This window comes from Sus scrofa, chromosome 1 (assembly GCF_000003025.6).
Source record: "Sus scrofa isolate TJ Tabasco breed Duroc chromosome 1, Sscrofa11.1, whole genome shotgun sequence".
Classification (NCBI taxonomy): domain Eukaryota; kingdom Metazoa; phylum Chordata; class Mammalia; order Artiodactyla; family Suidae; genus Sus; species Sus scrofa.
The window spans coordinates 175,279,130-175,567,487 of record NC_010443.5 but is presented as its reverse complement, the minus strand read 5'-3'; the positions used below and the strand labels follow the sequence as shown (position 1 = coordinate 175,567,487).

General features: G+C 37.3%; 4 protein-coding genes across 13 annotated transcripts; 2 read left to right on the top strand and 2 right to left on the bottom strand.

Moving 5' to 3' along the window:
- Positions 118,089–166,102, top strand: MIS18BP1 (MIS18 binding protein 1). Of its 3 annotated transcripts, none has more exons than XM_021101217.1 (15): positions 118,092–119,290; positions 124,150–124,781; positions 127,007–127,123; positions 128,525–129,000; positions 134,832–134,905; positions 137,077–137,207; positions 143,394–143,481; positions 144,382–144,539; positions 145,988–146,852; positions 153,951–154,123; positions 155,187–155,347; positions 158,032–158,180; positions 162,842–162,929; positions 165,013–165,067; positions 165,253–166,102. In XM_021101217.1, exons 2-15 carry the CDS (start codon positions 124,241–124,243, stop codon positions 165,354–165,356), a joined length of 3,180 nt encoding a protein of 1,059 aa, XP_020956876.1. In that variant the 5' UTR covers positions 118,092–119,290; positions 124,150–124,240; the 3' UTR covers positions 165,357–166,102. The 3 variants fall into 3 exon arrangements, with proteins under 3 accessions (XP_020956887.1, XP_020956876.1, XP_020956870.1); XM_021101211.1 differs by having other exon boundaries at positions 118,092–119,640; XM_021101228.1 differs by lacking the exon at positions 127,007–127,123 and having other exon boundaries at positions 118,089–119,290.
- On the bottom strand, positions 165,423–233,523 carry FANCM (Fanconi anemia complementation group M). 2 transcript variants are annotated; one of them, XM_003480459.4, is made up of 23 exons: positions 232,813–233,523; positions 232,073–232,245; positions 227,800–227,877; positions 224,196–224,354; positions 218,670–218,801; positions 216,619–216,751; positions 216,012–216,137; positions 215,522–215,608; positions 212,641–212,825; positions 202,489–202,695; positions 199,224–199,437; positions 194,565–194,722; positions 192,822–192,977; positions 188,893–190,786; positions 184,558–184,649; positions 184,386–184,454; positions 182,667–182,795; positions 178,250–178,406; positions 176,524–176,630; positions 173,976–174,539; positions 170,011–170,386; positions 168,096–168,387; positions 165,423–167,059 (listed from the first exon to the last, which is right to left on the bottom strand). In XM_003480459.4, the coding sequence occupies exons 1-23, from the start codon at positions 233,345–233,347 to the stop codon at positions 166,921–166,923; spliced, it is 6,162 nt and encodes a 2,053-aa protein (XP_003480507.1). In that variant the 5' UTR covers positions 233,348–233,523; the 3' UTR covers positions 165,423–166,920. The 2 variants fall into 2 exon arrangements, with proteins under 2 accessions (XP_003480507.1, XP_020956861.1); XM_021101202.1 differs by lacking the exon at positions 218,670–218,801 and having other exon boundaries at positions 232,813–233,435.
- Positions 234,783–249,930, top strand: FKBP3 (FK506 binding protein 3; the record flags this gene model as incomplete). The annotated part of the gene is given in 7 exon segments (NM_001244157.2): positions 234,783–234,915; positions 237,317–237,418; positions 238,619–238,726; positions 246,052–246,187; positions 246,931–246,998; positions 248,438–248,535; positions 249,603–249,930. Coding segments are annotated over 7 exon segments (675 nt in total). The 3' UTR covers positions 249,658–249,930.
- On the bottom strand, positions 250,243–282,269 carry PRPF39 (pre-mRNA processing factor 39). Of its 7 annotated transcripts, XR_002346637.1 has the most exons (18): positions 282,085–282,239; positions 266,415–266,761; positions 265,405–265,436; positions 265,192–265,317; positions 264,941–265,009; positions 264,675–264,837; positions 264,428–264,546; positions 261,306–261,473; positions 258,192–258,357; positions 257,642–257,749; positions 255,960–256,124; positions 255,747–255,846; positions 255,519–255,645; positions 254,628–254,896; positions 253,564–253,748; positions 251,582–251,656; positions 251,219–251,336; positions 250,243–250,973 (listed from the first exon to the last, which is right to left on the bottom strand). XR_002346637.1 is itself a non-coding variant. In XM_021101264.1 (17 exons), exons 6-17 carry the CDS (start codon positions 264,759–264,761, stop codon positions 250,917–250,919), a joined length of 1,644 nt encoding a protein of 547 aa, XP_020956923.1. In that variant the 5' UTR covers positions 264,762–264,837; positions 264,941–265,009; positions 265,192–265,317; positions 265,405–265,436; positions 266,415–266,761; positions 282,085–282,237; the 3' UTR covers positions 250,243–250,916. The 7 variants fall into 7 exon arrangements, 5 of the variants coding, with proteins under 5 accessions (XP_020956923.1, XP_005659986.1, XP_020956914.1 ...); XR_002346636.1 differs by lacking the exon at positions 265,405–265,436; XM_021101264.1 differs by lacking the exon at positions 255,747–255,846 and having other exon boundaries at positions 282,085–282,237.

Below are 288,358 nucleotides of genomic sequence, written 5' to 3'. Positions count from 1 at the left end.
GTAACATACAAGGGAACCCCAATAAAGTTATCAGCAGATTTTTCAGCAGAAACTCTGCAGGCCAGAAGGGAGTGGCATGATATACTTAACGGAATGAAAGGAAAAAACCTCCAACCAGGATTACTCTACCCAGCAAGGCTCTCATTCAGATTTGAAGGAGAAATCAAAACCTTCACAGACAAGCAACAGTTGAGAGAATTCAGCAACACTAAACCAGCCCTACAACAAATACTAAAGGAACTTCTCTAGGCAGAAAAGAAAAGAGAAGAAGGGAAGAGAAAAGAGCAACAAAAACAAATCTAAAACAGTAAATAAAATGGCAATAGGGACATACATATCAATAACTACCTTGAATGTTAATGAGCTAAACGCCCCAACCAAAAGACATAGACTGGCTGAATGGATACAAAAACAAAACCCATATATATGCTATCTTCAAGAGACCCACTTCACTTCTAGGGACACATACAAATTGAAAGTGAGAGGATGGAAGAAAATATTTCATGCAAACAGGAATCAAAAGAAAGCTGGAGTAGCAATACTCATACCACAAAAAATAGACTATAAAATGAAGAATATTTTAAGGGACAAGGGAAGTCATTACATAATGATCAAAGGGTCAATCCAAGAAGAAGAGAGAACAATTTTAAACAGCTACGCACCCAACATAGGTTCACCACAATATATAAGGCAACTGCTAACCAACTTAAAAGGACAAATCAACAATAACACAATCATAGTGGGGGACGTTCACCCCACTTACAACAATGGACAGATCAACCAGACAGAAAATCAATAAGGAAACACAGGCCCTGAATCAAGCACTAGACCAGATGGACTTTATAGGTATGTTTATAGGACATTCCATCCAAAAGCAACAGAATACCCATTCTTCTCAAGTGCACATGGAACATTCTCTAAGATTGATCACATCCTGGGCTACAAGTCCAACCTCAGTAACTTCAAGAAAATTGAAATCATATCAAGCATCTTTTCCGACCACAACACTATACGACTGGAAATCAACAAGAAAAAAATCTGCCAAAAACACAAACATGTGGAGACTCAACAACACACTACTAAATGACCAATGGATCACTGAAGAAATCAAAGAGGAAATTAAAAAACACCTAGAAGCAAAAGACAACAAAGATACGACACTCCAAAACCTATGGGATGCAGCAAAAGCCATTCTAAGAGGAAAGTTTATAGCAATACAAGCCCACCTCAGGAAACAAGAAAAAGCTCAAATAAACAAGCTAACTTTATATCTAAAGCAGCTCAAGAGAGAAGAACAGACAAGACCTAAAGTTAGTAGAAGGAAAGAAATCATAAAGATCAGAGCAGAAATCAATGAAATAGAAACGAAGAAAACCATGGAAAAGATCAATGAAATGAAAAGCTGCTTCTTTGAAAAGTCAACAAAATGGATAAACCCTTAGCCAGACTTATCAAGCGAAAAAGAGAGAGGACTCAAATCAGTAAAATTAGAAATGAAAAAGGAGAAGTAAGAACGGACATCACAGAAATACAAAGGATCATGAGAGACTACGATATGCAACTATATGCCAATAAAATGGACAACCTAGAAGAAACGGACAAATTCTTAGAAATGTACGATCTTCCAGGACTAAACCAAGATGAAATAGAAAAGATGAATGGACCCATCACAAGAACTGAAATGGAAACGGTGATTTAAAAACTTCCAACAAACAAAAATCCAGGACCAGATGGCTTCCCAGGCGAATTCTAACAAACATTTAGAGACCAAGAGCTAACACCTATCCTTCTGAAACTATTTCAAAAGGTTGCAGAGGAAGGGATATTCCCAAACTCATTCTATAGGGCCACCACCACCCTGATACCAAAACCAGACAAAGATACCACAAAAAAAGAAAACTACAGGCCAATTTCACTGATGCATGTCGATGCAAAAATCCTCAACAAAATACTAGTAAACCCCATCCAACAATACATTACAAGGATTGTACATCATGATCAAGTGGGATTTATCCCAGGGATGCAAGGGTTCTTCAATATCTGCAAATCAATCAGTGTGATATACCACATTAATAAACTAAAGAATAAAAACGATATGATCTTCTCAATAGATGTGGAAAAAGCCTTTGACAAAATCCAACACCCATTTCTGATAAAAAAAAAAAAAAACTTTTAGAAAGTGGGCATGGAGGGGACCTACCTCAACATAATGAAGACCAAAATGACAAGCCCACAGCTAAGATCATTCTCCATGGTGAAAATCTAAAAGAATTACCTCTGAGATCAGGAACAAGACAAGGATGTCCCCTCTCACCACTACTCTGCAACACAGTTCTGGAAGTGCTAGCCACAGCAATCAGAGAAGTAAAAGAAGTAAAAGGAATCCAAATTGGAAAGGAAGAAGTAAAACTATCACTATTTGCAGATGACTTGATACTATGCCTAGAGAATCCTAAACACTCTACCAGAAAACTGTTAGAGCTCATCCATGAATTTGACAAAGTCGCAGGATACAAAATTAATACACTGAAATCCATGGCATTTCTATACACCAGCCATGAAAAAGCAGAAAGAGAAATTAGGGAAGCAATCCCGTTTACCATCACATCCAAAAGAATACAATACCTAGGAGTAAACCTACCTAAAGAGACAAAAGACCTGCGCTCTGAAAATTATAACACACTGATGAAAGAAATCAAAGAGGACACAAACAGATGGAAAGACATACCATGCTCTTGGATTGGAAGAGTCATATTATTATCAAAATGACCATACTACCAAGGCAATATACAGATTCAATGCGCTCCCCATCAAATTACCAAGGACATTTTTTCACAGAACTCAAACAAAATATTTTAAAGTTTGTTTGGAAGCACAAAAGACCCAGAATAGCCAAAGATATCCTGAAAAAGAAAAAATGGAGCTGGAGGATCAGGCTCCTGGAATTCAGACTATACTACAAAGCAACAATCATCAAAACCATATGGTCCTGGAACAAAGACAGACATATAGATCAGTGGAACAGGATAGAAAGCCCTGAATTAAACCCACACACCTACAGCCAACTAATCTATGACAAAAAAAGCCAAGAATATACCATGGAGAAAATACAGCACCTTCAATAAATGGTGCTGGGAAAACCAGACAGCCACATGGAAAAGAAGGAAATCAGAACACTCCCTAACACCATACACAAAAATAAACTCAAAACGGATCAAAGACCTAGATATAAGTCCAGACACTGGGAAACTCTTACGGGAAAACATAGGCCAAACACTCTCTGACATATACCCCAGCAACATCTTCTCAGATCCACATCTTAGAGTCATGACAGTAAAAACAAAAATAAACAAATGGGACCTAATCAAATTTCAAAGTTTCTGCACAGCAAAGGAAACCCTAAACAAAACGAAAAGACAACCCACAGAATGGGAGAAAATATTTGCAAGTGAATTGACTGAGAAGGGATTAATCTCCAAAATTTATGAACACCTTCTTCAGCTCCATACTAAAAAAAAAACAAACAACCCCATCAAAAAAAGGGCAGAAGATCTAAACAGACAGTTCTCCAAAGAAGACATACAGATGGCCAAAAAACACATGAAAAGAGGTTCAGCATCACTCATTATTAGAGAAATGCAAATCAAAACCATTCTGAGGTACCACCTTACACCAGCCAGAATGGCCATCATCAAAAAAGTCAACAAACAATAAGTGCTGGAGAGGGTGTGGAGAAAAAGGAACCCTAGTACACTGTTGGTGGGATTGTAAATTGGTGCAACCACTGTGGAAAACAGGATGGAGATTCCTCCGAAAACTCAAAATAGAACTACCATTTGATCCAGCAGTCCCACTCCTGGGCATCTATCCAGAGAAAACCATGACTTGCAAACCTCGATGTCCACTGCAGCACTATTTACAATAGTCAAAACATGGAAACAACCTAAATATCCATCGCCAGAGGACTGGATCAAGAAGATGTGGTACATATACACAATGGGATATTACTCAGCCATTAAAAAGAAAGAAATACCAGCATTTTTAGCAACATGGATGGACCTAGAAATGATCATGCTACGTGAAGTCAGCCATACAATGAGACACCAACATCAAATGTTTTCACTGACATGTGGAATCTGAGAAAAGGATAGAATGAACTTGTTTGTAGAACAGATGCTGACTCAGACATTAAAAAAACTTATGGTCTCCAAAGGAGACATTTTGGTGGGTGGGGGATGTGCTGGGGTTGTGGGTTGGAAATCCTATAAAATTGGATAGTGATGATCATTGTACAACTATAAATGTAATAAATTCACTGAGTAATAAATAAATAAGAATAAATAAATTAGAAGGAAGAGTTGTATTTCATTGAATATTTTATTCTTCCTTTCAATTTCCAAAAAAAAACTACCATGAGATACTACCTCACACCAGTCAGAATGGTCATCATTAATAAGTCCACAAATAACAAATGCTGGAGGGACTGTGGAGAAAAGGGAACCCTCCTGCACTGTTGGTTGAATGTAAGCTGGCTTGTACAACTACTATGGAGATCAGTATGGAGATACCTTAGAAATATATACATAGAACTACCATATGACCCAGCAATCCCACTCTTGGGCATATATCTGCACAAAATATTCCTTAAAAAAGACACATGCACTCACATGTTCATTGCAGCACTATTCACAATAGCCAACACATGGAAACAACCCAAATGTCCATCGACAGACGACTTGATTAGGAAGATGTGGTATATATACACAATGGAATACTACTCAGCCATAAAAAAGAATGAAATAATGTCATTTGCAGCAACCTGGATGGAACTAGATTCTCATACTGAGTGAAGTAATTCAGAAAGAGAAAGACAAATACCATATGATATCACTTATAACTGAAATCTAATATAAGGCACAAATGAACCTTTCTACAGAAAAGAAAATCATGTACATTAAGAATAGACTTTTGGTTGCCAAGGGGGAGTGGGAGGGAGCGGGGTGGTTGGGAAGCTTGGGGTTAATAGATGCAGACTATTGCCTTTGGAATGGATTAGCAATGAGCTCCTTCCGTGTAGCACTGGGAACTATGTCTAGTCACTTACGATGGAGTATAATAATGTGTGAAAATAGAATGTATACATGTATGTGTGACTGGGTCACCATGCTGTACAGTAGAAAAAAAAAGTTTAATTGGGGAAATAACTATTAAAAATAATAATAATAACAAAATTTTTTTAATGAAAACAAAAAATAAAAATCATTTTAAAATAAAAACTAAAAAATAAACTAATCAGGTTAAATTTATATATGATGGAATACTATACAGCCATTAGAAATTATGGATAAATTCACATTAATTGCCATATATTGATGAGTGGGGAAAAGGTAGTACCTTAGGCTATATGTGTAAATGTGTTATATATATAAACATATATAGAGAGAGAAATATTGGGAAGATCCATAAATTTTTAACAGTAGTTACTTCCTTATGATATCAGGCGATTTTTACATTTCTTCTACTTTTCTGTATTACCATTTTTTAATCCTGCATCATTCTACCAAACTGATAAAGTTTTTTAAAGAAAAGGAAATCACACATCTTTCAGATATCACACATATTCATATGAAACTATAACTTCTCAGTGATAGAAGAGCATGACATCATGGTAAATATCTTTGACTTTAAATTTCAGTGGCCTTTATATTTTTTACAGTATCAAAGACAGAAAAAGAAAATCTCCCCAGTCCTAACAACCCACTAAAGAATTTTTAAATGCATGAGATTTTGATCCAGTGTAACTCCATGTGAATCTGCTGCTTTATTTCAAACTACTATTAATAAAGCTATGCTTCTATTCTCACTCCCTGATTTATTTGGCAAGTACCAATTGAGCATATTAGATCTAGGCATTCATCCGTGTATGTACCATGATTGCTGTTATGATGCCATGTTCTCAAATAAGCACAACTGAAGGCAGATAGGAAAGTGTCCTATAAGGGAATTTATATGCTACAAAAGTTTCAAAGAGAAAAATCACTTCTAACCCCACTGAACAAAGACATTTAATGTGGGTTGTAGGGAGTTCCCTTTGTGGCTCAGCGGGTTAAGAACTCGACTAGTATCCATGAGGACATGGGTTTGACCCCTGGCCTCGTTCAGTGGGTTAAGGATCCAGCATTGCCATGAGCTGTGATGTAGGTCACAGATGTGGCTTGGATCCTGCATTGCTGTGGCTGTGGTGTAGGCCATCTCATTTGACCCATAGCCTAGGAACTTCCATATGCCATGGGTGCAGCCCTAAAAAAAAGCAAAATAAATAAATAAAGTAGGTTGTGGTGAGTCAGACCGAAAAAGATTGGGAGAATTCTAGGATACTCATGATGCATGCACAAAGAAAATCCTTCCTAGCAGAGAAACAATGAAATGTAATGCACATGTTCAGGTGTAAAAAAATATATACTTACTTTCTACAACATATTATTCCAAATCCTAATGCTACAGACTAAAAAAGACAATAAGTTTAATCATTTTGTAAAGTTACATGAATTCTCCAGGTGCTGAGGCCTGTGGGTGTGATGGTTAATATGGAGTGGTCCAGTCCATATAAGTGGGTTACCGTTAGAACATCCATTATCACTGATGACATAGCCCTTCAGTTTTTATTGGTTCTCCACTATTTCCATTCCACTACAGCAGGAGAAAAGCTGAAGTAAGCTTAAGTGATGTTGTAAGGTTCCCATCAGCCTGTATGCAACCTGAAGCTACTTCCTCCTAAAGTCTTTTGCTGCCCTAATAGCACTGGCAGCCAGCAGGGCCCAGGTCCCCTTTCTCCTGGGCACCATAGACCTCTGTCCCTTTCCTCTCCTCCTACTCTAAAGAAAGTTCTTTCTGGTCTGGGATAGATTATAGCCTTGCTCTCTTCCTAGCCTCTGGTGAAATACTTGTTCTATTCCCATAAAGTCCTCTTCCCCAAAAGATTAAGGATTTTAAAACACAAAGTTCAAAGACATTCACAGCACACGACTATTTTTTGTACAGCAACATCCCTCCTCTAGGCAATGGGCCAAAAATTGACTATCTGCTTGAATAAGGATAAGAGAAAGAGGGAGGAAAAACATGGAAAATGTTTCTAATATTATGCAATACAGATGTTTTTAAAAGTTTTCAGTCAAGTCTTTGCACCTCAAGTAAAATTAAAGCTCAGCAGTATATCAAGAAAACCTTCCCCTGAGGGATTAACCTGACAGATTCTCTTCTTCTCATGTGGAGATATTACAGGCAAGGAAAGGACTTTCACAATACTCGTATACCTGAAAGCATACACCAAATAAAGGCAACCTGTTCACACACCAGTCTTGACTTTGAGTCATGTTATTCTTATAATTAAAGAGGTGAGCTCAATAAATCGCTATCCCATTGTCTAGGAAGACCCAGAATAAAAGTCATTTTTCTCTAACAACATTGACTTATCAGTATTAAATCATTTATTCATGGTACAGCCAAAAGGTCTGAAAACTAGGATTCCCATACAGTGACCCCTGATCAAATTCAGCAACAGGAAACAAATTACCCACATTGAAAGAAATCAAGGTTTATTAAGAGAATGCACCATTAGTGCCACCTCGTGGTAGCACTGAATAAAATTCTAATGTTTGGGTCTCAGTCCTTCAACTCTGAGAACTGTTTGCAAGAAAATACCACAGTTTGGCAATTTAAAAATAGTACCAAGTCTGATTTCCATAGTGTTCAAGTCTAAGAACCCTTCTCGCCATAAATTTCCTCTGGCTTCTTTTAACTTTGTATAATTTATATTAAATTTCATCACATTCTTGAAATTACTGAAATTACTCTCTCTTTCAGTGTCCTTACAACTAGAATTTAAAATCAGAATCTTCTCACTAACACTAACAATATTACAGATAAAGAAGGTAACAGGTTGGATACATATTTATAAGAGTATGTTTCCAAGGCAAAGCTTCCATCTGAGGCCTCAGTTGTGCCCCCTTCCCCTTCCACAAGAATTTGAGAAATTACATGCAATCCCCATGGAAGTTTACTTTTGAAAAGACACATCACTTTACTTTTAAGGAAACCAAAACCCAAAGAAGTTTTCTATGACCAGTTTGACAGACTAATTAGTGACACAGTCGAAACTAGAAACTAAGCTTTTAAATTTCCCATCATTATCCTTTCCATGTAATACCATACATAATACCTAACTTCCCTCTGGAACAGTTTCAACATAGAAAGCAGACTGGCTTAGTAGAATGAATACAAGTTTCAAAAATTGCTATTAGTCTTGGCCCCAGTCCCCAGCTAAGTTTGCAGAATGGTATAACATTTAATTTGTAATCAACAAAGCTCACCTCTTAATGAAATTTTTCATCATTAGGCAATGTTTCAAACTGCTTTTCAGCCCTGCAGTTATTGGAGCATGCACTACCAAATCATATTTGCTATTGTTTTATTAGTCTTATATACAGCTTAGCACCCTGGCATGTTCCCACATATATTCCTCTTCCTATCCTGCTCCTAGCATCCTGGATTTGTATATTCTATTATATTATTGTCAAGAATTTATGTTTATGATCTTAGGGGTATTTAGTCATGCTTCTTGCTTCCAGGAAAAAACTTCTCCAAACATAATTACTGATTTGTATCTTGTAGAGGACATAATTAACAAATTTTTCCTAAATGGAGAAAGCATCAAAAGCAGAAAAAAATTTTGCTAATAATATCTCTTTTTTTGGCCACACCCATTACATGCAAAAGTTCCCAGGCCAGGCATCAAACCCGCATTATAGCAGCGACCCCAGGAACTGCAGTGACGAAGCTGGATCTTTAACCCACTAAGCCAAATGGGAACTCCACTAATATTTTTTTCTTTTTTTTTAAGTTGTACTGAAGTACAGTTGATTTACAAAGTTGTGATAATTTCTGCTGTACAATAAAGTGATTTAGTTATACATTCACACATCCATTCTCTTTCACATTCTTTCCCATATACTTTATCACAGAATATTGGGTAGAGTTCTCTGGGCTAATGTCTTTATACTGTACACACAAAGCTAAGGCAAAATCTCAGAAATATTTTAATGATACTTATTTTCTGATATTTATTATTAAGCATCCTCTGAGAGTCCTGACAGTAAAGGAAAATAATAGTTACACATATTTTTAAACCAATTTTTTCTAAATGTAGGTGGATTTTTAAGGTTTGAGAGCAAAGTTGATTTTTTGTGATTGATTTAATTAAAAATAATAAAATACATGTTTAAAATCCAGTTGTCTTTGTTCTTTCCCTTAATTTTTTTTTTTTCAGTTTCTAACTCTCTTTTTCTAAACTAATACTTAACTTTACCACTTTCGTCTCAGGTAAAGTTCATTCAGACTTCTCTTATTCTTTATTTTCTGTATCTAGTTAGACATTCAGAAGAAAAGACAAAGTTCAAAAGAAAAATACTGAATCCAATATTCCAATCACTTAAAGTTTTTTGAAAATAAATGCTTTCCTTTGCTCTCTGTAACTATGAGTACACAGACTTTCACATCAGGGTGAAGGGTGAAATTTTTTAAGTCACAATCTTGACAACCCTAAAGCTAATGAGGACAAGCATCCATGCTGATGTAAGCTAGTTAGCATGGTACTTTCCTATAGGAAATAGGCAAGAGTTGTTATTTATTAAATCTCAAATGTTAGAGCTAAAGACTTAACAGCCTCACCCCAAGTGTTTTTTATTTCTTTGCCTGAATACAGTTTGCTGGAATTCCCTCTACTGTGAAGAGAAATTGCTTATTATCCAAATGGGAATTAAGCCTTCCTTCACTGGTTTAGTAAATATGGTTCCCAGGCTATGTGCCACTTACCCCCTCAAGTGTTTCTGGGCACAATTTCTTTCACTCAAGCTCTCAGCATCACCTCTCTATAGCCCCACACCAAGAAATGAAAGTAATGATAGACTAAGTCATTAATTTGTAACTCTTCTGTTATTGAGGTCACATCCAATAATGAGAAAATATTTGGCTAAGAAAAATTAACCAGCTCTCTACATACCTCTTCTCTGCAGTACATACTATCTGTTCTAAGGTTAAGCTGAATATATGCCCTTTTCATGAAGTTTTTCCATAGTTTAAAGCAGCTTTGAAAGCTTTCTTGGCCTTCTTTGTCTCACATCCCCTTGCCCCCACCACCATCATGTAAATTGTAAAGATTCCAATTCAGAGCCTCATGAAAAAGTATTTCACATGATGAAATTTACCAAATTCAAACTCCTGTCCGGTTGCCATATGGACTTATAACTGTCAGAAGGACCAAATTCAGAAGTCAGTGGTTAGAAATTTCTTAAAAACATGTGGATTACCAAAGAAACTGAAAACCTTTCTAGTATTTCACTTCTGTCTCAATGACAAAATGAATAGTTTCTGATTCAGTGGTGAAGGAGAAGGAAACTAGGCATGAAATTTCTTGCTCATTTGACTCACCCATGGAGTCAAAACATTGCAAGTGCTTTCCACAGCTACTATGGATACATGGTTCTAAAGTAAGAATGCTTCCTCTAGTTTCTGGTAATAAAGTAATTACAAGATATATTTTGGCATGAAACCTGAATCCAGTTTGAATGCAAAGTAAAAAATGTTCAAAAGAAAGATGATTTAGGCTATATTTAGGAAATTCTTCAAAAGTAGCATATGTTTATAGTTAATGTAATCTATCCAAACAGAAGAGCCCTGTTTTATCAAACAAGTGTCTGTTCTGATGACCCAGGTACTGAGCTAGCAGAGAACATCTTTGCTGAAAATAAGAGAAAGCTTTATGCCTGCTCAGAAAAGATATTCTCCTGGGGACAGAAAGGAAAAGACCATGAGAAGCAAAGAGTCATTATTGAGCCAGTTACCTCCAATTCACTATTTCTGCCGATATTCCTTCTCCTCTTTGCCTCTCTGTTTCTCATTTACCCTCCGGTTTCTTCAGTTTGTTGTCTCTTTGAAATTTTGATGAATATTCATTTGCCTCTGTAGTGATTTAGCTGTACAATGATTAAGAACAGACTGAAGTACTTAATATAGCCTCTTCTGAAAAAGGAAGCAGTTGGCTAGCAAGTCACACATGTCAATGAGGGACATTTTACCATAATGGCCAATCAGTAAAATAGTAGGTCTAGACTTAAAGAGAAATTTCAATTGCTTTATCACAACTGAAGCATCCCCATTACTTAAATATATTGGGAAGATAGAGTCAAGTAACAATTCTTTTAACCTATAGGCTCACCTATTTGTGAGCTAATCAATTGCAGTTATAGATCAAATATTTATTGAGCTGGGCTTTGTACTAGACACAAGATAAAATAGAGGAAAAGGCAGACGTGCCTTATATTAAGAACTTGAGAGTCTAGAGCAAGTGCTTTCCACAGCTACTATGGAGGCCTCTCTTCATGGGCCTCTGTTAAAACGCAGACCACTCAAGTGGTGCCTGGTTGAGGAGATGCAAAAGGGCTGAAATGCAGCTTGCACTCTGCTCTCCGAAGATCTGCCCTGCCCAGAGGGGATATCTTTTAAAAAGTCACACAAAGGTGACACCAGGAAGCCACAGCCCTGTATTAAAGTACAGTTCCCCCTTCCACAGGAATTACTATACCCTTCCTTGCCCTGGGTTTTCCCAACATTTTAGAGACCACATTCATTTGTTACCTCAGCCATAGCCCTATAAACTAGACTTAAGGTGAGGTAATGCAGACAAGCGCATTCAATTTACAGAAGAACACAAAAGTCTACATACAGCTGGTCTATATTTCTTAGAGGTTTTGACCCAAGCTACTATTTCTTAGTTGTCACTTTAAAGTTTCAGTCCAAATTTCCCTCTGAAGCTAATAAGCCCTCTGAAGTCTGGAGTTCTTTGTCCAGATTGCGTTCAAGAGCCTTCTCCAACTGACTCATTATATCCCTAGACTTATAATTAGTAAATATGCAGACACAGATACACAAAAGCCATGAAGGACATCAAGTTTGAGTGAACAATTTGCATATAAAGATACGGAATTTCTTTCCTACCGTTAATCTGCTGTTAACTCCACAGATTATAGGGAATGGAAGTGGCACATTTTTGTCACTTTACTGCTGGTTCTGTTGCAAAGATAAACCCTCAACTGGCATGTTTTTAACATTTAATGGCATTTTATGTTATGGTCTGATAGAAAGAATCTGTCCAAGCTTTTGACAAAGCTGTTTTATAAATCCTCACTAATAATGGAGAGAAAGACTTGATATTGTACATGATCTTGTTTGGATATTAAAATTTACACTAGCTTTAGTCAAAACAAATTCTGATCCTGTCACCCAAAAAAGTAATTCTTAGCATTTTTTTGACGTAAAAGGTTAGGGACAAATCTTCTAAAAGTTAGTTTTATGCATAGCTCTCTGGCAACTGCCTGATAACATGCTTCTTCCATAAATTGTTTGAGATCTTTTTGGCCCATAAAGATATTACATCCAAAAAAATCTAGAGTATTTTGCATTTTAACCCAAGTTTTGGATTTCCTCCCACTGCCTGTGATTGAAAAATCAAGTAGAAATTGTGTGGGAATCCAGTTTTTATCTATGATTTAATCCCAGTTTCATTTAGACAAGGATTAAATGATGCATAATAGTCATTAATACTTCCAATTGTTTCGGAGTTCCCATAATGGCTCAGTGGTTAATGAAACTGACTAGGAACCATAAGGTTGCGGGTTTGATCCCTGGCCTCGCTCAGTGGGTTAGGGATTCAGTGTTGCTGTGAGCTGTGATGGAGGTCACAGCCTCGGCTTGGATCCCGCATTGCTGTGGCTTTGGCATAGGCAAGCAGCTACTGCTCCAATAGGACCCCTAGCCTGGGGACCTCATATGCCATGGGTGTGGCTCTAGAAAAGGCAAAAAGACAAAAAAATATATATTTCCAATTGTTTCATCAAATAAATCCCCTTGTCATTCTTTGAACACAACTTTACCTCACTGCCACAATAACATCAAATGATATCATATGAAAATTGTTCTGTCTTTTATGAACTAAACAAAAAAAAATCAGTTTTTTATACAAACAAGGAAAAGAGTCCCAAGAATATAAATTAATAGCATAGGTCACACCTAAATATATTCCTATTATCTTAAGTGGCTCCCTCCAGGATGAGACCACCTTCTCCCAAAAAAAAAACAAGAAAACCTTCCTCATAATTGTTCTTTGGCCCATATCCAAGTTCTGAGCAGCCACAAAGTAGCAAAAAGCCTGAATCCAAATTCCTGGAATACCTACTTTATCTTCCTCAGCAGACTATGTCTCTCTGCTCCTTTAAGATTTGCCTGACACATCTTCTCCCAAAGCTTTTATCTGACCCACAACTCCTCCTTTATCCTGGCTTAGGTATGGCTGCATTCTAGCACTTATCACAGATTCACATACATCTATATACTTGTCCTTCTCCCCACTAGCATTTGAGTTCCTTGAGGCTAATTACTGTATCTGAGTCTCTGTATTCCTAGGGCCACCCATCTCCTGCTGCCTGGGAAAAAAAAAAAAAAAGCTCTATAAATATTTGTGGAATATAAGAACAAAGAACATAAGAATGGAACAGTACATTTCCTTCAGTGAAAGATCAGTTGGGAATACTGTTTCTATCCATTAACTCCCTGAAGAACTTAATACATCACTACAAAAATGTGGGCTTCTCTTCAAAGTTTCAATCATTGTCAACAACTCTCATAGCTCAGTTATCTCAGTTTCAAGGATCATATGTGATGGGTTCCTTCAGTTCATTCACCAGTAATACCTGTCACATGCCTGGTCAATCCTGATTAGCCAAGATGGTACTGAATGCTACCTAGTTTTTCTTATGGAAGAAGCTATCAACAGGAATAGTTACCAATTAACCATTTATTTGTGAATTTCTCAAATCCTCGAAATCATTTTCTTGTCACCTTGGCTTCTAAACTCTTATTAAAGTCCAGAGTGGCTTGCTTATGTAACATGAAGGCAAAATTGTCATTTCTTTTCCTTAGTTATTTCATGTTAACTGGAAGAACATGTTTCACAAATATTATTTCCTAACTATTTGCTTGCATTTAACCTCATGAAATCTTACTTTGTTAAGCTCTTGAATGAGTCTGCCAATTTGACCTCTGAGCACAAATCTACATTCATGAAAATGGACAATCTTTATGCCCCTGAAAATAGCATTGTTAATTCTTTAATGAAAAAGGATGCATATATTGCCTTTGGGTAGGTTGCCTTTGTGTAGATTTATGAAAAACTGGCAACTCTAAAAAGTTGAATCCTGATGTGTCTGTCTTACAAACCCATGCAGTTTTTTGATCTCCAGTTGGAATCATTAAGGAAAGCCGCTCATCAGCTGAGGCAGCAGGCATCATTCCCCATCTGCTGCACAGCACCCCAGAGATGCCACAGGCCCAAGGAAAGTAAAAGGCAGGAAGGGAAAGAACAATTCTCTGTCTGTTTTCTTAACTTAAATGCCTGGAGCAAATCAACCCCAAGAGTCTAGCTGCTAAGGGAAAAGACAGAATCCATCAGCATTTCCATGGGAAGAAATGGGTGAGTTGCCCAGACACAGAAAGATGATGTGTGAGAGAGAGGAGGGAAATAAAATGGAACACAAGGGAACTCTAAATCAGTAGAATGCTTAAAACTTAAAATAATAGGGTAATCATTAAGAAGACCTCTTTTTAAGGGCCCTCTCTCCCTTGCTGTGCTGTGAAATCACTTTTCCCAAGAGTCTCTACAAGTAGATGAAGAAAATATGTCCCAAAACAATGAGAAAACACTTTATTCAATTTTATGTGATATGAACACACCACTTGATATGTGGTTCCTCGACCAGGTCATCACATCATGCAAAGAAAGAAGTGAAATCCTAGGTGTCATGTGTCCAAATTAAAAAAAAAAAATCAGTCTGACTCTTTAACAAAGGTTGACAAGCTCTCCAGACTGAACACTGTGGCCATTAGAACTGCAACTCTCTATTATTATCTCTTCTCAGTGTTATTATTCAATTTTTAGCTGCCAGAGTTACTCTATCAGCATGAAAGCATCAGTCAAACTTCTGATTGACCATAAGATTATTGATTAATATGGACACAAAAGGAGTTCTGTTAAAACTGCAGGATCTTCCTCCAAACAGCACTAGCACACAAAGCCAAACTTGCTCCTACAGTAACCAGTGCACACAGCTTGTTATTTTTAATTACATCCCCTCCATAGTTATGTTTCTCCTTTGGAACAGTGGATTATTATTCAGCAACTTCTGAACATGAGGGGTGCACATGGTACAGCAGGGAGCCAGAAGAGTTCTCGATGCCTCCCTTGTTAGATTTGCTAATCAATACACTGTGGCAAAAATGAAAGTTGAGGTACGCAGTGGGTATTAGGATCTTAATTTTAAGCAAATAGAATTAAACGCACAACACATCACAAATCTAAATGCACAGATGCTGAAAACTTACATCCTCAAATCCCATGGACTTTTAACAAGCTATACAATTCAAAGTGAATTCTAAATGTTTCTGACATGTTGATAGACATTTGGAGAGATAATACACCCCTACCTTTTGTTCTTAATGATAGTTTTGTGTAGGTTTAGAGCAGTGACTCACAATAGAGGGTCAATTTATCTTCCCGGGGTATTTGACCATATCCAGATACATCTTTGGTTGTCATGATTGGGGGGAGGTGGTGGGGATGTTACTGGCATCCGATGCTTAGAGACCAAGGATGCTGCTAAACATCCTATGATGCACAGGATAGTCCCCACAACAAATAATTCTCCAGTTGAAAGTGTTATTTGTCTCATAGTTGAGAAAACCTTGGTAAAGAAAAATAAGAGGAAGAGAGAAATAGTTTTTTATTTTTTAAAAATATTTTTATCCGATTAATACATGTTTATAGTTTTGAAAGCTAAATAGCATTAATAAAACTTCTCATGAAAATCTGCAGTCCTCTGCACTACTTTTCCCCCTTTTGAGTTTCCTTTCCTAAACAAAGGAAATCACTAGTCAGTGTTCATCTGGCTACCTTTTATTTCTAAAGAATATACTTATATTAATAGTTGTTGTTTTAGCAAGTTGAGATATTGACACTTTATTTGGCAATGGGAGGTTTCAGCACTCTTTTAATACCTTATTCCTTCACTGATTTATTCATCCTTCTCTAACTTATTCTTTTTTTCTGTTTTCCATGTCTTTCTGTAAAGTTTTCCTAACTTTATTTCCAATCTTTTTATTAAACTTTAATTTCAGCTATTGCACTTTAATTTTTATTCCCAAAGATTTTTTCATGATCTCTTTTTTAATGGTTACCTGTTTTTGCTTCAGAGAATAAAAGAGCTCCCACATTTCCCTAAGATTATAAATATGTCATATCTTTTAAATTTTCTCTTGCCTACTACTTGTTTCCTCTAAGATCAATTTTTTGCTTGTTTTGGTCCCTCCCTTTAATATAGGAACATTTACTTAAATATCTGGTGATCTTCTGCTGTCCACTTATGTTTAAAAGTGAGAAACTAAAAGACATACATGCATGGCAGGTCTTGTCCACTGGGGACTTCATGGAGGACAATCTTGTGGCAATTGGCCATACTGATGATAGTTCCAACTGCTGGTATCTTTATTAGGCAGGATAGGCTATGCCTAAAAACACCACTGTAGTTTCAATATACTGGAGCCATGTGTCCATTGCAAATCAGGTCATCCCTGGAAACTGCACTCCTCATGATGGTTTGGCCATCTGAGCTGCTACCATTTTGTAATTCCTTAAAGCCAACATACAATCCCCATGGTCACCACTGAAGAATGATCCAAATCACCTCCCTTCATAGCTCACTGTCCAGATACACTCACCTGACTCCATCTAACCACAAATCACATGCTCCCTGCCCTGTGGGGAGCATAAGATCATCTTATGAGGGGTCATTCAACTTCTCCATTGGCTAGACTCACATGCGCAGATCTTAAAAATGAGTAAAGCTAAAAAAAAAAAAAAAAAAAGAAAGAAAGAAAGAAAGAAAGAAAAAAAAAAAAAAGAGTTCCCATTATGGGTTAGTGGAAATGAATCCAACTAGTATACATGAGGATGTGGGTTCAATCCCTGGCTCGGCTCAGTGGGCTAAGGATCTGGCATTGACCTATGGTGTAGGTCACAGACGTGGCTTGGATCACACATTGCTGTGACTATGGTGCAGGCCAAAGGCTACAGCTCCAATTTGACCACTAGCCTGGGAACTTCTATATGCTGCGAGTGTGGCCTTAAAAGAAAAAAAATGAGTAAAGCATGCAAAAATGGAGTTTTGAATATTACAAATGTTTAGACATTCAACAAGAATAAATTTACCTTCACTTTCACCAATTTGACAATCCTTTGCTTTTTTGTTTCTTTAGAGTTGGAATTGCTCAGGAGAGGGGGAGAAAGGAGAAGAAATCTATTATTGTCTCTTTATTTGTATCTCTATACATGAAACTGCCTATGAAATTCAAATCAGTACAGGAATGTGATTAATGTGACTGTGACATCAAAAGGATTAAGGAAGAAGAGATAATGTTTTCACATTTTCTAACACACACTTTTATACCTCAACCACTTTATTTATAAAATTCATGACCTTTAAGATAGAAGAGTAGATATCTACCATGGTTATATATTCTTTTTAACAAATCAACCCAAGCTTAGTGTCTGTGATGGCTAATTTAATATGTCAACTTGAGTGGGCCATAAGGTGCTGAGATATGTGCACCTTATTCTTCTAAGTATGTCTGTGAGGGTGTTTCTAGATGAGATTAATATTTGAATCCATAGACTGAGTAAAGCAGATTGCTATTAATGTGGGTGGGCCTCACGCAATCCATTGAAGGTCTGAATAGAGCAAAAAGGAAAAGTAAAGAAGAATTGGCTCTCTCTGCATCACTGTCTTTGAGTACAGACATCTGTCTTCACCTGCTTTCAGAATCAGACTTAGCTTAGATTTCCTACTTTGTGGCCTCTCTGTGCACCCAAATGCACTTTCTTACTGCTGGTTCCAAGAGCAAACATTCCAATAGAACAAGACTGAAGTATGCTGTATTTTTATAACCTAATTTCACAGTCACCCAGCCTCACAGCCACCATACTCTAATGGTCAAGGCCACAAATGCCAACCCAGCTCCAAAGATAGAGGACGTAAACTTCATCTTTTGACAAGAGAGTGACAACATTCTAGGAAATCACATGAGATGGGAGATATTGTTGCCTTAGAGAGAAACAAGGGTTTACCATTTTAGTTCTGCCTAAAAACTCATACAAGAACTTTACTAATGAACAGACTTTATTATAATTTATGCAGTCTCATCATGCCCTGCTGAATGGGCTACCTGAAGGCCCAGCCCTCCAAGAATCAAAACTCAGCAATTTAGGTAAAACACAAAGCCAAAACTCACCCCAAAAGTGAGCTGCAGCATGTGATACTAGGAAGGTAGTGATGTTATCCATCATCTCATTCTGGCAGTGTCTAGGAGAGGAGAGAAGGGAAGAGACAAATCTGTGTGTGCACCAATTAGAGATAATGATCTACTTTACCAAAGGATGATCTACTTTTTCATTTCCTCCAATGTCTAAAAATCACCAGGAGAATAACATGAGCAACAAGATTTCACAAATAGATCCCTGAGTGGAACTTAGATGCCAAATTCATTCATAAAATTAATTTTTAAAAATTTGAGTTTCTACAACATAGAAATATAACAGAAACAAGAAGCATCTACTCTAGGAGGTAAGAGCAATTCATTGTAGCAAGGGCCATGCAGATAAGCATGGGGGTTCCTCAAGACAGGTATTTAGCTGGCTGCTTATAACCATTATCTATTCTGACTGGGCTGTTTTCTGTTTAGACTGCTTGGTGTCCATACCACAGCAGGTGATAAATATTTTCAATAGCACCCCTGGTGCTATTATAACAGATGAGAGGGACACCCAACCGAGTGTCCAGAATGTTCAGGGAAATGCAATACACTAGAGCTGTAGCCTAGAATGCAAAGTGGAGAATGGTAGTGAGGATGCTGGAGAAATAAACTATGATCAGCTCCCAGGGATCTTTCATGTTAGTTAGGGGTAAACGAGATGCTTTTGGAAGGGATTTTAATCAAGAAAGCAAACCAATCAGATCAGTCTTTTGAAAATATTATTCTGCTTGCCTGTGAAAAATGGAGGGGGAAGATGGCAGGCAGATACTAGGAGGCAATTTCCAGATACTAGGGCAGAGAAAAACAAAGGTAAAACATGATAAGGATGGAGGATAGTAGGCAAATTTCAGATACTCAGAAAGTGGGACTTAAAGGATTTTGTGATTATTTGATGTGAGGAAGAGAGGGAGGTAGAGGAAGGCAGTTTTCAAGGATGACCTTCAGATTTCCTAGGTGACGACTGCAAGGAGAGCTGTTGCCAGGAGCACAACCCCAGCTGACCTGCGGACACTGGCCACTTCAAGGCAGAAAAACAACAGTGGCAGTTCAGCTTCAGCTGAGACAGCCAAGGATGGCAGGACATCATCAGAATGGTGCTCAGATCTGGCTTGGATGAGAAAGAGAAATGAAGAAGTTTAGGCAAGTAGACAGGATATGTTCCCTCTCCTCTCTACCTCCTCTGCCACACATACTCCCCAAACCTGAAGATTACATGTATTATAAGGAGGGAAATGTTGGGTAAAAAACATGGCGATTTCTTTAGAGGATTTATATAGATGGGAACAAAATGTGAAGAGATTGTGCCCAATGGAAAATAGCACCAAACTCGCCAGAAAGAACAAAACCTAGGTCCTAGGAATTACATCCTCCCCCAAGGAATTCTTGACTGGACCCTCTATGCCAAGAAAATTGTACTCAGTGGAGCAAGACTGAAAGAGAGGCAACAAGCTAGCATGTCCTGACCAGGAAATTAAGATTTTTATGGCCCCATTCCTTTTGGCAATTGAAATCTCCTGAAATTAAAAATCCTTGGGCGGGGTTGTAGAAGTGCAACATAACAGTGTCTTCAAGGAAGAGCAAGCAGAAAAGTATTGTCTCAGGTCTTAGAGAAATACCAATATTGAGCTTGCTGTGTGGTAGCTGCTGCTTTAGGAATTGTTTCCTCTGGGTCATCTCTCAGTTCCAGAGCCATCCAAAGTGAACTTACATTATCATGGAACAGCATCTGGTATGGTCTCTAATTCTGCAAGTTTCCCTTAAAATTATCTGATTTGCAACTCCTTTTTCTTATGTAATTCTTCATTATATTCCAGTTGCAAATCTCTTATTTAATATCTAAATATTCTTCCCAGTGCTTTTGCCAGTTATGGAACAGGTCACTCTGTTTCAACATTGTTTCAAAGTCTCTCCAAAATTTCATTCATTGGATACTTCTTTCTAGTATCACTTTAAATAACCTATAGAGATTGTGTTTAACTTATTTTAATAGCTTTTGGGCAAGTACTACTACAATTGATCAAAACATCCCTCTTCAGGGAGTTCCTGTTGCTGTGCAGCAGAAACAAATCCAACTAATATCCATGAGGATTCGGGTTCAATTTCTGGCCTTGTTCAGTGGGTTGGGGATCTGGCATTGCCAAGATCTGTGGTGTAGGTTGCAGACAATGTTCGGCTCCCTCATTGCTGTGGCTGTGGTATAGGCCAAGAGCTGTAGCTCTGATAAGATCCTTAGCCTGGGAATTTCCACATGGCATGAGCGTGGCCATAAAAAGCAAAAAGGGAACCCTCTTCAGAGACAACGTTTAAGATTTGTGTGTCTTAACTAAGATGTGTCTCACTTTTGAATAAGAAAGTTTAATATTTAAAAAGCAAGCCACTCTGTCTAAGGTATTAAAATGTAAAGTGAATCTAAGAACAGGTCATTGTTTCACAGAATTGCAAAACTGTCTATATCTAGTACCCTAACCCACTTCTTCTCAATCTCTCCTCTGATTTCAGCTATGCATGAGTGATCTCCACACTGGACTATACACTGACAGTACCTTACCTCAAACATGGGCTATACACCTTGGCTTTCTGCTCCCTGGAAGTTCAGTTCTAAAGCTTATGTGTACAGCTCAGAAGTGCAGGGCAGAAGCACCGCCAAGGGCAACTCTGGCCAAGTGAGAATAGGAGCTGATGGATAAATGTTTCCATCTCCCTTCTTTTGGGAGACAACTCTTTTAAAGATGAAGAAACATCTTGTACAAAAGCACAATATTTAGTTACAACAGAACTATATCTTGAATCACAATATTTAGTTACAACAGCTAGATCTCAAATCTCCTCTCAGGACAGGGCATTTTATTTTACTGCCTAGGGCTCCATTGAATGTCGAACAGTATGAGACAATGGGTGCTGACTTGTGGTAGAAGAGACCTTTGGGCAGCTGGTGCTCAGAAAGGATTGCCATCAGTGAGCACTGGCGCAGGCCAGGAAGGTGTCATAGAAATAGCGAAATTAGGTTGGGCCTTAAATAATTGTATAAGCATGTGTTGGACAGTCCAAGAAAAAGAAAAGATGAATGGAAGACTTAAAGTCAAAGTGTAAGTATTCTTAGGATATTTTGTTGATTAGCCTCACAAGTCACATTAAGGTGTAGAGGAAATGTTGAATAGGTAAGATGACGCCAGGATATAAAACTTTGTAAGCCAAGGTAAGGAGGTTAAAGACCAGCTAATCAAATCCTTTAGTTTCACACATGAAATGTTAAGACTCTCAGCAGGGGGTACAGTCTGATCCAGAACCCCTATCTTCACAATTTTAAATCCTGCAGCTCTTTCTTCATCATCCCACTCTATCAAAGTTAGACTGCCATATTCTAAAAGCTAATGATACTTTTTGTATTCCTTATAATGTGAACTCATAGAGTTAAATCCAAACTCCTAAGCCTGGTTTATTAAACTTTTTGCCAAGTGGACACTGTTTATCACTCCGCCTTACTAAACTCATTCAGCTCACACAGTATTTTCCCAAAGTAGTCTTCATGGTCCTTGGTACCCTCAGAAAAAGTTCCTTCCTCCTTTGAGGTTTCACCACATTATTCCTTTCCTGGCTAGCATTTACCAAACTTCAGCTCTCAGTGATTGAGAACTATGACCTAGTTCACAGAACTAGGCCCCCAGGTTCTCTTTATTCCTGAGATCCCGTACAACCTTAACACTCATGCAGACAACCTGTACAACACCATGACCCCACATCTTCATGACCTCTTGAATTTCAACTATCTTCTACCCACTTCAACCCCAGCCTGGACCTTGTCATCAACCAGAACTGCATAAACTCTGAAATCTTAAATTACAAACTCACATTCTTCCTTCACAGTCTTCTTGTACTTGTTTCTTCATTCAGCAACCTACATTTTCCAGTCATTGAGCAGAACACTGCAGAAAAAATTATGAATGAGACAGAAAAAGTTCTTGTCCTCACAGAGACAGTAATCTGGTGAGAACAACTAGCCAAGAAATTAGCAGAAAAAGCTATGACAGAGGAAATAAAGGGTACTTACTATGAGGTTTATACAAGGGATACTCAACCCACACTTGGGAGATAGTGGCTTCTCAGGAAATAATATTGAGGGTAGGCCTCCACCGAGGCTCATCAGAATTTTGATCTCTCCATTTTATCCTCATTTATCACCACACTCTGTGGCTTTGCTACCTTCCCTCACCAGCCTAAACTCCATTACATGATCTTTAACTACTCTTTTCCTAGTATTTTCAATATACTAGTCCCCTAGTATATTTTTCCCATAGCCACTCCGCAAACTCTAGCTTTCACATAAACTTGAAAATTGGCCTTCTCTGATCTTATACCTCGGCTGCTGAGAGCTTCCACAGAAAACCTCACTAGTATGCAGAATGAGTGCCCTATACTCTGTCCCTAATCTCCTCTAAGTCCCTAGACACAGGACCTTTATCCTCTCCGGCTCCAACCAACAAGTATTTCAGCACTGACTATTTCATGAATGCTGCCATCATACACAAGCCAGATCCTAACAACTCATTGCAAACTTTGTCTTCCATGACCTCTCATAGCATATAAACACTTAGGACCTCTCTCATCTTCTTTAAACACTTTCAATTTTGTTCCAATGATATCATTCTCTCATGGTTCTCTGACTGTGTACTTAACCATTCCATCTTAGTAGTCTATTAAGCTTTTATTCTTCTAGCCATTCTTAAAATATTGGTATATTTCACAGTTATATCCTTGGCCCTCTTCTAATCTCCTTTGACATATTGCCAGAGAGACTTCATCTATTTTTATAACTGTGAATGACTACAAATCTAGATCTTCAACCAAGGCATTGTACCTAACCCCATTCTAATAGCTACATCTATCTCTGCCTGATTCAACATGTATAAAACAAAACTTAATTATCCTTATTATTTTCCCCAATCCAATTTCACCTCTGTTTTTCTCTCATATTCACTCTCTTGGAATTTTCAATCACCAGATGCTCAATGAACAAAGACAAATTAAGAAATATTTCATATTTCTTCTTTTCCTTTATTTCCATATTTGATAACCAGATCCTATCCATTCTACTCCCAAAACATTTTTTCTTCTCTATTATCTCAAAATTGATCATGTCACTCTCTATATCTTAGTCACACAGCATTACTGGATATTGCTTCCAAATCCAGGCTATTTTACATCTCCATAGTTTTTCTGTTTGTTTTATTATCTGGAATGCCCATTTCTTCCTTTTCTATACACATTTTTCAGGACTCAGAGTGTCATTTCTTCCATTAGTCTTTCCTTAAGCATTCACTGACTCCCCCACACTCATCAAAACTTTATCCCCCTACTGAGTCTCATATATACTCTTACCAAAACACTTATAATACACTATTTATTTATGCCACTGTTTAAAATGCCATAACCATTCTATTAAGCCAAAAGTTCCCTCTGGAAAGAGACCATTTATAAATCTGCCTTGTATCTCTAGGACCTAGCATAATGCCTTTGTCAGTAAATGTTTGTTAAATGAACGAATGAATTCAGAACAATGTGCAGTCCCTGTACTAAATCATTTTGCACAGCAGAGTAGACATGGGCTTTGTAGTCACACAAACAAGATTAGGTCCTCAGTTTAACAATGTGTAAGCTGTTTGCTCTTGGCAAGTTAGCCTCTTAAAATTTCAGTTTCCTCTTCTATAAAACAAGGATAACACTATTACCTCATCCAGTTCTTGTAGGGATTAAATGGGGAAATGTATGTAAAGAACCCAGGAGTTGGAGTTCCCACTGTGTCATAGTGGGTTAAGGATCCAGCTGCAGCATCTCAGGTCACTGTGGAGGCACGGGTTCAATCGCAGGCCCAGTACAGTGGGCGAAGGATCTGGCATTACTGAAGCTGTGACATAAGTTGTAGTTCTGGCTTGGGACCTTCATTTGCCATAGGTATGGCAAAAAAAAAAAAAAAAAAAAAAAAAAGAAAAAGAAAAAAGAAGAGAAAGAAAGAATGAACGAACCCAGGAGCTGAGAAGTCAAACAACATCTAGCAAGGACTTACTACATGTTAGTCATTATTAGTACGCTGTCTTTTGCCCACACTGCTCCCTCTGCCTGATGACTCCCCTCCCCAGCATACCTTTCCTTTATTTTTCAACCTAGCTGGTATTTTGTCTTGTTTTAAAAGTCCAGTAGGCTATTGTCTCTTCTAGGAGTCTTCTCTGACTTCCCCCATCCATGGTGATTTAGGTGGTATTCTTTTTCATCTTTCTCAAAACACCTTATACTGTCTCTCCCACTTATCATACAGAGGGATGGTCTGTTTGCTTGCCCAACTCTTGCATTAGACATGACAGTAATAAGAATAGGAACTATCCATTTTACCCCCAGAACCTAGCAGTGTGCATTTACGTCCTTTGTATACTCAGTAACTGATCAGCAAAAGAAGAAATACTGCCTATTAAAATACCACATACACAGTGAACACACAAATAATTCTTGACGATTTGATGGCATCAAATGTGCCCCATAATGTTATTTGGAATAGATTAAATCATGTCCAGATTAATTTAAATGATGTCACCTATTACAGAAAGAAATTGGGTGGTTGATTATGATATTTCATTTCTTTCTTTATGGGGAAACTGTTTGCAGTATATGGTATCAGGACCCCTTATTAACAAGCTCTTGTTTGGATATATTTGCAGCTCAGCCTCACAGCTAAGTTCAAAAAATAAGAGAAGGCTAACAACATGAGGTAGAATAAAATTTGAGAGTAAACTCAGTCCCTAAAGCTATTTCTTTCTAGGCTTTTTAAAATTTTTTAATGTTACCACTTTATTCTCTAGTCTACTTAATACAAGTGAGTTAAGACTTGTGAACCTGCAGAAAACAGTAAATTTTAGTTCGTATAATTTATGGTTTGATTTCTGTTTGATGAAGAAGAATTCTTTCCTGAAAACAGTATGGAATCCTAAGATAATGGCTTAAAATATTTATTTATAATTGGGAAGGCAGACAGACTCTTAATCATGGCATGACTAATTATAGCAGCACAAGCATAATTAGCCCTGTTGTAATATATTACTAATTTGTAAGATTAATTATCTTGCTTTGGTTTTCAAAATGAAAGAGTTCTACATGTTACTGTATGAATACTTTATTTAAATAACTTTTCTTCTGGATCTTGTCCACTAAACATTAATTTTTTTATTTACTACTTTTTAATTTTTATACATATTTTTAATCCTGGCTTATTCATTTAGCACATCATAAGCTTTTTCCTCATATCCTTAAATATTCTTTTGTTTATCAATTTTTTTCCACATACATGTATACATTATTTTTTCTCACATTATTATGCTCCATCATAAGTGACCAGACATAGTTCCCAGTGCTACACAGCAGGATTAGCAATGAGATCCTGCTGTGTATTACTCTTTAATTTAATATCTCAAAGTTGAAAGTTAAAAAATACCCACCAATTATCCACTTTAATTTTCGTGATTTATTGGGCATCCATTTTCATTATCTATTCACCAATTTTTTAATTTATTTAGAATAGTTCTCAATATTTTTATCCTTGTCTTTGATATACAAGTAGGAATCAGCATTATGGATTTATGCATAGGGTATGGTAAGGTGTAGTGAGGGTAGCAGAGAAATGCATGAAGATTATATAACTTAATGGCTGAAAAAGTACTTCATAGTTAATTCTAATTTATCAGAAGAAAATATCATTTGATAGTATTACCACAATGTCTTGCTTTTAGTTTTCATCTTAATATCTAAAATTTATTTTTAAAGTGGCATAATTTTCTTTTAGCCATCAGGCTTTTTTTAAAAGACCATTAAAGAAAAATATCACTATTTTAATGTCACCTACTTCTTATAGCTTTTTCCCTAAATTACTTTGCCATTCACTGTAGAGTGTATCCCAGTAATAAGCTCTAGGCCTGACATACATTGTTGGAGAAAGATGGCTATTTTAAATTCCTTTTCCAACATGATTTTTTGCCACAAATCCTACACATTCTTTTTTCCTTTTAAAAAATCAGAGCTTGGAGAAGAATTTTCTATTGTTGCATTAGAAATCAGAAAGTCTTTACAAAACTAAATAAAGGATTAAAATAAATTTCAGGATTATCTAAATTCCAATATGTCCAAGCAAAGTTGGTTTAAGGAACTTGAATTCTCCTGAAAGTGGACTCAAATTTCCAACTTACTTTCAAATTGTAGGGGTAAATATATAATGAAAGAGTTTAGAAGTTCCCATGGTGGCGCAGTGGAATGAATCCAGTTAGGAACCATGAGATTTCAGGTTCCATCTCTGGCCTTGCTCAGAGCGTTAAGGATCCAGCATTGCCATGAGCTGTGGTGTAGGTCGCAGATGCGGCTCAGATCTGGCATTGCTGTGGCTGTGGCATAGTCCAGCAGCTGTAGCTTCAGTTAGACCCCTACACTGGGAAACTCTATATGCTGCAGGTGCAACCCTAAAAAAAAAAAAAAAAAAAAAAAAAAAGCAATTAAAAAAAAAGAAAAAAAGAGTTTATACATTTAAACTTTAAGAAATTAAACATATAAATCTGGGATTAAGAGGTCACTGTCTGAAAATAGAGATGTGATTACCTCATCCTGGTGGAGTCTTTATTCCCAGGCTAGCTAACTTCAGAAATGCTCATCAGCTTCAGATCAGCTCTGCAGAGAGACCTGACATACAGGCTCATACAGATGTCTCTCGGATGAGCATTAACGAGACATTTGCCTCTGCCAGAACTTCAAGAATGCAGTCTCCATGACTCAATGCTGAAAAAATATGCTACCATAGAAAGCCCTGGAGAATCAAAGGAGAAAAACTGATTAATAAATTCCATTTGAAATTAATTACAGAAATTATAAAATTTACAGAGATTAATCCAATTAGTTTCCTTGGTTTTTTTCCTAGAGTAATATACCATGGCCTAGCCTAATTCTTTTGCATATTCTCACGATAGAGCAATACCTACCATTTATTGTAAAAAAAATTAATTGCATCTTGAGGTACAAATATCAATTAAATATGTTCATTTGAAGACATTTTGAAATGTGCAATATTATTGGTCTTTTCTTTTATTTAATCTCCTCCTAGACAATCTCGTAGCTTCCTCTTGACAGTACCACTATCAGCATCAGTTATAACAATGGAAGTCTAGCTTAGATATGTGAGGGAGAACATCACTTAAAGCTGACATAGTCGTATCATTGACCTTGAGCTGTTCCTGAAGAAAATGAATTGGCTTACTGAGGCCATCAAAGAGAAAGCAAAACCCATCATTTTCTAAAGGTTTTCAAGGCAGAAATCCCCAGGGACAATCTTTTGTCAGTGTCGAAGTCTTGATTAACTGTCTTAATTCACTATGATTAATGGCTTTTAAAACACTGGGGCACCAAGTTTCTTATATATATTATATGAACCTTGTAAGTGGTATGTTCTTTGAATGAACATCATAACCTACACACAAACCGCATCAACAACTGTAACAGATAATTATGCATTATGTCACTCTGTTAATATGAAAGACATTTCCAGGTGAGGGCCCTCATTCATTTAAATAGAAATGTCAATTCCTCACCCAAAATACATATCTCATCACACAACAAATTTTCTTTCTTTCTTTTTTTTTTTGTCTTTTTGCTATTTCTTGGGCCACTCATGCAGCATATGGAGGTCCCCAGGCTAGGGGTCGAATCGGAGCTGTAGCCACTGGCCTACGCCAGAGCCACAGCAACGCTGGATCCGAGCCTCGTCTGCAACCTACACCACAGCTCACGGCAACACTGGATCGTCAACCCACTGAGCAAGGGCAGGGACTGAACCCGCAACCTCATGGTTCCTAGTTGGATTCGTTAACCACTGCGCCACCACGGGAACTCCAACAAATTTTATTTTAACAACAAATGACATTCCAGTCTTCCTGTTACCCCAAGTGACTATGTCCCTTGAAAAACCCACTGATGATTCATTTTTGTCAAACTCAGTTGTATCATTTAAAATTCTGTATTTCTTAACTGCTAATGACTGGAAATATGAAATAGAAGAAATGAATATGAATGCATTTGGAATCTCACAAGTTCTGCATATTCTTAAAGATAATAAAGTTCAAATTCCAAAATCCATTGCAAATTACATAAAATTTGGTGGACTGCTATTAGCTAAAGTGGATAGGGCAAAGGCTTCTGTCTTCAATCAAAAGTAGGATCAATCACAAACTTTTGCCACAAAACTTGTGAAACTGGTAGAAAAGCTGTATTAAAATGTCACAGTTAGAGTTCCCGACGTGGCTCAGCGGAAATGAATCCGACTAGGAACCATGAGGTTGTGGGCTCGATCCCTGGCCTCCCTCTGTAGGTTAAGGATATGGCAATGCCTGAGCTGTGGTGTAGGTCTCAGACGTGGCTCAGAGGCCGGTGGCTACAGCTCCAATTAGACCCCTAGCCTGGGAACCTCCATGTGCTGTGGGATGTGGCCCTAAAAAGACCAAAAAAAAAAAAAAAAAGACAAAAAAATGTCACAGTCTTTCTTTGTGGGATGGAGAGAATAAGAACCTAAAAGTTTCTTCAGACTCCTGTATGGTCTTCAAACAGATGCCAACAACGACCACACTGTAGTGTCTACTCAGTCTGCCACTTTAGTCTCATCCACACCCAAAGTCAATTTATTTTAGGTCCACAAGCACTGAGGAAAGCAGACATGCTTCATCCTTCCACCTTCTCCTTAAGTATGTCAGCAATACACAACTCTTACTCTTGGACTTATTTTCCCCAGGCTTTAAAATAAAGTCATAATATCATGACAAGTAACAAAAATTAGTTAGGCACCAAATCATTACCTTACTGATACTACAGCCTTTAAGGATTTGTTCCAAAAGCATACACTAACTTTAGAGAGATAGGGGGTGTGTTCCTCTCAGATCAAATTTGGTATGATGTGTATATGAGATGATCATATGAAGCCTTCAGAAGTTAATAAGATTGAAAAACAAAGACAGGCAAACAGTTCAAAGGAAATAAGATCCTCATTCCACCAACCTCCTTTCCTCAACAAACGTAACTCTAGATAGTGAAAAAATTATAAATTACAACACAATTTTGATAAGTCAATTTACATAGATATTACCTCTCCCCTAAAGTTTGTGTATTTCATTCTAGATACAGAATTCATCACTTGAATTATTTTTTCTTCTTCCAGAGTGAAATAATGAGTTTACTTTTACATGGTTAGTACATGTTTAGGACATTTTTTTCTGTCTTTTTTCTTTTGAGGGCCGCACCCACGGCATATGGAGGTTCCCAGGCTAGGGGTCTAATCGGAGCTGTAGCCACCAGCCTACGCCACAGCAATGCCAGATCCAAGCCATGTCTGTGATCTACACCACAGTTCATGGCAATACCGGATCCTTAACCCACTGAGCAAGGCCAGGGATCAAACCCAAAACCTCATGGTTCCTAGTCAGATTTGTTTCTGCTGCGCCATAATGAGAACTCCTAAGACAACTTTAAAAATACCACAGGGCCTTAATTCATAGAAAATAAAATTGTTTCACAGAATATATTGGGCAGACATTAGATATTTTCCCCTACATTCCTTTTCTATGTAAAGTTTACTTGATAATGTAGCTTAGTAATGCAGAATTTCTTTGATATCAAAAAAATGAGCTAATTCACTGGGGAGAGAAATGAATACATAGACACATGATATTTAGGGTCTTGATAGGTGCTCATTAATCATTCTAGGAAGATTAAAACAGTTCAGCCCCCCAGTATAAATTTGCAACATTTTATTTAGCACAAGGTCTGTGACAGATGAAAAATCCATTTTATTTCTGCCCTTGTTATTAAAATGCACAGATTTATACCTTTGAAATCTTTATAACTAAACCTACAGTGACTGACTTTCTGTACTGAGAGAGAAAATGCATAGAAGTAGAGCCTTGAGAGTAAATGACCTTGAGAAGTTAATTCATTAGATTATCTCTCTTAAAGGAATATCATTTTGAAAAAAGGCCCTTGCTAAATAAATCTCTCCCTTTGTGCAAAAACCTATAGAGCAAAATAGCTTATGTTAATAATATAATTCCCATACAAGATATAAGGGGCTGTTACTTTACATACATTTACCAGCTAGTAAAAGATATAAATGGAGATTATCTTTCTTCTATTTTTTAGCTATTGCTAGTAATAATCCACAACAAAACTAATGACTTTTAACCACAGTCATTTATTATTATAGTTCACATGTCTGTGAGTTTGCTCATGGTCAGCTCAACTCAACTGGGCTCATCTATGCATCTGCTGGGCATAATTTATGCATCTTCTGGGCATAATTTATGCAACTGGAGGTTGTCTAGCGGTTCTGCTCTGGGTTGGCTTTGTCTGAAGCAACTTAACTGGAAAAGCTTGCTCCAATTGTCTCCCATCCTCCTCCAAGGAGCAGCAGGCAAGGGTGGGCATGTTCTTCTCCTCGTAGTAGAAGAATTACTAGAGAACAACTGAAACACGTAAGTGCTTTTTCAATCCCTTGTTTATATCATGATTTCTAGTGTCCAGTTGACCAAAACAAGCAAAATCACCAAATACAGATTCAATTGAAAGGGAAATATATGCTGTCTCTCAATGGAAGGAGGGGTAAACTCACATGGCAAGGGGTGTGGCTAACAAGGAAAGGTGAGGAATGGGGGTCATTAAAGCAATCTACCACATAATTGACAAGAGCCATGGACAATAAATGGGATTAATATGAAATCTACAAAGCAAAACTAGCAAACATTTAGAAAATACTGGAAATTAGGCAAAGTTACTTTTTGCCTTATTCCTAAGAGCTACACCAAGCCTACTTGTCTGTATATGTGTATCCCCCGATTAAAACTAATGTAAGCCAATTTGGTCATCCATAATTATCACATTCTTTGATAAAAAGTCCCCTTATTGATAGGAGGAAGTGCTATAATTTCTCCCCCATGACCTAACTATCAAATGGTATGTTAAAATGAAAGGAAGCTTCAAAACTAATTTTTCTATATGAAAAAACCACTTACTAGCCATGATGTCCCAAATAGCATATAAGACTATTTTGTAAACTTTGTGAAGTCAACACTACTCTTAGGCATTCTGATGAATGCAATGCATAAAACGTTCAATATAAAGTGGACACAATAATATTCTGAAGACAACACCAGTCAACTCTCTAGAAACCAAGATCAAGAAACAGAGTTCTTAGAACTCCAGATCAAGGGCATTATTAACATCATTTTGCGTTAAGTGAAGTGTTTTTTTTTTTTTCCCAAACTCTTACCCTTGATTTTTTCAAGTAGTGAATGTACAGTTTCTTCAATACCACTTATTTCATCAAGGAATAATTATTTCTAACATTTCTTTTGTTAACAAATGAACATTTTGGTACTGATTTATATGGTGATATTTGAATTGTTTGCTATAACAACCTTTGGAGTCTACATTCTTCATTAAGTTACTTCAGAGAGTAATAACCAACCACTGGAATGTAAATCTGATTAGAGCACCTCTGATGTTAACTAAAAGCCCCTTAGCTAAAAACACACCATATACCTCACACTGTACAGAAATGTTTTAAAGTAAATTATAGGCAATACAAGATATAAGGGACAATCTTCAAAATAAAGTCTGGCAGAATAATTGTAGAATATTCAATAAATCCCTCCTAGTACCATTCTTTTTCATCTTTCAGCACTCAGAATCACAATTTTTTTTTTTCTTTTTGCCATTTCTTGGGCCGCTCCCGTGGCATATGGAGGTTCCCAGGCTAGGGGTCTAATCGGAGCCGTAGCCACCTGCCTATGCCAGAGCCACAGCAACGTGGGATCGGAACCGCATCTGCGACCTACACCACAGCTCACAGCAATGCCGGATCGTTAACTCACTGAGCAAGGCCAAGGATCAAACCCGCAACCTCATGGTTCCTAGTTGGATTCGCTAACCACTGAGCCACGATGGGAACTCCCAGAATCACAATTTTTAAGACTGGCTCTTACGCTCTTTCTAACTATAACTCTATCTATTTTGTTCATTTCACAGACTCTTCAAACTGCTAATTATAAGTGTCATATTCATCTCTTCGGTACCCCTCAGTTTCTTAAAATCTAGATTCCACAGTCTGAAACTGATACCTAAGATCCATTCTTAATTCTCAAACAGAAATCTCTCCATTTTTTTTGTTGGCTACCATCTCTTTTCTAACACTATCTCCAACATTTAATTTGTTGGCTACCATCTATCTTCTAACAATATCTCCAACAAACTTCTAACCTTCTCTAATGATTCTTAAGCTAGCTCCTCTATTTTCACATTCCCTTCACCAGTACGCCTGTATACCTCATCCTTCCCCTCAACCCGTGCAGAACTCAATATCTTAACACCTTTTTGAGGGAGAATTTTTTCCTAAATTCACTTTCATGGAGAGTATATTGTCTCCTCATAGCTTCAACTATCACCACAATATTGAAGACCACTAAATATGTCTCTCCCATACTGACTGCAATTAAACTTCAACCCCATGCCTTCAAAATATCTCCTTTTCTCTTGAATTCTTCCCACCAAATTAGCAACCATCCAGTACTTTGTTGTCCCTTCCACCTGTGCCAATTCTCATTGCTCTTTACTGTTTTAATAGTTTTTCTCCTTCTCTGTCAACACATTCATTTGACAAATATTTGCTGAATATTCACTACGTACCAGGCATTGCTCAAAAACCTAGAGATACAGCAATCACAACTAAGATTGAGATAGACACCTTCTCAAGTCGGAATCCCTTCCTTCACTAAGATTTTCCAGTTTCTACATTTCTTTAAAAGTGCTTTCTCATGTCTAGAAAGCTATCCCATTCTAATTCCACACCTCAGTGATTTATTAACTCACTCTCATTTTTCCTTGTATATGATCTGTACCTTTCTAGTCCTTGATATGCATAATTTTTACATCTGATGCACACATATATAGTACATTTGTATATATGTATACATATTTAATATATACATTATATAACATAAATAGTACATATAAATGCATACAGAAAACTTCCTAACTTTTTAAGTTTCTTAAGTGGTGATGTATTTCTAGCCTAATGTCCCTAGCACACAGTAAGAATATTAAAATATGGAGTTCCCGTCGTGGCACAGTGGTTAACGAATCCGACTAGGAACCATGAGGTTGCAGGTTCGGTCCCTGCCCTTGCTCAGTGGGTTAACGATCCGGCGTTGCCGTGAGCTGTGGTGTAGGTTGCAGATGCGGCTCGGATCCCCCATTGCTGTGGCTCTGGCGTAGGCCGGTGGCTACAGCTCCGATTCAACCCCTAGCCTGGGAACCTCCATATGCCACGGGAGCGGCCCAAGAAATAGCAACAACAACAACAACAAAAGACAAAAGACAAAAAAAAAAAAAAAAAAAAAAAAAAAAAGAATATTAAAATATTTAAGGAATGAATCATTGAGAATACCATTAGAAAAGGAATATCCATTTGTGCATAAATGGAACAAGGGAAAAATGTCAACTTAATTCTATATTTTAATACTAATAGGTAACTCTTCAGTACTTACATGTCCCAGGCATCACTGTAAGAGCTTTACACATGTTTAATACTCAAAAAAAAAAAAAAAAAAAAACCCTATGAGGAAGGTACTATTATCATTCCCATGTTTTGGGGGTTCGTGTGTATCTTTTTTTAGGACTGCACCTGTGACATATGGAAGTTCCCTGGCTAGGGGTCAAATCATAGCTACACCTGACACTTATGCCACAGCCACAGAAACACAGGATCTGAGCTGCATCTACAACTATGCTGCAGTCCATGGCAACATTAGATACTTAACCCATTGAGTGAGGCCAGGGATCGAACCCATATCCTCATGGACACTATGTTAAGTTAACCTTCTGAGCCACAAGGGGAACTCCCACCCTGTGTTTAACATGATAAAAGTGAGGAGTTCCCATCATGGCTCAGTGGTTAACAAATCCGACTAGGAGCCATGAGGTTGTGGGTTCAACCCCTGGCCTCGCTCAGTGGGTTAAGAATCCGGCATTGCCATGAGCTGTGGTGTAGATCACAGACACAGCTCAGATCCCGCATTGCCAGCGGCTACAGCTCTGATTAGACCCCAAGCCTGGAAACCTCCATATGCTGTGGGAGTGGCCCTAGAAAAGGCAAAAAGACAAAAAACAAAACAAAACAAATGATAAAAGTGAGGCAGAGAAAAGTTAGTTCTTCAAGGCCAGTAAATAGAGGGGTCAGAATTCAAATCCTAGCAAACTTAATTCCAAATTAAGTCTTTCATGATTCTGAGTCTATTCATGAATATTTAGATTTCTGGTATTATCAAATGTTTCTACTCTGGTAACTTTAGTAAGTACCTGCATATTAATGTCAGAATGAAAGTTGTGTCAATAGAAGAGAAAAATCCTGGAATTCCTGTTGTGGCTCAGTAGGTTAAGGACCTGATGTTGTCTCTACGAGGATGCAGGTGTGATTCCTGGCCTTGCTCAGTGGGTTAAGGATCTAATGTTGCTGTGGCTGTGGCATAGGCCCCAGCTGAAGCTCCAATTTGACCCCTGGCCTGGGAATTTCCATATGCTGCAGATGAAGCCATAAAAAGAAAGAAAAAAAGAAGAGAAAAATCCTTAATAAATTGGAACACTCTTTGACATAAACCACAGCAATATCTTCTCAGATCCATCTCCTAGATTAATGAAAATAAAAACAAAAATAAACAAATGACACCTAATTAAACTTAAAAGTTTTGCACAGCAAAGGAATCCATAAACAAAATGAAAAAAAGCAACACATGGAATGGGAGAAAATATTTTCAAATAAAGCAACTGACAAAGGATTAATCTCTAAAACATATAAACACCTGCAGCTCAATATCAAAAAAAGCAAACAACCCCATCAAAAAATGAGCAGAAGATCTAAGCAGACACTTCTCCAAAGAAGACACACAGATAGCCAGAAAACACCTGAAAAGATGCTCAGCATCACTAATTATTAGAGAAATGCAAATCAAACTTACTGTGAGGTACCACCTTACACCAGCCAGAATGGCCACCATCAGAAAGGTAATAACCAATAAATGCTGCATGGTGCAGAGAAAAGGGAATCCTTTTACACTATTGGTGGAAATGTAAATTGGTACATTATGGACATTCCTCAAAAACTAAAAGCAGAACTTTCATATGATCCAGCAGTCCCATTCCTGGGCATCTACCTGGAGAAAACCATAATTCAAAAAGATACATGAAATGCAATAAAATTCATTTAACTAAAAAAATAAAAAATAAAAATAACAAAATAGAGGACAGTGACTCAAAATATTGTTAAATAAAATCCTTGGAGGGAGTTCCCGTCGTGGCGCAGTGGTTAACGAATCCGACTAGGAACCATGAGGTTGCGGGTTCGATCCCTGCCCTTGCTCAGTGGGTTAACGATCCGGCGTTGCCCTGAGCTGTGGTGTAGGTTGCAGACGCGGCTCGGATCCCGCGTTGCTGTGGCTCTGGCGTAAGCCGGTGGCTACAGCTCCGATTCAACCCCTAGCCTGGGAACCTCCATATGCCGCGGGAGCGGCCCAAGAAATAGCAACAATAACAACAACAACAACAAAAAAAAAAAAAAAAAGACAAAAGACAAAAAAAAAAAAAAAAATCCTTGGAGAAAAAAGAAGAAAGAAAAGATACATGTCCCCCAATGTTCATTGCAGAATTATTTACAATGGCCAAGCCATAGAAGCAACTTAAATGTCCATCAACAGAGGATACAATTGAATATTACACAGCCATGAAAAAGAATGAAATAATGCCATTTGCAACAACATGGATGAACCTAGAAATTATCATACTAAGTGAAGTTAGACAGTGAAAAACATCACATGATATTACTTCTATGCAGAATCTTAAAAAAGGATACAAATGAACTTATTTGCAGAACAGAAACAGACTAATAGACTTTGAAAAACTTATGGTTACCAAAGTGGACAAGTGGGGGGGGGAGGGATGCAACGGGGATTGGACTGGCATATGCACATTCAGGTATATGGAATGACTGGCCAACAGGGACCTGTTATATAGCACAGAGAACTCTATCCAATGTTCTGGCATAATCTACGTGGGAAAAGAATCTGAAAGAGAATGGATGTGTGTGTATGTATAAATGAATCACTCCATGGTACAGCAGAAATTATCACAAACTTTTAAATCAATTATACCACCATAAAACTTTTAAAAATGAAAAAAATCCCTAATAAATTCATTAATTAGGCTTATATTAACTTATCAAATTTATATAATTTGACTTTATAATTTTTCATCCAAATCAAGACACTTTGGGGAGTAGATGAGGTGCTATATTTATTATATGTTGCTGCATAATAAATTATCCCAAAATTCAGCGGCTGAAAACAAACACTCATTATCTCTCACACTCTCAGGGTCATAAATCTAGAAGAGGCTTAGTGGGTGCATCTGTCTGTGGGTCTTTCGTTAAGTTGCAGTCAAGAAATAGGCCCAGGAGTTCCCGTCATGGCGCAGTGATTAAAGAATCCGACTAGAAAGCATGAGGTTGCGAGTTCAATCCCTGCCCTTGCTCTGTGGGTTAACGATCCGGCGTTGCTGTGAGCTGTGGTGTAGGTCGCAGACGCGGCTCAGATCCCGCATTGCTGTGGCTCTGGCGTAGGCTGGCAGCTACAGCTTTGATTAGACCCCTAGCCTGGGAACCTCCATATGCCGCTGGAGCAGCCCAAGAAATGGCAAAAAGACAAAAAAAAAAAAAAAAAGAAAGAAATAGGCCCAGACTGTAGTCATCTAAAGGCTTGTCTGGGCTGGAGGATTGGCTTCCAAGCTCCAAATGGCTCTTGATAGGAAGCTTAAGTTCCTCACATGAGCCCTTCCATGGAGGCTGCTCCTGGAGAGGCATCATGACTCCCCAAGGTTGAATGATCAGAGAGACAAAGAAAAAGAGAGAGAGAGAACCTAATCTCAAGAGTAACATACAATCACTTTTGCCTTAATTCTACCGATCAGACAGACCAAGTCTGTTGCAGTGATAGGGGACTACCTAAAGTGTGAATACTGGGAGGCAGGGATCATTCAGTACCATCTTGGAGGATGGCTACCACAGGTGTTATTAATAACTAAGCCAGAACAACAGGCATAAATGAGAATAGACCTAGACAAATCAAGGTTTATGGTTACCCTACCTTCACTCTATGTCTTGACTTACATTAATCATATCAGGAAAAAAATTTTCTTTCTGAAAGATTACTTAGTTCTATTACTAACTCTCTAAAAATTCATCATATGAATAACTGCCACAACCCTGTCCTCACTCCAACTAAATCCCCCTCATGATATTTTTGTGGACGCCACCAGCAGTCAACATCCAGTAGCTTCTCAACCAGATCTCTTTTCTACTACAAATACTGGATTTTTGCTCTTCTCAGTCCCTCACAATTTCATCCAGACCTCCAAACATCTATACATGCTTCTTCAGCAATCTTATTGGTTCATGAATGATAAAAGCTTAAGGGACCTTGCAAAACATTAATAATATTGAAAATAAAGTACTTTGTAATTTAAATAGGTATCAATAAAGCTAACCCCGAAACTATAATCATGATATTTTCTATAATAGATCAATCTACTAGGAAAGGAAAGCACTGAAATCTAAACAGAATTTGCTAATAATCACTGATACTCCCCACCCTGGGCATTTTCCTTCAACATTTATCTTAATAACTTTCAGGTGAATTTGGCCTGGTGCTAAACTCAACTCTAACCCATCCTCTGAGTCTTTAAAATAAGAACTAAAGCAAAGGGGACAAAAAATAGTGAGGTACTCTATTACTATTCATTAGAACTAAATTAAATAAACAAATCAAGTCAGAAAAACAATCTTTTCCTTCCAATAACCATTAAACTAAACACAACAAAAAAATAAAAATTATGTACATTAAAACTTAGTAAATGCAAAATATTCCATGTGGAGTAGACAAGCAATGAGATACTGCTGTATAGCATAGGGTACTATATCCAATCACTTGTAATGAAGCGATGGAAAATAATGTGAGAAAAAGAATGTATATATATGTATAAATGGGTCACTTTGCAGTACAGCAGAAGTTCACAGAATATTGTAAATCAACTACAATAAAAAAATTTTAAATAAAATTATTTGGAGGAACTCAAACCATTCTTTTCTACCCTGTGCATATTATGTAAGACTATCTATTCAGAAGTGCATTCATTAAAGCTGGAGAATCTGTTGGCCAATTCAAATATAGCATAAACACCATCATATCATAGTTAGAGTGGCAATTTCAGAGTCATGCTTAAAACTGGAGATTTCGTTCATGATTCAGTGCCATTGATATTTTGGTATGCTGAAAAGAGAGCAAAAGATTGAGAGAAAGAGAGAGAGAACAAGCACAGATAATACCTCCTTCCTCCTAATTGTTCAACCTAATGACAAGGATATTCAGGAACTGACTCTGTGAAGAACGAAAACAACTGTAAACTTCCAGTGAAAGTCAAGCATGAAACAATGAGCCATGAGAAATGGAAATAAAGCATTTCACCAATGTCTATCATGATTCATTACTCACATTCATCCAGTTTCCAGAACCATCTTAACAAGCTCTGTTAATAAGGATAAAGGAAAGTGAACCAGAGTACAGTGAATTGTTCTCCTTCTTCCTCCTTTCAGCTATGTTGGGAAAACAAGTTGGTTGCTATTTTCTGATTTTTTTCCCCTGCCGATAATATATCTTCCTATCATTTGTAAGCCTGGATCCTTTTTCTCATTTCAGTTTTAAAACAAACCTCCTGCCATTTGAAGCCGACTTCGCCTTGCTAACGGCTGGGTAATTCCTCTAGGCAGTAGAATATCTCATTAGTTACCTGAATGCTGTTTTCCTTAGTGGAGTCCTGTCAACTAGTTGTTTTTGTTTTTTGCTTTTCTTCTCACTCATCTATTACCCTCCAGTTCAGGGACCACTATTGATTTACTCTAAGTTAAGTCAATTTACTCCAAAATTTTTCTAGCTGTGATTTGGGAATATTTATTCAGGTGCACAGAACACTCGCCATGAATCACATTTACATGTATCTTTAATCTTAAATCTTTAAGCATCTGCTAGAGTTATTTTCACTTCTTGTTTTTGCAACATAGACCAAAAAAACATTTAATGGAGAAGTAAATTGTAAACTTTCTCTTTCCTAGAAGGGGGCATAGATTAGATGTTCACATGCAAAGAAAATGTTTTATTTGTTTATAAACTGAATAAAAGAAAAGGTATTTAATCCTATTTGAAAGAAATTGCAAACCAACCTTATTCCTTAGATTATGTTTGCTAATTAAACTGAAAGAGTTACTTTTCTAATCTATTCTAAATTGTTCAGTTTTTCTGTCTAGATTTCCTGGGCTTTATATAATACAGCTTGTTCTTAGACTGAATTCCTGATTATGTGCCCAAGTCCAGTAAAATTATCTGTTGCCCATCAAGCATAGTCCATACTGCTCCTCCCTCATGGCTATCACCAGATATACAGAATTGAAACCTGGGCATGTCAACCCAGAGATAGTGTCTTGTGCTTCTGCATTTCCTTCCCACTTGCACAACTATTAGATTCATATAATAAATATGTATGAGGTACTAGATATGCACTACACAGTAAAAAGACAAAGAAACAAAGTCCTGGAGTTCCCATCATGGCTCAGTGATTAACGAATCCGACTAGGAGCCATGAGGTTGTGGGTTCAATCCCTGGCCCCGCTCAGTGGATTAAGGATCCGGCATTGCCATGAGCGGTGGTGTAGGTCGCAGGCTCAGATCCTGCATTGCTGTGGCTCTGGCGTAGGCCAGAGGCTACAGCTCTGATTAGACCCCTAGCCTGGGAACCTCCATATGCTGTGGATGTGGCCCCGAAAACGACAAAAGACAGGGAAGGAAGGAAGGAAGGAAGGAAGGAAGGAAGGAAGGAAGGAAAAGAAAGTCCTTTCTCACCAGGCGAAAACAATTTCTGGAATTTTCCATTTATTTTTAATCTTAACCCAGTAGCTTTCAAACTTTTTTAGCTGGATTATCCTTTTTTTCAAATATAATATTACTTAATATTTACACCAGATATAAACTGAAATACTGGATTAGCAGCAGACTCAGTGGAGGGTAGGCAGCTGGAACCCTGACAGCCTCCAAATCAGACAATGAAGCACCTTTGAGAATCCTGGGGCCCCAAAGACATCTTTCAATCCAGGGACATTGCCAATTCATTTTTTTTTCAGGTTATAATATATATATATATATTTTTTTGCTTTGCTTTTTAGGGCCGCACCCACAACATATGGAGGTTCCCAGGCTAGGGGGTGAATTGGAGCTGCAGCTGCCAGCCTACACCATAGCTGATGGCAACGACTGATCCTTAACCCACTGAGCTGAGGCCAGGGATGGGATTTGTGTCCTCATAGATACTAGTCAGGTTCCTTTCTGCTGAGACACAACAGAAGCTCCTCAGGTTATAATAAAAAAAAAAGAAGAAGAAGAAGAAGGAACTTGGAGGCAGTGTATGACTTGCCCAGAGTCATCAGCCAGTCAGAGCCACACTTGAAACTATCTGTGTCTCCTGACATACAGGTTCCAGGTTCCTTCCAGGGAGCCATAACCACTTCTTACTTTGAGTGATACAGATACTTTATTAGAAATATTTCTGCTTGTAAATATTTACCTTTTAAGGCTTGATGAATTCTTAAGATATATTTGATTACATCCTAGAAGCAAAAAAAGAAAAAGTCTCCAGAATTACTTATCTCTGATGTTAGAGATGATTTTTAAAAGTCTTAGCTCTTCTGTAAAGCAGATGGATGAGAAGAGGGTAGTTCATCAGCCCCTCACAAATGAGAGCACTAACCATGATAGCTCAGAGAAAAGAAAAGATTTATTCATTTACAAATCACTGAAAGAAATTCCTACTACTAATACCTTTCCTAGTAAATCACAATCTTGCATACCTCCAAGAAAATAAAAAATGAAATGGTAAATACCATTGCATGTCCAAAGTTGCTAGCCTTCCCAGATTATTTCTCTTCTGTTGCTTTGCCCTTTTGTACCACTGCCCCTAGATGCTTCTTCACATCCTCTTTTAATACTTAAAGTTATGATGTTACAATACTTACCCCAATTGCCCATTTCAGGTGTCCCACTGCTAATAATACATTTCCATAGTAAAGAGGACAGTGGCAGGCCATGTTCCTGCTGTGATGCAGCTGGTTAAGGATCTGGCATTGTCTCTGAGGCAGCCCAGGTTCAATCCCCAGCATGGCACAGTGGGTTAAGGATTAGGCATTGCCAAAGCTATAACATAGGTCACAGCTGTGGCTCAGATTCAATCCCTAGCCCTGGAACTTCCATATGCTGTCAGAGTATCAAGAAAAAAAAAAAAAGTACAATGGCACCTACAACACAATGGTCAGAACAGGAATAATGCCTCCCACCACATCGTTGCTCATTATCGATCACTGCTATGCATATCCCTGAACTGCTCTAAAAACTAATTTGGGCTGGCTTCATCTCTAGCTCTTAATCACAATAAAGCATTCTTTCTCACCTCATCAATTCATATATATTCATAGCTAGAAGTTTAACACTGTTTTTAAAAAGTTAATTCTAATCCTTTATTTAAAATAAAAACTTAACTGTTACCCCACGCTATCCTGGTAAAACATTAAACCCAAACTCCTGAGGTACACTGCTTTTATATTGCAGGTATTGAAATGTGACCGACAGCATTACAGACTGATTAAAAGTGAAATTTTATGGCATCTCAGCATGAAGTCTGCTTTTAAAGATTAAAATAAAATGAAGAGTGAAGAATAATGAATCACAAAGGCAGTTAGAACTATCAAAAAGTTCTTAATTTAAGAAACATTTCCCGTAGTCCTGGTTCAAGATGTTGAGGCTCACAGCTAAATTAGTTTACAACTCACCTGTATTAAATTCCCTAATTATTCAATTATTACCATGTACACTGTTTAAAGAGGCCAAATAACTTTGAGGATAATTGCTTTCTTTTTGTTTTTACTATATACTTAATTCCTTGAAACCGCCGATCAAGTATATCAACAGATTTCTTCGGTAAAAAGCTTGGTTTTATGTTAGATAGCCAATATATTTTGGAGATTTTTTCAAGAATATTCAGAAGTCATGTACCTTAATACACCATGATTTATTATCCTCATTGTAAAATTATCTGATGTAAGGAATAGTCTGTTGGTGCCCATATTTGTATAAAATAAGTCATAACATCATTTTATCATAAATGTGTCCACTACATTAATAACTATGTCTTATAACTGCATACTAAATTTTTCCTGATTTTGTTCCCCTACTGGTTTAACCTCAGATTGTACAAATTAGTTCTCTCTAAATGTTTCTGATGTGGAAAAAGAAGATATGTAATGTTTCACATAAAACAATATTAAAATAGACCCAACCCATGTTACGTAAAACAGCCTTATAATAAAATAAAAAGAACAGAGTTCATCCAAATGCTTTAAAAATACCATAATCCATTGTTAAACTAAAATATATCCAGAGACCTTCATGAATCCCAAATCTGTGGATATACTGAAGTATAACATCTCCTTCATAAAATTCAATGAGGTACAATTGAAAATTTTAGGTGAATATTTCACTCTTAATGACTCCATAAATATAAAACTGGAGTCATCTGTAAAACTATTAAAATGAATTTCTTTTTTTTTTTTTTTTTTTGCCTTTTTGCCATTTCTTGGGCCGGCTCCCGCAGCATATGGAGGTTCCCAGACTAGGGGTCTAATCAGAGCTGTAGCCACTGGCCTACACCAGAGCCACAGCAACGCGGGATCCGAGCCACGTCTGCAACCTACACCACAGCACATGGCAACGCCCGATACTTAACCCACTGAGCAGGGCCAGGGACCAAACCCACAACCTCATGGTTCCTAGTCGATTCATTAACCACTGCACCACACCAGGAACTCCGAATTTCACTTCCAAAATAACTCACCAATACATTATATCATGTCATTACTATAACAATGTGACACAAAATTAACTGTTACCACATTCTTATAGCTTAAATTGGGCCTTGCCCAGGCATGCTTACCCAAGTGCTTGTGTGAGACCTGATATCCACTTGCCAGGCTGAGTATCAGGCGTAGAGCTGCATCAGGCCAGCATCAGTTTAGCGAAAAGGGATAATTTTTCTAATTCTCACAGAGCCTCTATAAATTCTAATGATGATCCTGCTTCTCCTACTAACTCTGGACAAGCCAAAGTTGAGTATTCACACAGTTAGAGCCCAGATTCTTTCCTAGTCTATCTGTTAGCATCACTGCTTAGCTGAAAACACCAAGTACCTGGCCTGGAGGAAGATGACTGCTGTCCGACTTCCTCCTGTATAAGGATTCAGAACAACCTAGGCAGACACATGCTTGGATTGTTCATCCTCCATATCTCAATGGTACCAAGTAACACAGCTCACTGACCTGCACCAAAGAGGATGGCAGAACTAGAACAGTGCTTGGTATGTTCTCTGGGATAGAGTTTCCCAAAAAGCAATGCTAGATATAGGCCATTTTATATCTGATCTCTTCGAGAAATCAGCAGGGGTGAAGGTGGGGTGGGTAGGAGGGAAAGAGTCTTCTTAGGTCCCCAAGGGAACTTTGGGGTAGATGTTAAAATAATGAAACTAAAAGAGTTTTTCCCAGGGCAGGGAAAGAAGAAAGGCTCAACAGTCTGGTCCCCAAAGCGCAAGCTTTCTTCAGCAAGGTTTGCCCATGGTACTGGCCTAAAAATAAAGGCTCGGAAGGCTGGGTACCTGGAGTCCTTTTGTAAGGTTTGGCCATGGTTAAGAGCCAGGATGACTGGAGATTAGAACAAGTATAGAAAATCTGAGATGTAATGAAGCTAGAACATATAATTCCTGTGCACTCTTGGCTCAAACCATTTTGACAGCAGGAGCAAAAAGGCAACAGTTAACACTGCTGAAGAGGAAACTATGTCAAACTTCAAGGAGCTCAGCGAAGACAAAATGAGAAGAGATTCCATTCCTCTTTCTGCTCAGGGGAGAAGGTGGACTGCTAGCACTTTGGGAACTGGGATGATGGGACATATCTCAGGTGAGGTTCCCAGGAATTTCCAAGTACACCTAGCCACAGGCCCAATGTTGTTAAATCGCTATTCTGGGAGAAATGATGTCACTCATATGAGAAGGCTAGAGAGGAACCTAAGGCAGATTACTTGAGGAGTGATTCCCAGATTCTGGATCCAGCACTTGATAAGGAAGGAATGGGAGAAGAGGGAGGCTAGAGGAGGCAAGGAAAAGTTTCTGATCTTTTCTTTTTTTAAAAAAAATAAGTGGATTTAAGTTTGTTTTTTAGGGGTTTTTTGTTGGTTTGTTTGTTTTGTCTTCTGTCTTTAGAGGGCTGCACCTGTGGCATATGGAGGTTCCCAGGCTAGGGGTCCAATCGGAGCTGTTGCTGCTGGCCTATGCCACAGCCCCAGCCACAACCACACTAGATCCAAGCCACATCTGGGACCTACATCACAGCTCATGGCAACGCCAGATCCTTAACCCATTAAGAGAGGCCAGGGATCGAACTGGCAACCTCATGGTTCTTAGCCAGATTCGTTTCCACTGCACCATGACAGGAACTCCTTCTGATCTTTTTCAAGTAACTGTCCTCTAAGACCAATGGGAGAACTCTTTGTAAGTGGGCAGAGATACAGAGGCCCAAAGAACACTGAATAAATGCCAAAGGTTTCAAAAGGAGTAAATGCAATTAAAGCTAAGGAAAGTTATGATTTATTAACCTTTTCTGAAGAGGTAGCTAGGCATAAATGAAGTTTCCAGGTAAATGTTTTTATCTATGAGTAACTCTGTATTAAAATGGAGGCACCAAATCTTTCTCCCTGATTCTCTGAGATTACACAGAAAACCAATAGTTTTACATGTGTCCAGAGTTTCCAAAATTTGCTTCATTGGGAATACATCTTTCCTTTGCTGGAATTAGAAATAAGCTCTTTGAAGTTTCTGCTTGGGATATGTGTGTGTGTGTGTGTGTGTGTGTGTGTGTGTGTGTGTGTGTGTATGGGGCCTGACAGATGGACTGGTTATATATTTTAGTCTAGGTGTGTGGGACAGTGTAGATTTCCACATTTAATCATTTCCGGGATAGTTCACCTTCTCTTGGATACGGAATTGGAATGGTCTTGAGCAAATTAAACTAAACTGTTGGTACAAATGATTGTTTTAAGTTACTAACATCTCTATATCAGGGATAAAGTGTTTTGACTGAGACCTGAATTACACACAACAGAAAGAGATGAGAGGGTATAATTTGACAATAATATGCCTAGATCAAGGTTAGCAAATGTTCTTCCCAGAAGCTAAGACACTACTCCACAGCCCTTAAATTAAGAGCAATTTGTTAAAAAGTATTACAGCTGTCCCTCAGTATCAGTGGAGGACTGGGTCCAGGACCCCTTGTGGATACCAAAATCTGTGGATGCTCCAAGTCTCAAATAAAATGATATAGTACTTGCATATAACCTATGCACATCCTCATGTATCCTTTGAATCATCTCTAGATTACTTATAATCCCTAGTACAATATAAATACTATATAAGTAGTTGTAAATATAATGTAAATGCTATGTAAATAGCTGCCTGCATGGGGGGCAGCAAGTTAAATTTTTGCTTTCGGGAAATTTCTGAAATTCTTTTTCTTTCCTGAATGTTTTTGATTTTTGGTTAGGTTGGTGGAACCCAGGACGCAGGGATATGGAAGGCCAACTGCACAGTCACACATCAGAAATGTTTTCTATGTGGAACTCTTTAGTAGTAAAAAAAATTTAATATAAATTAAGGATAAAAGATGTAATAAAAGTAAAAAGGCAAAACTTTTTACTACCAAGACATTTTTACCCTGTGCTCCAAACTTAAAATGGAATAAAAACATTAATATATTTGATTCTATCATCCTTTAAAATTTTTGTTTTTGTTTTTGATTTTTTTTTTTTTTTTTTTTGCTTTTTAGGGCCATACCTCTGGCATATGGAAGTTCCAAAGATAAGGGTCAAATCAAAGCTGTAGCTGCCAACCTATGCCACAGCCACACAGTGACATAGGATGCAAGCTGTATCTGTGACCTACACTGCAGCTTGTGGCAATGCCAGATCCTTAAGCCACTTAACAAGGCCAGGGATCAAACCCGCATCTTCATAGATAGACACTAGTTAGATTCTTAAGCTACTGAGCCACAATGGGAAACTCCTAAATATTATTTTCTTTTTATTCACTGAGTGACTATGCAATTACCACAGAATATAAAACTGAGGATATGACATTTTTAATTAAGATTATATGCATATATGTTATTACATATTATATATGTTTTATAAAGAAAACAAATTCAAATAATATGGTACAAATAGAAAACAAAAACTAGGGAAAGATGTTAAATGAAACTTGAAAGCCAGTGTTTGTCTTATTTTGCCTCTCATTATTATTTTTTATTCAGTGTTCAGGGACTCTGTGAAACTGGGTGGTAAAAGATAATTCTTCCCAGTCTCTTGCGTTTCTTGTGAGGGGGCACTGACAGCTTTTTCTCTAAACTACCTTTTCAAGGATGCTTGTATAGCAAGCACGCTGTCCAGTAAAATAAAGAGAACTCTCTCTACGGCAGAGTTTGGGCAGTTTTGCTTATAATTCTTTACAAAAGATTGGGTTTCTAAACTCAGGTTCCTTGGCTCTGATGCAAAGCAATATGTGCAGCATCCACCTGAGCCTACCTTTAATTAACCCCTACAGGATTTAGGGAGCAAGGGGAACTGGGGGAAACATGCAGCTCATGCTGACAACCGTGCTGTAAGTAACAAAGTCCTTTGTATATGACTCAGGAAACCTGCACTTTCTGCCAGCATTACTAAAACTGTGAAGGCTAACTCCTGAGTTTACAAACAAAGTAAAACCCTAGTGCCTTCACAGTTCTTAAGACTGGACACACTATACTTTGGGGGTTCTCCCCCTGGAAAGAAGTTGGAATCTTTTGTTGTTATTATTTCAGAAAGCTTAGACTTGAATAATGCTTACACAATGCGCTTAGAACCATTTCCAGGATAATGGAGCCAAAATTCAAAAATGAAGAAAGAAAAGGAAAGGGGGACTTCAAAGCTCAAAGAATATGGTAATTTAAACTCATGATTTGAGAACCAGAAGTAATACACTATGTATTTAAATTAGCTGACAAAGTAAAAGGCAATAGTTCATAAAAGGAAAGAAATAAATAATAAGCTCTTAAACTTAGTAAGAACTGAGATAAATTGGACCCATTAATCTCCAGACACTCATATAACCTCATCTCTTTAAACCTCACTTTGTCTAACCTATGGGCACTGGTTTCTCTCACTATGATTTGAACATTCCTCCCAGGATCACAACTTCGCCTCAGGATTTGAACTGCCAGCAAGAGATTTTAAGATGTCACAGCATCAGTAGACTTTCTTTGTTTGGTTGGTTTATATGTATTTCATTTGTTTTGATATGACCTTGATTTCTGAGCTACCAAAGAAAACCAAAGAATGTGATGGCTAAAAAGAGAGAAAGAGAGAAACGGGCTGGTATGGGAGCTGGAGGAGAGAGAAAGAGAATTCATAATCTGTCAATGTCTTTTTTTTTTTTTTTTTTTTTGACGCTTCAACTAAATCTACCAGCTATTCAACCTTACCTGAAAATCCAAACCATTCGATTGTTTATACTGCAGTACTACCTCCACTTTAACTTATTCAATCAGTCCTCCTAGTTCTAAGGCAACCAGTGCTAGTGAATTAAAACATCAAGACGCTAGCAGCAATTTAGTTCTTAGTCCTCTCAAGATCATTTTGGAGACTCAATTGACTTGAAGACAACTAGGTATCTTTACAACCTCTTCACTCTCTTAGGCCCTTAAATTCCTCCTTCAAAAATTTTTTTTTCTATCCTTACCAATCATAACATCATTTTCCTCACAGATAAGATGGAAACAGGAGTTCCCGTTGTGGCTCAGTGGTTAACAAACCCACCTCGCATCCATGAGGAATTCGGGTTCGATCCCTGGCCTCACTCAGTGGGTTAAGGATCCAGCGTTGCCGTGAGCTGTGGTGTAGCTCGCAGATATGATTCGGACCCTGAGTTGATGTGCCTCTGGCATAAGGCCAGTGGCTACAGCTCCAATTTGATCACTAGCCTGGGAACCTCCATGTGCCATGGGTGCAGCCCTAAAAAAGACAAAAAGACAAAAAAAAAAAGAAGATGGAAACAAAATTGGGTTTGTGAGTTCTTTCTCTTCTTCATCCATTGGCTTTTCCATCAGTCCTTAGAAAGGACATGTTGCTTTGATTTTCTTACACCTTAAATCTTTAAAAAGCTTTTTTAGCCTCATCATGTTTTTTATATGGCTCAACTTACTTGAAGATACAGTCCTTCCTGTTCTGTTCTTAAAAGTCTGAGACAGACTCATATTCATCCTGTCATGTGCTAGTCTTTCTTCCTTTTGTTCATGGCTTTTAAAATCTGAGCTCTTTAGAGAATCCTCAGTGTCAGTGTTGATTTCTTTGGGTCCTTCTTCCTCTTCCTCATTTGCAATCATGTAGCAAGAAAATGCCTCCTTGATAATATTCTAAACCTTTAGCTCATTTCTCTTTCAGGGACTCATGCCATGTAATTATGCCTATTTTTTTCCTCTCAACTTTTAGTCTGACTTCCTAAAATCTAGGCTGTTTATCATGCCCAGTCTTCCTCCCACTGCTAATCATTAAGTTTGCAGTCATGTAGTCACAGACAATTGGCTTAGAGACTGAAAAATCTGGATTGTAATCTCATGTTTTATTCATGACTTGACCATGGAGACCAGTTCTATAACTTTTCTGAGCTGCAATTTTGCCATTTGAAAAGTGAAGCTAATATTCTAATACCCATTTAATAAAACTACTGGGAGAATTAGTGAAAAAAATACAGTGTGTATAAAGTGACTACAATGTTGCTTGATAAGTATCCTCCCTTATTCATCAACAGAAAATTTCTCTTTTTGGTCAAAATTAAGTTCCCACTAGCAGATCTTAATTAGTTAAAGTTATCAGTCAGTCCAGCCAAGAACATGTTAAATGTTCTTGGTTTACAAGCGGTTTAGAGTATTCTTGATAGCTGAAGATGCCCATCACCACCACAGATTGGCCTTATGAACATTTTTGTGATCTAAATCCATTGTGAATGTGATTGAATGTGATCACCGTCCACTCATTTGGCAATATGATCTATCAACAGTAAAATTATTTCTCTTCGCTCTTTTTTCCATGGATTTTGTCATAGGCATATTTGAAATTGCCACACTGGCAGCATATGGACATTCTTGACCCAAAGATTTTTTTTTTTTGTATAATGATTTTTATTTTTTTCCCATTATAACTGGTTTACAGTATTCTGCCAATTTTCTACTGTAAAGCATGGTGACCCAGTTACACATACATGTACATATTCTTTTTTCTCACATTATCATGCTCCATCATAAGTGACTAGATGTAGCTCCCAGTGCTACACAGCAGGATCTCATTGCTAATCCATTCCAAAGGAAATAGTCTGCATCTATTAACCCCAAATTCCCAATCCACCCTAATCCCTCCCCCTCCCCCTCACTTACCACAAGTCCATTCTCCAAGTCCATGATTTTCTTTTCTGTGGAAAGGTTCATTTGTGCCATATATTAGATTCCAGATATAAGTGATATCATATGGTATTTGTCTTTCTTTTTCTGACTTACTTCACTCAGGATGAGAGTCTCTAGTTCCATCCAGGTTGCTGCAAATGGCATTATGTCATTCTTTTTTATGGCTGAGTAGTATTCCATTGTGTATATATACCACATCTTCCTAATCCAATTGTCTGTCGATGGACATTTAGGTTAGGTCATTTCCCTGTCTTGGCTATTGTAATAGCGCTGCAATTAACATGCAAGTGCATGTGTCTTTTCAAGGAAAGTTTTGTCCGAATATACGCCCAAGAGTGGGATTGCTAGATCATATGGTAGTTCTATGTATAGATTTCTAAGGTTCCTCCATACTGTTCTCCATAGTGGTTGTACCAGCTTACATTCCCACCAACAGTGCAGGATGCATCCCTTTTCTCCACATCCCCTCCAGCATTTATTTGTGGACTTATTAATGATGGCCATTCTGACTGGAATGAGGTAATATCTCATAGTAGTTTTGATATGCATTTCTCTAATAATCAGGGATGTTGAGCATTTTTTCATGTGCTTGTTGGCCATCAGTATATCTTCGTTGGAGAAATGTCTATTCAGGTGTTTTGCCCATTTTTCCATTGGGTTGTTGGCTTTTTTGCTGTTGAGTTGTATAAGTTGCTTGTATGTTTTAGAGATTAAGCCCTTGTCAGTTGCATCATTTGAAACTATTTTCTCCCATTCTGTAAGTTGTCTCTTTGTTTTCTTTTTGGTTTCCTTTGGTATGCAAAAGCTTGTCAGTTTGATTAGGTCCCACTGGTTTATTTTTGCTCTTACTTCTGTTGCTTTGGGAGACTGACCTGAGAAAACATCTGTGAGGTTGATGTCAGAGAATGTTTTGGCTATGTTCTCTTCTAGGCATTTGATGGTGTCTTGTCTTATATTTAAGTCTTTCAGCTATTTTGAGTTTATTTTTGTGCATCGTGTGAGGGTGTGTTCTAGTTTCATTGCTTTGCATGCAGGTGTCCAGGTTTCCCAGAAATGCTTGCTGAAAAGAGTGTCTTTTTCCCATTTTATGTTCTTGCCTCCTTTGTCAAAGATTAATTGACCATTGGTGCCTGGGTTTATTTCTAGATTCCCTACTCTGTTCCATTGGTCTGTGTAACTGCTTTGGTAGCAGTACCACACTGTTTTGATGACTGTGGCTTTGTAATATTGCCTGAAGTCTGGGAAAGTGATGCCTTCTGCTTGGTTTTTGTTCCTCAGAATTGCTTCGGCAATTCTGGGTCTTTTGTCATTCCATATAAGTTTTTGGATTGTTTGTTCTAGTTCTGTGAAAAATGTCATGGGTCATTTGATAGGGATTGCATTGAAACTGTAGATAGCTTTGGGTAGTATGGCCATTTTTACAATATCAATTTTTCTAACACAGGAGCATGGAATATCTTTCCATTTCTTTACATCATCTTCAATTTCCTTGATTAATATTTTATAGTTCTCAGCATCTAAGTCATTTACCTCCTTGGTCAGGTGTATTCCCAGCTGTTTGATTTTTTGGGGGTGTGATTTTAAAAGGTATTGTATTTTTGCATTCCTTTTCTAATATTTCATTGTTAGTATACAGAAATGTGACTGATTTCTGAATGTTAATCTTAGATCCTGCTACTCCACTAAATTTGTAGATCAGATCAAGTAGTTATTGGGTTGAGTCCTTAGGCTTTTCTATATACAGTATCATGTCATCTGTATACAGTGACGGTTTTACCTCTTCTCTTCCTATTTGGATGCATTTTATTTCTTTTGTTTGTCTGATTTCTGTGGCTAGACCTTCCAAAACTATGCTGAATAACAGTGGTGAGAGGGGGCATCCTTGTCTTGTTCCAGATTTTAGTGGGAAGGCTTTCAGCTCTTCTCCACTGGTTATTATATTTGCTGTGGGTTTGTCATAAATGGCTTTTATTATGTTATGTTGAGCCAAGGACTGAATCTGGGCTGGTTGCAACTGTGGCAACGCTGGGTCCTTTAACCCACTACACCAGGCCAGTGACCAAACCCACGCCTCTACAGTGACCTGAGCTACTGTAGTCAGATTCTCAACTCACTGGACCTTAAAATTTTTAATTGGTGATTTTCCAGTCAGAATAAGAGAAGACAGATATTCTAAACTAGCCAGGGAAAACAGCATTAGCAAAAGCATTGAAACATGAAAGTATTTTCAATCCTCAGGAACTGAAAAATTACTATGGCCAGGTTGTGCTGTTATTCACATGAATGGCAGGTGATGGGGTTAGACAGCTTATTTGGGTGTAGATTGCAAAAAGCCCTATATATCAATTTATAGCAAAAATATTCTTGAAGTAATAAATCCAAGCATATATGGTGAAACACATTACCATCTATCCAGTGGCTTAATCTATAACTCAGGTGTCATCCCTGACATTTCCCTATCTTTTAATCCACATTTCAACTGGCACTCCCTCTGACTGGATAAGGCTTTGTGGGAAAGTAGAGATGGCAGCTGATGCATTACCTGCACAAATGTATGGGCTAGCCTTGTCTACCTTAGTCCAATTGAATACTCTCTCCTACCTGTACCTTCACAATAACTTCCTCATTAGCATCAAAGCATGACTCCTTTTCTCATTCTCCACTGGCAGCCAGAATGATCTCATCAAAATGCTAATCTTACCATATTAACCTTCCTAATTAAAATACTGCTGTGACTTTTCATTTCTCTTAAGGTAAAGACCAATGAATATATGAAGATCTTTAACATGATCTTCAAAGTTCTGCAGGATTGGGTCTGAGCATCATCTCTATCACGTCCCCTCAGGACATGGAACCATCTCTCTCCTCCCTCCACAATGGCCTTCTTCCAGTAATTTTAACCGTATATATGCCTTTACTCCTGGTCCATTGCATGTAAGGTTTTCTCAGCTTTAAACACTCTCTTTCAGCACCTCCCACCACTCCCATCACCATTTTCACATTTGCCTAATTAACTTCTACTCATTCCTCAGATGTGTGCCCTCAGGACACCATACACACACACACACACACACACACACACACACTTGTGACATTGATCAAGATAGTAATTTTAAATTCACTTATAAGATCGTTTGACTAAAATATATCTTCTCTTCTTGACTAGAAGTTCAATGTGTATGAGAACTATATATACAAAAGTACATATTTGTTTAATTCATAAGTTAATAAATAGCATGCTTACTGAAATCTATATGAATTCTGTAAGAGCTTTAGAGAATAAGATAACTTTTTCTTACATAGTAACAATTTCAAAAAAAAAGTCTCTCCAATGCCATGAATACAAATTAAATGGACAAGTGGTTCTGAAATAATGTCAATATAAGAAACACAAGAAAATATGCAAATAAACATAAGATATATTGAATTGAGTTCTGAAATGGCACACATAAGATTTGATGTCATTAAGAAATGCCATAGATTTTTACCATACTTTATGTGACCTACCCTTAATTCTCTGTAATTCTTATTTTTGTTTTTTTAAATATCAGCACCATGCTGAGAACAGACTCTGAGGAGGCTAATAAACAAAACTTACTCAATAAGTAGTCTCCTCTTCATTTTCTTCTGTGTAAAAAGAAGTGTCATTCTCACAAAGCTTCTAGCCATCAACAGGCCAGATAATCCATCTGTTTTTTTTTTTTTAATTAAACAGCCTGAATATTGCTTCATTTGAGTTGGACACTCTCCAATCTTCCTAAAGTTTTTTCTATCCCCAGAGAAGCTTGTCTATTAAAATAAATTCATGAATGATACCTCATTTTTCATATTTTACCAAAATTAGACACACTCATTTTCCAATATATTTACCTCCTTAACCCATTTTAAACAAGATGCTACTAGAAATACAATAAATAATGTTTTAATTTAAATAGTTATGGGTGTTTAAGTGCTATTATGTATTCTCTTTTCAATTGAGTAGCAAGAACAAACTTACGAAGTTATCAGTAAATATTTACTGATTTACAAAAGTTTATATTAGATACTTGTCATGCACTCTACTTAACTATGGAAAAAAAAGATGAAATAACTTTCCTGCCTTCAAGGAGCTCAGAGTCTAGTCAAGGAGAAAGAACTTTAACACAGCTTGACAGGTGTCAGGGTAGATTTCATTTATGCCAGGTGAAAGAAAAGAAAGTGCTATTTTAACAAAGAAGGAGGGCAGGACAAGCTAGGCTGTGGAAACTGCATGAATCTTTGAAGTTAAAGGGCTGCAGAAACTGTAAAAGATGAAAGTAAAGGTTGGAAAACTAAGCAGGATTTATGTTTAATTAAAAAAATACCTTTGAATATCATGTTGGAAAGTTTGGATTTTATCCTGATCCTGAAGAGAAAGATCATGAGAAAACCTACGACACTGAATTTCTCATTTAGAAGAATTATCTTTGCAGTGATATGGAAGATGAACTTGAAAGGAGAAAAACTTTCTATACAGTCTGAAAAAAACACTACTTCCAAAAAAGAAGACAGTTTCAACTTACCATTAAAATAAAAAAGGGACTATTCCACCTAAGCTCACAATCTAGAAAGGTTTGAAATACTCTTCCTTGCAATACAAATAATTTGCTACAGAAATCTAATAATCCTAGCCCTTTAAAAATTAAAAATTTTTAGCCCAAAAATCATCAAGTTAAAATCTAACTTTATTTTTTTTGTGATGAGAACAGCACTCCCCTTAGCTTGATGAAAACTTAAGTTTCTTCCTGAACTTAAGCCCCTGACCTTCCTTTTTCTTAGAGTATTTACTTTAGGAAATTTGAATTTTTTTTTTCTCTGCCCCTTTGAGCTGCCTTCTGCCAAACTCTTGCCAGTTTCATAACCCAGGAATGTCTTTCTCAAGGACCCAAGATCGAACCTTTGGAATGTAGTCATCAAGAAAGATAGTTCCCCTACCTTCTAGACTCTGAGGGAGGGGAGGAGCCTAACTACTTTCAAAAAATATATCAATTAGCAAACAGAGATAGCCTAATCACATGACCAACTTCCATTCCAATGTCTCTCAGTACTTTTCCACTAGCTCACTCCCAATGCTAAAAAACTCTTGCTTTTTGCTTCTTTGGAATTGAATTCAATCTTTCTCCCTATTGCTCTTCCTAGAGCATTTTCCATATATTCTTTGTTTTACTAATTTCTTTTTTTTTTTGCCACACCCACACATGTAAAGGAAAATGTAGGTTTTGAGTCAAAGCTCAGGTTAGAAAAAAATGATATCCCTTTTTCTGATATTGTCCCCTATGGACAGACTTCCCCAAATGGGTAGCAATGCAAAGATAGACTGAATGTTTGGTACACTGCTTTATTTCCATATAAGTATCCATTTTGACAGATTTAGGGATAGCTAAAAATTCTTTAAGAAGAACATTAATGAGGTTTTAAATATTAAAACATAAAGCTATAATTGTTAAAATGTGGGATGCCAAAACAGATAAACTGAACAGAATAGTTTTAAATTGGCGAGTAACATAAGAGATTTTCATTTTTAAAGAGAATGTGGAAAATGGATTAAAAGAGGGCAAGCATGGACACTGAGATAACACCTTGTAAGCTTCTGTGGTAATTCAAGAAGGAATAGGGGCTTCAACAATGGAAACGGCAGAAGGAATGAAGATAAAGACATGTTTTATATCCAAGAGGTAATTTAAAAATTGGAATCATCATAACTTGCTAGTTGATGAGATGACAGAGGTAAGAGAAAGGAAAGAGGTGAGGGGGAGCTTCCTAAATTCACCACCTAATGGTTAATGGTGCCATGCATAGATATTAAAAACATAACGGGTAGAAAGTTTGGAAAGAAGATCTTGAATAGGGTTTTGAGATAATTTTAGTGTGCAATAATTATTAAAGAAACAAACACATGTAACATGGCTATTGTATTTGGGTTAACAGAGAATTACAGCCTGGAAATACAGATTTGAGGAGTTCCTGTCGTGGCTCAGTGGTTAATGAACCCGACTAGTAACCATGAGGTTGCAGGTTCAATCCCTGGCCTTGCTCAGTGGGTTAAGGATCCCACGTGAGCTGTGGTGTAGGTCACAGACACGGCTCAGATCCCACGTTGCTGTGGCTCTGGCGTAAGCCAGAAGCTACAGCTCTGATTAGTCCCCTAGCCTGGGAACCTCCATATGCCACGGAAGTGGCCCTAGAAAAGGCAAAAAGACAAAAAAAAAAAAGAAATACAGATTAGAGAGTCAGCAACAAATAGGTAATCCTTAAACCCATGATAGTGCTGAATGGTAACCAAGAGAGTGTGCAGAATGAAAAAAGATGTGTAACAAAACTTTGAGGATTACCTAAAAGATTGGCCAAGGAGACTGAGAAGGAATAAGACAGAAAAAATGGATAAAAAAATGGGAGAATGATATACCAGACCAACTAGGAGAAGAGCAATTTTTCAGAAAGGAGTGAGTGTGACATTGGGTCAACACTGTCAAATGTTACTGATAGTCAAGTGAAAATATAAAGAACTTGAAAATGGCCATTGGATTCAGCATCAAGGAAGTCAAGACCTTGACAAGAATAATTTAATTAAATGAAAGGATGCTATCTGGCAAGAGATTAAGAAATGAAGGCAAGTGAGAGAACAGGAAATGTAGGCAATAGTTTTAAGAGTTTCAAATGTAAAGAGGAAAAAAAGGGAGAAAAATAAGGCAAGATTAGAAGAAACTGTGTATTACAGGTAAGTTACTGATATGATTATTGTTGTTTGGTTAGTTTTTTTATTATTGCTTATTTGTTTGTTTTTTTAAGATAAAAGAAAATTGTTTAAATGCTTATGGAAAGCTATGGTAGCCAGTCACCAAGAATATCCAAATAATCCCTGCCTCCTGATATTCATGTAGTGTCTTACACACATATTGAATAATACAACGTATACAGATAATAGGAGAAATAATGGTGTGTGACTCCTGAAACTAAATGATAAAAGACATTATGATTTGCTTTGCTCTCTTGAGTCACTAGCTCTGGAGGAAGCCAGCTGTCACATTGCGAGGATAGTTAAGCAGGCCTAAGGAGGGGTCCATGTGGCAAAGGATATTCATCCTTCTTGCAGCTAGCAAGGAACTGAGGCCTGCTGAGCCATGTAAGTGAGCCATCTCAGAATAGATTTTTCAGCCCCAAACAAGGGGCTGTCAACTGGGGCCACCATCTTGACGGGCTGTCAACTGGAGCCAACATCTTGACGGCAACCTTATGAGGGAATCTGAGCCAAAATCACTGAGTTTAGCCACTCCCAGATTCTTGACTCACAATAACTGTATGATATAAATATACATTGTTTTAAGCTGGTAAATTGTTACGTGACAGAGAACTAATACAGAAAGTTATAGTATGAAATATGAGAGGTTTAAAATATTAAAGGAGGAGGATATCATTGATATGTAAGATGTTTGAAGAGGGAGAAGAAAGTGTGCCCTAAGAGAAATGGTCAGTTTCATATAGCAGAAAGGATGCTTCTTTCATTTCAAATAAAAGGATGGCTATATAGGAGTTCCCGTCGTGGCGCAGTGGTTAACGAATCCGACTAGGAACCATGAGGTTGTGGGTTCCATTCCTGACCTTGCTCAGTGGGTTAAGAATCCAGCATTGCCATGAGCTGTGGTGTAGGTCGCAGATGTGGCTCGGATCCTGCGTTGCTGTGGCTCTGGTGCAGGCCAGTGGCTACAGCCCCGATTAGACCCCTAGCCTGGGAACCTCCATATGCTGTGGGAGCGGTCCTAGAAAAGGCAAAAAGACAAAAAAAAAAAAAATTTTGGAGTTCCCGTCGTGGTGCAGTGGTTAACGAATCCGACTAGGAACCATGAGGTTGCGGGTTCGGTCCCTGCCCTTGTTCAGTGGGTTAACGATCCGGCGTTGCCGTGAGCTGTGGTGTAGGTTGCAGACGCGGCTTGGATCCCGCGTTGCTGTGGCTCTGGTGTAGGCTGGTGGCTACAGCACTGATTCGACCCCTAGCCTGGGAACCTCCATATGCCGAGGGAGCGGCCCAAAGAAATAGCAAAAAAAAGACAAAAAGACAAAAAAAAAAAAATTTAATAAAACTGCTTTAAAAAAAAAAAAAAAAGGATGGCTATATGAGGCCAAGCTATTGCTCAGTGTCAGGGAATGAGGAAGCATGCATCTGATGTTCCAAGTTTCCACTAATAAGAAGAAAGTGGAGTTATCTGTTAAGAGTGATGAAGGAGGTAGAGAAGTTTAAAGTTTGAGGAGGCTAAGGAAAGTTGATGAAGTTGCTGTCTCCAATAAGAAAGAGGAGGCTAGGGAAATGGAGAAAGATTTCTCAGTAGCATTGAGAGCATTGTTGATGTCAGAGATCATGAATTTTTTATATAACCAATATGTGAATTTTCTCCAAAGTAGAGGTAAGCTACAGGAGTACCTGTTGGCAGTCTCAAAAAGCAACTTTGAATCACACTTCGAATTAAGATAAAGTTGCCTGTACTGTGGTCTAATCACAGCTTGATGATTAAAAAATAGTAGGTATGACTGAAGAGAAGCATACTGCTTTACATTCAAGAGATGGGAAACTGTGGTTAATGAAATTCAGATTAATACCTCAACCATTGCTGAACAGAGCTATCACTAAGTAAGCAGCTTTTTAAAAAGTTAAACCAACCTAGAGTTCCCTGTGGCTCAGCAGGTTAAGGATCTGGCATTATCACTGCTGTGGCTCTGATTACAGTGAGGCATGGGTTCCATCCCTGGCCCAGGAACTTTCGCATGCCATGGGTGTGGCAAATAAATAAATAAATAAATGGTCACCCAACCTAATAGTATAAGAAATTATTGGAATTATTTTCTATTATTATTAATAGAATTATAAGTATTATTAATGATTTAGTATTTCTCATTTCTCCATATAAACATCTTTCCATTCTCTTCTAGTCTTTCCTATTCCTTTAACATGCAATTATTAATGGTCTAAAGGAACTTCTAAAATCTAAGCCTAAAATTATCTCTCTTCATGATAATATGTAATAAACTTCATTCTTCAGAATTGGCCCATGAGATATGTTTTACCCACTGAACACAACATATACATAAACTTAATCTAACAAATAACTTGAGAAATAATTGCTATAAATCAACCTATAAAGTAAACTTTTGCCCCTAAGATAAATACCCATTGATAGAATTCAAAAAGCAGAGGAGTAGTATACAAACCAAATTCAATCTAACTAGTTGTTTACCTCAGATACTTTTTTTTTAATTCTAAAATAAGCCAGGCTTAGAAATACTTATATAATTCCACCATGCATTAGCTGAACAATAAGCAATGATACCCTAAATATAGATGCAACTCCCTTGTATTAATCATATTCATTAAAGGATAAAAAATTTCATACAAATAAAAGTTTTTAGGCCCAAAGCTATGAAATGCAATATTTTTCAGCCATGACTATTCTTAAAGAGGCATATTTCTGAAAATACCTTGGGCTTTATTTCAGTAAACAATAACACTCACTAATGCAAACAGATATACTGCCAAGTCATTATTCCCATACTTATTAAGGCAAATAGGCAGCTCCACAGACTAACCTGAAGCACTATAAATAATGAGAGTGTTAAACTGAACCTAATGAATAATTCATGAAACCTAATTCTTCCAGTTTCTTTGGCAGTTCTTTTACATCCAGCTGAAGCAATGTAGAATGATTATAAAGATGTATCATCTGTACTGTTTGGGTGTATGCCTTATCTATTAAGTTAACCCATTTATTTAAAAAATCATCATCTCATGGCTACTTTGCATCCTAAATGTTTGGTTTTGTTGGATAATGTGATGCAAATGTATCTTTCTGGAGTTTAAAAATGAGATAATGTCCAGGAGATGTCTGCTTCACACTTGAGATCTGATTTAAGGGATGAAGTGGAGCTCTGAGAATAAAATGGCACAGACTGTGACTCTCAGAGGCATTGTGTTGCATTTCTGGTCCAGCACTTCACCAACATAAAGGAATAGAGTATCAGCAAAAGGATTCTGGAGTTAAATGAGCTGAGACACTAGTTCTATTTCTAGATCTGCCATGACTCGATCTGACCTCAGTCATGTAACAAAACTTTAGATATCTAGACTCACTTCTCTTACTCTATTATATTAGAGTGTGGACTGGAATAATCATGGGGTTCCTCCCATTCTTCATATTCAGCAATCTACATCACCAAAAAACTGATCTCCCAGCTTCCAACCACATCCTACTAGATTATAAAGAATCACAAAGCCAGAACCAGGTCTGCATTTGTTCACCGATGTATCTTCAGCACCTAGCATAGTTTCAGATGCACAAGAGAATTTCAATAATGACTTAATGAATAAACAAATGAACCTATTCCAATTGAGGAACACAATATTAATCCTAAGTTTGTTCCTTCCTTCACCCAATATTTGATACAGCAAAATTTTGGACCAGCCAAAGTCCCAAATTATTGATAGCAGCTATAGATAAGAGAATTATTACACTCAGCAAACAGACAATTATTTGCTTTTCTCACCAAAGTATCAGAACAAAATATTTTACAAAGTTTACTGCAGAGCAATGATTGGAATATGTTTTTCTATTACTCAGTACAACTAAGTTTAGGACTAGAATTTTTAATAATCAATGGGCTATCCTTTTCCATAGTAATCTTATAGTAATGGAGCAAATTCTCTCGCTCTCCCCATACACACATATGAACACATATGGACATTTAAGCCTACACTTCCCTAAAACACAGACTCAAAGACTATGTACTCTAAAAAGAAATTTAAAATGGATACCATGGAAGGTTTTAGAAAGGAATATTATGAAGCTTATGCCAACTTCATGTTTTCCACAATCTTGCGTTTTACTCCTACTGTCTGATTCAATCTCTGTCCAATGGAGTTTCGGCATTGTATCCAACAGCTAAGAATAACACTGTTCCTTCCATGAGGATTCCTTCCTGACTTAGGACAAGAGAGGAGGGGAGAGGCATTTTAAGTTTTGGATTCCAATATACCTGAAATTTATTCCACCAGGCTATTGTAGCCACCCAAAATATGAGACATTTTGTACAATATTGTGCTTTGTATAATAATGTACAGTATGAAAGATTATACCATAAGCCATAAAGTATAGCATATAACCCTAGAACAATTTGATAAAATAATTTTAGTGATTCTTATAATAAATAATATTTATTCTCCCATTCCTAAATGTAAGCTCCAATTTTCCAATGGTTGGGTTCAGGAATGAATATGTAGCATAATTATCATCAGTTAAACACAAGAAGAGAAATACTAGAAGTTTCTAGAAGTATTATTCTTTCTTTCCAAGACAGTCACAAGAAACTAGTGTCTCTCCATAGCTGGACATGAATAAGAAAACATATGGCCCAGATTTCAGTCAGTTAAAATCACAAAGGGAACCAATCCTAGTCTGAAGTTCGATGCTACTAATAGCATGGTGGAAAAACACAAAAAGCCTAGGTCCAGGATGGCATTAAATAGCACAAAAGCAGTTAAGTTTGTAGCCTACTCTACCTCTGAATCTTCTTTTACTTAATATAGTAAACTTCTTTATTGTTTATATTAGTTAAGTTAGGGCTTATGTTAATTGTAGCCCAAAGAATCCTATCTGATACACTTAGTTATCTGTTTGTGGAGGCTTTCTGCTATGCAATTTTTAATATGTATATAATTAAGGTGATTTAAGATTATTTTCAAAAAAACAGAATTTGAAGACCTAGTATTAAAAGTCCACATAGTATTGGAAGTCCCAGCCAGAGAAAGTAGGCAAGAAAAAGAAATAAAAGCCATTAGAATTAGAAGGGAAAAAGCAAAACTGTCATTATTTGCAGATGGCACAATATTGCATATATAAAAAAAACCCTAAAGACTCCACCAAAAAGCTATTAGAACTAAGAAACAAATTCAGTAAATTTTTAGGATATAAAATCAATCTACAGAAATCTGTGGCATTTCTATACAGTAATTATGAACTATAAATAAGAAAAATTAATAAAACAATCCCATTTAAAGGTGTATCAAAAAAGAATAAAAAACTTAGGGATAAGTTTAAACAAGGAGGTTAAAGATACATACAATGAAACTATAATATATACAAGAAAGAAATTGAAGGAGACATAAATAAATGAAAATATATTCCATGATAATGAATTGAAAAATTAATATTGTTAAAATATTCAGGAGTTCCCGTTGTGGCTCAGTGGTTAACAAATCCAACTAGGAACCATGAGGTTGCAGGTTCGATCCCTGGCCTTGCTCAGTGGGTTAAGGATCTGGCATTGCCGTGAGCTGTGGTGTAGGTCGCAGACTTGGCTTGGATCTTGCATTGCTGTGGCATAGGCCAGCGACTACAGCTCCAATTAGACCCCTAGCCTGGGAACCTCCATGTGCCGCAGGAGCGGCCCTAGAAAAGGCAGAAAGACCAAAAAAAAAAAAAAAATACTATCCAAAGCAATCTATAAATTAAAAATTCCAATCTAATTCCAATTAGAATTAGAACGAATAATTCTAAAATGTGTATTAACCCACAAAAGATCCTAGATAGCCAAAGCAATCTAGAGAAAAAAGAATAAAGTTGAAGGAATCACATTCCCTGATTTCAAACTTTACTTCAAAACTATAGTAACCGAAACAGCATGATATTAGTATAAAAACAGATTCACAGATAAATGGAACAGAATAGAAAGCCATGAATTAAAGCCACATATTTATGGACAATTAATTTACAACAAAAGAGCCAAGAACATTCAGGAAGGAAAGGATGGTCCCTTTAATAAATGGTGTTGGGTATTGCTGTAGTTGTGGCATAGGCTGACAGTTACAGCTCTTATTTGACCCATAGACTGAGAACAGCCATATGCCATAAGTGCAAACCCTAAAAAAAAAAAAAAAAAAAAAAAAAAGGACCAAAAAATAAAAAATAAATGGTGTTGGGAAAACTGGATATCCACAAGCAAAAGAAAGAAACTGGACCGCTATATTACACCACACAAAAAACTAAGTCAAAATGGCTAAAACACTAGAATGTAAAACCTGAAACCATAAAATTCCTAGAATAAAGCATATGCTCACTGACATCAGTCTTAATGATGTTTTGTGGCTTTGACTCCAAAGGCAGGGGAAACAAAAGCAAAAATAAACAAGTGGAAGTAAATCAAATGAAAAAGCTTCTGTACAGCAAAGGAAAACATCATCAATGAAACAAAAAGACAACCTACTGAATGGGAGGAGATATTTGCAAACAATATATCCAATAAGGAATTAATACCCAAAATACATAAAGAACCCACACAACTCAACAACAATAAAAAAATCAAAAATGGACAGAGGATCTGAATGACCAACAGCACATTGAAAGATATTTAACATCACTAATACTAGGGAAACGCATATCAAAACTGCAATGAGATATCACTTCACACCTCTTAGAATGGCTATTCTCAAAAAGGCAAAAAATAACAAGTACTGACAAGGATGTGGAGAAAAGTGAACACTTGTACACTGCTGGTGCAGCCACTACGGAAAATAGTATTGAGATTCCTCAAAATATTAAGAATAGAACTACCATATGATTCAACTAGTCCATTTCTGGAATGGAATACAAAAAATTCAAAAACACACAATTTGAAAAGATATAGAGTTCCCGTTGTGCTCAGCAGGTTACAAACCCAACTAATATCCATGAGGATGCAAGTTCAATCCCTGGCCCCTCTCAGTGGGTTAAGGATCCAACACTGCCTCGAACTATGACGTAGTTTGCAGATGTGACACGCATCTCGGATTTGGCATTGCTGTGGTTGTGCTGTGGGCCAGCAGCTGTAGCTGTGATTCGACACTTAGCTGGGAACTTCCATATGCTGCAGATGTGGCCCTAAAAAGCAAAAAAAAAATAAAAAAATAAAAAAAGAAGAAGAAAAGAAAAGATATAGGCACTCATTGCCACATTACTTACAACAGCCAAACAACATAACATAAATGTTCATTGATGGATAATTGGATAAGAAGATATGAGATATACACACACACACACACACACACACACACACACACACACACACACACACATATATATAGAGAGAGAAGGAGAGAGGAAGAGGGATACATTGTTTTATTACACCTCACTTTATTGCTCCCCAAATACACTGTGTTTTTTTACAAACTGAAAGATTGGGGCAACTGTGCATCCAGCAAGTCTATTGTTACCATTTTTCCAACACTATTTGCTCATTTTGAGTCTTTGCATTAAATTTTGGTAATTCTTAAAATACTTCAAACTTTTTCACTATATTTGTTATGGTGATCAGTGATCTTTGATGTTACCACTACAATTCGCTAAAGGTTCAGATGATGGTTAGTATTTTTTAGCACTAAAGTATTTTTAATTAAAGTATGTCATTTTTTTAGACATAATGCTATTGCATATTTAACAGATTACAGAATAGTATAAACATAACATAACCAAAAAATTCATGTCACTTGCTTTACTGCAATAAAGTGAATATTTATTCACTTTAAAGTGGTCTGGAGCTGGGCCTGCAATATGTCTGAATTATGTCTGTAAAATAGAATACTATCAGCCATCTTAAAAAAAAAATGAGGGAGTTCCTGTCATGGATCAGTGGAAAAGAATCTGACTAGTATCCGTGAGGATGGCCTCGCTCAGTGGGTTAAGAATCTCCCATGGTGTGGTATAGGTCACAGACACAGCTCAGATCAAGCGTTGCTGTGGCTGTGGAGTAGGCCATTGGCTACAGCTCCAATTCAACTCCTAGACTGGGAACCTCCATATGCCACAGGTGCAGCCCTAAAAAGATTCCTGTCTTTTAAATAAACAAATAAATAAATTTGTCTAAATAAATAAAATGAAATTTTGACTTTTTTGCAACAAATGAATGAACCTTAAGGGTACCATGCTAAGTGAAGTCAGACAAAGAAAGACAAATATTATGTGATTTCACTCATATGTGAAATTAAAAAAAAAAAAAAAAACTCATAGATACAGAAGACAGACTTGTGATTGCCAGAGGGGAAGGGGTGAGAAGTAAAAAAAATAAGTAAAGGGGTGGCAACTGTATGGTAATGTATACCTGAAATTTATATAAACTTATATACTAATTTTACACCAATTGAAAAATAATTACACACAAAAGCCCATTTTGAGAACATAGTACACTGAGCAAATATTTCCTATTTGATTTATCAAGTTTTTTATTTGATTGTTCACAAGGAGTTTTTTTTTTTTTTTTTTGGCTGTGCCTGTAGCATGCGGAAGTTCCCAGGCCAGTAATCAAACCCTCGCCACAGCAGCAACCAGAGCCTCTACAGTGACATCGCTGGATCCTTAACCCACTGTGCCACAAGGGAACTCCCAAGGAGTTTTTTTTTTAGAAAAGGTAAACATTAAAATCTTCATAGTAATAAGATTTTATGTCAATCTGTCACTCTGGAAAGAACTTAATGGACGTAACAGATGACAAAAGTCTTTCTGGGAGTTCCCGTCGTGGCGCAGTGGTTAACAAATCCGACTAGGAACCATGAGGTTGCGGGTTCGGTCCCTGCCCTTGCTCAGTGGGTTAACGATCCGGCGTTGCCGTGAGCTGTGGTGTAGGTCGCAGACTCGGCTCGGATCCCGCGTTGCTGTGGCTGTGGTGTAGGCCGGTGGCTACAGCTCCAATTAGACCCCTAGCCTGGGAACCTCCATATGCCGCGAGAGCGGCCCAAGAAATAGCAAAAAGACAAAAAAAAAAAAAAAAAAAAAAGTCTTTCTGAATTGTCCCTTTGCCAAGGCATGAGTTTCTTACAATATATTTTCTCATTAAAGTTATACAAAGGGTCTCAATCTTGAGGCTTTAATGAATAAGTTGACTTCTAGCTGGAATCAAAATGAGATTTTTTTCTTCCTGAGGAACAGGACTACAGATGTGATCAAATGAATTACTGAGGGATTACACCCTCCTCTATAAGACTCCTGATATATCTCAAGGTGATATTTTCTAAATACAAAGAATGGGAAAAGGGCAAATGCGGGTATCTTTAAGAGTAAGCCTAAAACTCATAAGAGAAAATAAAGTCAACGGAAAGAGTAGCTTTCTCAGTTTCCCACCACAACCACAGACTGATATAGATTCTTTGTGGAAGCAGACTTTCTAAAAGATCATTCCAATTTTAAGAGCCATAAAAACAACCTCAATACCTAATGTGGCCTCACTCCCTAACACACATCGATCACACAGTTAGTCAGGCTTCACAATTTCCTACAGTATATTTCTTCTTCCACGATTTTGTTTGTGAAGTCTTTGGGATGAACTCCTTCTCCCCCCATCTCCTCCACTCTCCTGTCTTCTCCTTTCTCTCCTCTGTTCTCCTCTCACCTTTTCCCTATCCTCCATTTCTCTTTTCCTCCCAATTCCCACTCATCATTTTAGGTTTGATTCAGGTCTGACCTTCTGCATAAGCCCTCCCTGAGCATTTCTCTCCTCTGAGGTCCTATGAAGGAAAGTCTGCTACATGGGATTCTAATGTGTCCTGATTTAATGAGGCAAAATGCTATAATGAAGAGCATAGTCTTTAAAATAATTCAAAGCCCAACTATGACACTCACTAGCAGACCCTCAATAAATAGTACTGATAAATATTATTATTAATAGCAGTAATGATTAACAAATATTTAAACCTGATTCTTCTCTTTAGTAATTTTATGATACTGAACAAAACATTTAGCCTATTAGGACCACAGTTCCTCTGTCTATAAAATGAATAACATCCATTGCACTAAATTCATAAAATTGTGAGAATTGAAATGAGATTAGGTGTGTGATAGTGCTTATAAAACACTTCTTTTAGAATCTATCATGTAGGTATTTTGTAGTGGTGGGTTCGATCCCTAGCCCAGGGCAGTAGATTAAAGGATCCAGTGTTGCTATAGCTGCCATGTAGGTGGCCACTGTAGCTTGAATTGAATCCCTAGACTGGGAAATTCCATATGCCATGGTGTGGCCATAAAACAACTAGAGCACACCCTCACACCATTCACAAAAATAAATTCAAAATGGCTTAAAGTCTTAAAGACAAGATATGATACCATAACACTCCTAGAAGTGAACATAGGCAAAACATTCTCTGCTATCAACCGTACAAATGTTTTCTTAGGTCAGTCTCCCAAGATGATAGAAATAAAAACAAAAACAAACAAATGGAATCTAACCAAACTTATAAAATTTTGCACAGCAAAGGAAACTTTAAAAAAAAAGGAGTTCCCATTGTGGCTCTGCATTAACAAACCCAACTATTACCCATTAGGATGTGGATTCAATCTCTGGCCCCACTCAGTGGGTTAAGGATATACAGATGGCCAATAGGCATATGAAAAAAAATGCTTAACATTACTAGTTATTAGAGAAATGCAAATCAAAACTACATTGAGGTACCACCTCCCACCAGTCAGAATGGCCATCATTAACAAGTCAACAAATATCAAATGCTGGAGAGGGTATGGAGAAAGGGGAACCCTCTTTAACTGCTGGTGGGAATGTAAATTAGTACAACCACTATGGAAAACAGTATGGAGGTTCCGCAGAAAAACTAAATATAGAACTACCATATGACCCAGAAATCCTACTCCTGGGCATAAATCCAGATAAAACTTTCATTGAAAAAGATATAGGAAAAAGATATAGGCATGCTTATGTTGACTGAAGCACTATTCACAATAGCCAAGACATGGAAACAACCTTAATGTCCATTGACAGAAGACTTGATTAAGAAGATGTGGTATATATACACAATGGAATATTATTGAGCCATAAAAAAGAACAAAATATTGCCATTTGCAGCACCATGGATGGAACTTGAGACTCTCATACTAAGTAAAGTCAAGTCAGAAAGAGAAGGACAAATACTGTATGATATCACTTATATCTGAAATCTAATATACAATACAAATGAACCTGTCTACAGAAAAGAAACAACCTCATGGACATGGAGAATAGATTTGTGGTTGCCAAGCGGGAGGAGGAGGGAGTGGAATGGACTGGGAGTTTGAGGTTAGTAGATGCAAACTATTACATTTAGAATGGATAAGAAATGAGGTCCTACTGTATAGCACAGGGAACTATATCCAATCTCTTGGGATTAGACCATGATGGAAGATACTACAAGAAAAGGAATGTATATATATGTATGGCTGTGTCACTTTGCTGTACAGCAGAAATTGGCACAACATTGTAAATCAACCATACTTTAATTAAAAAAATAAATCTAAAATGATAGAAAGAATACACAGTAAGATCCACAATATTTTTCTCATGGTTATATCCCTCAAATACTAGCTGACATATAAAAATCTCACTAATCATTTTTAGAATAAATTACTTGAATGAATTTAATTATGTAGAATTGAAAGTAAACAATGTAATTGATATTTCTGCTTTGGTTCAATCTGGAAGAAGATTGTTTAATGCTTGAGGTGAGCCCCTAATTAAGTACTATATCATTGTAGGTTGACTGGTGTAAATGTAGAACATAAGGACCTAATATTCCTTCTCTCCTTTCCTCTAAGCAAAATAGTATTTGAGTGGGTCTAATAGTTACCTAGAGATAGGCAAAGACAAAAAATAACAATAATAATAAAAGGTGTTCTTTGGAGTTCCCATTGTGGCGCAGCAGAAACAAATCCAACTAGGAACCATGAGGTTATGGGTTTGATCCCTGGCCTCGCTCACTGGGTTAACGATGCAGCATTGCCATGAGCTGTGGTGTAGGTCGCAGACACGGCTCAGATCTGGCGTTGCGATGGCTCTGGTGCAGGCCGGCAGCTGAAGCTCCAATTAGACCCCTAGCCTGGAACCTCGATATACCACAGATGCGGCCCTAAAAAGACAAAAAGACGGAGTTCCTGTCGTGGCGCAGTGGTTAACGAATCCGACTAGGAACCATGAGGTTGCGGGTTTGATCCCTGCCCTTGCTCAGTGGGCTAAGAATCTGGCATTGCCCTGAGCTGTGATGTAGATTGCAGACGTGGCTAGGATCCCGTGTTGCTGTGGCTCTGGTGTAGGCTGGCAACTACAGCTCTGATTAGACCCCTAGCCTGGGAACCTCCATATGCCGTGGGAGAGGACCAAGAAATGGCAAAAAGACAACAACAACAAAAAAGACAAAAAGACCAAAAAAAAAAAAGTGTTCTCAAGACATTTACTGGAGGAGACACAATTCACAATCATGAAATAATTACAGAATATCATCAAAGAGCATATAGCAAAGAACTAAATTATCTGAAATAACAGTAAGTGCCATAGAGTTTAGAGATAGAAGAAACAAATCATGAAATTTATTGAGGCTACAAGGACCTATCTCTCCTACCCCATACAACACTCCCCAGGAGCAATGGCTCAAAGATCCTGGGGAAACATAATTTAAGTCAGAGGTAATTTGGCAAAATCTGGGGTTTTCTTATCAACATAGAACATAGTATACATTATACCATAGAGATCAAAGATATAGCCTGTCACAGAGAGATGCTTTCATGAATATTTTCTAAGCCATACATAACAACTTTATATGGTTTCCCAATGCCCCCCCCCACTTCAATACTCCATGAAACATGGAGAAGGGAGGAGAAGGAAACTAAGAGGTTTCTAAACCCATCAGGCTCAATGGTTTTATTTATACTTTGATCTTTGAAATAGGTCATGATGAGACTCCTTGATTCCACAAGGCCTGCCTCACAAGTTTTTTTTTTTTTTTTGTATTTTTAGGGCCACACTCGTGGCATATGGAAGTTCCCAGGCTAGGGGTCAAATCGGAGCTTCCAACACCACAGCCACAGCAACACCAGATCCTAGCCATGACTGCAACCTACACCACAACTCACAGCAATGCTGGATCGATCTTTAGCCCACTGAGCAAGGTCAGGGACCAAACCTGCATCCTGATGGATCCTAGTCAGATTAATTTTCACTGAGTCATGGCGGGATCTCAACAAATCTTAAATGAATAGATAGTGAAAGAAATCAGTCTACACCATTACCACCTCAGTCATGTTTTCAGAGGAAACCATAATGAATCATAACAAAATGAGTCTCAAGACTTATTAAAGTGTCTTTCAAACTGCATTGCAACCATTTAGTGGATCATCAAAGTCTTTTTAAATTATTTTATAGACTGGAGCTCACCTTCTCTCATGAAAACAATGAAATTACAACCAAATGCTGAACGACCCCCAACCAAATGGACTGGAAACTTTCAAAAAGATATCCTGTTCAGATGACAAAGAGGAGGCCACATCAAGATGGTAGGAGGAGCAATTACAAGATATGAGCAACCCCATACCTCCCAGGTGGGAAGCCCACAGACTGAGAAGTAACTGTATCACAGGGACTCACCTAAAGGTGAGAGTTCTGAGCCTCACGTCAGGTCCTTATGCCTGGGGATCTGGCATTTGGAGATGGAGCCCCCAGAGCATCTGGCATTGAGGGCCAGTGGGGCTTGTTAGCAGGAGCTCCACAGGACTGGGGGAAATGGAGACCCCATTCTTGGAAAGTGACATGGGCTTTCATGTGCACTGGGTCCCAGGGAGAGGCAGAGGCTCCAAAGGAATTGGGGTCAACTTGACTGAAGTTCTTGGAAGATCTCCTGAGAGAACAGGGGGTGACTGTGGCTCATTGTGGGGGAAGAACATTGGAGGAAAAGGTCTCAGGAATATTCATCAGCATGTAATCCTCTAAAGATGGCCATTTTTGGAAAATCTGGCCAGACCCATCAGCACTGAGAAGCACCAGCCCAAACAATAATCCAGGTGGGATCACAGCTCCTATATCAAAACTTCAGGGTAACTGCAATTGATAGACACACAAAGAAGAAAAATCAATTCAAAAACAACTTTAAAGATAGTCATCAAACCACAAAAGGAGAGAACAAGAGAAGAAGGGAAGAAAAAAGAGCAACAAAAACAAATCTAAAACAGTAAATAAAATGGCAATAGGGACATACATATCAATAATTACCTTAAATGTAAATGGACAAAATGTCCCAACCAAAAGACACAGACTGGCTGAATGGAAACAAAAAAAAGACCCATATATATGTGGTCTTCAAGAGACCCATATCATTTCTAGGAACACATACAAATTGAAAGTGAGAGGATGGAATAAAGTATTTCATGCAAACAGGAATCAAAAGAAAGATGGAGTAGTGATATCCATATCAGACAAACTAGACCTTAAAATAAAAATACTATTAGAGACAAAGAAGGACATTACATAATGATCAAAAGAACAATCCAAGAAGAAGATATGACAATTGTAAATATCTATGTACCTAACATAGGATCACCTCAATATATAAGGCAACTTCTAACAAACTTAAAAGGACAAATCGACAATAACACAATCATAGTGGGGGATTTTCACACCACTTACAACAATGGACAGAACATCCAGACAGAAAATCAATAAGGAGGAGTTCCCACCGTGGCGCAGTGGTTAACGAATCCGACTAGGAACCATGAGGTTACAGGTTCGGTCCCTGCCCTTGCTCACTGGGTTGACGATCCAGCGTTGCCGTGAGCTGTGGTGTAGGCTGCAGAAGCGGCTCGGATCCCACGTTGCTGTGACTCTGGCGTAGGCCAGTGGCTACAGCTCCGATTAGATCCCTAGCCTGGGAACCCCCATATGCCGTGGGAGCAGCCCAAAGAAATAGCAAAAAGACAAAAAAAAAAAAAAAAAGAAAGAAAGAAAATCAATAAGGAAACACAGGCCCTGAATCAAGCATTAGACCAGATGGACTTTATAGGTATTTATAGGACATTCCATCCAAAAGCAGCAAAATATACATTCTTCTCAAGTGCACATGGAACATTCTTTAAGATCGATCACATTCTGGGCCACAAATCAGGCCTTGGTAACTTTATGAAAATTGAAATCATATGAAGAATCTTTTCCAGCCACAACACTAAATGACTGGAAATCAACAACAAGAAAATAACTGCAAAAAACCAAACACGTGGAGACCAAACAACATGCTACTAAACAACCAATGGATCACTGAAGAAATCAAAGATGAAATTAAAAAATACCTAGAAGCAAATGACAATGAAGATATGACACTCCAAAACCTATGGGATGCAGCAAAAGCCATTCTAAGAGGAAAGTTTATAGCAATACAAGCCCACCTCAGGAAACAAGACAAAGCTCAAATAAACAATCGAACTTTACACCTAAAGCAGCTTGAGAGAGAAGAACAGACAAGACCTAAAGTTAGTAGAAGGAAAGAAATCATAAAGATCAGAGCAGAAATCAATGAAATAGAAACAAAGAAAACCATGGAAAAGATCAATGAAACGAAAAGCTTGTTCTTCGAAAAGATCAACAAAATGGATAAACCCTTAGCCAGACTTATCAAGCAAAAAAGAGAGAGGACTCAGGGAGTTCCCGTTGTGGTGCAGTGGTTAACGAATCCTACTAGGAACCATGAGGTTGCGGGTTCGGTCCCTGCCCTTGCTCAGTGGGTTAACGATCCGGCGTTGCCGTGAGCTGTGGTGTAGGTTGCAGACGCAGCTTGGATCCCACGTTGCTGTGGCTGTGGTGTAGGCTGGTGGCTACAGCTCCAATTGTACCCCTAGCCTGGGAAACTCCATATGCCACGGGAGCGGCCCAAGAAATAGCGAAAAAAAAAGACAAAAAAAAAAAAAAGAGAGAGGACTCAAATCAATAAAATTAGAAATGAAAAAGGAGAAGTTACAATGGACATCACTGAAATACAAAAGATCATAAGATACTACTACATGCAACTATATGCCAATAAAATGGACAACCTGGAAGAAATGGACAAATTCTTAGAAAAGTACAATCTTCCAAGACTAAACCAAGATGAAATAGAAAAGATGAACAGACCAATCACAAGTACTGAAATTGAAACTGTGATTTAAAAATTTCCAACAAACAAAAGTCCAGGACCAGTTGGCTTCACAGGCGAATTCTAACAAACATTTAGAGAAGAGCTAACACCTATCCTTCTGAAACTCTTCCAAAAAACTGCAGAGGAAGGAATACTCCCAAACTCATTCTACGAGGCCACCACCACCCTGATACCGAAACCGGACAAAGACACCACACACAAAAAAAGAAAACTCCAGGCCAATTTCACTGATGAACATCGATGCAAAAATCCTCAACAAAATACTAGCAAACCACATCCAACAATACATTACAAGGATTGTACATCATGATCAAATGGGATTTATCCCAGGGATGCAAGGATTCTTCAATATCCACAAATTAATTGGTGTGATATACCACATTAACAAACTGAAGAATAAAAACCATATGATCCTCTCAATAGATGCAGAAAAAGCCTTTGACAAAATCCAACACCCATTTCTGATAAAAACCCTTCAGAAAGTGGGCATAGAGGGAACCTACCTCAACATAATAAAGTCCATATATGACAAACCCACAGATAACATCATTCTCAATGGTGAAAAGCTGAAAGAATTCCCACTGAAATCAGGAACAAGACAAGGATGTCCCCTCTCACCACTACTCTTCAACATAGTTTTGGAAGTCCTAGCCATGGCAATCAGAGAAGAAAAAGAAATAAATGGAATCCAAATTGGAAAGGAAGAAGTAAAACTATCACTATTTGCAGATGACTTGATACTATACCTAGAGAATTCTAAGACTCTACCAGAAAACTGTTAGAGCTCATCCACGAATTTGGCAAAGTCGCAGGATACAAAGTTAATACACAGAAGTCAATGGCATCCTATCTACTAACAACAAAAGATCAGAAAGAGAAATTAGGGAAATGATCCCATTTATCTTCAAATCAAAAAAAAATAAAATACATAGGAATAAATCTACCTAATGAGACAAAAGACCTGTACTCTGAAAACTATAACACACTGAGGAAAGAAATCAAAGAGGACACAAACAGGTAGAAAGACATAACATGCTCTTGGATTAAAACAGTTAATATTATCAAAATGATTATAGCACCCAAGGCAATCTACAGATTCAATGCAATCCCTATCAAATTACCAAGGGCATTTTCCCCAGAACCAGATCAAAATATTCTAAAGTTTGTTTGGAAGCAAATAGCCAAAGACATCCTGAAAAAGAAAAAAAAGTGGAGCTGGAGGAATAAGGTTCCCTGACTTCAGACTTATAATACCAAGCTACAGTGATCAAAACCATATGGTACTGGCACAAAGACAGAAATATAGATCAGTGGAACAGGATATAAAGCCCAGAATTAAACCCACGCACCTACAGCCAACTAGTCTATGACAAAGGAGGCAAGAATATACAATGGAGAAAAGACAGCACCTTCAATAAGTGGTTCTGGGAAAACTGGACATACCCATAAGCAAAAGAATGAAATTAGAACACTTCCTAATACCATACACAAAAATAAACTCAGAATGGATTGAAGATCTAAATATAAGACCAGATACTATAAAACTCTTACAGGAAAATATAGGCCAAAACTCTCCAATGTAAACCACAGCAGTATCTTCTCAGATGCACCTGCTAGAGTAATGACAATAAAAACAAAAACAAATAAATGGGACTTAATTAAACTTAAAAGTTTTTGCACAGCAAAGGAAACCCTAAACAAAACGAAAAGACAACCCACAGAATGGGAGAAAATATTTGCAAATGAATCAACTGACAAGGGATTAATCTCCAAGATTTATAATCACCTTCTGCAGCTTAATACCAAAAAAACAAACAACCTCATCAAAAAATGGGCAGAAGATCTAAACAGGCAATTCTCCAAAGAAGGCATATGGATGGCAAAAAAACACATGAAAAGATGTTCAACATCACTCATTATTAGAGAAATGAAAATTAAAACCACTATGAGGTACCACCTTACACTGGCCAGAATAACTATCATCAAAAAGTCTACAAACAATAAATTCTGCTATTACACTGTTGGTGGGAATGTAAATTGGTGCAACCACTGTGGAAAACAGTATGGAGATACCTCAGAAAACCAAAAATAGAACTACCATTTGATCCAGCAATCAGACTCCTAGGCATCTGTCAGAGAAGACCATGACTCAAAAAGATACACGTACCCCAATGTTCATTGCAGCACTCTATACAATAGCCAAGACATGGAAACAACCTAAACATCCATTGACAGAGGACTGAATAAAGAAGATGTGGTACATATACACAGTGGTACTCAGCCATTAAAAGGAAAGAAATAATGGCATCTGCAGTAACATGGATAGACCTAGAAATTATCATGCTAAGTGAAGTCAGTCAGACAGTAAGACGCCAACATCGAATGCTATCACTTGCATGTAAATCTCAAAAAAGGATACAATGAACTTCTTAGCCGAACAGATACTGACTCACAGACTTTGAAAAACTTGTGGTTTCTAAATGAGACCGGTTGGGGGATAGGTGAATGCACTGGGGGTTTGGGAGGGAAATGCTATAAAATTTGGTTGTGATGATCATTGTACAACTATAAATGTAATAAAATAAATTCATTGAGTATTTTTTAAAAATTATGTTATATATTTGTACTTAGGCTTACATATATTGGCTCATGATATAAAAATGCTTTCTTTCTATGGGTCACAAGTCTAAATACTTTGAAAAAAATGGTCTAACCTATAACAGGGAATGAGATGAACAAAGAAAATCCACCATATTGAAACCTAGCCACAGTGACAAAACACTCAGCAAATAAGAAGAGGAGACCTTCTGATTCACTAGACCTCTTTATAATATCAGAACTGTGCCCATTATTACCTCGTCTCATAGATATGAAAAGAACTCCAGATTTATATGTTGGGTTCAGTCTCCCTCACCATTTACTAATATAGTAGTTGTCACTTTTTCAGATCTGTAAATAAAGTTATATGCCTATGGGTTCTGAAGAGTTTATGTGTGTGTGTTTCTTGTTAATATGAACAATACTGATCTGTCCATAATAAAGCTTCTCAAGGAGACTTTATCTGGTGGAGCATATGTAGCATAGGCAATTATCTCATAGGGTGTGGGGGAGGATGCTCTAAAGAAAAAACAAGCTGAAAGTTATAAGCTGTCTGTAAGCACTGGATACAAGTCCTGCAACCAGGTAGCCAACAGCTGATAAGGAGCACTGACCACTGTATGTGTGAATGGCTTCCTCATTCAATTCTAACCTGCTTTTTCTTGCTTACACACCCTAAAGAGATCAACCCCAATGATGCCAAAACTGCCCTGAATATTAATCCAGGAACAGGTAGAGAAGTTGTCTTTGTCACCATTTCTGCTCATTATTTTACCTTTTGTCTTTCTCCCCTTTTTTAGGTGATGTGCATTATATGTTATATCTGTATATGCTAAAATGACAAATTCATAAAGTTGATTGTGTGCCACATTTCCAGTCCACATGTATAAACTTATTCAAATAGCACATTCATAAAAAAATCATTTTCTCATCCACACATTTTTCATTCATACAAACTCTAAATCTAAAGGAAATGGAAATGCTAAAGGAAACACACAGAACTTCCCACAGAGCATAATAAATTGATTTCATTTTAGCCTCACCTTTTTATCCCCAAATATGGTTATTACCCTACCTAAAACTGGCATAAACAGGAGAAAGAAATGCATGAAGGAGGAGAGGCTGGGTGGAAATACTACTAAATGCCACTTTCACAGCTTTTAGCAATTTTACAAAAGCACTTACATATATGTCATAACATTTGATTCAAACTACATTTTGGTACTGTAGACAATATTATTCATCTTCATTTTTCAAATAAGGAATGGAGTTTCAGGAAAGTAAAAACAAAGCCAAAGCTCAAACACAGTCCTTCTGATCCTTCCATCTACCACACTGCTTCTCTACTGACTCAAGAAGTTTGGAGCCTGTTCAAAATGGACAAATTGAAATCCTTAAAAAATAAAAATGAAAAAGTCTAGGCTGGCATATCCTATCAATCTCTATTGACCTTACCTAATAGTCTATACATATCATTACAAAGCCCTCATTAATATCTGTTCTGGTCACAGGTCTCTGCTACTACTAATTATCTTCTACGGCCATCCAAAGCAGTAGTGATAATTATCTAGAACAGAGCCAGTACTCTACTCCCCCTGTTCTCCCACAGCAAACCTAATTTCTGTATCTGAACCTAACAACCAGATATAATATTCAAAATTCAGGGTTAAAATCAGGAAATTTTGACATATTTATTTTATCTGTAAAATATAAATAAAGGGTAAACAAAGAACCCAAGTTAGGGTTGTCCTAATACAATTCCCCTACTTACATGAGTTTATTTACTGGCAAAATCAGTGTACATATGAAAAGAAACAGCTTCCCCAGCAACTCAAGCTCTCCCAATCTCCGATGTCCAAAAACATGATGGAAAGATGTTAAGCTATTGAAAGAAGATCACTTTGATGAATATGGAATTTTACTTAAAAAAAACTATTGAACATCTCTAATGTATTTGCTAGTCTGTACCTGATATACCACCTTAAAATTAGTGACAGTGGTGGAGCTTAGAGATTCTATAGTCTAAGCTCCTGGCAAATGGATGCTAACCATTCTTTAAAACCTTGTCCCTGTGCTCTGTTTTTTTCCTCACTCTTTTACTTTCTCCCCCATAATAACAGGCTATAAATCTGACTCAGAACGTAAAGTTCCTATTTGGGACCATTCATACCCACATAGCGTCACAGAGAGAACAACTCTGAATCACCTCTTAACCTGATTAATGGGTAACATCTCCAAAGGTCTTTAAATTATGTTCAGTTATCCCATTTGGTAGGAGGGATTGTTTGTGTCTTTGTTGTTTGGGGGTTTTCTGCTTTGATTTTTATTTGGTTGGTTTTATCGTTATTGTTTAGGTTTTTTTTAATAGTTGGAACTCTACAATACAGTTTAATAATAGAAACAAATTCCCAAGAATGACATACAACACACACACACACAATTTTCCAAATTAAAATTCAAAATAATCAAGATCCCAAAGGAAAAGTATAAAAGAGATAGCAGAGTGTAAAATACACTTGTCCTTGCTATTAACATTCTTTATCTTTTCTTTACCATATTAATATTTTTGTCATATTAGGGATTATTCATTCTGCAATACTATTTAGTCTTTAACAGACAGAAATACTACTATTGTGTGAAAAGTTTTATGTGCCTTCCAAACAAATCTTCTATTTTAATCATTTTAAATAAATTAGGAACATAATATTTAAAGTTATTCTGTGGTAAATATTTTTCCAAAGTGAATATGTTTAGCAATGAAAAAAGTTGAAATTTTATATTTTGCGTTTCAATGGTGACTGTTTACAACTGACATGGGTCACTTTAAAATTCCATATTCAATAAATAAATAGATTAAAATTAAAATAAAATTCCATATTCATAACAAACTGCTATACTGCAAATAGGGTTGACTGTGTGTGTGTCCATAAACATTTCATGTTAAAATGGCTGAAAACACCACATGACTGTCATCATCTATCTCATTATTCCTCATTCCAAGAGCCCAGTGATGCATTCCAGATGCAACAAGGACTTCAACAACTATAATGTCTGCTTTTTTAGATAGTCTTCCTCTCAAGAAAATAAAAACTGACAACCAAAGTTGATGTGAAAAGGCACAACCTAATGGTCTGAGATACTGCTTTCTTTCTGAGCTCAATAACATCCAAAAACATTAGGTTACCATAAGTGAACCAAGACTGAGATTTATGCATACTGAAAATTGCTTAGCATTTCTGGAACAGCACATACCATAATGATGTGAATGAAAATTTCCATGATTATCAGGCTTGGGTAAAGCAAAATTCTAATCCATCCATACCTTCTTTACTGAAAGCCTCAAAAAACAAGCTCTCTTTCTTGACGCTTTCCAAAGTGGGAATGAGAGATAATAAAAGGAAAAAAGAAAGGATTATCAATCTCTCCCTTGAGGAAAGTCCTCAGTGGTCTAGTGAAAGGCTGATTTTTATGCTTTAAATTCTACTTTCCCAGGGGCTGAAGGGAAAGCAAAGAGAAAAGCTATAAACCAGAATGAGGGAAATTATTTTATGAGAAGATGGGAAAATTCAGAATTCCTTTTTTCCTACTTAAAAATCAAGGTCATATTAATACTGACATCTTAAACTAATACTGTTTGTTTCCCATCCTATGCTGAGCTGGGCTGGTAAGTTTACTATGGAGCACTTTCTTCAAAGAGAAAAAATCTGGCATTTTGTGCCTAGATCACAGACACCAGGTAAATGACAAATGTCTTCTCTCTGCTCTGCAGTTGTGGCACACACTGAAATAATTTCATAAGAGCTTCTCAATCTCTCTCTTTCATTAAGACATAATTATAAATTTAACCAACAAACAATTATAATCAAATAAATTAGACTCTCAAACTTTGTTGAAAGAAAGAATCCAATAGGTTTTATGATTTTTTTCTCTCAGCATATAAAAGGTGAAAGAAGTACCAATAATTCCTTCCGACTTAACCTTTTCAAACTTTTCCACTGCCAACTATTTTTACTTTCAGAAAAGAGAAATGTTGGTTTAAATATTATTTTCAGAACACATTATTATGTAAGATGAACAACATAATTACAGACTTTTTAGAGGTTTACTAGATCAGAGCAACAATGCATGAAATTCAGACATTTTACAAGACTCCTTTGTTAGAAATAAAATTTGCAAAGATGGCTGCATGGCAAAAACAAATTCCATGTATGTTTCTGCAGATACAGAGGAAGAGGGAATACTTTATCCTTCTTATCTGCCTGAGATTTTCATCAGCAGTTAGAAGTTCCTACAGTTTTACTGCAAGTATACTGGAATTTCAATAATTAGCATTAAGAGAAAAATAGACTAGGCTGGGAAGCTCAAAACTTACAAAATGGAAAAGGACCAAATAAATTATTAATAAGTGAAAATTGCTTCCCTAATTTCTGATCTTTCATTGTTAGTGTATAGAAATGCCATCGATGTCTGTGTATTAATTTTGTATCCTGCGACTTTGCCAAATTCATGGATGAGCTCTAACAGTTTTCTGGTAGTCTTTAGAATTCTCTAGGTATAGTATCAAGTCATCTGCAAATAGTGATAGTTTTACTTCTTCCTTTCCAATTTGGATTCCTTTTATTTCTTTTACTTCTCTGATTGCCGTGGCCAGGACTTCCAAAACTATGTTGAAGAGTAATGGTGAGAGGGGACATCCTTGTCTTGTTCCTGATCTCAGCGGGAATTCTTTCAGCTTTTCACCATTAAGAATGATGTTATCTGTGGGTTTGTCATATATGGACTTTATTATGTTGAGGTAGGTTCCCTCTATGCCCACTTTCTGAAGGGTTTTTATCAGAAATGGGTGTTGGATTTTGTCAAAGGCTTTTTCTGCATCTATTGAGAGGATCATATGGTTTTTATTCTTCAGTTTGTTAATGTGGTATATCACACTGATTGATTTGTGGATATTGATGGAGATTCCTCAGAAAACTAAAAATAGAACTACCATTTGATCCAGCATTCCCACTCCTGGGCATCTATCCAGAGAAAACCATGACTTGCAAAGACACAGGTACTCCAATGTTCATTGCAGCGCTATTTGCAATAGCCAAGATATGGAAACAACCTAAATGTCCATCAACAGAGGAGTGGATCAAGAAGATGTGGTACATATACACAATGGAATATTACTTAGCCATTAAAAGGAACGAAATACCAGCTTTTTTAGCAACATGGATGGACCTAGAAATTATCATGCTAAGGGAAGTCAGCCATACAATGAGACACCAACATCAAATGCTTTCACTGATATGTGGAATCTGAAAAAAGGACAGAATGAATTTCTTTGCAGAACAGATACAGACTCAAACACTTTGAAAAACTTACAGTTTCCAAAGGAGACAGTTTGGGAGGTAGGGGGATGTGCTGGGGTTGTGGGTTGGAAATCCTATAAAATTGGATTGTGATGATCATTGTACAACTATATATATAATAAATTCGTTGAGTAATAAAAAAAATAAAAGACATTAAGCAAAAAAAAAGTGAAAATTGGGGCATTTAATATTTTGCATCCTCATCTGACAACTCAGTAATATTAGATTTAGAAAAGTAAAATAATAATAATTGTCCATATAATGGTAACTATTACATGGGAGAATTACGACAATATGCATGGATATCTTAAGCTTCAAAAGTCTGACTTAAACACAAAATTTGAAGTTAGCACATCAACTCTAGACATTTATTTCATTAAAAGTTAGTAAAAAAATATAGTAGCCTCATCTGAAATATAAATGAATACTTAATTTGTTAAAGGAATTCTGCATTATATAAAAAGAATTTGAGAATTAGTATGCAATTCTGAGAATCAAAGCCCTTTTAGAAGCATAAAATATTCAATTAACTATCCTGTAGAATTTTTAATTGTGACACTGAACTACTAAGCAGAGCATTCACATCTATTATTCTTTATGAATTAGTATTTTACAGGACTGCACACACTGTTGGTTCTACAAAGCACTCCAGGGCACTATTTAAGGTTTTGGTTACATTTCTCAACCCATGTGAAAGGGTAGTATTTAATTCTGACTAAGCTACCTTTCATAACCAGTGAAGCATTGTTTCAAACCAAAGAAATATTATATTTGCTTAATTTTCAAGAGGAGTATTTTTAATATATTAGGACTTCTTTAAAAAACTTCAAAATCATCAAGATATTCCAAATTCTCAATGCTGTGTTATAAGAAATTATTACCATAGGGTGCTTCCTGGCTCATGTGTTTCCTTCACAGAAAAAGCAAAGGGTCCTCTACTCTACTTTCAGAGAACAAGCAAGCTCTACATAAAAGTGAAAACAGCATAGTATGGAGGTAGCCCAAAATACAGTGTTATTGACATACCATCAAAAACTTGAATGAAAAAAGTGATACCAAAGAGAAGAGCCTGGGCTGTAAAATCAGAAAGAAAAGCTGATCTCAGTACTGGCACCAGCAATGACTTTGGGTAAGTTTACTTAACCCCTTTAAGGCTGTTTTCTCATCTATAAAATAGGAATAATGATAATATTTATTTCATATGGCTTCTGTAAGAATTATTGGGTTAGTGCAAGTGTTGCAATGAGGCCAGGGCCTGGTCCCTAGAGAATGATGAGCAAATGTTTTATTTTTATTATATTAAAACTGACCAACCATCTGAGCATTTCTTTTCTTTTCTTTTCTTTTTTTTAATGGCCACACCCACGATATATAGAAATTCTCAGGTCAGGGGCTGAATCTGAGCCATGGCTGTGACCTATGCAATGGCAACACCAGATCCTTTAACCCACTGCACCGGGCTGGGAATCAAACCTGCACCTGTGCAGCAACCTGAGCCACTGCAGTTCAATTCTTAACCCACTGTGTCACAGGAGGAACTCCCATCTGGGCATTTCTAAACTCAGTGTAATTCCAGGATAATAAATAGGCTTGAACCTATATATAGCTGCCATCAATTGGTAGCAGCTGCCTAGAGCACTGTATTAAGAATAAACAAAGAAGGCAGTTTCAAACCAAGGAAAGGTTATATTTGCTTAAAAAAAGAAGGGAGTATTTTCAATATTACAACTAATTACATAATTTCTTTTTTAGTCTTTTTTTTTTTTTTGTCTTTTTGCCATTTCTTGGGCTGTTCTCATGGCATATGGAGGTTCCCAGGCTAGGGGTCGAATCAGAGCTGTAGCCGCTGGCCTTCACCAGAGCCACAGCAATGCAGAATCCGAGGTGCGTCTGCAACCTACACCACAGCTCACGCAACGCTGGATCCTTAACCCACTGAGCAAGGCCAGGGATTGAACCCACAACCTCATGGTTCCTAGTTGGACTCGTTAACCACTGCACCACAATGGGAATGCCTACATAATCTCCAATCAATAAAATTCTCCAAATCTAAGTCTGGACTCAGGGGAAAAGAGCTATCAATTAGTGCTAATTATTAATGGCCCAGAATAGGGTAATAGCCATATTTCCATCTGCAGTATAGCTAAGTATTCATCATCATATAGGTAGTATTTTCTATTGATGAAATTTCTTGCTTTTCACTTAGTTTACCATCTTGTGAGTAAGAAAATCCATCCACAGATGTAAACAAACAACTGTGAGAAAATCCACAGAAAATTATAAAATAGCTTTGGTCCAGGATATCCCAATTCAACCTGCCAATAAAGCCTGCCAAGAAGGTTCAACTGACTGATGAATCATTCCAATATATGTTTATATTTTGAAATAAATACATATGTATATTAGGTCAAATACTTTTACATACTGAAAAATAATGTATATATTCCTTTTTGAACTGTGTGAGGGAAGCTGGAGATCACTTGCATTAAGGTAGTTTTTGAACAGCGGTGAATTTTTTTTCTAAGAAATGAAATAAACATTCAAAAGAGATCAGCCATAAGCTCCACATTCTACCATCCTGCTTCCAACTTCTTTGGTGTAAAAATAGGTAAAATTTTAGAAAAGCAAGCAATGCAGAAGAGAATATAATTTTTAAAAGAATTTTAAAACAGAGCTCATCTGCTAAACTCATGTAAGTTCATTAGATTTAGAAAAAGATATTTTCAACAGTTCAAATTGATTCCTATTCAACATTTATCTTCAGTTATAGAAAAGGTATCAAAGTATGGATTTCATTACCATTAAAGTAGCAAAGTTAATTATAGCATCCAGTAAGACATAAAAGTTAAGCCATGTTCCCCCAAATATCTACATAAACCAAAGCTACATAACATGTTTAACTTATTAAGTGAAAGTTATTGCTAATTCTAACTCCACATCTAGTGTAATGCAGGAGTTTTATTGTAATTCAATACTACCACCAATAGTTTGGCTAAAATGCATTTTATTTTTAATTTTCTTTATGTCGTAACATATTTTTGGTAAGTGGGCAGAATATTCTTACTATCACCTACAAATCTATCTTTTATTCATGATGGCCCTATAAAGTACTTATTATAAAGCAAGTGGTCTAAGGAAGTTTGTATGCAATGTTTTTCACTAAATTATTATTTTGAAAAAAGAAAACTTGCATATTAGCATTAGAATAGATATTGTCTAGGAATCATAGAATCTTATTTGCTTAAAGCATAGTTGTCAACATTTTTGCCACTAAGAAGCCCTTTTTAATTTTGTCTAATATAATTCATGTTTTGAAAGTTTTCCTATATCCAAAAAAAAATCCATTTAGAGAAGTGATTAATTTTCCTTTTCTCAGTAAACATATGGAACTATAAATGCCCACTTTCCAGTAGGCTTTAGGAACACCGAAATAGCCTAGTGGGCCAATGTGAACATGATATGCTGATAAAGGGTGGGATTTTTCGAATCAGAAACCTAAATTCAATCCTAGATCCACACTTAGTAGTTGCAATCTCTGCTTGTTTCTTAATAGTATAATGGAAACAATGAGAGTAACCACCTCTTAGAAGTAAATACTAACACGTATAGCTCTTAAAACAATGCCTGGCAGATAGTAACTGCTCATTAAGTATTAATTATTACTTTGATATTACCATTGCAATCCCTGAGAAGGGAACTATCTTTGGAACATAGTCTAAGTGTTCATCCAAGTACCCTTTTCTATAGTGATCTGACTGATAGATAGCCAGTCATCCCCTTCTTGAACATAACCAACCAACAGAGAATGTGTCAGCTTCTATCACAACAGTAATAATGCATAACAAACTATCTAAAAAATATAGTGACTTAAAACTATAAATATTTGATTTGCTCATGATAAACAACTGGGACAGCAATTTACTCTAGGCTTGACTAGAGGTCCTAGGTTTAGTTGTATTCAACTAAATTAGTTGTTCAACTAAATTAGTTGTATTCAGATGTCTAGATGTCAGCTGGTCCTCAGCTAATTTAGGAAGGCCTCAACAGGGACGACTGGGATGACTCACTCTGCAACTGTGCATCTCATTCTCCAATAGTCTATCCCAAGCATGTTCTCAAGGTGCTGGCAAAGGTGCAGTAGAAAACAAACCCATGGAGATCCCCTTGTGGTGCAGAGGAAACTGATTCGACTAGGAACCATGAGGTTGCACGTTCAATCCCTGGCCTCACTCAGTGGGTTAAGGATCCAGCAGTGCTGTGAGCTGTGATGTAGGTCACAGATGTGGCTCAGATCTGGCATTGCTGTGGCTGTGGCGTAGGCTGGCAGCTGTAGCTCCAATTAGACCCCTAGGCTGGGCACCTCCATATGCCACAGATGCAGCCCTAAAAAGACCAAAGAAAGAAAGAAAAAAGAAAGAAAGTGCAAACCTACTTCAATCCACTGCTGTGTAACATCTGCTAATATCCCATTGACCAAGCAAGTCACATGGTGCAGCCCACAGTTAAGGAGCAGGGAAGATAAACCTGCCCACAGTGGAAGGCAGTGCTTAAGTTATATGGCAAAGCATACACTGTTAAGTTACACTGATACAGGGAGTAATGAAAAGTTAAGTCATAACTGCCATCACACAAGGGAGTTTACTAGATCAAAAAGTAGTCCTTTGCAATTATCAAACAGTTATATTTGGGGCTGAGCCAAAACTTCCCTCCCTTTAACTTCTCAGATTTGTTCTAGTTAATTCTCTGGAGCTACAGCTAATTCTTCCACATGGCATTAAGTGCCATTAAAATATTAAATTAGGTTCCTCATAAATCATATCTTTTGCCAGCTTTTAAAAAAACACCATTCAGTACCATCTATTGTATTTCATATTTTTTGAAAAATGATCTTGCTTATACCATCGATATTCCCCTTTAAATCACAGTACTTTCTATGTGTCAGATACTGTCTTATGTTACTTCCATTATTCTCATCATTCTTATTTTAAATACATCTATCATTTCATTTTAAAAAGCACAGGGTTTTTTTGGCTGCTATTATCACAGTGTAAACTCACACTAAGCTTACAGGCAAATAAAATTCCTAGGTGTTGTGTATTCACCATTGTTAAAGGAAGCTCCTCTTACTATAAAGTTTCCATAGATTGACCGTAAAACACTTTCTTGAGTATATGCATGAGTTGACAAAAAAAAAAATCAATATGGCATCATCATGATTTTCTTGTTGCCAATTTGAATTGTTTGAATTGTTTGTTGCATGTTTATAAACTCACTGATCAGTCTATCCCAAATGCCGAACCCTAGTCAACTGCCTACCCTCTACTGCCAAAGCAATTACCATGTTGTGCTGTGAATTATTTTTCTATATTTATGTCCTTATAAGAATAAGCGCTCCTGTGAAGCAGAATTACATCTTATTCATTTCTATCTCCAGTACCTAATATAAGATTTCATCCATGGCTTTTTGCTGAATGAGTAAATGACTGAAAGACATTCTACACCACTCTGTACCACCACCCTCCTCTTCACCTCAATCCCACCTGTCACACAGGCTGACTCTCAGCAACAACTGCATAAGCAAAAGTTTGATTTGGTGTTATTTCTTAGTGCTTTCTCCTCCTGGCACTATTTCTCCAAAATTCCAAGCCCTTATTCTGTGTCCCACTATTGAATGACAACTCAGTCTCTATTAAGATGTCTACTGGAGTTCCTCTTGTGGCTCAGCAGTAGCAAACCCGACTAGTCCATGAGGTTGCAGGTTCAATCCTTGGCTTCACTCAGTAGGTTGAGGTTTTGAGTTGCTGTGAGCTCTGGTCACAGACAAGGCTCAGATCCTGCACTGTCATGGCTGTGGCTTAGGCCAGCAGCTGCAGCTCTGGTTAGACCCCTGGCCCCTGGGAGCCTCTGTAGGCCATACCTTCAGCTCTAAAAAAGCAAAAATAAAAAAATTAAAAATTAAAAAAAGTCTATTAACAACAGCACAAAGCATTAAACATAGAATATCTTCCAAAAGATCCTTAACAAGCAGTTGACAAGTCTTTGCATAAACACTTGAACTTTTAGAGATGGTGGGCTTCCTCGAAGGCAGCACCTCCATTTTTCAAGTAACTCTTTAACCAAAGTATCCCTTTCTCTCCAACACTCTCTTTGCTTCTTTAGGTCTGCCTCTGAGACTTCTTAGAATAAAATTAGTTCTTCTACCTCGCAGTCTGCCAGCTATTTAAGACAGAATCGAGTCCATCTAAGTTTCTCTCCTCCATTGTGTACATTTTTCACTCTCAACTATACCTTGTATGATGCAGTTTTAGCTCACACTTCTCTGGATATACTCTGTTGGTCAAAGTCATTTTCAAAGTGTGACACCCAGAACTAAACACAACCCACCAGATGTGAGGAATTTACAAGGAAGAGAGGGTATTATACCCTTGTCATAGAACCAATGACTGTATTGTTACTTTTTTTTTCTGCAACCACATCACACTGTCAATTTAAGTTTATAGTCAAAATAACTGTAACAAGTACTACATCATGCCCAAGCGTTTTGCTGTCTTTTCTTTTTTTTCACCTAAGTGCAGCACTTTACATTTAGAGTTAGGAAATTTCATTTTTTTAGATTTAACATTTTATCTCCCATTCCAGCCAACCAGGATCACTTAGATTTTAAGTCTCTCTTTTGACATATTAGATGTCTCCCAGCTTCATCGTTGGCTAGTTTAAATAGTATGTCATTTTAATAAAATAATTATAAAATATTTAACCCAAAATTTCAAAAGACTTACTACCAGAGATATACCTTAGGCACTATTTGAACACAGTCTTCACGTCAGTTACAAATCCAATCTCTGTGTTTTTAATGTATCAAGCCTTAAAAGCATGTTTGTGTTCTAGTTTGAAACCTTTAAAAGACCAAAAGCCTGCAAGGCCAATAGAAATTAATTACTACTGATGAAATTTAAGTGTTGCAGGAGAAAGTTCTCTGCCAGGAAAGTTCTTTTATTATAGTTGTCTGTCTATTCATAAGCCTAAACTATCTAACAGCATCCTTGGCTATGTTCTTAATCCTTCTTTTCACAATGGTAGTTGAATTGTGCTGAGAATTTATTAAAAGTATTGCCTTGAGTAAGACTGATTTGGGAGAAATATGATCTAATGATTTTTTAAAACATAAACTCTAATGCATATTATTTCTCATGCTAACATCTGTGGCGAGCAGCTCCAGATTAAAAAAAAAAATCCCTAAGGGTTTCAGGTAATCAGGAAGGCTATAACAATACAACATTAAAATGATTTCCTCATGTAAAATCTGGAAGAAGTCAGAGCTTCCAGATATTAGGCTTGGTTTTTGGCATGCACAGCTTACTATGATCATCTTCTAAATTCATTTTGGATTCAGCAATTTTATTTCTATTTTTAAAATTCTTTTATATCACTGAATCTTCCCTACAATCTACAACCCTGACTCAGTGAAAATGAGGTGAATCACAAGCTATACTTGTTTTATTTTTGATGTGAAGCATAATCCTGAGGGAGTTGCAGATGTTCAGAAACCAGAAAACCTTGTAGGCCAAAATAACACTGCTTGGCACCATCAAGAGTGTCTCCCATTGCCTGAATTATAATACATGTCAACAGAGAGGGGGCGGCATGACATATTAAGGAATAACTCTGTACTCTATACTTTGTCTTTTAGTGTGACAAAAGGAACAAATGCAAAAGAATAATACCACATTCACAAACCAGGTAAGGAGTCTAACACACAATTTCATTTCTATTATTCACAGTTTGTCTGTGAGATGAATGGGGAGAAAGAAAACCAGAGTGTCTCCTTTCCAGACAAAACAAACTCTCTTATTAGAGATGAGAAAACTCCACTAAAATTATGACAAATTGAAGCATATTAAAAATGGGTTCCTAACACAACTCTAAAGCTATTTTTTGGCCACACCCATGGCATGTGGATCTAACCCATACTACAGCAATGACAGCACAGGTGCTTAACCCACTGAGCCACCAAGAATTCCTTCTAAAGCTATTTTTAAACAAAGTCATAGCAACTCACTTAGGTAACAAAATGTTTGCCAGTAATTAATCCTATTTTACCTACTTTCTATGTGCTTTAGTAAGTTTTATATTTATACTTCACTGAATAGAAATTAAAACTGAACTTAAAAATATTATCGCACAATTCAAGTGGTTTTTTCCTTGCAAATGAATTTTAGAGGGATGAAATCACATATCAGGCTTTATTCTTACATCATGATGAATGTTTATCTGTAAGTACAATGAGACAACTATAGCTCAGTAAAAGGTTTTTCTTTACCTGGGAAAGTATGTGAATTCATAGGCCTAATAAATAATAGGAACTGATCCAAAAAAAGCCTTAGCTGCCAGAGGGTGATGTCACCTCAAGACATTGTGGGATTAAAAAAAAAAGGCTCATTCAGTAAAATTTACTTTAGTGTAACTCATAAAGCAAACATAATACTCAGAAGGAAATGTCCATTTTTTTATTTAAACGGCATACTCTATCAGTAACATTTCTGGAGCTATCTGTTGGATTCATGGCTCATTTGCAAGATATGATCAAACAAAATTTTTAAATTGTATAATTTATTATATAACTACAGGAATAGGATATTTGGATATTTTAGTATCATAGTGCCCTGCTACTCAAAGTGTGATTTGTAGACAAATAATATTGGCTTCAGTTAGAAACTGTCTACAATAAATCATAATAACAGAAACTTTTATATTTTTGTCTTTTAACTTGCGTTTTATTGAATATGTACTCATATAAAGTTCTTCTATAGCAAGAAGTACTCACAAGGAAACAGTTTCTGTTATTATGATTTATTGTAAACAGTTTCCTCTTCTTTCACATGTATACTTCTATCTTTACATTTGCAGAGTTTTATGTCATTTCTTTCATGTTAAATGTACTTAAATAGGCAACACTATCCAGACATTATTTGCCCAAATATAGTACTTTGCAGTCATTCTTGTTTCTTTATACATAGCCTTTCACAAAGGTCATGCCAGATGACATAACCCTTCCAATGTCTATGATAGAGAAGAAAATAATAACTAATACTTTTAAATATTATTATGTGCCAAAAACTATGCTAAATACTTTAAATGTGTTTACTATAATATATTTATGGGAGGCACTAAGATGTCATGTTTAGTATACTCAAGGCAATCGATTCAATGCAATTCCTATCAAATTACCAATGGCATTCTTTACAGAACCAGAAAAAAAAATTTTTAATTTGTATTGAAATACAGAAGACCCTGAATAGCCAAAATAATCTTGAGAAAGAATCTGAAGGAATCCCACTCTTTGATGTCAGACTGTAATACAAAGCTACTATAATCCAAATAGGATAGTACTAGGACAAAAACAGACACATAAATCAATGGAACAGGATAGGAATCTCATAAATAAACCCACACACTTATGGTCAATTAATTTATGACAAAGTAGGCAAGACCATACAATAGAGAAAAGACAGTCTCTTCAATAATTGGTGTGGGAAAAACTGGACAGATACATGTAAAAGAATGAAATGAAAATGTTTTCTAATACCATACACAAAAATAAACTCAGAGTGGATTGAAGACCTTAATATAAGAATGGATACTATAAAATTCCTGGAAGAAAACATAGGCATAACACTCTGACAAATTGCATCAATATTTTTTTTGGATCTATCTCCTAGAGTGATGGAAATAAAAGAAAAAACAAACAAATGGGTCTTAATTAAACTTAAAAGCCTTTGCTGTGCAAAGGCAACCACAAACAACAACAAAAATTTTAAAGAATGGGAGAAAATATTTGCAAATGATGCTACCAACAAGGGATCAATTTTTAATATATACAAACAGTTCATACAGCTCAATATCAAAAAAACAAACAACCCAATCAAAAAATGGGCAGAAGATCTAAGTAGACATTTCTTAGATAGATAGCAAACAGGCATATGAAAAGATGCTCAACATTGCTAATTACTAGAGAAATGCAAATCAAAATTACAATGAGGGGAGTTCCCACCATGGCTCAGCAGTTAATGAACCCAACTAACATCCATGAGGATGCGGGTTCCATCCAGGGCCTTGCTCAGTGGGTTAAGGATTCAGTGTTGCCATGAGCTGTGGTGTAGGTCACAAACACGGCTCGGATCCCTCGTTGCTGTGGCTCTGGCATAGGTTGGCAGCTACAGCTCCTATTGGACCCTGAGCCTGGGAACCTCCATGTGCCTCAAGTGCGGCCTTAAAAAGAGAAAAAAAAAATTGCAATGAAGTATCACCTCACACCAGTCAGAATGGTCATCACCAAAAAGAGGGTGTGGAGAAAAAGGAACCCTCTCTCATTATTGGTGGGGATGTAAATTGGTGCAGCCACTGTGGAGAACAGTATGGAGACTTCTTAAAAAACTAAAAATATAGTCACTGTATGATCCAGCAATCATATATCTGGAAAAATGAAAATGCTAATTCAAAAAGATACATGAACTCCAACGTTCATAGCAGTACTATTTACAATAGCCAAGACATGGAAGAAACTTAAATGTCCATTGATGGATAAAGAAGTAGAATATATATACCATGAAATATTAATTACTCAGCCATGAAAAAGAATAAAATAAAGCCATTTGCAGCAACATGGATGGACCTAGAGATTATCATATTAAGTGAAGTAAGACAGAGAAAGACCAAATATAGTATGATATAACTTATATGTGGAATCTAAAAAAAATGATATAAATGAACTTATTTACAAAAAAGAAATAGACTCACAGACATAGAAAACAAATTTATGGTTACCAAAGGGGAAAATGGGGGGAGGAAGGAATAAATTAGGAGTTTGGGATTAATGGATATATACTACTCTATATAAATACATAAATAACAAGGACCTACTTATAGCACAGAGAACTATATTCAGTATCTTGTAATAACCTATAGTGGAAAAGAATCTGAAAAAGAATATACATGTAATTTTGTATATAACTGTCACTTTGCTATATACCTGAAACATTATAATCAACTATGATTCAACTTTTTAAAAATTTTAGTGGATAGGAGAATAGGCTCTGGATCAAACTGTCTAGGCTTAAAACCAGACATTTTATCTTGGACTAATAACTGTTCAATCTCTCTAAGCCTCAATTTCCCAATCTCCAAAATGAGATTAATAAACAGACCTAATCTCATTGCTCTGGAGGCGCGGGGGCGGGGGGGGGGGAAGAGAAGGTGTAATAAATGAAACATAGTATGAAAAGTACATATGAGGCACTTAATGTTTGTCAAATAAATGAATGCATTTATATTCTCCAAATAATCACTTAAACATCACAATATATTGTCCATTTCAGTTTAAATAACCTGATACTAAATTTGAATAAATTTGTGAATCAGGGTCTTTGTCATTTTTTGGTACAAGCCACTGTCTCATACAAAGTCTAGGTTTGAAATAGCAAGTTTTTAGCTTGCTGCCACTGAGAAATTGAAAGAGAATGCTTGCCATCTAGTGGAAACTTGTTAAATTATAGTGCCGCTTTTGAGTTCTGGAAAACTCTTGCTTTCAAGTAAACTGTTCATGTTACATCTTTTGTGAGAAACTTCCTTCATATAATTTTTTGTATACATTTATAGGGGAGAAATGCTCTGTGGTAGAACAAAATAACGATAATTTGCAGCAGCAGTCTCAGATTATCCTCTGATCAAACAGGATCTGCTTTATTTAAAAAAAATATATGTATATTACAGTATTTTCAAATTAGGTTTGAAAGAAAATTCCAGAGAATAATCAACAATAGAAAAGACAAATACTTGTTTAAGGAATTATCAGCATTTCTTCCACAGTGCCCTTGTAGAAGGGCCAAGAATATAATTAGATTCATGTTCCCAGATTCCTATCTCATTTTAAGGTCTAGTTTCTCTGTAAGTAGTCTCCTTTCTTTATTTCTCCACTTAATATTTTGTGGCTGAAAGTTTGATGATGAAGTTTCAACCTATTTTGTCTTTTAAGAAATCATTTCCCTTTATCTTCAAGACATGCTGTAAAAATTTTTTTTTCTTAACAGATTATCATGTTTAATAAGTACTTCTTGGTTAGTTTAATATTATTTCTTTAATCACAATAGAGATAAAACCCTGAATCAGCCAAGTCTTATGAAACCAACTCACATCTCAAGAAACAAATTACATTGGTAAGGGTTATGAGCTGAGACAACGATGTACAATTCTTGGGTCAAAAGGTAATTAATCTACATGTTGAAAAAGGTTCCTTCTCTCTAAAAATGAAGAAACTTGACAAAGTTATGGATGATAATTCTTAAAAGAGGCAAGTAAGTAAATCCCAAAAAAATATTCAAAAGGTTAATAACTTTAAAAGATAATGAGGCAGAAGCTATGGTTAGGACGGGGGTTGGGGGGAAAGGTGCCAGTGAGATAAGGGGGAAATCTTTGCAAAGGACAATGGTTCCCAGGACCTTCTATCTTTCAGGATGACCCTGAGTGAGGCTATTTTTATTTTCATCTATATACTGAGATGACTTATTCACAAACCAAGCTTGAGTTTTCAGTTACTCTTCAGGTAGTCATAGATAGTCCCCCATAGAATCCTAGGCATGAGATGAGGGAAGGGCCCCGATATAGTTATGCCATGGGAATATGTGAAACCTGCTCATGAAGCTTTTTTATGCCATCTGCTCGTGTTTGTACTTGCTCCCAAATGTACCACCTCCATCTTGCAAATAACTGTTGCTGGGCCTATCTGATCTTATCATCTGGGGAGTCTGACAGGACGCAGTTCATGTTGGGAATTTCTAGATAGTCACTTGATGCTCCATGGCCAGGCATCCTGACTCCACCAGGATTATATATCAAAAGGTACATAATTCTCCAATGAAAATGGTATGGCCTTGCTCCAAAGCTCAAGATCAACACCTATGAAAGGAAAGTGGAGAAAATAGGATTGGGGAGAGAAGGAAATTAAACTATGCCATAAATCCAACAAAGTCTCAGCCAATTTGGCAGAAAGGCCTGGAGCAAGTGCTGCCCATTAAAATATCCTGGGATGATCTAAATGGCTGGGTCTTTATACCTGTTTCAGTTAGTCACCAGACATAAGCCATCCAGAGAGAATGTGACTTCAGGTAAAGCAATCCTCTTCAGCCAAAGCCGATACTGAAAAGAGTCTTGACAAGTTTGTAACCCCATGGTATTATATTTTCTGTCTGCTTTTTTTTATTTGTTCCAATAAAGTATTTTCTAGGTTCCAGATGTTATAGTGGAGGATATACATGTCCTATAAGACCCAGAGACTGAGACTTTATGGCTTTACCACAGTGTGGTGGATGGGGACATATACCAATAAGATTTTCAGTTGTACTAGTTTCTCACGGCTTCTGTAACGCATAGCTATCAGCTTAGTGGTTTAAAGTCACACTTTTTTTTTTTTTTCAGTGTTCTGGAGGTCGTAAGCCCACTTTCACTGGGCTAAGGACAAGGTAGAGGCAGGGTTGGCTCCTTCTGAGGTTTCTGAGGGGAGAATCTCTTTCTTTGTCTTTTCGACTTCTAGTGGCTGTACCTATTACTTGGCTTATGGCCCCTCCCTCCATATTCAAAGCATATTACTCTAATCTTTGCTTCTATTATCACATCACCTTCCACTCTGATTCTGACATTGACTCTTCCTGCATCCCTCAGCGAGATGGGCCAGTGTTGCCTCAAGCTGTGGCGTAGGTCACAGATGCAGCTCAGATCCAACTTTGCTGTGGCTGTGTTGTATGCTGGCAGCTGCAGCTCCAATTCAGCCTTTAGCCTGGAAACATCCATATGCCACAGAAGCAGCCCTAAAAAAAAAAAAAGCAAGATAGTATCTCTTCTTAAGATCCTTAGGTGGAGTTCCCATCGTGGTTCAGTGGTTAACAAATCCGACTAGGAACCATGAGGTTGTGGGTTCGATCCCTGGCCTTGCTCAGTGGGTTAAGGATCCGGCATTGCCGTGAGCTGTGGTGTAAGTTGCAGACATGGCTTGGATCCTGCATTGCTGTGGCTCTGGCGTAGGCCAGCAGCTACGGCTCCCATTCGACCCCTAGCCTGGGAACCTCCATATGCCATGGGAGCGGCCCAAGAAATGGCAAAAAGACAAAAAAAAGATCCTTAGGTTAGTCACATGTGCCAAGTCCCTTTTACCATATAGAGTAACATTCACAGGTTCCATTAAGACATGGATGATCTTGGGGGCCTTTATTCAGCTTACCACACTTGTCATGATGGATGACTAGTCATAGTCTTCCATTCATGGGCAGGCGGCACCAGTGATCATAAAAGACAGTGTTGGTCGTGGCAGCTAGACTTAAATGTCAGCTAGACTTAAATGTCAGGAACTCCAAATGAGACCAATAAAGACACTAAATTCTAAGATACAAAGATGGATTGTCATCAAAAACATCACCTATTGGCTTAATCTCTAGAATATATAAACAACTTATACAACCCAACAGCAAAAAAGCCAATCAATCAATGGAAAAATGGGCAAAAGACCTGAATAGACTGTTTTCCAAGGAAGATATACAGACGGTCAGCAAACACATGAGAAAATGCTCAACATCGCTGATCATAAGAGAAATGCAAATCAAAACTACTATGAGATACCACCTCACACCAGTCAGAATGGCCATCATTAATAAGTCCACAAATAACAAGTGCTGGAGGGGGGGTGTGGAGAAAAGGGAACCCTCCTGCACTGTTGGTGGGAATGTAAACTGGTACAGCCACTATGGAGAACAGTTTGGAGATACCTTAGAAATCTATACATAGAATTTCCATATGACCCCACAATCTCACTCTTTTGGAGATACCTTAGAAATCTATACATAGAATTTCCATATGACCCCACAATCTCACTCTTGGGCATATATCCAGACAAAACTCTACTTAAAAGAGACACATGCACCCGCATGTTCGTTGCAGCACTATTCACAATAGCCAGGACATGGAAACAACCCAAATGTCCATCGACAGATGATTGGATTCAGAAGATGTGGTATATATACACAATGGAATACTACTCAGCAATAAAAAAAGAATGACATAATGCCATTTGCAGCAACCTGGATGGAACTAGAGAATCTCATACTGAGTGAAATGAGCCAGAAAGACAAATACCATATGATATCACTTATAACTGGAATCTAATATCCAGCACAAATGAACATCTCCACAGAAAAGAAAATCATGGACTTGGAGAATAGACTTGTGGCTGCCTGATGGGAGAGGGAGGGAGTGGGAGGGATTGGGAGCTTGGGGTTATCAGACACAATTTAGAATAGATTTACAAAGAGATCTTGCTGAGTAGCAATGAGAACTATGACTAGATACTCATGTTGCAACAGAACAAAAGGTGGGGGAAAAAATGTAGAGCAAGGCTTTAAAAAGTAAAACAGCAAAAGACAAGATGTATTTTAATATTTTTTGAAATGCACAAGAGCAGTGAAATGGCTGAGTGGGACTGTGTTAAACAGCTATTTGGACATGCATAGATATGACAGTCATTGATACTCTAAACTATTGGAAAGACACAAACCATTCCAAAGAAAAGACTTCTCTCACTTTATTTTTTAAAGACTTCCAAAGGGAAAATCCTGTATGTTTCATGCCATCTGTCAGGAAGCTTCTTTTTAAATAAATGTGTCCACTTCTTCTGTCACTAGGAAAGCATATATTAATCTGCCTGTTTCCATTTCCAGAGTATAAGTCTTAGCAGGAAACAGAAGGGACACTCAACTGAGGTTTGAAGATATTTTATTAAGAGACTACCTACAGATGTGTGAAAGAGTTGTGAGATTCAATAGGGGTATTCAGGGACTATTATTACTTCTAGGCCTGAAGGAACAAGCTGGAGCTGGAACGACAGAAGTGTGGTAGGAATGGAAGACTGTACTTGTAGAGCTGCAGCCACACCCAGAACACAGCTCCAAAATAGGGATGGAGAGAAGGAAGGAATGTACTGATCTCTCCTCTCTCCCTCCTCACACCCTTTGACCCCAAGAGAACAAGAAAGTCTAGGAAAAGGGTTTATCTGGATCCATCTCCAGGGACAACGAGTAGCGTGGAGAAGAGTGGAAAAATAAATCTGGGGAAGGGGAGCAGAGGAAGCAGAGAATAACCAACCTAGCACATAAATACCTTACCTATTAATGGCTAATAGTAACAAGGGTAAAATAATGTATGCCCTGCTCTTCTAAGAGCCTCTTAGATGTTCTGGAGGAGTCACCTCCAAGGTTCAGTGATGCACATCTCAACACTGAGTTGCCACCTCTCACCAGAGCAGAAATAAGTTAAGTCTCTAACATTCTGACATCCTTCTATTACATTACTCACTTCCTAATTGCAGAATCTGCTCCGCTTCAAAGGGACAAGGCACAACCAACTTTGCTCCAAATTTCTCCATTGCTTTGAATATTAGGTTTTAACTATCTACTCTGTTGCAAGCCATAATATTTTATGACAAAGTAGTACTCAGTTTGGGGAAAGACCAATTAAATATTTTCAGATGGTAAACTATAGCATGAATTAAAAATATCAGTTCTTAAAAATCACTTTGACCAGAAACGAACATTTCACATCATTTGAAATAAAAGAATAAACAAAGGAAAATAAGAAGAGTTATTTGATAGGAAAATGGCTCCAATAAACATACTTTATGACATATATATTATATGGAAAATAATATGAATAATAATATATATTTATATATATATTTATACATGCACATATATATATTTAACTGTGGTAACCTCAGACTATGATAACAGTTATATATGTATATATATTATATTAAATTATATATATGATATGTATACTAAATCACTTCGCCGTATACCAGAAACAAACATAACATTGTAAATCAACTATATGTTAATAAAAAAGGCATATACATTATATAAAATAATGGGAGTTTTCTTCCCATATACAAAATATGGCACAAAAATGTAAAGTTATTGCCATTTAAGGCATATTACCTATTGGAATTATTTTACTTTTCACATCATAATCATTGAAATGGCATATTCTGTAGAACACTTTTTTGACAAACAAACAATTTAAACTATCATTAATTTTTCAAGTATGAAGTACCTGATGGACTTAGGTCCTAGCACAAGTGCATTATACTATTATTTGCTTTCAGAAGGCTCCCCATGAGAGCCCTGTTGGCAGAAAGTGCCATGTCGTGGTTAAGAGCATGAATTCTGGAAATAGATGCCCAGCTCTGCCAGCTGTGTGTCCTTAGGCAAGTATATTTAACTTCTCTGTACCTCAATTTCCTCATATATAAAATGGGTAAACAACGGCCTCATATAAGGTTGTAAAGATTAATGAGTCAAGTACTTTCAGCAATGTTTTGAATAAATACAAAATACATCTTAGTTATTGTTATGATAATTACCCTCTCCCTCATGCCTAAAACTACTCCTTGGAAGCAAATTAAGTGATTATGAGGGGACAGGATCTCTTTGTGCCATACTCTCATTTCTTTACCCTACAAATTAATCCTACTCTCAATACAAGCACTGGTTTCAAAGGAGAGCACAAATATGACTGAACATAAATACTGGTTGTATCAGGAACTGTAGCTGGGCTACAGTAAACAGACATAAAAAAAAAAAAAGTTTAAGCATACAAGAGTTTGTTTTTTCCTGTAAGGATACAGAGCAGATACAGTGGCTCCACAAAAAGAATCAGGCACTCTGGCTCACTCTATCTTCTCAACTAACCTCAATGAATGCCTTTCATCCTCAAAGGCACCTCATAAACCAGGATGACTGCCAAGCTCCAGCTATCACATGTGCATTCCAAATAGCAGAAAAGACAAATGAGTCCTCTCACAACCAAACTCATTCTCACTAAGAACCTTCCTAGGAGTCCTACACATCACTTCCACTGAACTTAGTTAGTCACATCTAGCTGCAAATAAGGCTGTGAATATAATTTTTTCACTGAGTGTATTGGTTGCTCTGAAAAAAATTAGGAGTTCTATTTCCTTGCTTCAAGGATTCAGACTGTGAAATCCAGTTTCTCTAATTAGAAAGACAGGTGGACAGAAAGAAATAGCTCTCAAAAATACATTGGTGATGAGGAGAGGATTAAGACGGCGGAATAGAAGGACTGGAGCTCAACTTCTTTCCTAAAAACAACAAAAAGCACAACTAAAGACTGAGCAATCTCCTCCCAAATGGAAAGGAAACCTTAAAAAAGATACCCAACTCCAGAAGAAAAATATATTGGTGATGACTCTATAGATAATTAAGAGTTAATATGTAATATTCAATTTGCTTCTTTAGTGGTTAGATGTGTAACAAAGACTAAAAGGGAGAGTAAAATACAAGTTTAAAAGAAGAAACTTTTTCTTTTAATTTCATGTACATGTTAGGTGAAGGAGATTTGATGATCTGCCTGAAGAAGTCAAATTGTCTTCTTACTATAAGTGCATGAACAGAATGAATCTGACTAACCTCCACAAGGATGCAGGTTCAATCCCCGGCCTTGCTCAGTGGGTTAAGGATCCAGCCTGAACTGTGGTGTAGGTCACAGACACAGCTCAGATCTTGCATTGCTGTGGTGTAGGCCAGCAGCTACAGCTCCAATTTGACCCCTAGCCTGGAAATCTCCATATGCCATGGGTATGACCCTAAAAAGACCAAAAAAAAAAAAAAATCAAAAAATATAGATGTGTATAAAATATAAATTTAAAAGGCTCTGTCCTAATCCCACCTCCTTGAAATAACCGTAAATAACATTTTTATGAACAACAGACACAACTGGGATGGCCATGGGGTTCATAACTATTACCTAGGTGGCCATGTCCATGTTACCCCCTTGTCATGCAAACAGTCCGTCCACTCCCCTGACAAGAGGCTGGCCAATCACAGATTACCACCCTCATGGTAACACTCTCTGGTCAAAAATGTGGGGCTTGTGACACAAGACTAATCAGAATACTTCCCCTGTGATTTTCACACTGGGAAACTAAGAGAGGAATATTTTTCCACTCTGATTTTAGAAAAAAAAATTTTGAAATATAACTGATCTACCTACAGCACTATGTTAGTTCCTGGTGTACAAATAGTGATTAGATATTCTTCTCTCAATGAGAATTTTTAGGATTTACTCTCTTAATAACTTTCATATATAACATACAGTAGTGTTTATTATATTAATCACATCATACATTACACCCCCAATACTTATTTATCTTATGTCTGGAAGCTTATACCTTTATTCCCCCTCCTCCAACCCCCATCTCTAGTAACCACAAATTTGACTTCTTTTTTATAGAAAAAGAAATTTTGAAGTATAACTGACTACCTACAACATTATGTTAGTTCCTGGTGTACAACACTGTGATTAGATATTCTCTTTTTTATTTATTTTTATTTTTTTATTTATTACTCAAATGAATTTATCACATCTGTAGTTGTATAATGATCATAACAAATCTGATTTGTGATTAGATATTCTTACACATCACATAATGATCACCATGATCATCATGATCACCAGTATAAGAAGATATTACATGTAATATTGTCATTGACTTTAGTCTCCATGCTGTACATTACATTCCTGTGACTTTATTTATTTATTTATTTATTTTGGCAGGGGGCATACCCATGGCATGCGGAAGTTCCCAAGCCAGGGATCCAACCACTGCCACAGCAGTGACCTGAGCCACAGCAGTGACAATGCCTGATCCTTAATACAATTAGCAACCAAGGAATTCCCTCCTGTGACTCATTTATTTTGTAACTGAAAGTTTGTACCACTTAATTTCCCTCACCTATTTCACTCACTCTCCCAGTCCTTTCCCCTCTAGCAACTACCAGTTTGTTTTCTATATCGATGCCTCTCTTTCTCTTTTGTTATGTTTATTCATTTGTCTTGTTTTTTAGATTCCACAGATAAAAGAAATTAAAGGTGTCTGTCTTTCTCTATCTGACTTAATTCTCTTAGCATAATACTCTGTAGGTCGATCCATGTTGTTGTAAATGGCAAGAAATCAAAGACAACATAAACAAATGTAAATATATATATATCATGTTCATGGACTGGAAGAATTAATATTATTAAAATGACCATAATATCCAAAGTAATCTTACAGATTCAATGTAATTCTTACCAAAATAGCAATGACATTTTTTACATTACTAGAACAAATAATCCTAAAATTTGGATTATTGTCTATGGAAATATAAAAGACCCCAAATAGCTAAAGCAATCTTAAGAAAGAAGAATAAGCTTGAGGTATTACACTATCTGATTTCAAACTATACTATGAAGCTACAGTATTGAGAACAATATGGTGCTGGCACAAAAACAGACACATAGATCAATGGAACAGAACAGAGAATCCAGAAATGAAACCACACTTATACTGGTAATTAATCTATAACAAAGAAGGCAAGAATATACAATGGGGGGAAACAGCCTTTTCAATAAATGATTCTGGGAAAACTGGACAGCCACATGTAAAAACAATCAAACTGAATTTTCTCACACCATATACAATATAAGTAGGCAAGTAACTAAATAAATAAGTAAATAAATAAATAATTTTTAATGGATTAAGGACTTAAATGTAAGCCCTAAAACCATAAAACTCCTAGATGAAAACACAGGAAGTACTCTCTTTGACATCAATCTTAATAAAATCATTTTGGATATGTCTCCTCAGGCAAAGGCAACAAAAGCAGAAAAATAGGACTACATCAGACTAAAAATTTTTTGTGCAGCAAAGGAAATTATATGCATTTGTGGAATTAACATATGAGTTAAGATTTTTTTCAATAGCAGATGACAAAACCCAATTCAAACTGGCTTAAGTAGGAAAGGAATAATGAGTTCACAAAGCTAAGAAGACCAAGGGTATTATTGGGTTGGGATGCAGCTTGATCCACAGCCTAGTTTTGCTCTCCCCATATCTTGGCTCTGCTTGTTTTGTTTATTCTTTTCTAGGCAAAACTCTTCACATATAGTTGCAACAAACTGCTCACATCCTCTCTGATTCAAGCCCATGAGAAAAAAGAAATTTTACTTTCCTAGAAAAAAAGTCTGCTTAGATTCACTAGGAACCTAGATCATTGTCCGCTCTGAACCCAACGCTGTGCCCAGGCAGCGTGATATACTGATTGAATAAAGACTGAGACACCTATTTCATGCCCAGAGCCAGAAGTGAAGCACCATCTAGAACCATCTAGGAAAGAACTAGTTTCCAGAAACAAAATCAGATAACTGGTACCAAAAGGAGGCAACCCACAAATAGCTACTATAGTTTCATTTGCTGCTGATTAAATGAATTGCCAATCAAAACCTCGACATCTTTTTCACACAGGATGTAATGATCTCCTCTTTCCTTTATCTTTTTTCTTTTTTCTTTTTTCTGGCCTCACCTGTGGCATATGTAAGTTCCCAGGCTAGGGGTCAAATCAGAGGTGCAGCTGCAGCTACAGCCACAACAACATGGGATCTGAACCACATCTGTGACCTACACTGTAGCTTGCAGCAACACTGGATCCTTAACCCACTGATGGAGGCCAGGTATTGATCCCACATCCTCATAGAGACAACATCGGGTTCTTAACCCACCAATCCACAATGGGAACTCCCAAGCCTCTCTCTGAAAAGAAAACTAAATCTTCTACCTTCTCTTCAGGTTAATATTGGTGGGGGTGGAGAGCATAGATACAATAACTTATACCCTAATTAAGAACTTAAGAGTTTAAAAGGATCTACTAAATGTAAGCATGTATGATGTTCATCAATCAGAAGCAATATTGTTAACATGTCAATTCTCCCCAGATCAGTACAGTAGTATGCCCTTATCCTTAGGGGATACATTTCAAGACCCTCAGTGGATCCCTGAAACCATAGATAATTCTGAATCCTATATATAGTATGTTTTCTCCTTTGCATACATATCTATGATAAAGTTTAATTTATAAATTAGGCACAGTAAGATTAACAATAAAATAGAACATATTATAAAAATATGCTGTAATAAAAATTATATGCATGTGGTCTCTATCAAAACATCTTATAACTTTAATGTCTTTTTCATCTTAATAAGCACTTATGTACTGTGGCTATAACTTTTGTGGTTTGAGGTGCAGCAACAAAACTAGCATGAATTTCTTTTTCCCTCTTCACAATTTCAAGAATAGGAGATTCATTCTTACTGCAGTTCTTAGCAACCTCAGCATAACAGATTTTTTCCTTATTAAACCAAGAACTTTCACCTTTTCACTTAAAGGAAGCACTTTACAGCTTGTCTTTGGCATATTTAAGTTGCCAGCAGCATTACTCTTGTGCTTTGTGCCACTATTAAGTAAAATAAGCACTGCAATACCAAAATTGTGTATCTGAAAACTGACAGGGTATCTGAAAACCAAGAAGTGACTAATGGGCAGGATGTGCTGGACAAAGGAATCATTCATGTCCCAGGCTGGTGTGAGATTTCATCATGCTATTCAGAATGGTGTTTATGAATTGTTTATCACTGGAATCTTCCATTTAATATATTCAGACCATGATTGACCATGGGTAGATGAAACTGCAGAATGCAAAACATGATAAGGGGCCTACTCTATATAGATTAAACAGAACCAAGAGAATAAACATATCCATTACCCCATAAGTCTTTGTATGCCCCTCTGTAATGTTTCTCTTCTTCCTCCTCTTCCTTTTCTCTCCAACCCTTCTGCATTAGTCTGCTCAAGTTCATGACAAAATACACAGACTGAGTGGCTTGAATAACAAAAACTTGTTTTCCCACAGTTATGGAGCCTGGATATCTCAGCTTAAAGTGCTGCCAATTCAGTTCCTAATGAAAGCTCCCTTCCTGGCTTGCAGATGGCTGCCTTCTTGCCACATCTCAACATGGCCTTTCCTCTGCAGCATGTGAAGAGAAAGAAGCTCTTGTATTTCTTCCTTTTTTTTTTTTTTTTTTTTTTTTTTTGTCTTTTTGTCTTTTGTTGTTGTTGCTATTTCTTGGGTCGCTCCCGCGGCATATAGAGGTTCCCAGGCTAGGGGTTGAATCGGAGCTGTAGCCACCCGCCTACGCCAGAGCCACAGCAACGCGGGATCCGAGCCGCATCTGCAACCTACACCACAGCTCACAGCAACGCCGGATCATTAACCCACTGAGCAAGGGCAGGGACCGAACCCGCAACCTCAGGGTTCCTAGTCGGATTCGTTAACCACTGCGCCACGACGGGAACTCCTTTTTTCCTTTTTTTTTTTTTTTTTTTTTTTGTCTTTTTGTCTTTTGTCTTTTGTTGTTGTTGTTGTTGTTGCTATTTCTTCCTTTTCTTATAAAGGCACCAGTTCTTTTAGATTTGTGCCCCATTCTTATAACCTCATTTAACCTGAATTACCTCCTTAAAAGCCCTATCTCCAAATATATCACACTGAAAGTCTGGTGAGTCTTGTGGACTCCTCAGAATAATGTTTTTAATTCCAAAATAAAATACACAAGATTCAAAAAATTAAATTGGGAGACATTTCTATCCACATGCCCAAAAGTTCTGCATATGATGACTGCTTCCAAGATAGCACAAGGGGGCAGTACTGCAGCAACTATAGGATGGATGAGAATGAGGCAGCAACCCTGGTTCCCTATGGTCAGACCTTTTACTCATAGGACCCTCTTATACACCCAGTGAAGGGATGCAGAGGCCTGCAACACTTGGGATAAAAAGAAGAAGAAAAAGCAGAAGCCATGGTGTAAGGATACTTCAAGACACCCCAAAATAGCTTGGGCCATGCACTCCAGCAGCAGATCTAGCAGATCTAGCCCTTGAAAGCCAGACAGAATGAATCTTACCTCAACAATCACCAATTCTACTTAGCATGATAGTTTCTAGGTCCATCCATGTCAGCCATACAATGAGACACCAACATCAAATGCTTTCACTGACATGTGGAATCTGAAAAAAGGACAGATGGAACTTCTTTGCAGAACAGATGCTGACTCACAGACATTGAAAAACTTATGGTCTCTGGAGGAGACCTTTTAGGGGGTGGGGGGATGTGCCTGGGCTGTGGGATGGAAATCCTGTGAAATTAGATTGTTATGATCATTATACAACTATAGATGTGATAAATTCATTTGAGTAAAAAAAAAAAAAAAAAGAAAAAAGAAACATAAGACACACACACACACACACACACAAAATCACCAATTCTAAAGAGCAAAATCTTCCACCTCATCCTGATCAGGGACCAGAAGGAATCCAAAGAACTTGGCACCTCAGTAAGGACTTGTATCCCTCCCACCTCATCTCTTAAAAATGGAAAAGAAAAAACTGAGAATTCACTAAAAAACAGATCACAGCATGAGGTTATTGAAGATCATCAGGTGAATGTAAGTTCCCCAACCTCCATCTCCCTTCCCATGCCAAAATCCTGGGATTTCCTGAAGTTAAATAATAAAGAGTATAGACTAATTTTATTTGACTGTCAAATGAAAGGATAACCCCAGAAGGCTAGAGAATTAGGGAATATTCAGGATGCACATGTTAACTTTTGTGCCAATTCTCTATCTTAGATTTCTGCAGTTGGTTATTGTTTTTTGGAACTCAAATATAAGACCTTATTTCTACACCAGTAAGACCCATATCTATCCCAATTAAATTCTATTTGACTTATTTGTATTCTGAAATGAAGACATTTCAGATCCTAATTTTATCATATTGTATATTTTTCTAACATAGAGTCATAGCAATGGCACATTTGATTACTTTTCTTTTATTATTCTCAACAATGTCCTTAATAAAAATGTTAAGAAGTCCTCCTCAAAGTAATCCACCAGCCCAAGAACTTGTCTTCCCTCAAACAACAGTTCAAGTGGAAGAGAATGAGACCTACATGGACATGTGCAATAGTTTCTCTGGGTTAGAAGCCCCATGTCCCAGATAGGAATTAATATTCACAAGCATAGCTTCCATATCCCCCAAAAGGCATACTGAGTTATTTAGGAAAACACAAAGTTTTGGCTTCACACCAGCAATTTCTATTTCTTTGCAACTTTCCTAAGAAGGAAGGAAGGAAATGACCTCAATTAGGGTCATTTCTGGTGGGTTTTTCATTTGTTTGTTTGGGGGGATTTTTTGGCCATACCTGCAGCATGCAGAAATTCCAGGGCCAGGGATTGAAACTGCATCACAGCTGTCACCTGAGCCGCAGCAGTGATAATGCTAGATTCTTAACGTGCTATACCACCAGGGAACTCCAGGGTCATTTTTACCTTAAACATTGCTAGTTAGACATTTGACGTTCTACTTTACCGAGTTTCCAGGGAAACATAATTAGAAAGTTAACCCAAGGTCAAATCTGCCCACAAAGAGAAAGGGTTTTGCCAATCTTTTACACGTTCTTTCTATAAAGCCTTTCCTAACTTTCTGTAAAGTGACAAAAAAAAAAAAAGACAAAAATACCTATAAAGTGACCAAAAAAAAAAAAAAAAAAGGACAAAAACTCATCAATACCAAGAGCTGACTTAGAGGCGTCTCAATGTTGGGGTCTAAGAGACATCATACTTACTGAGACAGATGGCAAAAAGTACTGAAAAAAAAGTACTAAATTCTGCTTCATGAAACAGACTGCCTGTAAAGGAGTTATAAAATAATGCATACTTTACCACTGTCTGTTTCTAAAATCAGATACAGGGTCTCCACCAATCAGAAATCTAGAAAATCTTTCCTTTTTCTATAAAAGAAAAATCCATGAATTGACTCTCTCTTCCTTACTGTTAGCAGACATCTTTCCAACCTCCTCTGTTTCTGCATGCGTTGTAAAGGCGCACTCATGGCTTTTCCTCCAGACTACCTTTTGAAGGGTGTTTATGTGGAAAACAGTTTTGAAAGATAGAAACGATTACTTCCTCTAAAGCAGAGGGCATATCTGTTCCCTTACCAGGATAGAAAAGATAATGTTTTTAGTGAAATGTTTTAGTGAAAAGACATCTCAGAGAACTAACCTGCACAGTGACAAAAGCTAATGAAAAGTAGGCTGATCTGTATTGCAAATCCCAAAATGTCTCAGGAATTGGATTTTATGAAAACAGTTTCCCAGACTTCCTCCCCAGACTAAGACTTGGGGAAACCTATCAAAGCTAAGATATTGGCTACCACCTGAAAACAGGAGAATAACTGAACATCTTTGAGAGGAAAGGGGACTTCTCCCTAGCCCTTTTGCCCTGTTTCTCTCACAGAACACCAGAAGACGGGTTTATATTCTGTGCTGATTGCTCTGTTTGGCTATCCTGATCCTTTCTCTACTATTCTCCACCTTGCCCTATGTGGACTGCATCACTCCAGCTTCCTCAGCCTCTGGCTTCCATTCAGAGTCAGCCAATGAGAGACACCAGCAGAAGAACCCAAGCTAGAAGGAGAGAGGGGTGGGGCTACTTATTCTACTCCTCCCACCTCCAGGCTTTTTTGTAACTACTGGTTGCATTCTCACACACAGGTACAGATCTCTCCCAGTTCCAGAAATGCTGTTCCTTCTTCTTCCCCCTTTAGGCCTAGAGGAAATAAAGGTTTCCAGCTGTTTTTAGTCCTGGAGTGTTTCACCATCCTTTAATGGTTTCTGTTTGTTAATATTCCCTTCATTAAATTCTCTTCAAGAGGCCCTTTCATTACTCTCTTCAATTACCCCATTGAGTGATCCATCTGCTTCTTACAAGCCCAGATACATACCCCATGGAAATTTTGCAGGATGCCTCAACTGGACCTGAACAACCCCAAGACAAGACCTACAGATGTTTCTTTGTAAGTAAAAGGAAACACTATGAACTAAGGTCCAGAGGCATGAAAAAACTCACTGTGTTCCAGGAATTATAAGTATCACTAGTGTTCTGTGTGAAGAGAGCAGTGATTGGAAAGGAGGCTTTAAAGCAGACAAATGCCAATTCACAGGGTACCTTTTAAGCCATACCAAGGATCTTAGACTTTACTCTGAGGATCTGTGGAAGTACTAAAGGATTCCAAATTTGAGTTTCAGACCAATCCAGCTGGAAGCAACATGAAGGAAAATTTGGAGATAGGCAAGGCTGTAAAATGGAAAACATGATAGAGACAAACCATTGCAATAGCTGTGGTGAAAAATATTGAAGCCCATAGCTCAAACACCAGAAGAAGAATCTAGAATGGATCTTAGGCTCTGATTTATCAGTGGATAAAGTCTTTCAGCAAGATAAAGAGCAGAAGAGGAGAGAGTTTTAAGATAGGGATTTATGGAGGGGAATTGAGAGATGGGGGCAGGAAGGAGGATGCAGATGAGTGAGGGGAAACAGATCAGTGTAGTTCTATTATAAATATGTTGAATTTAAAATACTTATGGGTATTTGCATTTAAATAATTTTGGTGTGAAATCAGAATTCCCATTGTGGCTCAGCCAGTTAAGAACCCAACATGATGTCCTTAAGGCTTCCAGTTTAGTCCCTGGCCTCACTCAGTAGGTTAAGGATCTGGTCTTGCCTCAAGCTGTGGAGGAGGTCACAGATGTGGCTCAGATTGACATTGCTGTGGCAGTTGCAGCTCTAATTTGACCTCTAGCATAGGAACTTCCATATGCCAAAGGTGTGCCATAAATAATAATAATAATAATAATAATAATAATAATTTTGATGTGAAACATCCTTGGAATAGTAAAAGAAAATCTTGTCAAGAGGATCATTTTGCTGTTTAAAAATATAAGCATGTTTTCCTTGTTCAATAATTTACCCCAAATGCTAAAAATGACTATTTTTTAAAATGTCGATATTATTTGTAGTTGTGTTTTTACCTTGAGGTATTAATTTTGTTTGGATGTTCTTAAAAATTAAAAGGTGGATGTGCGACCTGGTATAAATAATTAAATAAATAAAGTAAGTAAGTATAAAGCTTTGGGAAATCTAGGTGAAATCTAGACATAGGGAAAGAGCTTCCCTTCAACTCACTGAACCTGGTCAATGTGGAGGACAATGAACTCTGAGTTTGCCTCTCTCCTTAACTCAAGAATCCAGATAAAAAACCACAGCAGGGGGAGGAGGGGGAGGCAGATGAAATTGCCTTTAAGGCAGTAGGCAAGACACAATAAAAGGCCCCCAGTGTACATACCTATTTAACCACAAGATGGCAACAGAACTAAGCTACAGCAGAGCACTAGTCAGAATCTCTTTCAAAGGGCAAAGCTTTCACTTACGCTTTGCTGGATTTTGTTTTTTTGTTAACAAGAGCTACTCACTGACAAATATGGCTGAAAACAGACATTTGGGGACATTCTAAAACAAATTATACAGGTTCCAGTATGGCCTAGGAGCTGTGGTGAAAAAACAACTGAAGGGGCTCTAGAATCACACATGTATCTGTTTAAGTTGGACGTTATGGGCTGTGGGCCACTGGGTGGGGTCTTCAATATGAACCATGAGTGTGAAAGCTGATCCAGAATTTAGGTCAACTGACATAACAGTCGAAACAAGAACAAAGCAATTAACAGGTCTACATGACACTAGGGAGGATTCCTGGCCTCCCTCCAGATGGCTGTTGAAAGAGACCCAAGTACAACCCCTACCCTCACCCCCAGCCTAAATATTAGATATTTGGAACTAGATGAGTTAGCAAGAAAGAAACAAAATAAGTCTTAACATCTTGTGGGACTTCAAGACCCCTTCAAGGAGTTAGAATTCAAAGCCTCTGCCAAGATAAGAATTACCAGACCCTTATTATTGCCTCACCAGTCTCACTGTAATGACACCCCCTCAACTTGAGCAACCTGGCCTACTCCTTCCAATCCCCTACTAAGAAAGGTATGTAGCCCATCTCTCGCCCACCCTTATAGGGGTCTTATATGCCCCCAACCAACCAGCACATGTATCATAAGAGCCCTCCTCTCCCTGGGATATAAAAACAGACATGACATGCACCTGGGGTCGGCTCTTCCTGACAAGTAGGAAGTCAGCCCACTGTGTTAAGAGCATCTCTTGCCTCAAAAAATTTGTCTTTTCTTCACCTTGCTCTGAAAGTAGAAAATTCTTTTTCCAACCCATGTGATTTGGAGCATTTCCCCAAAGACTATGAAGAGGCTGGAATATTGTGATTTCCTTTGAGTGACAGGGATATTCAGGTGACAGAATTATGCCAAGATGTTTTCAAGATAGCCCAATATTTAAAGAAAGAAATATTTGACACACTACGATTGGAAGCAGGGATTGGGAAAAATCAAACCACTTTCTATTTCCTTCCTAAGAATTTGTGACTCTAAAAAACTGGTTCCAATTCTCATCTTTGATTTCAAGTTGGCTTTAGTGTAGTTTCTTTACCTATCAGTATGAACTGACTTAGAGGAACACAATACAGCTTATAAAGTCATGTTATATTAAATCAAAGACACCTTCTTTCACTCTTAGCTGTAACAAAGATACTAGTTATAATAGGTATTATAGACATAGTTACTAACTGTTAATACCATCAGGCCTCTCATGTCACCCCACTCTCAGTCTATAGCTAGTCAAACTATCCATATAAATAACTATTTCCTAAACTTTAGAGTCACCTAGGAATGCCCCCATCACTGATATTCTAATATCTCACATGCTTACTACTCAGTCTTCCAGTTTTCTTATTTGCTTAACTCCCACTGTCTTCAAGCTCAAGAAGTTGACTCTTGACCTTTCTAATCCTCTTAACAGCCTTTTCGCTATTATTTTTAATCCCATTCAACCAAAATAAAAAATACAGCCTATCATTTCAACAACTCTATATGTAAAACTTTAACTCCTTCATGTTCTTACCATTCTATTATACACACTCCAAAATAATTTCAGCCCTTGATTAATCTTTTGTCTCTCTTTTTTTTTTTTTTTTTCTTTTTAGGGCCACACCTATGGCATATAGAAGTTCCCAGGCTAGGGGTCAAATCAGAGCTACAGCTGCTGGCCTATGCCACAGCCAAAGCAACAGCGGGATCCAAGCCATGTCTGTGAACTACACCACAACTCACAGAAATGCCAGATCCTTAACCAACTGAGCAAGGCCAGGAATCAAACCCACAACCTCATGGTTCCTAGTTGTATTCATTTCTGCTGTGCCATGACGGGAACCCCTAATCTTTTTTTTGTTACAAAATTTGTTAAAAACAAAAACTGCCAATCCTGCAAATTGGTGCTACTACAAAACCTGACTCCAAATTTAGCTTGATTCTTAATATATTCCTGCAGTCTTTCTGTTCTCTAAGTCAGTTCTCTCATATTTTCCATTAATAGTTGTTCCAAAATTTAACCACTCTTTTCACAGTGGAATCATAGTAAAGATTAAGCACTTTAATACTGCCTAGCTCACTTTTAGCTAATGATCTCTCTTTCTACATCAAAGACAAAAATATACACCATGAAAAGGTTTTAAAATTATGACTAATCTCTACCTTAAAAAAAAGGGATTTCCCATTGTGGTGCAGCAGAAATGAATCTGGCTAGCATCCATGAGGGTTCAATCCCCTGCCTCGCTCAGTGGGTCAGGGATCTGGCATTGCTGTGAGTTGTGTAAGTTTCAGACAAGGCTCGAATCCCTCATTGCTGTGGCTGTGGTATAGGCCGACAGCTGTAGCTCTGATTCAACCCCTAGCCTGGGAACTTCCATATGCCTTGGGTGTGGCCCTAAAAAGCAAAAAGCAAAACAAACAAACAAACAAACAAAAAACAAAACACCACGCACCTCTATCAACCATTCCTTCCATCCTTCCAGCTAGCCATTCTAGAAGAAATGTCCCTCCATTTGTATAAGGCTAATAATTCACCAACCTATGCTCTAAGAAAAAAAAACTCACCTAGGTCAGAGTCAAGTATTTCCAACCCTGGAGTGGGTGGGGTGGGGGGAATTTCATGAACCCTAGATGTTCTAGTTAGGGTTCTTTATCCTCTGCTTTACACAATTCTTAGCAAGGCAGGAAAGGAAGAAATGTCTCTGTGGCTATTTCCATGCACTCTCTTCCCAATAATTCCCTGAGCTACTATACTGAGCTTCTGTTTTACTAAATCTGTTAACCCAATACCTCACTGCTAAATCTAAAAAGTGCATTTTAGCCATTACTACATGTGTCTTTTGGGCAGCATTTGACATTAGAGAAAACAGTTCAAAATCACAACTTAATATATGCCAGCCTCTGTGTTGTTTTATACATATCACCTTATTTAATCCTCACAATTATTAGATCTTATAAATGAGGAAATTGAGATAAAGTAACTTGCCAATAGATACAGGGAGAGTGAAAGACAGAACTGGGGTTTGGTATCAAAGACAAAAACCAAAAACAGACTCTTGAAAACTCTGAGATGAGAGATTTGTCACAAATAAGAGGTCCTCAGTAACATTAACATCTGATTTCTCAGGAGAAACTATGGAGACCTGAAAGCAGTGGAATGGCATATTCAAAGTGAAAAGGACTATTTAACAAGAATTCTGTATCTGGCAAAACTATCTTTCAAAAATGAAGGAGAAAGTAAGACATTCCAGGTAAACAAAAGCTGAAGGAGTTTGTAACTAGCAGATCATCTCCATAGGGTTGCTAAAGGGAGTCCTTCAGGCTGAAAGGAAGGAACATTAGATAGTAACTTGAAGCAATAAGAAGAAATCAAGGACTCAGATAAATGTAAAGCTAAAGGTGAATAGAAAAGTCAATATTATTATTTTTTGGTTTTTATCCTGTTTTTCCTATATGGTTTAAAAGAAAAATATGTAAAACAATAACTGTAAAGCTATGATAATGGGCATATAATATGCAATGATATAATTTGTTACACAACATAAAAGAGGGGACAGAGCTTTTAGGAGCAGAGTTTTATATGCTATTGAAAATAATCTGGTAACAATTTAAACTAGATTGTTATATATTTAGGTGGAAACAACCCAACTGTCAATGGAGGAATGGATAAATCAAATGATAACATATATACAATGGAATGTTATTCACTCATATAAAGTTATGAAGCACTTAAACATGCTACAATGTGTATGAACCTCAAAAAAAATTATACAGTAGAAATGTGACAGAACACTGTAAACCAACTATAATGGAAAAAATAAAAATCATTAAAAAAATTATGCTGAGTGAAGGAAGGCAGACACAAGTGGTCACATATTAAATGATTCCATTTACATGAAATATCCAGAATAGGTAAACATGTAGAGACAGAAAAATGATTGGTGGTTGCCAAGGACTGTAGGGTGGGGAAAACAGGGAATAACTGATTGGTGTGGGATTTCCTTTTGGGGAGGTGATGAACATTTTTCCGTAGGTCATAGTTGTACAACATTCTGAAGGTTCTAAATGCCATTGGATTACATACTTTAAAATAGTTAATTTTTAAATGGTTAATTTTAAGTTATGTGAATTTTGTCTTAACTTTTTAAAAAAGAAAAAAAAAGCCCCAATCATACAGAAACATGAAAATATTCACATTTTCCCACAATTATATAAAAACATTTAAAAATCAGAAATATAAAAGGACAATTTCAGCATGCATTGCACACAGTAAGGGTAAGCAATTCTTTTTTTTTTTTACAGGTAATGTTTTAAAAACTCTCTTTTTTTTAGTTATATATATTTTTGTATTTATTAGGTTAAAATGTAGAACACATGTCTTACTGAGGATTGCAACAAAAAAATTAAAAGCCATTGAAAATAAATTTCTTTTCTTATACACTTTTCTTTTTTGGTCTTTTTGCCTTTTTCCAGGGCCGTTCCTGCGGCATATGGAGTTTCCCAGGCTAGGGATCTAATCAGAGCGGTAGCTGCTGGCCTACACCACAGCCACAGCAACGCCGGATCTTTTAACCCACTGAGCAGGCCGAGGATCGAACCCGAAACCTCATGGTTCCTAGTGGGATTCCTTAACCACTGAGCCATGACAGGAACTCCTCTCATACACTTTTAATTATCCTCTGGTGACAGTCACGGAAATGTGTGATTCTAATCTCTTTTCATGAAAGAGTGTCACGACTCTATGAAGAGTACAGCTACCTGACAGACTCTAACTGCACTTTTTTTTCAGGATCTGTTAAAACCTTTGACCTAAATAAATATTGTTGAGCAAACTGGACAGCCACATGTAAAAGAATGAAAGTGGACCACTATCTTACACTATACACAATTAATTCAAAATAATTAAAGACTTGAACAAACAAGAAACCATAAAACTTCTAAAAGAAAACATAGGCAATAAGCTCCTTGACACTGGTCTTCACAATGATTTTTTGGATTTGACACCAAAAGTGAAGGCAGCAAATGTAAAAATAAACAAACATCAAACTAAAAAGCTTTTTCAGATCAAAGGAAACCATCAATTAAATGAAAAAAAAAAACCTACAGAATGGGAGAAAGTACTTATAAATCATATACTTTATAAAGGGCTAATATCCACAATGTACTAAGAACTCATACAACTCAACAGGAGAACAACAATCTGATGTAAAAATGGGTAGAGAAACTGAAGAGAAATTTTTCCACAGAAGACATACAAATGGCCAAGAGGTATAGGAAAAGGTGCTCAAAAGTACTAATCCTTAGGGAAATGCCAATCAAAACAATGAGCTACTACTTCACACCTGCTAAAATGGCTGTAATTTGAAAAGACAAGAGGAGTTCCCATTGTGATGCAGGGGTAACGAACCCAACTAGTATCCATGATGATACTAGGGGTTCAACAAAAACAAGAGATAACAAGTATTGACAAGTATGTGGAGAAAGAGGAACTCTTGTGTATTTCTGGTAGGAATGTAAATTGGTGGAGCCACTTTAGAAAACTGTATGGAGACTCCTTAAAAAATTAAAAGCAGAACTACCACATGATCCAGAAACTCCACTGCCTGTTTCTAACTAAAGAAAAAAAGGCTAACTTGAAAAGATATCTGTATCTCCATGTTCACTGTGGCATTATCTGTGGGCTTCAAGGCCTTTCCAACAAGATAGACTCAAAGAGAGTCTCGGGATACCAATGTTGCCAGGATAAAATTACCAATTATTGCTCCTTCCACCCCATTACAACTGTTGCAGAGTTCTCCAGCCTCTCCTGAACAATCCTGCCCACTCCTTCCTGCCTCCTACTAGGAAAGGTATTTGGCCCAGTCCTCGCCTGATCCCCATAAGGGCATTAGAGGTAACCAACCAACAAGTGTAGAGTAAGACCTCCTCTTTCCTTTGACCTTGGGCTATAAAAACAGACATGACACCTGCTCAGAGTCAGCTCTCCCTGATTATCAGGAAGTCTTCCCACTGCAAGAGCAGTTTCTTTTCTCAATAAACTTTTCCTTCTTTCACCCCACTCTAAGTCTGAAAACAATTTTTCCATCCCAAGCACAGACCACAATATCATTTTCAATAGCCAAGACATAAAGCCAACCTTTGTGTCCACTGTGGATAAGTGAATAAACAAAGTGTGAGGTATATATAAAATGGAATATTATTCAGCTGTCAAAGAGAAGGAAATCTTGACATTTGCAACAACATGGCTGGGCTGGAGCACATTATGGTCAGCGAAATAAGTCAGAGAAAGGCAAACACTGTATGATCTCACAATACTGAAATCTTAAAAAAAAAAAAAAAAGGAATTGAACTCATAGATAAAGAGAACAGATTGGTGGTTGCCAGAGGTGTGGGTTGAAGGTGGACAAAAGGAAGAGGTGGTCAAAATGCATAAAATTTCAGTTATAAATAAGTTCTAGATGTGTATTGCACAGCATAATGACTATAGTTAAAAATGTTAAATTATATATTGGAAAGTTGCTAAGATGGTAAATCTTAAAAATTATCATCACAAGAAAAACAAAATTGTACCTATGTGCAGTAACAGATGTTAACTAGACATTGTCTAGATATATATATATACATATATATATCAAATCATTATGTTCTATACTTGAAACTAATACATTGTTATATGTCAACTAAAAAAAAAATTAAGCCTTTGAGGCAAGGCATGTTCTTCCCACCTCCAGCATGATGGATTTCAGGGCCTGCCCATTTCTGGTTTCTGCCCACTGCAGACCTCCTCTGATGGGCTACCTCCATACTCCCTATTGCATTAGCCAATTCTTTGTCAATCTGTATTGCAATCTTTGGTTCCTTCCCTCTGCCCAATTCTGCTTCCTACTCCTTTTTTCTTTCACAAATGGCAGATCTGCATCAAAGCCTAAAGATTTACCAGGCCCAATTCTGCTTCCTACTCCTTTTTTCTTTCACAAATGGCAGATCTGCATTAAAGCCTAAGGATTTACTAGACCCAATTCTTTTTCCTCCCCCTTAAACTTTCACAGGCCATATCTCTCAACAAGTCTCTTGTATTCCGAATTCCATCTTACCATCAGCTTCCTGCAGGAGCCAAACTAATACACCTTCATAGCACTTATTACAATTTGTAATAGTATGTTTATATGTTTATGTGCTTGTATACTGTCTCTATTATACAACAATCTTCTTGACAGTCTTTTCTACTGAAGAATCCTCCTCTTAAAAGCCTGTAAAACCTCCCTGTTGATTCCATTTTCAACCTTCCTCTAAGCCCAGAGAGGACAGTAGTATTTGCACAGTTATGCCTTACACTGGGAACACAGAGTGAAAGGAGACAAAAATCCTAATTCAGGGCTACATGTTACAAGTGTAGGATCTTGCAACTTTGGCATTACTGACATTTTAATCTTGATAATTCTTTAAGAATTATCAATAGCTGCCCTGTGCATTATAGGATGTTTAGCAGCATTTCTATCCTCTACTCAATAGCTACAAGGGCCATCCTTCTCAGTCCTGACATTCATATTTCCAGACATTGCCAAATGTCCTCTAGGGGTGCAAAATTATCCCTGGTTGAGAACCACTGGCCTTGATGAAAGAGTATCTTTTTTCTAATTCCCCCCAAAATGCTATATGGTCAAGTAGTGCCCCTACTGGAACTTACCATGGTGCTGGGAATATTCCTCCAAGCTCAGCAGACTCAGATCCCTTGGTAGCAACTCCCACACAACGATTAGAGGAATCGGCTCCTCCAATATCTGTCTTTTGGACCCTAAGTGGGTCTGTATACATTCCCAAGAGTTACAGACTTAGGACAGATTATTCCAGCTGCCTGACTGTGAATATAAGAAGCTCTCCATCCCCAGCAGATATAAACTTAAACGGTCCATCCGAGGCAGCATATCAATGTCCAACGGACAGATGAACATTGTCCCTTGGCCTGTATGCCTTCTCTCTGTACTTTTTTACCCACAAGCTGTTATCCAGGTTTCCTTAGAAAATTATTTGTCATTCTTATGTAAATTCCTGTTGCAGTTCACTCTGGAGCGCACTAGATCCTAGTTACTTCTCACACGAGAAACAGTTAATTTAAAAAATTAAACTGAGTACCTGCCCTTAATATTTCAAGGTTCCTATTTTGACTGAATGTTGTGAGTCATGTCTATCTCTATCATCAGGAATAGAAAACTTTCACATTTCCATTTCAGATGCTTTGAAATATGAATGCCTGTCTCTTTAAAACCCCTCTATCCCACAGAGTTTATTTCATAGATGTCATTAAACACATATTTTTAAGTCTGGCTTTTCCCACAGATCTGGTGCAAATCCATGTCCAGTCAATTTCCCATTATGCTGCAGAAATAGAAACTTCATTTATCTACATGGATTTTCTTAGGTGGGGAATCGTACATGACCTGCTATGCACCACCTAAACTCTAATCAGACTTAAAATCTAGAAGGCTGATCCCCTGGGGAACAATGAGCTGCCTTGGAGACCAGTTAAAGAGTCATTCATCAGACGATGTTCTTTTACAACTGCCCTCTACCCCCCACCCAAAACCATTACTTACATTCCTAAGGAAACTGCCTCCCCCTAACCCTTGAATACTGACCTAGCCCAAGAACAAACCTGTGCTGAAAATAGAAACTACCCCTTTTCCTACATCACTAACTGCTCCCTAAGCAGCGGAGAACCTGAGCTCTCTCCCGACTCCTGGCCAATCTGTTGGTCCATAAAACTGGCTTGAAGTCTCAGAGCTCCAGCCTACTGTCTCTTCTTTGATTTTTCCGCTCTGACAGATTTGCTTTCCTCGTTCTACCCCCCAACTGGTTTCTTTTTTTTCTTTACTTGCAATCATTTTATGCTTTAAATTTACATTTTGGATTCTGAATATTTGGTGAATACAGGATTTAGTGGATACAGACTTTAGAAGAAGGGCTCGCAACCATCTCTTTAAAAAATTAATTCATTACAGCCATTTCAGTCCAGTCTTATCGGACAGATGCGATACATGATTCTAGGATGCTGAGAACTTTTCTTGGATGAAGCAAAAAATAAACTCTCCTGTCCTAAATGCGTACTTGGTGAGGAGGGGGGCGGAGTTCATGGAAAGAAGGTGCAGGATTGGAGCCAGAAGGGATTTAGGGCTGAAAACACTAGTTACTCCTCTGGCTCCTTTTTCTCTGCCAAGACTGAAACAAGGGGCACTACACAATGCTTCCGGCCGGCAACTGCGGCTTGCTGGGGCGCTGAAGCGGGGGATACACAGTGCTCCGCCGTGGCTACGGCACAGCATCACTGGGTGTGGTCTGATACGGCTCGGTCTAACTGCAACTGTAAGGCAAACCAGGGTAGCCGAGATTAAGGCTTTAGGATTCAGTAAGTTTCTTAAAAACAAAGCAAAACAAAAGAAAATTTCCCGGGGGGAATAGCTCAAACTAAGTATCCCATTGCGAGTATAACTTTGCATTTAGTCCATTGTTTCAAGAACAAAACGCTCCTTCTCGGCCTCAAATACCTGACGGCCTGAGAAAACTAAAGGCTCTTAAACGGATTCGGCAAGCAGTTTTCTTTCAGACGGAAGGGAATGCACAACCAAATTCTATCAGCATTCACGCCAGTAGGGGAGGAAGGTAGCCGGGAAGGACCAAAATTAAAAACCCACAGAAGTGCCAGAGCGCGCAGACGACGTCTGACGTAGTCTTCCTGCCGCAGAGCATTTCGGGAGGAACGGCAGAATGCGGGGTTGGCTCCTTCTCTGAAGAGGAAATTAATTTCGAGGACAGCTAGAGGTGCGTGCCCGGTACCCGTGGCAACTTGGGGTTGCCTACGTTTTGTAGAAAGAGCACTGCCCTCGCGGAGCGGGGACCGCCCCACGTTTTCCTGCGTCCCAGAGAGACGCGTGGTGACGCAATTCCTGAGCGCGCCAATCCCTGGTGCCTGGAGGGCAGGCTCTTAAAATTTGAATTGCCAGATAGTTTTGGTGTTAGGGAACCTCAAGGAGGTGGTGAGCGTCACCTGGTGCTCGGCCGCTGCGGCCGACTTGGGCCAGAGGCAGAAGCCGTGGTGTTCCTGCCCGCCCTCTAAGCGAAGTCGAGCCCGGGCCGCCGCCGTCTCTACGGTGCCGGTCTCTTCACCCAAGGTACGGCCTCTTCGCCCCGCTTCTTTCGTCTCCTCTCTCCCGTCCCTTCTGGCACTGTGACTTCCAGCACTTCAGCGTAATGGTCCCACGCAGACTTTTTTTTTTTTTTTTTAATTTTCCCACTGTACAGCAAAGGGATCAAGTTGTTTTTGTACATTTTTGCCTTTGGCAGTGGTATCACAACTGCTCGTTCATTAGGTGTGATTTGTTGCGTTTCTGCTGTAGTTATTACGGAAGTAGACCACTTCCGTTCAGATTCGTTTCGATGGTGAGCGCTCTAAACTTTACTCTAAAATCACTTCTAGAAAAAAAAAAAGTTTCAGATAATTACCAAGTAGAAAAATTGTGTGCGTCACCGTCACTTCCTGATTCTTCACCTTGGAACCTAGGATTCACAAAGCTAAAGAAACAATTGATCCATCCAGCTTATGTTTTCTTTTGATTACATATTAGTTGCAAATACTTACAAATGTTAAATTAAAAAATATTTAGGAAATGGGAGCCCTCTTCATCCTACTTCTCAAAGATAAACTCTGTTTACAATTTGGTCTACTTCCAGTTTTTTTTTTTTCCCCTATGTCTATGTATTTCCCTCTTCCTTTATTTAGGTGTTTATTTATTTATTTATTTCAGAAATTCAGTTACACCTCCTGTTCCTTTTCCTTTTTTAACTTAGTATATCCTAGTTGTTTTCTATGTCAGTGTGTATGTATATTCTTTTAGTGGAATAGGTAGAATTCAGTTGTGTGGATGTAGCAGAATTTTGTCCCATCTTGGTAGACATCTAGATTGTTTCTAATTAGCCCAGTACTTCAGTGAACATTCTTTTATACTGCCTCTTTAAGAACTTGGGCTTTAAAATCGGATAGCTGGGGGTCCTGCTCATAATCATTGTCAGTGGGACTGTGGGCTGGTTATTTAATCACTCTATGCCTTAGTTTCCTAATTCTCAAAATGAGAATAACAACAGTACTTTACTCTTAAGCATTGCTGTAAGATTAAGTAGTGTCTAGCATATATGCAGTAAATGTTGACTATTATTACCACATGTATTTGCATTCTTGTATTGATGTTTCTATAAGAAAAAAATTAAAAGTGGAATTTCTTGAACAATGGCATGCACATCTATATTGTGGAATTAATCTTTACCAATCTGATAAGCATAAGTAGTTTCACTGTTTTAATTTATAAGCTCTTCATTAATTAGTAAAAATAAGTCTCATTTTCACTTATTCATTAGCCTTTTGTACTCTGTTAATTCCCTTTCATTTCCTTTAGCCATTTTCTCTTGATCATTTCTTTAAACTGATTCATTTGTTTTCTTTGCATATTGTATGTATCAGCCCTTTCTATGTCATATGCTGCATGTATTTTTACCCAAGTGTATCATTTGCCAATTAACTTAATATCATTTTTTTCCCAACTATGCAAGAATGCAAATACATATGGTTTTGTGTCATTGTGCCTTGGGACTTGTAACTCATTCCATTATAATTATTGTTAATATTACTACCCCAATAGTAAATTCCAAAGACTTTTCATGTCTTTTAGGAAGAAATGTAAAAGTTATATTCAGTATCATATCCACGATAATAGTTGTTTAGCCTTACTTCTGTATACCATAAATGCTCACAGTGAAATTTTATTGGAGTGTAGTTGACGTAGAAAGATGTGTTAGTTTCAGGTGTACTGCAAAGTAAATCAGTTATACATGTAATTATCTACTTTTAGATGAAAACATTTCTATGTATGTACAGTAGTGCCCTGCACCCCCATCTGTAGTTTCACCTTCATAGGCCCACTGTGGGTGGGTGTGGTTTTCATTTACCCACAGTCAGCTACCATGTGAACATATTACATTGAAAATTCTGAAAATAAGTGCTTCATAAATTTTAAAATGGATGCTGTTCTTTGTAGCATGGTGAAATTTCACACTGTCTTGCAAGGGACATTGATCATCCCTTTGTCCAGTATATCCCACTCATTAGTCACTTAGCAGTGCCCTTGATTATCGGAGGGACTATCAGGTATCATAGTGCTTGTGTTCAAGTTAACCATAATTTTACTTAATAATTGCCCCAAGGCATAAGAGTAGTGATGCCGGCAATTTGGATATACCAAAGAGAAGCTATAAAGTTTAAGTGAAAAGGTAAAAGCTCTCGACTTAATGAGGAGAAATAATCTAATGCCAAGGTTGCTAAGGTCTTACCCTGAACAGATCTTTTATTTGTGAAAATTGTGAAAAAGTAAAAAATTCATGCCTGTTTTGCTATTGTACACCAAACTGCAAAAGTTACAGGCACAGTGCATGATAAATGCTTAGTTAAGTTGGCAAGGTAATGAATTTGTACAATAAGATATTTAAAGTGAGAGAGATGACATTCACATAATTTTTATTACAGTATGTTGTTATAATTATTTTATTTTTAATCTCTCACTGTACCTAATTTATAAGTTAAATTTTATCATAGGTATGTATGTAAGGGAAAGAACATAGCATGAATAGGGTTTTTCACTATCCACAGATTCAAGCATCCACTTGGAAGGTATCTCACAGAAGGGGGGAAATATTGTACTACGCATTGGGCCAGTTCTTAGTTCTGCTAGTTTATTTGCAGTTTATACCTCCTGATGAGCATTTCATTAGGTTGTAAGGAACTGAGATTGAGGAAACCTGTACATACTTTTGCCATCTTTCCATGCAGTTGTCCCAATTTATTCATTTCTGGTTTTGAGAGCTTAAAGTGAATGGCTAGTGAGTATTATAACTCCTAGTGCAGGGTTACTGTCACTAGCACATTGCCAAGCACATAAGCATATGCATTAGTACATATTTGCTGAATTAACATTCTACAGAAGAATTCAGTGGCTTTTGTATCATTCCCAAGATACCTTTCTTTGTCAACTCTTGTTATTGAGGAATATTTCCTTTTTTTCTCTTATAAACTACTGGATAGAATGGTAGTTTGTACATGAATTTTTAACTTGTATATTTATTTCTCACAGAAGTTATTGTAGATAAAGATACTTGATATCTTTGGTCTGATTGAATTTGTATTTTCTAGATTAGCCTTTTTATGTTTACATGATGTCAAAAACTGATTGGAGTAGTTATAAATTCAGTGATAAAAGATGCTGTAAACCTAGATTTATAAGTTCCAAGCTTCTTAGGTTTAGATATTTTATTGATTTACCAAGTATTACAGAATGCAACTGCATGGTTCATCACCCCAAATATTCATTTCTTTTTTTTTTGTCTTTTTTTTTTTTTGTCTTTTTGCCTTTTCTTGGGTCACTCCTGGGACATATGGAGGATCCCAGGCTAGGGGTCTAATCGGATCTATAGCCTCTGGCCTACGCCACAGCCACAGCAGTGCAGGATCCCAGCCGCGTCTGAGACCTACACCACAGCTCACGGCAATGCCGGATCCATAACCCACTGAGCAAGGCCAGGGATCGAACCCACAACCTCATGGTTCCTAGTCGGATTCATTAACCACTGTGCCACGATGGGAACTCCTTTTTTTTTTTTTTTTCCAAATATTAATTTCTAGGTGTGGGAAATAAAATTTGAAAGTAAGAAACAGCTAAAACAAATCTAAGACCATGCATGCTGAAGTACATGATTTCTTCTAAAAATTTGAAGTAGCAATAAATAATTTTAAAAACTTGAATATCATTTACTTTTGATTTGAGGTTTTTTTAAAAACTAAAGTCTCACTCACAACCTTGTTATGTTTTTGTTCTGTAGCATAACAAAATCAGGATTGGAGATTATTTAACTTAAAAATTGAATGGATTTTTAGCCTTCATTACAATATATTATTGTAGCTTCTGCCTTAAAATTTAAGTGCCTAAAAGAAAAACCATTTTTGTGAAATTTAATCTTTTATAACTTCGTACAGTTCCATATGCAGATGTCATTTAATGATTTTTGTTGCAAATATGAGATTGGAAGCTCTAGGATATTCAGAGTTCAGCTTTTAGAACTATTGAAGTAAAAGACGGTGGAAGCTGCTTTTTTTGCAAAGAAGTAAATTTAAAAACCAAACTATTTATCATTGAAAAATAATAATGAGACTTTAACAAAAAATATAGGCGTTCCCGTCATGGCTCAGTGGTTAACAAACCCAACTAGTATCCATGAGGAGGCAGGTTCGATCCCTGGCCCCATTCAGTGGGTTAAGGATCTGGCGTTGCCATGAGGTGTGGTGTAGGTCGACATGGCTCGGATCCCAAGCTGATGTGGCTGTGGTATAGGCCAGTGGCTACAGCTCCGATTCAACCCCTAGCTTGGGAACCTCCATATGCTGCGAGTGTGCCCCTCCCAAAAAAAAAGCATATATATATTATGTATTTTTTTAGTCTTGTTTGTGAGTTACAGATTATCCACTGTTGTTATGAACCAATTAAACCTTTTAATTAGTATAATGTTGTTATGGAAATCAAATAAACTTAACTTTTTCTGCACCAAAGCTTGATAAAGGTTGATTTCACATTGAACTGCAGGTTCCTCTGGCCCCCTGCTGAAGGTCTATCCTGAAAATTGTGTTTAGGCAAATTTTGTGTTAGAGGAAATTTGTTGCTGCTGTTTTTCAAGATGATTGCAACACCTTTGAAACATCCAGGAACTCACTTGTCTTCAGTGACTTCTTTTCAAAGGAGAAATATGCCCATGCATGCAATCTTTTTTGACAGCATTCCTTCAGGCACACTTACTCCTGTAAAAGATTTGGCAAAATATCAGAAGTCCTCTTTAAAACTGAATAACCATAAAGAGAGTCCGTTCCTAGAAAAGACAATTTTTAATAATAAAAATATATTCCAATCTACTATGCTAGCAGAGGCTACTGCCTCTAACAGTTCTCTTGATATCAGTGCCATAAAGCCCAAAAAGGATGGATTAAAAAATAAAGCCAGCTATGAATCACCAGGAAAAATATTTCAAAGAATGAAAGAAAAAGTACTTCGTAACAAGCAAGAACAAGCATCAAGAAACAGTAGTTTGTTGGAACCACCAAGAAATGAAAGTAATAAAATTTTTACTTCTAACGGTGCTGAGGAAAGATTATTACAGCATACCTACCTCTGTGAAGAAAAGGAAAACAAGTCATTCCAGCCAGAAAACAGTTCACTAAGAGGTTAGTTTTATTATTTGTTGGTTAAAAGGCTATAATGTGTTAAGTGTTTATTGTGTCTGATACTGTTTTAAGCACCCAGAGTCCACCTGTGAACAAAATGCACAAAATCTCTGCCTTCATGAAGCTATAGCTCACATTCAGGAGGTGGGAGATCATTAAATAAGTATTTTTTAGAGTATAATACAAGAGCAATGCTCTGGAAAGAAAAAGTGGAGTAAACATAGTAGGGAGAGTTGGAAAAGGTTTTAATTTTCAATGGAGTGGTCAGTATTTCAATGAGAAAGTGTCATTTGAGCCAAAAAAAAAATTGAAGTAGCCAGTAGATACAGATAGATATCTTAGGGAATGAAAGCGGAAGAATGACCCTTCAGCTGGTACAAATGCCCTGAAATAGAAGCATGCAAAATAGCTATGAGATTATCCTGGCGTGAGTGGACAGATCTGGGGCGGAGGGGATAGGGTCGATAACACAGGGGCTTATAGGTGAACGTAAGAGTTTGGGGTTTTATTGCAAACAAATTAAGGAGCCACTTGGAGGGTTTTGAGCAGAGGAATGACTCGATCTAACTTACATTTTAAAAATATTTCCTTAGGGAGTTACCTGGTGGCTCAGAGGGTTAAAGACTGCAGGTTGTCACTGCTGTGGCATGGGTTTGATCCCCGGCCTGAGAACATTCACATGCCATGAGCATGGCCAAAAATATATTTTGTATATATATTTTGACGCAAAAAGCAGAGTTTTCTGAGGGAGTTTAGGGTGGTAGTCGGGTATACAAAATAATCTCATACAGCCTAGGAGAAAAGGGAGAAGCAAATGAAATAATGTACATTAAAGCACATTTTACACATAAAGTAAAATTAGAGAATGGAGGATATAACTGACTACTTTGAGAATCTGATGATTTTCCCCAAAATGTGTACATATATACATACATAGATTTTGTATGTAATTTCAGAAATCTTTTGGAGAGTGTTTGCATGAATCCTGAACTCTCAAATAAATGGGCCATGTTATATTTGATTGAATTACCTACTTGTCTTTACTATATCACCCTGCTATTTCTAGGAGAATGAGTTAAAGAAATAGAAATTTATCCTTCTTGGAGTTCCCATTGTAGCTCAGTGGTTAACAAATCCGACTAGGAACCATGAGGTTGTGGGTTTCATCCCTGGCCTTGCTCAGTGGGTTAAGGATTCGGCATTGCCATGAGCTGTGGTGTAGGTTGCAGACACGGCTTGAATCCTGAATTGCTGTGGCTCTGGCGTAGGCCGACAGCTATGGCTACGATTAGACCCCTAGCCTGGGAACCTCCATATGCCATGGGAGAAGCCCAAGAAATGGGAAAAAAAAAAAGAAAGAAAAGAAATTTATCCTTCTTTTATGGTAGGTCATTATAATAAAATCTTTATATTAAGTTTTCTGAGACCACAGTAACATTAAAGTATAATCACCAATATTTTTCAATTATAGTATTTGAAATTAAACATATAAAATAGTACAGTTTTCAATTCTCTGATACTGACTTTAAGTCTACTGCCTTCCCTGTTTTGTGTGAAACTCATTTCTGTATTCAAGAAGCAAAATTGTAACAGTCTAGGATATAAAGCAAAATAAAATGTAAACAAGATTATTTGTCTAGTCAACAAGCCTACCAGATTTGTGCCTTTGAAGGGCTGATGAGATGTCAAAGAAGTATAAATTATGATTTAGTATGCTGCTTAATCTCAACATTTTGATTTTAAAGTATAGGTTATAACTCGTCAACTGTTCTTTCACATTTTTGAAATTTCCAGCAACCAGAAGCAAAATCAGAATTTTCAAGACTGGATGGCACTTCATATATGACCTTAAGATAGATGGCTAGATAGAGAGGGAGGGAGGGAGGTAGATAGATAGATATGCCAGATATATGTATATATCTTATTTGTGGCAGCACCAGAATTTAATTCCAGATCTCTAGGCTTCTGAGTTCAGTAGAATACTTTTTTAGAGCTGGCAAGTAACATGGAGAAGTTTTCAAAAAATTCTTAGTGTAGGTATAGAAAATGGGTTGAAGGCATGAGACAATAAAAAAAGAGGAAACATCTACATAACTGTCATATGCTACATAAAGTATACTATATTGGTCTGATTATTACTGACCTAAGTCTTTATTCCAGGATTTTTTTAAAGCTTTTTTTTCTTCTTAGTGACTAATACAGCTCAACTTCTTTCTTTTAAAAAGCAAAACAAAATTCAGCTCCAGTCCAAGAAGTTCTTCTAGAATCATCAAATATTTTCCTGCCAGTCAAACCAAAGATTAAATATCAGCAGGAAGCACCTCTGCACAATTTAATTTATGGTAAAGTGCTTTTTATTTATTTTTAGTTTATTTGAGTGTATGTTTAAATGTTTTAGATAATTATTTTCTCTGTGTAGGCAGTAAGCACTGATTGTGGATAAAAGGTTGAATTGTGAAAGCAGCAGCACTCAGAGAAAGACTGGACAGAAAGGTGGAACATTCCTAACCTGAAGACTTTTCTTTTTTTTTTTTTTTTGTCTTTTTGCTGTTTCTTGGGCTGCTCCCTCGGCATATGGAGGTTCCGAGGCTAGGGGTCCAATCGGAGCTGTAGCCACCTGCCTACGCCAGAGCCACAGCAATGCGGGATCCGAGCCGCGTCTGCAACCTACACCACAGCTCACGGCAACGCCGGATGGTTAACCCACTGAGCAAGGCCAGGGATCGAACCCGCAACCTCATGGTTCCTAGTCGGATTCGTTAACCACTGCGCCACAATGGGAGCTCCTGAAGACTTTTCAATATGAACAGTTCTACAAAACAAACGAACAAACATAATAAAACAGAAGCAGGCCTATAGATACACAGAACAAACTGATAGTTGCCTGGGGAGGGGGAATAGATAAGGGAGATAGACTTCCAGTTATAAAATAAATCACAGGGATTTCATGTAATAACTTTGTATGGTGACAGATGGTACCTAGTTATTGTGGCAGTCATATTTAATTTAATTATTATTTTTTTTTTTTTGTCTTTTTTTTGCCATTTTCTTGGGCTGCTCCCACAGCTTATGGAGGTTCCCAGGCTAGGGGTCGAATCAGAGCTGTTGCCGCTGGTCTACGCCAGAGCCACAGCAACTTGGGATCCGAGCGGTGTCTGTGACCTACGCCACAGCTCATGGCAACTCCAGATCCTTAACCCACTGAGCAAGGCCAGGGATGGAACCCACAACCTCATGATTCCTAGTTGGATTTGTGAACCACTGAGCCACGATGGGAACTCCAGTGGCAGTCACATTTTAGACATTATTTGTAATGTGAAAAAATATTGAATCCTTATGGTGTATACCTAAAACTAATATTTAAGTCAATTATACATCTTTTTTTTTTTTTTTTTTTTTTTCTTTTTAGGGCTATAGCCACACATATGGAGCATCTCAGGCTAGGGGTCAAATTGGAGCTACAGCTGCCAGCCTATGCTTACACTGCAGCAGTGCAGGATCCCATCTGCATCTGCAACCTATACCCAGCTCACTGCAACACCAGATCCTTAACCCACTGAGTGAGGGCCAGGGATTCAACCCATATCCTCATGGATACTAGTCGGTTGTTTCTGCTGCACCACAAGGGGAACTCCCTTCAGTTTTTAAAAGAAAAAAATATTAAATGTTTTAAATTGTTCTGTTTCTCTCTTAATATTATATTATCCTTCTATAAATTTTTTTCGGTTTTGTATTTTTTGCAGAGCTTCCAGTTCTGAACCAAGAACACGAAAATGTTTCAGCTGCCAGAGTGTCAAACAAGGCATTAACTAGAGCTCAGTTGGCTAAACAAATTCTTCACTCCCAGCAGAATACACTTGTAACCACTCAGTCCAAAAAGGACACATTTATTTTGGAAGGCATTGATTCTACCTGTGAAAAATCCCCAGATACCACTGTTGAGACTCTCTGTATTCCTATTAAAGATGATGGTCAATTAATGGTTTCTGGTGATAGTACGATTACAACAAAAGGCACTTCAAAACAGGAAATTAAGGAAGGAAATGAGATAACAACATTCAGAAAGACTGGTCTTCCAGGTTCAATGAATGATACATGTAAAATTGTGCTTGCAACTCCAAGATTTCCTATAGCAGTACCTCGGAGATCAAAAAGAAATGCCTGGAGGCTTTCTCCAAGTATATTCCAAACTATTACAAATGAAGTTAAAGAAAATAAGGTAAGAAAACTTTTAAAGCAAATGTATATATTTTTTTTACCCTCCATTCTTCAAGAGCTTGAAGAACCTCAGCTTCATGTGGGAGGTTTTGTTAATATTTAGTGTAGAGGCCTAGTTAAAAGAGCAGCAGATTGAAACTAAGACCCAAGTGTTAAGTGTTGCCTGCTCAATTGTTAGTTGTATAGTCTTCAACTCCCTTTGGGGATGAACAGTGAGGTATTCTTGTTCTTAAATTTTTTCCCTTATTCTTGGGGTATTATTAACAGAACAGTTGAAAGGGAAGGGAATTATAGCATCTGCAGATTTAAGAAGTTTTTCTTTTGTAATATAGATGGATTAATGAAAGACTTTAGACCATTAAACTGTGTTACATAGGATAAGTTCTCTGAGGGAAATATAATGGAAATACAATTTTAAGGAGAAAGACACAATATAAAATTTCCAGTTGTTAAAGGTTTGTGCCTTAATATTTAAAAGAACGAAGGCAGGTATCAGGCTGAGATGCTAGTTGAATTCCAACTAAATTTTAAAGAATGATAGAACAGTTACAGTTTTATAGCTCAATGTATTTATTGGAAATTGTATTATTTGCAAATGTTTAGAGTTGAGGAAGAGTTTTAGATGTTACCTTAAAAATATGTGAGATGGGTTGAGCAAGAGATTTAAAGACAACAGTTCTAAGAGATCCCACAGTATTAATTGTATCATCTGTATAGTGCTGTTGGTCTCAGTTACTACACCAAATCCAAGCCTCTCAGATCTCTTATCTCTATACAGTTGAGTACATCCTTTAGTCTGACCTAATCTCTCAGTCATCTCTAACTCTCCAAACATTACAGTATGCCTCTTGAACTCGGGTTATATTATTAGCAAAATGTTATGTTCTTAATCTTCTATGAAAATTTCTTAACTTTGCTCTAACTAAAGTTATTGCTTCTCTTAATAGAGGCTCTTTTTTCCTCCCTTATCCCACATTATATTAGAGATGATATAATGTTCTTCATTCCTAATTCAGGCCGTGTTCCTTCCCCTTCTCTAAAGCCATCCTTTCCCCCTCATTAACTTCTTTGAAGCACATGCCATAAGGCTTTACCACTTCCTCTCCCCTCTTATTATAATCATGGGCTCCTAGTCATGGGCTTGCATCCTGTTGAAGCATTTTGAGACCTGTTCCTTTTTCCTCTGCTACTCCTTCTGTCATCAACTCTGGTGACATCGACACCTGTATAGATAATCCATCCAACCTCCTTGAATTCTTGATTTTCAGACCTTTAACCTACTGATACTCTTACTCTAGTCATACCCATACCTTGTCTTTGCCAATACACGCATCAGCTTCTCTCTTGTGGGCATCCCACTCTCACCAAATCCTTTGTGCCCAGATCATTCTACCTCCAGTTCTTTTCCCTCACCCCCACCATCAGTACTCCACCATTAAGACAAACTTCAGTTCATCAACTCTCCTGTCCTTATTTTTCTCTTACCTTACATAGAGTCCATGGCCCATGATTATAATCATCCCCTTGACTAAACTCTCAATCCTCTTTATTGCTTTTCCCCCTACCTTCCTATGGCCAAATTGTAACCCTGGTTAAATTTCACTCTTTTCTTGCTATAAACCTGTACCTGAGAAGTAGATTATTGGAACAAAACACAGCCATGTTGACTAATCTCATTTAAAATTTAACAACAAGACAATAAAATAAACAAAATAAACAACAAAGAGTTACCCTGTGACGCAGTGGAAATGAATCCAACTAGGAACCACGAGGTTGTGGGTTCGATCCCTGGCCTCACTCAGTGGGTTAAGGATCTGGCATTGATGTGGCTGTGGTATAGGCCGGCAGCTGTAGCTCCCACATGATCCCTAGCCTGGGAACCTCCATATGTCTTGGGTGCGGCCCTAAAAAAACAAAAGACAAAAAAAAGTAAAATAAAATTTAACAACAGACCTTAAATAGGCTCTTCATATTGCCCTTCATCCCTACTATATTTCACTTCTCAATCCACCGCCATACTCTGACCTTCCTAGTAAAGTATCTCACTTGGAGTTCCCGCTGTGGTGCCATGGGTTACATTCTCTCTTTGGCAGCTTGGATTTTTTCTGAGGCACAGGTTGAATCCCTGGATTAAGGATCCAGTGTTGCTACAACTGTGGTGTAAGTCGCAGCTACAGCTCAGATTCAATCCCTGGCTCAGGAACTTCCATGTGCTGCGGGTGCAGCAAAAAAAAGAAGAGTCTTTTAATCTCATTTAAACCTCCAAACCTCTTCTCTCCTTATTCTCAGTTCATTGAAAACCTTATATTCCCGTCATCGAATCTGTCAATCTATTTGCTGCTGTATCCACGAAGTTTGGTTTCCCTTTCATTAAAATGGAAAGTTTGTGCTCCTTTTCAAGGCAAGTTCATTTCCTCTTACAACCTCAGAGACCTTGTCCTTCCAATTCTCCCCTCAATTTTTTCCTCTCTGTTAGATCATTCCCATTAGCATATACATATGCTGAAAGCATGACCAACATTTTTTTTAATGTGAAGAAAAGGTCTACCTTTTACTCCTTATCCCACTCTAGCTACCACTCCAGTTTTTTTTTTTCTATTGAAGCAAAACACTTTGAAAGAAGTACATATATTCAGTTATCATTTCTTCTTATCTCATACCCTATTGAACAAGTTCCACTTTGGATGTTCATTCATATTCACTACTCCATGAAAATTGTTTTTTTTTTTCAGGTTTCCATCACTAAATATGATATTTATTCACAGTCCTTATTTTAGTACTCATGGGAGAGGTTAACACAGTGAATCAGAATATCCTCAAAATGTTGTGTAGGTTTTTTGTTTAGATCCTAGGATCTCTCATTTTTTACTACTTTAGTGGTTATTCTTAACTCTTCTGCTGCTTTCTCTTCCTGTAACAACCTATAAATGTTGGATTCCCTAGAATTGGTCCTAGAAACTGATTGTCTATGACCTACGCACACTCTCTCTATACTATTACCATTCAGTGCTACAGCTTTAAATTCCTTTTTTTTTTTTTTTTTTTTTTTTTTTTTTTTTTTGTCCTCCCCCATGGCATGCAAAATTCCTAGGCCAGGGATCAAACATGAGCCATATCAGTAACCCAAGTCACTGCAGTGACAATGCCAAGTCCTTAACTGTTGGACCACTAGGAACCTGCTGAATTCCATTTCTCTGCTTATAGCTCCCAAATATATATCTCCAGCTGCAAACATTTTCTTAAACCCCACTCACATATGCAGTTATCTATATGGTTTCTCTATTGATATCTAATAGGCATCTCAAATTTAACATTTCTAAAACTAAGCTCTTCATTTCTTCCCCCAAAACAATCTCCATTGTGTCCTGTATTGGTACATAGTATTACCATTCCACCAAATACTTAAGTGAAAAAAATTTAGGTTCATTTTGGACTCTTATTTTGTTTTGTTTTCCTCTCATACTCCATATCTAAACCATGAAGAAGTCCTTTTGGCTCTACCATCCTGAATGTGGCCACTTCTTATTACTCAGCCACTATCTCCTAGTCCAAGACACTGATAATCTCTTGGATTACTACAGTAGCCTTATAGTTTCTCTGTTGCCACTATTGCCTCTTTCCCTTTTAGTCTGTTTTCTAAATAAAGGCCAGAATATTTATATATAGGCCAATTCCTGCCCATCAGCCTCTTAATAAAATATTAAATCATGTACTCCTCTGCTCAGAATTCTCCAGTAACTTCAAGAGAAAACAGTCAGCCTGGGAGTTCCTGTTGTGGCTCAGCAAATTACAAGCCCAACTAGTATCCATGAGAATTCAGGTTCAATCCCTGGCCTCGCTTAATGGCTTGACATTCCAGCATTGCCGTGAGCAGCACTGCCATGAGCAGTGTTGCCATGAGCTTGGTGTAGGTCGCAGATCCAGTTCAGATCCTATGTTGCTGTGGCTGTGGCCAGCAGCTGCAACTCCAATTTGACCCTTAGCCTGGGAACTTCCATATGCTGCAGATGCAGCCCTAAAAAGCAATATAAAAGAGAGAGAGACAACAGTCAGCCTTTACCATAGCTTATAGGACTCTATGTAATTCAGTCCTAGAGATACCCAGCTTACACATCTCTTTTCCTTCTTGCTTACTCCTTTCAAGCTACTGTGCCCTCCATGCTACCTACTTAAGGCCTTTGTACATTTTCTTTCTGCCTGGAAGAATTACGCCAAAATATCTGTATACCTTATCCCTTACATCATTCAGTTCTCTGTTCCACAACCTTCCCTGACTCTCTTACCTAAAAAGCACCTCCACTTATGCTTATTTTTAACATTATCACTGTCTGACATTTTTTACTCATCCATTTGTTCAGATAGCACCACCACCACTCCACTTGCTTCCACTCCTGTCATACCCCACCTCCTCCCCACACCCCCCCCCCACACGTTTGCTCCAAAGAAGGTGGCCATTTTGTTCTGTTTCTGACTGAATCCCCATCCCTAAACAAGGGCCTGGCACATAGTAGGGCTCAACAAATACTTAATGAATGAATATCTCATTCATGGTTCAGGATTATGGAGCCAGAATTCCTAGATTTGTAACCTCTGTGCTAACTAGCTGTGTGTGATATGGGCAGATTATTTAAATAGACCTTGAAAGTTTTCTTTATAAAATGAAGATAATAGTACCTGTTTCCTAGTGTTAGGAGGATAACTTGAGTCAGTATATCTAAGGTTCTTGGAAGACTGCCTAGTGTTAGTTTTTATTGTTAATACCATCTCCATTGATTAACTCCTTGATACATGTTATAGTTCCAAATTCTTTTATTGCCTCTTTCTCAAGTCCTACCTAGGATTTTTAAAATAACCATAATGGGGGAGAAGTGCAGTAACTAAGAGTACCCCTCCATTTGACTCAGCATAAAACTACCATGGATAATTTGTCTTTATGTGTAAGTTTATAATGTTATATAAATGGCTATTCAAAGTATGACTTTTATGGATATATTTCTCATCACAGGTTCATTACTAGTTTGTTAAACAATAAAAGCAATAGTTTCTTAACATGTTCACAGAAATTTTCCTTTATAATAGGATTTTACTGTCCTAAAATAAAGAATTCTTTGAGCCGTTCAAATATTTGCTTTGGACTAGAATACTAAATAATAGAGTACTAGCAATCACCTTTATAGTTTATAGAAACTATGGTGAAATGTATACCACACAGCTGTTTTATTCTCCACATTATTGGGTCTGTTGTGAATTTTGTTATTTTTAATGGATACCTTGGGATTTTAGTGATTTTTTTTTTCCCTAATGGTTATGATTTTTGATATAAGAATATGTAAAGTATAAATGATTCTGGATTGTAGAACAGGCTATGCAATACAACCTTATTCATCTTTTGTTTCATTATGTACAAGAGCTTTTACCTTACTGCTATTTAAAATAGAAGGTGGTTCTTTTTTTTTTTTTTTTTGCTTTCTTTTTTAGGGCCGCACCAGGCTTCGGGTCGAATCAGAGCTGTAGCCTCTGGCCTCTGCCACAATCACGCCAGATCTGAGCCTTGTCTCTGAACTACACCACAGCTCACAGCAATGCTGGATCCTTAACCCATTGAGTAAAGCCAGAGATTGAACCCTCATCCTTAGGGATCCTAGTCAGGTTTGTTAACACTGAGGTGCGACAGGAACTCCCTAGAATGTGATTCTTATTTTGATGAACACTAAGGACTCATTTGGATTACTCAGACAAGGTTTTTGTTTAAATTTAATGTAAATTTGATATTGTTATGCTTATGTGCAAGTAATAACAGGAAATAATATACTTCATTTTATGTTTGATTAGGTAGTTCAACTACAGGAATGGATGATTAAAATCATCAACAATAACACTGCTATATGTGTAGAAGGAAAACTGATGTAAGTATAACTTTTCAGTATTCTTTTAATAAAATTTGTGATAAGGTAAGATACTTCATGTAAGAACTTAAAAATAAATGCATGACAAATCACATCTTGCTACAAAACGAAAACTTTCTAGTAAGGTTACCACTCATTTGGCATGGAAGTAAAATGAGTATGACCATTTTGATTGTAATCATCTTTCTTGCTTTTGCCTGTTAACTCAAGTTATTTTTAAAATAGCGACAGCTCAAATTTGTATACACAGTGCTTTATTCTTTTGAGAGGTTCTAATAAGTGGAATGCTATTATATGCTTAATTATATATGATTACATAATATTTACTATATGCATTTCAGTCCAGATTCTCACATCTGTATTGGGATACCAGATATAAAGTACTGATCCAAAAAAATCAAAATTGTTTAATACTTTGCCATTACTGCATATTAAGTAATCACTTTCAGGTTCTCCCTAAAGTGAAAGCATCATCTGGTAAGTGGGCTTTGCCTGGTTGTGCTACTCTATTAGCACCATTTCCTCTTCTTTAAAACCAGTTTACAGGAGTTCCTGTCATGGCACAGGGGAAACAAATCCAACTACTATCCATGAGGATGCAGGTTTGATCCCTGGTCTCACTCAGTGGGTGAGGGATACAGTGTTGCCATGAACTGTGGTGTAGGCTGGCAGTGACAGCTCCAATTCGACCCCTGGTCTAGGAAATTCCATATCCCACAGGTGCAGCCCTAAAAAGCAAAAAACAAACAAACAAAAAAAAACAAAACAATTTTCTTAGTGGTTAAGAAAAACATTTATAATAAAAGGTTATAATAAAACAATACGGGATATCACTGTTCAAGATACTTCCCTGAGGAATTCCCGTCGTGGCTCAGTGGTTAACATATCCAAGTAGGAACCATGAGGTTGCAGGTTCAATCCCTGGCCTCGTTCAGTGGGTTAAGAATCCCATGTTGCCGTGAGCTCTGGGGTAGTTTGCAGATTCGGCTTGGATCCTGAGTTGCTATGGCTGTGGTGTAGGCCGGCGGCTGCAGCTCAATTCAACCCCTAGCCTGGGACCCTCCATATGCTGCAGCTGCGGCCCTAAAAAGCAAAAAAAAAAAAAAAAAAAAAGATAATTCCCTGAAAATTTATAAATTGAGCATATAAAACTTTTGCTCACTTTATTTTTGCCTGTCTTGTACCCATTTCCTTATCGAGAGGCAGTATTAATTACCTTTGTTGGGATCCCATTACTGTTGATTACTGGTTGTATGACTTGGACAAATTGCTTAGCCCCTTTCAGTGTCTTCCTGTTCATTTGCACAATGATGATAATAGTATTACCTATCTTTTGGTTTAGTTTGAAGATTAAGTGAGTTAATATTTATAAAAAACCTTGAGAACAGTGCTTTTAGAGACTACTGTTTAAAAGTTTGTTAAATAAAACAAGCAAAGGTGAAAAGAACAGAAGACAAGAATATGGTGTTATATGAATTTAATTCCATTTGACCAAACTAAACGAACTTTCTTGTTTATTATGCTCATATTTAGAATGTTTGTTAATGTTATTTAATGAATCAGAGAATTCCAACATTTATCTAATACACCTTCATATTTTGTTCTATTTTGTATTTATTCCTAGTTTAAGGAAATATAAAGAGTAGATTTATGGGTCAGTGATTTGATAACTGCATTTTGCTTTTTCCCAGCTGGGACCCCTTTTTGGTACTTTCCAAAGAGAAAGGTAAAGACTTTTGACTATATAGTGAGGGGGAAAAACACAAGACTGGAATAAGCCAAACCATATAACTGCATGAAAGCTAATACAGTATAGACCCTGAAAAGAGGGACAAGGAAATCGTCCTTTGGAAGCTTAGCATCAGTTAAGATGAAATTGCAAGCGTTGTCAGCACCAGAGGCTCTGCTTTCTTGCTAGTAATATATTTTATAATAGGGGTATCATTGGCCACAGTACATTTTCTTGGTACTCTGAGGATCACATTAGCCAAAAAGTTGAGTTCTTTTGTGATGTTTGACCCTCAAATGTTTCGTAATTAGATTAATAGTGCTGTAGCTGGAGTGCAATTTTATTACTTTATATCATAAATTTACATGCTTATATCTATACGTTGTGACTATGGTAAAATGTGTATATTTTGGCTTTAACTAAGTTATTTTTTTTCCCCTAGAGACATCACTAACATATATTGGCACAGTAATGCAATTATAGAACGGATTAAGCACAACAAACTTAGGACTTTATCAGGCAACATTTATATATTAAAAGGAATGATAGATCGGAATTCCATGAAAGAAGCAGGTAATGACTGTCATTACTAATTGGTGAAGTATTTACTAAGGGAAGCAAGTAACCATATTTCTAACAATAATATACATTTATTGCTTTTAATTAGGTATTCTAAAATTATACATAAAAACAAAATTAAAAACAGAATTGCCAACACTATGTAAAACTCTTCTGTATATAGTTTATGTATTATATATGTTGATCCTTTCCTCTGATTTAATCACTCTTATTGGCAGTTTAGTCTCATGATTTAAAAAACATTCAAGTGAAGTGTTCCTTATTTGTAAGGAATTGGTTAAAAGGATAAAATTTAGCTTCCTGTTTCTTCTCTTTGTTGAACCTGCCTGGCACAACTCCAGTCCTGATATAATCTAATATTCTGCCTATGCCTGTACACAGCAAATATGTCAAAAAAAAAAAAAATACACCTGAGAAGTCTACTTTAAATTTATGATTACCAGCAATAAGTTGTGGTTCCTTAGTGCTACTTTGGTGTCCTACTGCATTTCCCTAATCCAGTCTCTTGCCTATCATCCTTAATGACTGTTTCATATTCTTAAACATCTCTTGCTTACCTCTCTCAGCTAAGAGAGTGGGAGAATGAGGGAAGGACTTGAGCAAAGAGAACTTCTCTGCCACATCACTCACCTGCTAGTATATGTACTTGCTTTTATAATGGGCAAAATTTCCATGTTTCTGTCTGTGTCAGCCTATTTGTAATTTAGCTCCTATCCTCTTTTACTCAAAGATATTACTCCAATAATTTTCCCTTATATCAAAAAAATAAATAAACCCTCTTTTGAGTAAAAAATTAGAGTTGTTAGAATACATTTGTATGTAAGCAGTCATCAACTTAAAACAATCGTGTGTGTGTATTTTGCTGTATATAAACCTCATGGTAACCACAGATCAAAAATCTATAATAAACATATAAAAAAAAGAAAGGAATTCAAACATAAAACTAAAAATAGTCATCAAGTCAAAAGAGAGGCAAGAGAGCAAAAGACAGAAACAAAAAACTACAAACACAACAAGAAAACAGTTAACAAAATGGCAGTAACTACTTTAACTGTAACTTTAAATGTAAATGGATTTAACACTCCTAATTAAAAGACTTATCAAATTCCTATTGTGACTCAGTGGTAATGAACCCAACTAGTATCCTTGAGGATGCAAGTTCGATCCCTGGCCTTGCTCATTGGGTTGAGGATCCAGTGTTGCCATGAGCTGTGGTGGTCACAGACTCGGTTTGGATCCTGCATTGCTGTGGCTGTGTAACAGCTGGCAGCTACAGCTTTGATTCAGACCCTGGCCTGGAAACTTCCACATGCCACATGTGTGGCCCTAAGAAGTAAAAAAAGAAAAGAAAATAAAGCCTTAGAGTGGCTGAATGGCTACAAAAACAAGACCCATATATATACTGTCTACAAGAAACTCACTTCAGATCTAAAGATACACACAAAAGTGAGGGGATTGAAAAAAGTATTCTATACAAATACAAATGGAAGGAAGCCAAGTAAGCAATGCTATTTTCAGACAAAACAGACTTTAAATGATTGTAATGGATTGTGAAAAAGGACATTTACATAGTAGTAAAGAGATCAGTCCAAAAAAAAAGCCCACAGTTGTAAATGCATATGCACCCAACATATGAGTACCTAAGTACAAAAAAAAAAAAAAAACAAGAGGTATCACACTCCCTGACTTTACACTATACCACTTAGCTACACTAATTAAAACAGTATAATACTGGCACTAAAACAGACAATATAGATCAACTAAACTTAAGAATAGAGACCCCAGAAATGAACCCACATTTACTGGGTCAATTAATTTACAAGAAAGGAGGTAAGAATATAATGGGGAAATGACAGCCTCTGCAGTAAATGATGCTGGGAAACTGGATAGCTACATGCAAAAAAAAAAAAAAAACGCAGCAAAACTAGATTACTTTCTCATACCATGTGCAAAAATAAACTCAAAATGGATTACAGACTTAAATATAAGATCTGAAAGCATAAAACTAGAAGAAATCATAGGCAGTAAACTCTTTGACATGTGCCTTAGCATATTTTTTTCTGGACCTGTCTCCTCAAGCAAGGGCAATAAAAGAAAAAATAAATAAATAAAGCAAAAGAAAAATAAATGGGACTACAAACTAGAAAACTTTTGTATAGCAAAAGAAACTATCAACAAAACATTCAATAAGGCAACTTACTGAATGGCAAGAGACATTTGCAGGCTGTGCTACCGATAAGGGATTAATATCCTCAGTATACAAAGAACTTACGCAACCGACATCAAAAAAAAAGAAACAACTCTATTAAAAAAAATGATGAGAGGAGTTCCCGTCGTGGCGCAGTGGTTAACGAATCCGACTAGGAACCATGAGGTTGCGGGTTCGGTCCCTGCCCTTGCTCAGTGGGTTAACGATCCGGTGTTGCCGTGAGCTGTGGTGTAGGTTGCAGATGTGGCTCGGATCCCACGTTGCTGTGGCTCTGGCGTAGGCCGGTGGCTACAGCTCCGATTAGACCCCTCGCCTGGGAACCTATGCCGCGGGAAGCGGCCCCAGAAATAGCAAAAAGACAAAAAAAAAAAAAAAAAAAAAAAATGATGAGAAGAGCTGAATAGAGATATTTTCCCAGAAAGACGTACAAATGGCCAGAAAACATGAAAAGATGCTCAACATCACTGATCATCAGGAAAATGCTAATCAAAACTACAATGAGTTATAACCTCTCACCTGTCAGAATGGTTGTTATCCAAAAGACAAGAAATAACATTCATTGGGGTTCCCGTCATTGCTCAGTGGTTAACAAACCTGATCAGCATCCATGAGGACGCAGGTCTGATCCCTGGCCTCATTCAGTGGGTTAAGGATCCAGTGTTGCTGTGAGCTCAGATCCCAAGTGGCTGTGGCTGTGGCATAGGCCAGCAGCTACAGCTCAAATTGACCCCTAGTTTGGAAACCTCCATGTGCCGCAGGTGTGGCCCTAAAAAGACAAAAAAAAAAAGGCAAGAAATAACATTCATTAATGAGGATGTGGAGAGAAGGGAACCCTTATGCAGTATTGGTGAGAGAGTAAATTGATGAAGCCTCCATGGAAAACAGTATGGAGATTCCTCAAAAAATTAATACTACTGTATGATCCAGCAATACAGTTCTGGGTATTTTTCCAAAGAAAACAAAACCACTAATAAAAAAGATAAGTGCACCTCTGTGTTCACTGCAGCATTATTTACAATAGCCAAGATATAGTAGCAGCTAAGTGTCCATCAATGGATGAATGGATAAGATGTGGCATATGTATTTACAGAAGGATATTATTCACCCATAAAAATGAAATCTTGCCATTGTGACATGGATGGACCTAGAAGGTGTTAGATTCTAAGTGAAAAGTCAGAGAAAGACAAAAACCATGATTTCACTTATATGTGGAATTTGAAAAATAAATGAACTAAGCGAAACAAACAGTTTCATGTTAGAGAGAACAGATGCTTACCAGAAGAGCAAGGGGTCAGGGAATGAGTGAAATAGGTGAGGAAGATTAAAAGGTGAAGACTTCCAGTTACAAAATAAAAGAGTCACAGAAATGAAATGTAGAGCATAAGGAAAGAACATGAAATCATATTAGTCCAGTAGGTTCTGCATTGAACAATATTAACATTATTGTAATGATGTGAACACTAGTATTTTTTTGTCTTATTAGCGCCTCACCCACAACATATGGAGGTTCCCAGGCTAAGGGTCGAAGCAGGAGCTGTAGCCACCAGCCTACACCACAGCCACAGCAGCTCCAGATCTGAGCCGTGTCTGCAACCTACACCACAGCTCACACCAATGCCATATACTTCAACCCACTGATAGAGGCCAGGGATTGATCCTGCATCCTCATGGATGCTAGTCAGATTCATTTTCACTGAGCCACAATGGGAACTCTTATTAATTTTTGGTAGTAATTAAAAGTATGATAAAAATGGGAGAGGATGAGGAAGAAGAGGTGCAGATGTTAAATCTTCATCATAAATTTTAAAATTGCTTTTTATTATATGAGATGATAGATGTTAACTTGTGGTAATCATTGACAATATTTGTAAATCAAACCATCGTGTTGTACACCTTAAACTTACACTGTGAGGTATGTCAGTTACTTCTCAATAAAACTGGGTTGGGGAGATCCTCTTTTAACCACACTTCTTTCAGCTACTATTGTTGTCATTTACAGCAAAACAGCTCAGATGATTTGTTATACTTAGATCTAATTCCTCTTGAATTCTTTCCCATTTTTTCTTGAATTCTCTTTAATCATGCTTTAATCCCCAGTTCTTCACTGAAACAGTCCTTTTCAAAGTCCCAGTGGCCCCACATTGTAAATCCAATCATATCTACCTTCTTGAAACACTTTACTTGGCTTTTGGAATACCATGTTTTCATGCTGCCTCACTCCCTGTTCCTTCTTAGTTACTTTGCTTACTTTTTTCTTCTTTGCCTCTAATGGGCTATGTTGGGCTATTTCTATATTCAGTGCTGTGCTGATTTCTTTAAGGCTTAAATCTAATTCAGATTTTGACAAATGCCAAATTTATATCTCTAACTAAGAATACTCCTTTAGCCACTCAGCTCATTTTCTATCTGCTCATTTGACATCTCTACTAAGATATCTACAGGCATCTCCGAGTTAATATGTCTAAAACCCAATCTTCTCCCTTAAATCTGCATAGTCTACAGTATTCTCCCTCTTTGCATGGTTCCAATGCCTAGCCAGACTCTTGGAGACATCCTTAAATCCTCAGTTTCTCTCACATTCATATCTAGTATATCAGTACATCTTGTCATTATCTCCATGGTAATATCCAGAACCCAGGCCTCTGCTGCACCACAGTAGTCCATACTTTTCTCACCTTTTGCCTAATATCATTCCTGTAACCTCCCAGTTGGTCTCATTATTTCTTGCTGTGTACTTCCACAGACTTTTCTCAATATAGCAGCTAATTCAGTCCTGCTAAAGTAAGTCATATTCCATAGGTCCTCCACTCAGAATATTTCTTTAGCTTCCCATCTCAGCCAAAGTAAAAGACTTGGTCCGTAAAAGGACCCCAAGGTTTTATAATTTCTCCCAACTGCCTCTGTTACCTACCCAACTGAGTAGCTTCCTAGTTCTAGCTTCTCTTCAACTTCAACTACACTGATCTCTTTGTTGTTCTACAAAAAGGCCAAAAACACTCTTGTCTAAACCTTTCACTGTTTCCTCTTCCAGTGGTTTAACCCCATTTTGCCACATTAGTCACTCCTTTATGTAATTTAAGACTATACTCACATGATGCTATTTCAGTGAGAACATCTCTCCTTTCTTGAAATGTTGTCTGCTCCCTTTCTCTTCTCCTAGAATGAATACATTGGTATCCCTATTTCCGTTAACTACGTAATTTTTCTCTGTAGCATAGATGACCATCTAACAAATGAGATATTTTACTTACTCGTTTGCTTTCTGAGTTTTTGTGGGGTTTTTTTTTGTTTGTTTGTTTGTTTGTTTTTACTTTTGTCTTTTTAGGGCCACACCTGCAGCATATGGAAGTTCCCAGGCTAGGGGTCAAATCGGAATTGCAGCTGCTGGCCTATGGCACAGCAATGCCAGATCCAAACCACACTTGTAGCAACTCTGAATCCATGATCCACTGAGCAAGGCCAGGCATCGAACCTACATCCTCATGGATACTAGTTGAGTTCTTTTTTTGTATTTTTAGGGTCACACCCGCAGCATATGAAAGTTCCCAGGCTAGGGGTCCAATCGGAGCTGTGATTGCTGGCCTATGCCACGGCCACAGCAATGCCACATCAGAGCCACGTCTGTGACCTATGCCATAGTTCATGGCAACACTGGATCCTTAACCCACTGAGTGAGGCCAGGGAGCGAGCCTGCATCCTCATGGATACTAGTTAAGATTCATTACACTGAGCCACAATGGAACTCCCCTAGTTGGGTTCTTAACCTACTGAGCCACCACAAGAACTCCCTTCTTGCTGCTTAGAAGGCAGTTTCCAAGGGTTTTTGTTTTGTTAACTGCTGAATTCTCGATGTCTTAGTGACTGGCACATAGAAAGCAATACATATTCATTTTCAAGTTATTTAATGAATTAATGACATCACTTTAAAATATAGGCTTTCAGATTTTTTTTCTTTGTTTATCATTAAATAGGTTACCCACATTATCTCATAAGGAAATTTATGTTTGGATTTCCAGAAAAATGGAAAGAGTACATTGATAATTTTTTAGAACAGTTAAGGTAAAGTACCTTTTAACTTTTTAAAAACAATTTTGTTGAGGTATAATTTACATTTGATAAATTATCCATTTTAGATATAAAATTTGATGAGCTTTTACAAATGTATATAATCATATAACCAATGCAAAGTGGTTTTAATTTCTTGGAAATGCCAGTTTTGAAGCTCTCTTTGATCTTAGACTTTAAAAGAAAGCCGTAATACTTTACTAGAACTTCTGTCATATGGAAGAAACCTAAAAAGAAAATAAAACCTTTGACAAATTTCAGGGAGTTATCCACAGTAACCTACATTTTAAGAAGCATGTAGCTATTAAACATGAGTCTGAAGTTCTTGGTCTTTTTTTCATTCATTCATTCCCTCAGTAGCTACTAAGTGTCATTTGCTTAGTAGACACTATATCAGCACTTGGAAAACAAAGAAGAATTTGATTAATCCATAAGGTTATGTAAGTTAATCACATCACAATATAATAACATATAACAGGGTAGATGGCATTTTGATGGGTATCTCAATCAGCTATTCAACTCTGCCTTTGTAGTGGAAAAGCAACATAGAGGGTACTGAAATGAATGAACGTATCTGTGTTCAATAAACTTTCTTATAATATCAGCTTAAGTAGAAAATACAAGAGCGTATAGATAGGAAGAACTTAAGAGGTCGTAGTTGAATCATTTTCTTAAAGACATTATCATTAAATTCTTTCCAGGTTGGGGTTAGGGAAAGGGTGGGAGCCACAAAGGCTTAAATAATGTAAGATGAACAGCAATCTGCTAAGGAAAAAAAGCTTTATCTGAGGGAGTTTCATTTATTTATGGGTTTGGGTTTTTTGTTTTTTGTTTTTTGTTTTTTTTTTTTTTTGAAAACTAGTATTAGAGGAAAAATACTATACTTGTTTTTAGGGCTTGTAATAAGAAAGAAGCAAAGGCCAGACAAAAACAGAAAACTGGAAGATTTGTTCCTGACATTCAAAAATCAATGAAAAATGACACAGGGGGAAAAAAAACAGATGTCCTCCAAAGAGCCAGCACCACTTATGACCTTGATTGTGATCATTTGGGTATGTTTGTACTTTTCTTTGTTGATATCACGGTAAATTCTTATTTGAGCTCCACATTGTTTAATTGTTTACAATGTGTATAATATTTAGTTCTTAACTTATACTGCCCTAAAATTCCTGGTTTTTTCATTACTTAAGAGGAAAAGCTGCAATGTAAACTACCTGTAGTCAGCATTCAGCTTGCTTCATTAAATAATCTCTTAATTAATTAGACTGCCAAGAACATTGATAAATAGCAATGAAAGATGATTCTTTCATAGACATAAGGTGCTTAGATTACCAGATTACCTCAAACTTCTTTTAAATATTAAATAGTATTCCTTTTAATAGACAAAACCAGTTTGCTATCTTGGAGGAAATGGCATGTGTTGGGTTTTGATTTTTGTTGTTTTTTTCTTTTTATGCCCACACCTGTGGCATATGGAAGTTCCCAGGCTAGGGGGTCGAATTGAAGCTGCAGCTGCTGCAGCCTTACGCCACAGCCACAGCAGCTTCGACCTGTGCTACAGGGATCCTTGAGCACCTCAGCGAGGCCAGGGATGGAACCCTCATCCTCATGGATACTATGCGGAGTTCTTAACCCACTGAGCCACATTGGGGACCTCTTATTTCTGTTATTAGACAAAACCAGTTTGCTTTCATGGAGGAAATCGCATGTTTTTTAAATGACCATTGCTATGAAGGTACCTAGTATAACTGTTGTGTGTCAGCTCTTTACTAAGCTATAATCTGCCTCACATCTCACCCAACCCTGAGCTGAAAAAAGTATTTACAGCATTTTCTAGATAATATAATGAGTAAAAGTTAATAGACTCTATTATATAAATTTCTGGCAATCCTACCTTGATCTTATAATGAAGAGTTGTACAGACTTCAAGTTTTTTCAATTGAAAGATAAGCATGTAATTATAGTGCATGGCACATTGTCAAACATGAGATTATTTGAAAGTATTCTGGAAATTTGAAGGAGAGCTCTCATTTGTTTGAGGGAATCAGGATAAAATTTGTGGATAGGTGAGTTAGAAAACAAATGAAGCAGGTTAGAGAATAGAATTGAAGCAGAATTGAAGTGAGCAAAGGAAACATTCCAAGTAGGATGAATGACGTTAATGAAAGTTGAGAAACAGTGGACTAACAGACAGAGGCTATCATTCAGATTTGAGTACATTGAGAGATCAGAACTGTATTGAAGGCCAGACAGAGGAGCCGTATACATAAGTAGATGTGAGATGTCAGAAGTATTGGTGTAAAAATTAGTGTATGCTTACAATTGAAGGTGCTGTGATCTGAAGAGACTAGTGCTTCAGGAAGACTAATTTGACAGTAGTATGTATAATGGGGTTTGTGGGGAAAAAACAGTATATTTTATTTGTGAAAATATTTTTTCTGTATTTTATTTGTAGCTAATTTGAAATTTTGATCTTTGGTTTTGTCTTATAAAATTAAAGAGAGAACTGAAGAATCCAAAGTATCCATTGATATTCTAACATCAAGGGAACAGTTTTTCTCAGGTGAAGAAAGAAAATATATGGCTGTTAATCAGAAGAAACCTTATGTTTTAGTGACACCACTTAAATCTAAAAAAATTATAGAGCAAAAATGCATGTATCATAACCTGTCTTCTGGCACCATTAAAGCAATAACAGATTTTGCAGTGCCAGAGCATCAACAAGAAAGTAAGTCAGACTTAAGTGAGACTACAGGTCTAATCAGTAAACCCACAAAAACTTTAGAAAGTACATTTGAGTATAGTGTGGGTCCTAAAAGTAAAAACAAGGACGATTGTATTGAACGTGATTTACTCACTGTCAACCAGAAAATAAAAATACCTACTCCTGAAAAGGAACAAATGGTCACCTCTGACTTTAAGGAAAATACAAAGTTATCAAAATTGAAGAAAGTTGAAAATCAAGTAACTGTGTCACTTTACAAGCATCAGTCTTCATCAGATTTGTCTAATGCAGAAAGTGAGAAAGGAAAAAATTTTAGAAGGAAAGTTGGAGTTGTTAAGAAAACCAGAGCAAGAAATACCAAGGAAACAGTGGTTGACCTGAGAAAAAGCACAAGAAACACAAGGACAATCCCAGTGAGGTCTGAATCTGAAACTGAAGAAAGTGAAAATGAATTTCACATGAAACCAAAGAAAGCCAGATGTTCTGCCGAAGGAAATCTTAAGAAATCTGGTATTAGCGATGAACTTCCAATTATTGAGACAGTGAAATATGGTAAAATGAACAGTCAATACTTAGAATGTTTACCTGGCTTAACTCAGGATGAGGATTGGAATGAGAAAGAATTACAGAAACTTCATTGGTAAGTGGTTAGATTTGACTCTGAAATATCTAGAGTGGCCACAAAAACAGTTTATAACATAAAAACTCCAGTAAGGGGATGATTTACTGACCTTTAATCATTAAAGTAGAAGATTTCATCCAAAAACACATGGAGAGAAATTAAAATTTATACAGAGAATAAAGAGAGTATACAGATAACTTCTAATTTGGTACCTTGTGGCCATCCCTGCAGCCTACAGATAAAGAAAATGAAAGTGGCCTTCTTTTCTTTTCATTCTTATTTAATATTTCAAGACAGATTCTCACCCCCCCCCCCAAAAAAAAAGGCAACTGTGTGAGGGAACAGATGTGTTAATTCACTTCATCGTGGTAATCATTTCACAATGTATTTGTATGTCAAATGATCACATGTACACCTTTTTTTTCTTTTTTTTTAGGGCCACACTCACAGCATATGGAAGTTCTCAGGCTAGGGCTTGAATCAAAGCTGCAACTGCCGGCCTACTCCACAGTCACAGAAATACCAGATCTAAGCCACATCTGTGATCTATGCCATAGCTCATGACAACTCTGTGGATCCTTAACCCACAGAGTGAGGCCAGGGATCAAACCCACATCCTCATGGATACTAGTCAGATTCATTTCCGCTGTGCCACAGTGTGAACTCCCCACATGTACACTTTAGATATACACAGTTTTATTTGTCAGTCATACCTCAGTAAGGCAGATGCAAAATACTTTAACACAGACAATTGCTGCTTTCTCACTTAGCTTCATTTTAAGGAATACTCTATATACTTGTTTTTTGTTTCCTGTATTCGAAGCATGTGGAAGTTCCTAGGCCAGGGATCAAACCCTCACCACAGCAATAACCAGAGCCACAGCAGTGACAATGCTGTATACTTAACCTGCTGAGCCCCCAGGGAACTCCTGGAATATTTTATAATTAATTTTACAATTACTAAATCTTAAATTTGAATCCAGATTTGTAGATTAGTTAATATGGTCTTTTCCCCCTCATTTATAGAAGGGAAATTAGTCTTAAAATTTGGGTGATTTTTCTAAGGTTTCTTAATTAGTGCAGCTTAATCAGGTGTGATGAGTATTCGATTTGGCTACATGGACTTGAAAAGGATATTATTAGTATGGTAGTTAGTATTAAAAGCTCAATAGATCATAGTTGAGCCATGAAGAGTGAATGGGAAAGTAAACACAACCTAGATGGATAACACAATAACTTTGGTAATGATGGGGAACAGAAAAATGCAGTCTTGAAAGAGAGTGTGAAGATAAGGGAAGATGTATGTTTGGTTGCTTGCTTATTTATTGGTAAGATGACTCATGCCAGAGTCTGGTATGCTGATGGAAGTGATCTAGTAAAAAGAAAGATGTGATTGATAAAAGAGGGTAAAATAGAAACATACCACATTCAGTATTTCACTCTCTTGTGTACCCCTCAACTTTATAACATTTGGGATTCATTTTCAAATCTACCGTCTCTTCCTAAGGCACCTTTATGCCACTGTACTCTTCCTTTTTCAGTTTACTAAATTTTCCTTTTCTGTGTTATTTTTAGGTAGAGAAGGTAATCTTTCTTACTTTCCAAAGTTCTTGGTTTTGGCAGCTTGCTTTCTTGCAGTAATGTATTCCTCAGTGAGCTTTTCCTTCCAAAGTTCTTCTCCTTTTCATATAGGGACTCCCAGATCTGTCTCTGGTCCTGAATTCTTGTACTTAGGTTTATATTTCTCTTTGCCTGCTGGACAGCTCTACATAAATCTCAACCTAAAGCTCAAACTTAATATGTAAAAAAACAAATTTATTTTCCCCTGCTTGTCCACTTTGCCTGACATTCTTGTTTCTGAAAATGTAATTCTCTAGTCAACTAGATTTAATTTTTTATTATTATTAGTGATTTTTAATCTAATTTTTTTAATCTTATTTTTTTAAAAATCAAGGCGAGGAGTTCCCGTCGTGGCGCAGTGGTTAACGAATCCGACTAGGAACCATGAGGTTGCGGGTTCGATCCCTGCCCTTGCTCAGTGGGTTAAGGATCCGGCGTTGCCGTGAGCTGTGGTGTAGGTTGCAGACGTGGCTTGGATCCCGCGTTGCTGTGGCTCTGGCGTAGGCCGGCGGCTACCACTTGGATTAGACCCCCAGCCTGGGAACCTCCATATGCCGTGGGCAGCGGCCCTAGAAAAGGCAAAAAAAAAAAAAAAAAAAAGAGTAGCTCAATACTTTGTGGATTAAAAAAAAAAAAGTGTGCACTAGCATTATATTGAAAAATGTATATACTTTAAAAAATGCTAACTATCATCTGAGTCTTCAGCAAGTTCTAATCTTTTTGCTGGTGGAGGATCTTTCCTTGTTATTGATGGCTTATGACTGATCAGAGTGGTGGTTGCTAAAGGTTATGATGGCTGTGGCAATTTCTTAATGTAAGACAAACAATGCAGTTGGCCGCATGCATTGAGTCTTCCTTTCATGAATGATTTCTCTGTAGCATGCAATGGTGTTTGATAACATTTTACCCACAGTACAACTTCTTTCAGAATTGGAGTCAGTCCTCTTAGACACTGCCACTGCTTTAACAAGTAAGTTTATGTAATATTCTGAATCCTTGATTGCCATTTAAACAATCTTTACAGCATCTTCAACAGGAGTAGATACCACCTCATGAAATCACTTTCTTTGCTCATTCATGAGAAGCAACTCCTCATCTGTTCAAGTTTTATTTTGAGGTCGTAGCAATTCAGTTACATCTTTCAGCTCCACTTCTAATTCTCAATCTCTTGCTATTTGCACCATATCTGAAGTGACTTCCTCCACTGAAGTCTTTACCTCTTCCAAGTCATTCATGAGAGTTAGAATCAAAGTTCTTCCAAACTCCTGTGAATGTTGACATTTTGACCTGTTCCAGTGAATCATGAGTGTTCATAGTGGCATCTAGAATGGTGAATCCTTCCAAAAGGTTTATAATTTTCTTTGTCTAGATCTGTCAAAAGGAATCACTATCTATGGTAGCTTTAGCCTTAGGAAATATATTTCTTAAAGAATAAGACTTGAAAATCAGAATTATTCCTTGATCCATAAGCTTCAGAGTAGATATTATGTTAGCAGGCTGAAAACAAGATTAATCTTGTACATCTCCATCAAAGCTCTTAGGTGCTTTGTCAGGTGCATTGTCAATGAGCAGTAATATGTTGAAAGAAATCTTTTTTTTCTGAGTAGTAGCTGTCCACACTGAGTTTAAAATAATTCAGTAAAGCATGTTGTGAACAGATATACTGTCCTCCAGGTTATGTTGTTCCATTTATAGAGCACAGGTAAAGTAGATATAGGATAATTCTTAGGGGTTCCTCATATTTTTAGAATGATAAGTGAGCATTGGCTTCAACTTCCATTCTGCAACTGCATGAGCCCATGTCAAGAGAGTCAGCCTGTCATTTGAAGCTGCGAAGCCAGCCATTGACTTTTCTTCTCTAGCTGTAAAAGTTTTAGGTCGCATCTTCTTGCAATAAAAGACTGTTTTGTCTATATTGAAAATCTGTTGTATAGCACCTTCATTGATAATCTTAGCTAGAGCTTCTGGATAACTTGCTCAGCTCTTCCGGCAGCATTTGCTGCTTCACCTTGCACCTTTATGTTATAGAAATGAATTCTTTCTTTAAACCTCATGAACCAACCTCTACTCGATTCAGACTTTTCTTCTGCAGCTCCCTCATTTCTCCCACCTTTCTTGGAATTAAAGAGAGTGAGGGCCTTGCTCTAAGTTAGACTTTGGCTTAAGAGAATGTTGTGGCCAGTTTGATCATCTACACCTAAAACCAGGAGGTGGGCATTCTGGCAAGACAGAGTTCAAAGAGAAGCCCTGCAGTTCCTGGCTTGAGCAGGAAAGGGGATTGCATTCAGAAACAGTAGAGGAAATCCCCCAGTTTTCTTTTTCTTTTCTCCTTTCTCTTGGAACCCAGTAACCATATAATCCAGCAGGGGCAAACATCACTGCAGCAGTTGGGGCCCACACATACCTAAAACTCTGAAAGTGAGAAATCTTCCTCCAGTCGGAATAGAGGCCTCAAGAGACTGGGGCAAACAGTTTTGCATTTTTCTCTTTCTGTGCTGTCTGCTTGGCAATGAAGAAAGATGCAGTTGTATAAAGTGTGCGGTAGAGCTAGGCAACTAAAACTCCAGGTGTCTGTCAGAAAACCAAAAATGGGAACTTTAGGGAACTAAAAATTGCAGAGAGGGAATAGCTAGAGAAAGCAACCCTATACGGTTGTTTTTGAACTTTTGGGCTCAGCCTTCTGCACATTTTTGTGTCTGATCCTAAACAACATACACAAGATTTTGATAACTGAAATAAGTGGTAGACTACTATCCAGTTTCCCACATGCAGTATATCTGAATAGCACTGCAAAGCTTTAAAAATGGAATTGACATTGGAACTGTAACCATAAAAGACTGGAATTTATAGCTCAGGTTACAGCCAGGTTGACTGCCTGCCAAAACAAAAAAATTAACATTCTCCATAGAATATAAATAAGACCCATAGTTTTATAATTCAAAATGCCTAGGAAAAGTCCACAATTACTTAGAACCAGGAAACAACTCTCATGGAAAAAATAATCATCATTGCTGGGATGACACAGATGTTGAATTATCTGACAAGATTCTGAAGGAGGTACATAAAAATGCTTCAGGAACTAAAAGCAAACCTTGAACAGAAATTTAGAATGTGTCAGCAAGAAATAGAAGATATAAAGAAGGGTCAAATGGAAATTTTAGAATTGAAAAATAAGATAGTCAAAATTAAAAACTCATTGGATAGGCTCAATAGCAAAGTGGAGGTGAGAAAAGACAGAGGCAGTCAGTATCAGGAACAGAGGAACAGGGAGAGATATGGTAATGCTGAGTAAATATAGTAGACTGTTATCTTGAGTTCTTTAAAATGTTTAATGATTTGGAGTTCCCGTCGTGGCTCAGTGGCTCAGTGGTTAGCGAATCCAACTAGGAACCATGAGGTTGCGGGTTCAATCCTTGGCCTTGCTCAGTGGGTTAAGGATCTGGTTTGGCTGTGACCTGTGGTGTAGGTCTCAGATGTGGCTCGGATCCCACATTGCTGTGGCTCTGGCGTAAGCTGGTGGCTATAGCTCCGATTAGACCCCTAGCCTGGGAACCTCCATATGTCTCTGGAGCAGCCCTAGAAAAGGCAGAAAGACAAAAAATAAAATGTTTAATGGTTTAAAACAAATATTATATCGTATGTTAGAATTTTTAATATTTGTAAATGTAATACAGAAGACAGCTGTGACATAAAAAGGAAGAATAAAGGGTGGAGTTCCCTGGTGCTCTAGTGGTTAAGAATTTGCACTTTCACTGCTGTGACCTGGATCTGATCCCTGGTCTGGGAACTGAGATCCCACATCAAGCCACTACATAGACTTGTATGATGGTAAGATTTTACTTGAAGCAGTAAAATATTTATACTAAGTAGACTGTTAAGCATGTATATAGTAAGCCCCTATTTAGAGGAGCCATTAAAAAGCTATACAGAGAAGTATCTTTAAATATCTAATAGATAAAGTACCAAAAAATAAAAAGGCGGGAGTTCCTGTCGTGGCTCAGTGGTTAACGAATCCGACTAGGATCCATGAGGTTGCGGGTTCGATCCCTGGCCTCACTCAGTGGGTTAAGGATCCAGTGTTGCCGTGAGCTGTGGTGTAGGTTGCAAACTCGGCTTGGATCCCACGTTGCTGTGGCTGTGGGTGTAGGCCAGCAGCTACAGCTTCAATTAGACCCCTAGCCTGGGACCCTCCACATGCCGCAGGAACGGTCCTAGAAAAGCCAAAAAAATAAATTAAAAAAATTTTTAAATGGCAGAAAAGGAGAAATAGAAAACAAGGGAAACAAAACAATTACATTATCTTAATAATCTAAAAGATTATTAAAAGATCATCAGAACAAATTTAAAACACTATGTATTGTACAAAAGAAACTCACTTTAGGAGTTCTCATGTGTCTCAGAGGGTTAAGGATCCAGTGTGGTCACTGCTATGGCTCTGGTTACAGTTGTGGTGTGGGTTCCATCCATTGCCCAGGAACGTCTACATGCCATAGATGTGGGGAAATAATAACATATACATCTGTATATTTATATATGTGTTTGTATATTTATCAACTTAAGTTTATTAGAAACAAATTATTTTACTATATTTTATCTGTGCCCTTGAGGTTCTTTATCATATCTGTGTGGTGGAAGTTCTATGTAACTGTATGCTGTTGCACATTTCTTACTCCACATTCAGTAATGGCATGTTGGTAGCTTGAAATCAGCCACAATAACAACATGAAAATTGACAAACACCACATACAGATCAGGATTTTTTAACCCTAGAGAACTGGTTGTTAAAATTTACCAGGATAACTGCATAAGTTAAATTGATGAGTTAAATAGACCTTTTTCTGGCAGCACTAACAACCACAATATGTAAAATCTTTTGTGGGGTGGAGGGCAGGCATTGATATGTTCACCAGGTTCTAAATAATCATTCACAATGAATTTGACTCATTTGTTAAATGGGGAACTACCTTATATTGACTTAGTATTTTTTCCTATTTCAAGTTTCATTTCCCTTAATTATTATGTCTAAAATATTGAGTTCTATAAATTAGAATGAAAGCAAGCATAATACTTTGAGTTGATAACATGGAGTATATGGGAACTATATCCTATAGGAGCTCATCTTCTAATATACTCAGCACCAGTAAGACTTCTGCAACAGTGTAGAAAAGTTAGTCATTCTAGAGTCCCTCCAAAGACCTAATCGTTGATTATGTGGATTTAGGAAAAAATGTTGGAAGATGAGGCATGATTTTTTTCAGCTTTAATAGAACACAACAAAATAGCATCTGTGAGATATGTAAACTTATATCTTCATACTTTAAGCACTGGAGCAAGTTACTGAGTGGAAGGAATATTACCTTCTTCCCAAATAGTTATCTAGAATGATTTGGTAAAATTCCTTCAGCTCAGTAAATCTTGATTTAGCAGTATGCGATTAAGACAGTTATTTTTATTACTTTGAATTTCTTGTTCTTTAATTGGTTTGGTCTTCCATAGTGCTTTTGCATCTCTTCCAAAGCACAAACCTGGTTTCTGGTCAGAGGTAGCTATGGCTGTAGGTTCTCGATCTGCTGATGAATGCCAGAGGAAATATTTGAAAGATTCCCAAGGAAAAGGATCCAGGAAACATGTCACCAAGAAAAACCCAGCCAAACCCAAAGGCCAAAATGGTAACCTTTTTAGCAAATACTTTTTTCCTGTTTCTCAGTATTGATTTCTAATCATTCATTAGATGTATTTCATATTTATTCGTGTGTCTTGTTATAAGTAGGTTTTCATTTGTTTCTTTGTTTTTACAGTTTTATTAAAACTGTAAAGAGGCGTTCCCATCGTGGTGCAGTGGTTAACGAATCCGACTACAAACCATGAGGTTGCGGGTTCGGTCCCTGCCCTTGCTCAGTGGTTTAACGATCTGGCGTTGCCGTGAGCTGTGGTGTAGGTTGCAGACACGGCTCGGATCCTGCGTTGCTGTGGCTCTGGCGTAGGCCAGTGGCTACAGCTCCGATTAGACCCCTAGCCTGGGAACCTCCATATGCCTCGGGAGCGGCCCAAAGAAATAGAAAAAAGACCAAAAAAAAAAAAAAAAAAAAAAACTGTAAAGAACTTCAGAGATCATCTTTTTAACTTTTAAGACTGACCTAGCTATCAATAGTAGCCTTAGCAGCCTTGTGCTTTGAGTTTGTTCTAGGAAATCTGCAGTTGGATCCAAATGTTTCAGTATTTGGATTATTATTCTAAGGGTCTTACTTAATTTGAAGCCATTTGGGCAGGGCCCCCTAATAACTCATAAGAAAACTCAGAAAAAATTTAGTCTTTATTGTCCACAGGAGTACATACTCCTCACCAGGGTTTATGCTGAGAAGTCCAGTATCAAGCTTTAGAGAATATTCATTGTCCCTCTCCTAATTCAGTAAGGTTTATATTTTAACAAAATCAATAAATTGGGCATTCAGCAAAAGTGTGGGAGGTAGCCTTTCTTACAAGTAAAGAACTTTTTCAACCTCACCTTGCCCAATCTTAATTTTTTCCTGGATATTTTTGCAATCTGATCATATTGCACTGATCCCAGTGTAGAAAGAATCATTTGTTACATAGTATAGGAGTCTTGGAAATATTAGCAACAGAAGCTGAGTTTATTTAATAGGAATACACATTTTAGATTTTGCAAAGGCTATTAACCTTATAGAGCAGATACTGTCAAATTCTTATCAGAATGTTTTGCTGATTCTTAAGGTAAGGTCAGTGATACTGATAAGAAGCAAGCTATTAAGATAACTGCCAAAGTGGGAACTCTCAAAAGGAAACAGCAGATGAGGGATTTTATGGAACAGATGCCAAAAGATGACCATGATGATTTTTTCAGTACAACACCTTTGCAGCATCAGAGAATACTGGTAAGAGTCTTAAATGTATGAAATCACTGTTTTCTTTATATTGACTTTTGTATCTTTCATTTTTATGCACTGTTAGCATTCATCCCTAATATTTAGGCCAAAGATTGATAGCTTCCATAGATAGGCCAAAGTATAGTATAGGAAGCAGCCTGCCAATGCGTGCCATTCTCACACCAGTCAGAGTCTACCCTTCAGTGGTGTTCAGAAGTAATGGTTGTAGAATCAATTAGAAAACCCATATATAGGCCAAATATACTTTTTTTAAAAAGAGGTGATAAGATTATTACCTACTGTATAGTAAATTGGGAAGAGGGATTAAGTGGCAACATAAGATTGACAGATTTGGAATTCCCAGTTGTAGCTCAGCAGAAACGAGGACAGGATGCAGGTTTGATCCCTGGCCTTGCTCATTGGGTTAAGGATCTGGTGTTGCCATGAGCTCTGGTGGAGCCTGCAGACGCGGCTCAGATCCCACATTGCTGTGGCTGTGGTGTAGATCTGTGACTATAGTTCTGATTCGTTCCCAAGCCTTGGAACCTGCATATGCCACAGGTGTGGCCCTAAAAAGACAAAAAAAAGTTTGGAGTTCCCATCGTGGCTCAGTGGTTAACGAATCCGACTAAGAACCACGAGGTTGCAGGTTCAACCCCTGGCCTCGCTTAGTGGGTTAAGGATCTGGCATTGTCATGAGCTGTGGTGTAGGTCACAGATGCGGCTCAAATCCCAAGTTAACTGTGGCTGTGGTGTAGGCTGGTGGCCATAGCTCCGATTGGACCCCTAGCCTGGGAACCTCTATATGCCACAGATGAGGCCCTGAAAAGCAAAAAAAAAAAAAGGAAGAATTTTGTAGTATGAAAAATCACACAACTAAACATTTCAGTGATTGGGATAAAATATTTGCAACAAATAAAGACAGCAATATTTTTTTATAATATGAAGAATTCAGATGATACAGGAACAATAACATGTATCAAGCTCAAGGAATAAAAGCAAATAAAAAATTCAAAAGGCTGAACACTAGATCATTTTAGCTAGTGATCAAAGGAAAACAAAGTGCATTACATGTATACCTTCTAAATTACAGAATATTTTTTAGAAATAAGTTAAAATGTCCACTATCAAAAAGCAAGAAAGATAATGATTTACTCATATGTCACTGGGTACATAATTGCATCTTAACTTTGTATAGCATTATGGCAATAAATGAGAGCTGTAAAAGATTAAATCTACTCATGGGAGTTTACCCAAAGAAATTTTTTAAAAAGCCAAAGATCTTCACAAAGATACTTATTGCAGGTTTATCTTCGCAGCAAAAAACTGGAAACAGTCTATATGTCCAGTTGGGATGTACCTCATAAATATAGTAAAATATAGAGCAATTATTAATTGCAAATTTGAGACTTTCTAGAATCTAAATATAAATGTTAAGAATATTAAGATTAAAGGAGGAATTCCTGTTGCGGCTCAGCAGTAACAAATCCAACTAGTATCCATGAGGATGCAGGTTCGATACCTGGCCTCCCTCAATGGGTTAAGGATCTGGCCTTGCAGTGAGCTGTGGTGTAGGTTGCAGACATGGCTTGGATCCCATTTTGCCGTGGCTGCTGTGTAAGTTGGCAGCTACAGCTCCAGTTCGACCCCTAGCCTGGAAATTTCCATATGCCGCAGGTGCAGCCCTAAAAAGACAAAAACAAACAAACAGATTAAAGTAATGTAAAAATGGATGGATATAGATAATTTGACTATTAAGTATAAATTTGAGAGTTGTTTTAGGGAGCTAGACTTAAGGGCAATTTTTTCACCTTCCCATTTCTCAGTGTTGTTAAGTCACCTCCAATTTTAAAAGGCTTTAAGAATTTAGTAACATCAATACTGGGGCCCCCTTTTTGCCTGCATAGGTGGTAGAGGGAGGTATTTTAAGGGAGCCATCTGAGGCTTTTTATGCACAAAAATCTGTTTTATCCACAAAAACCATGGTCCTTGAGGCATTGTATCTTTATATTTTTTCCCCATCATTTCAAATTCTGTATATGTTTTGGCCTAAATTCCAAATTAGCAACATTTTAAAAGCAAAGATAATAAAGTAGAAGTAGCAGTGACTTAGTTCATAAAGGTAAGTAAAATATTAATTAAGAAATGAATTGTTATTTATTAGAAATATACGCACATAAAAAGTTTAATACTGCTTTGAGTGTCTGGTAAGTACCAAGCATAATAGTAAATCAATTATAGTTTTGTTTTGTCCTGTTTACACAGAAGTCAGCATACTTGGTTTATGGGCTAAATCCGGTATATCACCTTTTTTTGGTAAACAATATTTTATTAGAAGACATATATTTGTTTTGTCTGCTTTCCTGCTTCAACCGCAGAGTTGAGTAGTTGGGACAGAGGCAGAATGAACTGTAAAACCTAAAATATTTTCTTGTTTTTTACAGAAAACATATACTGATCCTTTTTCTGCACAATGCTAGAAATGTGTGTCATCATCTCCATTTTATACAATGGAAACTAAGTTTTTTAGTGGCCAGGTCTCTGTTCTCTACCTATAAATGTTTTTGGTTACCTCAGTTGGGAAAATATAAGAAGGAAAATAACTTATCCCCCCCCAAAAAAAAAAACAATTTGTGAAAATGAAGAATTATGTTTTTAAGGGTGACTGCTCGTAATAAATGTTTGCTTTCTAGTTACCAAGTTTCCAGGACATTCAAGAAGAGGATGATATTCTGCCAGATATGGACAAAAATCCAACAACTCCATCATCAGTTATCTTTCCACTGGCAAAAACTCCTCAGTGTCAGCATATCAGTCCTGGCATGCTAGCTTCTATAAATAGGTAAATATTTGTGCATAGTACTTTACATCAGCTTTTAACTTTAAATTTTTAATTTTTTTAACTTCATTTTTGCATCAGCTTTTAACATTGTATGAGTTGCAGAGAGTAATGAGAGGATTCATCATTATTAAAGAAAAATCAAGAATAATTCCTAGTTAAGTCAAGGATTGGCCGTTTTAGCAAGTTTAGGGTGTTTCAGTAGTGTCAAGTACACATTTTACATTAGGATACATTCCAAATGGGTCTAAGTTTTGCATGTAAAAAATTAAACCATATAATGTACCTTAAAAAAAACCTTGGAGAATTATTTTATAATCTTAGAAGAGCCAGAAGCCACTAATAAAAAGAATGATAAAGTCAACCATATAGAAGATGAAGTTTTACCTAGTACCAACCACCATAAACAATGAAAAGACAAATGAGAATCTGAAGAATTTATGGAACTCATCACAGGAAAAAGGCTAATTTCCGTAATATAACACTCTTGCAAATTAACAAGAAAAAGAAAGCCATTCTTCATTACTAGGGATGAGGTAAATTAGTTCAATCTGAATTAGTTCAGGCAGTTACTCTATCAAAATTATAAATGTATATGTTCTTTGACCTATGGATCCTACTCTGGAATTGTGAATGTACAATTAATTCATTGTAGTATTATTTATAATGGCAAAAGACTGGAAACTCTCAAATATCCACCATTTAGGAACCATTCAAATAAATTCTGGTGCATTATTTATGTAGCCATAGAAATTAATGAAGAAATTCTTATGGTAAAATGTCCAAGATTAATTATGTATTAGCACTTGTGTAAATAGGGGCTATGTGTATGTATATACTTGTGTGTGTGTATATATATATAAACACACAATTGCTTTTATTTAATTAAATATCTCTGAAAAGATACTTAAACTGAAAACATTGGTGATTCTTAGGGAGAGGAACTAAGATAGATTGGGACAAATAAGAAGAAGACTTTTTGAATTTCAGACTATGAATATAAACAGTTTTGAAATATGAATAAATAAAATTAAGGAAACATATGGGTGGCCAACAGTCAAATAATACAAAGAAAAAAATGGAAAATGGTAAGAATGAGGCTTGAAAACAGGCTATTTATTTGCCAATTAAACAGGCCAGGGCTAATCTTAGAGCAATTTCTATGGGGGTGTGAGAGGCAGAAGCCAGATGATCATGACTAGAAGGAAAAAAAAAAAATCCTTCTGTAATCTCATGAAGCTTAGTAAAATTCAATTTGCATTATTCAGCAAAAACATAATTTTCCCCTAGCAATTCATGAATTATTATTATTACTTTTTTTTTTAGGGCCGCACCCACACGCAGCGTGGAAGTTCCCAGGCTAGGCGTTAAATTAGAGCTGCCGCTGCCAGCCTATCCCACAGCATTGTGGGATCCAAGCCAAGTCTGCAGCCTTCGCCGCAGCTCATGGCAACACTGGATTGTTAACCCACTGAGCGAGGCCAGGGATTGAACCCACATCCTCATGGATACTAGTCAGATTTGTTTCCACTGAGCCATGATGGGAACTCCCCATGAATTATTTTTTTTGTGACTTTATTTTTTTTAATTAATTAATTTTATTACTATTTTTTTATTTTTAATTTGGTATTTATTACAGGTGAAAGTATATTTAGTATATATTCTAAGTTTTACTTTATTGATTAACAGTGTTGTGTTAATTTTGCTGTACAGCAGATTGATTCAGTTATACATACTATACATTCTTTTTCTTCCATAATGGTTTATCATAGGATATGTAAGTTTCCTGTGCTATGCAGGACCTTGTTTATCCATTCTCTATATAATAGTTTGTTTGCATCTGCTAATCTCAAACTCCCAATCCATCCGTCCCCACCCCTCTCCCCTACAGCAGCCACAAACTAGTCCTCTATGTCTGTGAATCTGTTTGTTTCATAGATAAGATCATTTGTGTTATATTTTAGATTCTATATATAAGTTATCTTATGGTATCTGTCTTTCTCTTTGACTTACTTCACTTAGTATGATAATCTCTAGGTCCATTCATTTTTGCAAATGACATTATTCTTTTTTATGGCTGAGAAGTAGTCCATTGTGTGTGTGTGTGTGTGTGTGTGTGTGTGTGTGTGTGTGTGTGTGTATCACTTGTATATTCTTGACTCGTTTCTCAAAAAGTAATTCACCATAGGTGTGTGTGGGTTTATTTGAGGAGCATATAATTTTGGACAAAGTTTTTGGTAAACACTTTAGTCAAATTACTAAAAGCTTTAAAATAATTCTCTCTTTGGCCCTTGATATTTATTTCTAAGAAAGTGTGAGATTTGGGCAAGTATATACATACATTTGTATGGACAGAGTTCATTACAAAACAGTACCTAAAATTTGGAAATGACCTAAATGTCCAATAATAAGGAAAATTAAGAAATTAGAATTTGTCTATATAATAGAATAATATATAACAATAATACCTTCAAGAATGTTTAATAATACAGCATAATGTTCACTGGATAATACTTTTTAAAAGCTAAGAAATAAAACTACATACAGTATGATCTGAGTTTACATATGTATTCATAAGAGAAAGGAAATTTCTTGACCAGAAACATTATCAGCCATGATCTCTAGATTGTAGAATTATACTGGCCTGGTTTGTGGTGTTATTTTACACACATATATATCACATTTACAATGAAGGAAAATGGCCCTTTTTTCTTAAAGAGCACATGATACACTCATATCAAGAATATATTTCCTGGAGTTCCCGTCGTGGCTCAGTGGTTAACGAATCCGACTAGGAACCATGAGGTTGCGGGTTTGGTCCCTGCCCTTGCTCAGTGGGTTAACGATCCGGCATTGCCATGAGCTGTGGTGTAGGTTGCAGACGGGGCTCGGATCCCGAGTTGCTGTGGCTCTGGCGTAGGCTGGTGGCTACAGCTCCGATTGGACCCCTAGCCTGGGAACTCCATGTGCCGCGAGAGCGGCCCAATAAATGGCAAAATGACAAAAAATATATATATGTATATATATTTCCTTGGAGTTCCCATTGTGGCTCAACAGTAATGAACCCAGCTAATATCCATGAGGATGTGGGTTGGATCCCTGGCCCCTGTTCAGTGGGTTGAAGATCCATTGTTGCCGTGACCTGTGGTATAGGATGCAGATTTGCCTTGGATCTTGCATGGCTGTGGCTGTGGTGTAGGCCTATAGCTGCAGCTCCAATTTGACCCCTAGCCTGGGAACTTCCATATGCTGCAGGTGCAGCCCTAGAAAAAAAGAATGTGTTTCTTAAAACTCTTATTTTGGCTATGCCCACAGCATGTGAAAGTTCCGGGGCCAGGCTCGAACCTGTGCCACGACGACAGTGCCAGATCCTTAACCAATGGTCTCACCAGGGAATTCCTAAAACTTGTATGTTTAAAAACTGAGTTACCTAGGCCTCTTAACTTCACCACCTCTGGTAGTTAGCTTCCTTTTCATAACAATTTTAATTAATGAAACAGTTTTTATCAATCAAGAAATAGGTGTATAGGATAGTAGACCTTTGAAGTGCTGATCCTAAATAACTGGCTAGGTTTATTCACTTGCTGTGCAGCAGTGTTGATGGTTCACATAATATCTTAATGTAATCACACCGTTACATATTTCTGTACATCATACCTTTAAGGTTGCTCCCAAATAATCATAAAGGAAAGAATAATCAGTCATATAGGACTTGAAGCCAAGAGAGACAATTAGATTTGGTTGTCAACTGATATTTACTGTCATAAATAGGACTAGGAATTAATTGTTGGGGAAATTGCAAACAACATTCTGTGTGGCTTCAGTTTTCATCTATAAATTATGAGTCAGGCTTATTTGCTAAGAATGAGAGGGGAAAGAGATAAGGTAAAAGAAATGAAAAAACTAGGTTTAAGAGATGAAAGATGGGAGTTCCCGTCATGGCGCAGTGGTTAACGAATCCGACTAGGAACCATGAGGTTGCGGGTTCGGTCCCTGCCCTTGCTCAGTGGGTTAACGATCCGGCGTTGCCATGAGCCGTGGTGTAGGTTGCAGACGTGGCTCGGATCCAGCGTTGCTGTGGCTCTGGCCTAGGCTGGTGGCTACAGTTCCAATTCAACCCCTAGCCTGGGAACCTCCATATGCCGCGGGAGCGGCCCAAGAAATAGGGAGAAAAAAAAAAAGAGAGATGAAAGATGTAACTGTAGAAATAAAAAGCTGAACTGAAGACACAACATAGTTGGAAGCTATAAATTAATTGTACATTTTCATCACCAGGCATATCCTTAAAATGATCAACTTTAAGATTCAGTCTGGATAGGGAAAGAAGACATAAACAAGGGAAAGGAGTGAAAGGTGTAACAAAAAGGAATCAAGGAACAAGAAGTCTCAGTTTTGGAAAAGGCAGCAAGATAGAGATTGGAAAGAGCACAAATGGGACAATAGACAATAAGTACACAATCATTTCCCAGTCATTTCCAATCATTATAGGATTGAAGCATTTTTGTCCATCTCTATCAGTACACAACTGCCTTTATAAAAATGGAAAAGAAAATATACTTTTCATAGATTGAGACATTTTAAATTGATTTTGTCAATTGCTGTTCAACCTCTGGAGAAAAGTATAGTAGTTGATTTTGACATGAAACTGTTTTATATTGAAACAGGGATGATTGTGATAAATATGTTTTTCATATGCAAAAAAACCATAAAAGTAAAGGTGGCATTGTCTGGGGCAATATCAAGAAGAAAACAGTAAGTATTTTTGTCATTCATTTTATTCAATACATATCTGTTGAACAACTATAAAACATATGGCAAATTGTTGGAGTTATAAGTTATATAAAGTCCCTGCCTTCAGGTTGCTTACTGCCTAATACAAGTAAGGTATAATATGAAGCCATGAGTGAGGTAAGTACATAAGTGCTAAGAGGATTACAGATGGCAGCTCATAGAAGCACTTGAGCAAAGTGAGAATTTCCATTTGAGGAGTCAGGCAGGGTGGGGAAAAAAAGGTTAGGTAAGGACATTTCAGACAAGGCAGAGAAGTATAATATCTACTCAGTGATTGGGGAATAATCCAGACTGAGTCATGACTGTGATAGAATAAAAAATTTCACGAGGAGTTCCCATCATGGCTCAGTGGTTAACAAATCCAACTAGGAACCATGAGGTTTCGGGTTTGATCCCTGGCCTTGCTCAGTGGGCTAAGGATCCGGCATTGCTGTGAGCTGTGGTATAGGTCGCAGACGAGGCTCGGGTTCCGCATTGCTGTGGCTCTGGCGTAGGCCAGTGGCAACAGCTCTGATTAGATCCCTAGCCTGGAAACCTCCATATGCCGCTGGAAGCAGCCCTAGAAAAGACCAAAAAAAAAAAAAAATTCACTGAATACTCTGCAGCTTCAAATGGTTTCACAAGTTTTTCTTGATATGTGTTTGTGTCTCAACATATAACATCTAGTTACAGAAAACATTTTTAACTCAGAGTTGCCTTAAAGTGATCTATATATCCCTTTGAGGAAAGATTAGAAGAATCCTTGATCTTCTTTATTGATTTTTTTTTTGGCCACACCCACAGCTGTGGCAATGCTGGGTCCCCAGCCCATTCTGCAGGGCCAGGGATCAAACCAGCAACACCACAGAGACAAGCCAGATAAGTAACCCACTGTGCCACAGCAGGAACTCCCATAGCCTCTTGAAGTAATTTTTAAATTTTTAATTTCTGATTTTACTTCAGATAATTTATATCCAGATAAAACTACAAGTATTCTGGGAAAGCTAATTCACCTCAGATTTCCTCAATTAAATAGCTAGTCTTACAGAATGATCATTTATGGGGGTAAAATGGAAAACTGCCTTATTCCCTGAGGGTATATTCTAACCAGTTTATTAGCCACCAGTCTCTCTCCCTCATCCTCCATGTTGAGATGTTTATATGGCACACTTGATAAAGTTCCTTTCAGAGTCTCTCAACATGGGAATTACCTAATCACATCTAATCTTTTAGGCTTTATTTGTCCACAGGAAATAGTAGGTATCTCTGGGAACCTTGTTTTAGGCCTGGAGACTAAATTCTCCAAAGAAACCTCTGTTCCATACTTAAAGATGTGGACAGAGTCTTCCTCAGCGTTTCTCAGATTCCCTTTTTCCAGTCCCGTATTCCTTATAAGAATGAAATTTTGGTTTCATTTGTAGCTAGTGTGAGGATAGAAAGAGCAAAGGATTTTGTATTAAAAGTTCTGATTTCAAGGTCTTCATACTAGCTTAATGACAAGGGAAGGTACTTGAACTAACCTCATTTATTCATAAGCGGTATGAAATGGGGATCATGATGATACTACTTGGTCTCACTAAATGATTTTGAGGGCTAAATGATGTAATAGTGTTTTGACCCATTTCATAGGAAAAAATACATTTCCATAAATATCTGAACATGAGTTTGTATCTCAAAAGTTTCTTTTAACAATACTTATCCTTAGTATAGTGGGTATATACTCTGTTATATTTTCGTTTTCTATTCCTTTTCATTTTTTGAAGATGGCCAGCTATGGCCAATAGTTTAAAAAGCACTGATGTATATACTCATGCATTTATATACTTAAAACTTGCCATATACATTAATATTTGAGCCAAGAATTTAAACTTTAGAGAATTTAAATCTTAAAAATGTAATGCAATAAGTATTCAGTAGATTTTGGCAACTGTCAGAGGCTGTCTTTTAACCCCTGTAGCATTAGTTTGTAATGTTTTCTTGGGATAAAGCATGCTGAATATTACCTAGGTTTGAAGTGGGCCTCACAGGGGGCATCACTTAGTTATTAATACAAACTCTCTTGTAGGGTGAAACTGATTTTGCAACTCCACCATCAAGAAGAAAAACACCATTTAACAAAGGTAATATATTAATATCTTTTATAGCTCTGTTCTATTATACAGTCTCTTTATTAATATAATATTAAAATTAATTACAGAAAAGTGGGCAGCCCTACCAATTGGTTTCCTATAGTTATTTTTAATTTCATTGAAATTGCTTTTTGAAATATATTAATCTTTTTTTAAAATTAAACTTCTCTTTACAGAATTACCAGAAAACGCTGATATTGGAAAACTTTTCACTAATGCTATGGAATCTTTAGATGAAGAAGAGAAAGATTATTATTTTTCAAACTGTGATTCTGCGTAGTAAAAATGGGAGAATATTTCCAAAATGTTTATCAAGAAGCAGACAGTGTATCTGTGTCTTCATTTGAAATATATATATTTTCTTTATAATGTAGCTTCATGTAAAATTTCAGACTGTTTTTCAAAGGTTTCATGACTTATAGTTTCAAGCAAATCATGTTCTATACATATTTTTTTTTAGGCATTCAAGAAAATGTTGCTATCCTTGGGAGAGGTGGGGGTGTGGGCCAGGGTGGGGTGGTGGGTGGGGAGTGGGGGGAATGAAGCAATACCAAATAGATTGTACTGGTTTGCATTTGTTACCACTTGGTATACAAGTTACAGTTGATCTAATGTTTAAATTACATATTGTTTAAACCATTTGACAAGTTTTTTCCTGATTGTTTTTCTTAGAATTTGTGATTGGTACATCATGAATTTAATTTATTGCTTTTTCAGTATTTTTATTAGGTAGAGTAATAGAGCAAATCTTGTTGTATTCTTAACCAGATATAGTCTAAATTTGGTCTCAGTATTTAAAAGATCAAACTCAAGTTATAGATCTACTATTGTAAGGACTCAATACATCATGTCATAGTAAACATTGTTTTGCTTTCAGACAGCTTTAGCAATAAACCTCTTTTAGCTTATTCTGCCATTATGTTTTAAAATTTGACATAGAATTTTCTCCCCTCTGGCTACAGTACCTATTTGCCCATCCTTTTTCTCCATTTAGGTTGTTCAAATAAACTTAGTTTGCTTTCATAATATTCGTGTCTTGGTTTTTCTAATTACCTGATCGTAGAAAAAATGCATTTTGTTTGTTAATGGTTCCATTTGTTTCCTTGAAAAATACCAGGATTTTTAGAAAAAATACATTTTCTTGTTTCTTAAGAATTTAGTCAGTAATAATCAGCAGTTGAAGAACTATACGATCTATAGAAACACTCTATTTAAAAAGTCTAGTGCAAGTAAACTGAGATCATTCTCCTGTAAACTACCATGATCGTTTCTGCCACAAAGATTTTTGATTAATAGAGGCAAATGAAAGGATTATTTTAGAGTGGCTCTAAAGAATTCTGTTGTAGAACTTTAAAGTTGTTAATACTTGGTGTAATACCATGTTGCTTGATGTTAATGGATAGATTTTTAGAAATTAGAAGGTAGTTAAATTCTATAATAGGAAACAAAAAGGTAAATCTGAAGTAGCATACACTTGACACAAACTACAATGTACCCCTACTTCCCATATCCCCTGTGTCCTGTCAAAACTCTGTTGTATCCCACCTTCCAGGTACGTGATTAGTCCTGTTTGTTTCCATTGGGTCATTAGATAAACTGGTAAGGTTTAAGGTAATTAAAAATATATATATCTGTAATCTAATTAACCAAAATGACTATTAAACATCAGGGTTTTTTGAATATTTATATAATCTATATAAATAAAAATGTACACAATATAAAATAGGTATGAAAATATTCTTATTTATATATTTTAAAGTGATAATCACAAACCACAGCAATGATTATTGAAGTGCATTTAGTATTGTGAGAGTTCTCTGATAACCCACCCTGAAGCAGTCTGATCATGCATCAGATATGAAATTACCTTGGTTAAAATCATTTGGTAACATTTGTATGTCACATATATAGTGAATATATCTATAGATCTCCTCGGCCTTTTGATGAGTTACTTGTGCATACATAGAGATTTCTTGAGGTGAGCTGAAAAATAAACAAACATACACTAAAACTTCTGACTTAGGAAATTTAATATTCTTGATTAAAGAATACCAAATATAAAAAAGCCTTTAAGAAAATCTTTTTTTCCCCAAGTTTTCTAAATCCAGTTTATATGCCTTTAGCATTGGTTTAAATAAAAGCACATTCCCTATATTTAAAATCATGCGTAATAACTGGAGTTCTCACTGTGGCACAGCATGTTCAGGATCCGGTGTTGCCATAGCTGCGGTGTAGATCGCAGGTGCGGCTCAGATTCAATCCCTGGACTAGGAACTTCCAAAAGCTATGGGTGCAGCCTTCCCCCCACCAAAAAAAAAGAAAAAAAAAAATCACATAATAATAATTTCAACATCTTATTTGGGGCCTTCAGTTTATCCTACTTTCTAAAATCTTTCTTTGTTTTTCAAACAATGTAATCATCAAAACCTAATAAAATTTTCAACTTGAACATTTTTCTAGTTATAGAACTAAACAGCCCATAAATGTTAGAATGCAAGATAAAAACATAAGTGATGTCCACCTCCTCAGAGGGCTCTAAGTTCCTCAAAAACAGTGCCTATCTTTTTTTCTCCATTAATGTCCTCAGCTTAATGCAGTGACTGATAGATGTCAGCAAGTCTTTACTGAATGACATAATCTAATGGGCACTATCTCTCTTTATTTTTAAAAGATATTAAAATTCCTACGAAATGCTTCTAAGAATAATTTTAAAGTAACCACTTAAAAGTATTAAAACAGGGAGTTCCCGTCGTGGCGCAGTGGTTAACGAATCCAACTAGGAACCATGAGGTTGCGGGTTCGGTCCCTGCCCTTGCTCAGTGGGTTAACGATCCGGCGTTGCCGTGAGCTGTGGTGTAGGTTGCAGACGCGGCTAGGATCCTGGATCCCGCGTTGCTGTGGCTCTGGCGTAGGCTGGTGGCTACAGCTCCGATTAGACCCCTAGCCTGGGAACCTCCATATGCCGTGGGAGCGGCCCAAGAAATAGCAACAACAACAAAAAGTATTAAAACAGACATACCTGTTTGTCATCTTTTTCACAGATGAAAACTGGTGACACATATTCAATGCGGTTATATAGCTTATGTTGGGAATACTCAGATAAAATTGAAGTGCCTCACATTTATTACTGTTCACAACTGTCGGAACATGGATACCAACATTCTTTCTTTGTTCCACCAAAGACAATTCCTTTAACAAATCAGCAGTTTCTTCTTGGCAGGAACTGAAAAGAATTCGGATTCCAGCACCAATTAAGGTAGTCAGCAGGCTGTCATAGCTCTTTGTTCTCCTTAACATCCTGGATGTGTCTCCTAAATGTTTCACATTTAAGAAAATGCAAACCTTAGTAACTTACATTAAATAAAACTGTTAATACTATACATTATTGAAATTCCAAGATATATATCATTAAGCAAACGAGTACCACATTATGCTAATGAGAAGCCCTACTGCTAAAGATTTAAAGTGATTCTCAAATACCTGAGAAAATTGGGAGAACTGTCTTTATGAGTGTATTAAAACTGTCTTTATGAGTGTATTAAAATCAGCAGAAGGTGAGTAGGCAGGGGAGAGTTTATATTCCTAGATAAATCATTCCCGAAGGCTGACACCATATTACTCATCTTCAAAATTCATAATGTTAGCATTGCTGAAGGATTCATTAAGTACACTGCTGATATAAAATTACCTTATGTATTTATTCCAAAAGTTACTCAATACATTGCACACTCATTACACTATCTTTAACTCTTTACTTCTTTTACTTCTCTTCCTTTCCCGTTCATTTTCTTTCCATGTTCTACTTACACATCCTTTTTTGGCATTCTTCCTTAAGCCAAAAAATATATATATTTTCCATAACTTTTGCCACATTACTTTCCTTTTTATTCCAAATCTACTTCCTTTACAATGGATAGGTTAGTAAAGTATAGAATTTGGTACCAGAAAGACCCCAAAATCAATTAATCTAAAGCCCTCACTTGTCAAATTAGAAAAAGAACAAAAAACTTTTGTTACTGAAAGACAGAGTGACTTATCCAAGGTCAAATGGTTCAGTAGTGACTGTGGTGATGAAAGATACATCACTCAATTCCCAAACCAGCGTTTTAATGGAAACTACATTATTTCCTTTTACATAATGACTTATAATCCTTGACTTCTTCCATAATGGCTTTCACCTGCATGGTTTCATTTAGTCCTCCTAACACCATGTCATGAGTTGGACAGGTATATTATTATCTCCTCAGGGGGAGGGATTTATCAATGCAATGTCACATGGGTATAGAGAGGGACACCAAAACTCAGTGCATATTCTGACTGCATATCCCATGATTTTCACTTGTCTCAAGGGCTAGCTCCCCATACAATTAAATATTACCTATTAAAAATTCCCTAACTAAAGCTCCAAGCCTGCATTTCCTAATATATCCTAGGCACCTATTTCAGCGACCCACTGAGAACTGAACTTACTCAAAATTGAACACCTCTTGTCCCTCAAATCTGCTTCTTCTCTTACATTCATAATTTCAATGAACAGCACACTAACCTAACCCAGCAATCAAGAAACTGGTCAGCTCAAGAGTAATTCTTGACCCCGTTTACCAACTTCTGCTAATTCTACCCCCTAAACTTTCTGATTCCTCCTTCCCTTCACTGCTGCTCTGTTTAGGGCTCTCACCCTTTTTGGGTCTCCCCCCAAAAAAAGACTTCTGACTGGTTCACTTGCCTTCAATTTCTCACCCTTAAATTCTTATAAGCTACATTTAAACATGATGACTACTGAAAAATGTATGGCATTAATGTAAATGTGAGATGACATTCATGAGTCAGGTATTTACATTTTAAGAGCGTCCTACCTCCTGACAGTAGAAGAATGAACTAAATGTTAGTTAAGTTCCTTTACTGCCTTATAAACAAAAACATTAAAAACAAACCTGTTTTTTCTCTGTCCTTTTCCACAATCACACATATTCTTTCAAACATGCTCTGTAGGTACTGGATCTGATCAATGAGCTTATTCTTGTTGATACAAGTTAACATCTCAGATTGAGACTTTCTTTCCACCACCATGCGGTTACTCACAATGTAATCACAACCATTAAGAGGACAAACCTCTACTTGAAAGCCATGAATTGCTCTTAGGGAAGAAATTACTTCTGAACCAGAAGTGATTTCACGACTATCTACAAGAATACAAGTTCTTTGGCCTTCCTGTGGAAGTCTAGGAGAAGCATGTGTGTCAGCCAAATGTGGTCGAGAGTTAGAACAGAATGCTGCTGAAGTGCCAGAATCCTCCAGAGCACCAGCATCCTAAAAAGTAGAAAACATCAATCATGATTAAATATATGTTAGCGCCAGACTTCCAACACCTAAGATTATTTTTGTACTGATACTCTTTTTTTTCTTCCTTTAACATGACCAAAGTGACTGTAGATGAAGGACCAAGCCACCACTTAACACCTAACAGGATGGCTATAATTTTTAAAAAAGGAAAAATGTGATTAAAATGCAAAAAAGAAAAAAAAGAAAAGAAAAGAAAAAAGGAACGGATATGGACATTGCTAGTGGGAATGAAAAATGGTGGAGCCTTGTGGAAAAGTTTGGTGACTCCTCAGAAAATTGAATTACCATTCAGCAAAGGAATTTTCACTCCTAGGTAATATACCCATAAAAACTGAAAACAGAGACTCAGATACTTATATGCCAATGTTCATTAATTTTAGAAAATCCTCAGCCAGTGCCTGTTGAGCTTTATCTTCTGCTTGCTCTCTCTTCTCAATTCCAATTACATGTATCTTAGACTTCTGGATACAGTCCCACAGCTCTTAGATGCTCCATTCTGTTTTTTCACTCTTTGTATTTCAAAATAGGTAATTTCTATTGACCTAGCTTTAAGTCTGTTGGTTCTTTCCATGGCTGTGTTGTTTACTGATGGGCCTATGGCAGACATTCATCTTTCTTATTTTCTCATTTTTCCATTTGTAGCATTTCTACTTTGTTGTTCTTCATATTTTCCATTTCTTCGATGATATTCCCTATCTGTTCATGCATGCTTGATTTTTCCAGTAAAGACTTTAACATATTAACCATGGTTATTCTATGTTCCCTGTCTGATAGTTCCAACATCTGGGTCATATCTGAGTCTGGTTCTTGAGGATGTATTTTTTTCTTCCTTCTCTACAACTTTGATTGAAAACCAAGTATCTTGTGTAGGAGAGTAGTAATTGAGGTAACACAAGCTCTACCAAAGTACAAAATAGCTATGGACCCATGACCAAACACCACAAAGGCCTTTTAAGCTCAGCTAAGGTCTGGGTGGTGTTTTGCCAGGTGATTTTTCTAAATATTCCCTTAGTTTTAAGTTTTCTCTGTGAACCTGTGCCTCAGAGTTTCTCTCCCCATACTCTTGTCCTCTCTCAGCGGTATTGCTTTTCTCTGTTACTTAGTGTTTGCTAGCCTGGTTGGAGGGAGCACTAGGAGGATGAGGTTGGGAGCAGGGGCGGGGGTTGATTTCTATTGTCCTGGTTCAGCCTGTCTTAGGCAGGACTTGAGACCCTGGGCCTCAGAGATGATCCTACCCGCCCTCAACCACCTCCAGTGATTAGAGATCTCTAATGTTCTAGGCCCAAAATGTTTTCCTGCCCCTTTCTCTTTTATTCCTTTACTCTATCTGCAAAGGGTCTTCCTCCAGGCCCTGAGGGCTATAGGGGTTTGCTCCTCTTCCCCCAGCAGCTTAAAGCTTTTTTGTTCCCTGGGGGAAATAAGGGAGAGAACTAGATGGGGCCTGGTGCCTTTTCCACTGTAGCTGCTCATCACTTCCGCAAGGCTACAACTCCCTGGGGTTCTAAAAGCTCATGCTAGTCCATTTGCCTTTTGTAGCTCATTGGTTTAAAACCTGAATTCTTCATATTAGATTGTACAGTGACCAGTGACTGTCCCAAATCAGCAAGACTCCCCTTGGATGCACTTGTCTTTCCTTAGATATCAAGCTAACTGGTTGCCCTGTAACCTCAGATCCATAATGGTTTCAAATAAACAATTATTTTGTAGATTATATGGCCTTTTTTGTTCTTACAATTAAGGAACAATGCTCTACCCAGCTTTCTACATTCTCAGCTAAAGAGGAAGTTCTAATCGCTCAGAATAACCTTTGGAATATATTTAATATCCCATTTTTTTAAAAAAGAATAACTGCAATGAAGGAAGAAATGAACACTAAAGAATCACAAGAAAACATTGGAAAATATTTAGTTATCCTAGAGTATAGCAGCTTTTTAAACATGACACTGAAGTCAGAAAGTATAAAAAATTAAAACTGTATAAAAAAGGTAAGGAGTTTCCATGTGGCTCAGTGGAAACAAATCTGACTAGTATCTATGAGGATGTAGGTTCCATCCCTGGCTTCGATCAGTGGGTTAAGGATCCAGCCTTGCCGTGAGCTGTGGTGGTAGTCTGGGAACCTCCATATGCAGTGGGTGCAGCCCTGAAAAGATTAAAAAAAAAAGGTATGGCAAAACCAACTATAAACAAAACAAAGGCAAATGAGAAAAAAAGAATACTGTCTGTAATACACATGACAAAATAAATACAAACATTTTTAGTATCTAACAGTTTTTGACAGGATAGTTAGTCTATTTTATGACTTCTCAATTTTACCTCAAATTCTTTCTCCTCCTAATATGAAGAATCATGCTATATGTAATTATAGTATCAGATAATAGAAGAAAAGCTGAAATAAAATCTATCTATCCTTTTTGACAGTTCTCAAAATACTACTAGCCTATAGCTCTTTTTTAGTTAGAGCATGCCATACTAGAAATGTTGAGAGGGCTTACTGGTTGTCAAAGTATTATGCAAGTATTACCTGCCTTGACTCGGATTAACTATCTTTATACTATAGTTGAGAATACTGAGGCTCAGAGAAACTAAGTAGTTTGTTGTTCTCTAATCTATTTATAAAACAATCCAGTCAACTTTATCAAATTATCCCTTCTAGAAGTACCTTTGTACAAAAAAAAAAAAGATCTGGGAATAATTTACAACTGGAAATGCTAATTTGAGGGCCATTGTGTGGGTACTGGAGCATGTTACTAAGGTGGAATGGACTGAAACACCTGGAATAAAAGAGAAACAGAAATCTAGGTCTAGGGATTCCTATTATTATGACTGTAACCCTATTTTGACAAAACTACTACAACTGTGAACTATTAAAAACTGAAAATGCTTTTAGGGATTACTTCAGCAGTAGTAAGAGAGATGCTGGAAACTAGACTACAGAACCATTCTGGAAATAAAGGAAATTAGGTGGTACCCCTAAAACTCCTCTCCTTGGTATAAAGATGAGAGTTAACATATCTGAAGACTTCGTGGGGGGAAACCAGTCCTCAGCATACAATTTCTGTTAATTTTGCCTTGCTATATCCTTTTTATAAAATTATCAAGTTTCCTTGCAGAGTGTTATTAAGAAAACTATAAACACATTTTAAAAATTAAAACCTTTGAATTAGCCACATGATGTAGTGTGGTTTCTTATTTGAAGATTTCTATCACTTTCTAATTTTTCTTTGACGTAGTTTATTTAACACAAAAGAAAAGAAAGCAAAACAACAACAGGAGTTCCCAGTGGAAAAGAATCCAACTAGGAACCACGAGTCTGCAGGTTCAATCCTGGCCTCGCTGAGTGGGTTAAGGATCCGGCGTTGCTGTGAGCTATGGTGTAGGTCTCAGAAGAGGCTCGGATCCTGCATTGCTGTGGCCGTGGTGTAGGCTGGCAGCTGTAGCTCTGATTAGACCCCTAGCCTGGGAACCTCCATATGCCACGGGTGCAGCCGTAAAAAGCAAAAACAAAAATCTTTTGGTAAACATATGAAGGCTTTTTTTTCTCTAATTTGATTCATACCTTCGACTGAATTGGATGTTTTCTACAGTCTTTCTGTGAATCAACAGTAGTCAATGATGATAAAGTAGATTCAATGTCATTATGGCTCTGAGGTTTGGAGTCTGAAACATCAGAAACTGTGACCTTTACATTAAGTGCTGTCTGTTGTCTCTGGTTTGGCGATTGATTAGCAATTGGATTAGAGTGGTCCCTGGACTGCAATGAAGACCCCGAAGGCACTGAATGCAAACAGTGATTTTGTTGTTCACACTTGGTAACAGTTCTTGGGTCAACCACAATATTGGATTCTCGTATATCACTGACATGGTTTTCCTCCTCACTTGAATCAGCCGGTAAAATAATTCTGAATAATTTCTTTTTTGAATGCACACTATTTTGTCTCTTCTTCATTTCTTTTAGTTTTACTGCTCGACGGGTTTTATATTTTTTACTCCCGCTTGCAAAGGAATCTTCACTTATTAGGTTAAAATCAACACAGACTTCGTCACTTGACTGGCTTTTGCAAGACTCCTCTTCATCAACACAAAAACTGTCTTCTAAATATGTTTCATCTTGCTCAGGAATCTATAATAAAAATACAAATGAAAACAACAAATTTCATAAAATCAGCATGTATTTAACAACTTCTAAGTTCATGATATCTTTTGAATATTTCACTTTATTAATTCAGTTACTTGCTCAACTAAAATATAGAGAATATTCTTTTTTTTCCTTTTCAGTTGTATTGAAATATAATTGACATACAACACCGTAAGTTCAAGGTGTACAGCATAAAGATTTGACTAATTACATCATGAAATAAGTTTAATGAACACCTATCATCTCACATAGATACAAAATTAAAGAAATAGAAAAAATACTTTTTCCTTGTGATGAGAACTCTTATGATTTACTCTTGACAACTTTCATATATAACATACATTAGTGTTAATTATACTTATCATGTTGTACATTACATCCCTAGTACTTATTTATCTTATTACTGGAAGTTTGTACCTTTTGATGGCCTTCATTCAACTCCCTCCCAGAACCCCCTTTCCAGCTTGTGGTAACCATAAATCTTATCTCTTTTTCTGAGTTTGTTTCTAAAGTATAAGTAACCTACAATACTATGTCAATTCCTGCTACATAACATACATTTCAAAATGATGACTATAATAAATCTAGTTACAATATGTCACCATAAAAAGATATCACATTTGTGACTATATTCCCCACACTGTACATTTTACACCTGTGACTCATTTATTTTGCAGTTGCTCTGTGGCAATTACCTGTTTGCTTTCTGTGTCTATGACTATTTGACTATTTATTTTTTATGTCTGTTCATTTATTTTGCTTTCAAATTCCACATAAGTGAAATTATACAGTATTTGTCTTTGTGTGACTTATATCACTTAGCAAAATACCCTCTAGGTCTTTCCATGTTGTCACAAATGGCAAGATTTCATTCTTTTCTACGGCTGAGTAGTAGTCCACTCTCTATATAGACCATATCTTCTTTCTGAGTGTGTGTGTGTGTGTGTGTGTGTGTGTGTGTGTGTGTGTGTATTTATATTTTGGCCATGGCCACAGCATGCAGAAGTTCCAGGCCAGGGATTTAAACCACACCACAGCAGCAACCCAAGCCACAAGAGTGACGATGCCAGTTCCTTAACCCACTGTACCACTAGGGAATGCCTTTGAGTATATTCTTTATGGAAGGAAATGGGGAGTTTGGGAATAAAAAAAAGAATTATCTGCCCTCTAGAAATTTAGTCTACTGCAATAGCCAGAAAAATAAACATAATTTATAAACACTTTGAGGGAGTTGCCATGGTGGCACAGCAGAAAGGAATCCGACTAGGAACCATGAGGTTGTGGGTTCAATCCCTGGCCTCGGTCAGTGGGTTAAGGATCTGGAGTTCCCATGAGCTGTGGTATAGTTCACAGATGCAGCTCAGATCTGGTGTTGCTGTGGCTATGGTGTAGGCTGGCAGCTGTGGCTCCAATTAGATCGCTAGCCTGGGAACCTCCATATGCCACAATGCAACCCTAAGAAAAACAAAAAAACCAATTTGATAAGTACTATATAATAAACACAATGAAAATACAGAGATACAAATGACCATTATTTCCAAGCCAAATATGGCAATTTAAAAAACAAATAAGACTAATATGAAATTGTTATCTATAAATGAAAAATAAGCTATAATTTTTAAGATATACTATTTTTATGAAAAATTAACTTTAAGAAAACTATGACAGCATAGAAGAATTAAAATTTTAACTAGTAGATAATAAAGTTCTATTCACTTCCTTTAAAGATACTAATTGGAAAACAATCTAAGAGTTTTTTCTAATTAGCTCAAGATAAAGGAAAATTTGATCCAATTAGGACTAAGAGAGATTTTGACAATTTATTGAGTTCACCTTCCTTACTCAGGGCAGAAATTACTGCAAATAGTTCTGAAGGTCCAGTTTTAGAAACAAAAGAAGGCTTCATTAACAGGAATATATTTCAACATCACCACCAGGAAATTCTCCACTGTATTTCTATAGTTCATACCTGTGAGAAAATGTTTATGTTGTTATGTTTCTTATGGACCATTTTATACCGACTGCTCACCATTGGACTTCGCAAAGATTTCATGTAAATAGCTCTCATTTCAGAATCTGTAGAGATAATATAAATTTCAAATAGCAAAATTATTTAAATGAAAATGAGCAAAGTATTTAACTTCAACCTATCCCAAATTCCATAATTCAAAACTTGTGGATTTATTTCACACAAAAGACATTTAATATATATTGATATGTGTCTAAAAACAATTATTCAAAAACACCTAGTTAGGAGTTTTGCCTTTGATAGACCAACTAGTTGGGTGATCATAGACAATTTCTTTAAGCTCTCTGCCTTAGTTATCTCTCTCCTCTGAAAATGAAGATCAAGACATTGCTTCTTCATGAAAAATAAATGCATACAAACACCTTAGTACTATATCTGAGTTATAGAAATCATTTGATAAAACACAAGAAATCCAAGCAAAAAAAAGAAAGCATATACTTAAAAACATCTTTGCTCCCAGATCGACCATTCTCAACACAGAAGCTAGAACAGTACTTCTAAAAGGCCATGAGCTCACTGCTCATTCATTACCTCTCATCTTACTTCCTACTACTCCCCCTTCTCTCTCATTCATCTCCAGTCATAATGCTGTTCCCATGAATATGCCAGGCACACTCCTGGCTCAGGGTCTACACTGGCTGTCATCTTTGCATCAACATTCTCCCACCAGATTACACTACAGACCTGCAAAAGCCACTTCCGTTAATGAACATCAAGGGCATAGTACTAAGAAACCTTATTCTGCACATCATATCAGTATCAGCAACATAGTCCTAAGAAGTCTGTACTTAAAACTTTTTTTCTCTAAGGCCAGGGACCCTGGGAAACTGTTGTTTTAAGTCATATCAGGCACTGTAGGAACAGAATAATGGCAAGATTTGTCAAAGATCAGATCAGAATCAGAAAAGCCACACAAATCTTTGCCATTTCTATTATAGCCAGCCTGAATCATCTGCTCTAATACAGATGTATAGAAGATCTGCTCAAGCATTGTCTAGGGAGACTGTTTTCTAAAAGTAGATCTCCCTTACTTAGCAAATTTACTAAATTTAGCCTTGTGTCTCAGCTGGTTCTAACAAACCACATTGCTGAATTCCTAGTCTCCTTCTAGTCTATGATCAAATGTCACCTCAGTGAGGCCTACCCCTAATTACCTTATTTAAAACTTGCAGCTTCTCCATTAACACCCCTAACTCTTGCCTCTCTAAATCTTCATCTTAAGCAATTCTTTCTGTTTTCCTATAAATTTTTCATTCTTTCTGTTTTCCTATAACGTTTTCATTATGTATATCATTTATTATCTTCCACTCAAATGCAAGCTTCAGAAGGGGGTTTAGTCTATTTTGTTCACAGATACAACTCTCCCAAGAACCTTCCAGATTACTAGACAAATAGTAGGCACTAAACACTTGTTGAATGAACATCTGACACTGAGCCAGCCATGTCATTATGGAGAGAAATAATCAAATTAGCAGAAGGCTATACACAACCAACTCTCACATAAAACAAATATTATAGAATTGGAATGAAAATGACCAAATATCTCACACATCAAATTTAATTCCCCTTTAAGTCAAGGGTTCTTGGAAACTGACTAGAATATTTAAATGTCACCACATTGAACACTGAAAATTAAAAGAAAAAGAAGCATCATTATATCATTTACCATTTACAGACTGTGAAAGTGGAGTCTCATCATTTAAAAAGTCAAGTAATGAGGAATCTTGTTCATTTTCTGACTCATCACTTTCATCTGATGAAATACATTGTGCATCTTCTTGGGAAAGTTCTGCTTCATCATCTAAAAACTTCCTCGCTACAAGCTAAAACACATTAGAAAACAAGAAGGTACCCGTAAAAAAATAATATAATTTCCTTAAATAACTGGAAACAGTTATGGAAAATGATTTCTTGCTAGTGCTTTAAAAATCAAAGATAATAAAAATAGAAAACTGCAAAAAAATCATAAAGTACCCTACTTATTTTAAATTTCTTCTGATAATTCTGTTATAAATAAAGTACAAGTCAGAATGTCAGCTTTCTATATGTTTCTTAATAAGCATAAAGTCTCCTGAGTCTTCCAGCTAATTAATTTTTGCCAGGAAAAATACTGCACCACAAAGGACGGATCAGAAAAAAAGGTGCTAATGGGAGTTCCCGTCGTGGCACAGCAGAAACAAATTCAACTAGGAACCATGAGGTTTCAGGTTCAATCTCTGGCCTCACTCAGTGGATTAAGGATCCAGCATTGCCATGAGCTGTGGTGTAGGTTGCAGATGGGGCTCGGATCCCGCTTTGCTGTGGCTGTGGTGTAGGCCATCAGCTACAGCTCCAATTAGACCCCTAGCCTGGGAACCTCCATATGCCGCAGGTACAGCCCTAAAAAGATCAAAAAGAAAAAAAGGTGCTAAGAATTCTTTTCCATGAAATTGAATACCGGATAGAAATAAGAAACAAAATTATCATACAAACGAATATTCTAAAACTCAGATTTCTGTCTATATATTTTCTTTTCTTTTCTTTTTTTTCCATAGGGCTGCACCTGTAGCACATGGCGGTTTCCAGGCTAAGGGTCTAATGAGAGCTGTAGCTGCTGGCCTACGCCACAGTGACAGCAATGTGGGATCTGAGCCGCATCTGCGACCTACACCACAGCTCAGGGCAATGCCGGATCCTTAACCCACTGAGTGAGGCCAGGAATGGAACCTGCAACCTCATGGTTCCTAGTCGGATTCATTAACCACTGAGCCACGACAGGAACTCCTCTGTATTTTCTTCAATCGGAATGTAAAATCATCAATACACTAAAGTTTCTTCATTTAGTGATTCAAAATAACACAACACTGCAAGAGTTTTAACACACAAAGAAAAATAAAAATACCACACTTTAAGATTTTAATTCCAGTAAAAAAAAAAAAAAGTAGATGGGAGGATTAAGATGGCAGAATAGAAAGACTGGAGCTCAACCTCTCTCCTAAAAACAACAAAATTCACAACTAAAAGCTGAGCAATCTCCACCCAAATGGACCAGAAACCTTAAAAAAGATACCCTACTCCAGAAGAAAAAGAGGAGGGCATGTCAAGAGGTAGGAGGGGCAATTTCGCGATATAAACAACCCCATACTTACCTGGTAGGAAGCTAACTGGTTCACAGAGACTCACCTACAGGAGTGAGAGAGTGAGAGTTCTGAGCCCCACATCAAACCCTCACATGCGGGGATCCAGCCCTGGGAGAAAGAGCCCCTGAAGCAGCTGGCATTAAAGGCCAGTGGGGCTTGTGCGCAGGAGCGCCACAGGACAAGGGTAAAGGGAGACCCCATTCTTAAAAGGCACACACGGACTTTCACATGCACTGGATCCCAGGGCAGAGCGAGGTCTCCATAGGTATCTGGGTCAAACCTGACTGCAGTTCTTGGAGGACATCCTAGGAAAATAGGGGTGAATGTGGCCTGTTGTGAGGGAGGGACGTTCAAGGCAAAGCTCTCGGGATTACTGAGCAGCTACCTTTCTCTGGAGATGGCCATTTTTGGAAAATCTGGCCCCACCCATCAGTCAGCCAGCACTGAGAAGCCCAAGGGCAAACAACAATCCAGGTGGGATCACAGCTCTGTCCCTCAGTAAACAGGCTACCTAAAGACACCTCAGGGACACAGATGCCTCTAATCTCATACAGAGACAAAGCCCCACCCACCAGAGGAATTAGAATCAGCTCCACCTACCAGTGGGTAGGCATCAGCCCCTCCCATCAGGAAGCCTACAGCAAGCCCCTGTACAGACTTCATCCACAAGAGGGGCAGACACCAGAAGTAAGAGAGGCTACAACTCTATTGTCAGTAAAAAGGTCACCACACCAAAAACCGATAAAAATGAAAAGACAGAGAACTATAACTCAGATGAGGGAGAAAGAAAAAAACCCCAGAAAATCAAAGTGATCAGGAGGTTCTCAACCTCCAGGAAAAAGACTTTAGATTGTTGATGCTGAAGGTGATGCAAGGCATTGGAAATAAACTGGAGGCAAAGATGGATAATTTACAGGAAACACTGACCAAAGAGATACAAGATATAAAACTTAAACAAGAAGAGATGCAAAATACAATAACTGAAATAAAAAACTCACTTGAAACAGCTATCAGCAGAATACAAGAGGCAGAAGAATGAATCAGAGAGGTGGAGGACAGATTAGAAATTACAAATGCAGAACAGAAAAGAGAAAAACGATTGAAAACAAATGAAGAGAGTCTCAGAGAGCTCTGGAACAAGGTTAAACGCACCAACATCTGTATCACAGGGGTGCCCAAAGGAGAAGAGAGAGAAAGGGACAGAAAAAATATTCCAAGAGATAACAGCCAAAAACTTCCCTAATATGGGAAAGGAACCACACTCTCAAATCCAGGAAGCACAACGAATACCATATAAAATAAACCCAAGGAGGAATACACCAAGACACACATTAATCAAACTGACCAAAATTAAAGACAAAGAGAAAATCCTGAAAGCAGCTAGGGAAAAGAAACAAGCAACATACAAGGGAACCCCAATAAGGTTATTGGCAGATTTTTCGGCAGAAACTCTGCAGGCCAGAAGGGAGTGGCATGATATACTTATCGTGATGAAAGGAAAAAACCTCCAACCAAGATTACTCTACCCAGCAACGCTCTCATTCAGATCTGAAGGAGAAATCAAAAGCTTCACAGATAAGCAAAAGCTAAGAGAATTCAGCAACACTAAACCAGCTTTATAACAAATACTAAAGGAACTTCTGTAGACAGAAAAGAAAAGGCCACAACAGGAAACAAAAATTCCACGAATGACAAGGCTCACCAGTAGAGATATTTATACAGTAAAGATACAAAATCATCCATGCATGATTATGCCACCAAAATCAGAAATCATGAGAAGAGGTGGGTACAAATGCAGGACACTGGAGATGAACTTGCAATTAAGAGACCAACAACTTAAAACAATCTCATATACATATAGACTTTATATCAAAACTTCAGAATAACTGCAAACCAAAAATCTACAATTGACACACAAACAAGGAATCTCTGGAGAAGAAATATATCTCATAATAAATAAGTGCATAATCCACCATGAAGGGGGTCACTTGACATCATTCTTGGAATGCTGAAGTCTTCTTACATCTGATTCTGATTTCCTCTCCATCAAAGAATTTATGATAACTATGATTAAATAATGCAACTGTACAATTAAATAATACAGTTCTACAATTGTATTATTAATAACCATTTCTCCCCATGGTACAATGTAAGGTCTATAATGTCTTGTTTACCACATCACCTAGAATGGTGTAATGCCTATACTGAAGAATCAATAAGATGTAACAAATTGTGAGGACATATTTGTATAGCTACACTGTTTTTTAACCTATTTCTGCATTTTATATTTTACTTATTTTCAGAAGTGTATTATTTTTGTTATTCTTACCAGTTAAGGTATTCTTTTTATTATGATATATAAAATATTTAATGGTATATAAGGCTTTCTTCTTTATAAATTTTAGTTGCATAATATACATAGTTTTAATATAATGCTAATTTTTAAAGAAAAATTGAAATGTAATAGATAATACTAAATAGTAAAGATGAAAGCCATACAAAATGGGATAAAGCATAGAATAAATTTCCTATTTGTCTCAGCATATTGTCCATTCCACTTCTCCAGAGGGAGGCACTTAATCTGTTTCTTAAGATCCATGATATAATAATCTGTCTGAATGTAACTGTGTTTAAATATATGTATTTTATTCCGTGAAAAAAAAAAAAAGCATGTGATAATCTATGTGGGAAAAGAATGTGAAAGAGAATGGATGTGTGTACATGTATAACTGAATCTCTTTGTTGAATAGCAGAAATTATCACAACCTTGTAAATCAACTATACTTCAATAAATTTTTTTTAAAAATGAAAAAAAAAAAAAGTAAAATCATAGGCAAGATATTTTGAGCTTTTTCCCATAAGAAAATGATAGAGAGAAAAATCTACTTCTATGTAAAATCTAATGTTCCTTACTAATAAAAAATATATAGTATATCTATATGAAAGAAACCAAAAAAAGTTTACCTTTAAGTGACTCTGTCTCTTTCGGACTTTGATACCTCTTCTGGCATTCCCATTATCATCCATGCAGTCTTCTGATTGTGCATCTCGTTTATGAAAATTCTCACTCTCATCACTAGATGAAAAATCTAACTATAATTCAATAAAATTCTTGCATAAGAAAATATAATTGGAGTGTTGTATCTTAATGTGTTTCTCAAGGGTTGTTGCTTCTATTTCCATTTTTTTCTTTTTAGATAGCTGATCTAAACTTTTTTTTTGCCACTCCCACAGCATATGGAAATTTCCAGGCTAGGGGTCAAATTGGAGCTGCAGCTGTGACCTATGCCACAGCCACAGCTGCACTCCTTTAACCACTGAGCAAGCCTGGGATTGAACCCAAATTCTCATGGATACTAGTCAGATTCTTAACCCACTGAGCCAAAACAGGAACTCCAAAGCTATTTTTCTAATAAAGTTTTATATAAATATACAAAGTTAATATGGACCGATTGCATTTTTAATTTTGTACAAATTATAGTATTTTATATTAGAGAATTAAAACACACAAGATTTCCAAATCTCAGAATTTAGCTATCAGCTATAAACTGATGATAAATGAATGTTATTGCCCTTAAGGCCTGCCCCCCCATCCAAAATTCACATTCATATAGTCAACAGTACCTGCTAGATACTGTCACTTTACTATCATGAACTTTAAACTTGTATATATTCAACACTGAACTTACTGTTTTTTTCTTGTTTTCTCTAAAGATGTGGCACATCTGCCAACTAGCCTAAGCCAAAACCAGAGAGTCATCCTGGACTCCTTTTTTTCCCTGCTTTCAAACCCATTCAGTAAGCAAATGAAAGAATAAGGCCTTCCAAAAACTCACTTCAATTTTTCTCCAATTTTACTTCCTGATACTTTTTGTCTCTACAATCCAACAGTAAGAGATGCTGATTCCCCACAGGAAACAGGTGTGATTCTTTAAGCTGTTGGGAATACCATTCCTTCTCCCTTTTCTCTTCCCTAACTGCCACATACACTTTAAAATTTAAGTAAGATATTATCTCCAAAGTTAAGGGCTTATCTTTTCTTATCACTTAACTTTAAAAAATTATATTGATATTAACTCTTTACTTATCTACCTTTCCAACTGGATTGTAGACTTAAAACAGTACCACAGGAGATCCTGTTGTGGCTTAGAGAGTTACGAACCCAACTAGTATCCGTGAGGATAGTGGCCTTGCTTAGTGAATTGAGCCTCGGGTACTGCCATGAGCTGTGGCATAGGTCAGAGACCTGGCTCAGATCTGGTGTTGCTATGGCTGTGGTGTAGGCCAGCAGCTGCAGCTCCGATTCAACTCCTAGCCTTGGGAACTTCCATATGCTGCAGGTGTCACCCTAAATACCAAAAAAAACAAAAAACAAACAAAAAAAAAAAACCCAGGAAATAATCTTTATAGTATCCCCAGCACCTTACACAGTAGGTACAGAGTAGGTATTTATTCAACATTTGCTGAGTTGCTGAAGTATAATGACAAAAATAGGGATAGCTTTTTGAGAGAGTTTAAAATTAAAACAGAAATTCCAGTCGCACAGGATTTACTATCTATTTTTCTGTTAAACATATATCTGTAAGACCAAACATACCTATGTTCATCTATACACATATTTTTCTTGTAATATTTACTCCGAAATAATTTGAATTACTATAACATTATTTGTTATTTACTTACTCTGTTTGGAGGAACCCTTCGCTTTTTGACAGCATGAAGTGGAGAATCAACTTCACTATTTTTCTGATTCTAGATAAAGTAGATAAATAAAGTAAAACATTTAAAAAAGAAAGATTCAAGAGGAACAAAAACCTTTATATGATCAAGTTATTGTTATTAATGAATGACTCACCTCAGGGGATTCTAAAACATTTCTTTTATTTTTTTTACTTTTTCTTTGGAAAATCTCATCATCTTCACTTTCACTGCTTGTCAATTGTTCATCTAAAATTTATTAAAAAATAATTTGTCAACATATTTAAGTTTATCCAAACACAACAATCTATTTTATTGATGGGTAAAATAAGAATTGTTTCTGGCAATCTCAACATTTATTCACTCTCAAACAAGATAGTTTTTTAGGAGTTTGGTCCAAAAATCAGCATAGGAAAAGACAGAAAAATAAAACCAGTGTCAGTGAAGAAATTAAGAAATGATAAATCTTGATAATAAACACATATTTAACTCAGGCTCAATTTTACAAATTAACTGAAAAATACCAGAAGGGTACAAAATATAATTATTAGTCAATGGTTCTACAATTTGTCTCTAAAATCTACTATAGTCTTACTGCCCTTTATGTCTCATTCTCTTTCCAGTTGAAGGCTACAAAACAATACAAATATATTTTTTATGTACATAAGTACGTATATGTGTACATATACATGTGTGTGTGCATAACTATTAAAATAAAAATTGGTAGTCACCCCATCCACATGTAAATTAATGAAATTATAACACACCCTCATGACATATACAAAAATAAACCCAACATGGCTTAAAGACTTAAGCATGACACCATAAAACTCCTATAAGAGATCATAGGCAAAAATTTATCTAACATAAATTGTACAAATGCTTTTTTTAAGTCGGTCTCCTAAGGCAACAGAAGTAAAAGCAAAAATAAACATATTGGACCTAACCAAACTGACAAGCTTTTTGCACAGCAAAGGAGATTGGAAACAAAATGAAAAGACAACTTACTGACTTTTTTGCAAACAGTGTGACTGACAAGGGCTTAATCTCCAAAATATAGAAACATCATACAACTCAACAATAAAAAAACAATGCAATCAAAAAATGGGCAGAAGAACTAAATAGACATTTCTCCAAAGAAAATAGCCAACAGTCACATGAAAAGATGTTCAACATCGCTAATTATTAGAGAAATGCAAATCAGAACTAATGAGGTACCACCTCACACCAGTCAGAACGGCCAGCATTAAAACATCTACAAATAACAAATTCTGGAAAGGGTGTGGAGAAAAGGGAACCCTTGTACACTTGGTGTGAATGTAAGCTGGTGCAGCCATTATGGAGAAGAGTTACAGGGTCCTCAAAAAAAACTAAAAATAGAGTTGCTACATGATCCAGCAATCCCACTCCTGGGCATATATCCAGACAAAACTATAATTCAAAAAGATGCATGCACCCCTAAGTTCACAGCAGTACTATCTGCAATAGCCAAGACATGGAAACAACCTAAATATCCAATGACAGACGAATAAAGAAGATGTCATGGAGTTCCCATTGTGGCTCAGCGGGTTAGGAACCCGATTAGTATCCATAAAGACGTGGGTTCAATTCCTGGCCCCACTCAGTGGATTAAGGATCTGGCATTGCCACGAGCTGTGGTGTAGGTCACAGATGTGGCTCAGATCGGGCATTGCTGTGGCTATGGCATAGGCTGGCAGCTGTAGCTCCAATTTGACCCCTAGCCTGGGAACTTCCATATGCCATGGGTGTGGCACTAAAAAGCAAAAAACTAAAAGAAGCAAAAAACTTTAAAAGATGTAAAACTAAAAGAAGAAGATTTACAACATTGTAAATCAACTACATTTTTTTAAAAAATTGGTAGCCAACCAAATGTTGTAATGGGAACAACATTATATGGGTGGAAAGAATGCTAATAAAAACTCATGTAAAATCAAATCCTTCAAATTTCCAGGTACTTAAAGAAAGCTCTATTTTTGCACTTTCATAAAATTTTGATTGAAGACACTTTTTTTGTGTGTGTCTTTCAGAAACCTTGTATAAAAACCTGTGGTTGCGGAGTTCCCATCGTGGCGCAGTGGTTAACGAATCCGACTAGGAACCATGAGGTTGCGGGTTCGGTCCCTGCCCTTGCTCAGTGGGTTAACGATCCAGCGTTGCTGTGAGCTGTGGTGTAGGTTGCAGATGCGGCTCGGATCCTGCGTTGCTGTGGCTCTGGCGTAGGCCGGTGGCTACAGCTCCGATTCAACCCCTAGCCTGGGAACCTCCATATGCCACGGGAGCGGCCCAAGAAATAGCAACAACAACAACAAAAAAGACAAAAAAAAAAAAACCTGTGGTTGTTTTAGGATAGATTCATAAATCCTCCGATATGCCTGTTATTCAAGAGGTGGATCTTAATTCCTTTATCCTGGAAAGTAGGCCAAACTTGGTCATTTGCGTCTAACAAAAGAATATAATGAAAGTGAAGGTATGTTACTTCAGAGTCTAGGTCATAAAAGACCTCCTTCTTGCTTTTTGCTCTCTCTCATCACACAATCTGGAAGAAGCTAGATGCTATATGGTTAGAACATAGGAAGTAACTTTATGGAGAGACCCACATAGTAAGAAACTGAGTCCTCTTAACCAAGAGCAATGTGATCCTCCAGGCTTATTCAAGCCTTCAGATAAGTGCAGATTTGGCCAACATCTTGACTGCAACTTCTTAAATATCTAGAACACTCAGCTAAGCCATTCTGGAATTCCTAGTTCAGAGGGATGGTGAAATAATACCTGTTTGTTGTTTTAAGCTATTAATTTTGAGGGGAAATTTGTTACACAGCAAGAGATAGATAATACAGATTTGGTACCTGGAAATAAGGAACTGAATACCAAACCTAAACTGTGGACATAGCTTTACAACTAGAAAGTCAGCAGAACGGATTTTTGAGGAGAGCTAGTAAAAGCATGAAAAGTCTCAAAGGAATTGTTTGTAGGAAGATTAATAGCCATTGAAGAGGTCAAGGCTATTAATTATTCCCAGGCTTTGAGTACTAATCAAGAAACCTTCGGAGTTCCCATCGTGGTGCAGTGGGTAACGAATCCGACTAGGAACCATGGGGTTGAGGGTTCAATCCCTGGCCTTGCTCAGTGGGTTAATGATCCAGCATTGCCATGAGCTGTGGTGTAGGTCGCAGACTCAGCTCGGATCCTGCGTTGCTGTGGCTCTGGCATAGGCCAGCAGCTACAGCTCCGATTAAACCCCTAGCCTGGGAACCTCCATATGCCCCAGGAGCAGCCCTAGAAAAGACAAAAAGACAAAAAAAAAAAAGAAAAAAGAAAAAGAAAAAAGAAACTTTCAATCTCATTTCTACTAGATTTTAGAATTGCTATGGACCAGAGATTCCTGTGTGCCTACCATCACCCTCCTCTCCCCTTCCAAATAAGCCATCCTGAAAGCAGGTTCTACATGCTCACTTAAGTCTTCAGATGACCGTAACCCCAGGTGAAATCTTGACTATAATCTCATGAGATATGCTAAGCCAGAACCACCTAGTTAAGCAACTCTCAAATTCCTAAACTACAGAAACTGTGAGATAAATGTTATTTTAAGCTCCTAAATTTGGGGGAGTAATTTTTTATACACAAACAGTAAATTTCTCCTCACATTCTGTGCTATATAAATCCTCTACTTGAAGAAGTTCCTTCATGGCTCAGTGGTTAACAAGCCTGACTAGGAGCTATGAGGATGTGGGTTTGATCCGTGGCCTTGCTAGGTGGATTGGGGATCTGGCGTTGCCATGAGCTGTGGTGTAGGTTGCAGATGTGGCTCAGATCCCACATTGCTGTGGCTGTGGTGTAGGCTAGTGGCTATAGCTCTGATTCGATCCCTAGCCTGGGAACTTCCATATGCTGCAGATGCAGCCTAAAAACAAAACAAAAACCTCTACTTTATACTATCCCCTCAAAGTCTAACACTTTCCTTTTTTCCCTCTGTTTTTATCATTTTATAACATCTAAATTCTCCCTTGATTATTTCAACAAATTCAAATCATAAATATTCCTGAGGAGCCAAAATTAAAATCTACATTAAAAGTCAACATTTCCAATCTAATTCAGTTCAAAAATTTTTCATCTTTTGAACATTCTAAATGTCTGCTATCTTATTATTCATTTGGTAGCTATTTTCACATTTTACTGATACCTTTTCAAATGTATATGCCACATAATTGTTTGTGTTTTACAGTCAAAGGCTAGGGCCAAATCTTATATTTCTATATTTCAGTGTCTAGCATAATGCTTTTTCCACAGCATGCACGAATATTTAGATAAAACAAGTCTTAGTAAGAATATACTTAAGAAATATATAGTTAAGTACATGATTTACCTAATTCAACACACCACATATTGAGAAATTACATTTTGAAAAATTACAGAATCTGATCCAAAGTAATCATTCTAAAACAATGTGTTTTTTATATAGTTGGAATCTTACCTTCAGCAGAATGGCGGGATTGATGCAGATTGATTTGTTCCTTGCTTTTATCCTTTTCTATAGAAAATCCTGAATTGTCAAAAGTTGAATTCAATGTTTCTTTGAAACTTTGTAGATTTACTTTTCCCTTATTAGAATCTGAATTCCTAGCCATATCTATTCTCTTCTTGGAAAATGAGTTTCGTGTGTTTGATTTACAAAGGGGCGTGCTCACAATTTTTTCTCCTACTGGCAAAGAAAATTGAGAATAACCAGGGGATGTACCTTTCTTATTTTTTGCAGCACTCATTGGAAAACACGTTAAAGTTGGATTCTGCTTATCTTCACTTGATGGGTTAGTAACACTTATGCTCATAGAACTATCAACTTGGTCTCTTGGTATTGCTGCTTGATGTGAAACACAATTTGCATCACTTATCTCCTTAATATCTAAATGCCTTCCAGGTAGATCATCTGAAACTTTATTCTTATTTGTATCTGATGCATGTTCTAATATTTCATCATCAGAATCTGGACTACAAAATCCTAAGTCAAATGTAACAGAAAATAAATACTTAGAGCAGTCAAAACCATATTCATCATTCTTCAATTTTTCCTCATGTACATCTCTCAAATCTTCATGTTTCCAACTAACAGTATCACCAATAATTTGATCTTGGGGTTCAGAATTATTGTCTAACAAAAGTTCATCAGAAATTAAGAACTGAGAAACCAGTGCCATTTCATTTACAGCAGTTTTGTCTGACACACATAAAGATTTGCATTTACTATTCAAGGGAGAAAGGCTCACGTCATTGAACTCTGTATCAACATCTTCAAATAATGGTAAACTCTCATCCTGATCAGAATGCAATACTGGGAGGCCATAGTTAGCAATATCAGGATGCTTTTCTTCAACAAAACACTTTGGAGGGCCTGTGTTTATTTGAATATGATTGTTAGATACTAAATTTTCATTTTTAATATCTTTATGTACTATATCATAGTCACAGTAGTTTGGCTCATCAATAATGGTATCATTCGTTGTACCAGAAAGGCAATTTTTTTCAGCAGGAAGAGTAATACATTTAAGTGAACTTAATTCTAAATTCTGTTGAGAATTTACAGCTGAATGTGACATCAAACAGATGGATTGATCATTCTGTAAACACTCTGTGCTGGGTAGAAAAAGCAAGTTCTCAAGTGCAGAACCCTTAGAAATTTCATATTCCAAATTTGAGAGTCCACTGAGGGGAGGAGGGGAATGAGATAAAAATCTCTCTACATTAGTTAGTACCTCTTTTGTTAATAAATGACAATTATAAATTGGGTCATCTGTTCCAGCTACATAAAGTTCATCCTCAAATGGGAAAAATAAGCTAGATGAAAGAGATTTCTCATCGCTGAAACTGTTATAACCAGAATCTGAAAAACTTCCAGTAAATGAACTAGTAGATTTATTTATAAACTGACAATCTGTCAATAAACCACATGACTTATTAGCAACATATTCATTGATAGCCCCTGTGGCAGCAACTTCATCTATATCTGATGCTTTTTTATCATTTAGTAGGTCTACCTGAAAAATATCTTCAGTAGCAGAATTGCCATTAGTATCTAAAGAATCTATGACAACATTCTTATTTTCTTTTTTAGGTTGACCTTTTTTCAGTTCTTTAGAAGCTTTCTTCTTTACAGATGCAATTTTAGTAGGTTTGATATGAGTTTGTTTAAAAATTTCAGCAAATTCTTCATCAGATTCTGTCATCAGGAATGATCTGTCTTGATTTATACTCTTTGGAAATGAAGATTTCTTCTTACTAGTAAAGGCACCATTCTTAGAAATACTAAAGGTTGAGCTAATATCTTCCACTTGTAAATAAGATTTAATTTCCAATTCATAGCTGCATTCTCCCTATAAAGAAGGAAAATGAAAAAGTCACAGGAAAACAAAACAAAACAAAAAAGCCAATTCTAAGAGATGAGTTTCACTCTGTTAAAATATTTTCTAAACAATAATACATTATTCCAATGATTTTCTTTTGTTTGTTTTTTGGCTGCTCCTTGGCATATGGAGGTCCTGTGCTAGTGATCAGATCTGAGCCACAACTGCATCTACACTGCAGCAACACCACCACCAGATCCTTTAACCTACTGTGCCAGGCTAGGGATTGAACCTATATCCTGGTGATGCAAAGATGCCGCCAACTGCATTGCGCCACAGTGGGATCTCTCTCAGGTGATTTTTTTTTATTCTTTAAAAAGTTATTCTGTTAAGTCAAGCAATATTAGAAATGACACTACTGTGAAACTATCTTGAATCAGTTAATATTTTTGTATTCCCAGTACTTAATACGAGACCCATGATAACAATTTGTAAAAGTGCAAATTTATTGAATATATAAAATAAGATTATAAACATTAGGTTTTTTTCACTTTTTTTTTTTTTTTTTTTGTCTTTTTGCTATTTCTTGGGCCACTCCCGCGGCATATGGAGGTTCCCAGGCTAGGGGTCGAATCCGAGCTGTAGCCACCTGCCTACGCCATAGCCACAGCAACGCGGGATCCGAGCCGCGTCTGCAACCTACACCACAGCTCATGGCAACGCCGGATCATTAACCCACTGAGCAAGGGCAGGGACCGAACCCGCAACCTCATGGTTCCTAGTTGGATTCGTTAACCACTGCACCACGACGGGAACTCCTTTTTTCACTTCTAACATTTAATTGAACATTTATTCTAACTTCCTAAAAAGATATTTCAGAAATTAATATATATAAATGAAAAACACATACATATGTTAAATTTACTCTCTTGATGAACGTAAACTAAGAACAGCTTTTAGAATATCTGAAATAACAGGACTTATATTTCTTCTAGGCTGTAGGCTAGAATATACTATTTTTAACCAATTTCCTAAGAACTCTTATAGTGAATTTCCAAATTTTACCTCTAAATCTAAAACTAGAGACCTCACCACCACTGACGCATCCTTCCCTCTTGCCCATGAATGCCACTTTAGTCAAGATTCCTCTACTATTTAGGGACTTAAGCAGTTAATGCTCCACTTTTTGAACAGTAAATACAATAAATACTAATATAAGAACGTCCATCTACCTGCTAGTATATATGCTCCCCCAAGAAAGAATATTTTATCTGGCTTCTTTACCACAGGGCCTAGAAAACACCACACCATACAGAAGGCATTAAATTATTTGGTGTTCATCTGATGGCACAGGCTTTGTTGCAATCCACAAATAATTACTTTAGTTACTTGTACTAACAAAGAACAGCTAATAATAAAAACAGCAGCTACAATCTATTGCATACTATGTGCCAGTTACTATTGCAATTGCTTTACTTATATTAAATCATTTAATACTCACAACAACCTTGTGAAGAAAGTACTATCATTATCCCCATTTTACAGATGAAACTGAGGCACAAAGATATTAAATTATAGTTGCACGATTACTTAGAAGTAAAGTTGTGACTAATCCAGGCATTTTGGATTTCACAATTCATTCTCCTTCAAAGAAGAATAATGGAGAAACTGTTCAGGGAATTGGTAATTCTCTAAATTACCACCAGGACAAAAGAAATGTGCCAAATGGCCTATACCATGGAGAATATTTTTAATAAATCCCAATCTAACAAGAATCCTAAATTAGCCTTATAAACAGCTTATACAAATCAATCACTATGTTAAAATTTTACTCTGGTCTATCAATATTTACAGATGAACTTCTAATTAGGCCTACTTCTCCTAAGCAGAAAACTAGTTCCTCACTGAGATCACAAGGAGCTATATGGAAAAACAAAACAGTCTAGCTGCGATTATTTATAATTCATATTTCTTATAATAATGACTTCAAATTAAGAAGAATAAAAATTAAGTATTCTAGTTTCACCATCATACCCCAGCAAGAGAAAGTATAGTAGAACCCTACCTCCTCATGTCTCATTCCTTCTATCATTTGCATAATATTTATGAAATGGTGGCATCGATCTGAATGGTTGACTTGATATGTAGGCAAAGGATGATCCTGCCACAGTCTCCATTCACAGAGAGAGAGCTGACGAACTCCAGCTGCTAGTTCTTGAGTCTTGATTAACAATTTTTAACATAATAAAAAAACACATACTTGGATATCAAAGGCTGATTTAAAAAACACTTACTATACAACATAGAACTTCCATATGACCCTGCAATCACACTCTTAGGCATCTATCCGGACAAAACTCTACTTAAAAGAGACACATGCACCTGCATGTTTGTTGCAGCACTATTCACAATAGCCAGGACATGGAAACAACCCAAATGTCCATTGACAGATGATTGGATTAGGAAGATGTGGTATATATACACAATGGAATACTACTCAGCCATAAAAAAGAATGACATAATGGCATTTGCAGCAACATGGATGGAACTAGAGACTCTCAAACTGAGTGAAATGAGTCAGAAAGACAAAGACAAATACCATATGATATCACTTATAACTGGAATCTAATATCCAGCACAAATGAACATTTCCACAGAAAAGAAAATCATGGACTTGGAGAATAGACTTGTGGCTACCTAATGGGAGAGGGAGTGGGAGGGATCGGGGAGCTTGGGCTTATCAGATACAACTTAGAATAGATTTACAAGGAGATCCTGCTGAGTAGCATTGAGAACTATGTCTAGCTACTCATACTGCAACAGAACAAAGGGTGGGGGAAAAAATGTATACATGTAAGAGTAACTTGGTCCCCATGCTGTACAGCGGGAAAAAATAAAAAAAAATTTAAAAATTTAAAAAAATAAAAAATAAAATACTTAATATACAGATAATCCACTACTGTAAACAATTTTAATTCATTTAAAATTTTTAATTCATTTAAATTATTTAATTAATTTTAATTTTTTAATTTTTAATTAAATTTTAATTCATTTAATTCATTTAAATTTTAATTCATTTAAAATTTCAGAAGAAAAAAGAAAAAAAATTCATAAAGTAACAAGATGCCCTTTTAAATATATTTTTAGGAGTTCCCGTTGTGGCTCAGCAGTCGTGAACCTGACTAGTATCCATGAGGACGCAGGTTTGTTCCCTGGCCCCTCTCAGTGGGTTAAGGTCTGGCGTTGCCTGAGCTGTGGTGTAGGCCACTGACACAGCTCAGATCCCAAGTTGCAGTGGCTGTGGCATGAGCCGGAGGCTACAGCTCTGTTTCTGTCCTTAGCCTGGCAACTTCTGTATGCCATGGGGGCAGCCCTAAAAAGACCAAAAAAAAAAAATTACCTTGTACAAAGATGCTCATGATTTTATACTGAAAAAGCATATTAGTAATACACTGAAAATAATTCTAAAACAAGACAGGGAAATAGCCAAACAAAGCATGGTATATTGCAGAATAATATAACAACTATACGCATTATACCTACATAGAAATGTTCATACGCAGAAAGTAATAAAGAAAAGTCAGAACTTATGTAAATATATTACAGTCTGTAAAAATATATATACAATAAGGAATATAAGAAAATTATTAGTTTTACCGGGTTAGATTTAATATTCTTTTTTAGACTGCTTAATTACATTCTTAGTTTTTACATTAGGTTGACATTCTGATCATGGACATACATTCTCTTTACTCCCAAAGCTATTACATAATCACTATAAAAAGTGTCTAGAACATGTTCAACTTACTGGTCTGTTCTCCTCACTCTGTAAAGATAGAAACTGAACTTGAGGCAATACTATTTCCTTAATTTCATCACTGTCTCTTAATCTGTATCGTCTGCTCCATAACTGAAATTCTTCCTTTGATAAAAACCAATCTTTCTTCAAATGATTTTGCCTCATTCCTGTAAGTTCAAAAAAAATTGAAAAGAGGTGTAAAAAAATATGCTAGGCAAACACAAAATACATGACATCAACTCAAACTCTCTATTTATGTCTACTTTTTTCTCCTAAGCCACTGATTTTATTTTTTAAAATTAGTTTTCTAAGTATAATCACTCTGGTTATCACTTCCTGCTTCCACATATCTCCTAAATTCATCTCACCACTTTGAAAGTAGTAGTGCACCCTTCTGTATAGAGCTAACTTTGGTAATGACTTCATTAACAAAATAGCACCAGATAGCTAGGCTCTCAGACTCTCCATTTTGTTGTCTAAGACATGTCAGGAAACACTTTACAAGTGAAAACTAGTATCATAACCTATTATAATAGTATCATAAAAGTCACCTGAAACTGGTGGTGGGGCAGGGAGTGGAAGGGTGGAAAGGGAGGAGAGAGAGATGCCAAGACTAAAAAAGGTTTTTAGCTTAAGTCTCAAATGAGGTAGGTAGGGTAATGGTTGAAAGAGGGCAGGAAAGACTAACTTGGGAACCTTTTCTAAAATAAGAGGTTTGAACTAGGTCATCTCTCAGATCCCTTTCAGATATAGCAAGCTGAGGCGCTAAGACTTTTATTTTTTTTATTTATTTTTTTTTTATTTGCATGGAAATTTTTTTATTTTTATTTTTTTTATAATTTTTTTTATTTTCCCACTGTACAGCAAAAAATATGGAACGCTTCACGAATTTGCGTGTCATCCTTGCGCAGGGGCCATGCTAATCTTCCAACTTTAGTATATGTGCTGCCGAAGCGAGCACTAAGACTTTTAAAATAGAAAGGTATTCCTTTCTCCTAGCCACTTTAAACAAATTCAGACCTCTAACCCCAAATGAATTATATAGTAATATATAGAAGATTATAAATCACCTATAATGAAAAAAATAAAAATCATAAAAATTTAAAAAAAAATTTATGGAGTTCCCCTCGTAGCTTAGCAGTTAAGGAACCCAGCTAGCATCCATGTGGCTCAGATCCCCTATTGCTGTGGCTCTGGTGTAGGCTGCCAGCCACAGCTCCAATTGGACCCCTAGCCTGGGAACCTCCATATGCCGTGGGTATGGCCCTAAAAAAAAAAGACAAATATATATAAATAAATATTTTTAAAACTTTTAAAAGAAGATTATATATATATATATATATATATATATTCACTATCATGGCAAAACAAATCATTGACACTTGAAATATCATAGGGAATAGAAGAAAAGGGCACAGAAAAATGAACATAAGCTAATATTATCTCAATTTTTTAAAAAAGGACAGGTTCTAGGAGCTTCCGTCATGGTACAGCAGAAATGAATCAGACTAGGAATCATGAGGTTACAGGTTCGATCCCTGGCCTTGCTCAGTGGGTTAAGAATCTGGCATTGCCGTCAGCTAGGTGTAGGTCACAGATGAGGCTCAGATCCTGCACTGCTGTGGGGTGGGCCGGCAGCTATAGCTCCAATGAGACCCCTGGCCTGGGAACCTCCATATGCCGTGGGTGGGGACCTAAAATGCCCAAAAAAAAAAAAAAAAAGGACAGGTTCTAGAATTTTACCATCCATCCCCAGTAACTTTTTACAAATAATCATCAAACGTATGATTAACATTTATAAAAATAAAATGATCACTAAGAAAAATTTATGCCAACCTAATGAAGTTTTGATGCTACTGTTAAACAAATTCAAGAGAATTTAAAATATATACTATCTTTTCATTTTAACCAAAAATTGGGCAAAGACTCATGACAGGTAGGTATAGTTCTATTAAGTGGATTTACATCAGGTTTAAAAGTCATATCCAAAACATACTGATTAATGGCCCTGAGTTAAGGGAAAGAACATTAACAAATTTAAGTGAGTCCAAAGCAGGTGACTAGGACGGAAACTTCATGGTATGAACACCAGTAGAACAAACTTGAGAGATACTATCCTTAAATACATAAAGAACTGCCACCTAGGCAAACCAGAGATCAAAACCATTTTTTGTAACTAGAAGCTGTGGACAAAGAAAATCACCAGCCATTTCAGTAAACAAAGGATATTAAGACATCAGCCATTGCAGCTGCCTGGAGGGGGCTTTAGGATAGAGGAAAATAGGATATTGGTCCTAATTAGCTGAGCTTAATATCAAAAGAATAATTTCAGTGAGCTCAGACTTTTGCATCTTTCCATACATAAAAATTACACTAAAATGATTAATTTGAAATGTCTATTTTGTGATTAGCAGGAATCTTTTGATGTTCAACTACTAGTTTTGTTTTTTGTGTTTTTTTTCCCAGCAAAACACCTCCCATACCTCTTTGGAACAGTCCTTCAGAACTATCTGAGAGGCTAATTCCTGGCCTATAGTTTTCAGTAATGCCCTGAATAAAACATAATTCTCAACTTACAGGGGGTGGGTGGGGGTGTGTGGGGGTGTGTGTTTTCTTCAGTTAACAAAACCAAAACTAAATTGATGAGAAAAAGTTACAGATTTTTTTCAACAAAAGGATTCTTCCATTGTTCTCTTCAACAATGGAATGAACCTTTATAAAAGAAGAGAATTTCCAAGAGTGTGGCTCAGTGGTTAATGAATCTGACTAGAAACCATGAGGTTTTGGGTTCATTCCCTGGCCTCACTCAGTGGGTTAAGGATCCGGCATTACTGTGACCTGTAGTGTAGGTCGAAGATGTGGCTCAGATCCCACGTTTCTGTGGCGCTGGCATAGGCCGGAGCTACAGCTCCGATTAGACCCCTAGCCTGGGAACCTCTATATGCTGTGAGTGTGGCCCTAGAAAATACCAAAAAAAAAAAAAAAAAAAAAAAAAAAAAAAAAAGAAGAGAATTTCCAGAGTTCTTGCTATGGTGCAGTGAGTTAGGAACCCAACTGCAGGACTTGGTCACTTCAGAGGCTGAGGGTTCAACCTGGCCAAGGAATTTCCATATGCCCCTGGCGTTGCCATTTAAAAAAAAAAAAAAAAAAAGAATGCAATTTCCATTAACAGAGATGTTCTATTTGAGGCTGAGTACACATTTAATAAGAATGTTGCAGAAAACATTCCTACCTTGACAGGTAAGTGCATAAGATGACCCTCAAGATTTCTTCCAAATTTCAGTATATAGCTACATGATTTTATGACTCTTTAGAAGCCTTCCTTAAAGATTAAGTAAAAGGAGTTCCCGTCGTGGCTCCGTGGCTAACAAACCCAACTAGGATCCATGATAATGCGGGTTCCATCCCTGGACTCACTCAGTGGATTAAGGATCTGGTGTTGCTGTGAGCTGTGGTATAGGTCACAGACAAGGCTTGGATCCCAAGTTGCTATGGCTCTGGAGTAGGCCTGAGGCTACAGCTCCAATTCAATACCTAGCCTGGAAACCTCTATATGCTGCAGGTGTGGCCCTAAAAAGACAAAAAGAAAAAAAAAAAAGATTAAGTAAAATTCAAAAGAGAAACTTTGTTTCTCATTTTTAAAGTGCTAATATTTCAAGACATTTTCTTGATATCATCAAAATCCCTGAAGTTCTTAAGCTAGCAACACTCTGATTACTATACAAAACCAAAGGATTTGTTTCTCACCTTCTCAATATAACCAATAACTTAGTCTAACTTCACCACTATCTGGTGTAATGGTGGTGAACATCCATAGGGATATCAGTCAGGTTTGTTACCACTGAGCCATGACAGGAACTCTGAGAGAGAGAAGTTTTATTATTTCTTTGTATAAAGGCAACACAAATGGCTACCTCAATTACTTGGTGAATGTATAGCAAATGCTGCTGTCCTTTTATATGAGGACAAGTTACTTTTAATCTTAAGAATATGTATATAAAGGATTGCAACTGGTTGAGAGAATGAATAGGGTAAAATTTTCTTTCTGTCTTTGTATTATCTTAGTGGATTGTTTACAATGCACATTGTAATATGGCTTAATGCTTATTCAATATTAAAACTATTTTCTTTCTTTTCTATATTTTGTAAAGAGGATTCTCTGGGTTGGTAGGATAGGATATTATTAATTTTCCCAACAGAGTTTCCTTCACTCTGTACTGCCAGTGTCTCCTTTCTAATCTCTTATCCTTTCCAAAGTAAACAATCATAACATCCTAGAATGTATACTGACTTTCTTAAAGAAGAAATATATCAGCATATGACCTTCTAATGAACAATAAGAAAACAAACGTATGCCTCAAATGCAAAAAAAAAAAAGTAATTTTTTGTCTTTTTGTCTTTTGCGGGCCACACCTGCGGCATATGGAGGTTCCCAGGCTAGGGGTCCAATCGGAGCTGTAGCTGCCAGCCTACACCACAGCCACAGCAACGCCAGATTTGAGCCGTGTCTGCGACCTACACCACAGCTCATGGCAACGCCAGATCCTTAACTCACTGAGTGAGGCCAGGGATCGAACCTGCAACCTCATGGTTCCTAGTTGGATTCGTTAACCACTGTTAACCACTGCGCCACGACGGGAACTCCCAAATGCAAAAATTCTTATTTACCATTCATAGAGGAAAAGATAGATGACTTTCGTTGCAAGTTCCAAGAAGTCTTCTCTTGTTCATAGACACCAGGTGCAATGAACATCTTATGTAATTGTGGACTGATTCCTTCAGGAACCATTCGTGGACTTCCTTGGTAAAAATGAAGGACCTGCTTGTTACCTGAAATAGCTTTATAAATACTTCTTTTGTTGGACTGACTTTGATTATAAGTCTGCAAAAACAAACAAATGTCAAATCACATTATTTCTATAATAATCACCTAGCCCCAACAAGCAACTATTATATTAATCTGAGTTTATTCTAAACAGTAAATTAAAGCCTGATCCACTTAAATACTTGGAGAATAGATTATCTGTTGTCTCAGAGTTCCTGCTGTGGTACAGTGGGTTAAGAATCCAACTGCAGCAGCTCAGTTTGCTGTGGAGGCACAGATTTAATCCAGGCCCAGCACTGTGGGTTAGAGGATCCAGCATTGTCACAGCTGCAGTGTAGGTTGTCCCTGTGGCTCGGTTTCAATCCCTAGCCAGAAACTTCCATATGCCTCAGGGCGGCCACTAAATAAAGAAAGAAAAAAATCTCTCATCTTAAATTTGAAGTCTGTACAATTTACTCTTGATGAAACGTTTCAAAATTTATCACTATAGGGAGTTCCCATCGTGGCGTAGGGGAAATGAACCCGACTAGTATCCATGAGGATGCAGGTTCGATCCCTGGCCTCACTCAGTGAGTTAAGGATTCAGCATTGCTGTGAGCTGTGATACAGGTCACAGACACAGCTTGGATGCCATGTTGTTGTGGCTGTGGTACAGGCTGGCAGCTGCAGCTCCAATTCGACCCCTAGCCTTGGAAATTCCATATACCACACCTGTGGCCCTAAAAAGCAAAAAAAAAAAAAAAAAACAAAAACAAAAAACACCCCCCCCCAAAAAAAAAAACCATTTATGATAAAAGCTTAGCTGTACAAAGGAAATCTATCTTTTTTTGTTGTTGTCACAGCTGCACCTGAAGGATATGGAAGTTCCTAGGCTAGGAGTCGAATCAGAGCTGCACCCGAGGCCTATACCACAGCCACAGCAACACTGGATCTGAGCTGCAACTGCAACCTATGCTAAAGCTTGCAGCAACACCTGATCCTTAACCCACTGAGCAAGGCCAGGGATTGAACCCACATCCTATGGAGACTACCCTTAGCTTAGGTTAGGATAGGTCCTTAACCTGCTGAGAACTCCTACAAATGAAATCTTTTATTTAGAATCTTGCTATATTTGAACAAGTCTGATATCTATATACATAAGCATAAATTAAAAAAAAATACTATTCTCTTACTTCATCTTGTTACTTCATCTCTAAGTGTCAGTTTTCTTTAACTGTATACAACAAGAAAAGCATTAGTATTGCCCTTACAGGGTTTGTTGACAGGGTTTAAATAAAATAATGTGTTTGAAAAATTTGAAACACTGTCCAAGACAAAGCAGGTACTCATTAAATGTGGACCATTATGACAACAGATAAGATAACTAACACCTGGAGTTCCCGTCGTGGCTCAGTGGTTAACAAATCTGAAGAGGAACCATGAGGTTGCAGGTTCAATCCCTGACCTTGCTCAGTGGGTTAAGGATCCAGCATTGCCATGAGCTGTGGTGCAGGTCGCAGACGCAGCTTGGATCTGGCATTGCTGTGGCTGTGGCTGTGGCCAGCAAGTGCAGCTCCGATTAGACCTCTAGCCTGGGAATCTCCATATGTGGCAGCAGCCCTAGAAAAGGCAAAAAGACAAAAAAAAAAAAAAAAGAAAGAAAGAAAACTAACAGCTGACTACTGACTAGAAAGGTTAAGTGATTTGCCTAAGGTTATACAATTAATTAAAATCCAATTCCACTCAGTGATAATACACAGGCTTTTAAGTGCTGCCAGATATTTCATTTACTGGGATCATTTTCTAGACAAACTATATGTTACATAAGAATATGCTATAATCACATAAAAATGCTGGGGGAAAAGAAATTCATTTTTCAAGATGATTTTTTTAAAGAGTTTATAAAACATTTGAAATCCATTTTTTAAAAGTATCATAATTAATGAAAAAAATCTTTAATGTGAAACTATTTACTTAGCCACAGAAACAGTCCCACTGATTTACAAAAGTTAGTTAATTTAATACTTTAGTGTACAAACACAAAATCATATTATTTACAACATCTTATTTAGGAAGGCTTGTCACTCAAGATTATAACGAAGTATGAATATCATTCAAGTCCCTTATCACTTAGAATAGGCATGAGCAAACTTTTCTGTTAAGGGCCAGAAAGTAAATATTTTAGGCTTTGCAAGCTACACTTTACCCCTGATATATACTTTGGTTGGTTGGTTTGTTGATTTAGGTAACTCTTTAAAATGTAAAAACCAGGACTTCTCTTCACCGCTCAGTGGTTAACAAACCCTACCAGGATCCATGAGGATGTAGGTTCAACCCCTGGCCTCACTCCGTGGGCTAAGGATCCAGCGTTGCTGTGAGCTGTGGTGTACGCTGGCAGCTGTAGCTCAATTTGACCCCTAGCCTGGTGACCCCTACACCCCATATGCAGGTGTAGCCCTAAAAAAAAAAAAAGCAATTAAAATGTAAAAACTGGAGTTCCCGTCGTAGCGCAGTGGTTGACGAATCCGACTGGGAACCATGAGGTTGCGGGTTCGGTCCCTGCCCTTGCTCAGTGGGTTAACAATCCGGCGTTGCCGTGAGCTGTGGTGTAGGTTGCAGATGCGGCTCGGATCCCGTGTTGCTGTGGCTCTGGTGTAGGCCGGTGGCTACAGCTCCGATTCGACCCCTAGCCTGGGAATCTCCATATGCCACAAGAGCGGCCGAAGAAATAGCAAAAAGACAAAAAAAAAAAAAAAAAAAAAAGTAAAAACCATTCTCAATTCAGTGTAGTTAAAAAAAAAAAGCTAAACACAAAAACAGGGCTTAGAAACAGGGAAATAGTAAGACAAAGTAATACATATTGATTTTTGTATCTAGATGTCTCTAAATTGATACTGAAGTACAAAAATATGCTTCTTTATTTGAATAAAAATTATAAAATTAAATCTGGTCAAAAATTCTCATAATTACAAGAAAAGAACAGGCAGAATCTAATACAAAGGGAAATAAAAATCAATCACAATTACATAGAGATTGTTTGGACTTTGAGTTTTAACAGATTGATATTTGTCTTTAGGCCCTATTTCTCAAATTTCAATTGTCAAATTACGCTTCCCCAAGTCTACTTACACGTTCTTCTCGTCCTTCAGCAAGGATAACAACAATCCTGCCTTGACGTTTGCGGCCAGTTCTACCCATTCGCTGTACAAGACGAATCGGGCTCTTCTGGGCATCAAAGCATATTATAAGATCAACTTCTCCTATATCCAAACCTTCTTCACCAACACAAGTAGAAACCAATGTATTGTAACCACCACTACGAAACTGTTTCACCACCTAAAATTAAAATGATTTTAAAATAACTAGATGCAAGTATAAGAGAACTGAAGATCAAAGCATACTTTTTCTATTTGCCCCAAAATAGTGAAACCAAATTAAAAATTGGATACTATCAAAATACTATCAAATAGGAAAAGAAGCAGCAAAATGGCAACTTAAGCCAAAAGAGACTGTAGTAAAATGCAAAGGGGCCCTAATTCCTTTGCTTTAATAATTGTTGTGATTCCAAAAGCATTTGCTAGCTATTTATATATAAATGAGAAACCAAAGAAGTTATTTTTAGCATCACTAAAAAGGGTGTAAGGCAGGTAAATGACTCAGAGCAATTACTGCTATTTATCATATGCTAGACCTAAAATTATTTTTATAAATTTAACAATAATAGTAAGTTTAATAATTAAACTATTGTTAGCTTAAAGTCAGAATGTTTTATTTCTTCTAGAATTCACACTTTACCTCTTATACTGTCATTCCAGGGACAGGTAGCAGAATATGCTCTCCCAAAACATGACTGTAGGTAGAACATGCTGCCCCAGACTATGCTGCTTTGATATACTGATGATTTTGAACTGTAGGCACTTCAAAATAGCAAATACAGGGAGAGGCTTTCTCTGAACAAAGCTTATCTTTCTAAAAGCAAATCCTCCAAAAGGAACTCAATCATCATAAATCCCTTCTCCAGGAGTTTCACCAACCAGGAAAAATTGAAAAATTCTGTTATCACAAGAAAGGAGACTACAAGTCCACACCACACCCAGGCAAACCTCATCACAAACTATCATACCTCCCATCTTTTCTTTTAAGGCCTGATTCATCTCCCCTAAAAATGATTTACTCTCCCCTGTGCACCTGCCTCCTCTTTCCCCATAAGATGCTATTTAAATCTGAATTCTTAGCCACCTCAGAGAGTTACTCATTTTTTTCCCTAGGTATCTCTCATGCATACATTAGATATACATGCTAATAAGTTTGTTTTTCTCTCCTTAAGCAGTCTTTCATTTCAAGGGTCTCATCTAAGAACTCAGAAGGGTGCAGGGAAAATTTTTTCTCCACTTCCCCAGGATTTCTCTCTTATCAAGTTAATGAAACTATATCAGCATGAGAATCAGTTAAGGAAAAAGTCAACAAACATTTTGAAAAGTTTCCTTAAGCCTTATAAACTTATTTTTCAATGCTCTGAGCCTCAGTTTCACCATATATTCATCAACACCAAGACTGCAGGTTTCTGTACCGTGGAGTAGTAGTAATTAAATAAGATAATGATCAATAGAGAATAGAAACAAAATCGAATAATGGTTTTTCAGTGGAATCAGGGATACTTTCGACTAATGCCTTTACGAATGCCTATTAAAATATAAAAATACCTGAACAAAATAGCTAGTATGGAGGACAGTTATCTGACCTTATATATAAAAGTAAATTTCAGGCTAAAATGTCAGGGAAGTATACATAAAAAGGAAATACGGACTCTACCAAAATACAGATAGCTGTGGACCCATAACAAAAGACCATAAAAAGCCTTTCAAACGCAAATATTCTACTATTCTAGGAGTTCTTCTACGGCTTAACAGGCTAAGGATCTGATGTTGTTACTGCCGAGGCTTGGGTCACTGCTGTGGTGCAGGTCCATGGTCCAGGAACTTCCACATGCCATGAGTGTGGCCAAAGAGAAAAAGGTTTTTTTTTTTTTTAATTCTACCACTCTGTAAGTAATAATAATCACCAGCATTTTTCTTTCTTTTTATAGCCAGACCTACAGCCCATGGAAGTTTTCGGGCCAGGGGCTGAATCAGAGCTATAGCTACTGGCCTACACCACTGCATCTGAGCCACATCTGATACCTGATACCTATGCCTCAATTTGTAGCAACACTGGATCCTTAATCCACTGAGTGAGGCCAGGGATTGAACCCGAAACCTTATGGGTACTAGTCAGGTTCTTAACTCACTGAACCACAGCAGGAACTCCCAACTGTCAGCATTTAAACCCAGATCTCTCTGACTCTACAAACCTATTACCTTAATTCCTAGGTTAGTTTTGTTTTGTTTTGTTTTGTCTTTTTAGGGCCTTACCCAAAGCATATGGAGGTTCCTAGGCTAGGGGTCGAATCGGAGCTGCCTACACCACAGCCACAGCAATGCCAGATCTGAGCAGCGTCTGCAACCTACACCACAGCTCATAAAAATGTTGGATTCCTTAACCCACTGAGCAAGGCCAGGGATCAAAACTGTGTCCTCATGCATGCTAGTCAGATTCATTTTGCTGAGCCACCAGGGAACTCCTTTAAGCTAGTTCTATTATTAAAAACAATAACCTTAGGAATTCTTTAGTGGCCTAAGGATAAGGATTAAGGATTAAGGATTCTGTGTTATCACTGTTGTAGTCTGGTTCAATCCCTGGCCCTGGGAACTTCCATATGCCATGGGTGTGGCCCTAAAAAAAAAAAAGACCAAAAAAAAAAAAAAAAAAAGAATAAAGCCAAGGAAAGACTGACCTAACATTGCCTATATATAACTTAATAAAATAGACGTCCTTTTTTCCTAGTTTTTTTTTTGGTTTGTTTTTTGTTTTTTTGTGTTTTTAGGGCCACACCCTCAGCATATGGAAGTTCCCAGGCTAGGGATAGAATCAGAGCTGCAGCTGCCAGCCTATGCCACAGCCACAGCAATGCCAGATCCAAGCCTCATCTGCTACCAATACCAAAGCTCATGGCAATGCCATATCCTTCACTCGCTTAGTGAGGTCAGGGAGCAAACCCATGTCCTCATGGGTACTAGCCAGGTTTGTTACTGCTGAGTCACAAAGGGAACTCCTACCTAGTTTGTTTTTTTGTTTTTGTTTTTTTTTAAGGATCACAGAGCTAGAATTGTAAAAAAATAATAATAATAATTCTTTGATATAAATAGTTGCCATACCTGGGGTGTAGGCTGCAACTGCGGCTCTGGTCTGATCCCTGGCCTAGGAACTCCATATACCACAGGTGGTCAAAAAGGAAAAAAAATATGTATATAAATAGTTAGTAGATTAATAAAGGATGTCAAAGAACCTCCTTTTTAGTTAACATATATAAACTAAAGTGTTATTAGCCTATGATTGATATTCATTTCCTGGGAGCTTGAAATATAAACATGAACTAGGAGTTGTTTAATTAATCAAAGAAAGGAATAAGTGATTAAAAATCTTCCACCAGGATTTATAATCTATTGATCCTACCATTTTTCTCTGCTTATATTCCACTCCCTTGCTCCTCTCCCACTCCATGTTTCTCTGACCAAACTGCAGCCCTGACTATATCTCACTTTCTATGTGGTCTGAGCCTGCATTAATGCAGTTGAAAATGGCTACAGGAAAACACCAACCATGCTGACTAGTTTCACTTTAAACTCCTATCTCACTTTGAGTGACCTTAGTGCTATCTGAAAATCACGTTATATTTCCCCCATTCATTCACTCTCCGCATTCTGATAACTGTTTCCTACTCACACCTCTCTGATCAAACTTCTAACATTTCTTCCCCATCCTCACACTCAGTTAGTGACAAGACAAAAATTGAGCAATCAAAAAAGACCTTCGACAAGGTTTCACTGCCACATCCACCTACCCACCTCTACCTGTGCCTGTACAATTCACCTTCCCTCCTATTGTTCTGAGCAAATGATCCATATTCTAAACTGAGGTCACCTCCCATAGTTTTGTACTAGACCCCATCCTTTTCTCTCATTTATTCAAAGATCACCACAGAAATACCCTTCTCTCTGCCCTATCATCAATTTTTCTTTCTCAACTGATCATTCCTAAAGCATACAAGTATACTATTACATAGCTCAGCACAAAACAAACAAAAAAACTACTTCCATGTATGCGCCCCTTTACAGTAATAATCCTTGAAAGACTTGTATACTTGCCATCTCTACTCTTCTCAATGGTGCACTGTCCCTCTATTCCACTGAAAATGGTCTTTTCAAGGTCATCTGCCTCCTCATCTCTTAAACCAATACTCGATTCCCATGTATATGACCTATCAGCAGCATTTATATATTTAGTCATTTCTTCCCCCACATTTGGCCCAAATATACCACACTCTTCTGGGTCTTTCTCCTATTTCACTAGCCACTTATTCTGATTCCTTAGGGAATCATAATCATTGCTACCTCCCATAAAAATGAAGTATCCCAGGGCTCAGTGTTTGGACATCTTCTCTATCCCAATTCAATCACTTGGCAATTTCATCCGGTCTCATCTACACGGTGATGATTCCCAAGTATATATTTTTGGGAGTTCCCATCCTGGCTCAGTGGTTAAGCAATCCAACTAGGAACTATGAGGATCGGGTTCAATCCCTGGCCTCGCTCAGTGGGTTAAGGATCCGGCATTGACAAAAAAAAAAAAAAAAAGGAACCAAGTATATATTTTTTATAAACCCTTGAACCTGTGAACCCAAGACTTACATATTCATTCAATTGTTCATTCAACATCTCTACTTGATGTTTATTTTTATTTTTTTAAATTTTTTTGTCTTTTTGCCATTTCTTGGGCCGCTCCTGTGGCATATGGAGGTTCCCAGGCTAGGGGTCGAATCGGAGCTGTAGCGGCCGGCCTACGCCAGAGCCACAGCAACATGGGATCCGAGCCGCGTCTGCAACCTACACCACAGCTCACGGCAACGCCGGATCGTTAACCCACTGAGCAAGGGCAGGGATCGAACCCGCAACCTCATGGTTCCTAATTGGATTCGTTAACCACTGCGCCACAACGGGAACTCCCTACTTGATGTTTAAAATAGTGGTACTCAGGAGTTCCCACTGCAGCACAGAGGGTTAAGGATACGGCGCTCTCTCTGCAGCAGCTCAGGTCACAGCTGCAGCTTGAATTTGATCCCTGGCCCAGGAACTTCCATATGCCACAGCTGCAGTCAAAATAAATTAATTAATAAAATAAAATAGTATTACAAAAAGTGTAGTCCATGAATTATTTATTACTGGTACTGATACCGGTTCACAAACTGTTTGTTACTGCCTGACAAGACTACAAAAATTAAGAATAAGGCTTTAGAAACTTGACAGAGCTACTCTAAATTTGTTGACTCTAATAATTTAAAAAAAAATCTAGAAATGAATTTTTTTCATTAATTTTACTCTTCTAGTAATTTATTTTTTACTGTAGTATTCAAAGGTATCTGTCTGTGACGTATTAGCAAGAAATAAACTGGTCCTCTATCAGTTTTGACAGTTTAAAAGCCATTAATCTCAGAAGCATGCCAAAGTTAATTTGTCCAAAACTAAGCTAATATTCTCTACAAAACTTGCCTTTCCTGCAATCTTATCCACCTTAGTTAATAGCCAACTCGTTCTAGTTGCTCAGGTCAAAAACATTGGAATTAGCCTTCACACTCCTTTATCTCACATCCCACTCTAATTTGTCAGTAAGTCCTGCCAGTTTGACCTTCGAAATATATTCAGAGTCCAATCATTTCTCACAACCTTCTCCGCTACCACTGAAGTCCCAGCCACACTCATCTTTACTTGAATTATTATAGTAAGTCTTCCTATTGGTTTTCCTATTTCCACCCTTTGCCCCCTATAGTTTATTCTTAAAATAGCAGCCAGTGTGATTCTTTTAAAGTATCAATCAGAAAAGCCCAGGACCAGATGGCTTCACAGGTGAATTCTATCAAACATATAAAGAGGAATTGGTGCCCATCCTCCTTAAACTCTTTCAAAAGGTTGAAGAAGAAGGAATACTCCCAAAGACATTCTATGAGGCCACCATCACCCTCATTCCAAAACCAGGCAGAGATACCACCAAAAAAGAAAACTATCGCCCAATATCATTGATGAATATAGATGCAAAAATTCTCAACAAAATCTTAGCCAACCGAATCCAACAACATATCAAAAAAATTATACACCATGACCAGGTTGGGTTCATCCCAGGTTCTCAAGGATGGTTCAACATACGCAAATCAATCAACATCATACACCACATTAACAAAAAAAAGGTCAAAAATCATATGATCATCTCAATAGATGCAGAAAAAGCATTTGACAAAGTTCAACATCCATTCATGATCAAGACCCTCGCCAAAGTGGGTATAGAGGGAACATTCCTGAATATAATCAAAGCCATTTATGATAAACCCACAGCAAATATAATCCTCAATGGGGAAAAACTGAAAGCCTTCTCACTCAAATCTGGAACAAGACAGGGATGCCCACTCTCACCACTGCTCTTCAACATCGTTTTGGAAGTCTTAGCCACAGCAATTAGACAAACAAAAGAAATCAAAGGCATCCATATAGGAAGAGAAGAGATCAAACTGTCACTGTATGCAGATGACATGATTCTATACCTAGAAAACCCTAAGGACTCAACCCCAAAACTCCTTGAACTGATTAATAAATTCAGCAAAGTGGCAGGATATAAGATTAACATTCAGAAGTCAGTTGCATTTCTGTATACCAGCAATGAAGCATTAGAAAAGGAATACAAAAATACGATACCTTTTAAAATTGTACCTCACAAAATCAAATACCTCGGAATACACCTAACCAAAGAGGTAAAGGACCTATATGCCGAGAACTATAAAACCTTAATCAAAGAAATCAAAGAAGATGTAAAAAAATTGGAAAGATATTCCATGTTCCTGGATTGGAAAAATCAATATTGTGAAAATGGCCATCCTACCCAAAGCAATCTACAGATTCAATGCAATCCCTATCAAATTACCCATGACATTTTTCACAGAACTAGAACAAACAATCCAAACATTTATATGGAACCACAAAAGACCGAGAATCGCCAAAGCAATCCTGAGAAACAAAAACCAAGCAGGAGGCATCACTCTCCCAGACTTCAAGAAATACTACAAAGCCACAGTCATCAAAACAGTGTGGTACTGGTATCAAAACAGACAGACAGACCAATGGAACAGAATAGAGAATCTGGAAATTAACCCTGACACCTATGGTCAATTAATCTTTGACAAGGGAGGCAAGAACATCAAATGGGAAAAGGAAAGTCTATTCAGCAAGTATTGCTGGGAAACCTGGACAGCTGTATGCAAAGCAATGAAACTAGAACACACCCTCACACCATGCACAAAAATAAACTCCAAATGGCTGAAAGACTTAAATATACGACAGGACACCATCAAACTCCTAGAAGAAAACATAGGCAAAACACTCTCTGACATCAACATCATGAATATTTTCTCAGGTCAGTCTCCCAAAGCAATAGAAATTAGAGCAAAAATAAACCCATGGGACCTCATCAAACTGAAAAGCTTTTGCACAGCAAAGGAAACCCAAAAGAAAACAAAAAGACAACTTACAGAATGGGAGAAAATAGTTTCAAATGATGCAACTGACAAGGGCTTAATCTCTAGAATATACAAGCAACTTATACAACTCAACAGCAAAAAAACCAATCAATCAATGGAAAAATGGGCAAAAGACCTGAATAGACATTTCTCCAAGGAAGATATACAGATGGCCAACAAACACATGAAAAAATGCTCAACATCGCTGATTATAAGAGAAATGCAAATCAAAACTACCATGAGATACCACCTCACACCAGTCAGAATGGCCATCATTAATAAATCCACAAATAACAAGTGCTGGAGGGGCTGTGGAGAAAAGGGAACCCTCCTGCACTGTTGGTGGGAATGTAAACTGGTACAGCCACTATGGAGAACAGTTTGGAGATACCTTAGAAATCTATACATAGAACTTCCATATGACCCTGCAATCCCACTCTTGGGCATCTATCCGGACAAAGCTCTACTTAAAAGAGACACATGCACCCGCATGTTCATTGCAGCACTATTCACAATAGCCAGGACATGGAAACAATCCAAATGTCCATCGACAGAGGATTGGATTTGGAAGATGTGGTATATATACACGATGGAATACTACTCAGCCATAAAAAAGGATGACATAATGCCATTTGCAGCAACATGGATGGAACTAGAGAATCTCATGCTGAGTGAAATGAGCCAGAAAGACAAAGACAAATACCATATGACATCACTTATAACTGGAATCTAATATCCAGCACAAATGAACATCTCCTCAGAAAAGAAAATCAATCATGGACTTGGAGAAGAGACTTGTGGTTGCCTGATGGGAGGGGGAGGGAGTGGGAGGGATCGGGAGCTTGGGCTTATCAGACACAACTTAGAATAGATTTACAAGGAGATCCCGCTGAATAGCATTGATAACTATGTCTAGATACTCATGTTGCAACAGAAGAAATGGTGGGGGAAAAACTGTAATTGTAATGTATACATGTAAGGATAACCTGACCCCCTTGCTGTACAGTGGGAAAATAAAATTAAAAAAAAAAAAAAACAAAAAACAAAAAAAAAAAAAAAAATAAAGTATCAATCAGGCCATGACCTTTTGCTCCAAATTCTCCAAGGGCTTCCTGTCATCTGACTCAGAGTAAAAGCCAAAGTCATTAAAGTGGAAGTGACCTATAAGGCCCCAAAGAATCTCACCCCCAACTTCCACTCCCACTTCACCATTTCTAAATAAAAGAATAATTCCATTGCAATTATTTGTATGAAAGCTTACTTCAGAATAAAACTGCTGTTATGAAAGCAATCATGTACAGGAGTAATAAAAAAGGTTGTTACTATAGCCTACATAAAAATATTATTGATAAATGCGAGTAAAAGACAAAGTCAAGGAGTTCCCATTGAGGCTCAGCAGGTTAAGAACCCGACTAGTATCCATGAGGATGCAGGTTTGATCCCTCGCCTTGTGTAGTAGGTTAAGGATCCAGCATTGCCACAAGCTGCAGCGAAGGTTGCAGATGCAGCTTGGATCTGGTATTGCTGTGGCTGTGGCATAGGTAGGTGGCGGCAACTCCAATATAACCCCTAGCCTGAGAACTTCCATATGCCAAAACAAAAACAAAAACAAAAACACAGAGTCAATTAAATCTATAAGGATTCTTATGGTAACTGACAAACTCAGGAAATGACTTTAGGTACTAATGAAATTGGTCAGGGGTCAGGTTAGGTACTATGGGTATTTCAAAATACTTGACATCTTGGGCAAAAATATACTTCATTTTTCATTCACATTTAAACATTAACATTATTAATATCACCCACTAGATGCCTAAACCTTTAAAGTACTTATTAGATGTGACATAAGGAAAAATGTTACATTCAGACTTAGGAAAACTTCCTAGACTCTCTCCACTAGACCCCATCTGCTTAAACTGACTCCTCTTAGTGCAGTGAGGACTGGTAAAAGAAATATTTAAATAAAAGAATTCCTCATCTATTAATGTTGACAGAATCAAGAAAGGATCTCTCAGTGAATTAGACATTAAAGACATTCCTAACTGCAGCTAATCTGCAAACATCTCTATATAGTTTCTAAAAATCAATAGCCTAAAATTCCCAAAAAAACTTATCACAGCACTCAGAAAATTTACGACCTCTATTCAGAGCATACAGCTACCTTAAATACCACCATGGCTTCCTCTGACCATATTTTTAACAGAAAAAAGTGATAAGCTCATTATTTGTGGAATTAACTAAGATGACTTAAATAAATAATAAACATTTAATGAAGGCTCTACAGTACGAGTTCATTTAATGCTTACAAGAGTTGTATGAAGTATCTTTATAGCTAAGGAAAACTGAGATACAGGAAGTAAAGAAACTTATATGTGGAAGAGCCATGATACCAACCTACATAGTATGATTCCAGAGCCTTTCTGCTTAACCGTTATACTTCAAAAAAAAGTTTCAAAACCACAAAAAACACTATTTTCAATCTTTCTAAATATGCCTAGCTTTATTTATATATTTACTATAAAATTATCTTAAGATATAGCCAACTAACCAGTAAGTTAAAACAAGGCCTAAGTGCAAAGCTAATCAATTTTAATTTTATATTCATCATCTCCCAAAATAATTACCTCCAGTTGCTCCTTCTGGGTAAAGCCCTTCATGCTTTTCCCGGAGGCATGGCCAACAAAAGTCATTACTCTAATAATTGGCTGATGCCGCAAAAGCATTTCTGCGATTTCTTGAACACTATCTCGAAATGAAGAGAAGATCATTACTCTGGTCTTGTCACATTTCTTGTCAGACGTGTTTTGAGCTATACAGCAAAAAATACTTTAATTACAACTTTTTAAAAAGCATTTAGATAAGAACTAGTTCAAAAGACAAGCCTGAAACTATATACTGAGTGACAACTGTTTAATAAAAAAGTTTAAGGCACCTTAAACCTTCGCTGGTTTTCCTCCTACCATTTCTAATAATCTTAATAAACTTGGCTTCTTATCTCTCACTGGCTATCATAAAATCAAAACCCGAACAAATAAAAATTACCTCTTGACCAGTCCTTCAATTTATGCATGATGCCTATTATTCCCCTTTTCCTTCTAAATCAGAAGCACAGGACTGCAAAACTCCCACTGATTTTGTAATTCTTCCCTTTCCTTTTTGCTCACTAAAGGCACTATCTTAATCTAGACCATGGTACTCTGTCCCTGAATTACTGATACTTTCAAATTCTCCAAGGAAAACTGCAGTATATACCCTAGAATCAATCACAAAGTTGTAACCCAATGTCTCTTGTGCTTCAGAGGCAGTAGAATAAACAAAACAAGAACATGATTTGGGGGCTGGACCATGTAGTCTCTGGGTGATGCGTGACCATGGTAGTCATTTAATCTCTTTAAGCTTTAGTTTCATTGTATCTAAAATGGACTGAGGAGTTCCTGCTGTGGTACAGTGGGATCAGCACCTTATCTGGAGCGCTGGGACATAGGTATGATCCCCAGCCTAGAACAGAGGGTTAGGGATCTGATATTGTCATAGCATCAGTGTGGGTCATAACTGCAGTTCAGATCTGACCCCTGGCCCAGGAACTCCATGTGCTTTGGGGTGACCAAAAAAGAAAATAATAACAATAATAATAAAAATAAATCAATAAAAAATAAAATGGGCTGAAGTGATGCTTACATGAAATAGTAAATGTAAAGTATGTACATTTGTGTACAGCAATAACTCTAAGTTGTGTGGGTTTTTTGTTATTTTCTTGTTTTTAACCTTGCAAGGGACTCTGACAATCTTTCTTTCTTAAATATGAATTATGTTAATCATCACGTGTGTGCCAGGGACTTCACTAAGCATTTTATATATTAACTCACTTAGTCTTCATAACAACCCAATGAATTAAATGACTTAATAAAGTTAATGTATAATACATAAGGAAAAAGAAGCAGCTGTTGAGGCAAGGAAAATTACTCCAAACAAACTGCCTTTGAATCACCATAGCAACAAGCCTCTACATCTGCCCCTACTCCTGGTCAATAGCTATATACAGTGCAAAGCCTGTCTCTTTCAACGGGCCACAGCCTGCATAGCTTCATTCCACTAAAGCTCCTCTACCAAAGTCATCAATAACTTCTATATTGCCAAACTCAGTGGATGCTTTTCAGTTCATCTGACTATACTTTTCAGCAATTAAATATAGTCCACTCCCTCCTGCTGAAATAGTGTCCCTGATACTTATCTGGTTTCTTTCTCAATCTCTTTTGTGGCATCTTCTACTCTGAACTCTAAATGTATTCTATACAGGTATTCTGTAGGACTAATTCTGGGCCCTCTCTTGTCTCTAAACTGTATTCCTGGTGATATGATCACATCCATTCCTGAAACTTTAAATATTGCCTTTATGCTGATAACTCCAAAATTCACATATAAATATACATATAAATAGATTTTTAAAAAAAACAGACCATTCTTCTGAGACCCAGGTTCACTTATCCAATGCCTACACATCTCCACTTATATGTCTCAAAAGAATCCTATCATGTTTGTTCTTCCTTCTCTATATTTTTAATTTTCTCTTTGTTCATATAATCAAACACACACTCGTACACATGTACACACACGAGATACATATAACACTATCCATATGATTCCTTTATTTTCTCATACCCAATGTCCAATCCATCAACAAATACTTTTGGCTCCAACTTCAGATATATCTAGAATCTATAACCACTTCTCAGTACCACCTTGCTGCTTGGTACTACTGTCTTGGTACATGTTATCATCATCTGTAATCATCTTAGACAATTACAATAGTCTCCTATGGGTAATGTTTAGCAGAGTTTTTTAAATGTATCATGTCACTCTGCTGCTCTAAATGCCTCTGTAATAGTTCCACAAAGCACAGGCATTCATAGAATAAAATCCAAAGTCCTGACATGGCCTACAAACCCTACATAATCTGGCCCCCTGCTACCTCCCCAATCTCCACCTACACCACTCTTATCCTCATTACATTACTCCAGCCCAACGGGTTTGGTTACTGATCCTTAATCTTACCAAGCACCCTACTGTCTCAGGGCCTTTGAATCTTCAATTCTCTCTACCTGGAATGATCCTCCTATAGATATCCACAAGGCTTGCACCCTCACTTCCATTGTTCTACAGAGAAGCTTTCTCTAAAAACCCTATATAAAACATCCTCCTTCGTGACTCTCTATGCCCTTACCTAGTTTACCTTTCCCTACAATTATATTATATATTGTTTTACTATCCACTTCCCTTATATTGCCCCAGACTGACTTTTCTTTTTCACATAGTACCCTATTCTTAACATTTCCACCATTCTCCTGGCCCCTTATCCTCTCCAAATTTCTCAGAGCTTTTTTATATTTACTATCCAGAATAATTAAAAGTCCATCTTCTCCATCTATGTTAGCACAAACTAGTAAGTCGGATTTTTAGCTTTTTCATTAACTTTGCCTTGCTTTGAGACTCTTAAATATGACCTACCATTCCATGACTTGAAGTGTTCAACCACAACTTCTTCCAATTTCTTTAATTTTGGATGACTATAGCAGAACTTTTTATCTTTATCTCCTAGAAATAAATAAATAAATAAAAATAAAACATGACAAAAAATTAAATGAAGTTTGAATTTTTATAAAAATTTCATTCTGAGAAAGAATCCAAATGGGAATCAGCAGCAAAGTACAAGGGGAAAATTCACATTTAGCTAAGCTATAAATCAGTTTTGGGTAGCTCTGAGAATTTTCACTACCAGTAACAACTACTACTAATTTCTACTATATATTTAAAGTTTATAAACTGCTTTAATATATATTTATCCTAAGTTGAAGAATAAAATATTTTAGCATTTAACAGGTCTATTGCTTCAGAAATATAACTAGGTATAAATAGACATGTGGATCAATGGAGCATAGTTTTAAAATTAACCTTGATAAAGAAGAAACAACATAAAATTTTAAAAGAAAAACCAAACCTTTTTGGATAGCAGAAATGCCACTTGTTGAAGTACTACGTGTATGTGCAAACATGTACTCCAGATGATTATAGAGTTTCATGAAGTCCTCATTTCGGCTAAGTTCATTTTTTGCCCGAGTCATTCCTTCAGAAATTAAGAAAATATTCTCCCAATAAATAAATGTAAGGAAACTGATTAAATGTATTATTTATTTAAAAGAAATTAACCTTCAGCAATGAATGCAAGTATTTCAAATTTAAAAATGAAAACCAGAAAGTTTTTCCAGTTCTGTATTCAGGTACATATTAATGAATGGCTTCCTTTTTCTATCCACTTGTCAGAATCAAAGAAACATGGGCTGGTACCTTGACGTTGGACATCTCAGCCTGCAGAACTGTGGGAAATATATGTCTATTGTGAGAGAAAGAAAGAGAAAGAGAGAGAAAAAGAAAAAGAAAGAAAGAAAGAAGGAAGGATGGATGGATGGATGGGGGAAGTCATTTGTTATTATGTAACTATTTCACTGCTACTTAAAATGAAGCATCTTAAGTAACTCAAACTGATCAATACATATTTTTAACCAAAATAATACATGTCAGCACTTCTTTAAATAATTTCATGTTACCTTTAGTTCCATCCATAATTCCGCAGAGAAAGAAATATAATGATCTCATTCCCATTTGCTGCAATAATTCATAACCATGATATAAGCTAATACAAATAGCGAACTCTCCCTCAATTATGCCTTGCTGCATTCCCTAGAAAAAACAAACACACATCAAATTTACCCAAAGAAAGAAATGAAGATGCATGTTCTGTGTAGAACTTAGTGGTTCTATTGAATGTCCCAAGATGTTGCTATGGAAAGGTGTCAACATATTTTCCATATATAAAATCTGTCTCTTTTTTTTCTTTTTCTTTTTAGGGCCACAACCAGGGCATATGGAATTTCCCAGGCTAGAATCAGAGCTGCAGCTGCTGGCCTACACCACAGGCCACAGCAATTCTGGATCTGAACTGCGTCTGTGACCCACACTGCAGCAACACTGGATCCTTAACCCACTCAGCGGGGCCAGGGATCAAACCCGCATCCTCACAGAAACTAGTTGGGTTGGTTACCACTAAGCCACAATGGGAACTCTGAGAATATATTTTCTTTTCCTTTATTACAGATGAAGACTATTATTTAATACCTTATATTTTTAGTAGAATTTAACATGTTACAATCATTTTAAATGTTGCCAGGATAGTGAAAAATGCCCTAAAATGGCACCCTAATTACCTAAAAGGGTAAATGACCTCTATATAAAATACAAACTCTCATCAGTGAAATCAAGTTCAGCAGGTTTAGGTTTAAAATTTTAAATTTCAGGAAACTCTAATCTCCTAGCAGAAATTTTAAAACATTTTATTAAAGTTTAGTAAAATAGGGAGTTCCCATTGTGGCACAGTGGAAATGAATTCAACTAGGAACCATAAGATTTCAGGTTTGATCCTTGGCCTCGCTCAGTGGGTTAAGGATCCGGCATTGCCCTAAGCTGTGGTGTAGGTCACAGACGCGGCTTGGATCTAGCGTTGCTGTGGCTCCAGCATAGACTGGCAGCAACAGCTCCAATTAGACCCCTAGCCTGGGAACCTCCATATGCTGCGGGTACGGCCCTAACAAAGACAAAAGACAAAAAATAAAATAAAGTTTAGTAAAATATACTGCAACTTCACAGGAAATTCCCTTGTGGTTCCTCAGATATTACAGAATAAAGTTCATTTTTCTAGTATATCATTGAAAGCTACTCCCATGTGGTCACAACCTAGATTAATGATCATATCTGACTTCCTCAACCCTTAACCTCAGCCAAATTGGCTTGCTCACTGTCCCCCTCATACCTTCATTCAATTGCCTCTGTCCTTTTGCACATGCATTCCCACTCAGTTCCAAGAATGACTCAGTGCCTTTTTTGCGCATGTGAGCATCTCTTTTGACTTTGGACTTAACTTGATGGATATATTTCTATCTACCTATTTTTTTCCTAATGAAGATTAAAAATAAGAAGCTTACTGTGATGTCTCTTCCAACCTTAGAATGGAGATTTAAGATTAAATGCTATGGGTCTAAAAGTTATACCCTCTTATGACCCTGTGACTTTGCAAAAGAGAAGTGAACTAAAAAGACCAATTTAATTAAAATCATAAGATAAATTTATCTTAATTCACTCCATTAAACTGTATTTCTACTAGATTTTTTTCATGCTTTTATAAATTATATAAATCATACCTGAACTGTTGATGAGCTAATACATACCAAAAAACAATCATTATTTATACTTCATCCTAGCTCTGAGTAAAAACTTAGTCTATTATTAAAATTTACTTTAAAATACCCACCATGGAGTTCCCATCATGGTGCAATGGAAACAAATCTGACTAGGAACCATGAGGTTGAGGGTTTGATTTCTGGCCTCACTCAGTGGGTTAAGGATCTGGCGTTGCCGTGAGCTGTGGTGTAGGCTGCAGACTTGGCTAAGATCCTGCATTGCTGTGGCTATGGCGTAGGCCAACAGCTGTAGCTCCAATCTGACCCCTAGCCTGAGAAGCTCCATATGTTGCAGGTGTGGCCCTAAAAAGCAAAAAATAAAATAAAATAAAATAAAATTAAATTAAATTAAGTTAAATACCCACCACAATATTTGGAGATGGATTTTTCCTAAATTGATCTCTTGCCAGAATTATTTGGTATTTTGTTAGATTTGGGATATCCCTTCTCATCAAAACATTCCTTTGAATCAAAGAATGGGCAAATGCTTCCAAAATCTGAAAATTTTAAGGAAATTTAGTTAAAGTTTGCTTGAAAACCCTTTTTCAAAAACATATATTTCCTCACATACTAGAACAGTTATATATATTAAATTATATATTAAATAAAGTTTGTCTTGAAATGAATTTTTAGATACAGAAAGGATGATCATATTTCAAAGTACTTAACTTTTATACCCAGATAATATCCATGAGTCAATACAAGCAATTATTAGATCCACCTATAATTTAAGAATATGTGTTTATCTGTTTATTTTTTCAATATTTATTTATTTATTTATTTTTGTCTTTCTAGGGTCATTCCGACAGCATACAGAGGTTCCCAGGTTAGGGGTCCAATCAGAGCTGTAGCCGCCTGCCTATACCAGAGCCACGGCAATGCAGGATCTGAGCCACGTCTGCGAACTACACCACAACTCACGGCAACACCAGATCTTTAACCCACTGATCCAGGCCAGGGATCGAGCCCACGTCCTCATGGATGTTAGGTTCGTTAAGTGCTGAGCCACAACAGGAACTCCCCTTTTTTCAATTTTTAAATAATTGAAGTATAGTTGATTTACGTCGTGTTAGTTTCAGGTGTACAGCATAATGATTTAGTTTTGTTCAGATTATTTTCCTTATAAGTTATTAAATATACATGTATATATCTGTTTGTTTCTTAACTCTCCTCTCTTTCCCCCAACCTAAGCACAATGATAGGAGAGCCTTGATTTCTTCTCTGTTGCCTCTTCAGTGCCTAGAACAAAGTCTGCACATAGGCAAATATTTGTAGAGTGATGACTAAATCAAAATACCTTGAGTACATTCAATTTTATTCACTGATTCATTCTTTCCAAAATATTTATTAAGCACATACTATACATCAAGTATTGCTCCTGATGCTAGGGATACTGTGGCTGAGAGAAATAAAGAGGGAAGAAAAGAATAAAGAAGTGAACAAAGTAGAGAATTTCGATTATGATAAATACATTCAAGAACCTAAAACACAATAATGCTGTAGAGTCTTTGAGGGGAAAGAGGTCATTATTAAATAAGGAGAACAAAGAGTTTCTTTTTTTTCTTGGTTGGGGAGAGCAATAGCACTGTCCAGCCCAACAAGCACCCCTCCAACCCCCTCCCCTCACCCCCGCCATCAGGCCCCGGGAAGCAAAGGAGAGGGACCTTAGATAGTGACCTGGCCAGCACCCTTCCACTTCTAGGCAACATGTTTCCCCACTAAGACTGGGGGCCTCACAAGAGGTGAGGGGTGCAAGCAACAGGGCCTGCTGCTACACTGGTGGCAGCAGCGGTACTCTGGGGTTGAAGTGGGCATTTGGGCTCCCACAAGGCAAAAAAAAAAATAAAGTGAAAAAAAAAAAGCACTCTAAAAATATCAGTAGTTAAATTATCATGTGTGATTAAATAAATTACAACTTTTAGATTCTTACAAGTAGAGTGATTTTAATCATAACCAAATGTATTAGCATTTATGAGATGATTACCAGAAAGATTTGGCCAATTCTTAAATTATTAAAACTTAGAATTTTGTTACAAATAATTAAAAAAAAAAAAAATGGAGTTTCCATCATGGCTTAATGGTAACAAACATGACTAGTATCCATGAGAGCTCAGGTTTGATCCCTGGCCTTGCTCAGTGGGTTAAGGATCTGGAGTTGCTGTGAGCTGTGGTGTAGGTCACAGACGTGGCTCGGATCTGGCATTGTGGTGGCTGTGCCACAGGATGGCAGCTGCAGCTCCAATTCAGTCCCTAGTCTGAGAACTTCCTTATACTGCACCCATGGGCCTAAAAAGCAAAAAGCAAAAAAAAACAAAAACAAACCATATTCCTATAAAACTTTAAGAAAAACCTCTTAAAGGTTAAATGACAGAGAAATGTTTTGTTTACCAATCTGCAAACAAACTACTTCAAAACATCACAGATTAAAACAACAACCATCTTATTTGCTTGTGATTCTTTTTCCGCAGGGAAGAATTCAAGTAGGTGACAGAGAAGGCCTAAAAGCAATGACAACACAGTAACAATACGCACGTCAAATGTCCATGTCTTGGTTTCTAAATACCATTTTTCCATAATAGAAATGAGGATTCCTTGAAGAGACTGTTGATTCCACGACTGAGACAGGAAAACTACTGAATGAGCATAAAATATCTTATAATGCCAAAAAGTTAGGAAGTAGTCCTCCTCCCCCCACCCCCAAAAAAGGGGCTAAAGGACTCAGGAGCCATCTTAAAGGAGCTCCCAATGGCCAAAGCTAGAACAATCTGAGTAACAAAATTAATAATGATAGTATTAGAAAAAATAATTATCCGTTAGTCCGCATTAATATAAAGAACTGAATAAATAAATGGGGAGAGGAAACAGTTCTTCGTAATAATTCAAATTATCAACTGTAAAATAAATGAGGGAAAGAAGAAAAAATGATTAAATAAATACTACATAAATAACTGTTGTAGGCAAAAACCATCATTACATGCTAAAATTAATGGACCAAGTATTTTGAGAAATAGGATATTTGCATAGTCCCAAAGTATCTAGCCACTGGAACTCTCTATACTCTTTTTGCAAATTTTCTGAATGTCTAAAATTACTGCAAAACAAAATATTAAAAATAAAAAAATTCTGTCAGGGCACTGCAGTGACAGCTTGTCTCTGTCCTGATGTGTGTAGACTCAGAGGGCTTGGGGCTAGCTGAAATAGCTGTACTGGGGCCATGTGTCTACATCCTTCATTGTAGAAATCTACTGGTTCCTCCCTTCTCCTCAACATGGCTAACATGTGCTCATCACGGCTAACTTGGGTTCATCACATTGTACTACCGATCAAAGTCAGTCACAGGGCAAGCCTAGAGTCTAGGGAAGCAGAAATGTATCCCACCTCTCAATGGGAAGACTAGCAAAGACTCTGCAGCCTTGTTTAATCCACAGCATTGAGGTTATAAAAACAAGGTATTCTCCTAGCATGACACAAATTATGAACTTTAGAAAACCAATTGTTACCCCAAATTATTACTTTCTCCCACTGAAAATGATAACAGTCTGAGCAGTTTTTCTTACAGCTACATACTAACACTTGGACCAGATAATTCTTTATTGTTGGGGGGCTCTCCTGTCCATGACAGGATGCTATTTCACATTCCTGGCCTGTAAACACTAGATACCAGTAAAAAATCCACACTCTACTCCTTCCAGTTATAACAACCAGAAATGTCAAATGTCACCAGTGGGCAAGGTAGCCTGAAAAACACTGTTGTACAAGGAGGAAAATATTGAAAATACATTTCCTTACAAAGAAACTTCCGACTGAATCTGGATACCTGTCTTGGACATGTTTACCATATGAAAATTCACTGTGTTTTGTGTCATCTGTTCATATATGTTTGGGGGGGGTTATAAAGCAGTTACAAGGTTTACTTAAACCTACTCAAACTTACAAGCTTTTGCACAGCAATAGAAAACCATAAACAGAAAGAAAAAAAAATACTCACTAGGAGAAAATACTTGCAAACAGTACAACTGACAAGGGCTGAATCGCCAAAATATACAAAGTATACAGCTCATACAACTCAACAATTAAAAAAAAACCCAATCAAAAAATGGGCAAAAGAACTAAATAGACATTTCTCCAAAGAAGACATACAAACGGCCAATAGGCACATGGAAAGATGCTTAACATCACTAATTATGAGGGAAATGCGAATCAAAACTACAGTGAGGTATCACCTCACGCCAGTCAGAATGGCCATCATTACAAAGTCTACAAATAGCAAATGCTAGAGAGGGTGTGGAGGAAAGGGAACCCTCCCTACACTGTTGGTAGGAATATAAGTTGGTGCAGCCACTATGGAAAACAGTACAGAGGTTCCTCATAAAACTAAAAGTAGAATTGCCATATGAACCAGTAATCCCACTCCTGGGCATAACTCCAGATATAACAGTAATTCAAAAAGACACATGTACCCCTATGTTCATTCATAGCAGTACTATTCACAATAGCCAAGACATGGAAACAAACTAAATGTCCATCAATAGATGAATGGATAATGAGGATGTGGTACAAAAATACAATGGCTATTACTCAGCCATTTGCATTAACATGGATGGACCCAGAGATAACCATACTAAGTGAAATAAGTTAGACAAATACTGTATGATATCACTTACATGTGGAATCTAAAATATAACACACATGAACATATAACACACATATGAAACAGAAACAGACTCACATAGAGAACAGACTTGTTGCCAATGAAAAGAGTGGAAAAGGGATAGAATGGGAATTTGGAATTAACAGATGCAAACTATTATATATACAATGGATAACAAGGGCCTACTGTATAGCACAGGGAACTATATTCAATACTCTGTGATAAACTGTAATGGAAAAGATTATTTTTTTTAAAGTGATAACTAAACCATTTTGCTGTATAGCAGAAATTAATACAACATTGTAAATCAACTATACTTCAATAAAAATAAGTTTTTTGTTTTTGTGGGTTTTTTGTTTGTTTTTTTTGCCTTTTTCTAGGGCCACTTCTCTTGGCATATGGAGGTTCCCAGGCTAGGGGTCTAATCTGAGCTGTAGCCACCAGCCTACACCAGAGCCACAGCAATGCGTGATCCGAGCAACATCTGCAACCTACACCACAGCTCACGGCAAATTACGGATCCTTAATCCACTGAGCAAGGCCAGGGATCGAACCCTCAACCTCATGGTTCCTAGTTGGATTCGTTAACCACTGAGCCATGACGGGAACTCCATAAATAGATTTCTAGCTCAGTCCTTTTTTTGTTTTTTTTGCCTTTTTGCCGTTTCTTGGGCCGCTTCCGTGGCACATGGAGGTTCCCAGGAAAAATAAGTTTTAAAAAATGCAAAACTATGTAAGGCTATTATTGGCTTTAGACATGGTCATCATTTTGCATTTCCTCTTTAACTAATAGTTTCCCAGTATAATAAAATATGATGCAGATACCAAAAATTTTAATTTTAAAGAATTTTTTCAGGATTTCCTGTCATAGCTCAGCGGACGCAAATCTGACTAGCATCCATGAGGATGCATATTTGATCCCTGGCCTCGTTCAGTGGGTTAAGGATCCGGCATTGTCGTAAGCTGTGGTGTAGGTTGCAAACACGGGTCAGATCCCAAGGTTGCTGTGGCTATGGCATAGCACAGCAGCTACAGCTCCAATTAGACCCCTAGCCTGGGAACCTTCAAATGCCATGGATGCAGCCCTGAAAAGAGGACAAAAAAAAAAAAAAGAATTTTTCCATATTAATTACATAAAATGATTCTAACTATATACTCCTACAGTCAGATTTTGTTAACTAAAATAATCACATTATCAGTTCATCTACTGAAACCCTCAATGATGATAAAAATGGCTTACCTGTATATATGCCTTTTGGATAGCTGCAAGTTCTTCACTGAGAGGAACAACAAGTTTTTCAACTCGTCTTTCATGAGAGTATGGCAAAATATCTGGAGCATCTTCAGAACGAAGTTCTATCTGCTCAATTAGTAGATTAGTAATAACCTGTTGCACAGCCTATACAAAATCAATTAAGTATGATTATAAACTATATTACATGTTAAATCTTTTAGTCTTTCACTAAAAAAAATAAAATAGCAATAAATTGTTGAAAAAGTCTTTAGAAACATCTTTATTGTATGCAGCCCTTCAAGCCAAGCATCCAAGAAATAAGAATATTAGTAAATGTCCAATAAATTCCTCAAATGCATTTAGCACTTTCCAATGACAGTGATGTATTCTATCAATATTTATAAAGACTCAGACCAAATAGAGGTTTTAGATTAGCAAACTAAATCCCCCAAACATTATACAATAGTCAATTTTAGAGGCAGAACTAAAACCCAAATTTCCTGATTCCCTGGCAAACACTTTTTTCCACCGATTTTTTTTTTCTTGTTATAGCCACACCTGCAGCATATGGAATTTCCCATGTTAGGGGTCAAATTGAGGCTGCACCTGCCTGTGTAGGCCATAGCAATGGTGGACATGAGCCACATCTGTGACCTATACAGGATCATTAACACACTGAATGAGGCCAGGAATTGAACCTGCATCTTCACAGAGACTATGTCAGGTTCTTAACCTCCTGAGCCACAGTGGGAACTCCCTCCACAAGAAATCTTGTTACTGTTACAAGATACAAATGTATCTTAGGAATACTTTACAAATTGACTTGTTAAGAAACTGAAAGCACAGGTCCTATTCTAAATCAATTATTAATAAATTATGGAATATTTTCCATTTAAATCAATATATATGATGTGAATATTTTTGTAGCCAAACTTCTTTTATCTTTTCTTTTTTTTTTTTTTTTTTTGCTTTTTAGGGCCATACCCACAGCATATGGAGGTTCCCAGGCTAGGGGTCGAATTGAAGCTACAGCTGCCGGCCTACACCAGAGCCACAGCAAAGCCAGATTGGAGATGTGTCTGTGAACTACACCACAGTTCACGACAACACCAGATCCTTAACCCACTGAGCAAGGCCAGGGATCAAACCCTCAACCTCATGGTTTCTAGTCGGATTCGTTTCCACTGCGCCACAACAGGAACTCCTCCGGAGCTAAATTTCATTCATTCAAAGCTTATAAATTTGATTGTAAAAATAGGGAACTAGACAAAAAACATAAAACCTGTTGCAAAACAATTGCTACAACATTAGACCATAGTACTGAATGTAATGAAAAGAAAGGAAGGGAAGGAGGAAGAATCCTGAAAGTATCTAGAAATTAAGACCTCTTTAAAATAAAAAAAATAAAATAAAACTAGTAAAGCCTCATGGGCTTAGTTTCAGACAAAAAATACTCTAGGGCAAAAATCACGTCTTAATTACTTTTATATTCCCAATACCTAGTACAGTATCTAATACAGTAGTACACTACAGTTGCTGACAGGCTACATACATTCAAAAGCTAGAATAAATGTATGAACATTTTTTAAAATTGAGTAAGACTTTAGCATTAATCATTCACTCATTCAACAAATATTTGAGTAACTCCTACATGCTAGGTATTGAGTTGGTGATAGAGGTATATCCAAAATACATATAATCCCTACATCCATGTATTTAAGGGGGGCAAAGAGACAACAACTGAATAAGCAAAAAATAATAATAATAACAGATTGTTATGAATATTAAGAAAATCACAAGATGGGAGGAGCTGTCTTTTGATAGCTTGGAGTGAATTTTTCTGAAATCATGATATTTAAGCACAGACTTAAAAGATGACTAAAAAAATAATCAAACCATGTTTAAACAAAATTAGGGGAGAGATGAGAGGATAGAAATTTCTAAAAACCTCAAAACTACAGAAAGAGGAAAAAAGTCATAGCTTGGCAGAAGCTATCTTAAAAACTATCCAAAACCCAAAACAGAAGACTACTCAGCTACTAAGTTAGACTGTCATGTAATAGGGCTCAAAATCTGCATTTCTATCATCTTCCAATAAAGAAAACTCAAGCTGCCTGGAGAAATGGGTGATTCCACAGTGAGAACAGGAAAAATACTAAGTGAGCATAAAATATGTTTTAATAACAGAAAGTTAGGAAGTGTTCAAAACAAACAAAAAAGTGCTATCTAAAGGACAGAGGAACCATCTTCAAGGTACCCCCAATGGCCAAATCTAGAACAAATTGAGAAACAAAATTATTAATGATAGTATTGGGTTGTTGCCCACAAACAAAAACATATCCGTGTGTGTTGTGTGTGTGTATGTGTGTGTGTGTGTCTTTTTAGGTCCGCGTCTTGGCATATGGAAGTTCCCAGGCCAGGGGTAAAATCGGAGCTATAGCTGCAGGGCTGTGTCACAGCCACAGCAACGCCAGATCCTGCACCACAGCTCACAGCAATGCCAGATCCTTAACCCACTGAGCAAGGCCAGGGACCAAACCCATGTCCTCAGGGATACTATCGGGTCTGTTGCTGCTGAGCCACAACAGGAACTCATCCATTAGTCTCTATTGATGTAAAAAAAATTGAATTACAAATAAATGAAGAAAAGATACAGCTCTTCACTACAGAAGAATTCAAATTTTTAAATGTTAAAAAAAAAGAGGGGGAGGGAAAGAGGAGATAATGATTAGACAAAGAGCACAGAAATAAATTGTTGCAAGCAAGAGCCACCACTGGATGACAAAACAGAATATTTACATAGTCTCCAAGTACCTCCCCCACAACAGACTTAATCACAAAAACAAAAACAATAGTTTTACAATGGAGAAACCAGGAAGTATTCATTTTAAACAAGACAAGATTTACAGCAGCAGTAATAAGACAAATCATCAAGTATTCCTTGATACAATGTGCTAAGAAAGGTACAGAATCACCTCTGGGATATTCTTGCCAAAAAGCATACATAACTTTATTCCAATCATAAGAAAACATCAGACAAACCCAAACTGAGAGCTATTCAACAAAATAACTGGCACTTACTCTTCAAGAGCATCAAGGTCATAGAAGACAAGAAAAGAATGAGGAACTGTCACAGACTAGAAGGTACTGAGGAGACATGACAACTAAATGCAATGTGGGATCCTGGATGATCCCAGAGCAGAAAAGGATACTGGTAGGAAAGCTGGCAATACTCACATAAGGTCTGCAGATTAGTTACTAGTTTGTACCAATGTTAATTTCTTGGATTTGATAATTTTACTGTGGTTATATAATACATTAACATTAGAGGAAGCTGAGCAAAGGAGATACAGAGACAAATATTTGGAAATATTCTGGAAGTCTAAAGTCATTTCAAAATAAAGCTGAAAAACAGTAAAAATTTTAAGCAGCCTTAGGTGATTGTCTGGCACACTGAAGTCTAAAAACTAGTAATGAAGAAAATCTCCTGCAACCATAGAAGGAAAGATAGGCATCTTATGGGAAATACTGTAGTCCTTATGTCAAACTAAATATTTCTGGCCACATATAAAAGTTCTTATTTTCTTTAATATTAATAAAATTTACTTACCTTTATATCACTACCTGGTGTGGCACTAAGAGCCAAGATTCTAAAGTGATTTGTATATTTGACTAGTTCTCTTACAACCTTTAAGAAAAAAAAAAGTTCTTTAATTTCATCTGCCCAATACAAAAATAAAAATGATTCTGCTAAACAAGCTATTATATACGGTCCATTATCACTACTCCTTATTTAGAGTATTGATGGTCTAATGGATGGAACTATCATTAGTTACATTATCCGAAGAGCAAATGGTTTAGGATTACACTCTACACCAGTAAAAACCACTTTAGGCTTTCTTTTATACATAAAGCTACAACATCAAAGCCTATAAAGAGGCAAATCAAAATACTCAGAGAATTAATTCAAGGGCAAATGGTAGGAAAAAAATCAAGTCTATTCTCCATTGTTTGGGCCACAGTTTAGCCTTATAGCCATATCCATATGCATACTTGCCAAATTAAGATAAATCCTAACATAAAAATAGAAAAAAAATTAATATGAAATTAAATTTGAAAGAGTTTTAGTAAAGATTTTATTTTTCTTGCTTTTTTTTTAGGGTTGCATCCACAACATATGGAAATTCCCAGGCTAGGGGTTGCATCAGAGCTATGGCTGCTGGCCTATGCCACAGCCACAGCAATGCCAGATCTGAGCTGCATCTGTGACCTACACCACAGCTCACGGCAATGCCAGATCCTTAACTCACTGAGAAAGGCTAGGGATAGAACCTGCATCCTCATGGATACTAGTGAGTTTGGTTACTGCTGAGCCACAATGGGAACTCCTTAATAAAGATTTTAAAGAAGTTCAATTTCATATGGAAAGCTCAAAAATCTTTAATTAAGTTTATTCATAAATGAATAAGGCTAATTTAGGATTTAAAAAAAAATTTTTGGCCACACCTATAGCATGTGGGTTCACCCAGGCCAGGGATCCAACCAAGGCCACAGCAGAGACCTGATTTACTGCAGTGACAATGCCAAATCCTTAAACTGCTGCACTATGACAACTCCCTTGAGGTCATTTTTTAAATCTAACTTCAGTTTTAAATCCTAAAACATTTTCTCAATGGCACCAAAGTATTATTCTAGGATTTGCAGTTTTAATTCAATACCCATTTCTGGTATAATTAATACCTGATAATCTGCCAGATTTCCATATGCCCCCAATAAAAGGAAAAAGACCTCTAAGTAAACTGAGATAAAGTAACAGCTCTCAGTATCCCATACGTCTACATTAGATAAGGAAACTAAAGCCTGATTATTAATTTTTTTTAATTGAGGTATAGTTGATTTATAATACTGTCTTAGTTTCAGGTGTACAGCATAGAGATTCAGTATTTCTGGATTATATTCCAGTAAAGATTATTATAAGATAATGGGTATAATTCCCTGTGCTCTACAGTATATCATTTTTGCTTACCTATTACTCCTAATTTGTCCCTCCCCTGTTCCCTCTCCCCTTTGGTAACCATAAGTTTGTTTTCTATGTCTGTGAATCTGTTTCTGTTTTCTATATACATTTGTTTGTATTATTTTTTTAGATTCCATATGTAAGTAATATCATATAGTATTTGTCTTTCTTTGACTTATTTCACTGAGTATAATATTTTCTAGGTCTATCCACATTGCTGCAAATGACAGTATCTCATTCTTTTTTATGACTAATATCCTAGTACATATGTATATGCCACTTCTTCTTAATCCAACCAATCTGTTGGTGGGCATTTGGGTTGCTTCCCATTTCTTGGCTAATGTAAATAGCACTAAAACCAGATTATCTTAAAACTGCTCTCATTTCAACCCATGTCAAAAATGAATTTAATAAGAATTCAATTTTAATGAATTTAAACAATATTAATACTCAAAAAGTATTTCTTTTTTTCTTTTTGCCTTTTCTAGGGCCACTTCCCATAACATATGGAGGTTCCCAGGCTAGGGGTCTCATCAGAGCTGTAGCCTCTGGCCTACGCCAGAGCCACAGCAACTCGGGATCCAAGCCACATCTGAGACCTATACCACAGCTCACAGCAACACCGGATCCTTAACCCACTGAGCAAGGCCAGGTATCAAACCTGAAACCTCATGGTTCCAAGTCTGATTTGTTAACCACTGCGCCACGACCGGAACACCTCAAAAAGTTATTATTTATGGAGTTTTTAAAAATATGGTACAAAGGAGTTCCTGCTGTGGTGCAACAGGATCTGTGGCATCTCTAGAGCACTGAAACGGAGGTTCAATCTCTGCTTGGCAAACTGAGTTAAGGATCTGGCATTGCCACAGATGCAGCTTCGGTTGCATCTGCAGCTGGGATCTGACCCCTGGCCTGGGAACTCCATAAGCTGTGGGGCAGCCAAAAAAGAAAGAAAGATACAGAATACATATAAAGACAGAGTATTATACTTAGTGGAAACTTAAGCCCAATCATCCTAATTAAAAACTGATACAAGACACAATGTTCCTAATACATTACATTTTTTTCCAAGAGGGTTCTCAAGCATTTTGTAGAAGTGGTGTTGTGTTTGTAACCCAGGAAGCCATATTCTTCCACAAGCTGTCTCCCTCCTGGAAACTATATCTGAAATATTCAATGTAGTATAAACTATCAGAGTTGTTTGGATATTAAAGAAGTCAGTAAAGCCTCACTGTACTCAATAAAAGTGTAAGCCTTTGTAGTTAAAAAAAAAAAAAAATTAAAAAAAAAATCAAGGAGTTCCCATCATGGCTCAGTGGAAATTAATCCAACTAATATCTATGAGGATGCAAGTTTGATCCCTGGCCCCACTCAGTGGGTTGAGGATCTGGCATTGCCATGAGCTGTGGTGTAGGTTGCAGACTTGCCTCAGATCCCAAGTTGCTATGGCTGTGGCGTAGGCTGGAAGCTGTAGCTCCAATTGGACCCCTGGACTGGCAACTTCCATATGCTGTGGGTGTAACACCAAAAAAAAAAAAAAAAAAAAAAATCACCTAATGCCTAAAATATTTTGAAAGTAAAGTTGCTAAATGTACAAAATGAATTCCATAGAGTTATAAATGTTTTAAATACCTCTCTCAAGTAGAAACTTTAACACAATGGGTATTAATTTAACTTGGAAAGATATAAATAAATGGAAAAATATATCCATCTCGGGTGAGATCGAAGGTCAACTCTAAGAAAGATGACAATTCTCAAAAAGATAATAGGTATAAAAAAAATAGGTATAATACAATAATTCTTCAAGTCCACAGGAAACTACTTTACAAAACCACAAACTGGCAGTTAAATTCATCTCTTTACACTAAATGAAATCAATTGTCCTTCTATTCTTACTGCATACGTTCTCCCTAGCATCACCAGCTATTCTGGTTTTAATTATGTACCACCTATATGCTGATGATTTCCAAATCTGTATCTCTAGCTCTGAACCCTCCACTGAGATCTGTACTTCTCAGTCATCCACTGCCTACTGAGTATTACAGCTAGATTCCTCATAGATGCCTCAAACTCAACAATTTAAAACTACTCACTCTTTCCACAAAACCCTAGATGCTCTCTGCCTCCAGAAGTCTTTATCTACTAATAGCATCACCATCCTCACAATCTTCCAAGCCAGAAATCTGGGAGACATCCTAAATTGCTCCTACCCCTCACTGTACACCTTGCTTTTACCCTTCTCTCCCCTAATCTCTTTTAAATCTGAAGCATCACCGCAGCTAAATATTTTTCAATGAGTCTCTACCACCTGTATCTCCTATAGCCTACAAAGGGCATTCAAACTGCTAAGCATAGACTACAAATCCTTTCAGAACCTTACTTCTAAGTAACTTTTCAGCTATATTCCACCTCTTCACCTTTGTACTTTATATTCCTAAGGTACTTAACTGGGAGTCAGTATTAGGTACCTGCATACATTACATCATTCAATCCTTAAACCAACGTTGACAGTTAAGTATTATTTTACCTAGCTGCCAAGGAATAACACTGCATATCGACCTAATCCTTTGACTATTATCTTAGTACCAAATCTCCATCTCTATACCCTATAATGGATCACTGTCTCAAACATGACGACTCTCACCATCTACATCAGACACGAATGGTCTCCTTAAGCTTTAAAAACAAACAGCAGAGATATTGATTTGAATGAAGGATAGTATTTCCTATCATTCTCGGTTGAGCTAATAGATATAAGGCCTTTCATAATAATAATAATACCATCAATACCTTCAGTCATTAATAATTATTCTCCAAAATGCTCTTTAATAGGTTTACAGGATAAAATATTTTTAAACAAAATTACCTGGCAGTAAGCATAGTTTCCAAGAGCTCTATGAGCTTCATCAATAACTAGACACTTTATTTCAGCAGCAGGACAAGCTCCTCTAGAAAGATCATTTACCATGACTTGAGGTGTAAGAAAAAGGACTCTCTTACTGTCCCATATTTCCTTCCTGGTGAAAACCTGAGTAGACCCTGTAAATAAAAGTGACACTTTACATTCTTAACCCCAGACTATTATCTGTAAAATATAAATAATCTGGCCTATTATCAGAATATATTCCTGCTTTGGTAATCTGCTTCTAAAATGATAATTGGACTCTCATTGGAATGCTACATTTTAAAACTTTGTTGTGCTTAAAATGGCAATCTGGCTTTTACCACAACTAAGCCGCCTTTAGGGAATTCCTACAAAATGACAAAATAGTAATTCAAAGAAAAAAAATCCTCAACTGGGAAATCCTTTTGGGGAAGAAATTCAGGAAAACTCACGTTCACTTACTAATGGGGTATACCCACATAATGACTTCAAAATGCTACAGGAATCCTTTGAAGATTGAATAAAGTAACCCTATCCATTAGAGATGGGCTCGCTACAAGAAGATGATGTTTTAAGGGAGAAGACGTAAAATAAGTATATTGTGATCTGGGGGCTGTTTCACATGAATCAGGAATTCCCTTAGTGCTATTGCCAGCAGAATGCGTGCTTTCCCCTGGGTGCCCAGCTCTTAATTTCAAATTAGCCAACTGTTTCTAAGATACCTGTCATTTCGGCCATGTGGGACTGCGGGATACCCATCACCCGGTAGCAAGCTTCGATCTGCTGTGTGACCAAAGGTTTTGTGGGGGCCATGAAAACCACTTTGCCAGAAGGGAACCAGCGGTAGAAATTGTACATGACCACGGCGGCAATAAAGGTCTTTCCCAAGCCGGTGGGCAGACAAACCAGCGTGTTGCAAAACAGAGCGGTCCTGGCGATGTTCAATTGGTAGTCCCGCACTGGGCAATTAGTAGGGTAAATCCACAGGGCGCCCGCGGAGGTGCAGAACCCGCCATTCTCTAGACTTAGCTGCTGCTCTGCTTCGTACACTGCAACCAGCAATACATCATCGTCGGACTCTGGCTGAGCCTCGGCAGCCTCTGCCGCCTCTGTCTCCTGTGCCGCTGTAGAAAACTGCGCGCTGGAGATGCCAGGGCTCTGAGTCCTCCCAGTTCCAGAACTGCAACTCGGAGCCCCGGCGGATCGGGAAACTCTTGAGCCCCACGTCTGGAAAAGCGTTCTTTGCCGTCCGCTCATTAGGCCGACGACCACCGAAGACAGGCCAGCAGCTCTTGCAGCTAAGAGCCTCCGTTCCAACCCCCATCGGTTACCTTCGCGTAAAAAGGAGTAGAACCAGAGGCGGGACTAAGGCCAGTTTATCCAGTTGAAAATGCCGCCACTGAGTCTGCGTGGGGAATATGATTGGCGGGCTTCCCGGAAATCCTGCCGCCCTCTCGGAGACGCAAGCGCTTTATCAAGGAGCTACTATAAATTTGGTCCCCCGGTCAATTTCTTCTCCACTCTAAATTGGGTTCCGTTTTCCTAGATTAGGTGTCTGGGCGTCGTTGCTAAAATGATATAGCTTAAAATGATACAATAAATAACCTTGAGATTCAAAACTGTAGATACTCATATATTTTGAACTTAATGAGCATCTAACGTGCTTGTTGGTTGTATTTCTAAACTGAAAGAAGAGGTGAAAAACAAACGTGTTTAGACAGAATTAAATAACTTGTCTTATTTCTCTATCCAGACAGAGAAAGCAAAATGTCAGTCTCTTTTTCGCAGTATTAGAAGTAGAACCCATTATTTTGACATTTTTATTGTTTAAAAGGAATGAATGGTTTGGCCCTGATATTTGCTGGAAAATCCTAAAGGAAAAAAGCAAGGCGTCCTGATGCTCCACTACATCTTCATAAATTACATAGAGCAATAAGCGTTGGTGTGATATTATTCTACTCTGGAAATAGATTTCTATCTCAGATTTGGTTACAGTTCCCAGCTTTTCCACACGAAACCTGGTGACTTTGAGTAATCTCTGTAGATTTGTTTCCTCGTATATTGAGGAAAAGTGCACATACAATAATGAGGTTGTTTCGCACACCGTTAACGTCACCCTCCTAAACACCAACATCAGCAATCGCCGTCCTTCGTGTAGGTACTTTACATTGCTTTATTTGGTCCAATGTCTGAACTTGCTTTTAGACAAACTATTTATCATGCTTCTGTATTTGTGAGGGGTGAGGGAACAGGTTGTATTCTAGCTTCATTTGTGTGAGTCTCAATAGGGAGGTGGTGGAATATGGGTCGTTCTGATGAGCCAATTTGGGTGTGAATTTCTAGAAGGGAAATAAAATGAGATTAGATGTCTGAGTGCTGATGTTTCTTTTAAACAGGTTATAGACTTTAAAGGCATAGCAGCTCGTCGATAATTAAAAAATATATATGGGTAATGCTTGATACATTTAGGAGATGAATGCTTCCGTTTTCCTGCGTAGTCAGCCGCCGGGGCCACATCAGCTGGTTTTACCCTGGACTCAACAAAGAGGCCCGCAACGTACCGTCTTGACGTCACTCAAAAACTGGCCCCAATCCTGCGGGATAGCGCAATGACCCCGCCCCCTAGAGCTTCCTGCGGGGTCCGCGCCACGCCCAGGGGGCGGGGCGATGCCGAACCCAGGCGGGCTGGCTCAGTAAAGCAGAGGCAGCGGGGGAAGATGGCGGCCGCCGTTCCACAGCGGGCTTGGACCGTGGAGCAGCTGCGCAGCGAGCAGCTACCCAAGAAGGACATTATCAAGTTTCTGCAGGATCACGGTTCAGATTCGGTACCAGAGGCAGCGGGGCGGCCGGGCTGGTGCGGCCGGAGGGATACTTCGCCCCCCCATAGATGCCTATACTTGCCGTATTCCTCCGTGCCCCCGCCCTCTCTCTCCCGCGGCCTGTGCCTGCAAGGCCGGAGAGGCCCCGCGTGCGCTCCGGAGCCACGCTCCCGCCCCTCGGGCAGGCAGTTCTTTGGCGGGTGGAGCAGCAGCATTTCTTGGGGCTCGCAGCCATCGCAGAATTAGAATCTCACTCAAATTGAGTGAGGGTGGAGGTCATGAGAGGAAAAAAAAAAAAAAAAAAAAGAACCCTGGAAATATTGGGGGCTCAAGCGGGGGACAGAGGATTGGAGGCTTGGATGAGATCCCTGGAGGGGAGTGTGGGCTGTTAGGGAGATGAGAAGGGATGTGAAGATTTCGGTAGCAACGATGTGTGCGATTTGCTTTTCTCATCAGTTACCAAATACTGATCACTAATCATGCATGCGATTTTTTTTTTAATATCGACCCTTTAAATAACCTTTTTACCTTTATATTTAGGGAAGTCACATGAGTATTCCATGTACAGTGATCTCGCATTCTTATAAAGCAACTAAGAAATCTATTTGGCACTCTTCATACTTATACGCCCTGCATTTTTCAGCAGTCTCCATTTTAATCACCCTCTGTAGTCACAAGTTATTTTTGTCAGACTTGAATTTTTTTCCCTTCGGAAATTAAGATCATTCATACCTCTCCTAAATTGCTGAACAGTTTGTGTGCGTGCATTATCGCCCACGTATGGGGAATAGAAGCAGCAGTCTATATATGGTTTCTCGACAATTTTTAACTGAATTTCTAAACTTGCATTTAGAAAAATTGCTTCTGGGCTCTTTTGAGAAGCTTGTAGTTTATTTTCATTTTGCACATTAGTAGTTTATTTTCATTTTGCACGTTCTTGAACGGGAGGTGTAATTATTTTCCCTCTTCCAGTATCATGCTCCTTTATTATCCTGATAGCAAGAATTATTGGCTCAGTGTTTGTGGATACAAGGATGAAAATGACATTTTATACCATTTTGGTGGAAATATTTTCTCTTAAGCCAGTTTATATTTCATTGAAGCAAGAGATTTATTGTTTATTAACAAGTAATGCCTCAGTACTGAACTATATTCATCAAATTCTTAGAAAACAGATCATCCCAAAGTGGGAATATGTAAAACTGGCCCACCTTGGACAATTTCAAGAGATTTGGATTATCTAAATATTTTTATGACATACTAATCTTTTAAGTGCGTACCCTACAGTGTTCATTTACATACTTAAACTTATTTGACAATCACTATTGTATTGCTCATAAGATATCAAGGGGATAAATGTTTATATTTTGGATATTTTTCAGAAAGCTTGCTAATAAAGAAAGCTTGCTAATCACAGCAGTGCTAAAGCAACTGATTACTTCTGTTTAATCAAAATAGCCTTTCCCATGAGCCTTTATCATTTAGAACATTTTTCTAAGAGAAAGAAAAAGAAAAATTCAATAGTGATAGTGTTGGGAAAAGTGCTTTGTTGGAAAGTTAGAAGATGCCAGAGGACATCATTGAGAAAGTTAACAAAAAAAGGAATCAAGCAAGGAAGGAAGCAGAATAAAGTAAGGGAAGCAGAGTTCAAAGAAGTTATGAAAATCCCCACGTACATGATTTTGATAATTTGATATTTCAGTAGTAGTATTTTGGTGTATATTTGACAACTTATAGTCTTATATTTGAGAGAAATGGAATTTGGCTGTTAGTTTCAGTTATTAAATACATTATTTTATTAAATAGGTAGTACTGAGTTCTTACTATGTGACTGGAAATAGATATCCTTACAGGAAGCCTCTGACATATAATGCTATTATTAACCTTCCACTGTGATGGAGAAACTGAGTCTTTAGGAAAACTTGAACACTATATATATCCAACACTGTGTAACAGTGCTTCCAGATGTGCCAAGAATGGGTTACAGATATGTTAAGATATCTATACCCAACATGGCTGGAAGATCCCTGGCCATGGGCCAAGTAACATCTTGCCAGGAGCAGCTTTGCCCAGTTACCAAAGTGTGTTTGCCAATAAGTGGGCTTTTCTGTGAGTTCCTAGATGGAAAAAGGGTTAGTACATGCCAGTGTATGTTATTTATTATTTCTTATAAATAATCAGTATTTTTTAATCTTCCTTAAATCTTATTTTCATTATGGAAAATGAATTTATAAAATAAATATTTCACTATATATATTATATATATAATGAAATATAAAATACATTTCATTTATCATTAGTAGTATGATTGAAAACAAAATTGCTGAAATAAAAGTTCATTTTCTAATTGTAGACCATTTCTTACATGAGGGAATTATTTTGACTAACCAGTTTTTTGTCTTTATAGTTTCTTGCAGAGCATAAGTTATTAGGAAACATTAAAAATGTGGCCAAGACAGCTAACAAGGACCATTTGGTGACAGCTTATAACCATCTTTTTGAAAGCAAGGTGAGTATTGTTACTTTTTTTTTTGCTTTTTAGTGCCACACCCTCGGCCTATGGAGGTTTCCAGGCTAGGAGTCTAATCAGAGCTACAGCTGCTGGCCTATGCCACAGGCACAGCCATGCAGGATCTGAGCCGCGTCTGCGACCTACACCACAGCTCATGGCAACGCTGGATCCTTAGCCCACTGAGCGAGGCCAGGGATCAAACCCGAAACCTCATGGTTCCTAGTCCGATTCGTTTCTACTGCACCACAACGGGAAATATTGTTACATTTTATTACAGAATATCATTTTAGATATTTTATTCCCCAAAAGAAGTTTGTAAGTGCATTTATTTGCAGAATATGTTGATGTTTCTCCTGTACTTTTTCTTAATTATGATCATAAAAGGACTGATTCCCAAATGTAGCAAACCAGTCTGCAGTATGGCAGGATGTTTTGATATTTTGGAAGGGAACAGATTTTTAAAAATTATTCCCTAGTTGCTTAAATTAGGACACTGAAAAGTTTTAAATTCAAAGTAAGTTGCATTTCACTAATAAATTTAGTCTTCGTCAGGCCTAGACTGAGCCTTTAGAAAAGCAAATTTTAAAGACTTGATTGAATACTTTTCATTTCTCTTGAGTTTGACTTGGTCTTTCTAAAAATTATGGTTCACATTTCAGAATTTATTTTGTGAGACAATTTGAGATTCATAATTTGTTGATTAAAATGCTTAACATGGAGTTCCCTTCATGGCTCACCAGTTAACAAACCCAACTAGAATCCATGAAGATGCAGGTTTCATCCCTGGCCCCGCTCAGTGGGCTAAGGATCTGGCATCACCATGAACTGTGTTTTAGGTCCCAGATGCAGCTCAGGTCCCATGTTGCTGTAGCTGTGGCATAGGCCAGTGGCTGTAGCTCTGATTCCACCTGTAGCTAGGAACTTCTGTGTGCCACAGGTGCAGCCCTAAAAAGCAAATAAAATAAAATGCTTAACATGGAGTTCCTTTGTGGTGCAGCAGATTAAGGATCCAGCATTGCCACTGTAGCAGCTTGGGTCATGGGTTCAATCCCTGGCCTGGGAACTTCCATGTGCCATAGGTGTGAACAAAAATAATAATAAAATAAAATAAAATCAACTTGATCTTAAAAAAAAGCTTAACATAAGATTCTTTCTTTGTTCTTGAATATGTTAAACATTAAACCATTTTCCTTTCAGCGTTTCAAGGGTACTGAAAGTATAACTAAAGTGTCTGAACAGGTGAAAAATGTGAAGCTTAATGAAGATAAACCCAAAGAAACGAAGTCTGAAGAGACTCTGGATGAGGTTTGTATATATTATTTTATTTCTCATGTTAATTTGAGAAAAAGTATTGCTCTATTACACTGATTTCTCATAATAAGAGGTGGTTGAGTATGGCCACTTACAGTGAGCCAAACAGTTTGGAGTATGTCATCTCCCTTTGGAATACTCGATAAGGAAAAAACAAAACAAAACAAAAAACTCCCAAGAACCAGTGCTTTACAGTTAGTAAGGCTAACTTTGCTTTTTGCTTTTTGGGGCTTTTTTTGGTCTGTTTGTTTTTTTGTCTTTTGTCCTTTTTTTAGGGCTGCACCTGCGACATATGGAGGTTCCCAGGCTAGGGGTCTAATGGGGGCTATAGCTGCTGGCCTACACCACAGCAATGCCAGATCCAAGCCTTGTCTGCAACCTACACCACAGCTCATGGTAACGCCAGATCCTTAACCCACTGAGCGAGGCCAGGGATCGAACCTGCAACCTCATGGTTCCTAGTCAGATTTGTTTCTGCTGTGTCATGACGGGAACTCCATCTAGCTTTGTATTTTATATTGCCCCTGGATCTGGCCAGAACTTCTGTGCTTTCAAAGCTATTTTAAGATCTTATTCTGTGGCCAAGTTGGACTGAGTGAAAGAAACTTTTGATTATTTTTAGCTTTTTCTAATATATATGGTATCCTTGGCAATAGAGTAGTTAGTTCTACCTGGGTTAGGGTGTGTCTCTGTCTCATCTTATTTTGGTACCAAGGTTTGAGGAACCAGATGACACTATTTCTGCAAATGGACAGCTTTAGTAGAACTAAAGATAGCTCTTAGAAAAGCCTCAGTAGAGCTAAATTGATTATTATCTTGCCACTTTTTTATTATTATTATTTTTTAATGGCATATGGAAGTTCCTGAGCCATGGATCAAATCCAAGCCACAGCTATGCCACAGCTGTGGCCCTGTGGGAACCTTTTAGAACCCACTGTGCCATGCCGGGTATCTAACCCACACCTCCACAGTGACCTAAGCCACTACAGTGGGATTCTTAACCCACTGTACCACAGAATTTCAGTCTATCTTCCAGAAAATTAGAGTAAGGGAGGTATGAGGTGGCAGATAATAGATCCTTAAGAAATTAAGATAGTTACAAATAAAAGGCTGTAAGGGCTGGAGATAATTTAGAGAGGTCTTGCAAGAGTCCTAAACTATATTGTTTTCTTTAAGACCTCTTTTCTTTTCATTTTACTGAACTTGCCAACCTGACCCCTGTTTTTTATGTATTCTCATTGTCTTCCTAGTACCTGGATTCCCTAAGCTCTTGGACAGTACTTTGCTGGTGCCTGCCATCTGCTTTTTCTCTTTATGCTTCGGGACTGCAGAGCAAGCACTGTAAAGAAAAATAATCATAAAAATTTTTACTGGACTGGTATAAATTAATGCTTAATATCAGCCAATCATAGTTTCTAGTTTCATTACTACTCAGCAGCTTTTATACTATTATTCACTCACATTGCCCACATAAACTACTTGACATTTTCCCACAAACTTTCCATCCTTATTCCTTTGTCATTATTTACTGCTGTTCTATTTTACCAAAATACTAACATACATTCTCTTCTTCCCAGCTTGAAAGTTCTCACGTCTACCTCAGGTTTAAGGCTCTCAAACATCTCCTTTTTCAAATCATCATCCACTTCTTTTTAATTCTCAAGCATTCCAAGGCTCCAGACCTGAAGTACTGCAAAAGCCACTAAACTAATCCGCCTTTTTTCTCTTTCATCATTATTCAGCCACAAAATGGCTATTCCAGTAAGCTTTCTAAAATATTTTGCAAACCACACCCTGCTCAAAAAATCTTCATTAATTTTGTACTGTCTACAACTACAGTGTCCAATACAGTAGTCACTAGCCATATTTAGCTACTGATCATGTTGTGGCTGCTCCTAATTAAAATGTGCCTCCAGGAGTTCCCATCATGGCTCCGTGGTTAACGAACCCGACTAGTATCCATGAGGACACAGGTTCGATCCCTGGATTTGCTCAGTGGGTTAAGGATCCGGTGTTACCGTGAGCTGTGGTGTAGTTTGAAGATGTAGCTCAGATCCTGCTTTGCTGTGGCTGTGGTGTAGGCCAACAGTTATAGCTCCAATTTGACCCATAGCCTCAGAACCTCCATATGCCTTGGGAGAGGCCCTAAAAAGACAAAAAAAAAAAAAGGCCTTCAGTATAAAATATTCAATTTCAAATGTTTAGTATGATTTTTGTAAGTGTAAAATATATCAACATTTTTATATTGATTACATGTTGAAATATTAATGTAGCAGCTAGACAACTTAAAATTACATTTGTGACTCTCATTGTATTTCTATTCAACTGTATTCTGCATTCAAAACCTTCCAATATCTGACCCCTACCCAGCTTTATATTTACTACTTCATTTTTTTGTTGTCCTAAATGTTAGCATCCAATGTAAACCTAGACTGCTATACTAATCTCTTCCTATTAAGTTTCCCAACTTCTCCTTTTGATTCCCTCTTCATTCCTCACACTGATCTGTGGTCACCCTGATCTTCTTAGAACACAAATCTGATTCTGTAACTTCTGTGTTTAAAACTGATAATTGGCTGCTCAATGACCTGAAGATAAAAACCCAGATTGTTTTTTTTTTTGGCCACGGCAAGCAGCAACTTCATATGGGATCTCAGTTCTGAGCCCAGGGATTGAAACCAGACCACAGCCATTAAAGAGTCCTAAATACTAGACTACTAGGGAACTCCCCAAACCCCAGATTCTTAACATGGGTTACATGTCTTTCCAGCCTCCTCTCATACCATTCTTTTTTTCTTCCCTCCCTTGCAGGTTATACTAGATTCATGCTGTTCCTTGCTGTCCTCTTGTAACGTTCCCCTTTTGCCTGAATAACCTTCTTTTGTTCTTTAGGATACAGTGTACACATTACTTCAAGAAGCCTCTTCCAGCCTAAAGTCTATACTGGGTCTTATCACTGCATCATATCAGCATCCTGTGCTTCCTCTGTAGATCTCAATATATGTAATTATATACATGTCCATATTCTCTGTCCACTCTGTCGTCATCCATGTTGGCTAGCTCACCTGTGTATATCCAGTTCCTAACACATAGAACATGTTCAAATATTTCTGGAAGTAATATTAATTATGCAACATACAGTTGACCCTTGAACAACATGGGTTTGAACTGCACAGGTCCTTATAATACATAGGGTTTTTCAGTAGTAAATATTACAATACTACATGATCTTTCATCCTCATTTGGTTGAATCTGCAGGTGCAGAACCACATTTAGGGAGGAACCATGTAGGGGTAGAGCCAACTATAAGTTACACATGGATTTTAGACTGCAGGGAGGGTTGGCACTCCTAACCCCTAAGGTGTTCATGGGTCAACTGTGCTCTCATTTTGAGAGACTGTGATATTATCTAGTTAATTGCAGTTATAATGATTACTCTCAAAAGTCCCTTTATCTCTGTATCTGGAAATATCTAGATCAGACCCAGTCTCAGGAATGTAGTTCATCATTCTGTACAATTGCTGCAAAGCCAGGAAATTACCTAAAAGTGAGATCCATTCAAGCAAGTAACTCCAGGATAGCCTTGGGATTGTTCTGACCTCTCACCATGAACCAATCAGGTTCTTTCAGAGAAACCCAAAATAAGGTCAAATAACCATGGCACCATTGTAAAAAAAAAAAAAAAAGCGCATAGGTCCCAGAAGTTCCAGGTGGTTTTCTGGCATCATCAAAAGCTACACCTTCTGTCTCCTACTTGAAGACTGGCAGTGCATATTAGCTAAGGACAGCTCTAAGAAGTTTTATAGAGTAGAGGCATATGTAACTAACATAGTATTTCCCAAACTTTAAATTATAGTAGACCCCTCTTCTCTTTTTTCTTTTTTTTTTCCTTTTCATGGCTATACCTGCAGCATGCGGAAGTTCCCAAGCTAGGGATCAAACTGGAGCTGTAGTTAAGACATAACATCACAGCCACGGCAATACAGGATCCAAGCTGCATCTGGGACCTCTGCCACACAAGGATCCAGCAACACTGGATCCTTAACTCACTGAGCGAGGCCAGGGTTCAAACCCTTATCCTCACAGAGACTATACTGGGTTCTTAGCCCACTAAGCCACAGTGGGAACTCTTTTTTGGCCTCACTTGCAGCAGGTGGAAGTTCCTGCGCCAGTGATTGAACCAATACTGCAGCAGCGACCCAGACTACTGCAGTGACAACACCAGATCCTTAACCTTCTGCTTCACAGGGGAACTCCAGGCCCCTTTTCTACAATGCCAAGGAATGGGTGATCCATAAAAGCCACTTTGTGAAACACTGAAATTGAGGCCATAAGTATGCAGAGTGTACTTGCACTGAGATATAGCCACCATTTTATTGTTTTTGCATTATTCTAGGACCTCTAATGTCCCAAGGATCTTGGGATAACAAATGAGAAAAAAATGGAATGACCTTAAGTTTTAAAATGTGGCTGTTGTATGCTTATCATACCTTATCCATTTAGTAGTTATATGTAATTTACTAAAGTTTTGATATTCTGATATCATCACATAATATGTAGTCATCCTCATTTTGTGGCTTTAAATTTTTTAATTAAAATTATTTTCAAATTTGGAAAATATGTTAACAGTTTTTGTCAACTATATTCCTTAAAAACCACATATTTTTCTGATATAAGAATAACATGCTATTTTTAATATAGAAAATAACAGAAAAGTGTAGGAAACATAATTCCAATATCTAGAAATGAATGTTTAACAGTTCAGAATGTTTTGAGTATTTTCTATTTGGTATATTTATTGAAATAGGTGAGATTTTACTGTAGTTAGAACTTTCTGTTAATTTTTTTTTTTTTTTTTTGGCTTTTCTAGGTCCGCACCTGTAGCTTATGGAGGTTCCCAGGCCTAGGGGTCTAATCGAAGCTGTAGCCACGAGCCTACACCACAGCCACAGCAATATAGGATCTGAGCTGCATCTGCAACCTACACCACAGCTCATGACAACACTGGATTCTTAACCCACTGAGTGAGGCCAGGGATCAAACCCACAACCTCATGGTTCCTAGTCGGATTCGTTAACCACTGAGCCACAACAGGAACTCCTAATTTTTCTCTTAATGTAAGGATTTTTCCACATTACTAAAAACTGAGGATTATATTACCACAGATGTGTGGTTATTTTGCGATTATGTGTAATAATGTATTGAATAACTACATATTTTTTTTTGCTAAATTTCAAATAACTTGAGCATATATTTGTATATTTAGAGCATTCTTAAATTGCATTCCAGAGATGGCATCAGTTTACATTGCTAGCAATGTAGACTTCTGACCATTTATAGTAATACTTCCCACTTAAACAAGCTTAGAATGGGTCAGGGAGAAAACTAATGCTTTCTTTTGTTAATACATTTGGTACTCAAACTATAGACGTGACTTTTTGATTTAGGGAAGCAAACTAGTTTTAGTTAAAAAGAGATAATCTTGAGACTCTGAATTGGATAGGACTTTATACCCTGTCCAGGCCTTACTACTTTCTGCATTAAAGAAACAGAAAGAGGAGTTCCCGTTGTGGCGCAGTGGTTAACGAATCTGACTAGGAACCATGAGGTTGCAGGTTCGATCCCTGGCCTTGCTCAGTGGGTTAAGGATCTGGCGTTGCTGTAAGCTGTGGTGTAGGCTGCAGACGCAGCTCGGATCCCGAGCTGCTGTGGCTCTGGCATAGGTCAGCCGCTAGAGCTCCATTTCGACCCCTAGCCTGGGAACCTCCATATGCCGTGGGAGCGGCACAAGAAATGGCAAAAGAACAAAAAAAAAAAAAAAAAGGAAAGAATTTACAGGTTACTGAGGTTAAATGAACCGACATAAGAAAATGACTAGTATAGTACCTGACATTCCATATGTGCTTGAGAGATAGTGAGTGGTTAAGAGCTTAGTCATTATATCCAAGCTGCATGGTTTCCAGTCCTACTTGAGGAGCTCTAGGACCTTAAGCAAGCTACTGAACCACTCTATTCTTTTGTTTTCTTGTCTATAAAATATGGATAATAGTTCCTGCCTCATAAGGTAGTGATAATTAAAAAGTTTGTATAAAGCATTCGGAATGTTCTGTATTGTAAAATTCTACATATTCTTAAGTTGATCTAAGAAACTGCTTTCTACAGTTACAGTCCTCACACTATCGATTCGACTAACCCTTGGCTTAAAAAACAAAACAAAACAAACAAAAAAGACCCTGATAATCCTGTTTCGTTCTAGGAAAAATATGCCTATTTATGTTAATTTCTATAATTCCATTCATTGTTTGAAATTATTATTTTTTTTTTTTTTTTGGCCACACTGGTGGCATGTTGAAGTTCCCAGGCCAGGGATCCTACCTGTGTCACAGCAGCAACCCAGGCCGTAGTGGTGACAACACTGAATCCTTAACCTGCTCTGCCACAAAGGAACTCCTATTTGAACTTTCTTTTGTTTACTTTTCAATTTTATGGCTACACCTGAGGCATATGGAAGTTCCTGAGCCAGGGATTGAATCCAAGCCACAGCTATAACCTGTGCCACAATTGCAGCAACGCAGGATCCTTTAACCAAGCTGCTACCATCAAATTCTTAATCCACCGTACCACAACAGGAACTTCTGAATTTATTTTCAATTCATGTCCAGAAACAGATGCAATATTTCTGGATTCTGATTGGATGTAATTTAAATATTTAATAATGTCAATTACTGGTGGTAGAACAACTCAAATCTTTGGAGACATCACAGTGATTTAATGCCTTACAATTTTTATATTTCTTTTTAAATTTTTTTTTTGGCCGCACCAGGGCTTATCAAAGTTCCCAAGCCAGGGATCAAATCCAGGCTGCACCTTCAACCTATGCTGCAGCTGTAGCAATACTGGATCTTTAACCCACTGCACCAGGCTAGGGATTGAATCCATGTTGCCACAGACACAAGCCAGATCCTTAACCTGCTGCGCTACAGCAGGAATTCCAATGCCTTACAATTTTAGAGGAGTTAAATTGTAATGGTATTGCTAACCTTGGGAAATAACTATTCACTTTATGGGCAAAAGAACACTGGTTTCCAAAGAAGCTGAAGTTATTTGAAATTATAGATATGCTAGTTTATTCTCATGACAGACTTGAATAGAATTAGTACGTTTTTTTAAACTCAGAACCAAAAGCAGAATAGTTTGTTATAAAAACTAAAACTCTGTGACTAGACTTATGTCACAGTTGGCTGTATATGTATTCTCTGTCATCCTTCTAAAAAAAGGACATGAATTAACAACCCTGTCTGGTGTTTGTTTGTTTCTAGGGTCCACCAAAATATACAAAATCTGTTCTTAAAAAAGGAGATAAAACCAACTTTCCCAAAAAGGGAGATGTTGTTCACTGCTGGTATACAGGAACACTACAAGACGGGACTGTCTTTGATACTAACATTCAAACAAGTAAGTGTAAATGTAATCTTACCTCTTTGGCTTCAAGGCATTGCAGAATATTTGTCTTGGCAGTATCCTTTTCTTGGCTGTCAGTTTATTTCCATAAGTCTTTGGCATCTGTGATTTACTTGTAAGATGTTTTTGGTTCACTACTTATTGGCTGGGTGTAAAGACCCTTTGGTTATTGCAAAGCAAAAAATAAAGAAGCTTAACCTAAACTTGGGTTAGTTTTCCAAATTCTGGTTCTTGTATAATGGCAGAATAGTGCTATTTTAAATACAGGTCCTTTCCCTGCCCCTCCTTTAGGCCGTAATTATTTTTACATATAGAATTTTCTTGATGAATTATCTGGCTTTCTGAATTCTTATTTCTTTTTAGATGCATAGCATGTGAGTTCCAGAATCAATTTAAAGATTTAAATCACTGGAGTTCCCATCATGGCTCAGTGATTAACAAACCCAACTAGCATCCATGAGGACATGGGTTTGATCCCTCGCCTCGCTCAGTCGGTTAAGGATCTGGCACTGCTGTGAGCTGTGGTGTAGGTCACAGATACGGCTCAGATCCTGCATTGCTGTGGCTGTGGCGTAGGCTGACGGCTACAGCTCAGATTAGATTCCTAGCCTAGGAACCTCCGTGCACTTGCTGGCGCGGCCCTAAAAGACCAAAAAAAAAAAAAAAGATTTAAATCACTGTGTTTTTCAGTTGTAACTTACTTTCACCATTAATTAAAAGGGAAATCTATTTTACAGGTTCAAAGAAGAAGAAAAGTGCCAAGCCTTTAAGTTTTAAGGTTGGAATAGGCAAAGTTATCAGAGGAGTAAGTAAAAAATGGCAGTAAACCAGTAGATATTCTGGCACATGCTACTTGTGGTATGGTGCCATAAAGAATTAGGTTTGTGGGAGTTCTTTGTTGCTCAGCAGGGTAAGTATCTGGTGTTGTCACTTAAATTGCCCGGATTGCTGCTGTGGTGCAGGTTCAGTCCCTGGCGTGGAAACTTCCACATGCTGTGGGCGTAGCCAAAACAAAAAAAGAATTAGGTTTGGGGATGTGATGAAAACAATCTCTGGAGTCTGACAAATCAGGTGCTGTCAATGCTAATTGATCTGGCACAAATTAAGTTTTCTGGGTGTCAATACAGCCTACCTCAAGGTTGTTAAGAGATTAAACATAGTAGGAGTCTCAAATATTTCCTTCCATGTCTACCCCTTTTATTTTTTTTTCTTCAGAAACTAGTATTAAGAATGTTTGGCTTTATAAATATGTAAGATTCTTGTAAAATGTAAAATATCTATTCCACTGAAGTACTGATAGAAGTAGTAGTCTTTCCAGTATCCTTCTCACCTCTCACAATTTAGACTCAAACACTACAAAAATCTTTCAGATAAAAGCATGCCTTTACCCATCCTTCATGTGAGAGGTAAGAAGAAAACTTTGAAAAGGGGGGAAGTTAAGCTTAGGCAGTACTGACCACAGCAGTTGCAAAATGGAGATGAAAAAAAAAGCTGATGGTCAGCTGCACTGAATCAGGTTGTCATGCTAGGGCCCATTTATTGTTTTACTTAAAACATCAAACGTTTATAACCAGAACACCTATTTAAATGAAGTTATGAGAACCGTTACTGTGTTATGCTTTGTACTGTTAAGTCCTAAAATATTTTTCAGTCATATCCAGAACCCAAAGTATTTTATAAAACATCTTGAAACAAAAGGTTTAGTTGAAAATAACTACAACCTGATTATACCAAGTTGCTGTATCAAACTGAGCTATTTTGCTACTTTTATAACTAACTGGCTTACTGGTAAATTTGTTCTAGTCAGCTATATATGTAATTTCCCACATGTGACAGATCTATCTCTATCCTTTGTGCTTTACGTGGTTGTTATGTTTCAACAATATCTTAAGAGTTTCAGACTGAGTACTTGTTATCTATAAAAATAAATGCTGAAGTTTATCCCTTGATATAAAAGTATAACAGATTTATGATCATTCTAGTTGTTTCCATAATGAATGACGTTAGTTTACAAAAGTGCTTTTTTACATTATATCATTTTGAAGAGTTCACATATTTACACTAAAAATTGTTTAATATGTCTAATTTTTTTATTGAGGAAATAAAAGAAAGATTTAGGGACTTAAGCAGGGACATTACTTTAGAACACAGTGAAATCTTATAACAGAATGCTTTTTTGTATGTGATTTTGCATGTATTTTTTGTAAAATATCATTAGTTTTGATTTTAAGTTCTTGCCTTTAGTGGGATGAAGCACTCCTAACTATGAGTAAAGGAGAAAAGGCTCGACTGGAGATTGAACCAGAATGGGCTTATGGAAAGAAAGGACAGCCTGATGCCAAGTATCCTTTTTCCCTTTATAATTAAAGGAAAAACACTAAGATTACTTGAAGTACCAGGTAGTTAACCTCTTTTTTAATCTTTTTTCCTTCCTATTTAAGTTCTTAATTTTCAAGACCTAAACTGAGATTTAAGTTTCTATCTTTGAAAGGCTACTCTTAATGTTTGAAAGGTTACTTCAAGGAGTTAAGATGTTCAATACAAACAAATGTAGCAAATTGTAGGATTCAAATATGATTCAGGGTAATTTTATGCTACATTATAATTTCAGGTAATTAGTTGGGTACTCAAAGCTTAGAAATGGAACACATGTTCGTTACTAGTTATGAAATGAAGAAGACCACAGGCCCAACATCATAGGGTTAGTATTTGTGATTGTACACTGACAATACTGTTCTAAGAGACCCAACCTGTAAACAAAAGAGCCATGACTCTAATACAACCAAAACAATCCAAAACCTAAGTGGGAAGGTAGTTTTTTGCTGTTGGTTCTATTCTCAGTGGACTAGTTTGGGGGTTGGGGGGCATCCTTTCTAGTCGTATCAGTTAAAATTACTTGTGCGTGTAATAGCCTTCTCAGCCTGTCAAGATCATATTGGCCAACTGTAGCTCCTTCTCTCACTTCAAGTACCTCAAGACCAATAAAATAAAAATCACTCTTTGAACTCAACATGTGAAAATTCACAGCAAATATCAGGTACTATGTTGCATGAACTTTGATTTAATATAACTTATATACCCAGCTAGATTGAAATCACTTTTTTGTTCTTTGAAGTACTAAGTAGCAGTCTTCACCAAGTAGTGGCGAATTTAGGAGTACCAGAGAGGCATCCAAATAGGGAAGATCCAAATTCAAGTTCAACTTACCTAGTCAGCCTGTACTGACAGATTATGACCTACATTCACAAAAATAGTTTTTGGAACCTCTAGGTTAGTATGTATTAGTCTCTGAATCGTCGTAAAGTTACTTACCAATATCCAATGTACATAATTCTAATTTTAGATTAAATTTTATTGGGAGTGAGGCAAGAGGCAGCTTTTATCAAATCTACCTTGACTCCTTCAACAGAATTCCACCAAATGCAAAACTTATTTTTGAAGTGGAATTAGTGGATATTGACTGAGACAGTAAAGAACAGCAACAATAAAACTGACCTTGAGAAAATTTATGTATCTTATTACAGCTGGTTACTATAAGGAAAGAGTCAACTGGAAAATTCAAGAAGTTACAGCTTGTTTACTTGATGCTCAACCTTTAAGAAATGTAATCTGTTATAAATCCTTTAAGTTTAAAATATTTTACTACAGCTGTGTAAAATATTGCCTAAAGAGAACCGGTTTTCCTTTTACCCCGTATGGTAAACTAAAAGGCTCAATAAAAATTTATTCAATCTCTAGATCTGTGTGGTATAAATGTATTAATGTTCTGATTAGGTTAACCAAGGAGTTAAGACTTCATCCAACCAGGGAGTAACAGTAAAATTGTCTGGACAGTGTTGCCAGAGATACTCATCTTAAAATCTTTACGTATTTCCGTATAGGGAAGGCAAAAGCAGAGAGTGAGAAAAAGCGAAAGGTTAAAAGGTCTAAGAAATTTTGTCAAGATAATAGCTAAATTCAAGAAAAATACACTTCAAAACCAACAAACCATTGAAGGTAAATATTAAGTTAGTATTATTAGGTGATCGCCACAAATAAATTCATAACAATTACTAGATGAGTCTTCAGTTTTATTACAAAAATGAAGATGATCAGTTTGATCAAAATGAAAGCTTGCTCACAAGTTTTACATGAATATTCCAAATACAAAGTCTCCTGAAACAACATAGTTTTGATAAGACTTTCATTTTTTAAGGGGATGCAAACATTCCATTTCCTCACTTATAATCTCTATTCCAAGACAGTATTTTAATAGGTGTCTTTTCTGCTGTTATATCCAAATTCATAAGGATAACTGAAACACGCAAACAGTCTTGTCAGCAAGGGTTAAAAATCCATTTTTTTAAAGAGGAGGTAAATCCTTATTAACCAGCCCTTATGTATTTTCAGAATCTTAAACTACACTGACATGATTTGCAGTCAGTTTTTTCCTAACCTTAAGGCTACAAAACTCTGTTGCAAATACATTGCAAAAGAATTCTAGACCACTTAATGCAAAAATCAAAAAAATAGTTCTCCAATAAAAAGTAAATTTTATAAATGGTAGGAAATAGTATCTGTGGTGAGCTACTAAGTGACATTTTCCCCTATTACTAAACAAATCATGTTACACAGAAACAGGGAAGACAAGTTATCAAATGCAAGTTTATGCTGTTTACATCCCTCATTAAAAAAAAAATAATTTCATACTTTTCACATACTCCATCTGCTATTAATTTTCCCATCAGGTTGGAGGAGGAGGATAATACTGTCCATAATTCCAAGGATTCTGATAATTGTACTGAAAGGGAAAAGCAAACATATTAGCATACAAGAGCTATGCCTGAGTTTCATATATAAAGATATAATTAAAGCAGGTATATTTTTAAAAAATAGGCATGTATTCACCGCTGAAATTCCAAGTCTCATCCACAAAATGTATACAATCTGGAACAGGAGTTGTTTTTTTCTAAAGAAAAAAAGACTATCCCACTTGTTGCATTTCTAATATCTATTAAAAATTTCAATTACAATTATTGAACTCACTTGATACCAGGCACTATAATTATAAGCAGCTTGATTTGCCTGTAAATCACCATCAATCATCTGTGTAGATGATGAAGTATCTTCTGTGTGTGCTTTCTTTTCCTCTGGTTCTTCTGACCTAAATAAAAGGTCAAAATTAAAACTTTCAAAGCTCCCAGTTAAGTATTTTAATAAATGGATGACTGTTACCTGTGTACATTCATCTGTCTTTCTCAACCACTGTTTTATATGATTTCAAATCATATAATTATGATTTCCAAGTATCTAAATTACCACAACATAAAGGTAATACTTGTCATTCCCATAATGAAATATCTTCTTTTAAAAAAGCATCCCTTCCTGACTCAGCAAGAAATTACATACCCATTTTCTGCTTTCCTTTTTAAAGAATCTTGTTCTTTTAGGAGTGTCTGATGTTCATCATAAGCATTCAGAAGTCTGAGAGAGAAGGGAGGAAAAAAAAACCTTTGGAATACACAGAACCCAAGCTTAAATTTCTAAAGCTTTTAAAAGTGATTTCCACTTAGGGAAACAAAAACATGTTACCATGACTATCTTTTCTTTTTTTTTCAAATAAGCCAGCAGGCTAACCTGCCCCCTGCACTTTCCTTCTCAGTCTGTGTAGTTTAAATGAGGTTTTAGGGATACAGGCCTGGTCAATTACATTACTATATACTAGGTATACATGATATACATACTATATTCCTGTATATTTAGAGATGAGCATATAACCCAAACCAGGATGTCACATACATACTATATTCCTGTATATTTAGACATGAGCATATAACCCAAACCAGGATGTCACTAAGTCCCAGGATTTTTGACTGAGCTAGTAGGAAAGTGCCTGTTTTCATACAACAGTTGTAAGGCTAATGGGTTGCTGGCCAAGAGCTACCTTGTTCATTATTTCTAAGATGTGGGGAGAACCTGACGAAGGAGGTATCAAACAGCAAAAACCTTGGTATGTTTTTATCCAGTGCAACCATGAGTCCTGACCATTCTATAATTTACTTTTGAGATCTAATTTAACAGTACTTACTGAAAACACCTGCCACAGTTAGGCTAAAGTGTATATACTACCTCATATACTTAGGAATATCCTCTGATCATCATACCATTCAACTAGGCTAAAAGTTAGAATTACATATGCCATTTCTTTTCTGTACTTTCTTCAGTGCAAAACAGAAGACAGCACAGGAAGTGGTTAAGAGCACATGCTCTGAAATAGGCTCTTAGCTGCACAATGTAATAGCTAAGTGACCTTGGAAAAAAATGCCTAATCTCTTTCCTCTCTCTACTAAAACAACAGTATCTCTTCCCCCCATTAGATTGTCAATAATATTCTACATTGGGTAATTAATACAAAATATTTAGTATTATGCCAAGCACATATATATAATTGTAAATTATATTATTAAAATGTAACTCATTAATTAAAATCTTACTCAGCCATCAAAAATGTATATACAGACTTGCCTAACAGGAAGTGAGATATTTCCTTACTAGAGTCAGGTAAGAAAGGAATGGCAGCGATGCTCTAATCACTATTTCTACTCTTCTATTTTACAATTTCTTTTTAATGATTTTTATTTTTTTCCATTATATCTGGTTTATAGCATTCTGTCAATTTTCTACTGTATAGCAAGGTGACTCAGTCACACATACATATATACATTCTTTTTTCTCAAATTATCACGCTCCATTAAGTGACTAGATATAGTATCCAGTGCTATACAGCAGGATCTCACTGCTTATCCATTATCCATATTTTACCTTTTTTTTTTTTTTTTTGCTTTTTAGGGCCACAGCTGCAGCATACGGAAGTTCCCAGGCTAGGGAACTCCCATATTTTACAAATTTAAACCTGTCATTTTCTCAAATCCCTTGCCATCCTCAACTTTCATCCTTTTACACAGTGCACAAAGATGAGACCATAGGTGTGATCTGGGGACCTTACATCCATCCTCTTTTCCAATATGAGATAAAATGGCATTCCTATTCCAGACTAATAACTCCATAGACTTTTGGTGGCCTATATACTAAATGCATGTGTTCAATCCTTCAGCCATTTCCTTTTTCATAGAATTTGTTTCCTATCTCATTGCTTAAATTACCATGCAAAAATTTGGAAAACAGTTTTGAAGCAAAGGCCATACATCCTATTAAGGACATACACATTTGCAAAACTGAATTTACTCCCACCTATATCTGAGGAGAAAATAACCTAGAAAACATTTTAAATTTAATAATATATCATGTTGTATACTCTTCATCAAAATCCCAACCAAAATTATCAATGCTCATTTACTAGTCAAATAGATAATATATAACTAAGTTCTTACTTATTAACATCTGAGCCAAAATCTTCAAGAAATTCCACTTTTCTCTGAGAAAATGTAATTCTCATTTTAATAGGTAATGAACCATGTATAGCTTTGTCAAAACAATTTAGGATATTTTCTTCATTTTGTTTGAGGTCACCACTGTATTCCATTTCAAGTAAATTGAGGTATAACTTTGTGTTCTCCTGTGTAAAAAGCAGTATCAATTAATGATATTTCTAAGAAATCTGATTAAACTACACATATTTAGAAATGCCTTAATTTTTTGTCCCATTTTGAAAAATTCAAAATTGAAAGTTGTATTAAAATGTAATTCATGTTAACTGTTGTCAGCATCTATCAAAATAGGTTAAAAAACCTATTTGGCACATTGGTAGGTAAAAACAACATCCTAGTATCTCCTAAACTATGCAAATTGTTAAGTATCGATAAATTAAAACACTATATCCTATCTTGGATTTAATGTAGCTTGACTTACCATGACAAATCCAAAGTAAAACATAAAAAAATGATCTCTATAGTTTCCAGTAATCTAAATCTTTACAACCAAAGATAATCATCCTAAACTATAGCTGGAAATGAACCTTTTATAAACTTATCTAAAAGAGACCTGGCATTAGTTGAAAATCTAAAAAATGAAAAATATCTTAGACACTGCCCTTTATCAATTGAAATATAAAAGAAAAAACTTCGGAAAAGGAGAAATAATCTTACTACTACATTTCCTACAGTGCAGGCAACTGCCATGCTTCTGTTTATAAACTGTTCTCCCAGGCCCTGTACTTAATAATCAATAAATTTGGCATAAAATTTCTAAATATGGAGAAAATAGAAAATGTCACGATATGTGCAAAACTTTTTAATCCAATGTTAATGCATAATAATTTGAAAAAAATTTTAAAGAATGGCAACATCAGTTTAGAGGGACTGTTGTCTTCATTTAGTAATAAAATATATCACATACAGACCACATTTTTCATCATAGTTGCCAAAAGGAAAACAAACAAACAAAAAAAATCACTGGTTTCTTTATGGAAAATATTCTAAAAAACACAAATACATACTTTGTCTCTTTCAATTGCTTCCAAAAGCACCTTTCTTGATTTGGGAAGGTTTTTTTGTATTTTGAAAAGATGTCGGGCAAGTTTGATAGCATAAAATGATGATTCATTATTTGCTTTGGCATTCTTAATGGCATCCTGAAGCAGACGTTCAGCTTCTTCCATATTTCCATGCCGTCGTTCTAAACTTACTCTTCTCAAACGAACCATTGCCAGTCCTAGGACACATTCTTCAAATGTTCTCAAGATATTCCTGGCTTCATTAATATTGCCTAGAAATAGTAATTAAATGTTTATGCTTCTGTATAAACTTATGAAATATCCTTTATGCCAAGTACTGGCAAATAATAGCCCTAAGCTATATCCAACCCTCTGCCTATTTTTATTCTTTGAAATGGAAAACAGCCATGCTCATTTGTTTATGTACTGTCTATGTCTATTTTGGGGCTCTGATGACAGGGTTATTAGGAAAGAGATCACATGGCCTACAAAGCCTAAAATATTTACTATCTGGCCTTTATAGAAAAAGTTCATCTACATCTGCTTTACATTACCCCTCAGGACTCAACTCCGATAACTTTATTTATTTATTTATTTTTGTCTTTTTGCTCTTTAAGACCGCACCTGCAACATATGGAGGTTCCCAGGCTACAGGTCCAATCAGAGCTGTTGCTGCCTGCCTACTCCAGAGCCACAGCAATGCCAGATCCGAGCCACGTCTGCGACCTACACCACAGCTCACGGCAACGCTAGATCCTTAACCCACTGAGCGAGGCCAGGGATCAAACCTATTCGGATTCATTTCCACTCCACCACAATGGAAACTCCAACTCCTGTAACTTTATCCTAAAGTAACCTAAATCCCAAATAGCAACTAAATTTTCTTATTCTTACCCTGCTGTTCCTCAAAAGCTGCCCAAAGCATATGCACCATAGGTTTCTTTGGGAGATGAATTGTGCAAGCTCTGCTGAAGACATGCCTCACTCCTTCAATGCTATGGTTTTCCATGTACTTGGCATACTACATACAGAAACAGAGGAGATACTGAATAATTTACAGTTGAACAAGCCATTAAATATGTGACAGAACGATAAAATTCTATTTTTAAACCCATTCAGCACCTTTATTGAACCACTAGACTAGTTTCTGTAAGGAAGGACGAAGAGAGGCAACGAGGTTGGCATATGCAGCAGTCAAATCTGGTTGCAAGCAGACCATCTCCTAATGCAACAGATATAGTTATATGAACAACATTCAACAGAAGTACAAAAAAGGTTAGTCACTAGATCAATGTTTATAATATACTCAAGTTTCAGAGCATATAATTTTCTTACCTTAATCCAAAACTCCTCATAGAGGGCACATGATATGACACATCTTTCAAATAGAACCACAACTCGTTCATGAGTCCCATTTTCGATTTCAAATTCTAAGTATTCTTTCCAGTTTTTCAGTTGTGCCTTTTCCAATGGTTTCACATGAAAATAAGGTCTTTTAATCTGTAATATAAGTATGACGTGACAATGAAAGCAAACCACTATCAACAACAAAACATGAATGACTACAGTAATACAAAGCATTTAAATTATAAATACAGGAGTTCCCATCGTGGCGCAGTGGTTAACGAATCTGAGTAGGAACCATGAGGTTGCGGGTTCGGTCCCTGCCCTTGCTCAGTGGGTTAATGATCCGGCATGCCGTGAGCTGTGGTGTAGGTTGCAGACGCAGCTCAGATCCCGCGTTGCTGTGGCTCTGGCGTAGGCCGGTGGCTACAGCTCCGATTCAACCCCTAGCCTGGGAACCTCCATATGCCACGGGAGCGGCCCAAGAAATAGCAGCAGCAACAACAACAACAACAACAACAAAAAAAAGAGTAAATTATAAATATAGTAATGAACCAAAAAAAACCTTCACTAGCATATCTCATGATAAAAAAACTTAAAATTAAAATCCCTTCTGGAGTTTCCGTCTTGGCACAGAGGAAACAAATCCGACTAGGAAACATGAGGTTGTGGGTTCAATCCCTGGCCTTGCTCAGGGTTGAGGATATGGTGTTGCTGTGAGCTGTGGTGCAGGTCACAAACACGGCTCGGATCTGGCGTTGCTGTGGCTGTGGCATAGGCCTGTACCAACAGCTCCGATTCGACTTCTAGCCTGGGAACTTCCATATGCCTCGGGTGCAGCCCTAAAAAGACAAAAGACCAAAAATAAATAAATAAATAAATAAATAAATAAAATCCCTTCATTACTTAGGCATAAAACTTGAATGAACAGAATGTATTTTCCATTTATCCAGTCATTTTAACAGAACTACAAAACTTTGTGTGCAGGAAATTGTATCATTTGCTAAGTATTTTTAAATTGAACAATTACATTATAACAGAAAGCAGATCAGTATCCATTCACAGATGAATCAGTAAAGGATACAAACATACACAAACACATATACACACAAATGGAATACTACACAACCACGAAAAAGAATAAAAGTTTGGGAGTTCCTGTCATGGCCTAGTGGTTAACAAATTCCACTAGGAACCATGAGGTTGTGGGTTCAATCCCTGGCCTCACTCAGTGGGTTAAGGATCTGGCACTGCCATGAGCTGTGGTGTAAGTCGCAGATGCAACTCAGATCCTGCGTTGCTGTGCTATGGTGTAGGCCAGCAGCTATAGCTGCGACTGACCCCTAGACTGGGAATCTCCATATGCTGTGGGTGTGGCTCTAAAAAGCAAAAAAAAAAAATCAAAGATGTTGATTGTAAAAACTGAACAGCTGTAATACAATGGTTGGGATTAAATAACCTGCAATTCAAGCAAATGTGAATTCAGTGTTTTTAAAATTGATATTGGAAAATGATAAAATAATGGAAAATTGATAATGGTAGCAATAAGTGGGACAAACATCTTATTACTTAAATAAGCAAAAATAAATAGTAGAGGTATTACTCATAACTAAAAAAATTCATTATTCATATCTGTATTTTGAAGCCTACAACACCAGCAAAAAAATACTTACACCTTCTTCAAATGTCCACCTCTTACTAACTTCATGTTCATTATAATTAAACATTTCTTGATGAATTTCAATGATTCTATGTCTCATGTTTTCTATTTCAGTAATCAGCTTGTGAAGAAAAAAAATTTTAAGTTATATATACTAAAATTTTAAAAGATCACTGCTTACATTTAAGTATTATTTACACATTTTATAGTCTTAGAATAGTGGAGGGTTTTTAAACTGTTGTCAATTATGTGCGAAGTACAATTAACAATACTAAAATCTATAACAGAATTTCTTAAACCACTTTCTCATTTTTTAAAAATAGTGCTACTATATAACATAGGCAAAATCACCCTTCTAAGCTAACAGTTTCAGAGGTCTCACAGTAAAACAGATTCTCTATTTAATCTATATTTAAGATATACCAACTAAAGAATTCCTACCCGCCTTAATCAGAAAATTGATTTTATATGTGCTACAAGTCATGCCACACATGCAGTCAAGGGACATGAAGTTTAGTTTTTCATGAACTAAAAGTTTGGTTTTTTTTAATAAGTCTAGTTACCTTTGCTGGATCAGTTATGTCTTCAATTCCTGATGGTAGATCATCACCGGGAGGACCATCATCACCACTATGGCCATTTACAGAAGCTAATTCCCTTCGCAGCTGAATAAACTGTTCACCAGTTAGAAGATCTCTAGGCAAGTTATTTTGTACATGTTCTTTAAATCTAAGGAAGACAATAAAAATACAAGTTCTATATATGAAGCATCATTTTAGATCCCACGTTACATTTCACTAAGCATGATATACCCTCCAGGTCTCTCCATATTGCTGCAAATGGCAAACTTTTATTCTTCTTCATGGCTGAGTAGTATTCCCCTTGAATACCACTTAATAAAATACCTCAAGGAGGAATATTACTTGATAAACGATGAAATGGAGGAGTTCCCATAGTGGTTCAGTGGATTAAGAATCCAACTAGTATCCATAAAGATGCAGGTTTGACCCCTGGCCTCACTCAGTGGGTTAAAGGATCCAGTGCTGCCATGAGTTGTGATTTGTGTCACAGACACGGATCAGATCCTGCATTGTCATGGCTGTGGCATAGGCTGGCAGTTGCAGCTCTGATTCGACCCCTAGCCTGGCAACTTCATATGCCATGGATGTGGCCCTTAAAAGAAAAAAAAAATGGAATGGAGAACATATGGGCAGTAATACATTCAAATCCAGTTCTGTCCATTACTAGTTATTTAAGGGACATCTTTCCCTTCTCTAAATCTTGCTTTTCTCATCTGTAAAGTGAGATAATATCACTGCAAAATTGATGTAAAATTAAATATAGCAAGCCATATTTAAATTATAATTATTTATAAATGATCAACAAATTTTGCAGTTCCTTCCTTACCTCCCAGTTACTATTGAGTTCCTGTGTCTGTGCCAAACATTTCAATGAAATTGCCCTAATTAAAGCCACCAAGTACCTCTTACATGCAAAATTAAAACAGAGGTTTCACAGTACACAGTACTCTATCCTAAGGAAATACTCAGTATTTACGGCTGTTAACTAATCTTCCTATTAGAACCTTCTTCACACCTGGCTCTGAATTACCATTTCTTGGTTTTCTTTGAAGTCTTTGACTGATTGTTGATCTCCTTAGAGGCACCCCCATTCCAATCTGCCCCTAAATGCCAGTATGTCCCAAAATTACACTCTGCATTTCTTTCTCATCTGTTCTTATATACTTTCTAAACAATCTTATTAATACAGCTTGAAATAATAAGCATGCCATAAGGACTCTTAAACTCTAACCTAAGTCCAAACCTCTTCCCTAAATTCCAGATCAGTATATGTAATTGCCGATACTCTGCATTAAGAAATACAGATTTTAAGCAAAGAGTAGTATGAAAATAAAAAGTCATTTCATTTATCCACACACACTAGTGTGTAACACAAATTTTAATCCAAAAACACCAAGTTAAGGAGCTAAAACATGAACACCATCTCAATTTGGAACCTTATATACAACATGTCTTTAAGCATGTCACCCCTTGGATTTCCCGTTGTGGCACAGTGAAAACAAAGCTGACTAGTATCCATGAGAATGTGGATTGGCTCCCTGGCCTTGCTCAGGGAGTATACAGCATTGCAGTGAGGTGTGATGTAGATCACAGACTCAGCTCGGACCTCGCACTGCTGTGGTATAGGCTGGCAGCTCTAACTCCGATTCAACCCCTAGCCTGGGAACTTCCATATGCTGCAAGTGTGACCCTAAAAAGCAAAAAGAAAAAAATAATAAAGCGTATCACCCCATCCACAAATCAACACCCTCAGCATTTCTAATCTGTTTTCTTTTTTGGCTCTGCCCTTGGCCTGTGGAAGTTCCAGGGCCAGGAATTAAACCCATGCCACAGCAGCAACTTGAATGCCAGATCTTTAACCCACTGAGCTAACATAAAACTAGTTATAAAAATTATAAAAATTGTTACAAAAATATAGAAAATGTGGCAGTTAAAAAAAGCAAACACTGGGCGTTCCAGTTGTGGTGTAGTGGAAACAAATCCGACTAGTATCTATGAGGATGCCAGTTCGATCCCTTGTCTCACTCAGTGGTTTGGGGATCTGGCATTGCTGTGAACTGTGGTGTAGGTCACAGACGTGGCTCAGATCCTGTGTTGCTGTGGCTATGGCACAGGCCGGCAGCTGCAGCTCTAATTCAACCCCCAGCCTGGGAACCTCCATATACCACAGGTGCAGCCCTAAAAAGCAAAAAAAAAAAAAAAAAAAAAAAAAAAGCAAACATTGGCCTTCCTGCTGTGGCACGGGAAGTTAGGTACCTGTTATCTGTGGTGGCTTAGGTCACTGCTGGAGCAGGGTTTAGACCCCTGCATGGCACAGTGGGTTAAGGATCTGGTATTGCCACAGCTGTGATGTAGGTCTCAACACAGCTGGCTAGGATTCAAATCCTGGCCCAGGAACTTAATATGCCACAGGTACAGCCAAAAAAAAAAAAAAAAATTTTTTCCCTGGTGGTTTAGTAGTTAAGATTCTGTGCTTTCACTACTGTAGCGTGGGTTCAGTCTTTGATCTAGGAATTGAATTCCCACATTAAGCCACTGCACAGCTTGGCCAAAAACAAAATAAACAAAAAAACCGGAGTTCCCGTCGTGGCGCAGTGGTTAACGAATCCAACTAGGAACCATGAGGTTGCGGGTTCGGTCCCTGCCCTTGCTCAGTGGGTTAAGGATCTGGCGTTGCCATGAGCTGTGGTATAGCTTGCAGTCTCGGCTCGGATCCCGCGTTGCTGTGGCTCTGGAGTAGGCCAGTGGCTACAGCTCCGATTCGACCCCTAGCCTGGGAACTTCCATATGCCGTGGGAGCGGCCCAAAGAAATAGCAAAAAGACAAAAAAACAAAAAACAAACAAAAAAAAGAAACAAAAAAACCCAAACATTTATCAATGGAGTCCAAACCAATATAATTCCTAAACACTTTTTAAGCTATATGGAAAATGTCAAAATTTAAAAGTGTATAAATTGTGATTATCGAGCTAAAAAATTTATTTCTGTTTGCATGTAGAAAAATCTTACATGTCAAGAGAATAAATATCCTCAATATTAGAAATTAATTACCTAAGTAATCACAAAGAAATTTCAACAATCCGATTTTGCCACCTACCTCTGAAAATGATGACTATAAAGCTGTGTTGGAATACCAAGAATACGATCATATATAGCTGTAACTTCTCTCAGGTTTCCCTGTTCATTTTCCCAGTTTATATACATTTCCCATAGTCTGTCAGATCGGAAATCTGTTCCTGCAGCTAGAACAGCATGCTCAAAAGTTCTGAAAAATTAAATTACCCCTAAGTTATATTTCTAAGATAAAGCTGCTTTAAAAATATTATTTCTACACTTGACAATATAAACAAAGACCAAAACATTAAGCTGTATACCTGAAATTAATAGGTTATACATCAGTCTCTATTGAAAAACAAAAAATAAAAAAATTTCTAAATTTCAGAATATAATGCTAAATTCAAAATTATAGTTAACTGTTACCTATATAAGTAGAGATTAAAAGAAAGAAGGAACAATGGAAAAGTGTATGACAGCTGCTTTTTAAAAAAGAGAAAAACATAAAGGAAATAAATGTACTTTTTATATAACTATATATTATTATACATAAGATATAAATTTGCAATCCAAATTACATCACAAACACATAAGAGTGTCACAGTAGACACTAAAATATTTGTTAAACTTGAAATGTTAGATTCCTTTAGGGCAAAAGACAAAAGAAAGAAATTTTATCTTACTTTAAAAAATAATTTTCTGGCGTTCTCGTCATGGCTCAGCAATAATGAACCCAACTAACACCCATGAGGACATGGGTTCGATCCCTGGCCCTGCTCAGTGGATTAAGGATCTGTCCTTGCTGTGAGCTGCACTGTAGGTTGCAGACACAGCTCAGATCTCGTGTTGCTGTGACTGTGGTATAGGCTGGCAGCTACAGCTCCAACTCCACCCCTAGCCTGGGAACTTTCATATGCTGCAGGAGCTGCCTTTAAAAAAAAAAAAAAAAATACACCCCTCCCACCAAAAAAAAATACTTTTCTCTAACAAGAGGTCCAGTTGCCTTGCCAGATGAGAAATATACATGCATTTTAAAACTCTCAGAAGTCTCTCCTGATTCTAAAATCCTCCAATTATGGTTTACTACAAAAACATTTATTTTTAGCTCATTTCAACAGATTTCAGTAAGCAATTTTAATCACTGGATTTAATATTCTAATGGGATAAATTTTTAGATAGATATTTTCAAAATAAATAATAGAATCAAGAGGGATTTTTAACAGTATAAAGGACAATGTAGCAGGTATTTTTCCTGAAAAATATCAAAAAAAAGCTAGGAAGCTATAGTAATTATAAGTACAGCACACGCCTGATATCAGAAAAACAGATTAACAAACAGTTCTCAAGAAAACAAAACAGATCAATGTATACATGAGAATTTAGCATATGATAAAGAAGTTTTTTTGTTTTTTTGCCGGGTGTGGCATGTGAAAGTTCCTGGGCCAGGGATTAAACCCACGCCACAGCAGTAACCCATGCCACTGCAATGACAATACCAGTTCCGTAACCCACTGAGCCACATGGGAACTCCAAAAGTATATTAAATCAATGCAGAAAAGATTAAGACTGTTTAACAAATGGAAAAAATAAAAGGTTAATCTCTGACAAACGGAAAGACTAAATGCTAGATGAATGACTAAAAAAAAAAACAAAAAACTAGAGGAGTTCCCAGTGGCACAGCAGGATTGACAGTATCTTGGGAGCACTAGGACAAAGGTTCAATCCCTCCCACCCAGCACAGTGGGTTAAAGATCTAGTGTTGCCACAGCTGGGGCAACAGTCGCAACTGCAGCTCCGATCTGATCCCAGGCCCCAGAACTCCATATGCCATAGAGTGGCAAAGAAAAGAAAAGAAAAGAAAAAAAACAAAAAAAAAAACAAAAAACAAAAAACAACCCTATAAAAAGATTTAGAAGAAACCTTAAGATTCATATATTCTTGGCAAGATAGGCACAAAAGTCAGAAATCAATAAAAGATGAAAACTGAACCAACTATAATAAAAAAAAGAACCTCTATTATGATAAAGACAACCTAAACAAAGATGTGCCAAAATTGGTGGAAATATGTTCAATATATACAAAGGATTGAGAGAATATGTGTATGTACACGTGTAGGTTTTTAAGAGTTAAAATACATGCTTCTCACCAGCAGAATCCCAAAATGATTCAGGAAATTTTTTTTTTTTTTTTTTTGTCTTTTTGCAATTTCTTGGGCCTCTCCCACGGCATATGGAGGTTCCCAAGCTAGGGGTCCAATCAGAACTGTAGCTACCAGCCTACGCCAGAGCCACAGCAACGCGGGATCCGAGCCGCGTCTGCAAGCTACACCACAGCTCACGGCAATGCTGGATCCTTAGCCCACTGAGCAAGGCCCGGGATCGAACCCGCAACCTCATGGTTCCTAGTCGGATTCGTTAACCACTTCGCCGCGACGGGAACTCCAATTCAGGAAATTAATGTACCAGATACAACAAAAACCAGAGGGAGTTGCAAGAGGAAGGATGATAGGTAATGAACAAAATGTTTAGAAGAAGGTAAGGGATCTTAAATCCCCTTTCCTGCCCAGCCATGGAATCTCAGAAGCTAGGTATATACTTCCCAGGTAGATGAGACGCTTCTTCAATGAAGAAACTGCTTAGTACAATAAGATATAAGGATTCCAATACTGGGAGTCCCCCAACAAAAACCTGAGTGGCCACCTGATCACTTTACAATGAAGTCCCATAGGCCACCTAAGATAGCACAGAGCTTCCATTCGGTTTATTAATGTCTAAACTTTAACATGAGCACAACTCCAGAGATCAGATATATCAGAAATGAAAACAAGCAAACAAACAGAAAAGAGGAAACAGTACTGGGAGTGGAGAAAATTTTCAACTATCCTTTATACCCTTAAAGAAATGTTAAAAAGATGCAGCCATATAACAAGCTATTAGCCATGACGGGGAGGGATTGGTGACATAAGGAAATGGGATCTAGGAATGGTGGAGGACTTTATTACATACATTTTTTATAATCATGCATAACTTTACTGTATCATTTTTTAAATAAGCAGTGAAAAATAAACATAAACTTTCAGTTTAGCATGGCTGAGTAATTCTATTATCAGTATCAGACCACTTATTTATATCTTTATACAGATTTGAGTATCAGTGTTTCACATACCCTTTTATTGTACTGGTTGTTTCAGGATCACCTGGGTCCAGGGTTTCTTTTAAGAAGTTTATATAATGTATCCAAAGGTCAACACTAAGAGGTATTGCCTGAAGCCCCCGGCGATACACCTAAGAAGAAAACAACAAACTGTACTTCAAATATTTAATTATTTCTTAACAGAGAGGTAACACTGTGTTATCCGGTGAACCTTAGAAATACTAATTACTGGAATTTTGTTTAAATAATCTACCATTACCATTTGGGTGGAGGTTGGATAGAACATGGCAATGTTCTGATCCCCACGTGCAGAGTCTTGATCTTCAAAGCGCAGCAGTCCCTGCATTCTGACCGGGTTGTGTGGGCAGGCTTTGGGTTACAGACCATAGGGCACAGACCCATTAGAGCATCAATGACAGCGTCTGACCAAAAATGCAATAAGACGTAGCAAATGTGACTAGCAAACCAACTATATTGTTTGGAAAATGAGAAATAAATGTAAGTGAGAGAAAAGCCCTGCCCTACTTGTTAAGCTGCAGTGTAATACAGAGGCTTGCACTGCAAAGCTTGACAAACTGTAGAGGTTTAACGCACCTGCCAACAAAGAGAGAAAATATTAGCTACAAATGCCACAAGAGTGACAAATGCAAATAAAATACCCTGTAAAATTGTTCGACCATAAATCGTAGGTACTGCCAGCCAAAAAAAGTCTTTGCTTTGTTATCATTTGGCTCACAGTACCTAATGAAGATAACTTTATTCAGTAATGTACGCACCTCATCTGATTGTTTAATGTTGTCATGCCGCTTTTCAAGGTCTGCATACTTTTTCCAATAACCATAGCAATACGGATAGTGTATGAAAAATTTGTCAAACGCTTTCCTGGCAGCCATCAAGTGATTCTGATGAAAATAAAACAAGGTATTTAAACATCTTGGAAATTTTTGTCACAAAAATATTTATTATTCCTTTCAAATGTACAGGCATACCTCAGAGATATTGCGGGTTCAGTTCCAGATCACTGTAATAAAGCGAATATTGCAATGAAGCAGGTCACACAAAGTTTTTGCTTTCAAAGTGCACACAAAAATTATGTTTACACTATACCATAGCTTATTAAGTGTGCAATAGCATTATGTCTAAAAAACAATGTATATACCTTAATTTAAAAATACTTTATTGCTAAAAAATGCCAAAACAGGAGTTCCCGTCATGGCTCAGTGGACACAAATCTGACTAATATTCATAAGGATGTGGGTTCAATCCCTAGCCTTGCTCAGTGGGTTAAGCTGTTAAGCATCAAGCGTTGCCATGAGCTGTGGTGTACGTTGAAGACGTGGCTCAGATCCCACGTTGCTGTGGCTGTGGCTATGGCTGACGGCTGTAGCTCAGATTTGACCCCTAGCCCGGGAACTTCCATATGTCGAGGGTACGGCCCTAAAAAGCAAAAAAAAAAAAAAAAAAAAAAAAATTAAATTAAAAATGCCAAAACAATTAAAATAGTAATATGAAATACCACTGATCACAGATCACCACAACAAATGAAAAAGTTTGAAATATTCTAAGAAATACCAGAAATGCAACAGAGACATGAAGCGAGCAAATACTGTCTCGATGCAAGAATGCCACAAACCTTCAGGTTTTAAAAAACACAGTATCTGCCAAGCTCATTAAGAGGAAACGCAATAAAACGAGGTATGCCTGTATTATCTCAAATAAATAAACGGCAGGCTTAAAATCACACACAGAGCAGCCTTTTTTCTACAAATGCAATTTTATCCTTTCAAACAGAAAGTACTAACTCTGTCAAACATCAAGGTAAATTTTTTTAATTTTAGCAACTTTATACATGCATACCAATTATTACAAATATTACACTTTGTCTTTAATACTGACTTTCCATATGTACAAATTCTATGAAAGTTATTTTTCGAAGCTAAATATATATTAAAAACTTGATTAATCTATCCCTTCTAATCCCATTTAAATAGTTACTAACCTCCTGTTCTACATACTGAAGCAAATATACCCAGCCTGTAAAATCCTGAGGATTATTTTCTACAGTTTTCCAAAACTTTTCATATTCTGGAGGGAAATTTGCTTCTGTTTCTGTCACAGGAAGGTCCACAGTATTTGCCGTTTCATTTTCTTCTGTAGTTGTAGTCACTGTAGGAGATCCATCAGGTGACTGTTCCATTTCCGTAACGTTCATAATTTCAGTACTGAAATCAGCAGACTGTTCTATCACTACCTCTGAACTGTTGCCTGTGCTGCCATTATTAGAATTTCTGTACTCATCCATGTGAGAATTTTGCATAGCTATTTATTTTTTCTTCAGTTAATGACCTGTGGAAACATAAAGAGAAACACCTTCCTAATGTTCATTTGGCATCATCAAACCATTTTTACAAGCCCAAGCTAGCTATTAAAGAAAAACATTGATTCTTGAGCTCTCCTATAAGTCATAATCAGAAGACTTATTAGTTTGTATATTATAAATGAAATTCTGTAACAAATTTTCCAAAATTCTGCCTTTCTTTTTTTTTTTTTGCTGCACCCGCAGATTGTGGAAGTTCCTGGGCCAGAGATCAAACTTAAGCCATAGCAGTGACAATGCCAAATCCTTAACCACACAGTCACCAGGAAACCCCCATTTTATTTTACTTTTAGGGCCACACCTACAACATAAGGAAGTTCCCAGGCAACGGGTCAACTCGGAGATGCAGCTACCGGCCTACACCACAGCCATACCAAGCCAGATCTGAGCTGCATCTGCAACCTACACCACAGCTCATGGCAAGGCCGGATCCTGAACCCACTGAGCAAGGCCAGGGATTGAACTGGCATCCTCGTGGATACTAGCTGGGTTTGTAACCCACTGAGCCACAACAGGAACTCCCATTTTATTGGTGAATAAAAACTAGTTCCTTCATCTATGAATAAATGAGTATTGTGGCTGCTCCCTAAAGAAGAAATCATATCTAGAATGCAATGCTTCTTACCTAGTAGCTAAGAATCTAAAATTCAATGCCTGAATGCTATCTTTATTAATCCTGGAAAAAAGCAACATTTTTAATATTGGTTCTAAAGTTAAACTAATAAAACAAATTGCAGTCATGGATATAAGTATTTCAGAGGGAAATTCACCATATAGCTCAGGAAAAGCTTTAGAAAAGAGGTTATGTTGTTGAAATAACCTATAAATTTTAGTATATGTGCTGCCGAAGCGAGCACTGAAATAATCTATAAATTTTAAATCCTAGCAGCTAGGTTTGATTTTATTATAAAAGACACAAATTAAGGTTTTGAAAAAATTAAAGAATTATTTTTAAAGTGAATGTTATTAAGAACACATTTATAAAAGTTTTACCATCTGGATAGCAACTCAATAAAATCTTTTACATTTAGTCATCTTATGGCTAAGGTCATAAAACAATGAATAATTACTTTTTTTTTTGTCTTTTTGCCTTTTCTAGGGCAGCTTCTGCGGCATATGGAGATTCCCAGGCTAGGGGTTTAATCGGAGCCATAGCCACCAGCCTGCACCAGAGCCACAGCAATGCAGGATCTGAACTGCGTCTGCAACCTACACCACAGCTCACGGCAACGCCAGATCCTTAACCCACTAAGCAAGGCCAGGGATCGAACCCGCAACCTCATGGTTTCTAGTTGGATTCGATAACCACTGCGCCATGATGGGAACTCCGACAATGAATAATTACTCTTTTATCCTTTAAAGTAGTATCACATAATTCACAGCTGACTTCACCTCTTCCACTAAAAATTGAAATGGAAATTGAATCATTACATTATATGGCATGTCTTTTTTTTTTTTTAAATGGTCCACCTGTGGCATATGAAGTTCCTGGGCCAGGGACTGAATCCCAGATGCAGCTGCAGCAACACAAGATACTTTAACCCACTTTACCAGGCCAGAGATTGAACTGCCAGACTAGAGACTGAACCCACACCTCAGCAGTGACTTGAGCTGATGCAGTTCGATTCTTAACCCACTGCACCTCAGCAGGGACTCCAGGCATGTCTTTTTTTTTTAAGTTAGGGATTATTCTCAAAACTAAACAGACCATAAAATTGATTTACTCCTAAAATATACTCAAGGGAGCTCCCATGTGGCTCAGCGGGTTAAGAACCTAATATCCATGAGGATGCAGATTCAATCCCTCGCCTTACTCAGTGGGTTAAGGATCCAGTGTTGCTGCAAGTTGCAGCGTAGGTCACAGATGCTACTCAGATCTGGCGTTGCTGTGGCTGTGGTGTAGGTTTGTGGCTATGGCTCCAATTTGACCCCTAGCCTGGGAACTTCCATATGCCACAGGTATAGCCATAAGACAAAAAAATAAAATAAAATAAAATATACTCAGAATACACAATTAGTTAATACATTTCAGTATAATTTAAAAGATGACTAAGACTTTTTTTTGGTCTTTTTAGGGCCACACCTGTGGCATATGGAGGTTCCCAGGCTAGGGGTCGAATTGGAGCTTCAGCTACCAGACTACACCACAGCCACAGCAAGGCCAGATTCGAGCCCATCTGTGACCTACACCACAGCTCACAGCAATAATGAATCCTTAACCCACTGAAAGAGGCCAGGGATCAAACCCGCAACCTCATGGTTCCTAGTTGGATTGTTTCCACTGCACTATGGGAACGCCCAAAAGATGATTAAGACTTTAAAGACAGTAATTCAAAGAAAGAAATGCAAATGACCAAAAATCAAATGAAAGGATTATATCTTTACTAATAATGATGTAAATTAAAACAAAGAGATGTCAAATTGACAATAATTAAAAAATATTTCTGTAGGATAGTCACGCAAAATGTAACAAATAACGAATAAGCATATTTTATTTTATATCAATAATCAGGCAAAAAACATTTGTTTGCTTAAAAATATTTGCTAGAACACTGTATTATGGCAAAAAGACAAGCTACTATTAACACTGCTTTAGTAAATGGCATATTTGTACAAGAGAATAATAATTTAAAAGTAAATATGTGCACCTGTTTTGATAAAGATAACCACTACAAATATACTATATACATGCAACACATAGATGTATAAGAATATATACCAAATAAAATGCACTAAAAATATTGCTTGGCCTTAACAGCTGTTCTCTCTATATAACTAGGCTAATACTGTCTTCTTTTGGCTTATCTGCAATTAGTTAACTGAAGTGAAAAAAAAAAAAAGAGGGGGAAGTGTTTTGTTTTATTTAAGAATAATCAGCTCTATGGAAGCCCTGTTGTGGTGCAGCGGAAACGAATCTGACTAGGAACCATGAAGTTGCAGGCGGGATCCCTGGCCCGGCTCAGTGGGTTAAAAATCTGGCAATGCCATGAGCTGTGGTGTAGGTCACAGAAGAGGCTTGGATCCAGTGTTGCTGAGCCTCTGGCGTAAGGCTGGCGGCCACAGCTCCAATTTGATCCCTAGCATGGGTACCTCCATGTGCCACAGGTATAGCCCTAAAAAAGACAAAAAAAAAAAAAAAAAGAAAGAAAAGAAAAACCAGTTCTAATTGGCTGGCTACATATTTTTTTTTTGCAATTTTATACTACCTTAAAAATCTGGGTTTCATTAACATCGCTATAACCACACAATAGTCACCTAGTAACCTATTTATTTATTTATTTTTTATTTTTTGTCTTTTGAGGGTTGCACCCATGGAATATGCTGGGGGCCCAATCAGAGCCACAGCAACGCGGGATCCAAGCCACATCTGCAACCTACACCACAGCTCAGGCAACGTCGTATCCTTAACCTACTGAGAGAGGCCAAGGATCAAACCCATCCCCTCATGGATGCTAGTCAGATTTGTTTCCACTGAGCCACGATGGGAACTCCATAACCTACTTACTTTAAACTACAAATTTACTGGCCCCCAACACCAATGATTCTGAGTTCCAGGGTCAAGCCCATAAGCTATACTTCTAATAAGTTCTCTGAATAATTCAGAGCAATAATAGCAACTGATTCATGGGTAAACTCTGAAGAATGGAACTGCTGGATTAAAGAATCTGTGTGTATTAAATTTGGGAATATGCTGACAATTTATCTTTAGAGAAGTGGTATTATTTTAGTTGACTATCCAACATCAGCTCACCATGTTCCTAATAAAAGTTTTTGTTTAGGGCAGCAATATACCTAACCCCACACAGAGATTTATGACAGAGAAAAGAATATCTGCTGCAGAGCTCTGCAAAAAAATTTGCTTTTCTGATAAAAGGGACAGTCGCAAATAGTATAGGTTCTATCACTTTCTTATCTTGAATGTGAACATACCTGAAACAACCTATATCCACAAAGCCGTCAGTAAGAACTAGCCAGGAAAATTAAGAAATACCAGCCTTGATATCACCAAGCTGCTAATAACAAAATGCCGCCTTCATGCGCTCCCATCATGGCTTAGCAGTTAATGAAACTGAGTGGCATCCACGAGGACGGGGGTTTGATCCCTGCCCTTGTTCAGTGGGATAACCATCCAGCGTTGCCTTGAGCAGTGATGTAGGTTGAAGACGCGGCTCAGATCCGCATTTTTGTGGCTCTGGCGTAGGCCGGTGGCTACAGCTCCGATTGGACCCCTAGCCTGGGAATCTCTGTATGCCACAGGTGTGGCCCCATAAAGACAAAAAAAAAAAAAAAAGCCACCTTCATACTGTGTGAGAAAATAAGTCCCTATTTGATTAAACTACTATCACTATTCTTCTATTACTTACAGACAAATGTGTTCGTAACTAATTAACCCACTAACAATGCATGAGAAAGTCCATTTCTCCATCTCCCCCTGTCAGCACCAGATACCAAGAAACTTAATTTTTGCTCATCTGATTAAAAAAATAAAAAAAGACTAGTATCTCATTTTGATTTGCATTTCCTTTAACTATGAATTGATTTCTATTGAATTTCTTTTTTTTTGTTTGTTTGTTAAATGCTGTTTCACATCCTGTGTCCATATTTACTATTGTATTTTTTCATGGTTCATACAAGTTCTTTATAAACCAAGGAAATCAGATCTTTAGGACATACATTGTAAAACATTTTTTAGTTTGTCTTATAAGTTTAAGAGTTTTTTTCTGTGTGTGCAGAGGGCATCTTTTAAACTGTCACAGATTTGAAATCCAGATTCTAAAATATGTCCATTATTTCAAAATGCAGTATGAAACAATTTTTTTTCCAAAGAAAGGATAAATTTAAAATGCTAAATCAAGTGACCTTTTGAGGCTGAACCACTGGAAGAATTAGCTATAACCAGGTAAGTCTAGGAAATCTTTTTTTAAAAAAAGGAGAACAAGAAGTGGGGAAAAGAAGGGAAGTGTGGTGAAGTCAAGTGGGGACAAAAAAGCTTTTAATACCTGATGCATATCTAGCACTATACTATATTCCTTATAGAGAATACATAGGTATAAGATAAGTTCCTCACTCTAAGGCTTATTAACTAGTTGAAGAGAGATCAAAAATATGGAAAACAGGAGTTCCCAACGTGGCTTAGCAGTAATGAATCTGACTAGGATCCATGAGGACTTGATCCCTGGGTTTGAACCCTGGCCTTGCTCAGTGGGTTAAAGATCCAGCGTTGCTGTGGTTGTGGCGTAGGTCAGCAGTTGCTGCTCCAAATTGACCCCTGTCCTGGGAGCTTATGTGTCCCAAGTGCAGCCCTAAAACAAACAAACAACAACAACAAAAACCACAAAAAACAATTAGACAAAATTTCAAATGAAATAAAGTCAAAGTTTAGAGAAATAGAAAATTAGAGGCATTAAGCAAAGCTTCATGAAATATAGAATTTGAAAAACTACAGGTTATGGAATAATAGAAAAAGAATGATACATTATTCCAAAATAGGGAACAGCCCATTTGACTTGGCAGAACAATCCTTCTTAACAGGAGACAAGACGGAAATTAGGTTTGGCTCCCTGATGAGAAAGAGATAAGACTCACCATCACCAGAGTGAAGATGGTCTATATTGGGGAGGTGAAATGACTAAGTAGGACAGAGGAAGAGGGACTTGAGGAAAAATAATTCAACAAGCAAATCTAGTTAGTACATGATAAAGGAGAATCAAAGTATTAGGAAAAATAGTTCCCTTCTACTTGAATCAATGATTATTGTCATAAACTTTTTCAGGTTTACCACTTGAGACCCTAGAAAAAGGACAGAAGCTTTTCAATTTATTTTGCTCTCTTTTACCCTGTCTTTCAAAGAAAATACACATTTGAAGATTAATCTCCCGTATACAAATGAGTCAGTGTTTTTATTTCAAAGCACATTGTTTAAAAAAATTTTTATATGATGGTTAGTTGATATACTGAGTCATTTATTACCTGCCCCATACTTAAGTAGGACATAAGGGCTTCTTCTGGAATCAGCAAATTTACCACACCCCTGCATCTTCAAAGACTATCAATTACTCCATACCCAGTGATTATAGTGTCATAAAAAGAATTAAAACATCAGCCTTACCCTTAGGGAGATCATTTTTCTGATTACTTCCAAAATCACAGAGACAAAAGAATACACTTTTTTTTAATAAGTTATTCCAACATATTGTCCACAATGTAGCAATCAATAGTTGCAGTTTACTCTTTTTTTTTTTTTTTTTTTGGTCTTTTTGCCATTTCTTGGGCTGCTCCCGAGGCATATGGAGGTTCCCAGGCTAGGGGTCCAATCGGAGCTGTAGCCACTGGCCCAGGCCGGAGCCATAGCAATGCAAGATCCCAGCCGAGTCTGCAACTTACACCACAGCTCATGGCAATGCTGGATCGTTAACCCACTGAGCAAGGGGAGGGATGGAACCCGCAACCTCATAGTTGGATTCATTACCCACTGCGCCACAACGGGAACTCCAAGTTGCAGTTTACTCTTAACAACCACCAATAATTTCAAAACAGCAACATAAAATGGCAAAGAGGTAAAAAATAACTATTAAAAGAAGACAACAGTGTGGTAATGGAATAAAGAAAAACAGATAAATAGAAGGGAAAATCCAGAAATAAATATTGGGCAAGGGTTTCAAAATCACTCAATGGGGAAAGGGCAGTTTCTTTAACAAACGATGCTGAGGAAACTGGATATTCACAATGCAAAAGAATGAAGCCGAGAAGTTCCCTGGTGGCTCAGCAGGTTAAGGATCTGGTGTTGTCGCTGCTAAGGCTCAGGTCACTGCTGTGGCATGGGTTCAATCCCTGGCCCCAGAATTTCGAGCAGGGGAGAGGGAGGGGAGGGAGGAAGGAAGGAAGGACAAACCTGAATCCTTATCTTACAACATATACAAAAATTAACCAAAGATGGAAGATGGATTAAAACCCTGGCAATGATTTCTTGGCTATGATACCAAAAGCAAAAAAAGACAAAAGGAGCTACATCTTAATTTAAAACTTCTGTCCATCAAAGGACTCAATAAACACAGTTAAGAAGAATAGGAGGAAATATTTGCAAATCTTCTATCTGATTAGGGGTTAATATCTAGAATATATAAAGAACTCCAATGACTGAACAACAAAAACAATTAAAATACAGGCAAACTACTTGAACAGATAGTGCTCCAAAAATGATACACAAATGGCCAACAAGCACATGAATAGATGCTCACATTACTAATTATCAGAGAAATGCAAATCAAAATCCCAGTATCACCTCATACCCATTAGGATGGCTACTATCAAAAAAGCTAGAAAATGGTGTGACTGCTATAAAAAAAAAGCTTTCTGCCCATGGATACTGCCAGGTAAGCATCATTATACCCTCCTCTCTACTGCTGTCATGTCTAAGTCATAATCCCTCCTGGATTGATCCTCTACTTTTCCTATCTTTCCCCACATTTTTCTCTTATCCCTTTGATTTATTCTACTCTGAAATCTTTTTTACTCTATTTCCAATATATTAAATTTTTAATTTCTTTTTTCTTTCTTTCCTTTTTTTTTTTGCTATTTTAAGGCCGCACCCGAGGCATATGGAGGTTCCTAAGCTAGGGTTCGAATCAGATCTACAGCTGCCAGCCTACACCACAGCTCACAGCAACGCCAGATCCTTAACCCACTGAGCAAGGCCAGGGATCAAACCCACATCCTCATGGATCCTAGTCGGGTTCATTAACCACTGAGCCACAAAGGGAACTCCCTTAATTTCCATTTTTAATTCTCTGAATAATCAATATTCCTGTTTTACTGGTGCAGTATCTCCAGTTTATAATTTATTTTTAATTTCTTCTGTTCTTAGCATTATGTCCCTCTCTCTCTTTTTTTTTTTTTTGCTATTTCTTGGGCCGCTCCCAGGGCATATGGAGGTTCCCAGGCTAGGGGTCCAATCGGAGCTGTAGCCACTGGCCCAGGCCAGAGCCACAGCAATGCGAGACCCAAGACGCGTCTGCAACCTACACCACAGCTCTCGGCAACGCCGGATCGTTAACCCACTGAGCAAGGGCAGGGACCGAACCCGCAACCTCATGGTTCCTAGTCGGATTCATTAACCACTGTGCCACGACGGGAACTCCTCTTTTTTTTTTTTTTTTTTTTTTGATACCTATTTTGGTTTCTTAAGTATAGTGATCTTCAAACTCCTGTTAAAGAGTAAGTGTGCAGCATTACAAAAGAAATTAGAAGCTAGATAAAGCTTGGCAACTAGTGGGCCTCAGTGCAAGATGGCATTCTGTTAAGGGGCAGGGGGTGGGAGGGACTTACTGTCAGTGCTTTACATTTTTCCCTTGGGTTAAGTTTTCCCAAAGAAAAATGTTTCAAGTTAAAATATAAGAAGATACAATAAGCATTCTGGGAGCAAATAAGACAAACAGGGCTGGTGACATCATCATTCAATTCCCCATTTTCACTAAGACCTTTCACCCCTGTTCCACCTCCTACCAGCTGTGCCAAACTCCTCTGGTTTCACCCTCTTCAAATAACAAACATCCACATTTTGTTTTGGTTTTTTTGGTTTGTTTGTTTGGTTTTTTTGCTGGCTATACTAGATGGAGAAGGAAAATCTAGAGTCTATAAACTACTCCAGACTTTCAACCAATCTTCCAATTTTTAGTTGCATTCAGCACTCTCATCTTCAGAGGCCTTGAGAATCTGAAATTGCTGACCCCTCTGGAGTTCTGTGGGAAGTTTTATCTTGTTTCTCACTAACTTCTCTCTCTGCAAAGAGCTGAATGCGGAAAAACAAAAATCTAAGACTATCTGCTTTCTTTCAAAACATTTAATTCTCATCTGCTGATACCTCCTCTTCTGCTCTTTGCCCTTTAGGGTTTATACTATTTTATTTCTTTTTTACTTTATCTGATTTATAGTTTTTATTTATTTCACTGAATTTAGATATACAAAATACTCTAAGCTGAAACCCTTTTGTTTTCTTTTTGTTTTTTTGGCCTTGCCCACAGCATGCAGAAGTTCACACGCCATAGATCAAACCTGCACCACAGCAGTGACAATGCTGGATCCTTAACCCACTGAGATTCCAAGGAACTCAGTATTTAGTATTTTTAAAAATTTCTAACCAATACCACTTCCTTGTGTAATAACATGCATTCAATAGCTATTTAGTGAGCAACTTCTGTGTGTCAGACACTACTATTCTAAGTTCTGGTAATTTAGTTGTGCATAAAACAACATCCCTGCTTTCAAAGGAGCTGACATCCCAGTGGGTAGATAATTTTTTTAAAAGTAAATTTACAATATGTCCATGGTACCAAATGCTAAGAACAAAACTGAGATAGGATGAGGTAGTAAAATAATCAAGCCATGCAGCTATCTAGAGGGAAATTCCAAGCAGTAGAAAGAGTAAGTTCTGAGATAAGTGATTTTTTTGGCATGTTCACAGAAAAATAGATGGGCAAGAAGGGTAGAATAGCTAGATTTGCTTAAATATCCCTCAATTTGACTTAAGTTCTTTCTAAGATTTGGCTTTCCTAAGTATATCACAATAAACCTCCTCATGTAAATGTGTACTTTTAAAAGCAATTTCCTTTGGGTTATGTTCTCAAATTTCAATATGTGGCATAAAACCATAAAATTAAGCATGGTTTTGACCTATGTTTATGAGAAAATGCTCTAGGAGTTCCCATTGTGGCTCAGTGGGTTAAGCATCCAGCGTTGCCACAAGCTGCAGTGTAGGTTACAGATGAAGCTCAGATCCAGTGTTGCTGTGGCTATGGTGTAGGCCTGCAGTAGCAGCTCTAATTCAACCCCAAGCCTGGGAATTTCCATATGCCACAAGTGCAGCCCTAAAAAGCAAAACTAAAAAAAAGAGAGAGAAAATGTTCTAGAATTTTATCTACTGGCAAGGTATTATGAGTATTAGACTAACAAAATTATTGGATAAAAAAGAAATATGTAAGAATAAGTGACATTTCTATAGTTAGAAATTTTTCTCTGGCCTTGCCCAAGGCATGCAGAAATTCCCAGGCCAGGAATCAAAACTGTGCCATAGCGGTGGCCCAAGCTACAGCAGTGACAATGCTGGATCCTTAACCACTAGGCCACCAGGGAACTCCCATATAGTTAGAAATCATTTTTTAAGACCATTTGATGGAATTAGTCATGAACACAAATGTGTTCTACTGCAGCCTTTTTTTCTAGGAAAATAACCACATGTTGGTACACTATGCAGTCCAGCGCATATCACTCCAATGAAAATACTGATTTTTCATCTCAAAATTTTGTTCTGTGCCTTTATAACAGCACTCTACACAAGCTAAAACACATAACCATCATTTGTCCTCCTCCTTCTCTAGGTAACGATGGATAAAGTATCTCTGCTCCTACCAAGGGGTCAAACACCCTGAACTCAAGAGGTGGATCACTTCCCCTACCCATCTTCTTAAAAATGTTGTTTCTTAAATTATCCCCACTATCTCCCTATCAATTTCTTTCAGTGACTACTTCCATTAGCCTTTAAACATTATAAATCTCTCTCTCTCTCTCTCTTTTTTTTTTTTGCTGTGCCTGTGGCATGTGGAAGTTCCCAAGCCAGGGACTGAACCTGCACCCCAGCGGCAACCTGTGCCACAGATGCAGCAATGTTGGATCCTCAACCCACTACACCACAAAGGAACTTCCTTTTTCTTCCTCTCTCATCTTTTATATAATAATTTATAATGTACATACCATAATTTACCTCAACTTAAAAACAACCGAAGGGTAATCATAAGCTATGTTAAGATTTTAGTGATTTTTCCAAGCACAATGGGAAGACAATGAAGTCTAAGCTTATCTCTACTTCTACACCCTCCATTTATTCTTCAATTTGGATACTTCTTTATTGTTCCTCTGAAATTCCCCCAAAGTCACAATCTCCTTGTTTATAAATCCAGTTGGACATGTTCCAATTCATCTTTCTGATACACTCTTCAGAGCATCCAACAGTAACAAAGACTTCCTACCAAAAAGGCTCTCTTTACTTACATTTTCTGACATATCACACTCACCTAGCTTTGCTGTGTTTTCCAATTCAACTGGTTTCAGCTTCAGGGCCTTAGTGTATGCAGTGTCTTCTACCTGGAATGCTCCTCCATCCCTCTAACCCTCCTCACACCACCTTCACACTCACACTCAGAGCTTTCGACCTAAATGAAGCCTAGTCATTAATCTGGGCAAATTTAAACATCCTCCCCTCCGTTTTTGTGTGTGTGTGTGTGTGTGTGTGTGTGCGCACGCTTCTTAGGGCTGCACCCTCAGCATGTGGAGGTTCCCAGGCTAGGGGTCAAATTGGAGCTGTAGCTGCCGGCCTATGCCACAGCCACAGCAACGCGGGATCTTAGCCACATCTGCGACCTATACCACAGCTCATGGCAATGCCAGATCCTTAACCCACTGAGCAAGGCCAGGGATCAAACCTACATTGTCATGGATGCTAGTCAGATTCGTTAACCACTGAGCCACGACGGGAACTCCTAAACATCCTTTCCTGAAAAGTATTCCCTAGCCTCCAAATTAGTTAGGTTTTCCCCAGTGATGCTTCCACAGCAATCTGTCTTTTTCCCCACACTATACATCATGTTTTGATACTAATTCCGTGTCTATCTTCCACTCTAGATCATAACTTCCTTTAAAGTTAAGGGCCAAATCTATCATCTACCAATACATGGAGATACAGTACACAAGGAGGCTCAGTATACACTCATTGAATAACAAATAAAAAGCATCACAGTCCCTCACTGCCTATCTACAGTCCTAAACCTAGTTTACTACTTTAAAAAAAAACAGATGAGAAGTTGTATAATAAAAAGCTTGGGCTTTAGAGCCTACCAGAACCAAATTAAAGATCTGGCCCAGTTACTCATTAGTGAACTCTGAGCAAGTAACTTAACCTTGCCAAGCCTCGTCCGCAAATAATGACACATACCTTGCTCTAAACATTAACCATCTTCTACATTTACACTGCTATTCTTACAATTATTCTCTCCCCTCTTGAATAACATTGTTCAAACTTCAGAATGCTTGAAACCAGTGTTTTTTTTTTTTTTTTTTTTTTTGCTTTTTAGGGCTGAACCCAGGGCATATGGAAATTTCCAGGCAAGGGGCTGATTCAGAGCTGCAGCTGCTGGCCTATGCCACAGCCACAGCAACACAGCTCACAGCCAGCGCTAGATCCTTAACCCACTGAGCAAGGTCAGGGATCAAACACGCATCCTCATGGATACTAGCAGGATTCTTTTCTGCTGTACCACAACGGGAACTCCCGACCAGCTTATTTTTTTTTAAAGGAAAAATACAAAATAGAAAAAATATCAGAGTGCACTGCACACATTAAAGTCACATTGCTGAAATACACATAGAATTCAACTACTGTTTACTGAATTGCAATGTCACATGTATATCTTATTACAGGCTGCACTCAAAAATTTGAAGAATGGAGTTCTCCCTGTGGCACAGTGGATTAAGGAATTGGTGTTGTTTCTGCAACAGCAGTTCAATCCCCAATCCTGTGCAGTGGGTTAAGGATCTGGCATTGCTGCAGCTGCAGCCTGGATTTGATCCCTGGCCCAGGAACTTCCACCTGCCACAGGTACAGCAGGGGGGGACATTGCTACACTATTGCTACAGATAAATTAATATTATTAGAATATTAAGATATTAAGTTCAGTGAGAACAGAGGCCTTGGTTTTGCTCACTAAGCCAAAACAGTGTCTGGTATACAATAGCACAGTAAATATTTGTTGAAAAACTGAATGATAGATCTGGTCCCAATTTAACTTTTCAAACACATTAATCCTACTGTATTCCTGTCATTTACAGAGGCCAACACATTCTCAGGCTCAGGGTGTTCTCAAAATAACAAGTTTCCTCCTTTTCTCAACTCACCAAACCAATCAATGCCTTTTTTTTTTTTCTTTACTACTTTGCACTTTGTTATATAAAACCATGAGAGGTGTAAAGTATAAAGGAAAATGGTATATATTAAAAGTGAATATGAAGTACAAAATACAGTTCTACATCTTACATTTAAGTTTTAGTTCAGTTACGACACACATTTAACTAACAATTCAGCATGCCATCCTAAAATTTAAAAGATCTTCTGGAGGATGACTTAACCCATACTTAGTTAAAAATGAGAAGTCTGAACTATTACCTTCCTTTTAACCTCTCTACAGGCATTTATGCCTACAGAGGTACTCAAAATCATATCACTGATTATTCTTTTAACAAACAGGGCAACACACAAATGTGAAGTCATCACTAAGAACTGAAAGTCAGGAGTACTGCAAATCAACTAGCTTTGCAATCCATATGTTACTCTGTGCCTCATCCAGAGATAAGCCAAATGGAAGACTTAAAGTGTTAAGAAGTAATGTATATATCTACTTCTTATGATTTATCACAACCACTGGTTTTGGAAACTGTTTTCAGAGGCTGAGTAGAATGTTCAGATTGATCTTTTTAAAATTTCCACATAATAACCATTGACTATGTCCCAGAAACTGGACTTTATATATATATAAATGTTTGTATCATCTTCAGGTCTTTGGGGGCGGATAACTATTTAGCTGGAACTACCACTTTCTTCCTCCTTTGCTACTTTTCCAAAAATTTTAAATCCAGGAGTTCCTGTTGTGGCTCAGCAGTAACCCATGAGGATGCAAATGCAGATTTGATCCCTTGCCTGGCTCAGTGGGTTAAGGATCTGGTGTTGCTGTGAGCTGTGCTGTAGGTCGCAGACACAGCTGGGATCCCATGTTGCTGTAGCTGTGGTGCAGGCCGGCAGCTGAAGCTCTGATTGGATCCCTAGCCTGGGAACTTCCAAATGCCACAGGTGTGGCCCTAAAAAGACAAAAAAAAAAAAAAAAAAAAAAAAAAAACCCAAAATTTTAATCATATGCTTTATGCAGAATTATTTGTTAATATACAACAGAAAGTTCTGTTGTTTCTTTTTTTTGTAAAGCTTATTACAAGATATTGAATATAGTTCCCTGTGCTACAAGTAGGACTTTTTTTATATATAGTAGTTGTATCTTCTAATCTTTCTCCTGAAAAAAAAGCCATACTTTTTATCATTTGATTTATAAAATTATTTTCCTTATTCAACTATATGCAAGCAAGTAAAAATATTACCAAATATTCTGACACTAAAAAATCCTGCTTTTCAATTCTCACTTACAACATCTCACACCAACTACTAATTAGCCATCTTTGGTAACCCTTAATTATTCCAGAACTTGTCTTCTTTAGTACAACTCCTTTCATTCATTTTCTCTCTACCATAGGCTGAAGAGTGTAAAGTTCCAACTTTTTCAGCTTTAGAATGTGGTTATAAGGGGAGGGGGAGCGGGGTGGGACCTGGCTGTAGTTGCTAGTTTTCAATTCACTTAAGCTTCCAGAGCCCAAAACACTTAAGTTCAAACATGAGTTTCATATTTCCCTGCATGAAACTTCCTTTCTTAAACTTCAACCTTTACAAATGCAAAATAAATAAATAAATAAAATAAATAAATAAAGTATTTTTGATGAAGGATCAGTCGTCAACGTGACGCCCTCAAAGAGAAGGCAAATGAATATTAAACTAAAGATACATTAAGAGCTCTACTACCTATTAACTTAAAGTATTATTTATTAGCCTAAATATGTGATTTTTAGAGCAAGAAAAACACCAGTGTTGGCCTCTGACCGCAAATGATAAACATTTTTCTTCAAGGTTTGGTTTTTCTGCTTCTATCCTATTCCGCCAAAAGCTTTAGGTGATCTTGGGGTGCTGTGACTCAGGGTCCCAAAGTGTGGCTTTCGAAGGCGAAATGCGCCCTAGAGGTACCTAAAAGTTTTGTTAAGACAATCTGTTTCACATTCTCCTATTCCTCTGGACCCCCTCCACTTCCAGTCGTTCCAACCACACTGGTTTCCAGCTCCCGGGAAAGCATGGCCTTTAGACTTAGCTAGACTTAGCCCAAATCGCTCCCTAAATCAGGGTGGAGGCCCACATTTCCCCGCCCGTCGTCAGGTATCCGGCAGGGAAACGTACGGTTTAAGAAACCCCGCACTGCTCCACCCAACAGGTGGGAAGGAAAAGGGAATGGACAGCTGGGCCCCAAGGCCAAGCCAGGCCTCAAACAAGGCGGGAGAGGGAGGCCGCAACCCCAGTGCGGCCTGAAACATGGCAGGCCCATTCCTGCCCCGCGTATCACCTCCTCCGGCCAATTCCAAGGCGCCCGCCCCAGCTGACCTGACGATGGATGCCACTCAATGCCATGAGCCGCTGTCTGGGCCAACCGAGCCGAAGATGGCACTTCCACCGTCTCTGTCCCCACAGACACCGCAGCAGCAGCCGCCACCAGCGCCACAGCCGCTTCGTCTAGTGCGCGGCGCGCATGCGTCGGTGTCCCTGAAGGCAAACGAGTCACGTGGCTGCGCAGCGCGCAAGCCTCGCCTTCAGTGGATCCAAGGGGCGGGCGGCCGGCCGCGCCCCGACCCCGCCCCTCCACCGCGGAGGGCGGGGCTGCTGCTCAGACCTGGTTTTCCCAGCTCTATGTGGACTTCAGAGTAGAAAGAGGTTGTTTAGGGCCTTTCGCACCTCTGATCTTAAGCACAGAGAGCGCCCCGCCCCTCTAAAGAAAAATACTATTATTCTTTTTTGAGCGAACAACTGCCTGGGCTTCACCCCTCTACCTAAAAATGGACAGAAACTCAGCCTTAAACCCCAAATCTCAATGATGTATGGACTCTGTGTCCACTCAGGTTTCCTGAGAAAGGGAAACAATCGCGGAATTAGGGGCATGAGGAACTGATTATTAAAGGGATATGTAAAATTTTTCTCTGAGTGTATGAAGGCTGCATTATTTGGACCATCTTGGCACTCTCCAATTGTACTCCCACCCTCACTTAAAAATTTTTTTTTAATTTTTTTCCCCCAAATCTGGCCTCTCTCATTTTTCCGTTTCAAGGTTCTTGAGATCACCCAACACTTACCAGGCAATCTCTTCTTCAGGATTCAATAGTGTGACAATTGGGCTGCAATTTCCATCTCTGGAATCTGTCTGCTTTAAGAAATATTCCTCTGCAAATTGATAATTCCTGTCTACAACCCAGTTAATCATAAATCCCCTCAACATCACCATTGCTTCCAAAGATCAAAACCAGTCCTAGCGTTCATTTTAATCAAATTACCCTTTCCATTACCTCTTCCACTCTTCAAGTTCTGACAGTGAAGGCATGCTTTTTACTGGTATAACCAGTGACATTTAGATGAGTATTATTGGAAAGAGCAGTTAAGGGAGTGATATATTGGGAAGGCAGGCAGAATTTGCCACAAGCACTGTCATTCAATGACTGAGTGCCCCAGGCTTCACTCCTCTCCTGGTCCCTTTCAGTCTTTCCTGAAGTATTCTCAACTTCATCAGTGAAGAAGATTATCTCTGAGATCCCATCCCTCTAAGCATCATTTTCTGAAAATGCACCTGCTTATTCAACTTCACTCATTGTCAATTTATTGTTTCCCTTTATCTGGTTTTCTATATTTTAACCTTTTAAGCCAGTCTTTTGCTCTCACTCTCCTGCTTAAAAACTTTCACTGCTGTTTCCCCCAACACTTTTAAGAAAAACTTAAACATTTTAGCATTGAAAATACAGTCCTTTCATAATCACACCAGCCTTCTTGCTGGTTTCTGCCTTCCCATAACTTTATAAAAGCCATTGTTCCCTTTAAGTGTCTTTGTCCCTTTTGTGTGTCTAACCCTTCTTCAGTGTGCTTTTTCCTCTATCTACAGTAAAACACAGGTGGAAACTTTTTTAAACTTGGTTTAGCTTTAGTTCACTTTAAAAGAACTTGTATGTCACAATTATAAGCTTTGGGGGAAAAAATATTTATGCCAAATAGTAGTTTACAGTGTGGTGCTCTAAAATACAGTATTAGGGTTCCTGTTGTGGCTCAGCAGAAACGAACCTAACTAGTATCCATGAAGATTTGGGTTCTAACCCTGACCTTGCTCAGTGGGTTAAGGATCCAGCATTGCCTTGAGCTGTGGTGTAGGTTGCAGACACTGTTGGATCTGGTGTTGCTGCGGCTGTGGCTAGGCCAGCAGCTGAAGCTCCAGTTCAAACCCTATCCTGGTAACTTCCACATGCTGCATGTGGGGCCCTTAAAAGCAATAAATAAATAAATAAATAAAAATACAGTATTTAAAGTCAGATGAGGACTTCCCCTTGTGGCTCAGTGCTAATGAACCCTACTAGTAACCATGAGAACGCAGTTTCAATCCCTGGCCCTGATCAGTGGGTTAAAGGATCTGGCGTTGCTATGAGCTGTGTTGTATGTCATGGACATGGCTTGGATCCCACCTTGCTTTGGCTGTGGTGTAGGCTGGCAGTAGCTCTGATTCGACCCCTAGCCTGGGAACTTCCATATGGCATGGGTGTGGCCCCAAAAAGACAAAATAAAAGTCAGATGATCTCAAAACAAAAGGATGGTGCAGATGGGGGAAATTTATTAATGTAATGGATTTCTTCCGTTTGCTTCTCCAAGTCAACTGTCCAACCTACTGCATTCTTCAGAGACTGACCCTTGCTCTCTGGTTTCTTATTGGGTCTGGCCAATAGGGTCCTGGAAGAACAGACTAGAGAAATGAGGTCAGAGTATTTACTCCCCTATCTCCTACCATGCTGGCATTTTGGGCAGCCCTCTCCGTACAATTTTCTTCTTCTAGGTTCCAGGTTTCCCTAACCCATTGTAAATAGTCTCTTACTAACCACTTCTGAAATTACCCTGATGCTGGTATGCTATGTATTTCTTTCTGGGATTGTGACTGGTAAGAGAACAAAAGCTCCTTATGATATCCAGTGTTAATCACTTCATTCTGGGCTATTCAGTAAAAGTTCCTGTTTGATCTTTTCAGAATGTAATATTCAATGAAAAGATGCATAAGTACCGAGTGGTTCATTTAATTTACAGTACATATTTTCTCCAGGAAATGGAATGGGTTTTTTTTGCTTTTTTTTTTTTTTTTTTTTTTTTTTTTTTTTTGTCTTTTTGCCATTTCTTGGGCTGCTCTCACGGCATATGGAGGTTCCCAGGCTAGGGGTCGAATCCGAGCTGTAGCCGCCGGCCTACGCCAGAGACACAGCAACGCAGGATCCGAGCCGCGTCTGCAACCTACACCACAGCTCACGGCAACGCCGGATCCTTAACCCACTGAGCAAGGGCAGGGACCGAACCCACAACCTCATGGTTCCTAGTTGGATTCGTGTTAACCACTGCGCCACAACGGGAACTCCAGGAATGTTAATTTACATTGTAAATAAATCCATCACTAAATAAATTGATGGCTCTTGTATTAGTTCTAAACATTTAGACTTCTATATTTAGTATTCCTTCTTACTGGTTAAAACAAGTAAAAGAAAATTGTGGCTCTAGGAGTTTTAAATCCAAACTCAATATGGATCTGGTTCTTCCCTATTATTACCTGATCTTTGAGATTTTGTAGAAATGGTATTGCCTTAATTCAGTCTTCCTGAAAGTTATTTGGGTCGTTAAGATTGATCCAATTTCTGGATAATTTATTAAATTGTTAATTTGTTTAATGGTTTCCCAGCTATAAAAATGTCAAAGAAAGAGGGAGATTTGCATTTTGATTTCTAATTGCCCTCAATTTCCCTATTTCAAGCCTTTGTGTTCTCTTGACAGAGGGTTATGAAACTATATCTGCAATTGGTCATGACTTCCTATAGCAGGTCCTAGGGGATAAAAACAGAAATCCTTAGGCTTTTACTCTTGTTCTTGTTCACATCTCTATTTTCATCTGGAACCACTCTATCCTGCTCAGTGTGACACAGTGCAGTCTACCTTCTTTCATGTTCTTAGTCCCTGATCTTTGAAGGTACATAGAACGTGCCTTTCCTTTCTTTTCTTATTGTCTATTTAACTCAATATTTACAACTTATTTAAAATGTTGCTTCCCTACAGATGGCTTCTCTGAACCCACAAGCCTAGTTTATGATATTGTTACTTTGTCCATTAAAAATCATAATACTGGGAGGTCCCAACAAGGCTCAGTGGTAAGGAAGCTGACTAGCATCTGCGAGGATGTCGGTTAAAACCCTGACTTTGCTCAGTGGCTTAAGGATCCAGTGCTGCTGTGAGCTATGGTGAAGGCTGACAGCTGTAGCTCTGATTTTACCCCTAGCCTGAGAACTTCCATATGTCACAGGTGTGACGCCCTCCCCACAAAAAAAAAAAAAAAAACTTTTCATTATGGCTTGTATCTTTAGTAGACGTGGAGAATTGGACATAATATGTTCTAAAATTGAATTAAAGCTATGTGTTGTTATATGTTAAGGACTAGGAAATTTCCACACACTTCACAAATAATACTGCAAAAAGAGAATAATGTAAATGTAAGAGGAGGATAAGTTTTATTTTTTCAGTGTCATGGAGTTTTCAGGCTTTAATAGCTAAATCAACTGGGACACAATGAACAGCCAATATTTGCAAAAATATTGTGCGTGTGCATGTGTGTGTTGCTGTCTAGTCACTATTTATATATTCCATGTACATTCATGCTACTCTTTTAAGTATATTCATATTGCTGTGTTAGTTATATATTTAGCTTTAAAAAGTTTTTTTTTTCTTTCATGTATCAGGTAATAATGTGCCCACCTCTATGAGCTTAAACATAATCTTTATAAACCAGTCATGGCAATCCCATTTCTATTTGCCAATGACTGATTTAGGGATATACATGTGATCCAGTTCTGATCAATGAAACACAGAGAAATTGGCTGTTTCTGGGTAAAGAAGAGAGAGACTAGTTCTTGGTGTTATTATTTGAGCCCTGAGTCAAGCCTGGTTTAAGGCCAGAGTTTTTGGCTTTGGTTACAAGCATTAATAAAAAATTTGCTTTTTGCTCATGGCAGTTGGGTGTTTTTCCTTTTTCTTCTCCCCTCTTCCCTCATTTCCTCCTCTCCTTCCTGCCTTCTTTTCTTCTAATCCTCTTGGCCATAGATATAATACATGCAAAGCTGCAGTTTAAATTCAGAACTGTGCCTTCATACTTAAGTTCTCTCACAGGGGTCTGAAAGCATTACACTCACCTTTTCTCTAATACCTGCTTCCTCCACCAGTGTTCTTCATTTCACTTAATGGCACCAGCATCCACTAGCCTCTAGTATGAGAAACCCGACCCCTTTATGTTCCTAATCTAAGTATGTCATCAACTCAGTCAATCCTGCCACTGGAATACCTCTCAGATCTATTCTTTCAATTCTCACTGCTTCTACTCTTCTTTAGGCCTTTACTATCTAGAATCTGGCTCTGGGCCCTGGAGAGTAAGTAGATCACTACATTCTTTCTTATTGAAACTTGCTGTAACCTCTTACTCTTTTTCAACACATTAAACAGGCACACTATCAATCCATTGGCTTGTGACATTTGATGAAATCCATTTGTCAGAAGAGGCCTTTGGATCAGTATTTCCAAATTGATTTCTTTGTTTACAGTTTCTCCCTGCTCTATCAAATTATCCCTCCTTTACAGGTTAATTTGTGAAATATACCACACTCCACCCTTGAAAACACTACTCCAGAAAAAATATCAAATATACACATCATTCAACATTTTATTCAAGTATTATTTATTTACAGCACCCAGTATAGGCCAAGGCACCCAGTACATGCATAGAGGTGAACAAGTCACTCAAGACTGATCATAATTTGGTACCACATCATTGTCTTCCTTTTATTTAACATTGTCTCAAACATTCCATGCTCCAGTATTTTAAAAAAAAAGAGATAACTTTGCTAAACCTACAGTTCACTTTAGTGCCTTGAAATTTTTATCCCATTGTTTCCCAGAGAAGAATTTAAGTATGAATTAAGAATTTACACACTCAGAGTTCCCGTTGTGGCTCAGTGGAAATGAAATCTAGCATCTATGAGGATGCAGGTTCAATTCCTCACCTTGCTCAGTGGGTTAAGGATCCAGTGTTGCCATGAGCTGTGGTTTATGTTATAGATGCGGCTTGGATCTGGCAATGCTGTGGCTGTGGCGTAGCCTGGTGGCAACAGCTCGGATTCAACCCCTAGCCTGGAAACCTCTAGGTGCCACAGGTTTTTTGCTAAAAAGCAAAAAAAAAAAAAAAAAAAAAAAAAAAAAGAATGTACTTACTCTTAAACCCAGACACCTATTGTCAATTAATCCTCGACAAAGGAGGCAAGAATATAAAACTTGAAAAAGACAGTCTTTTCAGCAAGTGGTGCTAGGAAAACTGGACAGCCATAGGTAAATCAATGAAACTGAAACACATCCTCACACCATGCAAAAAATAAACTCAAAATTACTTAAAGACTTAAACATAAGATAAGACACCATAAAACTCCTAGAAGAAAACATAGGAAAAACATTCTCTGACATCAACCATACAAATGTTTTCTCAGGTCAGTCTCCCAAGGCAACAGAAATAAAAGCAAAAATAAACCAGTGGGACCTAATCAAGCTGACAAGCTTTTTT

Bases quoted from the DNA above. Each gene is read 5' to 3' on its own strand.
- MIS18BP1 (XM_021101217.1), top strand. From the start codon at position 124,241: ATGATTGCAACACCTTTGAAACATCCAGGAACTCACTTGTCTTCAGTG. The intron at 129,001-134,831 runs GTAAGAAAACTT...ATGTTTGATTAG, and splicing joins ATGAAGTTAAAGAAAATAAG to GTAGTTCAACTACAGGAATG. The intron at 134,906-137,076 runs GTAAGTATAACT...TTTTTCCCCTAG, and splicing joins TGTGTAGAAGGAAAACTGAT to AGACATCACTAACATATATT.
- FANCM (XM_003480459.4), bottom strand. From the start codon at position 233,347: ATGAGCGGACGGCAAAGAACGCTTTTCCAGACGTGGGGCTCAAGAGTT. The intron at 184,455-184,557 runs GTGAGTCATTCA...TACTTTATCTAG, and splicing joins ATGTTTTAGAATCCCCTGAG to AATCAGAAAAATAGTGAAGT. The intron at 170,387-173,975 runs GTATGAATCAAA...TCTACTTTTTAG, and splicing joins AACATCCAATTCAGTCGAAG to GATGCTGGTGCTCTGGAGGA.
- PRPF39 (XM_001927120.5), bottom strand. From the start codon at position 266,732: ATGCAAAATTCTCACATGGATGAGTACAGAAATTCTAATAATGGCAGC. The intron at 251,657-253,563 runs GTAAGAACTTAG...CTTCTCTCTCAG, and splicing joins TTTGGCTCAGATGTTAATAA to ACTTCTGAATGCTTATGATG. The intron at 251,337-251,581 runs GTATGTAATTTC...CCTTTTATTTAG, and splicing joins AAAAGGAAAGCAGAAAATGG to GTCAGAAGAACCAGAGGAAA.